The sequence below is a fragment of the Panthera leo genome, chromosome A2 (genome assembly GCF_018350215.1).
Source record: "Panthera leo isolate Ple1 chromosome A2, P.leo_Ple1_pat1.1, whole genome shotgun sequence".
NCBI classification, from domain to species: Eukaryota; Metazoa; Chordata; class Mammalia; order Carnivora; family Felidae; genus Panthera; species Panthera leo.
Window position 1 is genome coordinate 165,123,128 of NC_056680.1, and position 282,051 is coordinate 165,405,178.

The 282,051-nt window shown below is 52.9% G+C and overlaps 2 protein-coding genes, 1 long non-coding RNA gene and 1 pseudogene across 4 annotated transcripts; 1 reads left to right on the forward strand and 3 right to left on the reverse strand.

Moving 5' to 3' along the window:
* Positions 1 to 70,799: 70,799 nt before the first annotated feature.
* LOC122213048 lies at positions 70,800 to 73,153 on the reverse strand. The gene is made up of 3 exons (XR_006199417.1): positions 73,007 to 73,153; positions 72,546 to 72,590; positions 70,800 to 71,919 (listed from the first exon to the last, which is right to left on the reverse strand). It is a non-coding gene; the product is annotated as an uncharacterized LOC122213048 (long non-coding RNA).
* Positions 73,154 to 73,622: 469 nt separating this feature from the next.
* On the forward strand, positions 73,623 to 210,862 carry RBM33 (RNA binding motif protein 33). Of its 2 annotated transcripts, none has more exons than XM_042927203.1 (18): positions 73,623 to 73,739; positions 99,692 to 99,770; positions 107,292 to 107,340; positions 114,667 to 114,743; positions 117,099 to 117,411; positions 134,508 to 134,679; positions 139,493 to 139,701; positions 143,088 to 143,373; positions 149,326 to 149,384; positions 167,255 to 167,387; positions 167,701 to 168,044; positions 169,164 to 169,466; positions 171,477 to 171,761; positions 175,119 to 175,748; positions 191,404 to 191,613; positions 196,434 to 196,622; positions 203,974 to 204,062; positions 204,403 to 210,862. In XM_042927203.1, exons 1-18 carry the CDS (start codon positions 73,697 to 73,699, stop codon positions 204,449 to 204,451), a joined length of 3,519 nt encoding a protein of 1,172 aa, XP_042783137.1. In that variant the 5' UTR covers positions 73,623 to 73,696; the 3' UTR covers positions 204,452 to 210,862. The 2 variants fall into 2 exon arrangements, with proteins under 2 accessions (XP_042783137.1, XP_042783138.1); XM_042927204.1 differs by having other exon boundaries at positions 191,407 to 191,613.
* Positions 97,928 to 99,174, reverse strand: LOC122213050 (annotated as a pseudogene).
* Positions 210,863 to 230,880: 20,018 nt separating the features above from the next.
* Positions 230,881 to 262,776, reverse strand: SHH (sonic hedgehog signaling molecule). The gene is made up of 7 exons (XM_042927368.1): positions 262,713 to 262,776; positions 258,979 to 259,182; positions 244,114 to 244,218; positions 243,597 to 244,018; positions 239,688 to 240,299; positions 234,422 to 234,683; positions 230,881 to 231,723 (listed from the first exon to the last, which is right to left on the reverse strand). The coding sequence occupies exons 1-7, from the start codon at positions 262,774 to 262,776 to the stop codon at positions 230,897 to 230,899; spliced, it is 2,496 nt and encodes an 831-aa protein (XP_042783302.1). The 3' UTR covers positions 230,881 to 230,896.
* Positions 262,777 to 282,051: the final 19,275 nt, after the last annotated feature.

Consider the following 282,051-nt stretch of genomic DNA (forward strand, 5'->3'; position numbering starts at 1 on the left):
CCTTAGCACCTTTATTGCTGATCTGCAGGGAGGGGACGCGGTCCCCAACACGGGGCCACGTGAGGGGTGGGAAGGGCCAGCCCCGACCAGGTGGCCCCCCCCCCCCCGGCCTGGCAGCTGGAGGGGGGGCTGCGAGGGGGATGCCGGCCCAGCCTTCCAGCACCCCCATCGCTCGACAGTGCCCGGCAGACACCGAGGCAGAGAAAAGAACCCCCTCAGCCACATGGGATCAGACAGACAGCCGGAAGGCTCCAGGTCGCCAACTCGAAAGCCTGTGGTGGGTGAGATTGTGTCCCCCCCAAAACACGTGCTCCAGTCCAAACCCTTGGTCCCTGTGAATGCAGCCTTATTTGTCAACAGGGTCTCTGCAGACGTAATGAGCGCAGACGAGGTCACATTCGGTTAGGATGGGTTCTGACCCGATGTGACCGGGGTCACGGACCCCCGGGGAGGGGTGCCGTGTGCTCACGAGGCAGACACTGGGGGTACAGCTCCAAGCCAGGGAGCTCCAGGACTGCCAGCCACCCGCAGAAGCGGGCGAGACAGGGGACCCGCTTTTCCTGAGCACTCGAGAAGGAGCCCAGCCTGCCCACACCTCGCGCCTCCTGACCTCTGAGAAACTCAGCCTCTGTTCCAGCCTCTGTTCCGGCCGCCCAGTCTGTGGCATCTGGTCAGGGCAGCCCTAGGACACACACCAGTCTGCTTTCAGGCACGAAGAACTAATGAGGGGGCTCCGATGGCCCCGGCCCCCCCCCCCCCGGGCAAGAGGAGGAGCTGTGAGCGTCCCCCCCCCGCCAGGGGAAAGTGGCCAGAGGAGGGGTCTCCATCCCCCGGGGGGCCCAGGGAAGATTTCAGTCGGGGGGGGGGGGTGCCTGGCACATCCTGTCACACCTCCTGTTTGTAGTGATGAAAAGAAACACGCGTGGCCAGCAGCTGGTTAATTAACCCTGCGCCGTGCTAAGCCGCTACAGCCTTTAATTCTCTCCCATCACTTTATGCCCTCTGATAATTATTATTTTTATTCTGCTCAGGGGTACTGAATCATCTGTTTTATTTCTTCCCCCTGAGGGTGGTATAGCATTTAATCCTCCTACATGGCCAAGCGCTAAGGCTGCTGTTTTCTCGCTGCACCAGGATATTTGATTAAGCAGAAAACACTGCGCCTCTGCCCCTGAGATGCGTCGTGTCACCAACTTTCACGTCAGTCCCGGCCGGCGGCCAGCGTTGCTGCCCGCGGGGCCCCGGGGCGGGCCGTGGGGGAGCAGTGCAGGGAAGAAGGCGGTGCCGGGGACGCAGGGACCTGTCACAGGCTCACGGCCTGGACCGAAGGCTGGCTGTGCGAAGCCGCCCTCTGGGTACGCAGCGCCGACCCGAGCACAAAGCCACAGCTCCCGAGTCTTGTCTAGAAACTCCAACCTGATCCATAGACTCTTGTCATATCGCGCTGGGCTTAATCAGCACCTGGTGCCACAGACACTTATCATCAAACTAAATCCTCAGGAGGTTAGCAGGTAGAGGATCCCCTTTTTTCCTTGACATTCTATCACTTTTCTAAAGTCTTCACAAGATAATGGCGATAGTCCCCAAACAGCTCACAGAACCAATAGAGAAGTGATACATTGGGGCGCCTGGGTGGCTCAGTCGGTTAAGCGTCCGACTTCGGCTCGGGTCACGATCTCGCAGTCCGTGAGTTCGAGCCCCGCGTCAGGCCCTGGGCTGATGGCTCAGAGCCTGGAGCCTGCTTCTGATTCTGTGTCTCCCTCTCTCTCTGCCCCTCCCCCGTTCATGCTCTGTCTCTCTCTGTCCCAAAAATAAATAAACGTTAAAAAAAATAAATAAAAAAAAAAGAGAAGTGATACATCAATCGAGCAAACATTTATTCTTTGCCTCTTGCATTTCACGGAAATTCAGAACCGGGGCGCCTGGGTGGCTCAGTTGAGCGTCCGACTTCGGCTCGGGTCATGATCTCACAGTCCGTGAGTTTGAGCCCCGCGTCGGGCTCCGTGCCGACAGCTCAGAGCCTGGAGCCTGCTTCGGAGTCTGTGTCTCCCTCTCTCTCTCTGCCCCTGCCCTGCTCATGCTCTGTCTCTGTCTCAAAAAGAAATAAAGACTTTAAAAAGCAATTTTAAAAAAATTAAAACAAAAAGAAATTGAGAACACACTAGAAGCAAATCCCGTGCTGTGCGCATACGGAGGGGGCGGTGCCAGAAAAAGACGTAGTTCAGGACAGAGATGTATTACGGCATACACATAACTAGAATAAAATGTAGAAATCAGCAAATGCTCTGAAAAAGCTACAAAAATACATCCGATGTTAGGAATGTGTATTTAGGAGTATCTGTATTTCAGTTTCTAACGAACTCCTCTTCATAAAAAGCTGACGACGCGTCACCCTGATTCAGTGAGGAGGGGTGTGGTTTCCTGAGTAGCGAGGGCTGACACATGTCACCGGAAGGAGAGGAGCCGGACCGTACCTCACGCCGTATCCAAAACCACGTTCCATATGGATGCCATGTCCACACACCAAAGCACAAGCTCTTGGGGGAAAATTCAGAAAGCCGTCAGTATGACAAAGAGGAGGGAGGCGTCCCTGAACAGGACGAGAAACCCACAGCCATCGAGAACAAAGACCGTCCGGGCGCCGAAGGGGGCGAGGCCACTGACAAACCACGCGTGGAGACTCCTGTGTGGCCGGCGAGGCACAGTGTCCCCGTCTGCTGGATTGTCAAATAACAACGACACGAGGGACGAGCCAACAGAAAATGGGTAAGGACACAAATAAACAACTGGAAACACGGGAAATCTAAGTGAACGGTGCCCTTGCGAAAATATGCTTCTTTCACTTGGAGCCCATGAAAGGGAAATGAGGACAAGAATGAGATACCATCCCGGGCGCCTGGCGGGGCTCAGCCGGCTAAGTGTCCGACCTCGGCTCAGGTCATGATCTCGCGGTTCGTGGGTTCGAGCCCCGCGTCAGGCTCTGCGCTGACAGTGCGGAGCCCGCTCGGGATTCTCTCTCCCTCTCTCTCTGCCCCTCCTCCACTGTGCTCGCTCGCTCTCAAAATAAGTAAATAAACATTAAAGAAACAGAGAGGCAATGAAATAACCCTCTTTCACTTACGAGATTACCAAACATCGAAGAATGATATGATCCAATGCCGGCCACAAGGCAAGAAAGCTGGTGAGGATCTAAAACGCAACAGCCTTTGGGGAAAACAATCTGGCAACACCAGTTCCAAAGAAAATGCACACGTCCTCTGAGCCCCGCCCTTCCGGGGGTCTGTGCTCTGGAAAGCAATTCGACACCAGGACGTACCGTCCAGGGGGCTTGCTGAAGCCCTGATGGGTTGTGATAACACACTGGACACAGCCCGTCCGTCCGTCGCTGGGGCGGTCACCAGGGTGCAGACACGGACAGAGACGGGTTGGATCTCTGTCCGTTGGTTGACAGTGGGGGGTGTCCTCGTCCGCTCTGGCGGCCATAACAAATAGCACCGTCCGGGGGGCTTAGGCATCAGGAGTGTATCCCTCACACTTCTGGAGGCTGGAGTCCAAGATCGCACTGCCAGAAGGTTCCGTTCCCGGCGAGAGCCCTCCTGCTGGCTTGTGGCGGCCACATCCCCCTCTGTCCTCACACGCGGCACAGAGACAGATGCCTCCTTCTCTGCTCACGAGGATCCCAGTCCTACCCGAGTGGGGCCCCACCCTCACGGCCTCATTTAACCCGAATCACCTCCTTATGAGCGACCCGTGCCCAGTGTGGCCACATGGGGGGTTAGGGCTTCAACATATGCATGGGGTTGCACACTCCAGTCGAGAGCGTGGAGTCTAGACTGAACACTTAGGTTTATTTCACATTTCCACATTCTTCAGAGGAATAGAGAGAGGCTATTAATTTATAATGACAAGCAAAACCAAAAAATACTGAACGTGTGGACGTTCGCGAGAGTTTGAGTGCGCGTGCAGAAAGCTGGGGGCTGGTCTCCTACTGCTGATCATCTGAGTCGCTGGGAAGGGTGGATTTCAAAAGCTCCTGTATCCCTCCAGCTAAAATCACCATGTGTTACTTTCATACTGTAACGTTTTTGACGAAAAGAACTTAGAAAACCCAAAGTGGGGGCATCGGACACAAGCGTCCCTACTCTGACCGCCTCCTGCCTGGAGGCCGCTCATCGCCCAGCAGGAGCCCCAGCCCACAGTCGGCGCACTGCTTGCGGGACCCCGGGAGCCCACAGAGACCCAGCCCCTGGGTGGCATCACTGACCCCTTCACTCAAAATGCGACGCCTTCCCCGAAACATGGGGACAGCTTGAGAGCTGACTAGATAGATCTTATCAGCGAAATCTACTGGCCTCCGCAATATTAGAGATGACTCTTAACTCTACGTTTTCGTACAGAAGGGAGAGCAGAGCTCTCCAGGCAGCCCCCTCCACACGGTCAAATAATTCAACGTGGCTGGAGAGGCTCTCTCCCTCTGGTGTTTCCAGAAAGTTCACAGACCAAGACTTGAGAAGGGGCCCAAAGAGCCTAATTATTTCTGCACTTGACTTAAACAATGGGCCGGAAAATAAGACCCTGTTCATATAAAATTTAAAGTCTCTCCATTGGAGCTGTGTCCACACCAACGCCTCCCTCCACGGCTTTCCGTGCCTCTTACCGGCGGGACGGCAGGGAGGACGGGCCGGTCCCTGAGCCAGGCCGGCCAGGTCTCCGGCAGCTGGGCATGGCGGCCCTTCCGGTCACAGGTCACCTTCCTTTCTCCGTCCCACGTTAACCTCTGCTGGAGGGATGGGCCGCTGTCACCACCGTGCGGGTCACGTTGGCACCGGAGAGAAGGGATGTTCACGTCGGGCACATGGAGTGGAGCCCCCTCATGGCGCCGGGCGGTACAAGCCACGGCGGTCCCTCGTCTAGAGCCAAACTCCAATGAAGGGGAGCTTGTCTAACTCCTTCCACAGGGCAGCCCGGGCTCCCATTTCTCTCCAAACCCGTGACGTCTTGGTCTTTGAGGTCCGCTGTGGTTAGAGACCGGGCTGTGGACCCAGACCCTGCACCTGTAAGGAAAGCACTGGGCCAGCGGTGAGCACTGGGCTGGGCGGCCTGGGAGGCCACCAGAGGGGCTGTGGACACCGCAGGGAACACGCCGGATGGGGGGGATGACTGAGGCCCGAGGGGCGGGTACCCGGATGCCCCAGAGAAACGAGAAAGACAACCGTTGACAGGGAACCTTCCACGCACGATTGCTGGCTCGCGGTTCTGTTTTCCACATTGTGGGGGCTGCATGTGCGGGACCCTCCGATCTTTCTCCCCCCGCGGGACCCGCTCGCTTCCCCGGGGCCGGGCTCCCACCCGGCTCGTGTCCACACTGTGGCTCCGAACGGCAGAAACGTGCTCTCTCGCAGTTCGGGAGGCCGGGGTGTGACCTCGAGGTATCGGCAGGGCCTCGCTCCCCCTGAAGCCTCCAGGGAGGGTCCTTCCGGGCCTGGTTCCAGCTGCTGGTGTCCCCCGCATCCTTGGCGACCCTGGCCTTTCCGATCTCCGCCTCGGTCTTCGCATGGCCACCTCCCCTCTGTGTGTCTCTGCCGGCCTTCTGGGAAGGGCTGCGATCATTGGAATAGGGCTTCCCTTAATCCGGGATGACCTCCTCTTAACTAGAAACATCTGTAGAGATCCTATTCAAAAATTTTTGTGAGAGAGAGAGAGGGAGGGAGACAGAGTGTGAGTGGGGGAGGGGCAGAGAGAGAGCCTTCCACTGCATTCCACGGCCTTCCTCAGCCTTCCACTGCTTTTCACAGCCTTTCTCAGCTTTCCAACGCCTTCCACGGCCTTCCTCAGCCTTCCACGGCCTTCCATGGCCTTCCTCAGCCTTCCTCAGCCTTCCTCAGCCTTCCACGGCCTTCCTCGGCCTTCCTCAGCCTTCCATGGCCTTCCACGGCCTTCCTCAGCCTTCCACGGCCTTCCACGGCCTTCCTCAGCCTTCCACTACATTCCACGGCCTTCCTCAGCCTTCCACAGCCTTCCACGGCCTTCCTCAGCCTTACACAGCCTTCCATGGCCTTCCTCAGCCTTCCACAGCCTTCCACGGCCTTCCACGGCCTTCCACGGCCTTCCACGGCCTTCCTCAGCCTTCCACGGCCTTCCACGGCCTTCCTCAGCTTTCCACAGCCTTCCACGGCCTTCCACGGCCTTTCTCAGCCTTCCACGGCCTTCCTTCAGCCTTCCACAGCCTTCCTCAGCTTTCCACAGCCTTCCACGGCCTTCCTTCAGCCTTCCACGGCCTTCCTTCAGCCTTCCACGGCCTTCCTCAGCTTTCCACAGCCTTCCATGGTCTTCCATGGCCTTCCTCAGCCTTCCACAGCCTTCCACAGCCGTCCTCAGGCTTCCACTGCCTTCCACAGCCTTTCTCAGCCTTCCACTGCCTTCCACGGCCATCCTCAGCCTTCCACTGCCTCCCACTTGGCCTTTCACACAGCCTTCCACAACCTTCCCCGGCTTTCCTCCACCTTCTGCAGCCTTCCGTGGCCTTCCTCTGCCTTCCTCAGCCTTCCACATGGCTTTCTGCAGCCTTTGACAACCTTCTGCAGGGCCTTCCTTAGCTTTCTACAGCCTTCCACAGCCTTCTGCAGCCTTCTGCGTGGCCTCCTACAGCCTCCCGCAGCCTTCTGCTGGTCACCCCTTACTTTTACTGGGTTCATCCTGCCCGGCTCACCCTCTCCCTCTGCAGGTTAGCATTCGGGCACTTCCTTGCCAGATGACACACAGCCTGCACTCAGAGATGGGATAATTCCTTATTGGTATTTCTGTTTCCAAAGAGCTGCTCAGCCGAGCCTTGGGGAGCTCTGGCTAATTTCAGCTTCACACAATCCAGCAACAGGAAACCCCAGACAGGACGTCAGGGTGAGTGGTGACAGCCAAAGGGACAGAGTTCCAGGGAAATGCCTCAGAAACAGAGAAGGGGATTTCGCCTTGTCAGTTCCCTAGAGGGCTGAGCCCTGAGCCCCTGAGCATCATCAACCCAGGATGTCCAGAAGCATTAGAAAGGACCTCAGCGGAAGGGGGTCTCCTCCTCGCGGTAAATTGTCCTCTCACTGCACAATCCTGTTCAAGTGTGACAGCCAAGTCGGCTTGCATTCCAGATGACAGAATAGAATAGAACAGAATATGTGCAAACAGCAGCCCAGGATAATAAATAGCTCACTTACCTCGATGGCTAGTAGGAGACTCCATAAGCAAAAGTGATACTGAAATTCAGAGAGGAAAAAAAAATTGGTTCTGAAAGTTCAGCCTGATTTTTCAAGCCCATTAGTTAACAATGGAAGTTATTGCAGAAGAGATGTGTCTGTGGACGGTCCCGAGGCTGCTTCTTTCCCAGGGTCTTTGTCTTTTGAAACGATTCTCGGAGAACCCTCCTTCACCATTTTGGAAACAGGACACTTTTATAAACCATTGCTTTATTTTATGTTACCTACTAACTCCTCCTAAAAATGTTGCTGGAATTTTCCTTCTTCCTTCCTTCCTTCCTTCCTTCCTTCCTTTCTCACTCTTTCTCTCTCTTTCTTTCTTTCTTTCTCTCTTTCTTTCTTTCTCTCTCTCTCTCCTCTCTCTGTTTCTTTCTCTCTTTCTTTCTTTCGGAGAATTTTTTCTCAAATTAAACCCAAGAGAGAAGAATTTGCATGAAAAACTCCCACTATGCCTTTATGAGAAGATGCCATATCGCAAACACGGAAAGTCGTGCCGATGGAGGACCTCCCAGCCTGGCCACAGGCCTCTGTGTGCCTCCTCCTGCCCACGGGCATCTCCAGCCCCTGGGGAACATTGCTAACAAAGTTCAGCTTGCAAGCCCGATACGAGAATTCACCCCCTCAAATACTGCTTGCCGGACGCCTGCGTGGCTCAATCGGTCGAGCGTCCGACTCTTGATTTCCGCTCAGGTCATGACATCACAGTTCGTAGGTTCAAGCCCTGTGTCAGGTTCTGGGCTGACAGCGTGCAGCCTGCTTGGGATTGTGTCCCTCCCTCTCTCTCTCTGCCCCTCCCCAACTCATGCTGTCTCTGCCTCTCTCAGAATAAATAAGTAAACTTAAAAAAAAAAAGATTCTTTAAAAAAATGCTGCTTGCGTCATCAGAGAACAAAATATGCTAACTTCTTTCTCGCTCAATAACAACCAAATGATCTCAAACGGATACCCGTTCAGACTTGCTCACCTCCAGGTAAGTGAGCAGGACGTGTCACGGGGCCCGGGAGGGTGGGGGGGGGGGGCTTCCACTGCCGCTGGAGGAGCGGAGGATAAACCAGACGGAGCTAACACGCACGCGGTGACTGGAATCTTCCAACGCCACGTGCAGATAAGTAACTGCAGACGCGGGGTTTCCCACCGCAACGCGTCACCCCCCCGGCCACCGCACCCCGGACAGAGCTGCGCCGACTTCTGATCTCAGCCTGCGGCCCGTCCGCACCAGGCAGGTGGGACAAGCGGACCGGCCGGAATGCGGCAAGTCAGGGCCTCACTGAGGCCACAGCTGCTCTGTGTTCACTCCCGGCCCGGGCGGATTAGTCCGAGCGGGACGGGGGACCGAGAACGTCTGTGTCACTTCCCGGAAGGTTCTCAAGGCAGCTCAGTGTTCGGGTTCACTTTAGTTTTAAGTTTATGCCTGAGTGATGGGGCGGAGGCTGCGGGCGACCCAGCTAACAGCCCCCAGAAGGAGCACCCACCCCCCGCATCGGGTTGCCCCCGCGACAGGCCTCCTGGGCCGTTGGAAACCCGGACGGGGAGAGGTGCCATCACGCCTGAATCCCACCCGCGCACGCCCAGCACAGGAAGACCGGTTTGGGGCCGGGAAGGCAGTGGCCGGGTGGGGAAGGCCTGGGGAAGGGTCCCCCTGCTGGCCCCTCCGGGAAGAGCAGTGGCGCCCCCACGCCGGGGCACGCGGTCCTGCAGGAGAGATGTGCCCTCCCCCGACCCCAGGGCCGCAAGCAGTCCCCCTGGGGTCCCAGCCGGGCCTGCCCCCGCCCCCGCAGCTCCTACCTTCCCGAGGCTCACGCTCTCTGCTCTGTGATAGGCGACCTCCGGCTAAGGTGCCTGTGTTGTGTGCATACACGCACACACACGTGCACACACGGAGCCCGCAGACGCCTGCTCCTGTCCCCCAGGGCTGCATTCTCACCCCGGCCTCCCCGGACGAGATTTGGTGGCAGGGGCGGTTCCACTCTGCGGTGGTGGCCCATCGCGCTGACCCAGAGGCAGCCCCGGACGGTCCCGGGCAATTCAGAGGCAGGGGCGAGGAGGGGCTGCGTGAGGTTGGACGGGGGGGAGGCACCCCAGCTTTGGGCCCTGCAGGCCCAGATGCCCTCCCGGCCACGCGTGGAGTGGAGGGCACCCCTTTGAGCCACAAAAGCAGGGCAAAGGACCTGGAGGCTTCGCCGCAGGGTCTGGCGGGCGAGGGGAGGTGGAGTGGGTCACCTTTCCGCGGACGATGGGGGCGAGAGAGGCTGATGTCGGAGGAGGCGGGCGGTTCCGGGTCAGGAAGATCCTCCTGAGCTAAGCCGGCTGGGGGGCAGGGGGGGGGGAACCGGCTGATGAGGGAACCACCCCCGGGCTGAGCCGCAGCAGAAGAGGAGGTGGGGGGTGTGGCGCCAGGTGGCCAGGTGGAGGAGGTTCCTCCCCCCCAAACAAGGGGCCGTCCCCAAGCACCGGAGTTCAGATTCCACACCCCCAGGGCCCCTGCTGTTGCGCGTGAACGGTGTGCAGACATCCGGGCACACCCGCATTGTGGGGATACCAAGGCGAGCCTTCTCTCCACTGTCCCCTGCTCCCCCAACCCTGCTGCCCCTGCCTCCGGGGAGGCCAGCGCTGCGGGGCCAAGGGCGAGAGTCTCAGGCCACACCCTTCTGTCCGTGCCTCTGCCAGAGCGGAGCCCGCCCCGGACGGCACAGCGGGAGCCCTGGGGAGGCGTCCCAAGGCTGGGGAGAGGCAGAAGGGACACAGGGGCAAAATGACGGAAATACACTGGGCCCAAGAAGGAATCTGAGGCTGCCCGGAGCCCACCCGGGTAAGATGACAGCATGTTACTGGACATAAACGGACTCGGATGCACGGAGCGCACACCTGAGTCCGGGCGCCGACTGGCTCCCTCCCAGACAGACCGCCTCCCACCACCCTGCAGGGGGCGCCACACAGCACAGCCCTCTGGGCAGCTGGGGCTCTTTCTGGGGCCCGCTGGATGTCCTCCCACGTGGCCGGAAGACGGGGACTCGTCTTCTGCCGTCATCCTCCGGTCGGGGTGTCCGCGCCCTCGGGTTTTCCCAAAGCGGTTCCCAGCACCCCGCACGGGTCTGGAGCAGGACGAGGGTGTCTGCGGTAGGACCGGGCAGGGGCCAGGACTTCCGCTGCTTCCTTTTGTGGGAGCTGACCCAGCAGACGTGTCCTGGGGGCAAGGTCACAGCTGCCGCAGTCACTTGCTGGGCCCTCGGTGACAGCTAACCGGAGTCCCGCATTTAATGCGGCTGCTCCCGGCCGCGGCCTCTCGCTCTCCCTTCTCCTGTGGGCAGCAGAGGGGGCAGCTCCCTGGGGGTCTGGGTGTGCTGTGTGGACGCATCTAAAAGCCTGTATTAAATTCCTTCCTGGGGGCGCCTGGAGGGCTCGGTCGGTTAAGCGTCCGACTCTTGATTTCGGCTCAGGTCACGATCTCGCGGTTCGTGGGTCGGAGCCCCGCGTCGGGCCCTGCGCTGACAGGCTCGGAGCCTGGAGCCCGCTTCGGATTCTGTGTCTCCCTCTCTCTCTGCCCCTCCCCTGCTCGTACTCTGTCTCTCAAAAGTAAATAAATACAGTAAATAAATGAAATCTTGAGGGGTAGCGTTTCTCTTTAAAAAAAAAAAAATAAAGAAGTAAAATAAAAGATGATGCACGATAAAAGTCCCAAAATTTTTCTCCAAGGTGCACAGAACCCCAAGTGTTATGGTCTTGAGGACTAGAATTCATTCTTTCTTTTTTTAAAAAAAAATTTTTTTAATGTTTATTTTTGAGAGACAGAGACATGGTGTGAGCAGGGGAGGGGCAGAGAGAGAGGGAGACACAGAATCCAAAACGGGCTCCAGGCTCCGAGCCATCGGCACAGAGCCCGATGTGGGGCTCGAACTCACGAACTGTGAGATCATGACCCGAGCCGAAGTCGGATGCTTAACCGACTGAGCCACCCAGGCACCCCATAGAATTCATTCTTATTCTTCCTCGAGAGGAAGAGGAATGAAGAGTGTAAGTAAACCAGTCAGCGTTATTTCGTACCGAACACACAAATACCTGTTCATTTCCTTGCAGACGAGGGACCAGACCAACCTGTCCCCCAGGGGAAATTCTCAGGCCACGAGGGCGATGGAGACAAGACAGCGACACATCGGAGACGTGCTGAAAGCCACCCCAGCCCCACCCCGTCCTCCTGGTCCTCTCAAAATGTCTGAAGGACAAGCGTGTGCTGACTGCATTACTGACGGTGACGAAGGACCAGTATGACCACCAGGAACGGAGACTGAACAAATCGGGAGAAGGCCTCGCTGTAGCTCTTTGTCAGGAATTTTGTAAAAAGGCAAATCACGTGTTCCTGTGTGGCTTTCCAACTCCCTGAGAACAACGCTACGTTTTAGCATTGGAGTTCTTGAAATGACATGGAATTCTTTTGATTTCTAAAAAAAAAACCAAAAAACCCACACTTTGCAAAAAATTACAGCGATAACATGTTCATTATGGAAAACATTTAAAAGATAAGCAAACGGAGAAGAAAGACCCAGTAATACCAAAGATAACCATGCCTGCCACTGTGATGTGTATTCTGGGACAACCCCCCTGCTCCCCCCAGAACAAGCGCATGTACACGCAGGGTCATCCTATACCCTGGCTAATAACCTCTTTTTTGCAGTTAAAAACTGGAAAACATCTTTCTGACTCTTTTTTTTTTTTTACTGTTGCTGATTTACAGCTTCCTGGGAACATAATTTTATTCGTGATTGTTATCAAAGTAACCTACTTATTTTTTTAAATGTTTTTATTTATTTCTGAGACAGAGAGAGACAGAGCATGAGCGGGGGAGGGGCAGAGAGAGAGGGAGACACAGAATCCGAAGCAGCTCCAGGCTCCGAGCTGTCAGCACAGAGCCCGATGTGGGGCTCGAACCCACAGACCGGGAGATCATGACCTGAGCTGAAGTCGGACGCTTCACCGACTGAGCCACCCAGACGCCCCAGTAACATACTTATTAAAATGTTGTCTGTGGGCTGACAATGTCCGCAGACCAACTTAGGGTGACCCCTCCCCCCAATTCCTGCTTCCTAGGCATGGTTGCCAGCCTGGCACTCCAACCCCACACCGTTTCCCTCTCTTGCTGACCCGGGAATGCAAGGCAGAGCGCAGGGCTGGCCCCCACCCGTGCCTCGCCAAAGGGGGGCTCTGGCTTCTGCCTGTCTCCTCAGTCCCCGGCCCTCAGGAACCCCCCTGCCCCCTCCCGCCGACAGCCCCCACTCCTGTTTCCGCCTATGCTCAAGCAGGCACCCCCAGCAGACCCCGAGTTCGGGTCTCCAGCGAGGGAGATCACCAGCGGGTGTTTGGGGCTCTCCTGACCACGACCCAGGAGACAAGTGTTCCGGGGATGGGGGTGGGGCTTCTGGACAAGTTTCCCACGGGTTAAAAAAGGAACGTAATACAAAACTTTCCCGTTCTTGGGGCGCCTGGGTGGCTCAGTTGGTTGGGCGGCCGACTTCGGCTCAGGTCATGATCTCGCGGTCCGTGAGTTCGAGCCCCGCGTCGGGCTCTGTGCTGACAGCTCAGAGCCTGGAGCCTGTTTCAGATTCTGTGTCTCCCTCTCGCTGACCCTCCCCTGTTCATGCTCTGTCTCTCTCTGTCTCAAAAATAAATAAAAAACGTTAAAAGAAAAAAAGAAAAAAAAAAAAACTTTCCCCTTCTCTGCTCCGAACGCCGCGATGGACGATTCATTACGTAGGCGTATGATCGATTAAATCATTGGCTGTTGGAGATTGAGCTCTGTCTCCAGCCCCCGCCCTCCCCAGAGGTCCGGGTGGGGTTGAAGGGTCGACCCCAAGGGTCACCTCACCAGCATACACTCTCGTCCCTATCACTCAGGATATCACAAGGGTTTCAGAAGCTCTGTGGCAGGAAGGGAAGGCAAAGACCAAATTCGTGTCTTGTTGCTGTCACACGCGGTGTTCACAGTGGCTAGGGTCTAACTCCTTCCGGGTAAGCACTCTTTGTCTCGTCTCCACCACGTTCAGCAGGGCTGAACTTGCATCCGGCGTCCTGACCTTGGGAGGCCACAGCGTCAGAGCACAGCTCCTGAGACGGCAGTAGCAGCGGGCCAGACTCGGGCCACTGGGGCCGCTGGGGCCAGGAAGACATCCGTCCCCCCGTGGGGCCCTGGGTCCCCGGCCTCGAGAAGGTACAGACCACCAAACTGCCAGCCATTTCTGCCCTGATATCTGGTCTCAGAGAAGTTCTGGCTGCTTCTGTAGAGGGAGGCAGGAATTATTACAGCTCTCTGTTTGGGTATTAATAATCTTCCCAAATGAAATACCTTTAGGCTACTGTCCCATGCTGAGAACAGCCATCTGCTATGGTGGCTTTTAGCTTTTTGGACATGACCCACTTTTTGCATTTCAGCTCATTACACGGTGTCATGAGATAACAGTTTCCTTTGCCATAAGATGCACTCTGATATTTTATGTATATTTTTACATGCTGGTTTCACCCCACTACACCTATTTGTGACAGACTACAGTCCGAAAAGTATGGAGGGACTGAATTTCCCCTCTGCTTCCTAGCTGGCCTATTACAAAGGCCACGCCTCTCACCTTATTAGCAAACAGGGCCCCCATACAGTTGTACAGGTTGTGCACTGCACAACTTCAAAATGCCGCAGGAACCTGGTGTTATACAGTATGTAACAGCATGGGGTAGCTCTATCGATAGCAAATGATGCGGCTCTGTCTAAACGGACTTATCAGCAATTAAATTAAATTAATCCCGATTTGCCAAAACAGTGAGTCACTAAAGCTTTCTGAGCTTCGTCTTCCGTATTTTTTTTTTAAGTTTTAATGTTTATTTATTTTTGAGAAAGAGAGAGAGACAGAGCATGAGCAGGGGGAGGGGCAGAGAGAGAGGGAGACACAGAATCCGAAGCAGCTCCAGGCTCCGAGCAGTCAGCACAGAGCCCGACACGGGGCTCGAACTCACGGACCGGGAGATCGTGACCTGAGCCCAAGTCGGACGCTTCACCCACTGAGCTTCCCGGGAGCCCCTCATCTGTATTTCTAAAATGAGGCTAATTAAGGGTGCCTGGCAGGCTCAGTCGGTAGAGCGTGCAACTCTATCTCATGGTTGTGAGTTCGAGCCCCACATGGGGCTTAGAGATTACTTGGAAAAAAAAAAAAAAAAAAAAAGGAAAGGGAGCTAATTAAAGTGGCCTTATTTACTTTGCAGAGCTGTTAAAAGAATGTAACGAAAGAGGCTTTACGTCCTGGTCTAAATCATCGTCACCTTTGATCGATGAGATCTACTCTCTTCGAACTTTCCAAGTTTCACGGTCTCAGTCACGGCAAAGGGAACCTTCGTGCTCCCGCCTTCACCTACTGCACAGAGAAGTGGGTCCTGGGTCCCGCGCACCGAGTTCGGGGTTTCGATCTGTAGAAGCAAGAGTAAGCCCTCACCCCCCCGCTCCCAGCTCCCAGCCTCCGGGTCCCCGTCACGAGAGCACAAGTTCATTCACGGCCCCTTCTGGGAGGCCCGCGGTTGGCTTTTCAGGAGAGGATGAACACATGGTTACGAAGCGATCGTACAACAGCCGCCTCCGGACGGTGTCGTGCTGTCCCGCTCACCGTGGGTCACTACGACCGTCACAAAACCACGAGGTGACCTAGAGGCTGACGTGCACAGACACGGCTCTGTCACAAGCCCGGGGAAGTATCAGGCGGCGACGGTCCCCTCGAGTGCAGCCAGCAGGAGGCTCCCTCGGCGGTCACCGGCCGGGGCCCTGGGCCCCCAGAGCGTGCCTCCCCCAGCCCCCCCTCCCGCTCCGCTGCAGAGACGCAGCCGGCGACAGGAAGACAAGCACGTCCGGCTCATTAGACAGCCCGAGGCAAAACGCCGCTGTGCGCGAACCGAACTTGTTCGTTCAGAAAACGAGAAAGGAGACTGTTTCCAGCAAAGCCACCAAATCTCTGGGGTCGGTCCGGCACCGGGACTCACTCCATCTGTTTTTCAGAGTGTTTTTTTAAGCTTATTTGTCCATTTTTGAGAGAAAGAGTGAGCGAGAAGGGGGCAGAGGGAGAGGGAGACCCAGAACCCGAAGCAGGCTGCAGGCTCCGAGCCGTCGGCACAGAGCCCGACGCGGGGCTCGAACCCACAGACCGCGAGATCGTGACCTGAGCCGAAGTCGGACGCTCGACCGACCGAGCCACCCAGGCGCCCCCGCTGCACCGTCTGCTTTTATAGGCCGTCCCTAAAATCGGTAACACTGGAGGCCTCTGAGCGACCTCGAGGATGATGTCATCAAAGCCCAGGAGACTTACGTCTTCAAACCCCAGCCCCACATGTCAATCTCTGGCAGCACGCTCAGCCCAGCAGGCTCGGGTCGGGTCGGGGGCCCACCGAGTCCAGGCGGCAAGTGTTGGGAGGCCTGGCCGGTCACAACTCCGACAAACGGGGGCCTCTGCCCACCCGTGCTGGGGTAGGGAGCCGTTGGCGGCTCTCGTGTCCCTCCGGGACCCCCCGCTCGTCCACGCTCACATCTGTGAGCAGGACACAGAGGAGGCGCTCTCAGAAACCCTTCATGTCCCCGGAGGGGGCCTTTCAGCCCCCGGGCGGTCGGGTTTTCATCCGGGAGGCTCCCGAGGCAGGGGAGGGGAGGGGGCAGAGCTGTGGAAGGAGGGGCGGCCGATAAGCTGTGCTCTCCGGGAGTAGCTGGGGCCTGATTCCGCCGGGGACCTTCGCGCTGAGCATACTTCACAAGTACTCTGAAGGTACCAAGGAGTACTTAAAACCCGGTTCCGGGGGCTGCCCCCCGGGAGTCGATTCCTTTCTTGCTCAGCTGGAAACAACTTCCGGGCAGAGAGCAGGTCTCACTGGAAGTCGGCTGGAGCCCCGGAGAAACGGGGGTGTCTCACCAGCTACGGCCCCCCCCCCTCCAGTACCCTAACCCTGCCCCCAACCCCACCTGAGTCCCGCCCAGTCCTCCGAGGGACAGCTCTCCCAGCGTCCCCACCGCCCGGCATCTTGCCGGTGGCCACATGGGCCGTCGCGTCTGGGAGCCGGTGGTGTTAGCTAGCCGGTGACCCCGGGGGTCGGCAGCCTCTTTTGCTCCCGTGCGCACAGAGTCGGGGGACGAAAGACTAAAACTAGGACTCAAAGCAAAGCCGGGTCAGAGCCGGAGAGGGCCAGGGAGATGGCGTGGCCACCAGACGAGGTGGGGCCGGCGGGCGGAGGGGGGCCGGCGGGCACGTGGGGGCAGGGGCCATCTGCAGCCCTGCACAGGGCAGCTTTCTCCCCGGCCGTCCTCTGGGGGCAGAACGTGCACCAGGAACCCCCTCGGGTCTTCTCACCAACTGAGAACTGGTCCCGAGCAGGCCCCCCGTCCACGCCACCCTCCCCACGCCCGCCCCGCTGCGGGCCCCGATTCACAGCGAGGAGGAGCCCTGCGTCTCTCAACCACACTGTGCAAGGCCACCTCGGGTCGCTTCACCCCGCCCCCCTCCGAACATGGGCTCTCTCGGGGGGCGCCCCCACCCTCCCTCTGAGGAAGGGGAGGCTTTCCAAGGACCTTGGGGTGGGGGCTCCCTCAGCTCGCAGATTCGTGTTTCCTTTTATCCTCGGAGAAACGGAATGCAAAGGGGAAGGAAAAAGCAGAAAGACGCAGGAAGGTGAGTGGTCTCGTCCCTCGGGCCAGCCGCGTCCCTGAGACCCAGGAAAGGCCCCGGGCGTCTGAGGCCTCGCCCCGCCAGGGCGGCTGGTCCAAACCTCCTCCTTCAGCGTCCTGCCAGGCACTGCTTTTGTTCTTTGCCCAACGCCAAGCTGAGCCCGCACATCCTGCAGGCTCGCGGCAGAAGGGCAGAGAAATGCCTCTGGATCCACACCAGGCGAGAGCCGCCTGGCCCCCGTCCAAGACGGGCATTGGAAGGGCCTGACTTCCTGCCGTGACGCCCCCCTGCATTTCCAGTGTGGCGAGCAGCCGGCCGGCCCAAGAAAACAACGCCACGGGGTTTTGGATCACCGCAGGGGAGAGTTTTCGCAGGCCCCGGTAGCTTCCTGGGGAAGGTGGCAGGGCTCCCGAAACGATGAGGGCTTTGGGGTTATTCTGCTGCGAGCTGGCCAGAGGTGGGAAAACCGACCCGCACCCCAGAGCTGAAAACCACACGGTTCCAAAACGCGGGGCTTTAAAGAGCAGCCTTCTGGCCGCCCCACAGACCGGCCCACATGCCCGCGGGGGAGCCCTGCTCCAGCCTGAGACCCAGGGCGCACCCGTTCCTCGTAGCCGGGACTCTGAGGTTACAGATGCGCAGGACGGTGGCTTTCAAATCGCTCTGCGGACCGACGGTTTGTGGCAAACGTCGAAAAAGTTATTTCAAGTCGACGGACTCAAAGTGGGATATCCTCTGGCAAGAGGAGGAGGGGAGAGGAGGCCCATTTTCTCCAGGTAAACGCGGGCCCCTGTCCAGAGGGCCCAGGGCCTCTAAGCCAGGCCTGGGTGAGAGCCAGGAGGCGGGAGGGCCCGCGGGTGCCCTGGCGAGCCCCCGTGCAGCCCTCCGTCCACCACGGGACCCCAGGCTCTGCGCACCGGCCTCATTCCCTCCTTCCGAGACCCTCTGGTGTCTCCTGTAACCTTTGGCCTGTTACCCTGTGAAGAGAGAGGTCTTCCTTCGTCCTGGGCAGGCGCCCGACAGGTAACCCGCATTGTAACCTCGTATGATACTAACACCCGGTTATTTTTGACCGTGTTGGCCTGTGCCCGGCCCTGCCTGGCTGTGGGACCCCGCTCCGGCTGGTGCCAGGAGCCCAGGGCCGCTCCTCGACAGGATGCCGGGACCGCGTGGGGCCGGGGGCACCTGGGGATACGCGGCGACCACCGCCGGCAAAGGAGCCGCACGGATGTGCCCGTGATGCGGGTAAGCACGGTCCTTCCGCTGGCACGACGCGAGCAGCGAGACCTCAGGGCCTGTCCTTGTCTGTGGCCTCAAGACGCGGCGCACCGGAGCCCCCCCCCCCCCCCCCCCCCCCGCTCCCTTCGCCAGCAGGCGCGCGGGCTCCTGACGGAGGTGAACATCACGCTTCGGCCCCCGTAAAGGCTGTCGTGTCCACACAGCGCAGCCCCCCGTGAAGTCCTCGGCTGGACCCGGCCCGGCCCTCCTCCCTCTTTGATGGGCACAAAACCCCAGAAAGAGGTGGAAAAAGCAAACAGCCCACCTCGATGATTTGTTCTAAGACAGGGTGCAGTGCACTGGCCAAGCGGCGAGAAGCCCCAAAGCGGCCTCCCTTCAGCTCTGAGCGACTTAGGCCACGTCAGGGAACAGCTTCTCCAGTTCTGTCTCGCTTAGGATGACATCACTGTCGGCTGGCGTGTTGGGAACGTTAGGACCTCGGTGCCGGGCGGGGGAGGAGACAGGAGCCCGGCTCCCGGTGGCCCCACCCATCACACCCAAGGGTTCGGGCCGGCCTCTCTCTAGGGGGTCTCTGTGGGGGAACAGCATCCTTCTCCCCTCAGACAGGAGCCCCCGTCTGTCCAGGAGACGGGTCTCACATTCCCCCTGTGAGTAGAAACCTGTAGGTCTCGGGGTGGGGGTGGGTGGAGTCTGGGGGAGGGTGCTCCCGTTAGGGGGGCTCGAGGCAGCCCCCCCGCCCCCAGCCGCTCTGGGCCCCCCGCTGGCCTCGCCCAAGAACCATGGAAACGCTATTTTTATCCTGATGAACAATAGTGCCGAAATGTCTTCCGACTTGGCAAGACACAAAATTTAGGTGCTGGCAGAGAGACTTCAATTTCAAGCTTAAAGATTACTTTGGATCCCCCAGGACTCAGAAGCAATTTAGAGCTGATACCCTGAACAAGAGGAAGGTTACAAGATTAAGACCAACTGCTGTTTGGATAAATGGTTGGTAATTGCCCATATCCGCAATTATACACTGGCACAGAATTTCTTTTCCGCTACCTTTCTCCTCTCCTGCGTCCCGTCAGGATTTATTCGGAAGGAGCCCACCTTGGTCGTCTTCTGCCGAGCCTTGGTGACGTCATACTCCACCTCGTCCATCAGGGCCCTGCATGCTAGACAAGACACGAAGCGTCTGTTATCTCCGGAAGGCGCAGGGTAAGGCCACTCGGAGCCGTTCGCTAGCTCGACCCTCAGCCAGGGCGTCCCCGTCAACAGGGAGGGACTCTCGTCCCCCGACTTTCCATCCACAAGCACAGGTGTGCAGCTTTTCTGAGACTGAGACGGAACGCAGAACCAACTGAGACTGATTTTCTTTGTATGGCCCTTTGTACTCTGTGGTTTTTAAAACCATGTATGGTTTACTTATTCATTTAAAATATGCATTTTGGGGGGCGCCTGGGTGGCTCAGTCGGTTAAGCATCTGACTTCGGTTCAGGTCATAATCTCGCAGTTCATGGGTTGGAGCCCCGCATCGGGCTCTGTGCTGATGGCTCGGAGCCTGGAGCCCGCTTCGGATTCTGTGTCCCCCTCCCTCTCTGCCCCTCCCCCACTTGTGTGTGTGCGTGTGCTCTCTCTCTCTCTCTCTCAAGAATATATAAACATAAAAAAATTTAATAAAAAAATAAGAAAGCATATTTAAAAATGTTTAATGTGTGTTATTCTTGAGAGAGAGAGAGAGAGAGAGGGAGGGAGCAGGGGAGGGGCAGAGAGAGAGAGACAGAATCCGAAGCAGCTCCAGGCTCTGAGCCATCAGCACAGAGCCCGATGCGGGGCTCAGTCCCACAAACTGCAAGATCTTGACCTGAGTCGAAGTCGGACGCTCAACGGATCGAGCCTCTCAGGCGCCCCTAAAATATGCTTTTTTAAGGAATAAAGACACAGCTGCTCCTAGTCTGTCAGGGACTCCCCAAGCCTCCCTGGGTCGCATTCATTACACTCAGGGACCCCCCGCCTGACGGGAAAGGTTGGCCCCAAACTGGGCCCTGCTCCCAAATGACACACTTTTGCTGGATTTGAAATCGCAGGGAGCCTCTGACCCGTACCTCTTACGGGCTATAACAGCGGGTTCGGTCCCTTCTTTCCAGGCACTGCCTCAGCAGCTGAGAATTCTCACCAGTAACAAGTAAATGAAGCGATGCCTCCAACACCAGCCTCATTTGCTCAGCAGAAAGCAATTTTGGACGTGCCGTCTCCGCCCAGCCGTGGCCGAGGGATGTGAAGGCGTGATGGAGACAAAGCTCCCCCATTCGGACGAGGCATAAGCAGCCTCTGTCTGACTCAAGTATTTCCGAGTCTCCCCGTGGGAATAGCACTGCCTTTACCTGCCCACGAGGTGAATTCTGGCACCGTAGACCCGACCCGGTTCCAGCACCGCGTCCTGATTGCACACGGGACCGGGATGGCCCAGGGCCCAGGCGGCCCGATGACGACGACAAAGGCCAAAGTCCCGATGGTGACCCACACCGACGCTGCGGGGGCTCGCCGCCCTCCTGGCGCGGACCGAGCTGTGTTCCCACACGCACAGCCCGTGACCGCAACAGTCCTCCTGGGTCCCTGGGACCACACGCGCCTCATGGCAGGGATTTCAAAGTGTTTTGCCAGCTCGTTTGGGGGCAAACTGTTGGTGGCTTGAACCCGTTTTGCATAACTTGTTTTGATGGCTGTTTTGATCTAAGAAAGGAGTTGCGGACACTGGGGAGGCTGTCAGGGGGACGTCCTCAAAACCGATGGGCTGAGGAGGGCTTGTCAACATGAGCACAGGGAGGGGCCGTCATCACGAGGTCTCTGGAAACTGCAAAGAATCTGAGAGGACTCGGGAAGCGTGTCCGGCCTGGCGAGTCTGCTCCTGGCCGATCTGCACAGCTCTCCCGGAGGTCCTGGACACCTGTGCCCGCGTGGCCAGGCCGCTCTTGGTCGGCGGTGGGGTCAAACCTGCAGCGGGCTCGGGGGGAGGGAGGCCCGGCCCGGCCGTGGAGGGGCTCCTGCTCGTGGGTACTGGTGCACGGTGTGCCGTGGCCCCTGGAGAAACGCCCTCCGGAACAGCCCAGCCTGCCCCCTCCTCCCAGCTACACGCCCCGGCAGCGAGGGACCTACGCGGGTGGCTGGCACCCCGCTTTGGCCGCAAGGACTCACACTCCCCAGAAACAACCGGTAGCAAAGTGCACCTCGGCTGAACCTGGACTTGACGGCCTTCCTCCCGCTTTCCCCGGAACGATCGTGGAATTCATCTATCGTTGGTTCGGCGTGCGTTATTTCGTCATTGGCTTATTAGGAGACATTATCTGCTTTGCTACTGGCTTGTGAAAGAGTATTATTATAAATTATAATGCCCGCCATGAACCTGTGTTAAACAGATGACTAGCAAAGAGCGTCTCAGTCTCCGGGCATAATTTTCCCCCAACAAAACAGCCCCAAGGCCGTCACCAGCGGGGCATGGAAGGTGTGTGGGTCCCTGCCTAGGCCGCCCGCTCAGCGCTTTCTGCCTCCCCCGGCGGGTCTCCCCCCACCCGGAGAAAGAACGCGGAGCCTCAGACAACACGCGCGTCCTTTCCGGAACCTGTACGGCCCCGGGTGGCTCTAGAAGTTGTGTTCCGTGACCTTCCTTCCTGAAGAGAGAGCTGGCGCTTGCCCTTGGCCCTGGGGTCGTCCCCTCCCTTTCCCACCACGGGGGCCCCGATGAGCTGGGCCAGGCCACGGGGACCAGGCAGCCCACAGATACCGCAGGTGAGCGGCCGCAGGGGCTGGTCCCCCGCCAACCCGGACAGCGATTCCCCATCCCCTGGGAGAGTGCTCAGTCACTAGTTTGAGTTTGCCAAATCCCAGGCGAACGTAAGCCTGTGCTTCCTGGGCAGGAATCGGGGAAGACGGTCACACGCCAGCCCGATTTATGCTTATTCCTTCAACCTGGGATAAGGCGTCAGGCACCTGCAAGGCCCCTTCGCCCACCCTCTGGAAGAGTCCCGATTCCCAGAATCCCACCTTGACCTGGTGACCCACCTGGGATCCTTGAGGTCTCTCTGCTCTGTGTCACAGGCCCAGGTTTCAGAGTCCAGCCTGATCAAAGGTGGCTTTGGCTCTCGAGAGCCCACAAGGCTGGATGTGGCGGGTACGGGGTGTGCCTGGCCCCCCCCCCCGGGGCCATCGGTCATATGTTAACACCTGTTCCCTTCCACTCAGTGCCCAAGATTCGGGGCCACCGAGACAGCCATGTAAAGGATGTCTCCTGAGGACGGACCCCTGGAGGGGCTGAGCTGATGGCCAGGCCCCTGGTGTCAGGGAGGCCCGTGTCTCCTGCATCTCTGCCCCCTTGACCCCAGGGTGGGGGGTGCGGTGGGAGGGGCCACACCCACTGGTCGAGCAGAGCATCTCAGGGTCAGAGGTGACCGCCCCCCCCCAGACACGGAAGGCTCTAGCTTCTAGGACAGGCTGGGAGGGAGGGGGGGCCTCCCCATGGAGGGGCGGCTCAATGAGAAAAGATCATTTTAGATTTCTGCCCCAGGTCACAGAACAAGTTAACAGAGTCACATCAGCGACCTGGGCCTCCAGATTTCCAGTCCGGTGTTAATTTAAATGTTAATCTGAAATCTTCACTTAAGTCACTGGAGTTTTGGGTTTATTAGAGCAGGCGGCAGGAGCGAGCCTCATGGGGGGGTTGGCGGGTCACGTTGCCTGCCAGAGGGCGAGCCCTCCTCCCCGCTGGGCCCGCCAGCCTCTTCCGTCTGTCTGCCTCCTCCCTTCTCCCGTCCTTCCTCTCTCTCTCTCTCTCTCTCTGTCTCTGTCGGAGTGAGATTTGGCAATGGCAAGGAGGTGGTGGTGGATGTCACGGCAGATTCAGCCTATCCCGGAGGAGCTCAGGTGCCGGAGCCTTCTGGAATCGCCTCACACCTTCCCAGCCCTGCAGTTAGTGAGCCACGTGGCACAGGTAGCCGGAGAGCCGCCTGGATGCGGCCGCTCTCTGCCCGGCCCTGCTCTGCACGTGCCCTGGAGACTCATGGGTCAACCGGTGTTCGGGCACCTGCTGTCTTCAAGGACAAGCACAAGGTACCAGGAAGGAGCAGAGAGGGAGAGGTCACAGACCAGGCCCTGGAAGGAACCCACACCTGACTGGGGGTCCGTGAGCAGCACTGATGGGAGAAGGAGCCGGGGACGTGCGGACACAACGTGCAGACGCCTCGAGCAGGCAGGGCGAGTGAGGGAGGCCGGGCCAGGCAGCCCGTCCCTCAGCCGCACGTGCCGGGGAACCCCAGACCCACCTTGGAAGGGGCCGAGCCGCAGGCCCCGGTCACAGGCTCTTGGTCGCTGCTGGGGGTGTGGCCTGCCTCTTTGACAAGCACCTGCGACCACACGACGGCCACTCAAAGACCGCCCGGGGCGCCCGGGTCCGCTTAGTGGAGCCCGACGCCTTTAGGGGGAGACGAAGCCCTGCCCGCTGCTCCCCACGGCGGGGAGGACACGTCGGGGAGAAAGGAGCACCACCCCCACCCCGCCGACGAAGCAACACTCGTTTTCCTACGAGCAGAGTGGCTGATACCTGAGTCTGTCCGCAGCGCTGTGGGCCCAAGACCTCCAGAGGGTGGTGGAGTGTTGGACAGTCCCACTCGGGAGCGGAGGAGACACCAGCCCGGCCAAACCCACGTAGAAACAGCGACCCGGGGCCCGGCCACGCACCTCCTTCCTGGGTCCTCCTCCCCTGCTCCTCACCGTCTGGTGCGATCGTGGCTCCAAGAGGGCCGGTCCACAGCCGACACCCGGGATCTGTGAATGTGACGGAACTCGAGACAGGGTCTCTGCGGACGATCACGTTACGATGGGGCCTTAATCCGGGGCGCCTGCGTGGCTCAGTCAGTTAAGCGTCAGACCTCAGCTCAGGTCATGATCTCCCAGTTCATGAGTTTGAAACCCACATCCGGCTCTGTGCTGACAGCTCGGAGCCTGGAGCCTGCTTCCGAATCTGTGCCTCCCTCTCTACTGCCCCTCCTCTGCTGGCACTCTGGCTCTCCCTGTCTCTCAAAAATGAATAAACATTAAAAATTTTCTTGATAAGAAAAGATGGGGCTTAACCCAATGCGACTGGTGTCTTTATAAGAGGAGAGACGCAGAGACAGACATGGGGAGGGCACCTGGGAGGACAGATGCAGGGTCTGTAAGCCAACAGTCCCCAGCCACCGCCAGAAGCTGGGACGAGGCCTGAACAAACCAGGACGTGCTGAGTCTGGGCCTCGGAGAGACGCCCCGAGGACACACAGGGACGGGCCAGGCTTGGACAGAGAGGGGCCCGTCCCGGGGAGGCCCAGCGTCCACCTCTAGGAGGAGGTGAGCTGGGGGGGATGTGTTTGGGCGATGGGGACACATTATCATAAGAAGATGTTCTCTTTTTCTCATTGCTTCTCGTTCAATATTATGCCTTAAGCATTATCTCCACTTGCTGCGTTGTGATGACTTTTTAAATGTTTGCTTCGTACCCCATCAGGTAGATGTACCGTGATTTTTTCCGCTCTCCTATCTGTGCACATCAGGTGCTCTAGTTATCTAAATGATGCATCACGTGGGCTCAAAAATTATCTTCCTTTGCAACACAGCTGCCTTTTCCAGTTAACCCGGAGCCATCGCTCAACAAAACACTTGTGTCCTGACTGTCTTCCAGGCGCTGGGTCAGGGTGCAGAGGGGAAGGAGGGAGGACGGGGGAGGACACAGAAGGAGGAAGAGCCACGTCCCTGCCACGGCCACGGCCACGGTCCCCACGACGAGGTCCGGGAGACAGGAGCGCAGCCGTGTCCCGAGACCGGCGGGGAGGGGGCGGGAGAAGAGGACACGCCCACCACATTCTGCCCCGAGTTGGGGGGACCCGCACAAGGTGGAGCTTCCGTAGAAATTCCGGGGGCCTCGCAGTTTTCACTTTTGCGGTCTGGGAACAAGGAGAGGCCTCCCGGGAATGGAATCGAAGCATGGGCCCCACCCCAGACGGTGAGGGAGCCATCCTGGCCCCCAGGGGGAGCCGCCGCGGGAGGGGGACCACGCGTGAGGCCAGCCGAAGGCAGGGAGCCACTCGTGCCTGTGGGCATAGTCGGGTCACGTCCAGGCCTCCGGTGTGGGGCGGTGACACGGTGCAGTGGCCCCCGTCGGGCGTCCCTGACAGAGGGAGCAGGAAGGCCTGCGGGGGTGAGGATACACCTGCCCGGGGAAGAGTGGAGGGAGCTGGTCCTCGGGAGAGGGGGTGTCTACACCACAGCACCACAGTGGAAGAGCGTAAGGTGAATTTGAAGAACGATAAAAAACGGTGGCCCGAGGCCTGAGTCCTAGTGTTTCAGAGGACGACGGCGCCTGATCAGGCTGCCGGGGTGGGCAGGGACCAGGCAGACCCTTGCGGGCAGAGGTGAGGAAGTATGTCTTTGTCCTCAGCCACGTGGAACCCCTGCGGTATCATTAAGGTGTGGCTTGATGTGATTGGTGTCTTCCGGAAACGATTCAGCCTGTCGTTAGAAGAGGCGGAGGGGACCAGGGTGGGTGCAGGTGAGCCAGCTGATAGGCTACTGCACCAGTCCCAGCAAGGGACGACTGTGGCTGGAATCACAGTAAGCACAGAGGAGACGCTGAGAGGTGGACGACTGCGAGAGCTCTGTAGGAGGTAGATCAGTGGGACTGCTGGTGATCAGTGGGATTTCCGTTCTTCTTTCTTCTGTGGTGGTGACACGGCATTCCTGTTTGGTTACCGGCAGCCACCTGTGTCAGAAAACTGACTCCCTCCCGGGTCAACCGCAGTAATTCCACGCGTGTTGCCAGTTGCTGGTCTGGGATTGCACGCGTGGAGGAGCTCTGGCCGAGACCCGGGGAGAAGACTTTCCTCTCTTTCACAAAGCGCAGGCACGTAGGGGCCCCGTCCGTGCCGCTGCACAGGAGGCAGTGTGGGCCGTCCCGAGGGGCCAGCAGGAAGGTGGAGAGCCTGGCTGTCTACCGACGTGTGGAGACCGCCACGAGCCGCTCTACTCCCGGGCTCGCTCAACTTTCTGCTCGTGGGTGAAGCCACTTCGACTTAGGGCGAATGTCGCTGGCTTGCTTCTCACGCCTGTCCTGTCTCCTAGGGTGGCCGTAACGACCACGGACGGGGCTCCCACAGCAGACAGTCCTCTCTCACGGTTCCAGAGGCCACGAGTCCACGATCAGCTACCAGCCGGGCCGGGTATCTCTCCGTGGTCCGTCCGTGGCCCCTCGTGGTCCTTCCTCTGTGCGGGCCCATGTCTGTGTCTAAAGCCCCTCTTCTTACAAGACCAGCCACACTGGACCGTGAGTTACCGATTACAATTCACTGGTTGTTAATCACAAGCCTAACCCTCACTCGGGTTATGGTCCCTAAAGACCTCTTTAAAGACCTTGTCTCCAGGGGTTCCTTCCGAGGCACAAGGAGTGTAGGGCCGCAGCCGACGAATTAGGGGGGCGCACAGCTCGGCAATAAGGCGGGAGCTTTGCCACCACAACCAGGACGGCCACGGGGCAGCGGCTTCAGCACCGGTTAGCTCAGCACCTCGAAGGTCATCTGTCTCCGGGTCTGGTTCTTCACCAGGCTCTGGCTTCCCCTGCGTGGCCGCGAGACGCTGTCCCAGCAAGGACTGAGCCCTTCTGTTGCTGCACAAAATCGGGGTTCTGTTAGCGAGGACATGCCCCGCCCAGAGGCCCCCCCCCCCCCCAGCCCCACTCACCCCTGCCGGAAACGCCCTCCTACTCCAGGCTGGTGTCAGTACCGGGCAGGGATTCAGGGAGGCAGCAGGTGGGGAGGGGTGAGGGGAGGAGGAGGCCCACCAGCTGGCTGGGAGACAAAGCCCAGCCCGGAGGCTCATGCAAATACCGCCGGCCATCCGGCTCCCCTCGCCAGCACATCTCCACGGCAACCCATCCGCGTGAGCGACTCCCCATCGAGTTTTAACCCAAATTGTATTTTCCAGGCCTAAAATCGGCGTCACTGTGAGAAGGAGAACTCATGCTAACAACTTTAGGAGGCTCCGGACGTGAGGCAAAGAGAGATCAATGGCAAAAAAAAAAAAAGAAAAAGAAAAAAGGCAAATCTTACAATATTTTACTCAGAACCCACCCCACAGGCGTTTTCCATCTGTATGATTTTAAGAAAAAGAACGATATTAGAATTCGTCACTGCTGGTGTTTGTTTTCCAGGGAATATTCTAGTTGTGCTGTAATCCTATTTACCTACACTCTTACTCAGTCATCCTTGATGTTCTGGATAATGGCCTTTAGTCACCAAGGGAAGAGCTAATTAAGGGCATCAAATGCTGTTTACCCTGGGAGGAACGTGGGCAAACACACAGCTGAGAGATTTCTGGAACTAGCAGCACACCGGTATCCCGTCGGCCTTCAGAAACCAGAGATCCAACCGACCAGAACAGCCCCGGAGGCTCACTTGAAAATCGCTTTCTTTGATTCAGCTGATTCTCATCGGATGGCTCTTCGAAATCTTCCCCTGGACACCTCTGGAGCATTGACTTCCTTCTGTGAGACTTGGCAATGTTAAGAAGAGTCTGGAAGAAGCTTAAAACAGGCCATTGTGATGCGGCTCAGCTCTCGGAGCGGGGCTCCCGTCCTTTGGGTCGCTGTCAGTTAAAACCCAGCACACGTTGATTTTGTATCCTGCAACTTTGCTGAATTCATGTATCAGTTCTAGCAGACTTTTGGTGGAGTCTATCGGATTTTCCATGTATAATATCATGTCATCTGCAAAAAGCGAAAGCTTGACTTCATCTTTGCCAATTTTGATGCCTTTGATTTCCTTTTGTTGTCTGATTGCTGATGCTAGAACTTCCAGCACTATATTAAATAGCAGCGGTGACAGTGGGCATCCCTGTCGTGTTCCTGATCTCAGGGAAAAAGCTCTCAGTTTTTCCCCGTTGAGGATGATGTTAGCTGTGGGCTTTTCATAAATGGCCTTTATGATCTTTAAGTATGTTCCTTCTATCCCGACTTTCTCAAGGGTTTTTATTAAGAAAGGGTGCTGGATTTTGTCAAAGGCCTTTTCTGCATCGATTGACAGGATCATATGGTTCTTCTCTTTTTTTTTGTTAATGTGATGTATCACGTTGATCGATTTGCGAATGTTGAACCAGCCCTGCATCCCAGGAATGAATCCCACTTGATCATGGTGAATAATTCTTTTTATATGCTGTTGAATTCGATTTGCTAGTATCTTATTAAGAATTTTTGCATCCATATTCATCAGGGATATTGGCCTGTAGTTCTCTTTTTTTACTGGGTCTCTGTCTGGTTTAGGAATCAAAGTAATACTGGCTTCATAGAATGAGTCTGGAAGTTTTCCTTCCCTTTCTATTTCTTGGAATAGCTTGAGAAGGATAGGTATTATCTCTGCTTTAAATGTCTGGTAGAACTCCCCTGGGAAGCCATCTGGTCCTGGACTCTTATTTGTTGGGAGATTTTTGATAACCGATTCAATTTCTTCGCTGGTTATGGGTCTGTTCAAGCTTTCTATTTCCTCCTGATTGAGTTTTGGAAGAGTGTGGGTGTTTAGAAATTTGTCCATTTCTTCCAGGTTGTCCAATTTGCTGGCATATAATTTTTCATAGTATTCCCTGATAATTGTTTGTATCTCTGAGGGATTGGTTGTAATCATTCCATTTTCATTCATGATTTTATCTATTTGGGTCATCTCCCTTTTCTTTTTGAGAAGCCTGGCTAGAGGTTTGTCAAGACAGCATGGTATTGGCATAAAAACAGACACATAGACCAATGGAATAGAATAGAAACCCCAGAACTAGACCCACAAACGTATGGCCAACTCATCTTTGACAAAGCAGGAAAGAACATCCAATGGAAAAAAGACAGTCTCTTTAACAAATGGTGCTGGGAGAACTGGACAGCAACATGCAGAAGGTTGAAACTAGACCACTTTCTCACACCATTCACAAAAATAAACTCAAAATGGATAAAGGACCTGAATGTGAGACAGGAAACCATCAAAACCTTAGAGGAGAAAGCAGGAAAAGACCTCTCTGACCTCAGCCGTAGCAATCTCTTACTCGGCACATCCCCAAAGGCAAGGGAATTAAAAGCAAAAGTGAATTACTGGGACCTTATGAAGATAAAAAGCTTCTGCACAGCAAAGGAAACAACCAACAAAACTAAAAGGCAACCAACGGAATGGGAAAAGATATTTGCAAATGACACATCGGACAAAGGGCTAGTATCCAAAATCTATAAAGAGCTCATCAAACTCCACACCCGAAAAACAAATAACCCAGTGAAGAAATGGGCAGAAAACATGAATAGACACTTCTCTAAAGAAGACATCCGGATGGCCAACAGGCACATGAAAAGATGTTCAACGTCGCTCCTTATCAGGGAAATACAAATCAAAACCACACTCAGATACCACCTCACGCCAGTCAGAGTGGCCAAAATGAAGAAATCAGGAGACTATAGATGCTGGAGAGGATGTGGAGAAACAGGAACCCTCTTGCACTGTTGGTGGGAATGCAAATTGGTGCAGCCGCTCTGGAAAGCAGTGTGGAGGTTCCTCAGAAAATTAAAAATAGACCTACCCTATGACCCAGCAATAGCACTGCTAGGAATTTATCCAAGGGATACAGGAGTACTGATGCATAGGGGCACCTGTACCCCAATGTTTATAGCGGCACTCTCAACAATAGCCAAATTATGGAAAGAGCCTAAATGTCCATCAACTGATGAATGGATAAAGAAATTGTGGTTTATATACACAATGGAATACTACGTGGCAATGAGAAAGAATGAAATATGGCCTTTTGTAGCAACATGGATGGAACTGGAGAGTGTGATGCTAAGTGAAATAAGCCATACAGAGAAAGACAGATACCATATGGTTTCACTCTTATGTGGATCCTGAGAAACATAACAGAAACCCATGGGGGAGGGGAAGGAAAAAAAAAAAAAAAAAAAGAGGTTAGAGTGGGAGAGAGCCAAAGCATAAGAGACTGTTAAAAACTGAGAACAAACTGAGGGTTGATGGGGGGTGGGAGGGAGGGCAGGGTGGGTGATGGGTATTGAGGAGGGCACCTTTTGGGATGAGCACTGGGTGTTGTATGGAAACCAATTTGACAGTAAATTTCATATATTAAAAAATAAAATAAAATAAAATAAAATAAAAAAAAAAATAAAAAAAAAAAAAAAAAAAAAAAAACCCAGCACACGTGAACTAAGGATCACCGGGGGCCGTGGTCCTGGAGCCACGGATCTGGAGCCATCCACGGGGGGGCCGGGCTTTCGTCCGTGGGGCGCTTCCGGCCTCAACGCAGTGCTGCTCACTCCACAGGCCGTGACACTGACCCCCACGGAGCAATGTTGTTGTCATCCCGTTTTGCTGACGGGGAAACTGGAAAGTGCCTTGGCTCCTGAAGAGCCAAGATTCAACACCAGGTACGTCTCTGGAGCTCACGGCCACTTCACCCAAACGCCTTCTGGGCAGAGAGGCACTAACGCGCCTGGGGTTGGGGGGCAGCCGGCAGGCGGGGCGCCTTCCAAGGCCAACAGCGAGCCCGCGTTTGACCACACCATCTCCCGAGGGCTCTGGAAAGCCCGTCGCGAGGTCCACCGTTTCCACTGGAAAAGGCCTGGTGTGGAAAGAAGCCGAAAGGCAGGGCTCGCCGTGAGTTCTAACGAGCCGAGGAAGAAATCACCCAGGCTGACTTCAGCTCGTCACGGCGAGCCCCAGCACTTGGGCCAACGCGACCCACCGTAACCAGGGGCCCCTCCGGTCCTGCCAGAAGGAGTCTTACCTACACGCCTCCGTCTAAAGACGCCTGCTCTTCCCAGGAAGAAAGCCATTTCCCAATAAAGTGTCAAAACATGCCCCCGTCGGTTCTAATAAGGCCACGGCTCTCCTGCCCGCGGGGGGGCCTCTGGCTCCACGGACAAAGCCAGGGAGCACTCGTCAGTGAATCCCGCTCGGCGGTCCCACTTGGGGCGAGGGACCTGGCCGCTGCAGAGCTGGCATTTCCAGGGAGTGACGTGCACGGCTCTTCGAAGGCTCAGGCTTGATTTCCCCGCGTGGGCACAGACCCGCCTGTAGAGGGCAGAGGGAGGAGGTCCACGGAACCACTGCTTCCTAAGCCCCGCTTTGGTGGCAATGCCGGCATTTTAAGGTGCCCTGGGGGCCGGGCCCCGAGCCGGCGTCTGGTGCCCGTTCGGTCAAACCACTCACCCTCCCGGCCGGCCGTTGCGTGAGCGTCGCTGAAGACGTCCGGGATCCACGGGGCCACGGCCACAGAGGCTGGCTGAAGACGTGTCTGCCCCCAAACCGCACGACAAGCCAACTCCTGCGACGGCCCACAGCCCAAAGCCACCCTCCACTGATACCAAAAACTCGGTCCACTCAGGTAACCGAGGGCAGAGGGAAGGAGGACGAAGGTTTACAGTGAGGGATGGTGGGGGCGGGCAAGCCATTGCACCAAGCATTTCTGCTTAACTCCCCAAACCAGCCCCTCATGAGACATTCTCTGTAGGTCGAGAACCTTAGGGAACTCCCCCCCCCCCCCCACCGCTACCAACCCTTTATGAACACGAAACAAAGCAAACATCATGCAGGTTTCTTTTTTCAACCAGGGTGAATAACCATTATTATATCTCCGCTCGTGAAACGCCATCGTTATGGCTTTTAAGTGAGGATTCAAATCGGAGGGAAAAAGCTACTTTAAAAGCAGGCAGCTTTTGTCTCTTGTGTATTCCACAGGCAAACCCGGGTAAAAGCAGGTTTACATTTTTAAATCAAGTGCCGAGGGGCGCCTGGGCGGCTCACTTTGGCTCAGGGTCACGATCTCACGGTTCGTGGGTTCGAGCCCCGCGTCGGGCTCTGTGCCGACAGCTCGGAGCCTGGATCCTGCTTCGGATTCTGTCTCTCCCTCTCTCTCTGCCCCTCCCCTGCTCTGTCTCTGTCTCTGTCTCTCTCTCAAAAATAAATAAAGATTTAAAAATAGATAAATCCATCGGTCGATCAGGTGCCAAGGACTCAGAGAAAGACTCACAAATCACGGCCACCACACTAACGCACGCCGCTCTTTGACTACCCATGGTGTGGATTCTCAGAACACGAGACTGGCCCCTGCCGGAACTAAGGGTGTGAAAAGTAAACAGAACCCAGGATGTGGTCTTCCTTAGAGGGGGGTGAGGAAGGGGCGGCCCTGCAACAGGGACAACATGGCGAAGCCCCGGTTTAACTGTCGGCGAAAGGGAAGCCTGAAGGTTAGCATCAGGCGAGGGATCCTGCCGTCAGTCGCGAAGGGTATTTGAAGAGAAGGAGGCGAGTCACGTAGCATGCTGGGTTATCGTCCCCATTCGCTCAGCCCTCTGTCCGTGCTATTGCAGTGTCCTGGCCCACGCCTCACCGCTGGCTCAGACATCTGACGTGCCAATGGACTGTGGTAGGCGCGACAGCCGTCGGCTCTGAGCCTGTGCCCCCGAGGCATCACTTACCTCCACTTGCCCGTGACCCTTGCGGGAGAAGAACGGGCCCCAGGCGGCCGGTGGGTCCGGCGTATACGTGGACCCACCCTGCCCCTTGCAGCCGCCTGCTGGGCCCCGTGCCATTAGACTCGCGATTAGCCAGCAACCACTGACGGACACCGTGTGTGAGCGGGGCGAGGAGTGGGAGATCGGGTTACGAACGCGGATTGGCTTATACGGTTCAGGGTCTCATCTGTGCCCCGGAAGGTCCGACGTTTCATCAGTCACGTCTGGGAAAACCTCTCTGTTGAAATGTGTGTCCAAGTCAAGGAAGAGCCGAGACCTCGGAGGCTGGTGCTGGGGTTTTTGTGATTTGCTTCCCAGGTCTAGGAGACTATGGAGCAGCCCAGGGAAGATGGGTGTTTAGAGAGACCCCCAAATGCTTGCATTTCTTGTAGCTAAAGGGGCGGATCTTTGTTGATGTCCTGCACTGGCTCCCGCTGGCTGGCGTCTGGGGAGGGCGCTGGGACCCGAGCCGCCTCGTCTCCCGGCCCCCGGGGAGGCGGCGCTCCCTGATTCCCCGCTCTGGGTGGCGGCGAACCTCTCGTCCTGGCCCGCGGACTGTGAGCGTGGGCGCCGGTGTCGTTTGGGGCCCCGGCCTGCGTCCTGGCCAGGACCTGCCCGGCTCTGAGCGCCCACAACCCTGGGGGTGGCCGCGCGACGTGCATGTGGGGCTCAGGGGTCGTTGGTGACCGGCCAAGATGCGTGGGTCTCACCTACCTCAGACCCCGTGCGATTCGGAGCTGGCAGGTGGATCTGTGGGTCTGGTCGCTGGCCTGCCCAACTGAAGGGACCCCCAGGGAAGCAGACCCCACTGGGCAGAACCAGGGGCCCCACCGGCCCCGTGCATAAGGAAGTCGCTTGTTACTATGGCTCCTGGCCAGGACACCCGTCCCCTGAGGCGGCTATGACCGTGGTTCCTGGGACACAGGCTGGCGGGGGCCTCGGGGGCAGGTGTGGCCTGGGAGCGGTCTGCTGTTGCCGTCTGGGAGCTCTTACCGATTTGTGAACAGACCCTGCATCTCCATTGCGCACTGGGCCTCTGCACCGATACAGCCAGTCCCGCCGTGGGGCCTCTGTGACCCACAGCTGACCACCAGCTCCGAGCAGGGGGTCTGAGTGGAGAGCCAGCCCTCTGTACTAGGCCAGGCTGGGGACCTGGGCCTGGGAGAAGGGCACCGAGGCCAGGTGAGGCGGGAGCCACGGCTCTGGGCCGTGCACAGCAGTCAGACCTGAGAGCCAGTTGGGGACCCCGCGGCCAGGGGCGCCGGCCCGGCACATGTGAGGCCTGGCGGTGCGAGGGATGGTTTCCCCCAGCACTCAGGGTGCCGGCCCCCTGAGGCCGCCCTATGAACACGTGCTCGCACCCACAGTTCTCTATGGGGTCCTGGGGCACAGAGTCCCGTGGCTCGGAAGCAGTCGGGGCTCAGACTGACGGCCACACACAGTGGCAAAGCTGGGGTGGGAAGGAGGAGGAAACCAGGTAGGAAATGCTGAAGTCCCCACGTGCAGAACGTCCAGACCGGACAGCAAGACGGAGGAGGAAGCTGAGCTTTTTCAAGGGCAGTGACTGTATGGGGCACCTGCTGGGGGGGGGCGGGTGGTGGGGGAGGAAGAGACGGGGCCCCCAGGACAGGGACCATGGGGAGCCCAGGACCCTCTGTCCCAGCAGCCGCACTGAGCATTTCTACGTGGAGTCCTGACGGAGACGGCGAGGGCTCCGGTCACTTTCGGGAAGGCGGCTGTACAGCATGCAGCTGTGTGTCACCGCACGGGGGGCGGCTCCGGTCCCAGAAGGTCGCCTACGACTCACCTTTCTTCAGGGACACAGCCAGGCCCGAGAAGATCTTTACCATCTCCCGATACGGAATGAACTTGTTAAAGCATTTTTAGTGTAATGAAAACATTAGATCAATTCGGAGCACTGATAGTTGTCATTAAATCAATAGCCCGCGCAGGCCATCACGCTGACGGCTGACACACGGGCCTGAAGGTCTGCTGACAATTGTAGAGACCGAGGACTGCCCTCTGCAGAGCTGCGGGGAAGGAGGGGCGGAGAGAGATAAAAATCTGCTGCCCAGGAGAAGAGGGAAAGAGGAGACTGTCACGGGTGTCCTGAGAACAGTGGGGGTGACAATGCAGGTGGTTCGTTAGGAAACGCGCCGGCTGGCACAGGTTAGTAGGGGTAGGGCGGGAGGAGCAGGGTCTTTGTTGTGCCTCTGCGCTCACACCCAGTAGGGCTCTTACCACTCACTCGCTCTTTGTCTCTCCTCCAAATGAGTCGAACAAAGAAAGTAGGGGCAGAAATGACTCCTGTGGCGGCAGCCCAGTGGGAGCCTCAGGGATGGGCGCCACCGGAAAGCCAGCCGTTTGTGGGGCTCTGGTCCCCGAGGGCAGGCCCCCTGGCAGCAGCCACCACACCCTCTGGAAGGAGGCTGCTTTGAGGAGTGCTCCCACCGGGTCCCGCTACGTGTTTCCCAGCTTTCGGGGAGAAAGGGGAACTGGTCCAGGATGACAAGAACACCAACGTCTGCGGGAGGGTTAGGGCCCTAAAGACCCATCACGCGCGCTCTGCGGGCAGGACGGGGTGGGAAGGAGTTCGCCACGGGACGTCATGGGGCCAGAAGCGTGGAAGACATTGGGGCCAGAGCGTGGCAGGGGGGTGTCTGTGGGTGAGTCTGGAGACCCACGGAAGGGGGTAGATGAGGGCGTGAAGGGCTGGGACCCCAGTCAGAGTGGGAGAAGGTCCATCTGGAGAAGTAGAATGATCTAGAAAGTGTGAACCATTGGCAAGATGGAAGCACATGGACAATTACTCGCAGATGACAGCTGTAAAATGCCAATGAACCCGCCCGCAGAGGAGTGCCAGGACGCTCAGAGAATTCACCAAAGCGGCTGATTACAAGTTTATACAAGAAGGTAGGACTAACATGAACCAATTAGAAAGCACGAAGGAAGAAAAGAACTCATGAACCCGGCAATAACAAAAAAGATACTCCAGCTAGAAATAAACAGAAAGACAAGCGTTTTAGGGCAGCAACTCCACCCTTCAGGAATCCAGGGCTAAGGATCCGCGACGAAAACCCTGAACTCTCCGAGGACATAGTAAATGGAACTCAACGAATAGCCTGCTGTTGGCTACGAGGCTTAGCAGTGGTGAAGGTGGACGTTCTCCACAGGCCCCGTGGGCTGGCCCCGAGCCCCGGCCGGGACAGGAGGCCAAACAGCCAAGGAGCCAGGTCATGCAGCGTCTTACGGGCCACGGCAGGCAACGGGACTTTATTCTAAGAGCGATAGGGAGCCATCGAAGACTTTAAAATATAAGCAAGTCACTCTGGCTTTGTGTGGAGAGTGGGTTGGAGGGACAGGGAGGGAAGTGAAAGCGGGTCGGGGACCAACAAGGAGCCAGATGAGGGTGGCTTCACTGGGTTCCGGCATCAGACGTGTCTGGAGCAGCGCCATCGGGCCCTGGCCGCGGAGGGGAGCAGAGGAAGGAGTCACAGGCGGTGGCACCTGGTTCTTGGCTCCTACCGCTGGGTGGCAGGTGGGGCCGTTCAATGAGAAGACAGGACAGCAGGTGACGTGGGCGGGAGCAGAGCGGGGAGGTCCGGTTTGGAACCGTGAGGGCTGGGAATCCCAGTGGGCGCTGTGCACGCGACTCTCAACGCAAGAAAAAGGGCTGTGTGGAGACGGACCGTGGGGCCCTCTGCATCTACGTGACGAACGACGCCGGGGACCTGGCTGGGATCACGGAAATGGAGCAGGTGCACGGATTCGCCTGAGAAAGGACTTCCTGGTTCCAGGGAAGAAAGGAGTGAGCTCCACCCCCCCCCCCCCACCCCAGGAGAGGCGTCCTTACCTACAGCCCGGCTGTGCAGACCCGTGGAGGCGCATCAGCCTTTCGGGGGCCTCTGCTCCTGCCTGCACCCCGCAAGGATGGGGGGGAAGGAGGGAGTTCGGGGTTACAGTTTCGGACCATCCGGGCCAGGGCTCAGGCCTGGCTGGCGCCAGAGAAAGGATGGGGAGGCGTCTTACGAGCGCGGCAGAAAGGCAGGGCCTTCCCGGTGGGGAGACCCTCCTAGCAGGGCTGGCTCAGCACAGGTGGGCTGTGGGCAGTGCTGGCACAGCCCGGCCCGGAGAGAGGCCACGGGCACCACCGACCCTCCACCCCCATGGGGCCAGCCGGGCGTAGTTCCCTTCTACCCTGAGCGGCCAAGCAGTGGGGGGCCGGCAGCCTAAACACCAAGGTGACGGGACATTCTGGGTCAGGCCACCCAAGCTCATTGTCAGGGTCCTGGCGTTCAGGGCTCGGAGCACCACAGCCTACGATCAAATATTTACAAAACACTCGTGGGCCGTCTGGGTGGCACAGTCCGTTCAGCGTCTCACTCTCGATCTCGGCTCGGGTCACGATCTCAGGGCTTGTGAGCTGGATCCCTGCGTTGGGCTCTGCGCTGACAGTGTGGAGCCTGCTTGGGCTTCTCTCTCTCTCTCTCTCTCTCTCTCTCTCTCTCTCCCTGCTTGGGCTTCTCTCTCTCTCTCTCTCTCTCTCTCTCTGCCCCTCCCCTGCTCGTGCTTGCTTACTCTCTCTCCAAATGAAATAAAACTTTTAAAAAAGTAAAAAATAAATAAAAACTAAAAACCACACTCATGTCTCGCCCTGTCGTATTGCGATAAAATTGCGTCAGCCCGTTTTACAGCCAAGGGCTCAGGCTTCCACCGCTCCGAGGGGTCGTCTGGTCAACAAAGGTCTTACTTCTCCAAAGTGGCTTCTGCTTCCAGAGGTCAAGGCGCCGTGAGGGCGACTGTCTCCCCAGCGCCTTGTACCAAGCTGGTGGAGAACCCAGAGGCCGTAAGCCTGAGCCCCCGGCGTCGGAGGTGGGCAGAGTGGGAGAGGAGCAGTCGGGTGTTGGCGAGGAAACAGGGGCACGACAGGAAAGTCAGGGAGGGTGCAGAGGCCAGGAGGGGGCTCTGCCAGCCCGGCTGAGTGGTCGGTCAACGGTCCACGGGGTTTGGCAACGTGGTAGCCGTGGGGGAAGGGGGCACGGGTTCCTGCCGCCTCCGAATTCAGTCCCTTCCTTTCCATTTATCTGACACCTGTCAAAGTTCCGGTTCACCTTGTTTTAGCCGTGGCTTCTCCCCACAACGATTCACAGTTCCTATCTGTGCGGTCCCCAGAGGTGCCCCTCTGTGGGTCGCCTGAGTCACCTGGCGATAGAGATGGCTGGTGCCTAAGAGCCTGGGCGGAGCCAGAGCGCTGGGTTCGAGCCCAGCCCGGCCCACCCAGCGGAGTGACCTTGGGCAAAAACACCTGCGGTTTCCTTCTGTTTCCTCCTGTGTCAAATGAGCGTAATAATTGCACCCACCGGTGTTCGGCCGAGCCCCCCCGCCCCCCCAAATAAAGGAAAAAGGCAGCGGAGCGGAGGGTTGAGAAAACAGGATGCTTCAATGTGGGCGGCCGGGGCTGGATCCCTTGAGACCCCAGGACGCCGTGGAGAGAAGGCCGGGCACACTGCGGCCCCCAGGCCAAAACCAGCCTGCCGCCTGATTTTATAAATAAAGCTTTATTCCAACACGGACATGCCCCACCGTTTGCATGTTTTCTGTGACGTGGATGCCGGGAGAGGCCGGAGGCCCAGACAGGGTACCGGCCGATAGGACGGCGGCCCCACTGGCCCACAGGGCCGTGACGGGTCCGAGTAAGGTGGACCGTGCCGAGCCTCGCTGGCAGGATGTAAATGCTGGACACAGAGGCTGGACAGAATTTCATTTCTCCATCCTGGTGGCTCTCCCACAGAGCCCGCCAAGCACAGTCTCAGGGGAAGGTCACCAGTCCTGCGTTCGAGCACCAAGGCCAAGTCTGGAACAGTCCGCTCCGCCCACAGCCCCTCTCTCGGCAGAAGGGACAACGATGAGGGGGACAGCGGCGAAGAATGCTGGGTTCGCGCATTTTATTGCCAGTATTACTCCTAGAATGAGGGCAGGCAGGTGGCTTCCCGTCCCCCCGCTGGGGAAGGTTTTCTGCATTCTACCTCTTTCCACCGCGGAACGAGGAGAATCGCTTCAGGGCACAGAGCAGCCACGCGGCGTCAGCTGTCAGTGTTCAGGGCCATTTGTGCCAGAGAGACGGGGTTCAGCCGAATGGAAGGGGACGTCCCCTCCCAGGTCTCCCTAAATGAGTTTGCTCCAAATGGAAGGAGACTCTGAACGAGATTTTCCAAGCGCAAAACACAGTGAGAGAGGAGAAAAAACAGAGACAGCCGCGGGGGGAGATTTCACGAGTGGAGCTGGGCTGGCCTGGGGGAGCCACTGACGCCCACGGAGAGCCCCCCGCAGCCACGCCTGGGGGCCTCAGCTTCCCCCCCAGCACCCACAGCTGTGCCCAGAGCCCGGAGACAGACTTCCTCACTCCCCGTCCCATTTCCTGCCTGGCGTCCCCAAGCCGGCACTGGTGCGTGTGGGGCACCCCCAGTACGTGCCTACGGGAGGCTCTATGAAGAGGCTCCAAAACACTTCCATACGCTATGCAGTGTTTTTTTAAAAGATAAGGTCTTTAACTTTTTTTTCATGTTTATTTTCAGCGAGCATGAGTGGGGGAGGGGCAGACAGCGAGGGAGACACAGAATCCGAAGCAGCTCCAGGCTCCGAGCCGTCAGCGCAGAGCCCGACGCGGGGCTCGAACCCACGAGCCGCGAGATCATGACCCGAGGTGAAGTCGGACCCTCGACCGACTGAGCCCCCCAGGCGCCCCGTACACTATGCACGGTTTTAGGATGAGACGTACAGAACTAGAAGCTCTGATCCCCCTCGCCCAGCCCTCTCTGCGAGCACACACTTCTCTGGAGACCGCGGACCAGGCCCGGGGGCCCCGCTTCGTCCGTCCTTCGCGGCACAATTTCATTGGAAAAGAGGGACCTATTGCTAAAGAGCAGTTTGAAAACCACAGCCCTACATGGGTCCAAAAACCTGTCTCTTGGTCAGAGCTCACTCACCTTGTGCCTCATCCTCTGGGACCCCCGCCCTGCCCCGGGCCGTCGGGCAAGCTACCTTTGTGTCCCTTCAGGACGCACACGTGGTCCCTCCCAGGCTGAGCTGCAGGTTTACACTTTAGTGGGAACTTTCCGGAGAGGATGTGAATGACGTCAGGCACCGGGTCCAGACAGAGGACGGTGTATCTTGGGACAGGGGGATCTTTCACTTCGTCGTGAGTCACCCCCCACTCAGGGGCGCGCGCTGACTGTATGAGGGGTGGGGAGAGGGCCAACCTGAAGCCACAGGGAAAGGTGAGGCGATGGGCCCTCCCCGCCCCTCCCCCAGCCCCCGCCCCACAGTCAGGCCAGGGGGGCCCTCGCGGGTCAGAGCAGAGCTTGGAAGGCACCGCCAGCCCGTCTCCACCCAGAGACCCGAGGGCCACGCGATGGGGCCACGAAGCATGAAGAAAGCTAGACTCAGAATCCAGAAGGCAAGCGGAAGCACCCAGGGCTCCTGCCCCAGCCCTGGGAGCCTCTCCGGTACAAGGGCCCTGTCCCCACGCCGAGGGGGTCACCCGCTGCTCTCTGATCACGCCCCTTCCAGTGACTGGAACAAGGCGTCCTCTGGACACGAGGAAGCCTAAACCCACCTATGGATTCTACAGTCCGGAGGCCAGAGTTGCAGGCAGAAAGCCAGCTGAGGGATCCCCGAAACAGGCTGTAAGAGATGTCACCGAAGTGCGACCCCCACGGCTGACCCAGCACCCCCAAGCCCACCCCAAGAGGGGGCTAAGAGGTGAAATGGTTGCCCCGGGGCCACGAGCCAGAGCGGGCGGAGAAGTCACGGCCTGGGCAGCTCCCAGGCAGGCGCCGGGCCTGGACCTCGTCAGGGCCCAGAGGCCTTCTCGTCCGGGTGCCCCGGGGTGCCCCAAGCTGCTCCCACACACTCACCTCCGCAGAGCACGTCAGGGTCCCAGGCACCCAGGGCCCGCGCCGGCCACATCAGCAGGGCCAGCAGGGCCACGGACAGCACCGCCGGCCCCATGCTTCACAGCCAGCCTCCTCTGGTGCCGTCCTGCCGCCCGGGTGCCCCACGGGGACAGCAGGTGCGGCCTTGTCGCCTGGAGACCAGCGTCCACCCTGCAGGTGCCACCCCTGCACCTGTGACCAGGTGCGCCGGGCTGGTCACCGCCCCCTCGTCCCCATCCCTGCGCCCCCACCCCCACGCCCGCCCCAGGCCCCCTCGACGGGGTCTGGGAGTGATGGTGGTGATCGTGGGGTTTGGAGCCGACGGCCAAGAAAGAATTTTGAAGATGTCTTTGGTGCAAAAAGGTGAATTTATTAAAGCCTGGGGACAGGACCCGTGGGCAGGAAGAGCTGCCCTGGGGTCGTGACGGGTAACTCATCATATACCCTCAGGTTGGGAGGGGGTCGAGGATAGCACAAGTCTCTAAGGAATATTTGAAGCGAGGTTTCCAGGACCTTGAGGGGCTGGGGTTGTTAGGAAAACAGCACTTATTACGGGTTAGTAAAACCTCAGTCATGAGACCCTACAGATGGAGACCAGGGGCCGTAAGCTGGGATGATGATGCCAGCGTATATTTGGGGGAGTTGAGATAAGGGAAGTTGCCACAGGAATTTTTGTACGTTAAAGTAGGACTTACAGGATCCTGGGGGGTCAGCATAATGTTGAGCCAAGATTCCCTTTTGCCCCTAGCGCAGTGTCATCATCGAGGCAGCCGAGCTCCTAGAGGGAGGTCACTCTGCCTGTTTCAAGGACTCGTCACTGGGCTGCAGGCAGTAAGGGAATTTAATTTTTCATTTGCCCGAGTTTCCCACACCACCACGACAAGCACTTCAACGTCTTTCCTTTGTTCTTGGGGGGACAGGGGTGTCCGAGGAATATCACACATGTCCCACCTCGGGGGCGGGGGAAGGCTGCTGTTGGCCTGTACCTTTCCCTCAGCCCCCTCGCCCCCAGCCCTCCTGCACCTGCTGGTTCAGCTCTCCAGTGCGGACGGCCCCTGGGAGCTACAGCCGGTTCTGGTGCACACACTCCTCTGGTGCAGATCCTCACCCTGCCGGGCAAGGGTGCGTTCCCGCTGGTCACGTGGCCCCTATGGGCCTTGTGCTCAGTGTTGCCACAACAGGTGGAGGAAATGTCCTCCTGGGGGCTCTGAGAAGCCCCTCGCAGTGGTCCGGGCCCCACAGGATATACTTGCCCTATTCCCCCGACCCGTCTCCATGGTCCCTGATACCCTTCCTTCCCACCTTATCCCCACCCATGGCAAAGCCAGGTGCAGGAAAAGGGTGATGCATTTAGCATCACATTTACGCTGTAACAGGACCCTGCCTTAAGCAGTCAGCACGGCGTCTCTTTTTTTCAAATGAGTCTCATGGAAATCCCAGTATGAAAAGCAGCTACGTTTCAGCCTCCCCGCATCTCCCCATCCACACATCCCTCCCTCTCCAGGGCCACCTCTCCCCACCCAGCTGCGGGCTGCAGGGGCAGGACTTAGGTGGGGAGAGAAGGATAAGTATTTTTGGCTGCATAATTTCCCCAAACTCATCTGATCCCCATTTCCTGTGAGTGACAGCGGGGACTAACTCTGTGTAGTTTGGTTTTGAATGCTTTGGATTCTGCGTCTCCCTCTCTTTGTGCCCCTCCCCCGCACACGCTCTGGCTCTATCTCTCTCCCTCTCTCTCTCAAAAATAAACAAACATTAGGGGCGCCTGGGTGGCGCAGTCGGTTAAGCGTCCGACTTCAGCCAGGTCACGATCTCGCGGTCTGTGAGTTCGAGCCCCGCGTCAGGCTCTGGGCTGATGGCTCGGAGCCTGGAGCCTGTTTCCGATTCTGTGTCTCCCTCTCTCTCTGCCCCTCCCCCGTTCATGCTCTGTCTCTCTCTGTCCCAAAAATAAATAAAAAAAAAAAAAATGTTGAAAAAAAAAAAAATAAACAAACATTAAAAAAAAAAAAAAAAAGGGGTTCAAAGTCATTGACTGAAGAGCCACGGCTGGAAAGAGAGAGAATCCCAAGCAGGCTTCATGCCGCGAATGCAGAGCCAGATGCTGGGCTCGATCGTACGAACCCTGAGATCGTGACCCGAGCTGAAACCAAGAGTCAGACGCTTAACCCACCGAGCTACCCAGGGGCCCCCTGCCCCTGAAAAAATATTTTTAAGTAAAAAAAAAAAAAAAAAAAAAAATGTTCCAAACCACGTGTACAATGTCACGTGCTACTGAAGGGGGACAGAGTTCGTCGGCCCAAATTATGCCTCTTTGGCATAAAGATTATTTTAGGCTGATTATTTTTAGAAACTGCCAATTCAGGAAAAGTCTTTTACTTCCCCTCAGCTGCCTGAGTTTACACTGGAAAGGGGGCCTGGACCAGGAAGAGAGCTATCACCAGAGAGTCCCCATTCCCCAGGACATTTACTTGCATGGCAGGGCGGCCTGTGTTTTCCAAACATGTCCTGTGCTTGGTCCTCCTGAAAACCGTCGCTCGGGATGTCCTAGAAGCCTCAATTACCTGGCTGCCTTTTGGGTCTCATATTTTTGGGGCCCCCATACATACAAAGCTTGTTTTTCTCCTGCTGATGTGCTATGTAATTATTAGACCAGCCAAAGAGCCTAGAATGGAGGCAGGGAAATTTTTCCTCCCTTCACCTCGGAGGGCCTTTCGACAAGGTGGCTTCAGGGTCTGTTCTCTTCGGCTTTGGCCGGAACCAAACAAAATCCAGGAAGCCACCAGGCTGTGTGGACGCACAGAGCCTCTCAGGAGAGACTCCTTTCTCTCTGGCATCCTCTCTGACACACGGGGATTTCAACTACACGAGGAGCAGGTGTCCCCTGCTTTAGAAAAGTTTGCGCGGTGCTGCTTTGCTTTTATGAGAGGCCTACGTTAGTGCCTGTTGTCTGCTAACCGAAAGGAATCTGGAAAGGATTTTTGCTTTTGCGACAAAAGGTGAAAAGCAAAAATAGCGCCCAGCGTTTGTGGCACGGCGAGCCCTTCCTGCTACGCCCCGCTTCCTGACACGGAGGAAACGTGTACTAATTAGTCTCTCCTAAAAGCCAAGCGGCACAACACGAGCTTCCGAAAAGCGGGGGGCACCTGCACGCTCCTGTCACTCGGCAGGTACGAGATGCTGTGGGGAAGAGGTGCTCACGTACCCCGAAGGTGCAACCCCCTACCGGGGAGGAGGTCGTACTCTTGTGACCCTGCAACTTGCTGCAGCCAGAAGGGCCGACAGGGCCGGCTGGTCCCCCTGTAGGCGGCGTGTGATGAGGAGACCAAGTGCGTGTGTTACCCTCCGAGGGTCACCTTCGCTGGGAATAAAACCTACCGGCGGTGCGGCCGGAAGCAGCTGGGAAGCAGCGAGAGGGCGGGGTGTGCTGGGATTTTCCGAGGCTTGGAGTTTGCTGCCCTGGTCTGCAAGGGGGGGGTTCGCGGTCCCCACATCCCTCCCCCCTCCGCTCTCCCCTCCCGTCCCCACCCCACACTGGAAAAGCCAGCAGGTGCCAGGGACCGACCCCCAGCCGCCCTGCCTCCCTCCTCCCTGCCCCTGAAAGGCCAGGAGCCTGAGACCCTTGTGTCAAAACCAGCCGCCACGCGGCCCGTTCCATTTAAAAACAGCACATTCCAGTCCAACTGGATGCCATCAGCTTGCATTAACATAGCATTTCCCATTGAAAGGTTTTTGTGGCAAAGTAGTGTTGAGTTGACCCTCAAGGCAAGAAAGAATGAATAAGAGAAAAAAACAATAACCTCACCCCTCTGAGGGTTAAAGCACCATCTCATTTACCCGGATAGGTATTTTTCTCTGGTTGAATTGTTTGGTCTCTTTTACTTAGACTGGAAACCTCCTGGGCACAGCCGGCCTGACCCTGTGCCCCTGAGCACAAGCAACAATCCCCACTTGCTTTAAAGGAACGTTTGCAGGGGCAGGGCCTGGATCTCTGAGGAGACACTTGGGCCTCTGCAAGAGGGAGGGACCCAGAGCTGAGAGCCCCCCGCTGGGGGCCCGTTGCAGGACAAGAAGCGAGCCCTTCTCTTGGGCTGTCCTCGGGCGATGTGGGTGCCAGGGCCAGGACGGGGACCCGGAGACACACCCTCCAGACCCCCAAGTGCACAAGCTTGGGTTTCTAAAAGGCAGGGACCCATGGAGCATCAGAGTTCGGGACAATTAAGTCAGCTGATAAGCAGAGCGGGAGCTGTCTCCTTGGGCAGAAGGACAGGCCGGGAAGGGCTTCTCCGTAAGCTGCCGCCAAGGAACTCTCGACAGAGGAAGGAAAAAGAGCTGAGAATCTGAGAATCTCCTCCATCCGCCCCCGTCTCCCTGCTCGCCTTTCCTTCTTAAGTGTGTTTGCTTGAGAAACAGAATCAGGGCGGGGTTTTCTGGGACCGATGCCGCTGTGGGAGCCTTGAGAGGCCGGGGAGGGGGGGGGGGGGTGGGGGGGGGGTGGGGGGGGTGGGGGTGGTACCGAGCAGCAGGCTTGCTCCCCCACCGGAGGACTGGATGGGGGCGGGGACGGCAGCGGCAGGGACACCTGGGCACGCAGACCCCCCTGGGGGGTTGTGGCCCCGGGTTGGGGGGGGGACAGCCAGATGTCACACTGAGGCCTGGGCCACATGGCCTTCACCCTCACCCTCACCCTCACCACAGAGCCTCACCACACAGCCGAGTCGGGCACGGCAGAAAGCCGACAGGTGATCACAGAACCGGGTGATTTCAGGAGGACGGCACAGTCCCCGGGGCCCTGGGGCCCCAGAAGGACACCTGCAGCTTGGGGAAGACGGTGGTAACAGAGCCTGCAATTCCTGCACCGTGACCTTCAGCGCAGGGGTGCACCAGCCCCGCCAGCCGCCAGCAGTGAGAGGGAGCCGGCCCCACCCTGCGCTCGCCTCCAGCAGCGGGGCCTCCAGGGCTCCGGGAGGGGTGAGAAGGGCTGGGGAGGGGTGAAGAGGGGTGCGGGGGGGCAGAGGAGGTGTCTGGGGTTTCGCCCTTCCCGCCCCACTCTAAATGACCCGCCCAGCGGCCTGCTGTGCCTCGTCCCCCTTCACCCCACAGCCCTCGCTCTTGCCGGGTTGATTACACAGCTCAGCTCCCAGCTTCCACCACACCGCCTCCTCCGGGCTGTCTCCCAAGTTGCTCCAAAGACGCCGACATAACTGCAACTCAGACCAAATACCCAAATGGCACGCACACTGCCGAGGATACAGCCCAGGGTCCTTGGCGGTGGCATGAGAGTCCTGCATGACCGGCCTGCCTCTGTCCGCATCATCTCCTTTATCCCTTATTCCTCGTCCCCTAGCACGTTTCTCCAGATCTGTGTGCCTCTTTTACAGATGTCCCCTCAGGCTGATGCTCCCTTCCCTCCCAGACCTCCCCTTACTCGTCCAGCAACCCCTGGTCCTTCAAGACTTGATTCGAGCACCACCTCCTCCAGGAAGCCCTCCCTGAACACTTGCCTGCCCTCCAGTCAGAGGTTGAGCCCCGCTTTGGTGCCACCGGAGCCACGCCCAGTGTCCCTGTCAGAGTGCCCCCTTCCCTCCTCGCTGTGATGACCCCTGACTGCTTGGAGGCCCTGGGGCTGGGCCCATCACCACTCCCTGTGCTAGGCACTGGACTGAACTCGCCCGCGACAGATCACCGTGTCCCAGGGCTCGGCCTTTCCAATGACATAAGAGGATGTGATTAAATGAACGCCAAGAGCACTTCCAGCTTGAACATTGGACATTGAACATTGGACAACATTCAGTTGTCCTTGAACTAAAAGCCACGGGAAACAGAACCCGGCGTGCAAGATCTCTCCGACGTACTGTTCGCTGCTGCTCTCATTTGCCGCACGCGCTCTGTGGGTACCGCCCCGTCCGTGACCTTGGGAGGCAGTCCTGGCCAAGCCAGTGGGACCCGAGCGTCCCCAGCTAAGAGTACGCGTCCCCAGCAGCAGGGCGGCCATGGGCTCGGACCACAAGTCTGTTCTCCGTTGCAACGGGAGTTTGGAGATATGTGCCTCGATGCCTGGGGCGCAGAAGGGCCGTGTCCAACGGGCTCCCACGAGGGACATAATGTGCCAACGGACTGTAAACAATTTTGTATCTGCATTTTGCGTGTTCTCCCCGTTCCCACTGGAAAGAATCAAAGCTGTACGTGTGGGGAGCGTCCTTCCGGAACCGGGTCCCGTCCGGCGTCGTCAGGAGCGCGTGGGGAGCGCGGGCGGTGGGCGGTGTCGATCCGAGTACCCCCGAGGTCGAGTGGAGACCCCAGAGCAAGGACCCCCAGGCCAGGAGGGGACCGGGCCGGCCGTCCCTTCGCCTTCGCCCTTGGCTTCTTCTTGGACTTTGCAGGCTGCGTCCAGGGCCGCACACGTGTCCCCATTGAATCATCTGGGGGGAGGTTACGTACGCTTTTCACGTTGGTCAAAGCAGCACAGGATGAGTCTCAAAAGCCCAGTGCTCCTGAAATACAAAACCTGCGGAGTGGCGCTCCCTCCGTGCCTCCTTGTTTCCTGCGCTTCGAGCTCCCTGTTTCCAAGGAAATAAATAGCTTGTGTGGCTATTTCCTGACTTGTCAGTGGTGGACGTTCTCCGGTCTTGCTGTCTTTGAGGGTAAGGAGTTAGCCCTTGGATCCGACGACCTGGTGCGCGAAGCAGGGCGCAGACTGGCGGGTCCCATGGCTGCGGCCCCTGCGGGACCCAGTGCAACCGAGGTTCAGAAACCAAGGTGGAACCGCCTCCCCCCCCCCCCCCCAGCTGAGGCCCGACAGCTGCCTCCCAGGCCAGAAGGCCCAGCGCCACACTTCCGGGGGGTGAGGGAAAGACAAGGCACGGGGTGTGGCGGACGGGGGAGAGCAGCTGAAAGCCTGGCCGCTCCTGGTGGCCGAGGGGGAGGCAGGACAGGTGGGAAAGAGGGTGTCAAAGCAGGAACAGGGCTGCCGGGCCGGGCCCTGCACGGAGAAACACGGGGCTGCGTGCCGAGGGTGAGCGGTGGCATTTCCAGCCCTTGCTCCCGAGGTGCCCTTGTCCGGGGGGCGGGGCCTCGCAGGGGTCTGAAACTGTCATTCTTGCGATTTTATCTTTTTATACAGTTTGAGAACTGGCAAACCTCTCAGGGATTGTGCACCGGAAATATTTGACTTTTGTATACATAAAAAAAACACAACAAAACGGAAGGCCATGTCAGTCCTGTGGCTGGTGAAAGGCTGGAGAAGTGGTCAGTGCTGAGACACGGGACAGGCAGACAGGCACGGGACAACTTTCAGACCAGAATAAACACGCCCGCACCCACGGCGGCCAGGGGTGACCTGCCCGGGGTCCGCCTGGCTGGCAGGAAGTCAGACCTCCCTCCCCAGCCCCCAGCAGCACGCACCTGACCCCCTTTTCCACGGTGAGGCTCCCCTCTGCCTGCTCGGAGTCCCCCCCCCCCCCCCCGACCCCAGCACAGGCGCCCGGCCTCTGGGTCCTTCCCTGCTCTCCCAGCAGAGCCGCTCCCGGGCTGCTTCCTTCCCCCAAAAGTGCAGACGGCACAATACGGAACAGAGCTCTTCAAAACTGTCCAGGCTCGTTTGAGAGCAGGACGTCTGGACAGGATCCCTGGCTGTTTCTCCCCCTTCCAACCGCTGCCACAAGTCATGGGGCACGCTCTTGGATAAGACATCCTCTCAAAACACGGGACATCAGTGACACAGGTTAAAACCAACATCCAGGACGGCCTCAAAAGAGGAGGCAGGAGGGGCGGGAGGAGGGCGGTGAGCAGGGCTGACCTGTGGGGCCACCACCCACACCAGCGGGGCAGCGCCCCCCTCACCTGGCCATGCCCTGCTCCGCCCTGGGCACACACACAGTCTGAACCCGTTTCTGGGACACGTGGGGCAATCTCTGGTCCCCAAATCGCACAGAACCTAGGAGAACAAACAGGAGACAGTTACCAGAGATAAATTATACACATTAAAACCACGGTTGCGGGGCGCCTGGTGGGGGCTCAGCCGGTTAAGCGTCCTATTCAACTCTTGATTTCGGCTCAGGTCATGATCTCACAGTTCATGGGATTGAGCCCCGCGTCGGGCTCTGGGCTGACCGTGCGGAGCCTGCTTGGGATCCTCTCTTTCTCCCTCTGCCTCTCTCTCAAAGTAAATAAACATGAAAAAAACAATGGTTGCAAAAGGGCAGTGAAGGAAAACACAGTCGAGAACGCAGGCTCGAGAGGTGAGACCACGGTTTTCTGACTCTGGAACGTAAGCTTGTGAAGCTCAGAGACACCGGGGAGACCCCTGGGTTTCCTGCTGCTGTTAAACCCAGAGCCATTTTATTTGTTCCAAAGTGATTCGATCAGAGTTTAAAGATGCTTCGCTGCCTGTGGATGAAAGGAGTGTGTGCTGGGGTAATTTTTCATAGTTCTGCTCTTTTTGTCCAACTAGATCAATACACTAACCGGTGCCTCGGAAAACGATGGCGTTTTGTATCTATCTGTGGGAGCTTTAAGACGCTACGGAGACGCGGGATGCTCCTAAACTTGTTGAGACACATTCTGCACGTAGCTACAATACGTGCGTGCTCGTCTGCCTGCAAAGCCCTGAAATGATGACTTCTGAAGAGATCACAGCCTTTCTCTCTGTTTCCGGTGGGAGGTGGGAGACGGTGTTCTTGCTGCGCAGAGCAGGCGAGGTGCCCGGGACGGGCTCATCTGTCAGGAAGGCTCCTTAACTGCAAAACTGCTTGAAAGGCTACCCCCATCACCTCTGTCTCCCAGCCCCCCGCTCCGTTAGACATTATCGCACGGCGGTCACACACACAGGGCTCTTCCAGACCAGACCGTGGCCCCGCGACTGACCGTCAGCGTGGAGCAGCCGGGCGTAGCTCTGCTCAACACCCAGCGGCTCGGGTCTTGCCGACGTAACTGAGGCCTGGTCTTACCAGAAGGGCTCCTCGCGCGCTGAAGGCACAGAAACGCGGAAACACGTGGGCTTAAGTCGATTCTTTGGTCCCCAGGGCTCATCTCTGTTTTAACACCCGTGGATAGACTGGGAGCTCCTGAGAGCAGCAGCCTTGACGAAATAAATCATTATGCGGAGGAGCTGGGTCTCCAAACAGGCGAATCTTTCTAAATTGCAAATTATTAGCTGGTTCACAGACTTGAGCTGTGACGAGCACATTGCATTGTGTAAGAGGCCTAAATGGGTTTGCTCTGCTCCCGCCGATCAGCCCTAATGCTCTCCCAGCAGGAAATTTATTGCAAAAAAAAAAAAAAAGAAAAAAAGAAAAATCACTCTGATTGGAAAAGGAAAACAGTGTGCATCTTTCAGCAAATAGGGAAAGATAAACATCTGATGAGTCACATTTCAGTCACAAAGTGACTTACAGCGTGTGTGTCCCCATTTGGTCTCCTGTCTCACTGTGTAACCCACGGAGACTGTGTGAGAGGCTAAAGGGGAATACAAGACCTTGCATTTCAGACTGGTTTGAAGATACTGGTGTTGGTGCACTAAAAAGAAGAAGGGGGAGGAGGAGGGAGAGGGGGAGGAGGGGGAGGGGGAGGAGGAGGGGAGGAGGGAGAGGGGAAGGGGAGGAGGGAGAGGGGAAGGGGAGGAGGGAGAGGGGAAGGGGAGGAGGGAGAGGGGAAGGGGAGGAGGGAGAGGGGAAGGGGAGGAGGGAGAGGGGAAGGGGAGGAGTGAGAGGGGAAGGGGAGGAGGAGGGGGGAGGAGGGAGAGGAGAAGGGGAGGAGTGGGAGGAGGAGGGGGAAGAGGGAGAGGGGGAGGAGGGAGAGGGGAAGGGGAGGATGGAGAGGAGGAGGGGGAAGAGGGGAGGAGGAGGGAGAGGGGCAGGGGAGAAGGGGGAGGAGGGGGGAGGAGGGGGAGGAGAAGGGGAGGAGTGGGAGGAGGAGGGGGAAGAGGGAGAGAGGGAGGAGGGAGAGGGGAAGGGGAGGAGGGAGAGGAGGAGGGGGAAGAGGGGGAAGGGGAGGAGGGAGAGGGGAAGGAGAGGACAGGGAGGAGGAGGGGGAAGAGGGGGAAGGGGAGGAGGGAGAGGGGAAGGAGAGGACAGGGAGGAGGAGGGGGAAAAGAGGGAGGAGGGAGGGGGGAAGAGGGGGAGGAGGGAGAGGGGAAGGGGAGGAGGGGGAGGAGGAGGAGGAGAAGATTGGGGCATCTGGGTGGCTCATTTGATTAACTCAGGTCATGATCTTGAGGTTCGTGAGACTGAGCCCCACGTTGGGCTCTGCACTTAGAGCACAAAGGCTGCTTGAGATTCTCTCTCTCCCTCTCTCTCTCTCTCTCTCCCTCTCCCCACCTCTCCCCTTCCCCTGTGCACTCGCACACTTTCTCTCTTTCCAAATAAATAAATAAACATTTAAAAGAAGAAGAAGAAGACGACGGCTGTGAAAAAATGTGTCAACTCAGTTATTTCATCTGTTCCGTCATTTCATTTCATTTCATTTCATTTCATTTCATTTCATTTCATTTCATTTCATTATTTCATTTCATTTCTAAGCAGGCTCCACAGCCAGCGCAGAGCTCAATGTGGGGCTTGAATTCATGAGCCTGAGATCAAGACCTGAGCTGAGATCAAGAGTCAGATGCTTCACCGACTGAGCTGCCCAGGTGCCCTTATTTTATTTTATTTGTTTAACAATTTTATTTGTAAGTAATCTCTACACCCAACATGGCACTCAAATCCACAACCCGAGATCAAGATTTGCTCCACCGCCTGAGACAGCCAGGAGCCCCTCAACTCAGTTATTTTAAATGAAAGAAAAGAGTAGGTATTTACAAGAAATAGAAAGCGTGGGGCGCTTGGGTGACTCAGGCCCTTAAGCGTCCTACTCTTGGTTTCTGCTCAGATCCTGATCTTGAAGTCATGAGACTGAGCCCCGAGTTAGGCTCCACACTGATTGGATTCTCTCTCTCCCTCTCTCTGTTCCTCCCTACCTGCGTGCACACATATGCTCTCTCTCAAAATAAAAAAAAAAATGTTTTTTAAAAAGAAATATAAAGTATGCTTTTGCAAACTGAAAGAATGTTTGTAATGCATCAAATTATAATTTAAAATTATCCAGCTCACAAATTTGGTGTTTTAGAAATCTTGTTTTCCTGGGGTGCTTGGGTGGCTCAGTCAGTTAAGTGTCTGATTTGAGCCCAGGTCATGATCCCATGGTTCATGGGTTCAGGCCCCGCATCGGGCTCTGTGCTGACAGCTCAGAGTCTGGAGCCTGCTTGGGATTCTGTGTCTCCCTCTCTCTCTCTGCCCTGCCCTCTCTCTCTCTCTCTCTCTCCCTGCCTCTGTCTTTCAAAAATAAATAAATGTTAAAAAAAATAATAAATCTTGTTTTCCTTAAGCAGAATATTCTGCACAAACTGCTCAGCGTGATTTGAACTCACCTGTACCCCACCTGTTTTCCCTTTGAATAAATGGAACAAAGAGAAAATGCGTAACATTGAAGGCAATAACTTCTTTAGAAGTTCACATTTCTCACCGTCTCTAAAGGATCGTAACAATGTCGGTATTCAAGAACCCTTTGTGTGAGTCAACAACATCTCTCTCTGTCCTCGTCCTCGTCCTCCTCCTCCTCAAAGAGGTTACAATGTTTAGAAACAAGATTAGAGATTCAAACTGTGGACTTGGCTGGTTTTGAACATCCACGGATCTTCCTCCACTTCCCATGGGGTTCTGTTCTGGTAAACACACTGCAGGTTGAAAATACCGTAGGTAGAAAGTGCATTCGGTACACCTAACCGACCCAAGACCCCAGCTTAGCTCAGCCCGCCTTGACTGTGCTCGGAACGTTCACGTTGGCCTACGGTTGGGCAGAATCGTCTAACGCAAGCCTCTTTCACAACAAAGTGTCGAGTATCTCCTGTGATGCACGGAGGGCTGCACTGGAAGGGACGGGAATGGCTGTGCGGGTGCAGACGGCGGTCGGTGTGTCGGCTGTTGACCCTCGTGATCGCGTGCCTGCTGGGAGCCGCGGCCACCGCCCGGCGTCACGGGGGAGGATCAGACCGCCTATCACTAGCCCTGGGAAAATATTGAAATTCGAAATTCGAAGTATGGCTTCTACTGAGTGTGTATGCCTCTCGCACCATCGTAAAGTCAAACAACCGTGTGAGTGGAACCATGGTTAAGTAGGAGATCGCCTGTACTCAAATGTTAATCCGATCAACAGACCATCATTACAACCTGTTCGTAACATGCGTTATATGTTACTCAGAAATACGAAACAGGCCTACAGCCTCAAGCCTAATTTCAGCCCACATTCCAAAATGGGTCCTTCCGGGGGGGCTGTCCACGCAGTGCTGACAGCCGCCAGCAGGTGCCGTCCACAAGGCTCACGCATGACAGTCACCAAGAGGGAAATTCGAGCGGTGTTAGCTGCGTACTACAATGTCAGGACATCCAAGAAAGGCAAATTTATGTTCCCTCTTTGTTGTTTTCTCTCTAACACGTTTGCCAACCCATCTTTTATTAGCATTTGCATTCTCTGGGATCACTCCTTTGTATGCCACCATATGACTTCAACATAAGGGATCAATTATGGGTCAAGAGGGACAAGATCCTATATAGAGAATATTTATATCTTAATTGTCTTGAAAGCTTGGCATGGGAATTGAAAATTCAAAGGTCAAAAATTCTACTTTGTTTTTCTTATTTTTCAAGAAATCAAGAGGCCAACACCACAAAGATTGATAGAAATACATTTTCCTTGTCTCTTTTGCACATTATCCTAAACGGGGAAAAGACGTCAAGCTGACAGGACTTCGTGATGTTTTCTATCTAAAGGTGAGTATGCCTTAGTGTGCCCACTAATAGAGATACTACCTTATAGGGAAAAGGACTAACAGACAAATCACGAAAGAGGTCATTACGAAGGACAGTGAACCTCAGTAGCACATGTTAACCTCAGCAGCGATCAAATACAAAGGAAAGCCCCAACTGAGATGTCATGATCCATCAGGTAAATTTTCACACACAAAAAAGATATTAATCACAAGTGCTGTATGAGAGAGGATAAACGGATCCAATCTTTCTTGGGGGCGAGGTGAGGAATGTAGCTGGGGATTCAGGAGCATTAAAAATGATCGTAGCCTGGGGCTCAGTCGGTTAAGCGTCCGACTTCGGCCCAGGTCATGATCTCATGGTTCATGGGTTCGAGCCCTGCATCGGGCTCTGTGCTGACAGTTCAGAGCCTGGAGCCTGCTTTGGATTCTGTGTTTCCCTCTTGGTCTGCCCCTCCCCTGCTCACTCTCTGTCTCTCTCTCAAATAAACATTATATATATATATACACACACATATGAGGTCATTCATTCCAGCAGTGTATATAAAAGAAAAACACAGGGCACATTCTAAATATTGCCAACAAAAAAGTTAATTATGAAAGTTGTATGATTATATATATCTAACCTATATATACATCCGGAGGTAAGCATCTGAAAGGATGTGGGCAAGTTATTTCTAAATACTATGGTTAAGGGTATTGTTATGCTATTCCTTTGTTTACCTATGTTTCTTAGACTTATACAATAAGCACGTTTATTTTGGGAATAAGGAAAACTCTGAACGGGGCACCTGTGTGGCTCAGTCAGTTAAGCATCTGACTTGATTCTGGCTCAGGTCATGATCTCATGGATCCTGAGTTCGAGCCCTCTGCTGAGGCGCAGCACCTGCTTGGGATTCTCTCTCTCTCCCTCTCTCTCTCTGCTCCTCCCCCTGCTCTCTTGCTCTCTCTCTCTCTCAAAAACAGTAAGTAAACTTTATAAAAAATATATTTCATTTAAGAAATAAATTTACTGGGCTGCCTCACTCAGGGTTGTGAGTTTGAGCGCCATGTTGGGCGTAGATATTGCTTAAAAATAAAATCTTTAAAAAAGTCTACAATAGGGGCACCTGGGTGGCTCAGTCGGTGAAGCGTCCGACTTCAGCTCAGGTCACGATCTCGTGGTCCGTGAGTTCAAGCCCCACGTCGGGCTCTGGGCTGATGGCTCAGAGCCTGGAGCCTGCTTCCGATTCTGTGTCTCCCTCTCTCTCTGCCCCTCCTCCATTCATGCTGTGTCTCTCTCTGTCTCAAAAATAAATAAAAAACGTTAATAAAAAAAAATTAAAAAAAATCTACAATAAATAAATTTACTAAGAGTGCATGAGCAAATACTTATGACGAAATACCGAGTGGATATGAGTACGGGATACGGGTTACACACAGCGTGAGCTAGCCTGTGTCAGATAACACACGTGAGGGAAGGCAATGCGCAAACAGGTTGAAAGCGGGTGCCACGTATGAGTAGGTTATGGGTAATTTTATTCTCTTCTCTATTTTCAGTTTTCTGAAAAAGAAAATTAATGAACAAAACAAACCTCGACCCTTAACTTGCACTCTAGTAAAAATCAACTCAAGATGGACCACCGGCTTCAGATGTAAAACCTAAAATCATAGAACATCGAGAAGAAAATCTTTGAGATTTTGGGTTGGGCACAGGTCACTCAGGACACCAAAACCGTAACCCATAAAAGAGAAAGTGATGAATCGGACTTCATCAGATGGAAGAACGTCTGCTCTTGGGAAGATGGTGACTGGCGTCTCAGACTGGTAGGTGCATACAGAGAATTCTCAGCACTAGATAATAAGAAACACACAGCCCAATTGGAACACGGGCAGACGTTTTGAAGGAGTTACACGGGTGGCCGGCCAGCACGCGGAGAGCTGTGCCGCATCCTCAGTCATATTCCAGAAACGCCAACGAAAACATGAAGAGACGTGACGGCACGGCTGTGAGAACCGCTCCATGGTTTTTAGAACCCGAACACCGAGAGCCACCGATCCTGGGTGGCTCAACTGGTTAAGCATCTGACTACGGCTCAGGTCATGATCTCACGGTTTGTCCCACGTTGGGCTCTGTGCTGACAGCGTGGGGCCTGCTTGGGATTCTCTCTCTCTCTCTCTCTCTGCCCCTCCTCTGCTTGTGCTCTTTCTCTCTCTCTCAAAATAAATAAATAAACGTAAATAAAAATATCCTATTTTGCTTTTGGGTAGCAGTTGTATTTTTAAAGCACACCCACCTTTTTACATCTTATCAATCCTTACACCAACCCCGTGAAGCCCACTAGGCTTTGGATCGCTCCCTTCCAAAGGTCAGAAAACAGGTCCAGGTGGCCCAGTGGCCACAGCTCGCCACCGAGGTGGCACTCTTCCCCTGCACGTGAGGGACACTGGTCCAGCCGCTTCATCCCCACAAAGGATAAGGTGCTCTTTCTTCCCCTCTGCTGACGGGCTGCTGACGGGCTGCAGAGGGGTTGCCTGAAGCCACGGGTGGACTTTTGGAAACAAGTCCAAACACTTCATTCTTACGAGATGCGGGTCATGACCCACTAACTGACTTTGAGAAACAAGCCTGGAGAAGCTGGCTGCACAGCCCTTCGATGTCTCGTTAACCCCTTTCGTAGGGGAAAGACTCAAGGATACGCAGAGACTGTGCGCCTATTTGGGAACTGAATATTAAAAAAAAAAATGAAACACTGATTTAAAAATAGAGTCCTTACCGCTCAGGCCTCATTTCCTAGCCCTGTGGCCCAGCCCACAGCTGCCGCGGCCAGCTGTAGAGCTCACCTCGCTGGCCTCACGCCTCCAGGCACCATCCTGCCCCAGGGCCTTTGCACTGGCTCCTCCATCTCCCTGCCGCCTTCCCCAGATATCCCGTGCCTAGGCCCTTCCCTCCCCCAGGTTTCCGCTCCCATGTCGCATTCTCAGTAAGGCCCACGGGCTGCCTGAATTAGCTCCAGCCACCATCTCTGTCCCCCGCACACTTCTCTTCTTCCCACTGACGCCACCTTCCCCTCCTGGCGTACTATTAATTCATTATGTTTGGCTTATCTTCGGCTTCTCCCGGTTGGATCACAAGTGCACGAGGGCAAGGCTCCTTGCTTCTTCTTCCCCGCCATATTCCAGCTGGGACAGAGCAGCATCTGGCAGACAGTTAATAGGTACCGATGGCACGTTGGGTCAAGGAACGGACGGAGGGGCTTGTTTTTTATACGCTTTTTGTAAATTAGAATTAATGAATGACAAACTTTATATCGTATCCGGTCCAGGGGAGAGGAGCTGGGCACGTGGTTCTGGGGTCTCACCCATGTCCCCTGACCCCAGGCCTGGGGTCGCACGACAATCCTCACAGTGAGGGCCTCAGGAACACCTGCAGCAGAATCACTTGTCACGCTTATTAAAACTGCAGATTCCTGGGGCGCCTGGGTGGCTCAGTCGGTTAAGGATCCGACGTCAGCTCAGGTCACGAGTTCCCGGTTCGTGGGCTTGAACCCCCGCATCAGGCTCCGTGCTGACCGCTCAGAGCCTGGAGCTGCTTCCGATTCTGTGTCTCCCTCTCTGTCTGCCCCTCCCCCACTTGCATTCTAGGTCTCTGTCTCAAAAATGAATAGTAAAGATCACAAAAAGAAATTTGTTTTAATGCAGATTCCTGGACATACTCCAGACTTACTGGATTAAAGCATCTGCCAGCAGCACCCAGTAGTTTGTATTTTATTTTATTTTTTACGATTTTATTTTCGAGCGATCTCTACACCCAAGGTGGGGCTCAAACTCACAACCCTGAGACCAAGAGTCACATGCTCCAATGGCTGAGGCGGCCAGGTGCTACAGCAGTTTGTATTTTATTGTACTGTATTGTATTGATGTTTGTTTGTTTGTTTATTTTGGGGGGAGGGGCAGAGAGACAGGGGACAGAGAATCCCAAACAGGCTCTGCAGTAAAGTGCAGAGCCCGACGCGGGGCTCGAACCCACGAACCGGGAGATCACGACCCGGGCTGAAGTCGGATGCTTAACTGAGCCACCCAGGCGCCCCCACGGTAGTTGGTATTTTAAATCAGCCCCAGCTCCCACTCCCACCCCCACGTGACTCACTGGTGTGATGTCAGCACCGAATTCCGACCCGTTTCCTTGTATCAAGCAGCTGTTTGGACTTCGTTGTGAACTGCAAGCTGTCGGACTAATTCAGAGGGTCCAGACTCTGCTGGCAATGGCTGGGTGGTGGGGGTGATGCTGGTGGTGGTGTTAGTGCCGGTGGGGTTGATGGTGGTCATGGTGATGGGCGAACTGATGGTGGCCGTGGAGGCAGGAGGGAGCGAGCTGCTAGCCGTGATCAGCACCTGCCCAATGCCAAGTTCCACCTAAGTGCATCAACTCCTTCAACCCTGCCTACAGCCCCAGGGATTGGCAGGGAGGGCGACACAGAAGAGGGACATGACTTGTTCAAGGCCACAGGCTGGTTAAAGGAGAGCCTGTTGTCACGGGTGTGGTTTCCTGACTCTCTTATCTCATCACGTTCAGTGCAATTCAAACCGCTATCACTTTAGAATAGAACATTTACAAATGCTATTTTCTCACCTACCGGACAAAAGAAAATCTACAACTAGGTCAAATAAATCAAGTAGGAATTATTCACAGAGGGTCGGTTTTTATGCATTTTCACTTAACGCACGGGAGGAGAGCTGGGCGTGCCCTCCTCCTCCTCCCCCTGTGCTGTGATGGTCCAGGCGCGGGAGCGACGATGTACCCCAGGCTCTCCGTCCTGCTGGGCCTTCAGGGCTCGGGGGGAGCCTTTCTGGGAGACGCCAGGTTGCCTCCGCGTCCTGCGCTGGCACCCGGGCTTCGAGCCTGAGAGCGGACCGTGCCAGGCTTTCCCAGCTCATCTTGGCGCCTTCGGACCCCCTGGGAGCCCGGCCCCCGCACCGGCCTGGCCCCAGGGTGCGGCTGTTTTAAACTCCCCCAGTGTACGCCCTCCATCAGACATTCCAGAGGAGCTCCCTGTGTTTGGGGGGGGGCACTTCCTGCCCACCCTCCTGACGCCACCCCTGGGGACCCGGACTTTGCAGAGAGCCACCTTTAGAGACCTTATTATGATTCCAATATCCGTCTCCCTTCAAGCCTCCCTTGAAGACTTCACCGTGGTTTCACATTTAAGTAGGGCACGTGGCCTGTGGTCCAAATGTCGCATTGACAGCATGGGATTGTGGAAACGTGTGTCCGGATCGGGCGGAGAATGAGGGCATCGCTGGCCCTGCCTAATAACCATCTGTCTCCATCATTCTGTAGGAGCGCTCCCGAGATAATGGGATTTATTCTGCAGTGTTTACTCCACTGTCTGAAGCGTCTGTGTGCAAAGGAGCCCAGCCGCGCCTCACCCCCCACAGCCTTCAAGTCTCAGGGGGTCCTCTGTTCCCAGTGGGAGCTTCCAGTGAGAGGAGCTGAGGGACAGACCCGCAGGCCGCCAGCTACCCTGGGGGGGGGGGCACTGCCAGCAGGTCCCAGATGCCAGATAACCAGGCCCCAGCGCGAGAGAAAGAACAGAACAACGTGTGTGTGTGTGTGTGTGTGTGTGTGTGTGTGTGTGTCTAGTTGTTGGAATTCCTTTCTGGAAGAAATAAGAGTAAGAAAACATGCATCATCTGCTCATTTGTGCAAAAACCAAATTCAGGAAGGAGGACTTGAGAGCCAAAAGAGCTCGGTTACCTGCAGGGATGGTGGCAACGGGGTGTCCGTGCGGGGAGCGACACCTCCCTGGACACACCCTTTGTGTGATTCTGACTTCAGAACCATATGAATGTTCCACATAAGCCGGCCAATCAGTGATGATAGAGGGAGGACTCCAGGGGAGTCCAGACAGAAACCAAGGACTCGAACTGCATTACAGGTAAATCGCAGGATGACACGGGGCGGGGGGTAGACAAGAAAGGAACTAGTAACTTGGAGAAACACTAACTTGACCGGGTAGTCTTGGCTCGGGCTGTGATAACAAAATGCCACAGACCGCAGCCTCGATGGCAGGCGCTCTTTCTCCCAGTTCTGGAGGCTGGGGGTTTAAGACAACGGTGCTGGCAGAACGGCAGAATGAGCTCTTGGTGAGGGCCCTCTTCTGGCTTAGAGGCAGCCGCCTTCTGGTCATGTGTCCACACGGCATTGACAGTGAGCTTGGGCACCTCCTCTTCTAAGGGCGTGAATCCCATCACGGGGGCGCCACACTCCTGACTTCATCTGAATCTAATTACCTCCTAAAGGCCCCATCTGCTAATACCATCACACTGGGGGTTAAGGGTTTCAACACACGAATTTGGTGGGGTTGGGGGGGATTTGCTCCCCCCAAAATACTCTAAACTAAAGGATACCAGGTCCAACTAGAAGGGTTTTCCAATGCCCAAACCTGTGGCAATTTGAAAATGATAAAGGTTATATTAGGTGATGATGTATAAAATAAGACAAAATCCACGAGTCCATATAGACATAAATAATTGGATAAATAACTGGGAAACAGTGACAGTTATTCCTTATAGTAGCATTACAAGCAATAAATATAGGAGCGCCTGGGTGGCTCAGTCGATTAAGCACCCGACTTCAGCTCAGGTCATGATCTCGCGGTTCCTGGATTCGAGCCCCGTGTCGGACTCTGTGCTGACAGCTCGGAGCCTGGAGCCTGCTTCGGATGCTGTGTCTCCCTCTCTCTGCCCCTCCCCCACTTGCGCTCTGTCTATTTCACAAAAATAAACATAAACAATAAAGAAACAAGTAACAAATATAGAATTATGAAGTTTTAAAAGCACCATGTGGCATCCAACATAATGATACTTAATTCAGGCGAAAATCATAAATGGAAGCTAAACTAGTGAGTGTGTGATTAGAAACAGAATATTTACATGGTCTCAAAGTATCTCCCCACAGGACACTTCTTAATGACAAAGGGAAACATCGTGCAGTGGCAAAATCTGGTAGAGACAGCGCTCTAAGGGTGGACCAGCTGGGCGGTGTCCTGTGGGGTCAATCTATCTGAGACACACACAGGAAAACCCATAGAAAGGTAGAGGGGGCAGGTGTTAATGTTTACAGGAATTCCTTTCGAGAGGGCTACTATTGGTGGATTGAAAAATACTCCAGGCCACTCCCTCCCCAACCCAGAAGCCAAATGAAGGCGGACCCTGACACTGGGTTCTATCAGGAGGTGTGTGCATGCGAGCATGTGGGTGTGTGTGTGTGTGAAGGGGGTGTTGCTCAAAACGCTGGAGGAGAGGCTGAGAAGTCACTTTCACACCTCCACCATGCAGACCTCAGTTCCTTCTTCTAATACATTATGTTAAAAAAAATGTGTATTTATTTTGAGGGGAGGGAGGGGCAGAGAGAGAGAGGGAGAGAGAGAATCCCAAGCAGGCTCCACACTCAGCACAGAGCCCGCTGTGGGGCTCGATTCCACAACTGTGAGGTCATGACCTGAGCCGAAATCAAGAGTCGACGCTCAACTGACTGAGCCCCCCAAGCGCCCCTCAAATTAGCCTTAAAAACCAGTATCCAGCTGATAAGCCAACAGTCTGATGAATTGTCTCCATCCTATTCCCGTATTTAACTAAAAAACCCCAACTTCTAATAGAATGTTACTCTGATTTTCAAGCGTTAAAAATTTCAGAGTAATAAATCTGAGCCTTTTAGCATTTCTAATGACAAATATTTACAAATAAAATTGCTCCGTGGAGGGGCGCCTGGGTGGCGCAGTCGGTTAAGCGTCCGACTTCAGCCAGGTCACGATCTCGCGGTCTGTGAGTTCGAGCCCCGAGTCAGGCTCTGGGCTGATGGCTCGGAGCCTGGAGCCTGTTTCCGATTCTGTGTCTCCCTCTCTCTCTGCCCCTCCCCCGTTCATGCTCTGTCTCTCTCTGTCCCAAAAATAAATAAAAAACGTTGAAAAAAAATTAAAAAAAAAATTGCTCCGTGGAAAAGGAGACATGGTGATGGGAAGGAATCCACAGTTCAGAAGATTCTACGAGCATACAGACGTAGAAAAGCCTGATTGATTTAAGAAGTGGTCTTTCAGGTACACAATAGGCTTTAGGGTTTTTTTCATGTTTATGTATTTTTGAGAGAGAGAGAGAGGGATGGGGTGTGAGCAGGGGAGGGGCAGAGAGAGAGGGAGACCCAGCATCCAAAGCAGGCTCCAGGCTCCGAGCTGTCAGCACAGATCCTGACGCGGGGCTCGAACTCACGGACCGTGAGATCATGACCTGAGCCGAAGTCAGACACTCAACCGACTGAGCCACCCAGGCGCCCCATACAATAGGCTTTAAAGATTCTTGTTTTAGAGATATACCAGAGGCACACCTAGCATAACACACGGAACTCACACAGTCCCTCCCTATGACGTGCCCTACATAGAGCATCTGTCGTGCCTGTGCGCCCCCTTCACAGTTTGGCTTTATATGAAAGTTTACTCAATGTACATATTTTAATCTTAAAAATTATTCAATTTATTTAAACTAAAAAAAAAAAAAAATACAAACCACCCACAGCAGCGTCCCATTTGTCCTGTGCCCCCTCCCCCACCTCTTGCAACCACCAGTCTATCCTCTGTATCAATGAGCTGTTGTTGCTGTTTTCAGATCCCACATATAAGAGAGATCACGGTATCTGTCTTTCTGTCTCGCTTATTTCACTGAGCATGATGCCTTGGAGGTCTGCGTTGTCTCCCATGGAAAGATTTCGTTCTTTTCTGTGGCTAAACAGTATTCCAGTGTGTGTGTGTGTGTGTGTCACGATTTTTTCCATTTCCCGGTTACTGTGAATAATGCTGCGGTGAACACAGACTGCATACATCTTTTCGAGTTAGTGTTTTCATTTTCTTCAGACAAATACCTAGTGGCAGAATTACTGGATCGTACAGTAATTCTGTTTTACAATTTTTGAGGAACCTGCACACCGTTTTCCACGGTGGCTGCACCAGTTTGCATTCCCACCAAGAGTGCACAAGGGTTCCTTTTTCGCCACATCCTCACCAACACCTGTTGTCTGGTGGTTTTGGTATTAGCCACTCTGACAGGTGTGAGGTGATAGCTCACTGTGGATTTGATTTGCATTTTCCTGATGATGAGTGATGTTGAGCATCTTTTCATGTGTCTGTTGGCCATCTGGATGCCTTCTTTGGAGAAATATCTATTCAGATCTTTTGCTCATTTTTAATGAGATTACTTGTGTGGGGTTTTTCTTTCCTTTTTTTTTTTCTCTTGCTATTGAGTTGTAGGAGTTCTTATTTTTTCAATGTTTGTTTACTTTGGCGGGGGCAGGGGCAGAGAGAGCAGGAGACAGAGAATCTCAAGCAGCATCCAGCTTGAGATCCAGCAGAGCCCGCCATGGGGCCTGAACCCATGAACCATGAAATCATGACCTGAGTTGAAATCAAGAGTTGGATGCTTAACTGACCTAGCTACCCAGGTGTCCCAAGTTACAGGAGTTCTTTATATATTTTAGAGATTAGCCCCTTATCAGACATATGATTTGCAATTGTTTTCTCCCATTCGGTAGGTTGTCTTTCCATTTTGCTAATGGTTTCTTTTGCTGTGCGGATGCTTTTTAGCTTGACGTAGCCATACATGAATCCTTTTTTTTTTTTCTTTCCCCAACACTATCCCCAGATTGTTCCATTTTGGTACACGTTGCTCTGGTTCACCAATTCCACCTTTGTCATTGTTGTATATTTAGACACTGTGCTTGTTTTATGTTTTTATGGGTTTGGGGGTTAGGTCAGGTTGTGTAAGGTAATACCGCGCTCTGATTCACATCTTCTTGCACACGTGCAAGAATTTCTTTGCGGCATGTGACCAGCAGTGAAAGTGCTGTGTGGAGGAGAATGTTCCTGCTCAACTTCATGAGGTACGGCCAAGTTACTCTCCCCAGTGCTTGTTCCGGTTCATGCTTCAGCCGGCATCACGTCCTCACCAGACTTGGTATCGTCCAGTTTTTGAAGTTCTACCAATGACAGGTGTGAATTTCTTTCAATTTGTGTAACCCTTACATGCAGTGAGGCTTAGCTGTTTCCTCCCCTTAATCTCTGCGTTTATGCCCTCTGCCCGTTTTTCTATTGGAGTATTTGTTGTTTTTTATAACAATAGATTAGTAAGAGATATGTGCATATTCTGGGTACTGATCCTTTGTTCATCTCAGGTAGTGCAAATATCTTTTCCTAGCTTATGGCTTGTCTTCTCACATTTAAATGGTATCTTTATTCTTTTTATTTATTTATTTTTTAATGTTTTTATTTTATTTTTGAGAGAGAGAGAGAGGCAGAGAGAGAGGGAGACACAGAATCCAGAGCAGGGTCCAGGCACAGAGCTGTCAGCACACAGCCTGATATCGGGCTCGAACTCAACCGTGAGATCATGACCTGAGCTGAAGTCAGATGCTTAACTGACTGAGCCACCCCTAAATGGTATCTTTAGATACAGAGCAGTTTCAAATTAAACAAGCTCAAATTTATTGATCTTTGTCTTTATGCTGTTTTTTTTCTTAATCTTAAAAAAAAAATCCTTCCATACCCACTGAACTAACATAATTCTATTAGGCAAATGCTTATCAAAACATTGACATTTTTTCCTAAGTTCCAACATCGGTCAACGAGAGAGATTTATCAGTGGTTTCCCAACGTATAGACTGGGTTACCTCACTATGATGGTTACAATTGTTTAAAACGTTAATACTAACTCTAGCGGCAAAAGTTTTTACAAATGGTTTTCAGCTCAAACGAAACACTTACGCATGATCTTTTTTAAAAAGGAGATCTTTGAACTGCTCAGACATCCCTCTCAATGCTGAGGACTTGAAGATTAACCATGGCTTCGCTGTACGCCCTCTGACGTGGACCACACCACACGCCTGGACCTACTCCCCTCTCTCCGTCCACGCTGTCCTCTGACTGCCTTCTCTCCTCTGGCTACTTACAGTTGCCCCGTATTTGTTCATCCCTCATCGCGTTAGCCACACAAAAACCGCTTCTGCCAGAGACGGCCAACACCGCTGGTATCATTCCCAGTGCTCTGTGTAGCATGTTAAAATGGCAGGCGGTTAAATGAAAAATTGAAGAAAACATTTGGTGAGTGCCTTTTGGGCAGGGCTGTTCAGACGTTACACAGCTGGTCAGTATTCACCCTCCACTTGGACTCCGGCGATCTGCCTTCCTATCATTTTCTGCTGGTGAAGATTCCCATTCCCATTCTTTGGCTTGCACGATATCTTAACGTGACTTTGAAGTTGCAAGAGGGTGTTTTTGGACTCTCATCCTTGTCTCTTTGTTCTCATCTTCTGAGCCCAGGGTTTCCCTGCAGGACAGACACGGCCCATAGACTATCTCCCCAGCCAACCACTAAGGCTGGGGAGACAGCAACCCATTGGCCCCTGCTAGCCACGGGCTGGGGTGAGGTCAGGGACAGCAATTCCCCAAAGAGGAGGCGGGTTCTCCCCAACTCGTTAGAACAAATGTCCACCGCACAGGGGGTCGGTCCTGGCTCAGATCCTTCTAGGTTCTGTGACCTTGGCCAAGTCCTTGATTTTCATGTGGTCTCCGTTTCCTTACTGCCTATCAGGTACTTTGTTTCATAATCCTATTGTTCTCGAAGGAACGGGGTGAAGGGTTTCTCGTCTTGAAACCTTGGTATGACATTGATCCTTCCTCAAGTTTTCGAAGCCACAGGACTCCGCAGCGTACTTACTGTGCTCCTGGTATGGAGCTAAGTGTCTTGGGGCACATTGGTGTCTGTTCCTCACGCATAAATAAGAAAACTAAGGTCCCGACATGTAAGTGACTGCCGTGGGCTTAGACACCATAGTAGGCGCCCGAGAAATGTTCAGGGTTCCGTGGAGACGTGGCCTCACGAGATCTGTCATTAGTCAAAATGACAGACAACAGTTTAATGTTCAGTGGCAATAATCAATGGTCAGATTTCTTTATCCAGTAAACATCGATATTTTAGGAATTTATGGTTTTTAGAGCAGCAGTACCGGCTCTGGGATGTGGCATATTTATTCTGAGGGATCTCTTCTTCCCGTATGAGTGTGTTTTAATGACTTAGTCTTGCGGAGTCACTGCAGGACTGGGCTGGTCTCATGCCAACTGCATAGAGCTGTTGACTGGCGCTGGGCTAGGTAGGGCTCCCCAGGGCAGGGCGGCATCTTGGTCATTTCCACGCCTCCACCGCCCAGCCCCAGGCCTGGCACACCTCTGCACACGATGGCTGGGTGAACACATCACGTCAGTGGGCAGCGAATACACCAGGAACTGGGTCCTTCCCCTCTGGAAGACAACCCAATGGCGAGGGGGGCGCACAAGCACCTACTTGTCAGCTGGCAAGATGGGGAGTAAAGTAAGAATCCTGAGTATTCGGATAACCCAAATAGCTTGGACTCAGAAAAAGAAAACAATGCTAGCAAGAAGGTGGGAGCCTGAAGTCATGTTAGGAGCAAATGTGCAACAGACAATGGGCGAAAGATCAGTTATGTTCGCAATCAGATAGAAGATGTAATTGAAGAGGGGATTTAACGTTCCTGCTTTCGTAAGCACAATTTTATTTGCTTTTATACAATTCCCAGCGTTGTCGTATTATGCGGTGATTTCACGCGACTCTCCACAATACGGAAGCGACCACACAGGTGTCACCTCCTGGGTGGTCTGCACGAGAAGTGGGAGACTGTCTTGCTCTCTGTCCTTGGCACGTCCCGTGGTGGCTCCTGTCCCTGCTTCCCATTTGTAAAGCAGCGAAGGAAACAGGCAACCAGCTTGCAGGGGGCAGCCCCCACCTGCGATGCTCGCAGGCACTGTCTGTCGGTTAACATACTTCTGGAACGTGATCGCCAGCGTGGTGTATCACAGGTGAAGTCACCACAAGCAAAGGAAACATCCTGGGGCCATTGTGGTTTCCGTAGCGAACTTGTACTTTAGAAGTGGGGCTGTCTTTGACGCGGAGCTCTGCTCCCACACTGGAAATGAGGATCAGACTTACCACGGCTCTGTAATCCACTGATCGGTTACCATCTCACGCTTATACTTAGATGCGACTGAAATGCAAGCACGCTGTGAGACCTGGGACCTCGGGCTTGCACACTGTCCCACAGTAGATGGTTCAGGTGTGTATTTGACATCTCAGTGCTTACCCCAGGTGGCATCACTGAATGCATTGTTTGACATCGTTACATCTAAAATCATCCACTTCAAAAAGAATATTTTACTCTTAGTATGCACGAGGATGACATCCTTTTAAGATTTTTTTAATGTTTATTTTTGAGAGAGAGAGAGAGAGAGCGAGCACCAGCGCAAGCAGGGGAGGGGCAGAGAGAGAGGGAGACACAGAATCTGAAGCAGGCTCCAGGCTCCGAGCTGTCACCACAGAGCCTGACTCAGGGCTCAAACCACAATCTGTGAGATCATGACCTGGGCCGAAGGTGGACGCTTAACCGACTGGGCCGCCCAGGCGCCCAGGCTGACATCCTTTTAAGATTTTTATAAAGAAAATGTTCTCGGGGTGCCTGGGTGGCTCAGTAGGTTGAACATCTGGCTCTCGACTTCGGCTCAGGTCATGATCTCACCATTCATGGGTTCGAGCCCCGCATCGGGTTCTGCCTTGATGGCACAGAGCCTGCTTGGGATTCTCTCTCCCCTTCTCTGTTAAAGATAAATAAATAAACCTAAAAAAAAAAAAGAAAAATGTTCTTAATAATGAGAGAAAAACAGACTAAGGGAAAAACACATCCTAAAATAGCTTATTTTCTGGCTCGAGCAGGGTGCAGACAGAGCTTCACGTTCATACGTAGTGGTCACCACCCCTCAAAACGGTCAGGAGCACGACTGTGAAAACTGTGGGGCTCAGGCCCAGCGGGGGCGGCTGGATGGACGGACAGGTACACATGAGGAAAGAAGGGCCTGTCGGTCCTGCTGAGGTTCCGGGAGAGGCAGGGCCCCGAGGGAGATGGGAAGGGAGGGCGCTCACGGGGGGGGGGGCACCATCAAATCCTTTAGTGATCCGTGAGCCACTAGCCTCTCTGCCAGGCTTCTCACAGGTAAGGAGAGACCACCTGTCGTTGGCCTGCACCACAGGGGCTCCACGGGGGTAAACGAGGTAAATTCCGAGCTCCCCGGGGACACGGGGCTGTTTAAACACAAGGTGCGGCTTCGCCGGCTTTTCTGCCTTGGCCCAGAGCAGTCGGTCCTCCCGAGGGCTCAGCTCTGCGCCCTCTCCCTGGCACGACCCGGCCACATGCACACCTCACGACACGGTCGCAGGTCGAGGAACTCTCCCAGTGCTCCTCTGCCTTCTCGACACCCGGCGGCGAGCCTCTTTTGCTCACCTCCCCCGACCCCACTTCCGTTAGCACAAACGCCCATCCTGAGGTTGCCACCGAGCAGAAGCGTTTCCCAGAGGCCCCGTCTCCCTAGGTTCCTGAGCTTGAAATCGTAAATGAAAGAAGCAGGCGGCCCCCCAACGGCACAATCCCCATTCCTAGCAGACGTCCGCGCAGGAGCAGCGAAGGAAAGTTAAGGCGAGTTAACCTAACATTTCCCAGCTTCGCTGATGCCTCCGTGGGAGCGGTTTATCCTCAGGTGAGCGTAGAAGGCACCCGGGGAAGTGACTTCCCGACCGAACTTCCAGAAGTCAGAACTTGGCGAAACTGGCATGAAGTCTAGGAATCTGCGTTCTGACAAGGACCCAAAAGCGACCGTAAAGCACATTTCTAAACTGATGGATGGCATTTCAAGAAATGCGGTGAGGGACCGGAGGAACAGTCGTATCTGAAGAGGGACGCACACAGCTCAGGACCCGTGGAGACTGGCCCACGGAGGCCACGGGGACCGGGGGGTGAGCTCCGGGAGCCGCTCCCCTTACGGCACTTTCCTTTCCTCGCAGGGGGTAACCCTGCAGCCACACACTCAGGGTGACGCCCTGCACATTTCTGGAGCTCCTTCCGGACGTAGCACCACTGCCTCCAGCACGGAGCCCTACAAACGCCCCACGTCAGCCCCGCGAAACTCTTACCTCTCTAGTCGTTAAGATGTCGGTGTTTTACTGGGGTCTCCCCTCCTCCCCCCCAGTCCAGAAAGTGCTTTCTGGCAGAAAGCTGGACGAGGGCCGCTTCGGTGGCGCCCTCTCTCTCGGTGATGGCAGCTCTGTGCTGCCTGTGGTCCAAGGTCGGAAGTGTGTTTGCCTCACATCTGTCCGGTTTTCACGTTATGATGTGGGGGACGTCTGCCCCAACTGCTACATCGTGACCCCGGATGGTGGTTCCCTCTTGTTTACTCTCAGGCTCTTCTCTGTTTCGGATATTTTTTTGTTGCACTACGTGTAAATCTAGGTGTAGATGTCTCTGAACTTTTCTTACTTGATGCTCCTGTATTTGTGGACTCGCATCTTTCATCGGTTCTCGAAAACTCTCGGAAATCAGCTTGACAAATACCGCCTCTCTTCCACTCTCTTTGTTCTCTCCCGCGGGCCTCCAGTCGGACACTCTTATTCTGCCCTCCTGGTTTCCGAACCTCTCAGTCCCACTGTTCCCCACCTTTCCTCTGTGTGGTATGTTCTAGGCGATCCTACCTGTCCTTAACTAAAATCCCCTCATCAGCTGTGCCGTCTGTTTAACGTTTCTTTCGAGATTTTTACTACAACAATCAATTTTTAAGATAGCTTTATTGAGGTATGGTTGATACACAGAGCGCAGCACATATTCAATGTATACAGTTTGATGACTTTGGACATAGGCACACACCCATGATTCCTTCACTATTTAACAATTACATTTTAATTTTTTAAGTTTATTTATTTGAGAGAGAGAGAGAACATTCGAGCAGGGGAGGGGCAGAGAAAGAGGGAGAGAGACTCCCAAGCAGGCTCTATGCTCAGTGCAGAGCCCGACGCAGGGCTCCACCTCATGAATTGTGAGGTCATGACCTGAGCTGAAACCAAGAGTTGGACGCTTAACCAACTGAGCCACCCAGGTGCCCCTTGCATTTTTTAAAAAGTTTTTATTTACTTTGAGAGAGAGAGAGAGAGAAAGAGAGAGAGAGAGAGAGAGCGAGAATCCCCAGCAGGGTCCACACTGTCAGCACAGAGCCTGATGCGGGGCTTGAACTCACAAACTGTGGAATCATGCATGGCCTGAGCCAAAATCAGGAGTTGGATGGTGAATCAACTGAGCCAACCAGGCACCTCTACAATTGTATTTTTGAACGTTCTCTTTAGTCCTTTTTTTTTTGTTTTTAATAATTTTTTTTGTTTCAAAGCAAAAAAAAACAAAGCAAAACAAAAAACTTACCGAAAAGTTTAACATGCAGCAAATTAAAACCCTTTTCTTTGCACCACTTGAGAATAAGCCTCTGAGTTGAGGCTGCATCACTGACAAGTACCTCAGTCTGAACTTCCAACAAGAACTCTCTTCCTACAGATCACCTACAGTCATGAAGGTAAGTCAACCTCGTTACCTTCCTTCCCTCTTGTCTGCAGACCCTGTCCCCGCCTGCGGGCCGTCCCAGGAACGGTCATCACGGCGAGAGCGGTCAGTTTGTTTGCTCACAAGCGGCAGGATGATCCCGCCGCGGTTGTGCTGCCCACGGAGATGCTCTCACCACTCACACCCAGCTCTGACCTCCTGGGCCCCACCTCCCAGCAGCGTGGAAACCCTCCCGCAGCGCTGGCATGCTGATGTCCCAGTTCACCGCCTGCTGCTACACGCAGCTCACACACGGCCCCCACCCCGGGGTGGCGTCCTCCTGTCCCGCCCAGGCCGGGACCCTCCATGTCGCACGCCAAGCTGACTCCTTACCCTAGCCTGCCAATCCGCGAGGACATACTCCTCCCGTTTTGATCTCACTTCCCATACCGGACAGCCCTCGTAAGGAGCCTGGGTTCTGATTCTCAGGTGTGGGTCAGCAAAGCCATCTCCACCTCCCCTGCCCCTGTCGGTATCACCACCGGCGTCACCTAATGGCTTGAGGATACGACTGTTCCAGAAGAGAAGGCTGCAAAGAAGAGGACCGATACAGAGCGGCTCTCCGGTCACTATGGGGGTCTCCTGCTGGCTTCTCACTTTAACTCATTTCCTTAAACATTTCACGTCGTGTTGTTTCTGAGAGTTTCAGTATCTGAGCTCCTTGGGAGGGCAATCTACAGTTTATATTTTTTCAACTCTCAATTATTGTGGTTTCTTCTCCTGTGTATTTTGTGATCTTTTTTTTTCTTCAAGTTTATTCATTTTGAGAGAGAGTGTGAGTGGGGGAGGGGCAGAGAGAGGGAGAGAGAGGATCAAAGCAGGCTCCGTGCTGTCAGTGCAGAGCCCGACGCAGGGCTCAACGTCACGAACCATGAGGTCATGACCTGAGCCGAAATCAAGAATCTGATGTATGACTGACTGAGCCACCCAGGCCCCCCCACAGTTGCTTGATCTTAAACTGAAAAACAGGGGAGCATAATGTGAAGAAGGCCTTCCAGGATCTCTGGCTTAAACCGGGAGCCTCACGTTCATATTCTCACCACCACAGAGGCCCAAGGGCTTATTTCCTACCGGCAGTGCTAACAGGGGTACCTTCCCTCAGGGAAACCTGCCTTTCTTATACACTCACTATTTATAGCTCAGGCCCTCCCCCACCTCCCTGCTTCTTTCTTGATCCCCTGGAGATTTGTTTTAATTTCTAAAGCCCAGCAATCCAACAATTTTTTTTTTTTTTTGGCAAAATCTGTCTTATAGCAGGAGGGTGGGGCCCTAGACTTTTCAGTCCACGTTGACAGAAGAGTAAGGCCTCCATATTCACTTTTAACTGAAATCGAAGCGGAACCTGTAAGATTTTCAGGGGGAGATGTAAGAAATGGTTAAATGCTCAGCAGGAGATCTTCTTAGGTTGGCCATTTATACTCCTGTAATGCGACACCTGGCAGCAGCTTCATTTAAAAAGTTAAAGAAAAAACACGCGTTGGGAGCAGGGCATTCTGAGATGCTCCCCTCTGCAGTCCACGTAAGCACACGTGAGCTCCTCACAGAGCTGCTCTGTGGTTCCCCAAATGCAACTCAGGTGCAAGATGAAGGCGTCGGGACTGCCCTGGCTTAGATTCCTAGACCGCGGGAACTTGCACATCTCATAATTGTTACCTGGATTTACCTTTCACATCCCCAAACTCAGTTAAGGGAGATCCTCAAGTTCTGGCTTCCTGACAGGTGTTTAAAGATGATTCCGTTTTGTCCAGCCAGAAGCAGTGTACCGGTCAGAGAGCACTTCTGACACAAGCAAGGATGTTTTATAACACAGTTGACGTTGTAACTTCATCAGGTTTCTAGGGCAAGTTAAAAAGGCAACCCAAAGTGAAATCTGTCTGTAGAGAAGAAAGGGGGTTTGTTAAACCTTTACTCACAGTACTGTGTCAAAATCTTCTCATATTAGGCGTCCAGGCTCAAGTTTTTCCAGTTAGTGATGAAAAAATTTAGAGTCTTGTCCTAGAGAAATTCATTTTTAGGTCATTCGTAACTGACATAGATGTCTTCCCTTAATTATAACATAGCTACAAAGTATGTATGAGATTGTTTCATCTTTGGGTATTTGGTTTTTTGAACCATCCTTCTCAAGATCACCAGTGGGAGGGGGAGGCAGATGATCACCAGCGGAACTATCTTGAAAAACATGTTCTGAGTTAGAAATGTCACCCTCCACAGTTCAAAAATAATGCAAGGTGATTAGAGGTTCAAGCCTTTTTAAATCTGGATGTGCTGATGTGCTTTCTGATGGAGACTTAGTTATTCCAGGTTGCTTACAATGCTCGCTATCATTTTTTTTGCAGTGATTACACGCAGCTGAATCAAAGTAACTTTTAAAAATTGTTTTTCGTTTTTTCTCTTTCAGATGAGTATCTGTGGCATTAATTACTAATCCAGTAAAGTTTATTTTTTCAAACAACTTATCATGAAAAACTTCAAACGTATATAAAGTTGAAAGAATTTTATGGTTAATGTAGTCTATCACTAACGTTTTGTCACATGCCCATCTCTGTTCCCATCTGGGAAGCCACCTCCAGCATGGACCGTGGCGGCTGTTTACTAATGGGTCACAGCACCCGGTTTCTTACCTCTCCACGCTGCCCATCCGCTTTCTTGCTGTCACAGCCATCTTCCTAAAACACAAATTTTGTCATGTCACTTCTGTTGTTAAAATCTGTCCATACTCCCTACAGCTTCAGGAAAATGTCCCAAAGTCCTCATTGCATCTGACCCTTGTTCCCCTTTGCGGCTGATTGCTTCTTGAGCACCCGTCTCCCCCAGGACGCTCGCGGCCGCACACGCTGCTGGCAATCCTCCGTCCCTAGGAAGTCATCTGACATCTCTGAGCCTCTGCCCAGCCTTCTTTCTACTCCATGGCCCTTTCCTTCCTTTCCCCATACCCTCACCTTCACCGTCAATGAATCGACGTTTGCAGCTCGTGGGTACTTCACGACCCCATTACACCCACGTCTCCCCCATCCCCCACCTGCTGACAAGCAGACGAGGCTCCCGAAGCCCTACGCCCCTTCCTGGATATCATTCACGGCACCTCGTTTTCCGGCCGTTTTCGCTGCTCCAGGAGCGCAATCTCCCGCGGACCTCGGGCCCGGGCGCCCAGCGCGTCCGGGAAGCACCCGCAGCCGGCCTCCGGACCCGGGCTCCGACTGCTCGCCTGCTCTGGGTCAGCTCCAGCCAGCCTCTCCGAGCAAGCCCCGCCCCTGCCCGGCCCGGCCTTGACGGCGCGGCCAGCCCCGCCCACCGGCCCGCGGGCCGCCGGCCGGAAAGCGCCGCGCCAACTGCTGCAAAGTGTCGTACGACAGAGCCCGGGACGGGACTACGGCCGGCAACCGCCCCCGCCGCCGCTGCAAACTCTGTGGCTGCAGGGGCCGAGCGCGGCGGCCGCCCGCCGGCTCGCCCTCCGCGCTCGCCCTGCGTTCCTGCAGGCGTCCCGGAGCCGCCGCGCCGCGGAGGCGGCCCGCGCCCGCCCTGCTGGTCGCCATCATCCCGGCGTGCACCGCGGCGGCGGGCGGGCCGGCGGCCATGTTGCGATAGTCTGTTGTTTTCTTCCTGCGGAGGAGCCGGGCCGGAGTGGCCGAGACCGCCGGCCGTCTCGCCCCCTCCCCGGTCCCGGCCCGCCGCCCCCCCGCCCCCCCCCGCCGCACGTCCCCGGGCCCCGGCCGGCCGGCGGCCCACCGCCTGGCTTGGCGGGGCGACCCCGAAGGCCGGGCCCACGAGCACCATGGCGGCCGCCCTGGGAGCCGGCGGAGGAGCCGGCGCCGGAGGTACGTGGGGCGCCCCGCGCGGGGAGGACGGGCCGGGGCTCCCTCAACCCGCGTCGTCGTGCCTCCCGCGTCGCTCGACGCGCGGTGGGGGCCCGCGAGCCTCGGTGCCGCGGCTTCCGCCGTCGAGCCTGCACGCAGCTGCGGGCCTCGGCCGGCGAGGCCGGCCTGCCGGGGCCGCGAGCCGCTCGGACGGCCGTGCCGGGGAGCCGGGCTCGTCGCCGGAGGGGCTCTGCTGGCGGGCCGGGGTGGGTTTCAGGCCCGGTGCAGAGGCGCCGCTGAGGGTGGCCCCCATTGTGCGGGAGCGTGGGGCAGTGCGGCGTTTCAGAAACCGGGGGTTGCAGAGGAGTGACCCCGTCTCGCGGGTCGGCTACGTGCACCTTTCCGTGGCCCAATGAACGCTTGCTAGCGCGTCGTCCGCGTTTGACCGAGACCCAGCCGGGCAAGAAAGGTGTAGATACCGGATCAGTTCCTTTGGGCGGTTTCCTCCTGTTTCGCAAGCATCAGTGGTTTTGACAGGGCGCCTGACAAATTCCAGGTGAAATCACAATTTGTGGGCCGAGGCTTTTGCTTTTTCTTTTTCTTTTTTTTTTCTTTTTTTTTTTTTAATAAGGAAAAGTACTTGCAAGTGACTTCTTAATTATCGCTCGAAAGCTTCGGTGAAGGAAACCCATAGACGGTAAAGTGGAATCAGTAAAAGCATTTGATAACTCGATGAAACATCCTTCCAGCGTATTCCCTGGAGGCATTTCTTAGTACCGCCTGCTTACGACTACGCTGCAGTGTCCTGCTTAGAACTTTGGTCCAAGCATTGAGACATTTACGTGGCAGGGTGCAAAAAACCCGCCGAGAGAGACTAAGCACAGAAATGTCACTTGGGGCAGGGGGGCTTGGTACGTGCCGCTTTTCTGGAAGGTAAAGACATGTCGTGCCTGTTAGGGCCGGGGCGCTCGAGTTAAAATGTGGAGGTGCAGGGTAGGTAGGGTGTTCCTTCCTTGCTCGGTTACTTTCCGGGGTCACAGTCTTGTGTTTTGTATCGTTCTGGAAGCGTCGCCCCGGGGCTCCTGGGTCAGAGGCCCTTTCGCGAACGATGCCACCCGTTATCTGCGTGTTCTCTCGCGCACAGGGGCGTTTTGCCGAGGCGGTGGGGTGTGTCAAGGCGTTGCAGAGGTGGCTGCTGCTCTGTGTGCGGGCGTGTCCTTTCAAGTTCGAGATCCTTAGGTCCTGAGAGAGTCGATACCTACGAATACAGTCGCCGTAAATCAAAGCATTTCAGCGCCCGGGATGAACTTGGGTCTCGAAAGGTCGAGACTTGCTGTCTTAGAGGAGTAGGTAGGCTTTACCTTGAGGTTCTGGAGTTTTTCCTTCCGTTTTGTCAGGGCCACCCCGTTTCCCTCCGAGGCTTTAGCCACAGCCCTTACGAGGGTTCTGAGTTGCGTGTGACTTGGCTCCTGCGGCCTCCGCACACGGGCCGAGTGCGGTCCTCCAGGTCCCCTCGGGTTGCACTGCTCCGGCCCTCGCGCTCCGGGTCTCAGGCTCCCAGGATGCCCTCCTTACGTGAAGTAGGTCCAGCTCCTGCCTCCGAGCCTCCCTGCCTTTTATTCTTGGCAGCCTTGTTTGCCTCAGAACGTTTAGCCCGGTTGGTTATTTATTTGGTCTTTTTGCAAAAAGAAGCCTATCGGTCCCATTAAGACGGGAATGCTGTCTTTTTCACGAGCCACGCGCTCCAAGTTGCTGGCACGTTGTATACGTGCCACATAACTTGACGGCGAGTGAAGTAATGAGATGTTTTCCTCGCGAACCCTCCTGTGCCCTTTTATGGTATGAGTAGAATTCTAGTAGTGTGCAGTTTGCTTTGTTCACTTAAAAGCAGGTCCTGGGCATCTTCCCATGTCAGTAGGTGAGAGTTTTATGGATCCACCACTGATCATTTGCCTATCGATGGGCATTCCAGTTAGTTCAGCTTTCTCGCCACTAGCAAATACCGTGCTGAACGTGTGTGGACACAACTTAGTGTGCCTATGCAAATATTTCTGGGGGGGCGGATCGCTCTAAAAGTGGAAGTACTGTGTTGCAATTACATGTATTTACAATTTTGGTAGCTGCTGCGAGTTGTCCTTAACTTCCCTCAGTAGTGTGTGGGAGTATCCCGTTTCCCATACCCTAAGAATCTCTTTAATTCTGGATCATCTTGGGACAGAAAAAGAGCCTCGATGTTGTAATCTGTATTTCTGTTTTTCTGATCTCCAGAGAAGTTAGACATCTTTTCATGTGCTATTTTTCTGTGAATTGCTTGTTTACATAATTTGCGACTTATTTTTTTAAGTCATGTTATAGATTTACTTGTTCTGAGAGAGAGAACCAGAACCAGCGGGGGAGGGGCAGAGAGAGGGGCACAGAGGATCCGAAGCAGGCTCTGTGCCGACGGTAGAGAGCCTGATGGGGGCTTGAACTTGCAAACTGGAGAGATGACCTGAGCCGAGGTCTGATGCCTAACTGACCCTCAGTCACCTTTTTTTAAAGTGGTTGACCTCTTCTCCTTATTGTATATTTCTCGTTCTTTGTGTATTGTATCAGAGATTAGTAACCCTTTTTTAAAATTGTGCTTGCCCTGTAAATAAATTTGTTTTAAGTGTTTTACTATATGGAACTTAAAGTTTTACTTTGTGAAATATATCACTTATTCTTTTATAAGTTTTTTTTTTTTTTTTCTTTTTGTAAATCTGTTTCTATGCTAAGAGTTCCTCTATGTTTTTACCATTTGATGCTTCTGGGCTTTTTTTTTTTTACATTTAGCTTCTATTCCATATGGAGTTGTTTTATTTTGAGTGTCGTGTGATTTTGGGGCCTATAACAGTTCTAATATGATTTGTTGACTTCTTCTCTGTCTTTTCCACCTTTTTAAGAAGTTACCATGAACAGTTTTTTGGAATTATCATTTCATTGTGTGTGTGAATATATGTGCATATGTCTTTCTGTGTGTGTTATGTATATATGTTGGCATATTTTAAAAAAAATTTTTAATGTTTATTTTTTGAGAGAGAGAGAGAGAGAGAGAGAGAATGAATCCCAAGCAGGCTCTGTGCCATCAGCCCAGAGCCCGTTGCAGGGCTTGAACTCAAAAACCGTGAGATCATGACCTGAGCCGAAATCAAGAGTCACATGCTTAACTGACTGAGCCACCCTGGCACCCCCGTGATGGCATATTCTTTTCCAGCTAATCCCATATGATTAGCTCTGTGCATTTAAAAAAAAAAATGTACTTCAGAATCATCAATCACATTTTGTAAAGAATTCTACTAGAATTCTTATTTAGGTTGTGTTGAGTTTACATAATTTGAGAATGATTGGTATTTTTACAGTATGGGTTCTTTCATCCAGCAACAAGAGTGTCTCTGTCAAGCTGTTCTTTTTTGTCTGTTAGTCATCTGCCAAATGTTTATTGAGTACCTGCTCCTGTGCCGGGCACTGATCTAAGAGGCTGGAGTACATAGTGAATAAACCAGAGGTCCCTTCCCCTATGGAACTTAAATTAAGTAAAATTTTCTTTGTATAGTTCTTTCACATTTCTTGTTAGTTTTGTTCGTAGATATTTTGTATTTCTCACTGTGGATGGTGTACTTAAAAAAATTTTTTTTTTAAATATTTATTTTTGAGAGAGAGAGAGAGAGAGAGAGAGACAGTGTGAGTGGGGGAGGGGAAGAGAGAGAGAGGGAGACACAGAATCCAAAGCAGGCTCCAGGCTCTGAGCTGTCAGCACAGAGCCCAGCACAGGGTTGGAACTCATAAACCGTGAGATCACGACCTGAGCCGAAGTGGAACGCTTAACTGACTAAGCCACCCAGGTGCCCCTAAGATGGTGTAGTTTTTAAAATTTTTTTTTTTTAACGTTTATTTATTTTTGAGACAGAGGGAGACAGAGCGTGAACAGGGGAGGGGCAGAGAGAGAGGGAGACACAGAATCTGAAACAGTCTCCAGGTTCTGAGCTGTCAGCACAGAGCCTGACGCGGGGCTCGAACTCACAGACCATGAGATCATGACCTGAGCCGAAGTGGACGCTTAACCGACTGAGCCACCCGGGCACCCCAGATGGTGTAGTTTTTAATCCTATTCTCACATTTGATATTGATCTGTAGAAAAGCTTTTTTAAAATGTAATTGAAGGGGCACCTGGTGGCTCAGTCGGTTGAGTGTCCCACTTTGACTCAGGTCATGATCTCGTGGTTTGTGAGTTCAAGCTCCACATTGAGCTCTCTGCTGTCAGTGCAGAGCCTGCTTCAGATCCTCTGTCCCTCTCTCTTTGCCCCTCCCCTACTTGTGCTCTCTCAAAAATAAAACATTTAAGATGTAATTGAATAGTATACACCTGGTTTTTTGAATCTTGTTTTACCAGTTTGGTACTTTAGATTTTCTAGTTAGACAGTCATTACTGCAGTGTCTTTTGTTCTAATATTTATGGCTCTCATTTCTTGTCTTGTCTCAGAGGCACTCATCATTAAGCCCTCCAGTATGATGTTGAAGAGTGCGGGTGGTGACAGGCTTCTCTGTCTTGTGAGCTTGTTCTGGGTTTTAAAGAGTGTTCTTTTTAATGTTTTGCCATTAGATATGTATACTGTAGGTTTGTGATACTGTTTTTTTAAGTGAAGAAGTTTGTTTTTTGAGTCTTTTAATTTTCATCAAATGCTTTTTCCTTACCTATTGAGGTGATCTGTGAGGTCCTTTCTTTAATCTCTTAATGTATTATGTTGGTAGATTTCTAGTGTTGAACCAACCTTGCATTCTTGGGCTCAAAACCTGTGTGTTTTGTTCTTTTTAATATATGGTTGGATTTCATTTTAGCATTTATGTACGAGCATAAGAAAGATTGGCTTATAGTTTTCTTCCTTTGTGTTTGTGTGTGCATTGGTGCTATCCTGTTTCTTTCTTTCTTTTTTTTTTTTAATGAAATGCTGATTTCCTGGAACGAGTTGAGAAGTTTTCTGGGACATAATGAAAAAACCTTTGTATTAAATGTTGAAGAACTCTGTCTGCAAAGCCATTGGGGTCTGGTACCTCTTTATTTTTCAGTTTCTTCTATCATTGGTCTCTGTTGCTTTTTAAAAGTCTGTGGGTCATTTTTTTTTTAGTTTATTTACGTAAGTAATCTTTATACTCAGCATGGGGCTTGAACTCCCTACAGTGAGATCAAGACTTGCATACCCTTCTGTCTGAGCCAGCTAGGTGCCCCTCTGTGGGTCAGTTTTGGTAGGTTTTTCTGGCAAAGTACTTCTGTATGTTTTCAAATGAATTAGTGTAGGGTTCAACACTCCCATTTCTAGTGTGGTAAAGCTAAATTTTTTGACTCAGGCTTGCCCAAACAGATTTTTACTTTGTTTTTATACTTGATTGAGGATCTGGTTAGGCCTAGAATTCTAGATTTGAATTCATTTTCCTTAGATTTTTGGTGGTGTTGCTGTGTTTTCCTGGCTTCCAGTTCTGCTGTTGAGTGATGGCATTCTGATTCCTTTGTATGGGACCTTTTTCTCTCCCTGGAAGATTTTAACAGTTACTCCTCAGCGTTCTCAAATTTCATCAGCAAATATCTTTTTATTGTGCTTTGCATTTGGGGGACACTTTAGTCTGGGAATCTTCAGTTTTGGGAAATTTTCTTATATATTTCTCCCTATCATTTCTCCTTTTCTCATTTAACTGAAACTTATTACTGGTTTTTGATACTTCAGTTATATACAAAACATAAGAATAACAAGACAGTTCATGGAGATGCTTTTGTGAGGATAGGCACTTTGGTAGTTCATAGAGTGAGGTGGAGGGATAGATGCCTAGGACGGGAGAAGCACAGTGGTCAGGGCGGTTCTGGGGCCTCAGCAGGCTCACAGTTGCTGGTGGCGCTTTGCTCCAGGGATGCCCCGTGTCTACAGCTACTTCGTCAGTTACTTACCGATGTAGGAATTTTGTTCTGTTCCGCCAGATGCTGTTTATCTTTTTTATTTGTATTTTTTTTGTTTTTTTAATTTTTAAAAATGTTTTATCTATTTTTGAGAGAGGGAGAGAAAACAAGAATGAGCAGGGGAGGGGCGGAGAGAGAGAGGGAGACACAGAATCCGAAGCAGGCTCCAGGCTCTGAGCTGTCAGCACAGAGCCCGATGCGGGGCTCGAACTCATGAACTGCGGGATCATGACCTGAGCCTAAGTCTGACGCTTAACCCACTCAGGCACCCCCAGATGCTGTTTATCTTTAGCTGCTTTAGCTATCGCTAAATGTGGGTCCACTATTTGCCATCTTTTGATATTTTCTCCTCTTTTTTGAAAGAAGATGGAACTCTAATACTTACCTATGATTCCATTTTTAAAATGTTAACAACTAAGTCAACTAAGAAGAGATCATGTAAATCAGAGAGCATGTGTCTTGTAGACCACCAGATTGCAGCCTGTGCCTGAGTGATTCTGCCTGTGCGATTTACTGCGTTCTGTAAAGTAAGTGACCTTCCTACCTAAACGTCAACGAAGTCATAGTTGCCCTTTAATATATTTTTTAAAGTTTATTTATTCTGAGCGAGAGAGAGAGTGTGTGAGCATACACATGAGCAGAGAAGGAGCGGAAAGAGGGAGAGAGAGAGAATCCCAAGCAGGCTCCATGCTGTCAACACAGAGCCCCGTGCATGGCTTGAGCTCACAAACCGTGAGATCGTGACCGGAGCGGAGATCAAGAGTCAGACGCTTAACTGACTGAGCCACCCAAGGGGCACCCCCCTCCCCTTTAATATTTTCATATAGGGAATCAGAGGGTATGCTGCTATAGCTGCTTCCTCAGTCAATTGCAGAGTGCTGTACTTGGTGTTTGGTAGACTTGAGTTTAAATCTGGCTTTGTGGTTCACTAACTTTGGCTAGTCTTGTTTTTCACATCTGTAAAAGGAGGATTTGCGGTTGGATTGAAGGAGAAGACAAGTGTAAAAATGCGAGCTCATTGAAGTAAAATGAATCCTGTGTTCAGCCCTTCTGTAGTGCTGGGATTATTTGAGTTTTATCAGTGAGTCGGAACAGAAGCTGTGCTAAGTGTCCCAAGTATGAAGCGTTATAATACAGGAATTAGAGGCTTCCACAGTGGTTGGAAAGGTGCAGGTGCAACGGCTGGGAAAACTTTCTCTAGTGATCTCAGCCTAGTTGTGAGGCGCTTGCCTGGCAGTCCTGTGACCCGCAGAGTCTTGGGGAACCTCATGGGCCTTCTCAGTCGGCTCTGCTGCAGGTATCGATCCTTAAGAAGCCACCACCGACTGTGACAGCTCCTGTGAGCCCAGGGGCAACAACGTGGTTTTCCAGAGCTCACTCGTCGTCTGACGGCCTCCCGTCTGCCCTGTGTGTGTCCTGCCTCTGCCTCCTGAGAATAACTCCTGAGAATAACTCCTGAGAATGGCTGTGAAGCTAATTGGGACTCGGGCTTCCTGTGGGCGCCTCGCCTCGTGCAGTCCAAGCTCACGAACAGAGGCTCGGGGAGGGCACTCCTACGTTTCCCCTGCACCTTTGTGGAGTGTGGGGACCACAGTCTGCACGGCAGTTGCTTGTGTCTGTGGAAGGCAGATAAGGGACTGGCCAGGGGAGGGGGGGAGCTTTCTCCCCTCCTTTGACGTTTCTTCCCTTAAGTTTCACCTATTTAGCAACTGATCTTTGCCAGTTTAGAAACTTTAACTTTTTAAAAGGAGGGTATAGACTTTTGGGAAAAGAAATAGGGTGTGATTTCCTTCACATTCCTAAGTCGTGGTGGGGACATGGGTTGGCTGAGCTCAGACCGCTGGCCCTCCTCCAGGCTGCCCAGGATGGCAGAGAATCGAGGCTCTAGCTTTTGTAGCTTGGGGAGGCAGAGCCCTGTCTTCTATCGGGACTCCTAGTGTGATTGACTTGCAGACTCAGGAAGAAATTCAGTTGCAGGACAGGCAGACAAATGGCCAGTGCGCACTACACGTAAACAGAGTACAAAGTTCATTTCAGGGAGAGCCTGTCCAGGGGCCCATATAGGTGAGAGATCTTTAAAACAATGACTACAAATTATTTTTCAAGCAACATGGCATAGAGGCTCTGTCTGATTATTTTGCTTGGTTGCTCAGTTTGGTAGTTTTACTCTGTAGGGCTAACATGCTCACTTTCAAAGTTCTTCCCCCCGTCCCCCCTTTCAGTAGGTTTCGTGTCCAGCATGGAGCCCAGTGCCGGGCTTCTACTCAGGACCCTGACATCCAGACCTGAGCTGAGATCAAGAGTCGGAAGCTTAACCGACTGAGCCACCCAGGTGCCCCTCAAAGTTCTTGAACGTTACCCTGATTGTTCTTCCTAGATGGCTCAAATAAAGGGTCTAAATTTACTCACCTGTAAAATACGGAATTTTCACTATTAGTGATTTAGAATATGAACATATCATACATGAGAATGGTGTTGAAGCAAAAGGAAGAAGGTTGAGAACCTTTGGACTAGAGCAAAGATTGGCAAATTTTGTCTGCAAAGGGCCAATGGTAAATATCTTAGGCTTTGCAGATCACATGGCTTCTGTTGCATTTACTCTGTTTTGCCCTTGTAGCCTGAAAGCAGCTCTGAACAATATGTAATTGAATTGGCGTACACTGTTTCAATAAAAGCTTGCTTGTATAAACAGGCAGCAGCCACATTTGGACAGAGAGGGGTGGCAGACCGTACTTGGCCTGTGGACTGGAATTTGCTGACCCTTGGACTAGGCAGTTGGCTAGAACCCTGTTCAAGCTAATGTTCTGTACTGTTTATAATCCAAGTCCCAGGTTCCTGGAAAAGAGGAAATAGTTAGAATGCTAAGCAAGAGAGTTGGGTTAATTATAGACCTCTCATTGCTATGTAATTGAAAATTATAAAAAATTCCGGCAGATACCTATAGCCTTGCTCTAAGAAAAAGTGACTGCCTTATGAAAATAGAATATCCAGCAGGATGTTTAATTAAATTTTTTAAAATGTTTTATTTATTTTTGAGAGAGAGAGAGAGAGAGAGAGAGAGAGACAGCATGAGCCAGAGTGAAAGAGAGACACAGAATCCGAAGCAGGCTCCAGGCTCCGAGCTGTCAGCTCAGAGCCCGACGCGGGGCTCGAACCCACGAACCGTGAGATCACGACCTGAGCCGAAGTCGGACGCTTGACCGACTGAGCCACCCAGGCACCCCTAACAAGATATTTGGGTAAGGAGAGTCTCCTGGTGAGGGCATTGACCACTCTGGTCCTGCAAAGTTAATTTTCCCCTGGGGTCTTCAGGGATGCATTGTTCGTGCTTCAAAACTGGATGAATGTGGACACAATTTGTTCTCTTGGTTCTGTTCACTGTGATAGGTACAAACCGGAGCTTTAAAGAAAGGGGCTGCGCGTATTCTAAAGGTACTGCATTAGGTGTGGTCTTTCCTTTGCTTCGCATGCCTTTGTCCAAGCACATTGACCCAACACCGAGAGTTGTGTTTACTTCCTTTTGGGAATTCTAGTTGTTTCCGACTTCTGTTGCTGTAGCTGTAATCTCACTGCAGTACTTACAGTTTTTTTTGTTTGTTTTTGGTCTTTTTCTGTTTCCTTGGTGTCAGGGGATGAGATTGCTTTCTCCAGAAAAAGAGGCCTCCACCTGCCTTTTCAACCCCAGACTTCTTTCCCCCGTGCTCACATGGATTTACGCTAGGGCCGGGATTCCCAGCAGTGTGCCCTTTGGGACGTCACTGTTCGTAACTTCCCCCCTTTTCATCCTCGTGTTTGATCCCTTTTCCTCTTCCACGATACACACCTGCTCATGGTCACTTTGCCCTCCTCCACTGAGAAAAACAAACTTTTTCTCTATTTTAAATAGTCCCCTTCGGGCATCTGTTCCATGTTGGTGCATACGTGGCCACATCTTCTTGAGGGCGAGTCTATACCTGTATAAAGCAACAGTGTCTCAGTCCTTTGACTTCTGTCGATCTTCGTGCTGGGAGAAGCCATTTAACACAGTAAACTGTAGAGAATAGCGTGACGAACCTGTTAACCTCACAGCTGGATGAGCACTTAACATTTGGTCACATTTGCATCAGGTTTGTATTTTAACTGAACGACCTTATTACGGATAAGGCCCCCTTTATACTTTGTCGTCTCCTGTCTCTCCACGGTCACGCACACCATCAGGAATCTGGTGTATTTCCCATACGTATTTCTTTCCGTATCAATGGTGAGGTATTAAGTTAGTAGATATACCTATGTACACGTATTCACGACCAGTATGTAGTATTCATTTTATGCCACAAAGGTTAGTCTGTGCATATGTCATTTCGTACTTTTTCTAGTGTGCCTTTGGTTTAGCCTGGTCAGAGCGAGGCCCCTTGCCGAGCAAGTGAGGAAACAGAGGTGGATGCGTGTCGACCGTTTTGCGTGGCGTCTGCGCCGTGGCACCCCGCCGCCACCAGCCCGTTCCCACGCGCTCCTCAACAGAGGAGGCGGTCAGACGTTTGAGTCTCTGTCAGAAGTGGAAAGTTATTCATAGTTCACTTTAAAATTTCTCTTACTTTAAAAGAGACTTATTACGGAAAAAATTTCAACTGAAAAATAATCGCGTAGTTCTTCTGTGTCCATCATCTAGTTACGGCAGTGTGGAATCACGGCCAGTTGCGTTTCATGTCTGTGCCACCTCCTTACTCCCTCCGTCCTGTGGAACGCTCCTCCCCATTCCCGTCCTCTACCCCCTGGTGCCCACCGTTCGACTTCTGTCTGTGTTGATCCGACCACTCTCGGAACCTTGTGTAGGCGTCAGACGGCATTTGTCTTTTTGTGGGTGGCTTACTTGATGTCGCGTGATGTTGTCAGGGTTCATGCGTGTTGTAGCAGGTGTAGAATTTCCTTTCTAAGACTAAATAATATTCCATTGTGTGGCCAGACCCCATTTATCCATTTACGCAGCGATGGACGCTTAGGTTGCTTCCACCCTTTGGTTATTGTGAAGAGTGCCGCCGCGGACGTGGGTGTGTAGATCTCTCTTCGGACTTGTGTTTGCAGTCTCTTGTGTGTAAACCGAGACGCTTCTCTGGTACGTGTACTGAGAAGGGGAATCGCCACACCAGTCGTGGGAGTTAGGGCCCATCCTAACCCAGTATGACCTCACCTTAACACTTCTATCTGTAATGATCCTATTTCTTTTCTTTTCTTTTCTTTTCTTTTCTTTTCTTTTCTTTTCTTTCCTTTCCTTTCCTTTTCTTTTCTTTTCTTTTCTTTTCTTTTCTTTTCTTTTTTCTTTTAATGCTTATTTATTTTGGGGAGAGAGAGAGAACTCTAGGGAAGAGGCAGAGGATCTGAAGCGGGCTCTGCGCTGACAGCAGGGAGCCCGACGCGGGGGCTCGAACTCACAAAGTCCCAAGATCATGACCTGAGCTGAAGTCGGACACTTAACTGACTGAGCCACCAGGTGCCCCTGTAATGGTCCTATTTCTAAATAAGGTCACATTATGAGGTTCTGGCGGGCAGGACTTTGTAGGTGCCACCGTGTTTGTGATAAAAAAGAAATACGATATTTGGATTTTGTTCCTGGCACACAGCCCTGAAAACCCTTTGAATTTATTGTCTTCTGTATGCTAACAAATGACTCGCTGTTGGGGGTGGGGGGACCCTAGCTAGTTTCAGGATGGGGGCCGGTTGCCAGAAAAAAACAACCATATTTAAAGGGTTAGAATTTTCAGCCTCAGCCTCACTTCCTGAGAGGTAGGAGAGGGAGTGGATGTCGAGTCCGTCATCATTGGTCAGTGGTTTAAGTCATGCCTGTGTAATGAGACCTCCATAGAAATCCCTCCGTGAAGACATTTGGGATAGCTTCCCACATCCCCTTGCTGGGGACAGTGGCATACCCTTACTGTGCGGACAGAGGCTTTTGCACTTGAACCCTTCCCAGCCTTGTCCTTAATCCCACTGTTCGTTTTTATCCTTTAAACTGTCGTAGTAAGTACCAGGTGTTCCTGGGTTCTGTGATGGAAGTTCTGTAAGTTGTTCAGTCGAATTACTTAACTTAGGGGAAGGGTGATTGTGGGACCCTCTGAATTTGTAGTTGGGCAACAGATGTGTGGGGTAGCCTGGGCATCCCATTTGCAGCTGGGCAATCTTGTGAGACTGAGCCCTTACCTGTGTGCTAACTCCGGATTATTAGGATCAGAATGGAATGGGATCGTTCAGCCTTCACATAGTGTCTGAGAGTCAGAGACGTCTCAGTCCTGTACGGTCAGCAAGTCAGACTTCCTTTTAGTAATTACAAAGGATGGCTGGTGTGTAATGGGACCCATGCAGCATTTAAATTTTTTTCTTTTTTTTTTTTTTACATTTTATTTATTTTTGATAGAGACAGAGCACAAGTCGGGGAGGGGCAGAGAGATGGAGGCACAGCATCCGAAGCAGGCTCCAGGCTCTGAGCTGTCAGCACAGAGCTCGACGCGGGGCTCGAACCCACAGACCGCAAAATCATGACCTGAGCCGAAGTCGGCCGCCCAACCGACTGAGCCACCCAGGCGCCCCACCCATGCAGCATTTTAAAGACTGAACTCCTGGGGCGCCTGGGTGGCACAGTCGGTTAAGCGTCCGACTTCAGCCAGGTCACGATCTCGCAGTCTGTGAGTTCGAGCCCCGCATCAGGCTCTGGGCTGACGGCTCAGAGCCTGGAGCCTATTTCCGATTCTGTGTCTCCCTCTCTCTCTGCCCCTCCCCCGTTCATGCTCTGTCTCTCTCTGTCCCAAAAATAAATAAAAAACGTTGAAAAAAAAAATTAAAAAAAAAAAAAAAAAAGACTGAACTCCTTACCTTCTCCTCTTCCCACTCCCAAAATAAACCGGCACATTTACCAGTCAGTTCACATCCCACTAATACTCTGGATTCAGAATCCTGATGTTTTCTTTGACTTCTCTTCTGTCCCTGTCATTTGGTCCACAGGACCCGGACTCGGACAGATTCTGGTTAGTCATTGTCTTATTCTCCCACCTCTTCTCTCCTATGATGCTAACCAGGACTTTTCCCTTACTTATTGGTTTGCAATTCTGTGTCGTTCAGGCCATTGTTTATCTTCTGTCTCTTCAGTCATTGCTTCTTTGTTGTTGCCAGATAATCTTTCCAAGCTGCAGTCATGTTGCGTGTTGAGTGTAGATTTCTGACGTCGATTCTTCAGTAATGCCCCAAATCTACCTTCTCAGCATTTATTTTTCCTGCTGCTTCTCTCAGTGAATGGTGTTTCAGACGTACTGACCTCGAACTACTCGTGGTCTCCTGGGCTTGCCCAGCACTTTTCAGCCTGTGTGCCGTTCCCCCTGTATGTCCGGCTGCTTGTCGGAAATCTGGGCATCGCTCAGCCTTTCTGTCGGTTGTTGCCTAGTGCGTGACACCAGGCTTCCCTCTCCTCGGCCCCTGTCATGCTGTGTGTATTTTTGGGGGGCTGGGGAGGGCTGGCAATTACCCTCAAAATATCTCCTGCGTTGAAGAAATTTTTACTTGAATTTCAGTCATTCTGTTGATTCTTACTTGAGTGGCTTTTTCTGATGAATTTAAATAGTATGAAATTTCGTACTTTGTTAAAGACATCCCGTACCATCCATCCTGTTTCAGTTTGTGCATTGTATGTTCAAATGTGTGCATAAACATTTGGAGTAATGTCCACTTGATGTTGTGATTGTTACTTCTGATCAGAGAAATTTGGGGTGATTTTAAACCATCTGTGTACTTTTAGGTATTGGAAGAAGTTTTATAACCAGTGGGTTATCACTTTAGTAAGGACAAGTTGTTATTCTAAGAAAGAAACTAGGTTTCGTAAAAATGTAAGGAAGGATACAGAAGACAGTCTGTGATTCCATGCAGAAAGATGACTCTTACTCGCACTTTGGCTCACATCCTTGCAGACACAGCTGCACGCGCCTTTTCACGTATAAAATGGTGCCTTACACTACCTGATGTTGTGGGGCTTTTTCTGTCACACTGTGTTGCTGTGGATATTTTTCCATGTCAGGAAATAGAACGGTACTAGTTACAGTTCTTATTGCTGCCCAGTGTGCAGTTTCAAGGCTGTCATTTTACTTTTACCTGTCTGCTCTGTCTTCTTTTGGGGACTTCCACTTTTCCCCTGTGGATAAAACATTCCTCGGTGAGCGTCCTTCTCCATACGGTCTATGTTCACTGATTGGATGGGAACGGCTTTCAAAGTCATGAGGGTCCCCAAGATGAATTTAGAGTGTCGGTGAGCGCTGTGTTCATGATAGTACGGAGACCCGATGTGCCCTCTTCACAGTGCTATACATTTGTACCAATGTTGCAGAAGGAATGGCGAGTCAGTCGCCTCAGCCACAAACTGTTGGAAGTCAGGCCACGCAGAAAAAAAAAAATTACAGTTTTGTTTAGTTAGACCCTTGATGAAGTAGTAGACGTTATTTTATTAAATCTTGACCCTGAGTCCATAATTTATTTATTTATTTATTTATTTATTTATTTATTTTTTGGTTTAAGACGAAATGGGAAGTACGCATAAGGCACTTCTGTTATTACCGTCTGTGGCTCCCAGGGAACAGTACTTGTCTGGTTGTGTTGAGAACTGGATTAGCTGTTTAATTACCGTTTTGTTTTTTTCACGAAACACCAGTTTTACTTGAAAAGACAATTGGCCAACGATAATCATTCAGCCTTTAGTATGTGCCAGATGTGTGCTTGCAAATGAAGTGAGCCTGCCTCTTCAAGGAAAGAAGCACCTGACAGTATTGATTGCCAATGAGAAAATCCAAGCTTTCAGGCAAAAATTAGAATTTTGGAAAAGTTGTGTTTGCTCTGGTGAACTTGAAAACATGCCAATATTTGAAGACTTTTCTGATGACATTGGTGCTGCTGTTAATAACAGATCTAATTTTTGATATTGAATGATGAAAGGTGTCCAGATTTGGAAGCACTGGATAACTCAGTGAACCGGTATTTTCTTTCTTTTTTTTTTTTTTTTTTTTTTTTAATTTTTTTTTTTTAACGTTTATTATTTTTGAGACAGAGAGAGAGACAGAGCATGAACGGGGGAGGGAGGGGCAGAGAGAGAGGGAAACACAGAATCTGAAACAGGCTCCAGGCTCTGAGCCGTCAGCACAGAGCCCGACACGGGCCTCGAACTCACAGACGTCGAGATCATGACCTGAGCCGAGGTCAGCCACTTAACCGACTGAGCCACCCAGGCGCCCCAGTGAACCGGTATTTTCAAAATGATGTTACACAATCACTCGTGATAAAAGATGTATTAACAATGCAAGACACAGCGGTGCATTTTAATAGAGGAGAGTACGAAATGTTCATTGATAACGCTTCAGATTCTGCACTGCAAACGGGCTTTAAGAAACTGCCACTTGTTGAATATTGGTGTAGTATCAAGACTATCTGAAGTTCTCTGAAAACGCGATTAACACTCTCTTTTGCAACTTCACATGTACTTGGTGTTGGATTTTTTTCACGCACTTCAATTAGAACAAATATTGCAGGAGATCGAAAGCAGAATCAGATGTAAAAATCCAGCTGTTTTCTCCAAAGACAGATATTAAGGAGTTTTGCAAGACTGTTACATTGGGAGCATTTGCAAGACATTTGCCAGACATTACATTGGATGGCTCAGTCGGTTAAGCGTCTGACTCTTGATTTTGGCTCAGGTCATGATCTCACGAACCCTGAGATTGAGCTCCGGGTCAGGCTCTGTGCTGACAGCACAGTGCCTGCCTGGGATTCTCTCTCCCACTCTCTCTGCCCCTCCCCCACTCGTTCTCTCTCTCTCTCTCTCTCTCTCTCTCTCACTCTCACTCTCACTCTCTCACTCTCTCTCTCACTCTTCCCCTCTCCCCCCATCTCTCTCTTTCTCTTTCAAAATAATCTTAAAAAGAATATGTTCTGTTAACATGTAATGGGTTTATTGTTTCTCTTAAGTGAACTTACAAATGATATTGTTAAAATGCGTTGGTTTAATTTCTAAAATTGATTATATTACCTATGCGCCCCATGTACATTTAATTTTTTTAAATCTTGAAAAGATTTTTAGAATTTATTTTGATGAAAAGCGCACCTGCATGTGCTTGGGTGGGGGAGGGGCAGAGGGAGCCCAAGCAGGCTCCATGCTTTGGTGCAGAGCCAGATGTGGGGCTTGATCCCACAGACCGTGAACTTATGAGCTGAGCTGACATCAAGAGTTGGAGGCTTAACCTACTCGGCCACTCGGGCTTTAAAATTGTAATCAGTCAGCTCTGTCTGCCCATGGGTCCTGTCCTCGTGCTTTAATAAAACCACCTTTTTTGCACTTGGAAAAAAAAAATTGTAATCAGCCTGGTTAACACCTTCCACTCCCCTCCTCCTCGTTTTCCATATATATTTGTTCCTGGGGTTTTTATTTGTCTCTACCTGTTAGACAGTAACCTCCGTGGGGTGGAGTTTTTTTTTTTTTTAATTTTTATTTTTGAAAGAGAGTGCGTGCTTCATGCGAGTGGTGGGGGGTCAGAGAGAAGGGGGACAGAGGAATGAAACAGGCTCTGCACTGACAGCAGAGGGCCTGATGCGGGGCTCAAACTCACCAACTGTGAGATCATGACCTGAGCCACCCAGGTGCCGCAACAGGGTGGAGATTTTAATTTTGTACACCTCATATGCCAGGTGTTTAGAACAATGCCAGACACACATTAGGTGCTCAAGAAATAATTGTTGATGAAGGATATGGGTTGAACTAATCCTTCTTTTGGAATAATTTCATAGCCAGTTTTCTCGGACATTTTATGGGGGTCTTTTCTTTGGAGTAGTATTTATTTTAATTACTTTTGCATAAGCCAGGCTTCTAATTTTGATTTTCGTGGATTTAACTTCAGGAAGTACTTACATAGCAAGACGGCAGTTAAATTTTCTTCTGGAGTGTCTTCTCTGCTGGATAGAGGTTGACTGGGGCAGGGGGTTCCCGACTCTAGCTGTCATCACAATTCCTAGAGCCCACTGGATCAGATTCAGGGAGGGGCCAAGGATTGTATGATTTTTAACAAGATTTCTAAGGGATTGTTGTTAGCGTGGCATAAGGGTTTTCTGGCCTCAGCAGAACTGGGTGCTGTAATTAGCAATATCTGCCAAGGGTGATTGTAACTATTAATTCCTTTCCTGTGTACTGATGGCAAAAAAAGCCATGAACAAAACTTTTTACTTACAAAAAATGTTGGGACTTTGTTCATGTTGTCGTAGCTAGGGAATGCTCTCTGTTTTCGTGAAGTATGTAATCTGGTGGAGTAAGGAAAACGAACACAGAAGCCGGACAGAAAACTGACCACAGTTTGAATTAGTTGCTTGTGTTTAACGATTAGGAAAAAAAATCCGTATTTCTGTCTTCTCTTGAAAAGTTGGAATCTGCCCTCACTGGGCCTGTATTCCCTGTAATCCACGGGAATGCTCTTGTCTGTAAACAAGGTAAAGTCCTGCTAAATTCGACATAATTCCCATCCAGCTCGCTTTGCTCATTCCCTGTCTACTTCCTGTAGACATTTGAGTTTTTAATCCCTGACCAAAGGTTCTTAATTATCTTTCTTAAAAACTGAGTCCGTTGAAGTATAATTGACATTCAAGAGATTGCCTGTCTTTGAAACACACAGTTTGATAAGTTTGGATGTGCATACACATCCATGAAACCACAACTACGTTGTAATGAATGTGTCATCATCAGAAGTGTCTCTATGTCCTTTGTAATTCCTGCTTCCTGCCCCACTGTCCTTGGGCAAATGCTGATTTTTATTACTGTTGGGTGTTTATCATTGTATGAAAAGGAATCTGAGAATATGTGTGTTTTTTTTCTTTTGTTTGGCTTCTCTCAGGATAGTTACTTTGAAGGTCATCCGTGTTGTTGAGGGTATCAGTGTCTCTTTCTCCTTTAGTGCTGAGGGGAATGGGGTTTATGGATATCCCACCATTTTATGTTTGCCTTTGATGGACCTTTGGGATGTTTCCACTTTTTGGCTTTTACCCATAACGTGGCTGTGAACGGTTGTGTACAAGCGTTTGCATGCAATTTATATTTCTTTTTCTCTTGGGTCGTCACATAGGAGAGGGATGGCTGGGTCATATGGTAGGGGTGTATTTAAGTACTTAACTTTTTTAAGAAACTGCCAGACTATTTCGTTAAGTGGTTGTGTCCCTTCCCGCTCCTGTCAGCAGAATAGAAGCGCTCGCTTGCTCCACACCCTTGACAGCACTTAGTGGGGCGGGTCTTTTGCATTTTAGCCCATTCTCTTAGCTGTGTCCTGGGGTTTGGTGTGGTTCGGTGTGGTTTTAATTTCCCTAATGACAGTGTACTGTTGAGAAGCTTTACATAGGCTCTTTGTCATACATACGTGTTCATTTAAAAAAAATTTTTTTTAACGTTTGTTTATTTTTGAGAGAGAACGAGCGAGTGGCGAGTGAGCATGAGCTGGGGACAGGGCAGAGAGAGAGGGAGACACAGAATCCGAAGCAGGCTCCAGGCTCTGAGCTGTGAGCACAGAGCCCGACGTGGGGCTCGAACTCACAAACTGTGAGATCATGACCTGAGCTGAAGTTGGATGCTTAACTGACTGAGCCACCCAGGTGCCCCTGTCATACAAGTTATTTAGTCTCTATTTAAATAATTTTTTCCCCTCAAAGTTGGGTTTTTATTGTGAGTTTGAGAGTTTTTAATATTTTCTGTGTGCAAGTTCTTTATTAGATACATACTTTGCAAAGACTTACTACTAGTTTGGCTTGTCTTTTTCTTTCTTTTTTAAAATTATTTGCATTTTAAAAAACTTTTATTTACTTATTTCGAGAGAGAGAAAGAGAAAATCTGTGCTGTCAGCTCAGACAGAGTCTGACGTGGGGCTCTATTCCACCAACTATGAGATCATGGTCTGAGCCGAAATCAAGATTCGAACACTCAACTGACTGAACCACCCAGGCGCCCCTTTCTTATTTCCTTAGTTATTTCTTTGACTTTTTGGTTGATGAAGTGCTGTTTAATTTCCACATTATTTGTGAATTTTCCAGTTTTCCTTCTATTGTTGATTTCTAGCTTTATTATATTTTAGTCAGAGACTATGCTTTGTGTGATTTTGACCTATTTAAGTTTATTAAGAATTGTTTTATGGCCTATCAATGGAATGGGAAAAGATATTTGCAAATGACACATTGGACAAAGGGTAGTATCCAAAATCTATAAAGAACTCACCAAACTCCACACCTGAGAAACAAATAATCCAGTGAAGAAATGGGCAGAAAACATGAATAGACACTTCTCTAAAGAAGACACCCAGATGGCCAACAGGCACATGAAAAGATGCTCAACATCATTCCTCATCAGGGAAATCCAAATCAAAACCTCACTGAGGTATCACCTCATACTGGTCAGAGTGGCTAAAATGAACAAACCAAGAGAATATAGATGCTGGAGAAGATGTGGAGAAACGGGAACCCTCTTGCACTGTTGGTGGGAATGCAAACTGGTGCAGACGCTCTGGAAAACAGCGTGGAGGTTCCTCAAAAAATTAAAAATAGATCTACCCTATGACCCAGCAATAGCACTGCTAGGAATTTACCCAGGGGATACAGGAGTGCTGATGCATAGAGGTACTTGTACCCCAGTGTTTATGGCAGCACTTTCAACAATAGCCAAATAATGGAAAGAGCCTAAATGTCCATCAACTGATGAATGGATAAAGAAGATGTGGTTTATATATATAATGGAATACTACTTGGCAATGAGAAAGAATGAAATATGGCCTTTTGTGGCAACGTGGATAGAACTGGAGAGTGTTATGCTAAGTGAAATAAGTTATACAGAGAAAGACAGATACCATATGGTTTCACTCTTATGTGGATCTTGAGAAACTTAACAGAAGACCATGGGGGAGGGGAAGGGGAAAAAAAAGTTAGGGAGGGAGACAAACCATAAGAGACTCTTAAAAATTGAGAATAAACTGAGGGCTGATGGGGGGTGGGAGGGAGGGGAGGGTGGGTGATGGGCATTGAGGAGGGCACCTGTTAGGATGATCACTGGGTGTTGTATGGAAACCAGTTTGACAATAAATTTCATATTAAAAAAACCCAAATATGTCCTCCAGAATGTTCTATGTGCACATGAGAAGAAAGTGTATTCTTTTGTTGGGTTGAGTGTTCTGTATTTGTCTGTTGCGTCTAATAGCCAATATAATCTCATCCTAACTCAATTATATGTGCAAAGACCCTGTTTCTGAATAAGATCACATTCATAGGTGGGAGAACAGGGGGAAAGGACTTTAATGTGTCTTTTGGGGCATGTGATTTAGTCAGCTACACAGAGTGAGCAAGCAACAGATTCCTTCTGTTTTTGTTTGTGAATATTTTTATTTCACCTTAATTTTTGATAGTTTTGCTGGACATAGAATTCTTTCTTTGAGCACTTTGTATAGGTCTCTGCCACTGTGTCTGAGAATTACCTGTTAAATTATATATATATTTTTTCTGTTAAATTATCTTAATTGCAGTTCCCTTGTAAGTGATACTTGTTTTTCTCTTACTGCTGTTAAGGGTTTTTCCTTGTCTCTGAAACATTTTGACTACGATACGTGTGTCTACCTTAAGTTTGTGGGCTTTTTGGATGCATAAATTCTTACAATAAGCTTGGTAAGTTATGAAGCTGTTATTTCCTCAAATTTTTTTTCTGCTCCCTTCCCCCTTCTAATACTCCTATTACACATATATTGGTGTCTCACATTTCTGTGAAGCTATGTTCATTTTTCTTTATTTTTTTTCCTTTGTGTCCTTTGGATCGGATGATCTCTTGATCTATTTTTAGGATACAAACTCTTTCTTCTATCAGTTTAGATCTACTGTTGAGCCCCTCTGGTGAATTTTTCATTTCAGTTACTTTTCAATTCCAGAATTTGTTTTTGGCTCTTGTTTTTATAATTCCTATTCCTATCACTTACTTGATGGAAGTGTCATCCCTCCCTTTTGTTCATTAGTCACGTTTCATGTAGTTCTTTGAACATCCTCACAGATGTTAAGTCTAACATCTCGTCCTCTTACAGATCTTTTTTGTTGCCTGCCTTTTTTTCTGATAGGTTATGTGTGGGTTATGCTTTCCTGTTTCTTTGCATGTCTTGTAATTTCTTATTAGATATTGAGCATTTTAGATAATGCGTTGTGTCCACTCAGGGTGCTGATCTGCCTACTCCCCACCTCTGGGCTTGTTAGTTATTTGCTTTTTAACTTGATGACCGGCTAGGTTGTTTAAGCAAAGTCTTTGTCCCCTACTCCACTCTGGGCAGGGTGAAGCTTCTGATGACATTCCTCAGAGGCCATAGCCTTGGCCATGCCCATAGTCACCCTGCGATGGTGGTGGTTTGGCCCTGCTCATTTCTGTCTTTTTTTTTTTTTTTTTTCCTTAATCTTTATTTTTGAGAGAGAGAGCTTGGGCGCATGCGAGCGAGAGCGCAAGTGCGAGTCGGGGAGGGGCAGAGAGAGAGGGAGACACGGAATCGGAAGCAGGCTCCAGGCTCCAGGCTCCAGGCTCCAGGCTCCAGGCTCCAGGCTCCAGGCTCCGAGCTGTCAGCACAGAGCCCGTCGTGGGACTCGAGCTCACAAACCGCGAGATCACGACCTGAGCTGAAGTCGGACGCTTAACTGAGCCACCCAGGCACCCCTCATTTCTGTCTTTCTCTCTGATCCCATCTTCAGTGTTGTGGGGTGTAATTTGCTTTGTAAACTGATCGTATTAAATTCAGGCTCCTTTGATTGGGTGGTGTCTTGGGGTCAGTGTTTGAGATGTTTTAACCCCAGTGGGCCCTTCCCACCTGTCTCCCCATTTCTTTCTGGCACAGTAGGCAGCCTGGACAGGTCAGTCTTTATCTCCGTTGACTTTTACTCTCTTCTCAAGGACCTCTCCAAAATTCTCACTTTCTGAGAGCACCTTTTGGCCAGAACTCTTTTTGCACGATATTCCAAGTGAAACCAGCTCCTCTGAGAGAGTTGGGAGCTCTCTGTTCTAAGGCTTGCTTTTCTCCTTTGGCAAACTGAGGTACAGCCCTGTGCTGTGGGTGTGGACAGTGGTGTGCTTGTCTGTGATTGACATCCTTGCTTTAGGAGCTGAGTGCCTGGATGGAGGGCGCAGGGGGTGCGGCAGGGAGGAGTAGCTCTGAGGTGTCCTTGGCTTACGTCTCTTGGTGCGAAACCCCACAAGCTGGGGCGGGAGCTGTCTGGGCCCCAGCGGTGTCTCCCACAGGTGGGGCCTGGATGGAAGAAGGGAGCCCCCACCTCTCACTGGCACTCACCCAGGGCTTAGCCCAGGCCTGGGCAACAGGGGCAGGACGAAGAGTGCAGAGGTCTGAGTTCCCCCCTGCACCTGTCTGGAGGGGAGTCGAAGCCACACTGAACTGGGAGGGAGAGGAGGGATCAGTCCTGGTTCAGCAGCCCCAGATTCTTGCAGCTGTTCTTCGGGTAGATTTCTTGAAAAAGGTGTTTCTCGTTTGATGTATGCCTTTAGAATCAATTCCATAGACTTTAAATGGTTATTTTATTAAAAATAATTTTCGTCAGTTTCACAGGGAGTGCGGTGGGCAGGACTCCTCATGCCGCCGTCCTGGACGTGGAACTCTCAAGGGTACCGAGTTTCTGATAGCTTTCGTTGTTGTTGTTGTTGTTGTTTTTTAAATCACTTCTGTTGGGGAGCGAGCGTGTGGTTGGAATCGATGTATTATTACCTTGTTAGAACTTGAGTGGCTAATTTCTAGCCTTAGTCTGGATGAATTCCTGGGGCTTTATTGGTGTTTTTATCATCTGACTCCCCTAGGTAGATTCTCTCTGGGGAGGTATCTGTCTGCTGCTACTTCTCAAGCCTCTTTGCTTGCATGTGTATCTAAGAGGAAGAAATTTCATTCCAAATCTTTGATTTTCCTAATAAAAAAAGTTTTAAATGAGATAGGAGATATACCATGAGATATACACTTGATATGGGAAAAATGTACAATATCTTATTAATATTTTCCATAATGATTACATGATATACTAGGTTAAATAAAATACGTTGTTAAAGTTTCACCTGTTAAACTTTTATTCTTTTTGCTTTTTATTTTTTTTTAAGTGTGTGTTTATTCACTTATAGAGAGAGAATATGTGCTTGTGCAAGTGTAGGAGGGGTGGGGTGGGGGACAGGGAATCCCAAGCGCGTTCCATCCACACTGTCAGCACAGAGCCCCTCGTGGGGCTCCATCTCATAAACTGTGAGATCATGACTTGAGCTGAACTCAGGAATCAGATGCTCAGCAGACTGGGCCACCGTGGCACCCCTCTTTTTTAAAATGAGTCTACTAGAGGGGCGATTAGGGTGGCTCAGTTGGTTAAGTGTCCACCTTCAGCTCAGGTCACGATGTCACGGTTCGTGGGTTTGAGCCCCGTATCGGACTCTGTGCTGACAGCTTGGAGCCTGGAACCTGCTTCCGATTCTGTGTCTCCCTCTCTCTTTCTGCCCCTTCCCCCAGTTGTGCACATCGTGTATGCACACACGCTCTCTCTCTGTTTCTCTCTCAAAAATCACATTAAAATGTGGCTACTAGAAAATTTAAAATTATGTATATGACTTGCATTTTATTCCTGTTGTTCAATTCTGTGTTATCCCTACTTTCCTTAAATAGGGTCTTTGAAAACAAAGAAACTTAGAAAACTATGGTTAATTTGGAAAAATGTAAAGATTACACGAAGTATTATAAAAGTGTCTTTGGGGCTCCTGGGTGGCTTACGTGTCTGACTCTTGATTTTGGCTCAGGTCGTGATCTCATGATTCTAGGAGATTGAGCCCTGTGTCAGGCTCTGCAGTGACAGTGTGGACCATGCTTGGGATTCTCTCTCTCTCCCCCTCCCCCTCTCCCTCTCCCTCTCCGCCCCCCCCTTGAAATAAAAAAACTTAAAAAAACACCTTTAACTTATAGCAAAGCAGAACTTTTTCCTTTTCATGTAGTTGTAGTAAAAATATATACTGAAAAGTAATTTTGTAAAGAAAATACTTACTAAAGTTTATGATTTTTAAAAAATTCTAGTCTGTCCGTGATTTTTCATGCTTAATAGTGTTCGGTAACTTTGTACGTAATTTTTTTAATTATTAAAAATGGCTAAAGCATTTCTAACAGTTGTATGTGGAACTTCTGTATTTTATTCGTGCATTCGTTCATGTGGGTGCTGTGTACTTGACAGTGGTACATGACAAGGTAGGGTTCCCTAAGCCCCTCCCCCTTCTTTAAGGGGTCTGGGATGGAAACCGTGCGGAGGTCAGGAAAGTCTCAGTGTGTTGGGGGATGAGTTGGGGGCAGGACTCCCTAGCAGCAGAGGGCCTCTCTCTTCGTCTTGTGCACTTGTTGGGGCTCGTGGTCCAGGGGGCTCTTACTCTTTGGAGACCATGTGGACCATAAGATCTACCACTCAGTTGCTGTGGTCAAATTCATTGTCATACCAGGAAAGGAGCTTGACACAGTGGTCCTTGAGAGCAATGCCAGCCCCAGCATCAAAGGTGGAAGAGTGGGTGTTACTGTTAAAGTCACAGGAGACAACCTGGTCCTCACTGGGGCCCTGGATGCCCTTGAGGGGGCCCCTCAATGGCCTGCTTCACCACCTTCTTGATGTCATTGTATTTGGCAGCTTTCTCCAGGTGGCATTAGATCCATGACTGACGTGTCGGCAGCGGGCACATGGAAGGCCATGCCAAATGAGTTTCCCATTCAGCTCAGGGTTGACCTTGCCTATAGCCTTGGTGGCACCAGAAGATGCAGGGATGATGTTCTGAGCAGCCCCTCAGCCGTCACACCACAGCTTCCCAGAGGGGCCGTCAGTGGTCTTCTGGTTGGCAGTGATGTCATGGACTGTGGTCGTAAGTCCTTCCACAGTGCCAGAGTTGTCATGGATGGCCTTGGCCAGAGGGACTAAGCAGTTGGTGGTGCAGGACGCGTTGCTGACAAGCTTGAGGGCGTTGCGGTACTTCTCGTGGTTCACGCCCATCACAAACCTGAGGACATCAGTAAAAGGGGCAGAGATGATGACCCTCTCAGTTCCACCCTTCACGTTAGCCCCAGTCTTCTCCGTGGTGGTGAACATACCACTGGAGTCCACAGGGGAGTCGGCACCGGCGTCTCCCCAGTTGATGTTGGCAGGATCTCGCTCCTGGAAGATGGAGGTGGGCTTTCCCTTGACGACAGGTTTCCCGTTCTTAGCGCTGACCGTGCATTGAATTTGCTACGGGTGGAATCATAGTGGAACATGTAGACCTTCTCCGTTGCGTCTCGGGGGTGCAGCGCTCACGGCGCAAGAAGCGGCCGTGTGTCAAACAGGAGGGAGCAGAGAGCCAGAGCTTTGACATCTTAAAACGTCATTTCAGGAATCCTTGAAAGAAACAAGTCGGTTCAGTACAGATCTTCCTCAGCTTACCGTGGGCTTATGTCCTGATAAGCCTGTCACAAGGTGAAAATACTGTAATTTGAAAATGCATTTGATACCCCTAACTTACTGAACACTGTGGCTTAGCCTGGCCTACCTTAAATGTGCTCGCAACGTTCATTATATTAGCCTACGGTTGGTCAGAGTCACGCAACACAAAACCTATTTTATAATAAAGCGTTGGCTGGTCTGTGTAGTGTATTGGAGACTATGGAAAGTGACACGTGGAGCAGTCGTCCGGGTACAGGTGGCAGTTGCCTTACTGGCGATTTACCCTCATCCTGTGGCTCCTGGGCGCTGCCGTTCACGGCCGTTCACCACGAGAAAGCATAGGACTGCATGCTGCTTGCTAGCTTGGGAAAAGACGCGAATTCAAAACTTGACGTACGGTTTTTACGGACCGCGTATTGCTTTTGCACCGTTGTAAAGTTCAAAATCGTAAGTTGAGGCCGTGTAAGTCAGGGACCGTCTGTATTTGAATATCTGTGTCTGTTTTACTTTAGTAAGACTGACTTTCGTGGCTTCTCTTTCACAGATGATGACTTTGACCAGTTTGATAAGCCTGGTGCAGAGCGGTCGTGGAGAAGAAGAGCCGCGGACGAGGACTGGGACAGGTGCGGGACGGCGAGAACTTCCCTGCTCTGCCGCCGGGCCGTGCAGAGAGCCGTACTGACAGCGCTGTGCTGGCTGCCCGGTGCTCTTCTCCGAGTGGGTGGGCCTGTCCCTGCCGGGCCCAAGTGAGGGCGCGAGGGCCTTCTGGGGGTGGCAGGCTTTCTTCCGGGCTCCTGTTCCCGGCCTGTTGTCTTTACCTCTTTCTGTGTTTTTACACAGTGATGGTGGTATTGACTTGATGGGCGCCCAGAGCTGTTATTGGAGAGATCGTATGCCAGAGTTCTTTCGTTCTATAGAGCCTTCCCGGTATTTGGCCAGACTTTAAAAGTTTTGCCAATTTAATATGTGTAAAATAGTATCTAGCTATAATTTGTATCTTTATTTCTTTGATTAGTAGCGAAGATGGAACTATCTTTACGAATACGCATACACCTGCACTAAAAAGTATTTAAGATGCACATAGTAGTGATCAATGTCAGGTCTCTCTAGTGATTACTTCTGATGAGCAGCTCTGCTGGGAGAGGGGCGTGTACCAGGGGAAGTACGTGGTGGGGCTTAGTCTGGGTGGCGGGGTTCTCGAATGAGGATTCGTCTTTACACGTTTCTTAACGACTTAAAAACTGTGTCGGCAGTGTAAAAAATTACCTCATCGTTGGAGTCAGGAAGTTTAGTAATAAAGGTAAATAGGTCTGAATAAAGAACAGCAGTGATGTTCTGTAGTAAAAATCCTGATTGCCATTTGAAGACTGTGAGGCCCCAGAACTTTGACAGAATAATCTGCGTTGAGAAGCGTACGCTTTACGGACTTAATGGCTTGCATTAAGGTGAGTATTCAGTGGCTCCCAGTCTGTAACGGATCACTTCGAGCCCGTAGCAGAACCTCCTGGGAGAGAACCGCCCTACGGAAGCACTGATAAGCTAGCTTTGTTCACAAGATGGTGGGGAGCTGAGGAAAATATAAAGGAGATTTTAATAGCTTACTTGCCATTTGGATGTTTTCTTCTGTCAGTTGTCTAGTCCTGTCTATATGTAGTTTTCTTGTGGGTTGTTTGTCTTTCCCTTACCGATTTAGGGATTGTTATACTTCCTGAAATTTATTTTTTGTACTTGGAGGTCCCTCTTCCCAGTCTGTGACACATGTTCCCTTAAACAGTAGCCTTCAAGTAGATTTTTATAAATAATATAATCAGCTGTATAATCTGTGTGTAAGCCTGTATGGCTTTTGTTTATTTATTAAAAACAATTTTTTTTAATGTTATTGTTTATTTTTCAGAGAGAGACCGAGCATGAGTGGGGGAGGGGCAGAGAGAGAGAGAGAGAGAGAGAGAGAGAATGAATGAATGAATGAATGAATCTGAAGCAGGCTCCAGGCTCCGAGCTGTTGGCGTAGAGCCCGACGTGGGGCTTGAACCCACAAATCGTGAGATCATGACCTGAGCCGGAGTTGGACGCTTAACCTACTGAGCCACCCAGGCGCCCGTATTTTTTAAATTAAAATATGAATACAGTATGCTTTGAAATCATTTTCAGACTTAGTTGCAAAAGTGACACAGACACTCTCACGAGCCCCCAGGCTCACAGTTGCTTTCTGCCACGCCTGCTGTCGTGTGCGTCCTCTGCGCGCCCTCTCTCGGAGCTCTCCTTCCTGCTGCGCTTCCAGCCGGCCGCTCGCCTCACCCGTGTGCTGCTGATGTACCGCAGCACGTAGATTTCCTTGTGTATTTCCTGAGAACAGGGACATTCACTTACTCATTTCCAAATCATGAAGTTAACAAACACGGAATTCTAATTCTTAATCTGTAGTGGTTATTCAGGTTTTGTTAGTTCTCCCCAAAATGGACTTTCATAGCCAAAAAGGAGTTTTCTTTTTTACTGGTTCAAGTTTCAGTTCAGGACCATACAGTGCATTTTGTCCCGTCTTTCATCTGGAGAATTATTTATCCTTGTCTCTTATGACTTTGACACTTTTGAAGAGGACGGGCTGTTTGTTTTGTAGACTCACCCTCAATATGGATTTGCAGGCATCTCCTCAGAACTAGATTTAGGTTGTGTATTTGTCAGGAACGCTCTTCGGCAGTGCCGTGGCCTTGCTGACGTCACCACTTTGAGGAGGTGTGTGATGCTGGTCAAGGTGCTTTCCACTCTTTGTCACCTACCCTGTATTGTGGTACATACCAGAAATTTTCCTATGAAAATTGTAAAGTGGTGTTTTGTTTTGTTTTGTTTTGTTTTATATTCACATTAGTGAACATACAGTGTGTTCTTCAATTTGGTAAAATTTTCATTTTTTTATAGTTAAGATCTATAATATGCCTGAAATTGATTAAATTGATTGGTTTTTTTTAACTTACTGAGAATTCCAAAAATATGTGAAAATAGAATAGTGTAGTCACCTAAGGTACCATCAGCCAGCTTCAACATTTATTGGTATAAAGCCAGTCTTGTTTTGTCTGTAATCTGCAGTCTGCCTCAAATCACAGACATGAGTTCATCTGGAAATATTTCAGATTGTTATCTAAAAAATAAAGGATTTATAAATACAATAGTATTTATAAATAACCACAAGAAAGTGATTTAAAAAATTTTTTTCTAATGTTTTATTTATTTTTGAGAGAGCGAGAACACGAGCAGGGAAGGGGCAGAGGGAGGGGAGGGAGGACACAGAATCCAAAGCAGGCTCCAGGCTCTGAACTGTCAGCACAGAGCCCGATGTGGGGCTCCAACTCGTGAACCGAGAGATTGTGACCTCAGCCAAAGTTGGACGCTTAACCGACTGAGCCACCCAGGCGTCCCGGAAGTGCTGTTTTTAAAAATTCCCTTAATGTTCTGTTCTGTTACTGATTGTCTCCTATAAATATCAATGTATCACACACACACGCACGTACGCACGCACGCACGCAGAGTGTGGACATGTGTGTGTATGCTCTTTTATAGTTTGAATTGAGTCCAGGTTGGATCCCTGTATTATAATGGACTGGTAGATCTTTTAAGTGTTGCTTCATCTGTGGGTTCTCACACATCTCGTTTTAGTCTCTACACCTTCGTGAAGAAACAAGGTGGTTTGTCTTGCAGAAGTTACGCTCTTGTTGATTGCATCCCCTGGAGTGTTTTTAGTGTGTCCTTCTTCTCGTGCATTTTCTGTAGATTAATAGATCCAGACGTCGATCAGATGATTCAGGTGAGAAAATGGGCAGAGCAGGATGGATAATCCAAGTGACTTACGTGAACTGCCTGCCCTTGAGCTACTCAATAAGCCCTTGATTCTTAACTTTTACTTGCCAGCTTTCAAAATAATGGGCCAGGCCCTTAGCATCCCCCAAAGGGGAGTTTTGTTGTGGAATCGTTTCCAGCTCATAGATTGAAGTGCTGCATGTGTATGTTGATCCATTGCAGTGACTATTTTTATTAATATCTGAGTTGCCCCAGCGTCTGTCCAGTGGGAGTTTCCGTTGTCAAGATGTTAGCTGGCTTTCTGCTGTGAAGGCATTGGGTTGTGGCTCTGCCATGAGACAGGGCTTGAGTTTTCCTTGTTCTCCCTGGTGTGACTGGCGGCTGTCCCAGCGCTGTTTGTGAACAGGCTCCTCTCCTCACTCGTTTTCAGTGCGTGTTTGCATACGGGGATTCTGCATCATGTGCGTTTCTTTGATGCTTTAAAAGCATAAAACAGCCTCTTCCATGTACTATGGATGATACAAGGAGAAATTTGAAAGTTAAGGGGAAGAGTGAGTCAGAAATGGTCATGATCAGCTCTTGCTGCCGTGTTGCATTAGTGTTTAATATTTGGAAGGACGTGATGTCGTTGTTAAACCAACACCTGAAGCGTTTAAGTCTTTTTCAAGGATGTGCTTGTATCAGTCTGTATCCATGCAGGAGAAAGACCGCATTCTTGAGGCTTCAACCGGAGGTCATTTGATTGAAGGGGCTACTTACGGGAGAGGGTTAAAGAAGCAGTCAGAGTCGGCGAGGTGTGCGGGGAGTAGCAGTGGGCCTGAAGGGGAAGAGGGGGCACCCTAGAGCCCAGTGGGGGTTGCGGTGCTGGCAGCAGGCGGGACGGACTGTGCAGGTATAGGGGAGGGGCAGTCCCTCTCCTCCCGCTTTGTAATACTCCCTTGGGTCATCCCATGGCCCGAGGCCGGCCAGGAGCAAGGCCAGGAGAGCCTGCACGAGTCCTCCCGGAGAAACCTTCCAGTAAACGGAGGTGGCAGAGACCGGAGGAGGGTGGCCTGGAGAGAGGAGGCACGCAGAGACGAGGGGACTCAGTGCGCTGTTTGTCATCGCTCACTTCTCAGTTTGAAAGGCTGCAGCCACGTGGCTGACCACAAAATACTCGTTTCTTGAAAATGTCTTTCAGCGTACACATATTGCTTAGTTTTTGGTTTCGTTTTTAGTGTTTATTTAGTTTTGCGAGAGAGAGCGAGCGAGTGAGCCTGGGTGGGGGTGAGGCAGAGAGAGATGAGGACAGAGGATCCTGAAGCAGGCTCTGTGCGGGCAGCCCGACGCGGGGCTCGAACTCCCGAGCCGTGAGATTGTGACCTGAGCCGAAGTCGGACGCTTAACTGACTGAGCCACCCACGTGCCCCACTCCTGTTTATTAGTAAAAGTGTACTTGCCCTTAGAGAGGTGATTGTCTCTAATCTTGGATAAGAAACATAAGAGTCTTGGGCGATGCTTGCTGAAAGCCCGAGGGAGTCTGGCAGTTGGAGGAAGGACCCTCCTCACCCAGCCCCGGCTCCTTTCCTTGGGCCACATGGCTGCGGTTCTTGGCAGGGGCCCAACTGTTCATCTCTTTGGTTTTTTTCTTTTTGTTATTATTGTTATGTTCTTGTCATCAAAGCTTAGGGTCTTGGTCTTTCCTTCTTGCCTTTGCATGAGGCCAAAAGAGAGACATTGGCTCCTTTGATGACCTTGAAGCGAACTCCAGGAATGTCACCGATAGCCGGATCTTTGCGACCAAATCCAGCAACTGGAACCACGTTATCTTCCTTGATAAAATTCATCCAACTGACTTTGGGTACAAAGGCTGTGATTTTTTGGCCATTCGTGATCAGCTGGACGCTGACACAGTTCCCGATGGCAGAATTTGCCTGTTCGCCTTCCGCCTTTACTTTCCCAGCATATTTCTTTTGCACGGGAGGCATTTCCACAGGGTTGGCCTTCAGGGCTGTGCCCAAGTGGACCTCCTTGTTCTGTTGACCTTGCCACTCCCGATCTCATCCTGGCAGTGGGAAGACTGACCCTTGTCCGTCCTGCCGGGTCCCCGGCCCCCCGGCCCCAGCAAAAAAGTGCACTCCTCATCTCTTTGAACGGACTTGATTGGGTTAGGCACTCCCGCTAGGTCATTGTTGTTTTTGGTGACGGTGTAATTTTGGTAGTGCTTTATAGTGTATAAATTTCTTTCCTTTTGTGTACGTCTTTTGTAAGGATCCAACTTGATGCCAGTAGAGAAATACATTGGAGGTACATTTACTTTTTGTGGGGGGTTTGTGCGTAGTGGTTAGGATTTGGACTCCAGAACCAGACCATCTCGGTTCACCTGTTGATGTCGCCACTTCCTAGCGGGGTGACCTTGAGTTGATGATTTAGCACCTCCTGGTCTTTGTTTTCACATTAAAAAAAATGGGGGATGATAGAAATATCTATGTAATGGGGTGGTTAAATCAACAAGAACACTAACACGTGTGAAACACTTAAATGGCTCCTGGCACGTAATACGCTGATTTCATGATTTCTTGAGCTATAATTCATGTCTGTTGTGGTTGTGTGGGCTTAATCCTTCTGTCTCCCATCCTGCTTTCTTATTTCATGGTGTTGTCTTTGTTAGTCACAGAAGCAACTATTTTCCATCCGTGTACGCTTCACTCATTTATAACTGTTAGTTTTCTTTTATCTTTTTTTAGAAAAATGCTTTTGTTTAGGAAAAATAGGTAGTCATCAAAGACTGATTTTTTCTTTCCGTATACACCTCTTGTTAGCAGAAGGTAGGGGTAGTTTCTAGATTTTTGTTTGTATAATTAATTACCAACGCCTTTTTGTATTATGGTTTTAGGCGTTCTCAGTGTCCCCTAGGCTGACAGTGTCACCTTTCATTTTTGTCAGAGTGACAGCCTGGCGGGGGGCTTGTCCTCAAAGGGGCGAGTGAATTGGTCATCTAGAATCAGTTCTCAAGTGCGGGTCTTGTTAGTATTGTGAATGGATCCCGTGTTTTCCTCTCCTGTGGAGGATGGGCCCTACTGACTATAACACGGAAGAAGCAGACGTTGTAGCTGAGAGGTGATAACGTGATTTGCGGAAGTGTTGGAAGAAGTCCTGTGTGACTGTGTCATAGCTGTCTTATCCATACAGGTTCGTACAGGTTGGTGACAGAGTTACCCCACAGGTAAGCTCTTGTCCTGGATCTCGTTGCCGAATGACTTTGGGCCACTTGTTTAATCTTGTCCTTGTTTTCTTTATCTATAATATGAAGGTAAAGGGTTTATACAGGGTAACCTAAGATAACACAAAAGGTGCGTGAGTGAAAACGATTTCTCGAATTGTTTCTAGTTCTAAAAGTGTGTAGAAACACATATTTCTGCGGTAACTCCTGTAGGCATTCCTGTATAGATCCTGGTGTTCTGCAAAGCAGCACACTGCAAGTAAACACGGTTTTTGGATACAGTAATGCTCCAAACCTGCAGACCCTACCGAAATTCGTAAGCACAATGCTCGTAAAAGAGAGTAACAGCCCTGATAGCAATAGTGCTGCATTCGCACCTAAGAAACGCAGTCTGATTTTCTCCTTCCAGGTGTTGTCCTTAAGAGGCATTTGTTCTTGAGACATTGGGTTCCCCAGAACCAAGAATGAAATTTAGCGGTAGCCATCTTCATCAACCAACCAACAGACAAAATACATAGCGGGAAAGGTCTTTGGCTTTTTGATCTGGTAAAGGTTTCTGTTTTAATTGTGACATAATCTGCTTCTGATCACTTCAGAACATAAGCATGCTGACGACACAACGTCACAGTACGGGCAGGACTCCCGTGTGGTGCAATTACTGTGATTTACTCGTGTGTTCTCGTCAGTGTCGTCGTTTTCGTTTCTTCGGTTGTTGCAGTTTGATGAGCCTCCAGTGGTCTCTCGGTGGTTTGGGTTGAGTTTTCCTAGTTGATGATGTTGGGTATCTTTTCTTACTTCGTCATAGGTTTTTTTTTAAGGCAGGGAAAGAAAGGCCTAGCTGTTACTATAGTTTCTTCCTTTACGGATTACTGACCAGGTCCGGAGAAGCGCAGACCTCCCACCGAACCGAACAGTGGCGGTCTTGAGCCTGTGAGAGCTGCCCCCTGTAGCGGAGCCTCCCACACGGAAAAGACCACCTGTTCCCCTGCACTGGAAAATACATTTTCATTATTAGTGAAGGGAAAGGAAAGCATAGCAAACTGCATGGGTCGGTGCCCCAGCCCCAAAGTCCCGGCTACGACTCCCAGTGACCTGCAGACCTGTACGCTGTAGGGACAGCGCACTAACTGCCTGTTTTTTTTCTCCCCAGTGAACTTGAAGATGACTTACTTGGAGAAGATTTGCTGTCTGGCAAAAAGGTGAGAAGTTGAGGTCTTCCTGAAACCCGCCTGTAGGCGCTTCGTTGCACTCAGCATAGAGGAGTGTGTCTCCCGCGTGGGGTGCACATTCCTGTGTTGGAATTTGAATTGCCTTTTTTTTCTTCCTTAAATATTTGTTTAATTTTGAGAGAGCGAGAGAGAGAGAGAGAGAGAGAGAGAGAGAGAGAGACAAAGCACTAGCAGGGGGACGGCCAGAGAAAGAGAGACACAGAATCGGAAGCAGGCTCCGAGCTGTCAGCACAGAGCCCGACACGGGGCTCGAACCCACAGACCGTGAGATCATGACCTGAGCGAAAGTCGGACACTCAACCGACTGAGCCACTCAGGGGCCCCTTGAATTATCTTTTAATTGCAGAGAGCTGACTGTTTAATCTGTTAGTAAGTTCTCCAGTAACTATGCGAGAGGTCAGTCCTTTGTCACAAACGTTTTAGTTCTCACTCTGCCTGGGGCATCCAGCAGCTGTTGAGTTTGGGAAAGCGGCAGCATAAAACCGCCATGTGCTCGTAAGAAAACTAATATTGGGAGGCTAATATTTTGCATTCCCCTTTGAAAAAATACCTGTTTATTTGAGAGAGAGAAAGTGTGAGTGGGGGAGGGGCAGAGAAGAGAGGGAGAGAGAGAACCCAAGCAGGCCCCACCCTGTCAACGTGGAGCCAGATGTAGGGCTTGATCCCATGAACTGTGAGCTCAGACTTGAGCTGAAATCAAGAGTCCGATGCTCAACCAGCTGAGCCACCCGGGCGCCCCAATGCACTGCATTTCCTTTTTGAGAGTCTGCAGATATGGTTAAAGAGAGTCCTATTCAAATATAACACGCATTCAGGTAAATGAGACTGGAAGTCTAAAACGTAATACAGGTTTCTGTAAACCTTCTTGGTCAAGTAAAAACTTTGCTGTGATTATGTTTAATGTGTGTATTTATAAGGTGTGTGTATCTGTATGTTGTGTATACATATACATGTATGTTTATACTACTGCCAGTGTATTTTGAACATTGTAAAATGTACATTAAAAATAGAGGAGTGCCTGGGTGGCTCAGTCTGTTAAGTGTCGGACTTAGGCTCAGGTCATGATCTCGCGGTTTTTGAGTTTGAGCCCAGCATCAGGCTCTGTGCTGACAGCACGGAACCTGGAGCCTGCTTTCGATTCTGTGTCTCCCTTTCTCTTTGCCCTTACCCTGCTCATGTTCCGTCTGTCTGTCTCTGTCACTCTGTCTGTCTCTCTCAAAAATAAGCATAAAAAAAAAATTAAAATCCAAAGATTAAAGTGAAATATTACATTCTTTTTTTTTTTTTTTATAACTTTTATTCATTTTTGAGAGAGAGAGAGAGAGAGAGAGAGACAGAACATGAGCCAGAGAGGGGCAGAGAGAGGAGACACAGACTCCGAAGCAGGTTCCAGGCTCCGAGCTGTCAGCACAGAGCCCAATGCAGGGCTCGAACCCACAAACCGTGAGATCATGACCTGAGCCGAAGTCAGACGCTTAACTGAGCCACCCAGGCACCCCAGAGGCGCTAAATTTTTGAGAACTTATTAACAGTTTGAAAACACTTGATGTTCTTGCTAAATAAATATCAAGGCAGTTTTTTATGCTGTTTTTTTTTTTTAAGTTTGTTTATTTTGAGAGCGAGCGCAAGTGGGGGAGGGGCAGAGATTGAGGAAAGAATCCCAAGCAGGCTCCACACTGACAACGCGGAGCCCTGATAAGGGGCTTGAACTCATCATGACCCAGGTCGAAGTCAGAAGCTTAATTGAGCCATCCAGGCACCCCATGCTTAGTTTTTTAAAGTTTTAAGATTGTGGTGGTTTCTTACTGTCCTCAGTTCTTGCACGTAAGCTCATTATACTTTTAGGTGATGAAGTCACGTGATTTATTATATCAGATCTGATTATAGTTTCTTTTTATACTTCTTTATGATATAGTTGATGAAGGTCTTGCTCTGGAAGAAAACACCAGTGCTGCCGTTTTCTTGTAACTGTGTTGCATGATTAGCTTTTTTGCTAATACGTGAATTAGTTGTAGGAGTCTTTGAAGCCACTTTCCTTTCTCCTGTTTCCTGCTGCATCATTGGCCTACAAGTGGCCTGGCTTCAGTCTACCTCAACTTTCCTCCTTTAAGTGGCTCTCATCACCTGTAACTTTAAGTAAGAATTAATTTAGTTACCTCTAAGTGCGCACGATCCCTTGTAAGTAAAGGGGAAACATCGAAATACTGGAAGTGAAAACCCAGTGAGGTTGCCCCTCGGCCCGTCCGTGTTCGAGGGTCTCAGGCTCTGGCCTCAGGGTCTGACTTGCAAGCCCGCCCTTCCCGGTCATGGTCGCAGAGGGAAAGTGCTGCTGTTTTCTTTCTGACTCGGCCACTTCGCGCAGCTTCGAAGTGCTCTTGCTGTACGTGGGAGTTCACTACCCCAACGTACACACCTTTCTTTCCCTTTGTAATCACTAAAGATACTTTAGTGAACAACACCGATTGGATGTGGAAATATTTGAACGCAGTGAAGTATTTTTTACGTGAAACCGGACCTCCGTCCTTGGGCTAGCCTGGGCATCGTTGTTCGCCCCGTGTTCCTATCAGGATGGCCCACCAGCCCTAAAGACTCTCTGGTGTCCGTGTGTCCCCATCTCGTGAGACGTTTGGTCTGGTCGCGTATCGGTAAAGGTGGAGAAGCACTGTTTGGTTCGGATGGTAATGCTGACTATTCTGGGGATGTAGTCTCACTTTATTTTATTGCATTAGTTGATTTGTGTGACTCCCTTTTTTCCTTTCTTTTTTTTTGACGTTTATTTCTGAGAGAGGGAGATTGAGCGCATGCGCAAGGGAGGGGCAGCGAGAGAGGGAGACAAGATTGGGAATGGGCTCTACCCGAGCCCAGTGTGGGGCTCGAATTCCCAAACTGTGAGATCGTGACCTGAGCCAAAGTCGGATGTTTGACTGACTGAGCCACCCAGGTGCCCCTTGGTCTCCTTTTTTTTTTTAAATTTTTTTATTTTAATGTTTGTTTATATTTGAGAGAGACAGAGTGTGAACAAGGGAGGGACAGAGAGAGGGAGGGAGACACAATGTGAAGCGGGCTCCAGGCTCTGAGCTGTTGGCACAGAGCCTGACGCGGGGCTTGAACCCACGAACCGCGAGATCACGACCCGAGCTGAAGTCAGACGCTTCACTCACCGAGCCACCCAGGCGTCCCCGCTTCGGTCTCCTTTCTGATGGAACAGGAATGCGTGAGGGCGGCAGCGGGATGCCTTCTGTCTCTGCAGCAGGGCCCTTATCCACCTTGGCCAGTTTGGAAGTTTAATTTAGAGCAGTGTATGTACTCCTCTCTCTTTTTCTCCTCTCTTCTTTCCTAGCGGTGTACCTTGTAGGAATCAAAGAGCTCAAATTTTCAAAAAGAAATAATGAAAGAAATAGATCTCTAAGTCCCCATGACTGACATTTTGCCATATTTCTTATATCGTTTTTCCGTGTGTTTTAAAGTAGAATTTGAAAGTTATATATATAAAGATCCCTGCTTTTTAATTTACCATTGTATCGTTGGCATATTCCCCTTGTCCTTAAACGTTTCTTGTTTTGTGATGGCTCCGTAATGGTTTTGTTTGTGCACACTGTAGTATACATAGCCATTCCTACATTCACTGAGGGCATTTCCAGCTCATTGCTAGGACTTCGAAAAGAACCCTGACTTTTTGTGAGCGCTTGGAAGGACACGTAACAGAGGGAGGGCAGAGTGCGGTCACCCGCCTGCATTTGTCGCCCTGATTCTGAGGTTTTCAGGTAAAGGCGGTTTTGCTTTATCGTTGCCCACTCCCCTTCCTGAATTATTTTGAAGTAAATCTCAGACATTATCATGAGAGAGATATATATATGTATATATATGTATATGTATATATACACACACACACACACACACACACATATATATGTGTGTATATATGTGTATATATATGGGTATGTGTGTATACGTATATATATATATATATATATACACACACACATACATGTATACACACATATATATACGTATAAAAGTGTATTTATTTTGAGAGAGAGAGAGAGGAACCCAAACAAGGGCCTGCGCTCTCAGTGCCGAGCCCGGCGAGGGGCCTGTGAGATCGTGACCTGAGCTGAGAGCGAGAGTTGGATGCCTGACGGACGGAGCCACCCAGGCACCCCTATGATGATAGTTTAATGTACATGTACTATGCTTTTGGAATTCTTTTCTTTGCACGGTTCCGTCCAGGAGAATTTCTGGCCCGACGGTGTGCGCGGTTCGGCCTCCTGTCTCGTGTCGCCCAGTTGCTTTCCGGCGCTGTTTTCTCAGCTGGGCAGCAGGTGCACGGGCACGCCTTTCGCTTTTCTGTCCCCTGGCTCTGCGATCACTTCTCCTTTAAACTCTTTGCCCGTGAGGTAGATGAAAACTGATTTCTAGTTAGTTTACTTTGTATTTATTCGGTGTCTAGTGAGAAGGAGTATTTTGTTGGGTGTGTAATCAGGAATTTATTGTTAGAGGTACGCTGGCCACCTGCCACTGTGTCTCTCCCCCACGCCCCCACCCCCAAGTCCCCACGAAATGTAGGGGGATGGAGCTTTGTGTGGGGAGAGGCTCCTGGGCTGGTGGGCCGGAGGGCTGCACAGAGTATAGTGACCGTGTCAGACCGACAGGGGCGGCCGAGGACAAGTTCATTGGTGTCCAGAAGGGAGGTTAGAGTCAAGTTTCAAATACAGGATAAAAACGAAAGGTCGGCCGGCTCCAGAATGCAGCAAGCTGGCGTGACCCGACTAGAGCTCTGAGAAGTTGGGGAAGCCTGGGTGCCGCTCGCCTGCCAGCCTGTGATGCCTTCTTCAGTTTCTGTTGTACCTCGGCAGCGGGTGCCAGACGGGTCGTCTCTGGTCCGCCGGTTCAGACCTCCTTCTGCCTTCTGGGGAGTGCTGGAGCGCGGTGTTTCCTTCACGGTTGTCTCCCCCCAGGAGAGGAGGGGCCTGCTGGTCGCACGCATTTCAGGAGCGTTCCCAGCCGCTTTCTCTCCCTTTCTGGGCCGGCGGGCGGGGAGGGGGCCCAGAACGGAGTCCTGGGGGCGGATCGCCCAGAACGGAGTCCTCTAGCCACTCCACCCTTGTCTGACGGAGCCGTTTGCCCCGGTTCTTTGGGATGTAGTTGAAAAGCAGTTTTTGCCTCAGAGATGGAATCCAGGTCTCCACTTCTGCTCTGTCAGCAAAGTGGGTGTTGGTTCCTTGCCTCCCGTGCACGGTACTTAGCACATTCAGCGTCCACAGGTAAGATCTGGTTACCGTCGGGCCGGCACAGCGTATATTCCTTTTTGTTTGTTTGTTTGTTTGTTTGTTTGGTGAATTATTTATTGGTTCACTGAGTTTTGACAAGTACTTAAAATTTTAAAGAAACTCAAGGAAGCAGCCTCTTACAGAATGTCATTTGGCTTTCATTGAAATGTTAATTTTTAAAGACTTTCTGTGGCTTTCTTTAATAAATTGGGCGGCCACATTTAGGCAGGCCTGGCTCATCTTCTTTAGTGGAGGACAGATTCTGTGGCCGACTAAGCAGAACTTGATTTTGGCCGTGAAACAGTCTGTTTCTTTTTCATACAGGTCCACCCCTCCCTTCTTCAAGTAAACTTCATGGCCCGTGTTAGTTCATTTTTATCTTGTTAGAATGTCAGCCATTAAGTAGAGTTCCTTGAGACCCGTGAGAACTATAAGGTTCATATTTTCTTGGCTTATGTCAAAAATATTATAACGAGAGTGTACAGACAAGTTTGAGAAAGCTAGTTTTACAAGCTGTAAAATGTTAGGAAAAGACTGCTTGTTTCATCTTTAGAAAATCAAATCTTTTTTTTTTTTTTTTTTCCTGTTTTTACCTGTTTTCATAACGTGTGTGTTGGAGGGCCTTCTTTTGGAGGGGGTGGTAATTTGTATATACCATGAAAGTAATCTGAATAGGGAAGGAAAGTGCGAAGGGACCCTTCCTCCCCCTTCCCGCCACTGGTGTGTATTTAAGGCAAAACCTGGAGTGTGCAATCACTAGGCTGCCTCCACCTATGGGTGTGGTGAGTGCGCAGGCCTGTCAGGAGCAGGGGCGGGACCTGAGCCAGGGTCTGTTTTCACGTGTCACCTCTATTGGACGGACCGGTTTTATTTCCTTACCATTTCAGTTCGGTGATCCAGTTCTCTAAAATCTGCTTATTTCTGAAATTCCACCTTGTTTTTGTTTAAACAAAAACCTTCAGATTTTGGGTACTAACAGTGTTCGATTTAGTCAAGTCTTCTTTTAAGTCTTTATTTTAACTTCCGTTAGTTAATACACAGCGTTGTGTCAGGTTCCCGTGTACTGTATGCTGATTCTCGCTTCCACACGTCCGCTGGTGCTTCTCAAAGTGCACTGCTTAATCCCCGCCACCTGTTCCCCCTGCCCCCAGCCCCCAGCCCCCAACCATCACTGTGTTCACTGTAGTTAAGGGTCTGTTTCTTGTCTGTCTTCTTTTTTCCCTTTGTTTGGTGTGTTTCTTCTTCTTTTTCTTTCTTTCTTTTTTAAGTTTTTAAAAAGTTTTTATTTTGAGAGTGAGAGGGGTAGTGTAGGGAGAAGGAGAGACAGAATTCCAAGTAGGCTCCACACCATCAACGCAGAGCCTGATGCGGGGCTCGAACTCACGAAACTTGAGATCATGACCGGAGCTGCGATCGAGAGTCAGACGCTTAACCGACTGTGCCACCCAGGCGCCCCTGTTTGTTTTGTTTCTTAAATTCCACATATGAGTGAAGTCGAATTTAGTCAAGTATTACGGATACAGGGAAAAATATTCATAGGATACTACCAAAAGAGTCTCCCCTTTTCCTTTTTTGGTTAGATTTAGAATAAATGTGATCATTAGGCTTGTTGTTTCTTAAAACAAAAGTTTTATTATTTTTGAGAGAGAGAAAGGGGCGGGGTCGGACAGAGGACCCAAAGCGGGCTCTGTGATGACAGCAGAGAGCCTGATACGGGGCTCGAACTCACGGAGCGAGAGATCATGACCTGGGCCCGAGCCGGATGCTTAACTGACCGAGCCCTGCCAGGCGGCCCAGCCTTGTTGTTTCTGCACTCACCTGACTCTGCGCGTGAAATGTGTCTGGGGAGGCGGGTGTCCCATGCGTGGAGTTTCTCCACTGGTTCTGTCCGAATGAGGTAACTTACTGAATGGCACGTGTTCTAATAACAGGGTGAGAAATAATCCAGCCGATGTAATTTTGCACATTTGTAACCAGTCTTTTTATGGAAGTGGCATGCATTAATTAGATTTTTTGTTTTAATTAGAATCAATCGGATTTGTCAGATGAAGAGCTGAATGATGATCTTTTACAGAGTGATAATGAAGACGAAGAAAATTTCAGGTATTCCATATTAGCTCATTAAAATTTTTCTGGAACTAAATTGCTAGTAACTGTAATTTATAATTATAACGGGATATGATTGACAGTGTGATACTATATCATTGAACACAGCTTTATTTTACACGGGATATGAATACAACATTTATGTGGCAGTTGTATATTTCTGTAAGTAGGTTTTTGGTCTTGTATTCGATGACCTGTGTGATTTTGTTGAGCGCAGATTATGAGAGCTCGGGAAAGGTGTGTACTGAGTTCCTTTATTGGACGGGGCAGTGGCCTCACACACTCGGTATTGTCGCTTGCGGTTTGATGTTGCTGCTTTTGTTTCTTTTTTAGACCATTTTTACTTATATGTAGTCTGTTGACTAAGAATTGCCATTTTGAAAATCCCTTTGGACTGTACTTCAGGCTCTACCTTGACTATGTGAGTGTAATTGTTCTAGTGAGTATAGTTACTTTAGTCGGTTTTGACTACGTTAACAAAACACTATGAACTCGGTAGTTGATAAACAACAGAGATTTCTTTCTCGCGGTTCTGGGGGCTGGGAACTCCAAGGTTAAGGCACCAGCACGGTCAGTTTCTAGTTTCTGGTTCCCAGATGGCATCTTCTCTCTGTGTCCTCGCTTGGCGGAGGGTGAGGGAGCTCTTGGGATCCCCTCTGTAACAGCACTCACCCCTGTCGGGGGGGGAGGGGCTCCATCCTTCTGACCTGATCACCTCCCCAAGGCCCCACCTCCAGGCACCATCACACTGGGGGGTGAGGATTCAGCAGATGAGTTTTGGGGGGACGTGAATATCCAGCCCCAGCAAGCATGGACGTCTCTCTGTTGTTGATGCAGCAAAGCTCTGTTAGAAGAGCGGGGAGCGGTGTGTAGTATTCTCTGGTGGCGGAGCAGTGTTTTCAGTTTTATGAGAAGACCTGTACTGGGAAAACTTCAGGAGATCTCTCTGTCATGAACGTCGTTAACAGACATATGCCATTGATTATCGAACTACAGATCTGTAACTGGTTTTCTAACATGAAGCGGTTGTTTTTGGATAGCAGTGCAGTTTTCAGTTAGTTTATTCCACCACTTAAGTTTCCCAGGTCTGTTGTGCGACATCGTCAATGCGTGTACACTCGGCTTTATCCGCAGATCTTGCCCTCTAAGTGTTTTGGCGCTTCCTGTTTGGCGTACTGTGATTTAATACGTTGAGTGTCATTTGTTTGCAGTTTTATTTTATTTTTTTGAGAGAGAGCGTGCACAAGTGAGGGAGGGGCAGAGGGAGAGCGGGGAGAGAGAATCGCAAGCAGGCTCCACGCTCAGAACGGAGCCCGACGTGACCTGGTGCTTCATCGCTTAACTGACCGAGCTATCCCGCCACCCAGATTTTTTTTTTTTTGTAGTTTAAAAACCCTCTTTGTTATTTTCCAAATATTACAAACTGATTGTTTTTTTAATTGTGACTAGTACAGATTTTATTTATTGAACATTGACATGTATTTTCACACACATTTTTAATATTTTGATTTTTTAAATAATTTATAATTTACATAATAGGAAAAGAAAAAATTGTTCTTAAAATTCCATCTGTGATTTTTTCCTTTCTTTCTTTCTCTCTTCTTTCTTTCTCTCTTCTTTCTTTCTTTCTTTCTTTCTTTCTTTCTTTCTTTCTTCTCTCCACCTTGTGTACCTTTTATTTTAAAATTTTTATTTTTTAAAATTTTAGTTAGCATACAGTGGGATATTGGCTTCAGGAGTAGAATTCAGTAATTCATCACTTCCATATAACATCCAGTGCTCAGCACAATTCCCTCCCTGAGTACCTGTCACCGATCTAGCCCATCTCCCACCCAGCCCTCCCTCAAACCCTCAGTTTGTTCTCTATCGGTAGGTCTCTTGTGGTTTATTTCCTTCTCCTTGTTTTGTGTGTGTGTGTGTGTGTGTGTGTGTGTGTGTGTGTGTGATTTTTCTGTTTCTAGAGTAATACTGCCACTTTTACTTTGGAATCCTGGAAAACGGTGAGCATCCTTTTTACCCTGGAAGTTAAAATAAAATGTCGTCTGTTTTCAGTGCTAGAGTTTTGCCAGCCAGACTCGTGTCCCCATCTGCTTGATCTGATTCTCTTGGGCAAAAAACGCGCGTCTGATGATAGTGCGGGCGCCGTATGCGTTAGGGGATCGTGGCGCAGGCTCAGTATGGCGCACTGAGCTCTGTTTCCAGTCGTGATTGGAGGAATGTGCATCTGCCCGTCACCGGGACAACTTTTCGCCAGTCGTGCTTGAAGTCTTTGTGACAGTTCGTTTATGGAGCAACTTAACTTTGAGCTTTACTCTGATTGGGCACCTTTCTTTCTGTTTCTGTTCTCTTTAGTTCTCAGGGTGTCACAATTAGTCTAAACACCACATCTGGCATGGTCACGTCGTTTGAACTGTCTGACAACACTAATGACCAGTCCGGAGAACAGGAGTCTGAGTATGAACAAGGAGACGACGAACTCGTTTATCACAAATCCGGGGGATCCGAACTGTATGCTCACGAGTACCCGGAGGAAGGGCGCTACGAAGGCCACGGCGCTGGGCTGACGGAAGGCCACATGGAATATGTGGAGGAGCCGGAGGAGGGGCAGCTGTACAGTGACGAAGTGTTAGACATCGAGATCAATGAGCCCTTAGATGAATTCACAGTGAGTCTTTTTCCTTTGTGTGGCCGAAGATGACCTGGCTGCCTGGGCATGGGTTTCTAGACTGATTTGAAATCTATTTCCCTCCCTCGGGAGGGAGGGAAATTAGACCTTATTATCACCGTCTGCCAGTTTCTTTATCTGAGCTATGACAAAGTTTGTGTTGACAGCTTGTTTGGCTGGAGGTAATGCCCCTTTGTCATTCGGGAAGGCTGCACGGAATCGTGACCTTGAGGATTGCACCTTAAGGAAGAAAACAGCTTTGTGTGGTGGAGATACACTGTCAATTGTTGGAAGTACTTAATGCAGAGCTTTTATCCAGGCTTTAGACAAGATCTGATAAAGTCCTTCCAAGGTGAAAAGATTATTGACCTGCTAAAGACATCTTTAAGGTGCTAATATTCCAGAGTGATTGATGTCCTGTTCATTCATCCTTTTTTGTAACTGAGAACTGTCTAAACACGAATAAAGAGATTGGAGGTTAGTTTTGGAAATGTCACACGTAATTTGTTATCTGCAATCAGGAAGCAAAGATTGTGCTGATTTCTATTTCAGGAAGATGATTTTGATAAGTAGCTTTTTAAAAAGTTGAACTGTCAAGAAAGAAAAGGTACTCGTGAAAGACTGCTCGCTCATCTGTCTCAGTGATTCATCCTTAAGAGATACTTGTTTTTCAAACTAACGCTTAATGAAAATCTATGTGGGAAGGACGCGATAGTCATCGGTAGAATCTTAAGGCTTTCGTGATACTGAAATTCCACCGAGAGGCCATGTCACCTGGGCTGCCGGGCAGGACCCGGTGGAGACGTGCACAGTTGGGGGTAACGGCGTTGCCTTATTCTCGTCATGTTCTTATTCAGCGGAAGCTTGCTTTTGAGAAAAAAATTTCAAAATCAGAATCTTGGTCATTGGTCATACGTACATATAAACGCGAGTAATTTTGAAAAGGATCGTTTATGTGGAACCTTAGGGTATTTAGTCCTAGTCATGATTGTGTTTATATATCTCAGTAGTTATTATTAAGATCTGATTCTTTTTGAATGCTTTCTCTTAATGGGAACATGTTTGTAGTTTTGGTAAATCAAAGCATGTAAAAGGCATCATGGGTGCTTGTTCTTTTGATAACGGTAATGGTTTGGCTTAGTAAGAAGTCTTCACTGTGTGGACAGGTGCTGTCTGGCTTACCGGTGTGTTTGTGGACTGTCTGAAGTTGGGGTACTATACATTTAAAATGTTTCTTAAAAATTAAGCCAAGATCTTTTAAAAATGTAGCCGGTTATTCGCTTGGTTAGAGCATTTTATTATTTCTTCTGTTTGTCGGTAAGATAAGATGAGTGGGTACTCATATGTGAGTCCTTTTCCCTTGTAAATTCAACAGCTCAGCAAATCTCCACTGATGTCCGGGCACTGGGGGCACACATTTTGCTAGAATATGAGACATGAGGCATGGCCCCTGCCTTCTGTGAACTTAGAACCTGGCGGAACAGGTCAGTGTGGAAAGTGCTCGACAGCACAGCTGTGCCTGGCCGCGTAGGAGAGATTTCTCACTGTGGCCTTCTGGCAGAATTTGTCGTAAAGAGAATTCTCACAAGTGAGGACTTTCCCTCTCTTGTGTTGCATTGTCAAACTAGACCTGCATTTAGGCCCCTGGTTGTGTAAACTCCAACTTAGTTATCCAATGTCTTGTGACCTATGAGTCTGGTCTCAAGAAGAAAAACAATGTGGCAACTCAAGATTCAAACCAAAAGAATCACGAACAGTTTTGCTCAGCGTTTCCGAAAGTGTCCTAACATTTTCACAGGGAGCCGTATGCCTTAACGGTGAGGCGAGGTAGTGTCAGCTCTCCTCGGGACATCTAGCTTTAGAGCCTTGGCCAGTCTTTTCTCTTTCTTCCCTGTTTCTTTAAAATCGCTGGTTTCTGCATAGTTGTCATAGTGGTGGAGTCTGCCATTACCTTTGGTTTGGACCGAGGACCTAGATGGCCTTGAACCGGGGCGCGCTGCTCCTGCTCTGCTCCCACTCTGCCGCGGAGGGGGCCGCTCCCTGGCTTCCCAGGCCTTTGGTGGTGCGCAGTGAATTCATTATTCATGATTAGATGAACTAATGCAGGAGTAGTTTGCGTACCTGTGTGTCCCAGTAGCATTTTAGTTGATGAAAGGGTTTATTTCACTGTGGCCTATGTCCTGGTTAGGATTTGTTAACTTGTTTTCACAAGCTAGACTCGAACTCTGTGACATGCAGACCATGAGCACATTTGGTCTTTTTGGGCTCACTCTTAAAATCACATGGAAGGACTAACTGGGAGTGGAATCGTAAAGCCACAGAATTTTACAGTTGGGAGGGACACTTTTACTTATGAAGAAACTTGAGGTCCACATTTAAAATTTGGTAGAACAATCCTGGTTTTCTTTCCCGTTATACCCAATAGTAAGACGTTTCTTAGGTTTTGTTTTGTTTTTTTTTTTTAAATGTTTACTTATTTCTGAGACAGAGAGAGACAGAGCATGAGTGGGGGAGGGGCAGAGAGAGAGGAAGACACAGAATCTGAAGCAGCTCCAGGCTCTGAGCTGTCAGCACAGAGCCCGACGTGGGGCTCGAACCCATAGACTGCGAGATCATGACCTGAGCTGAAGTCGGACGCTCAACCGACTGAGCGACCCAGGCGCCCCCTTTTTTTATTTTTATTTTTTTAATTTTTATTTTTTTAATGTTTATTTCTGAGACAGAGCTAGAGCAAGACGTTCCTTAGGTATTAGGAGTTTTCGCCAGTGCTGATCTTGAGAGCGAATTGGGATTTGATTTAAAAACGTGTACTTTTGTATTAAGAAAAGGTTTATATAGCTTATTATTTAACAGAATATTAGAAAAATTGTTGGGTGATTTATACTTTTAAGCACAATCCATTTAGAGCCTTTAAAATGAACATAGATTGAGATTTCTGAAAACACTGTTCTGTAAAAACAATTTCAGATTGATAATATATGGGAAGGGTAGCAGGTTGTTGTTTCTTGGTGCGAATCCAGGGAGATAGGCTCTTCTCCATTGTACGTTAGCTGAAAATTTTCAGTACCATCGCCTGGCCTTATTTGAAATCCGACAGTTGTGCTGTCAGTGACTTGAGGGTGGTGCCAGTTTCTCTTTTTGATAGAATGTGAACAGTTTCTTCTGGAGAGTAAAACGCAGTGTGTTCAGATAGTCTCAGAGACATTTGTGGGATCTAACATGGTGTTTCATCTGGAATACAGCTGCTTTCTTTGGGCGTTCTCGGTGCGGCTCTTGTCTACTCCACAGGAGTGTGTTCGGGTTCTGTCCGTGCTCACTCTTGGTTGTTTGTCTTGGAACCACCCACTGTGTATTTCAGCCAGTGACCAGGCACACTGGGAAGTTCAGCTCTCTGCGTAGGATCAGATGTCCTTGTTACTTGGTGATGTCTGCAGGAACCCTTCTTTCTCTCGAATTGTCTTTAGCCAGCTTGTCTGCTTCCCTCCATATGCCCTTCAAGGGACGCCTGCCTGCTGACATGCCCCTTCCATTTCCTACAAAGCTGGAGTCACCCGTTTAATTCAAGGGATGGACTGATGGAGAAACAAGTTCTAATGTGATTGCTGATAAAGCTCTTGTGTTGAGTTGAATGGTTCACACTTTTGTTGCTTTCTATTGCCGTAAAAATGGTTCAAGTTTCGCATGATTTCAGCCCCCTTACTGCTGCTGAGCTGCGCTGTGTGAGCATATGCACGTTGTTTTTAAGAGGACTTTTCTTTCGTGCTCATTTTAAGTAGCGCTAATTATCAGGGCGCTTGGATTTGAAGCAGAGCTATGTCACTAAGCTCAGCGACCGGGCTAGCGTACTGCACTCCGTCCTCATGAACACAGGGGAGGGCGCATTCTGTGTTTGTGCTGGGTGCTCTCTGCTTAGTCGGGCAATAGCCGTAGTAAAATCTGCCAAAATAATTAAGCATGAGTGCTGAAGATGAAAAGTGCTTGTAAAAACCCAAAGCTATATGAGAAAAACTTACTTTCTCTCTAACGGCTGTCAGGATGGAGAATACTTGCAGGCTTGTGGGCAGCACGGGCTCCAAGAGCAGGAAGACTGTGTTGCTGAAGATGAATTAAATGAGATCACTGACCGCCAGGTTGCTCCTGAACCGGAAGAGGTATTTGTTCGTCTTTTAAAAAGAGCCCAAAATTTTGGTGGTTTTTTTTCCTTCCAGATTTAAAATGAGCCATCTTTTTGGCATTAGTGAAAAGTTGATAGATACATCTCTTCTTTGAACGATGAGTGTAGTAAAAAGCCTGACCTTTCTCAAGTCTTTTGGGTGGTGAGTTCTGATGAGCTGTGATTTCTTTCCATTTAGCTGTTTGCCCTTTAAGTGTTAGAATATTTTAAATGTTTGAGGGGGGCGTGGGTAGAGATCTTTAAAAAATGTGATGTATGTGTTAGTGCTTTGAAAGGGGTGCTGTAATCATTTTAAATTAGTTAACGTTTGTTAGTCAGAACCATTATGAAAAGAATACTTCTGGGTCCCCCGTGTTTAGGTGCTGTCTCAGGTGCTGAAGAAACAAGGATGGTTGGGAAGCTTGGTCCCTGTGCTCAACGTGTAGCTTAAGACGGGGGAGGGAAGGAATGTGGGCAGATTCGTGTGATGTAAACATAGAAGTGAAGCTTCCCAGCAGAGGCTCAGACCCCTGCTTCACAAGCTCACAGACGGACGGGCCCTCTGGTTGCTGAGGGTGTCTTGGAGCCAGTTGGGAAAGTGGGTGGGCAGGCGTTGAGGCTTTACGGAAGAAGTAACCCATGGAGTAGTCTGAAAGATGGATGTCATTTGGGTGAATAGAGGTGGCATAAGGCATTGGGTTTCATAGCTTCTGTGTTTCAACCTTAGAACTTGTCCTGTGGGCCAAGCACGTAAGCCACAAAATCATTCTGTAGCCTTAGGACCTGTTGGTTTTAAAACTCTTTTTCCTTATTAATGCTTTTTTTCCTTAGTTATTTTCCTTAATACTCTTTCCCCTCCTTTTCCCAAAAGATCACGAAAAGTGATATTTCCCTGGCTTAGGTCATTTACTTTAGGTCTTATGCCAGTGCTTTAGAAACTCAATATATAAAACATTTTATTTACCCTTTCTTTTCCCTGACACAGCGCTGTGATAGAGTATATGAACGTGCATGCTGTGGACACTTTCCGATACATACTCTTTTCTCCTCTCTAACACACTAAATGTGATTTTTCCTTTTGTGCTTTCTGTCTCTTGCTATTTGAAATAATTTGAAACTCAGAGAAAAGATAGAAGAATAGTGTGATGAACTCTTTACTCACATTCTGCACTTGCAAAAGGAACCAGGACAAGGAACCAAGACAAAGCTAAAAGAGATGTTAAATTAGAGATGGTTCCCCTACTTAGGACTGCTCTGTTCTGGCAGTAACGAGCCACCGCACCAAGGTCCAGGGAAACCAGAGATGTCTGTGGGTCGTGTCCACCACAGTGCCTGGTGGAGAGCTTGGAGCCAGCCTCGGTCAGACCAGGGAGGGGTGTTCAGGCTAAACACGTCCGGGAAAGAACTCTTTAAGACGCCATGAGAGGAGAGAAGAGGAAGGGCAGATAGGGAGCTGCAGAAAGCACTCCGAGTGCTGAATCGTTTAGAGGGACACCCATTAGCTCATGTCCTATTTGTTAGTTGGTGGTATTTTCTATTTGTTAGTTGGTGGTATTTTGAATTCGGAAAATTAATTTAATTGATTTTTGTCTATAATTTATTCTTTCAGTATTTTAGGTAATAGTCTTTTCAGTCTTTGATAATATATTGTGTTTGTGGCATATTTTAGAATGAGAAAAGCTTTTGTGGATTTTAATCTTCAGATGCTCTCTGGAGATACGAAGTACTGTTGTTGAAAGCAGTCAAAGGATAACGGGTGTTACCATTGCCTGGGGCCTTCCAGAAGTGCCTTTTGTACTTGTAGATCTAGATATTTCAGACTGTAATTGCTGAATTGTGTTCATTACAATCTTAAAGCAAAAGTGGGTTGTTTTTTAAAAAACGGTAATCTTGCCTTCCATTTTCAAGTATCTTCTGAAGAGAGAGATGTCTTTGGAGGAGCATTTTTGTAAAGGAAATGAACTCCTAATGTGTGTATTAATATGACAGAGTATCTCATACATACTTAAAGGCTTAAATTGGGGAAAAGTTAGATTCTTCCCTTACACCTTATACAATATGGATCTCAGATTGACTAAATATTTCAGTGTAAAAAATAGCCAAACATACACTTATACACATAGATATACACAGGTCAAATTGTAAATGTATTGGAAGAAAGCATTTTTTAAAATGTTTATTTAAATTTTTTTTTTTTTTTTTTTAACGTTTATTCATCTTTGAGAGACAGAGAGAGACAGAGCATGAGCGGGGAAGGGTCAGAGAGAGGGAGACACAGAATTGAAAGCAGGCTCCAGGCTCTGAGCTGTCAGCACAGAGCCCGATGCGGGGTTCAAACTCACAAACTGCGAGATCATGACCTGAGCCGAAGTCGGATGCTCAACTGCCTGAACCACCCAGGCGCTCCGAATGTTTTATTTTTGAGAGAGAGAGAGTGTGAGCAACCACGAATAGGAGAGGGGCAGAGAGAGAGGAGGACAGAGGATCTGAAGCAGGCTCCAGGCTCCAAGCTGTCAGCACAGAGCTGATGTGGGGCTCAAACTCACAAACCATGAGATCATGACTTGAGCCAAGGTCAGATGCTTACCCGACTAAGCCACCCGGGCTCCCCAGAAGAAAACACTTTAATAATGGTGACCTAATGGCCTTAGGCTTACCTGCAGAAGAGAATACTCAGCAAATATTAAGAGGTTTATTTTTCACTAATGTCAAAAAATTCCACAAGGTGTTTCAGATCTGGTGTAGACCTCACTGGGTAATCAGGTACCCAGACTTCTAGACTTCCATGGTATGTTCTAGGGCTGCTGTTTTTACCACGGTCTACATCCAAAAAGTGGATTGATTGCCGGAAGACTGAACAGGGACCCTGCTCGCCCTTTGAAGATACATTCCTGAGTTCTCCTACGACACTTCATAAATGTCTCTTGAGTTATGCCTTAGGCACGTGGCTGTAACTCACAGCAAGGGAGACTGGTGAATATAGTGTTTTGTTAGGTGACAGCGTGTCCGGTCAAAATTAGGAGTTTTATTATTAAGGACATGATAGAAAATGTGGAAAATTGAGCACCAAGTTGTCTTGGTTATTACTTTATACTCATGGTAATAGGGCCTTTTTTTGTTTTAAGTATCTATTTTTGAGTGAGATCGAGAGAGACCAAGTGCGAGCAGGGGAGCGGCAGAGAGAGAGGGAGACACAGAATCTGAAGCAGCTCCAGGCTCCGAGCTGTCGGCACAGAGCCGGACGTGGGGCTCGAACTCACAGACCATGAGATCACGACCCGAGCTGAAGTCGGACGCTTAAGTGACTGAGCCACCCACGTGCCCCTTTATTTTTTTTTTAAGTTTTTTTATTTTTGAGAGAGAGAGAGAGAGAGGGAGGGAGGGAGGGAGGGAGGTGGGGGAGGGGCAGAGAGAGAGGGAGACACAGAATCTGAAGCAGCTCCAGGCTCTGAGCTGTCAGCACAGAGCCGGACGTGGGACTCGAACCCATGAACCATGAGATCATGACCTGAGCTGAAGTCAGACACCTAACTGAGCCACCCGGTGCCCCGGTAAATAAGGCTTTTTCAAGTCATAAGGGAAAAGAGTGACTTGATTATATATAAGTATTCCAAAACACTGTAAAGAAGTTCAGACACATGACAAATGTGGGGAAATAGTTACATGTGAGCCTAAAAATTAATATAGCTAGTAAAGTTAATATATTCAGTATGTAAGAGTTAAATATACTCAATATATACAGATGAGCTCTCCTATAGAAAGAAGACTAAATAATATGAGAAAGTAATCCAAAAATTAGGTAAGCAAATGAGCATTAAGTATGTAAAATATATTCAGTAAAATAACATGAAAACTGATAATTTTAACCTTTTTTAATACTGGCAAAAATCAAAATTATTGGTCAGATATAGTCTCATTCAATTGGGGGACATTTCAGAAATGTTAACTGCCAGGGGTCTGTCTCTCATGTCTGCATATTTGGCGAGCGAAGCTGGCTGCACCTTTGTCGTCAGCCGTCTGTCCACGGATGTTTGTGCAGCACACGGATTAAGAGACGGAGTGTCTTCCTGAAGAACCAGGGGCAGATGTGCTTTCTGCTCATTAGAACACACTGGGGTGGGGGGGGTAAACTCTGGGTCCCTCCCGTGTCCTGTAACACAGCCCCCTGCGTTCCCAGGGTGCACAGGGAATCGGCTCAGGGAGCTGGCCCCAAAATGCCACTGCTCTGGGTCAGAGTCATGCGTTGTCCTCAACTGTGACCAGGGTCTCATGTCCTCTCACTGCCTCCGTGGAACAGTGGCCGGCGACCTCATTAGCTTGCAAGAAGGGTAAATCACACACCCTTCACTGTTCTTGACAGTATCGAAAGCCTTCGAGTCCTTTGGCTCAATAATTCCACCTTGACGAAGTCATCTGAAAGAGTCCATTTAAGATGTGTTCAAAGCTGTGTACTCTGGCTGTTCGTTTGCAGCCTTGAGAGTAAACGGAACCGACGGAGTAGGTTTTTCTAGAGGGTTAACTGACGGGGGCTGTAGGTTTACCAGAGGGTGCCCTGGCTCTCTGTCGGGCATGCGAAGTAAAAAGACCCAGATGATAACAGTTCCTCCATCTGCTTGTGTGTGGTGGGTGTGAGACTCTCAACATCCGAATGGATGGATAAAAAATGGTGATAGTGCTTACTTACCTCTAGATGGTGGGGGTTATTTGATACTTTGTATCCCAAATGTTTTATTTAAAAATTTTTAACACTTATTTGTGTGTGTGTGTGTGTGTGTGTGTGTGTGTGTGTGAGAGACACAGAGCGAGAGAGAGCGAGAGCAAGAGAGTGAGCACACGGGGATGGGGGTGGGGGTGGGGGGGAGGGGCAGAGAGAGGGAGACAGAGGATCCGAAGTGGGCTCTGCCCTGAGCACGGAGCCCTATGAGGGCTCGAACTCACAACCGGGAGATCTTAACCTGAGCTGAACTCAAGAGTCGGCTGCTTAACTGAGCCACCCAGGTGCCCCTGTACCCTAAATGTTTTGAAATATTTTTGCTATGACCAAAATAACTTTTATAAGTGGGGCAAATAAGATGGTTAAAATTTTGACCCTGGAATGTGTAAGGCAAAGAACCAGATTGCATTTGTTAACTCCTGTGATTTCTAGTTGTTAATTCTCACATGAAACATCCTAAGGGTGGATTTCAGTATGAATCTTTTTATAGAACAGAAAGTAAAGTCTCATCCAGATTAAATACTCTTTTTTTTTTTAATGCTATCTGTTGGGAGGTATAGTATTTGCTTTCTTTTCTTTTAAGCTCCATATTCCATAATTTAATTTTAAATTTAGTATTTGAAAGTATTAAAAAAATTTAATGTTTATTTCTGAAACAGAGACAGAGCATGAGTGGGGGAGGCGCAGAGAGAGAGGGAGACACAGAATGCGAAGCAGGCTCCAGGCTCTGAGCTGTCAGCACAGAGCCCGACGTGGGGCTTCAACTCACGGACCGTGAGGTCATGACCCGAGCTGAAGTCGGAGGCTCAACCGACTGAGCCACTCAGGCACCCCAATATTTGAAAGTATTTTTAAAAAGTCACTCATACATTTACTTTATTCTTTTGTCCTTGATGGTTGGTTGAAGTTTGCCTTATTTATGTTGCTTAATATATTTTTTAAGTGTTTTTAATACGTTTGTATTTTTATATTTACTGTATTTGTATTTGTAACATATTTAAAAAAATTTTTTTTAACATTTATTCATTTTTGAGAGACAGAGCATGAGCAGGGGAGGGGAAGAAGGAGAGGGAGACACAGAATCCAAAGCAGGCTCCGGGCTCCGAGCTGTCAGCACAGAACCCGACGTGGGGCTCGAACTCACGGACCGGGAGATCACGACCTGAGCTGAAGTCGGACGCTCAACCGACTGAGCCACCCAGGCGCCCCTGTAACATATTTTTCAATATATTTACTTTCCTGTCCTTCTGTCCCAGTGGTTGAAGTTTACCCTGTTTACGTTGCTTGTTTTGTACTGACCGAAAATTCTTTGTAATGTTCTTCGCTGTCAGGACTTTTAATGGTCCTTCTTGGAGGCAGGACATGTGCTGGTCTCTCCCCTCGTGACACGGATTTGGGGCTTGTTTTCTTTCTGACAGTAGAGTCCGTCTACAAGATCTTTACTGGGAGCGTGTGGGCGCGATGCTGCTTGAGGTGTTGAAAGGTAGGGGTCGTGCGCTGTGCGCTGCCGTCGTGCCTTTTGCTTTCGGAGCCTGTCGCTCACAGAGCCCTCCGGGAGGAGTGCCACTTGCAGTCAGCCGCCGCACCGGGTTCCTGCCCGTGTGGCGGTGTCTCTGGCTTTTTCATCCATTTCCTTCAGTGTCTGCAGGGTGTTGACGGGCCCGCCCCGGGCAGTCCCGCAGCCTCTGCCGAGGCAAGGAGGCGGAAGACCGCATTCCAGGAGCTGCGTTTGAGTACCTAGTAGAGTCTGAGTTACGGAACCGGAGAGGGACTTCGACGGAGAGGCCTACTTTAGGCGGCTCCTTTTATTTACCGGACGTTCTTGCCTGGTTAGGACGAAGAAGTCACTGTCCTTGCATCAAGTGAGAAAGACAGAATTACGAAGATGACCGCCAAGCCCGTCTCATTCTCTGGCCGCCTCGGTGCCGCTCGGGCTGCGGTCTTCAAACACGGCGTAAACGGGCTTGCCGGTTTAGGTACCGTTTTCGTGTCTACGAGAAGTGATGAGGGAAGTCCGCAAACATCTTTGCACGGTGTCACATGCTTCCTGTGAAAACTGTGGTCCCCTTCGTGTTCAGCGGCAGACACAGATCTGACGCGTGCGGTTCGGTGTTTTGAGCCGCGTTTTTTCCACTTACCGTCTTCCTTTGTAAGAAGCAGTTCTGTGACCCCAGAAGATTCCCTCTTCTTTCTTTTCTGGTCAGTCCTGGCTCCCCAGAGGCAAACGGCGTTTCGTATTTGTCGCCTGAAATCATCCTTTCCTCTTCTAGAGCTTCACAGAAATGTAGCCCTGTCATATGTAAGGTTGACTGCGTCTGGCTTCTTTTGTTCAACAGAACGTTTTGGAGACTCATCCAGGTAGTTGTGGTGTATGTCGGTAGTTCATCCCGTCTTGTGAGTGTACCATATTTGTTCATTCTCCCAATAATAAATAGATACTTGGGTTTCCTTTTTTTTTTAATCATGAGTAAAGTAATATGAAGAGTTTTTTACACATCTGCCAGTGGCTATATCTTTTCATGTTCCTTGGTGTTATCTAGGAATGGAATTACTGAGACAGGGTAGAGATATGTTTAATTCTAGAAGAAACCACCAAATGGTTTCGTGGAGTGGTTGTTTCATTTTGTACTCCCGGTGCTCGTGCCCGAGAGTCTCCGTTCTCCGTCACTTGGTCCTGTCTGCCTTCCGTTTGGTCCTTGGACTGGTTGTGTCATCATGACTTAAGTGTGTATTCCTTTGCTAACTAAGGATGTTGAGTGCCGCTCCTTGTGCCTGTTGGACGTCTGTATCTTCTTTGTGTCTATTTTTAGTCTTTTAAAAACATGGATTGTCTTTTTAATTTTTGTCTCTCTACTCCACATGGAGAGTATATATCGTCTGTGCATACGTGTGTGTTGTCTGTATCTGCCTGCTCCATGTAGAACATTTATACACCTACTGTCTGTATGTTCTTGATAGATAGGTGTTTATATCCAGATACACGTTTATGTGTATAGTGAATATTTTCTCTGAGACTGTGGCTTGTGTTACAGTTTTCTTAAAGGTGCCTTGTCATGAGCAGAAAATTTAATTTTGACAGACCAGGTAATTCTGCGGCCCAAGAAATCTTTGTCTACCCCAGAGCTGCAAAGATACTAGCCTGTGTTTTCTTCTGGAAGCTCTGTAATGTTAGCTATTTATACTTTAGGTCTCTGATCTATCGCAACTGATACGTGTATGTGTGTGTGTGTGTGTGGGAATGAGGCTCACTGTTTTCTGTATGTGCCCCTGATTGTTGCACCATTATTTGTTCCCACTGCATTGCCTTAGTGCTTGTATTGGGAATTAATCGACCATTTAAGTTTGTGTCTCTTTCTGGAACCTTTTTTATTCCCTTGCTGGTGTTACACTGTCTTGATTACTGTAGCATGAAGTCAGGTAGTGTAAATCCACCAGCTTTGTCTTCCTTTTCAAGATTGTTTTGGCTATTCTAGATCTTGTGGATTTCCATGTAAATTCTGTAACTGATCCGCCAATATCTATTAAAAGTCTGATTGGGATTTTGGTAGAGAATGCATTGTATCTTTCCATGGAATTGGGGGAAAACTAATATCTTAATAATCATGTTGCTATTAATTGACACACTTTAATTCTTCATTTCCGACCTGCCCTATTATGTCTTTGACCTCACTGGCCTCTAGTCCTATGTAGAGTAGAAATACTGGAGCCACTCATTCTTGCCTGGTTCTTGATGGCAGGGGAAGTGTTTGATGTCCCACGAAGTACGTAATACAAGCTCACTGAAGCTTTGTTTGGCTTGCTTTGTTTTCATGAGATTGAAGAAGCTCTTTTCTGTATCTAGTTTGCTGAGATTCTTTTAAACGTGAGACATGGGTGTTGGATTTTGTCAGTGCTTTTCCTGCATCTGTTGAGATACTCCTGTGGCTTTTATCCTTTCGTTTATTAATGTGAATTAAATTGACTTTTTAAAAAAACTATATTAACTATACTCCAGACTTTATTTCCATTACACACATTTTTAATTATTAATGACTTCTTTCCGTTCCGGGATCCAGTCCAGGGGACCACACTGTTGTGTCTCCTCCGGTCTGTGTTAGTTTGTCAGTCTTTCCTTGTGTTTCACAACTTTAGACTTGTGTTTGTGACAGTCTAAAGAGGTGTCCTGGCCAGGTATCCTGTAGACTGTGCGCAGTCTGGGCCTGTCTGGTATTTTCCTCATGATTAGACTGGAGTTCAGGGATTTTGGAGAGAATATCACAGAGGTCCGATGCCCTTCTCCGTCACACCACTGGGTACAGGACCTCCCTGGCAGTGTTAGCCTTGATCATGTGGTCGGGTCAGGTTTGCCATTGTGGGTGGGAGGTCTGTAAAGTGCTGTCTTTCCTTTGCCCCGCTCTGTTCTTTGGAGGCAAGTCCCTAAGGGTGCGTGGTCGCCTGTCAAGGTGTGGGGAAGGCCTGAAGTTCCACCTCCGGAGGAGGGCTTGGGGCAGGGGGGCTATCTGCGGGGAATTTGGAATTCATCTCCAAGATGTGTTAATTGAGTGTTTTGAATGTTAAATCAGCCTTGTGCTTCTGGCTCTTGCTAAACCTCACTTGGTTCTGATGTATTTTCCTTTTTATATTTTGCTGGATTCCATGTGCTTTTATTGTTTTAAGGAATTTTGTGTCTGTATTTATGAAGGATATTGGTCTGTAATTTTCTTAATTTTTGCACAATTTGCTCCATCTTTCCAACTTGTAAATTTTCACTGTTGGTAGAATTAGAATTTGTATTTGATTTGTATGTGTATTTCATGATATAATGAAGAATTATTCTCTATCAAATATTCTGTAAGCATTAAAAACTTTTGGGAAGTTTTTTTAAAATGGTGTTCTGTATACTTTTCTCCACCCCCCCCAACTCCCAAGCCCCCCACCCCTGTTTCAGAGAACTGCCTGTTTTTTTCCCCTTGGGTTTGGGATCGAATACTGAATTTTCTTTCAAAACACTGAGAGATCACAGGTTCATTTCAGAATTAGCTGGAGAGCTTAAAAAATATGCAGGTCTGGGTCTTGCCAGAATTCGACTTTCTAATTGTTTATGTATACAGTTGACCCTTGAACAATGCTGGGGTTAGGGGTGCTCGTCCCCACTCAGTCAAAAATCTGCATATAACTTTTACTTTTGGATCCCCTAGAACTTAACTACCAAGCGCCTTACTGGTAACAGAAATAGTTGATTAGCACCTATTTTATATGTTATGTGTATTATATGCTATAATAAATAATAAAGCAAGCTGGAGGAAAGAGATGTTATTAAGAACATCTTAAGGAGGGGCACCTGGGTCGCTCATTTGGTTAAACGCCTGACTCTTGATTTCAGCTCAGGTCTTCATCTCAAGGTTGTGAGTTCAAGCCTCGCGTTGGGCCATAAGGAAGATCTGTTTATAGTACTGTATTCATCCAATAAACCCACATATACGTGGACCTGTGCATTTCCCACCTGTGTGGTTCAAGGGACAGCGGAATGTGATCAGATTCTGACTTGTCTGTCTCTGAAGAGCTTTCACCGTGGTTTTAATGTGTGCCCTCTGCTAAGAGTCACAATTATGGCTTTCAGCTTTTCATCATAATTAAGTAGCTAAAATTAAACCTCTGAGTACTTTTGGCAGAGCCTAATAAGATCACAGATACACAATTATTTAACTTCTTGTACAATAAAATTTTAAGATAACTTGATTATTGTTTGTCACCCAACACCACCCTTCCTATGAATGGAATACTAGATATAGATAGTCCTTGTCAAAAACTGTCCAGAAAGTCAGCATTTTGGCAGATTGGTTATTTAATTCTGTAAATCATATGGCTAAAAGAGATGCTTTTTCCTTTTCTTTTTTTTTGAGCCCAGTATTTAGAGTAAGAGGCAGTAACCAGTGCCTGAAGGCACGAGTCCAGTTTAGTGAAGGTTGTCAAATGCACCGTAGTTGAGGCAGGCGAAGCCACTTCAGGGCTTGTGTAGTCCTTGATGTAGTGACCGGCTTAATTGGACACCTGTACCACAAGTTTGCGTTCTAGAAATTCCATTGCTCAGAAAACCAACTTAATGCTATGCTTCTGTAGTCCTGCCTTCCCTCCGTTTCTAACCATTGGCAACCAGTATAATGATTTCTCTTGGAGCACGTCCTGTGAGCGGACTTGTCGCAGTATATCGCGATTGGCCTCTCCCATCCCACACACCTTTGCCACCTCACCCCAGGTGTCTGTCAGTAGCTCATTCCTTGCTAGGGCTCAGGAGCATTGAATGGACCCGCTTTATGTGTCCATTCACTTACTGTTAATCTAGTTTTGCTGACCCAAAAGAGAGCTGTAGATATTTTCCTACAGGTTTTTACATGCACATAAATGATCATTTCTCTTGGATAAATACCTGGGAATGCGAAATGCTGGGTCATAGACTCGATTTGTTGGTGGGTTTTAGGATTTGCTTCAAAGAAAGACTTTTCCAGTCATCCTTGGCCTCTTGAGATTTCTTAGGTGGAGATTTGGATGCAGAATACCCTTTATTAGCTTCGTATTGTCAAGCTGTGCGTTGAACTGGTTGGAAGGTCTTTGAACTGAAATTACTGTTAATGGTTGAATTAGGAATGACTCTTGTAATAAATGGAATCTTTGCTTTATTGGCGGCCATTCCTTTCCCTCCTCTGTGGCCTGGCTACTCAAAAAGCGTGGTCTGTGAAGCGTGTCGGCTTCACGTGGAGCATGTTAGAAATTCAGAGTCTCAGGCCCCCCTGTGGAGTCATAATCTGCATCAGAACCTGGTTCCTGGTGGTGGGTGTGGACGTGACATTTGAGAAGCACTGCTCTGGAGCATAGGGACGAGGAGAAGAGCACTTTGTCCGTGAGCTTACCCTTGAGTGGAGCGGAGCGCCGCCCAGGCCCAGCTGGGCCCTTCGCAAGTGTTACTCCTTGGTTTCAGATATTCAGGAAGACGGGAATAATACCAAATATCAAACCGACAAAATACCAAGACTTTGGTGCTTTAAGATTCCGTGCTATACTAAATGTCAGAGTACCGAAAGGTAGCGTCACTGTCATCAGGCTTAAAATATATAGTCATGCATTCGTCATTGTATCTTCAGGCATTTGAACTCCTGGAGGTGTGTAGAGACTTGCAGTATTCACGGCAGTGAGTACGTGCATTTGTAGTTGACTTTTTTTCATGGAAAATGTTGGGAAGAGAATATAAAACAGTTGTCTTTTGGGTTTATGTTAAATTTTTTCTTGCGCATTTTCTAACGAGGCAGTTCATTTTTGTTTCTGTTAAGAGTAGAGCACGTTTAAAATAACGAATCACGAGAATAGAGGGGCAAATTCTGTTTTCTTGTGTCTACAAAAAGAATTTGTGTGAACCTGGCACTCAATAAGTACCTGTCTTACTCTCTCCCAGTAGGTCACTGAGACCTAGTAAAAGGTCAAAAGTGATCAGTGGCATAAAAGGAACATTTGTGATAAAGGAAGAATTGTTGATGAAGAAATGACTTTCAGTTGGGACCGGATTAGGCAGTATTTTTGTGGGAATACTGACATAATAAAATAGGAGATAAAAGCTGGTTTCAGTGTGACTGGAAAAAAAAAAAAGTCGTGTTGTTGCAGTAAGATCTGGGCCAGAGGCGGCGATGCAGACCCTGGATGGTGGGGTGAAGCACTAGGGTGAGAGCGCAGGGGGGAAGCAGGTGGAGGCTGGAAAAACTAAGCCACGTAACAGCAGGTTTGGAAATCATGGCAGATGGGGTCAGGAGTTACCGGAAGCATCGAGCCTGTGTGACCGGAAAGGAGTGGGTTCTCCTGGAATGCAAGTTCCACAGGGGGACATGTGCCCAAAAGTCTTCACGCTCCAGTGTTGGTTTAAGGAATACATGGACTTTTGCTGGCGTCTGGGCCAGACTTGAGGCCAGCAGGGACTTTTGAAATTCGCGAGTTCTCTCTCAGAAGTAGAAGTAACCGTATATATAGGGTTTGTCTGTTAATTACAAGCAAGAATTGAACTCTTTCCAACGTGTTTTTTAATGTTTGAGATCATTTGTTTCTCTTATCGGTTTAGGGTTTCACACGGCCTTGTGACAGAACATTTTGCAGCATCTTTATATCTGAAATATAAAGGACCTTATATATATAAAATCAGGCTTCAGTGTTTAATTCAAAAGAATGTGAACTCAGTCTCCGTTTTTGTTTTGTGTGTCTGCATCGTAGGGAGGTATGGAGACTTTGGAACTACAGAAGGACGTAAAAGAAGAATCCGATGAGGAAGATGATGATGATGAAGAATCTGGACGATTGCGGTTCAAAACTGAAAGGAAAGAAGGAACAATTATTAGGCTCTCAGATGTAACTAGAGAGAGAAGGAACATTCCAGAAACTTTGGGTAACTTTTTTTGCCTGTCTCCCATCCTCCTTCACTCCCGTTTCAACTTCCTCCTTAGTACTATTATGATTAGCTAAATAGGTTCAAAAAATTTTTTCTTGACTTTGTAGATTATTATGCATGGCCGTCCAGAGAGTGGACGGTCTGTGTGAGGTTAGAGCTGAGTTATGGTGCTGTAAAAGTCATTCTACAAAAATGACTGTTTTCTGGATTAAAAATGTTTGAATAAAATATTTGATTGCTTATTTTTTTAATAGCTTTTCTTTTGGAGTCGATGGCCTAGACCCACTCTCATGCATGTTACGCAGTTCCTGGCCGGCTCTGGGAAGGTGTGTGGGGACGGCCCTTTGACCCCTCTTGAGACCACGAGGTTGCTAGGGCTAACTCAGGACTAGACAGTTTGTATTTTGTACCTGTTAGTGTCATCATAACCATCTGTTTTTGTGTTTTCTTTTTCCGTCTGCCGCTCCTCTCCGTGTTTGAGGAGGTAAGATCGTTCAGACGTAGTCAGTTGAACAGTCATTTTGAACAAACGCTGCTTTTGAAGGTCTGCGGCAGGCCGTTGCAGGCCAGCAGAGAGCCTTCATCAGCACTGACCCCACCCTACCCCACAACCGTTTTCTCCAGTGTCCATTGCAGAGAGAAAGCAGTGGTTCTCAGATTTGAGTGAGCAGCAGAACCACCTAGAAGGCTTGTTAAGACACAGATTCCTAGACCTACTCCCAGCTCTTGCGATGCGGTAGGTTTCAGGGGGTGTCCAAGAAAGTTGCATTTCTGCTGAGTTCCCAGGTGCTGCTGCGCCTGCTGTTCTGGAACCCGGGTTTTGAGAACCACTGGGATTTTGTACCGAATTCCAGGAGGCAGGTGGGAGGGTGGAAGGACAGGGTTCACCTGCTTCCTGCTGTTGGTCAAAGTAAAAATCGGGAAACTAACCCCCAGTGACTACATTTATTACTTCTTAAACCATTATCGGCCATTTTTTAGTTGGAAACACGAGCGTGTGTCCATGAGCGGCAGATGTGAATTGTGCACGAGGACACTGAGCTCCCAAGGTGTGCAGGTGACCAGCCGTGAGTGAGCCACTCTTGCCATGTTACCTCACTCGGTGAGCTCTGTGGAGAGCTTGCCCTAGACGCTTGGGCTCTACTTCTTTCCCCTCCCAGTTCCTCTACCTTTTGGCCCGGGAGTTCCCTGCCTTTTTCTCTAGTTATGCTATAAAGTTGCCAGTTTGTCTGAAGCAGGACAACATAAGTTTTCTAAGAAGGAAGGTCTGAAGTTGGCCTTGGGTGAAAGGAGATGAGCGGAAGTCTTAAAACAGAAGGGTGGGGGAGGAACACAGTGTATCCTTCAGCAGGAGGAATCGGTAATGTTACATCCCTGCCTGAACCTGATGTCTCTGGCCACCTCCCGGCCTCAGCCAGGGCCATCTCTCTGCATTGTACCTGCCCCGGGCACTGACCTCACATCTGGAGGGGTCCGGCCTGCTCGTGCTCACTCTCTGTGTCGCTTTAATTCCTGTGTCTCAGGACCTTTGCCTCATTTTGCTGTTTTCAGGGTCATTTGTACCTCCTGAGAGATGGAGCCTGAAGGGGTTAGTGGTAGGCAAGCCGGGGACCTGAAATACGGCGGGAGAGAGTCTGGAGTCCTTGGAGGCAGAGGGGCCGTCAGCATAAACAGTGTAGACATTTAACTGTTTCTTTTAAACGTTAACAAATAAGGCTTAAGTATGTTTGTGCAAATTCGGCCAGGTACTACGGTAGGTGAAAATGGTGCTTAAATGCTCCATACTTGTGAGCCCTGCATAAGGAAGCTTAGTGTTTGAAACACGAGCTTTCTACTAACTCAGGCTTTTTCCCCCGAACCAAAGGGACTTTTCTGTCCATGTGAAGATTGGTTTTCTAAAACAGTGAGCTCTCATTACCTTGATCCCCCTCCTCCAACGAAAGGTTAATTTTGTAGATAAGAAAATACTGATTGAGAAAGAGAAGCTGCTACAGTATTTGTGTTTTACCCATCAGTTTATCTGCGTGCTCCTGGTGAGAGAGACGTCAGGTTCAGGTTCTGTACAGAAATCCTTACATGTATTTGACCGTATAACGCTGTCCACCCACTCCTTGTAACGGAATTAAAATATCTTGCTACCAGAGTCCAGATGTTGTTTCCTATAATATGTATTTCTTGACAGATGGTGTCCTTTAACATTTTTAATACAAATAAAAATTATTTTGTGATATAATTGATTAATGTTGACAACACTCCACTCTTTAAAAAGAAGAATGAGATCGTCCTCTGGCCCCCCTGTTTCTGACCCTTTGGGCTGCATGTGGACAGCCAGTGCCCGCTAGAACCTAACAAGGTGTGGGTCTCCCTTAGTCTTTCCTGTGTTCACACAGGTAGAGCCGTCCCTAAATGAGGAAGAACTTGGATTCATATGTATGACAGTCTGGCAGCTATAGAACCTTGTGTGTAGTCATTGATGTGGATTTGGAATTCAGGTAGAGTTTGGGCTTTCGTGTAGGTTACGACCTTAAGTAAGGAGCTCAGCCAGCATTCTGGAAACTAAACCTTTTCTTAGTTTCCCCGAGGGTGGCACAAAGCTATGTGCTTAGCAGATAGATGTCACTCGTTACACACAGAGGATGCTGTAGGGTATGAGGGCCTCACTCACTTGTGAAACCCAGCTGAGCAGGGTTTCTAGAACAAACATATGTAAAGGACTGACAAATTTTGAATGGAAATGTCAAAGCCACTTCTGGACAGTGGGTGTCAGTGACTGGTTTTCCTAAAGCCTCAGCACAGAGGTTCAGAGCAGTCAGGCCTTCGGCCTGACCGAGGTGGGCCTGAGATTCTCCTGGAAAGCAGGATAGCAGTGCGTGCAAGACAGCATTTATTTTAGGCCTGCTTTTATCCATTAATCTAGGAGTAGGCATCTAGATTTGGCAATAGTCTAAGTTTCGCTGGCACACGTAATGTGTTAAATTACGTTTTATTGCTTTAGTCTTAAGAACATTCTTATGTCCACATAATGTTCTCTTGAAATAAAGTCCGTAGTTAATTTTGCTTAAGGCAGAGGATCTGTGGGAAAGAGTATTTTCATCTAATAACAAACAGTCCAAGATTGATAGTGCCAGCAGGAGGGTACTTGATGGTCCTTGTATTACAAGCAAGGGTTTTACAAATTTCTTCGTTCAAGTTCTCTTGTAAAAAAAAATTCAGACTATCATTTATTTCCATTTCGCCAAATAAGCTGTGTATTTTGCAAATATTGACTCGTTATGTATTAATCCAGCTGTTACAAAATTATTTGTACACAGATGTTTTCCCTAAGCACATCTTAGGGCAATACAGTGTAAAACTTTGTTACATTGAACTCTATCTCTTTACTTTAGAATATGGACATAGTTCAGAAAACACTTAAGAGGAAATTAACATTTCAGTTGAAGTTACAAATGTAATTTCCATCCTGTCATATTTTGGTGACCTTTTGTGACAGCTTGTCTCAATTGGAGGAAAGCATTTTTACTTGCTGATTAAAGATGTCATTTGAAACCATTTTATTACTGGGGATAGTGAAATCAATCTTGACACTTAGAACCACTAGAAAAATAATTGCTGATTCACGGCATAAAATGTGTATGTGAACCAGTCATGTAGTCAAGATAAGAATAAAAGTCTGTGCTTGTTAAGAAGAGATTAAATTTTCTTTTGAATGGGGTCTAGATTTATTTAAAGGGGAGGGGAATACCATAGAAACAATATCAAGAAAATGAAATGTGGCTTAAGAGATTTTGGAAGAGTTTGGAGATGATTGTGGAATCTAAGATAGGAGCTAAAGCTGGTAATGTTTAAAATTTGTCCTTCACTCTGGAAGAAGGTGTAAGTAAGAATGCCCTCGGGATTCAGTGAAACCTTTACAAGGTACACATTTGTTGACGTGAGATATCACAGTTTACATAGTATTTTAAAATAAAGGAACCATATTTGAGTAAGTCGGCTTTTCTCCTTTAGGGATTTAGAATAAGGTGCCAGCTGAAGTTTCTTAGGGCCAGCGTCCATGTTTTTATATCCTTAAAGCAGTGGTCAGAGAGGTGAGGGTCTCCTGGGCATCCCACAGGTGTTTGCATTAATGGGTTTTTTTCTTCTGTGGCTCTGCTCTCATTTGATATAGCTTCCATATCAGACAGCGTGGATGTAAGCCTTTTTTCACAGAGTAAAGGTCTCTTTAAATAAATCTGAAATGATCATACGAAATGAGTTTTCCACTGTATGAGATTAATTATTTGATTTCCGAGTGATGCCGTTAATAGTTCCGCTTAAATCAGAACAAACAGGAATTTATTTGATTGATTGATTTTTTATCGATCTTGAGTCTGTGTGCCACGGTGCATTCGTAATACCTGGGCTGGTCTCACTGAGAAATTGTATCGGGGCGGGCCTGGTGGGCCCAGGTCCTCCCCAGCGTTGTCTGCTGTCCGTGAAAGGGAAAGTGTCCGCGGCAGTTTGAGGGCAGTGGTTAAACCGAACTTCAGGCCCCTCTTTTTAGCTTCCCTCTGCACCGTTTTGTGGTCTCCAACGAAAAGACTTGAACTTGGCGGAGGCTCCTTGTGTCTTCCTCCCCGGGAAAAGCATGTCCTCATTTAACGGGTGTCTCCCGGGCGCTGAACCCCGCCCGCTGCTGGTTTAGTTCCCTGCTGTGGGTGAGACCCTTGCTGTCTCGGGGTTTCCTTGTCCCGTGTGTCTTCCCTGTTTTCTCCCTGTGTATCGAGTTTAGGCCGTTTGAAGATTTCTAACACGTATGCATCTTTTCAAATAGAGCTTTCAGCCGAAGCCAAAGCCGCGTTGCTTGAGTTCGAAGAGAGAGAGCGACAGCATAAGCAGGGACGCTATGGCTCGAGGCGGGGAGGAAGGAGAGGAAGCTCTTTAGTGTGTCGTGGAATGGGAGACCAGAGGAGAGAGAGCAGTGAGCGTGCAAGAATAAAAGATCACAGACCTGCCCTGCTTCCGACGCAGCCTCCTGGCGTGGTAATTCTTAGTTTTCTTGTGATAGCCCAACACGTTAGAACAAATGAAAATGTGCCTTTGCGGCTTTCCTACTTTGTGTGTATCACCGAGTCTGAACTTAAAGTTTAATGCGGGGAATGACGGCGAAAGTTTCTTTACGGTATGCTCTCACCTGTGTCCTTATAAATTCCGTCCTCCTGGTAGTCGGGCAGTGACAAATCACTCCGTACTTACGGAGGAAGAAGCAGTGAGAGGCTTATGTCCTCAAGGGACAGGAGCCCCAGAGGAGCCAGGCTTCCGTCCTCTCCCTGCTTGTCCTGAGTGCCCGCGCTCAAAACAGTGACCGTACGTGGAGAATCCAGGTAGCACTGTTCATTTTATAAAAGTGGCTTTTTCTTTATACCGTTTCCCATCGGTTTCTCCTCAAATCGGAGCAGATTCTCTTAGAGTAAGTGTCCTGTGCCATCCATACCCACATGCTTGTAATTTCAGCTGAAGTTGAATTTCCCGTGCATTTCAAAGAGGAGATATCGCAGAGGTAAAGAAGGATGAAAGTGATTTTTATGTTCTTTTAGTTCGTTTTAGGATTTTATGGCTCTTTCCTTCAGAAGCCAGTCTCCAAGGACAAATTTGCTTAGTACAAGTATGTGTCCACTGTGTCTGCCACATGTCCCTCCTCCATTTTTGTCTGAATTTAGGGGAAAGCCACATTTTGCCTCTGTGTAGAACTGTTAAATGTTAGCATGCATCCATTTGTGAAATGTAACAAGGGAGAAGAGGTAACTTAACTGTTTTTGCATGAGAATTTCCGTTTTGAGGTGCAGGGAGGGGAGAGAGGTAGGTGGGTTGATCACAGCATAAAGAAGCTGACGATGTTAATAACTGCTGTTTGCTCACACAACTGTTTTGTTCTTAAGCTTCTCCAATGGCGAAAAGGCTGGACTTGATTTCTTTTTCTTCCCCATCCCTTATCCTTGCCCCAGCCTCCACTTGCCATGTATTCAACAGCCAACTCAGTGATTTTGGCCTCCTTGGGGGAGAGGGGAACAGCCACACGGGAGATTTGTTTTTGTGTAGCTGTGTCTCTGTGATCCCGGAGAGGTAACTTCGCACCCACGGACAGGAGGCGTGCCCAGCCAGCATCCGTCGTCCTTCAGAGGGGCCGACCGAGCGGGGCTGGGAGCGCTTGCGCATCCCTAGCCGAGTGGAGGACGGACCGGGGCCCCTGCCAGGGGTGTCGTGTCCCCAGAGCTCTCGTGACCACGGAGAGCTCTGGAGCCCACTGGGAGCTGGGGACGGGCCTATGGCTGGCCCTGCTCGGCCTAATGGTGCTCCGGGCTGGAAGCTCTGTGCTCGCGTCTCCTGGTCATGGTGATGTGAAGTTTCCGTGTACTGGGAAGACCAGGGCTGTCGGGGATGAACTTGAGCTCGCTCCCACCTGCGACCACGAGCGCTTTTGACCCCGCTCACTCTCGTGCCCCAGAGCGGTCTGTCTGGACTCTTGTGGGAAGAAGGAGTCAAAGGCTTGCTCGTGGCTTTGTGTCAGTCCGTCTCCTCCTAGGTCGGTCCCTTGCCACCTGGACTCCGCTCTCCTCACTTCCTGACTGTGCTCTCAGGGTCACTGCTCCCCTGCGCCTCCTGGCTGCTGTGCCCTGGCGCCTTGGGTGTCCGCGGCGAGCTCCTCCTCAGGGAGGAGCGCCTGAGGCTTGCGCTGTGCTCCCTCTCCTCCCCCCTTCAGCTGTCCTCTCGTCCGCCCTCCTCTTGGTCAGAGCTCTTGCTGGGTGGCGGCGTCCTTCCTGCCACCTGCCCTCTCTGTGCGCACCTACGTCTCCCAAGCCCTCGCCTCTGGCGCGCTCCGAGCCCCTCCGTGCGCTTCCTGGCTCTGCCCCGTGCCCCTCCACGTGGGCGCCTCCCAGGCCCCCCGCTCCGCTCGATGAGAGCACGCCATTTCCTTCGCACCCCTTCATGCTCTTGAGTGAAGAAGGAGCCTGCACGGTGCCTGTCCTCTGTTCAGTTCAGATCTGACTCATGAGCCTCTGTCAGCATGCTCCTCGTGGGGATTCCCTGGCGGCTTGGATCCCTACTCATAGTGCAGGGGTGCGCACAGTACCCGGCGGCGTGAGGCCCGAGAGGGAGCACTTCTGGATGCCGGGAGCGCGGAGAGCTGAGGACCCAGGCTAGCCCTGGAATGTCTCTGGAAGAGTCCCCCCTGAGACCAAGGCCATATACGCTCTGGTTTCCGAATCCTCGTCGTTCCTCTGAAATGTGTCTTCCCTACTGCTCGTCAGACCCTGGCCTTTTCTTGGCATTCAGCTCCGGCCGTGGCCTGCTGAGTGGTCCGTCTGCTCTGTCCCACGTCCGTCCCACGTCCACCCCACGTCCACCACGTCCCCATCTGTAATTCCCCGTCCTGCACGTGGCGTGTGCCGCCATGCGTGTGGAGCTGGAGTTCACGGCCTCCACGGTGTGCGGCATGGCGGCCCGGTGCTCACAGGCAGGACCCGTGGACTCCGCTTGTCGGACCCCACTTCCGGCTCTGCTGCTCGCCAGCTGCTTTGGAAGAGCACAGTGACGGGGATCCACTTGATGGCGACGTCGGGCATCGGCCGCTTACTTCATGTACTGACCTTTCGGTAGGCGCCGAAGACACGGTGTCGGCCCGGCGCTCGGCGGCCACGGCCGTGGTCGCTGGTTTCCTCCTCTCGTGACTGTCGGATGGAATCACCCCGAGATGCTTGACTGCTCGAGCATCTGTTTTCACGCCCCGGCCTTCCGCCGTCTTGGGTGTGCGTGGCTGCGGCCGCCCTGGTCTCCCGAGTTTCCCAGCAGGCGTGTCTGCGCCGCTGCTGCTTCCGGGTTGTTCCTCGAGTCCCCTGCCCGGCGCCCCTCCTTCCCTCCTTCCTTTCTGGTGCAGGTGCCACCTTCTCAGCTCTCCCCCGCCCCGCAGGGGAGTCAGGCTCTCGCTAGGCCTGTGTCCTCCCCGAGGACAGCCCTCGTTTCTAGCTCGGTGTCTCACGCCCGACTTTCTTCTTCGCTCTCTGGGGACAGCGGCCTCACGGCCGCAGGGGCTGAGGGCGGCTTGGGCTCTGTGTGCCGCGCGGTGCTCACCTCCGGGCAGCGTCAGTGGCTGCACCGAAAGTTGTTCTTTTGGAATCCACCAGAGTCCCTTTGAGGCCGCCGCCGCCGCCCTCCGCGTGCCCGGGACGGATTCCCGTCGCGAGCGGCCCCCTCCCTGGGCCCGGGCGGCACGGCACGGCCCTGCTGCTTCCTACACGCCGTTAGGCCGGGAAGCGCTGTGAGCCGTGACTCTCAGGCTGGGGTCCGCGCAGATCTGTAGGGCAGTAGCCTTTTTCTACTTCTCTTCCAAACGTTGATTGCTGTGCATTTGTCTTCTTGGTGGTTTTCAGACGCACTCTCCAAGATTGATCCCCCCTGCGCAGCCTCAGCCGCCACCGCCGCCGCCGCCGCCGCCCCAGCAGCAGCCCATCAGGAGCCTGTTCCAGCAGCAGCCGCTGCAGCCCCTGCTGCCCCTGCAGCACCCGCAGCACGCCCCGTCTCCCCAGGGGGCGCACGTGCCGCCCCAGATGGAGGCCCCGCGCCTGATGATCACCCCTCCTCCGGTGACCCCGCAGCAGCCCAAGAACATCCACATAAACCCCCACTTCAAGGGGGCGGTGGTGACGCCCGTGCAAGGTACGTGTCTCCCCCGCCCTGGTGACGTTGCGGGGTGCCGCGGCCGAGTCGTTCTCGCCGGCCCGGCGGGTGTGCGAGGACCACCCGGCTTCGTCGGGTCCGTTCCCCGCCCGCTCGGGCACGTGCCAGCTTGGCGGGCCAGACTCATTTGCTGAAACGTCTGTACTTCTTACTTTATGACTTAGCGGAAAGCCCTGGGCGGCCTCTGAATTTCCGGGGCGGCAGAGGTAGCTGTGGGAACGCCGGAGTCGGTGTTTCTCATCGTTTCCCCGGTGGGAACGTCTGCATGGCGAGCGCCCTGCTCTGCGTCCCTCAGGCGTTATTTTGAAGTGCCTCGCCTCGAGTGTTACTGTCGCGGACACGTGTCCTGAGGCTAGGAAGCTACTTTTGAGCCGGTGACGCGGAGCCTGCCTTCACGCATCTGTTCCGCACACTCCGTCTCTGACGTCTGAGATCTATCGCTGAGAGAAGCCGAGGCGGCTTTGTGCGGCTGTGATCTTGCTTTCCGGCGGACAGGGACACGAAGTAAGCAGTAAACCTAACGGCAGGAACATCACGTGGCGTGGCAGAGGACAGAGGTGGAGCGGAGCCAGGGCCCGGGGTGGGCTGCGGCTTTAGCTGGGGTCACGCGGGTAGCTTCGTCACAGAGCTGAGTTGAAGGAGGTCGGGGGGCCCGTGATGTCCCTGTTTCAGGGTAGGCTATTCCAGGCAGAGGGACGAGTGAGAATCCGGGATGAGGCCAAGCCTCGTGTGTGGAATTAACCCAAAAGAGACGGCCTGCCACAAGTGGACTGATGACAGCAGAGAAGACACGCGGGGCCCCGGTCATGTGAGACCCCGGGCCGTTCTGAGGGCCTCGGCTTCGCCTCTGAGCAGTAGGGGCTGTGACCAGGGGTTTGAGTGGAGGAGGACAGGGCCCCGCTTTCTGTTACGAGAGGACCATTGTCACTGCTCCGTAGGGAGAGCGCGGCAGGGTGGTGAGGGGGGAGGAGGCGACCACACTAACCCAGGTCACAGGTGACAGGGGCTCGGATGGGGCGCTGGCACGATGATGGAACGCAGTCATGTGCCGGATGTGACGCAGGGCAGGGCTGGTGGCACGCGGGGAGGGACCGCACGGCTGTGAGAAAGGAGGCAGAAATGGTGCCCAGGGGGTCTGAGCATCAGAGGGATGGATCGGCCATCATCCGCGACAGGGAAGGACTAAAGTCCTGCGTCCTGTTGTGGACGTGTGAAATGTCCTGTGCCAGAGTGAGAGCCCGGACCAGGGCCCGAGGCTCCAAGTATGTGGTTGGCCCATAGGTCGATTGGAGCCTGCGTCCAGTGAGAGGCCCAGAGGAGGGGTGTCTGACCTGGGTCTGCAGAGGGTGGGGAGGAGGGAGCCGAAGGTCATGGAGGACGAGCCTCAGAGGAGAGTGGCCAATGGGGGCTGGCGGAAGGGGCCCTGCCGGCGGAGCAGGTGGGGGGGGGCAGATGGGGATCGCTGGCTGACGACTGTGTTCAGCGGAGGGGCCGTGGGGGTCTCGAGAGGGTGGTCGTGGGGAGACGGGGAAGGTGCACGCGCACCTCGCTGAGGTGGGGGCACAGGCAGGGGAGGGCGTCTCTTGGGCGCCTCTGAAGGTGTTTTGCTAAAACAGAAGTTGGATGGTAACTGGTAGGAGGAAGCGGGCTGGAGAGAAGGTGTTTTCTTTTAAGATGGGAAAGCCAGCAGCTTGTTGAGAAGGACAAGAGTTGTCGATGCAGGTGAGGGGGACTCGTCCTGGCTGGGACCCAGTGCCCAGAGGCAGGGCCGGGGTGGGGCGGGGGGGGGGCATGCAGGGGTGTGGGGGGCGGAGCGGTGGAGGGGTCTTGGAGCTCTTCCCTGACGTGGGTGGACTGGAAGGAGCGAAGAGCCACGAGGTGGGGGTGAGGGAACGTCGCAGGTCTGAGGCGGGGAGAGGAGACGTGGAGTCCCCCTCCAGGGGAGTAGAGGAGTGGATGTGCGGGGCGTGGCAGGTAGGGGTGCCGGGTGGTAAGCTGGGCGGTGGTGAGCCCGGGGTCAGGCCGCAGCGTGGTGGGGTGGCGTGGACACAGCGTCGCGTTCGCTGGAGTCGAGGTGTCGACAGAGCAGTAGAGGGTGGCGTTGCGCGTAACGAGTGAAGGGAGGTGGAGTCACTGTCTGGGACGCGGGAGGGGCTGCGTAGGGACTGTGGGAAGGCGGGTCACTGACCGTGACCGGGCCTTGGATGTGGCCTCAGTGAGGTGGAGGGACCGCAGTCAGGGACCCAAGAGGCAGGGTGCAGGAAGCACGGCCTCTGCCAAGACGAAGGAGCGGGCCGGCGCCGGAGGCAGTGGTGGGACGGGAGCTGAGCTCCGGGACACTTGAGCCCGACAGCAGTGGGCGTGGCGTGTGACTCCCCTGACGCCGTGAGCTCCCACGCCGGGCTCCGAAACAGCACTGACGGCCTCGAAGGACCCCGCCCTCCCGCGGGAGGAAGGTGGCCCGTCTCTGGGAGCGTTCTGCTTCCCTTCGAGCGACGGGGAGGGCTGAGGCCACCGCGCGTTCTGCTGACGCTGCGCTCAGGATCCCAGAGTTCCAGAAGTTGGGGAAAGAAGCCCAAGATAGGACTTGATGTGTGGGAGGAGGCCAGCGGCCCGGAGGTGCTCTGAGACTGTGCTGTGCCCTCGGAGCGACGTCGGTGTCAGTGACGGGGGCAGGCTGGCCTAGGGCGTGGGGTCCGCCTTACGGGAGACTGCTCTTGTTTCATACGCCAGGGAGGCAGAGTCCAAGCCCGTCCCTGACCCCCGACCGACCCTCCGCCCGCCCCCACCTTCCATTGGGATCTCTCGGCGGCCTCCGCCCGCGTTCTGCGCCCTCGAGGCACTGAAGCGCGGTGGCCCCCGTGCCTAGCGCGCCACCGCGGCTCCTCCGGCAGCTGTGCCCGTGGGAGGGGGAGGACGGCTCAGTACCGGAGCCCTTCCCACAGCGGCTTCCCAAGGCAGGCAGCTGCCGTCGGTCTGCTTTGTCGGAACGGTTCTCCTGAGGTCGCGTCCGTTTTCGTGTATTTCCTCGTGTCCGCTGAGCGCAGACCTGGCAGGTGGCAAGGTGCACAGATTCTCTTCAGCCTGATAAAAATCGCTAGTGTGAGACGCGCAGACTGGGAAGCCCTAAGGAAACCCCAAGGTGTCCTCAGGTAGGAAAGTCGCGCACCGCACGGCTCCTGATTCGGCAGATAGAAGGTCAGCTTTCTGACGGTAGTTTTTCAGCGCTCAGAACCAGCCGAAGAGTTTCCACGCGAAGCTGGGTGCCACAGAGCCGGCACCTTCGATCTTGAGATACGCCCGCGTGGGGAGAGAGCGAGACTGCCAGCTTGGCGTACCCGCAGAACACCGTCGAAGAATGGTCCGTTCAGTGTGAGCGAGTGAGCTTAAGTAGAAACCACGGCTCTTCCCGGAGGGCAAGGCCGTCTGCTGTGCATGGGACGTAGAGTAGCCCTGTGTTCTCGGAGACTTAGGCCGTTGGAAGGCACGTGAGAAAGTGACAGCGTAAGCACATCTTTTCCTCATGGTGCATATTCTCAAGGGTGAGGGGTGTTCCACCGTATTATAATTAACCAGTTTTGATGGAAATTTAACTTGTTTTCCAGCCTTTACCCTATTAAAAACTGTTGTAATGAATCAAAAACTTAAATCAGTTTAGTCAATAGAAAGAAAAAGGTTAAATGTCAAATATTCCAAGGTCAAGGTTCTGCTAGCAGGGCAAGTTCTCAGTTATCTTGTGCTCATGGTGCAGAGGAAGGCAGCTGGTGGAAATGCCTGTCTGCTTTTGAGCCCCGGGGGACCACGGAGCTCCCGAGGGACACTTGGCAAACCAAGGCCTTCTCTCCACGCTGGGTTTCTGATCACCTGTTCTCAGATGTGCTCCTCCATTAACTTTTATTCCTTTTCCCTTCTTTCTTTTTTGTTGCTTTTTACCGTTTACTAAAAAGAAAAAAAAAGGCCAACTAAAAAGAAGGCTTCTGTGTAAGGAATCTGTTAATTATAATCAGATTTCTCCCCGGAGATGGTTAAAGAGACTTACATTTTTTAACCTTTTCACTGTATTGTAGGTATCTGGGTATCCGATAGGAATTGATGTTTAAATCCGAAGTTTAAAAATAAGTGGCACATAGGCTTGAAAGTCTGGGTCCTTTGTATTTGGCACTTAATTTTCAAACCATCGTCTTTATGTTGTTTAATACGTAGTTTCTTCTTCACTTTCATTATAATCTTTTGAGGTCAGAGATACTCTAGTTGTTTCTTCCTCCATTTCACAATCTCATATTTTGCCCTAGATAAACCGATTTATCCCCCAGTGCCTTGTAGGAGGCTGTATAGAGTTGGGGGCTGCATCCTATTTTACGTAAAGTCTCTCAAATTGACCTCCTCTCATTTTGAAGTTTTGACTCATTGGATTAGGCTTTCAAGGCGCAGAAGGACTTGTGCCGTTTTGCATTTTATTGAAGTAAGTTTCTTTCTGTCACACACAATATAAATATAGATATATTTATTTTCGAGAGAGATTGAGAGTGAGCAAGCGGGGGGGGGGCCTAGGGAGAGGGAGACAGAGGATCCGAAGCAGGCTCCAGGCTTCGTGCTGACAGCACAGAGCCTGATGTGGGGCTTGAACCCATGAGCCGCGAGATCGTGACCTGAGCCGAAGTCGGACGCTTAGTCGACTGAGCCACCCAGGTGACCCCACACTATTACTTTAAATTGGACGTGTAGAAGTATGACCCTCACCATAAGTCTTAATATATAGAGTTCCTTGAGTATTTATAGGAAATAAAATTTATCTTAGCGTTCCAATTTTAAAGTCATTGGAAAAGTGTATTTCTCATGCACCAGACGTTTCTTAAACTAAAAATGTGGTATGTGATGTTACTATTACTACCATTATTTTCTCTGTATCCTCACGTAGCCGGTTCTGTGTGTGTGTCTGTGGTCTGTTCTCTTACAAGGACACCAGTCATACTGGATCCAGGCCCACCCACATGACCTCGTTTTTCCTTACTCCCCCTCTTTAAAGGCCCCTTGCCCAGACGCGGTCCCGTTTTGAGGTACTAGGGGTGGAGACTTCAGCATATGCGTTTGGGGAGGGGGGCACAACTCAGCCCATGACACCCGACAACCTGAGAGCTTACTAGGTGTATCTGGCTGCACATTTTAATGAAAAATGCAGCACACTACCCTGTAGCAGTCCCTGCTTGGGCGGTGTTTTTTTTTTCCCCCTTCAAAATCAAGTTCAGTGTAACATACCTTTTAAATAGTGTATTTAGCCCCAGGGTATAACATGTGGCTTCTTCCTTTCGATAAAATGTCTGTTTTAGAATTACGTGATTTCATGTTCTTCTGGTAGATCTGTTGGAGTGTTCTGCTTGTTTAAAAACACAAACCAAAAACAAACAAAATCTTGGCATAGGAGATTGTTTAATAGATTGTTCTTTGTAACAGTACCATGGGTATGTGTGTTTTCCTTTCTCTGCCTCCCTCTCCCTCCCTCCCTCCCTCCCTCCCTCCCTCTTTTTCATGATTCTAGAGGATTTAGATTTGAATTTGTATTTGATTGGAGTCAGAAAATGTAATTGGATTAGATAGTCTGGATAACTTGGATATGGATGTGAAACACAAAAGCCGTTTTTTATTTTAGAGGAGTAATCTCTTCTCTCATTGCAAAACATTTTAATTCTAAATAGAAATTCCCTGTTGAAATTGAAGCTTCTGCGTATGCTGTTGTATGGGGACAAGCGTCCTGCTTTCTCTTTCCCTTTTATGGGCTTGTAAAACACTAAGCACTTAGCTTAAGTGTAAACTTCATATGTTACATGTAACTGACGCATGATGCATGTTTTATACTAGACTTGGTGTATTTCTTTTTTGGTGGGTTTGTTTGTGAAGTGAACCGTGTTTGTAACAAAAGGTGTTTTTCCACAGTGCCCTTGCTGCCAGTTCCCAGCCAGCCGAGACCTGCTGTGGGGCCGCAGAGATTCCCTGTGAGTAGCAGCTGCTCCTCCTGGTCTGAGGGGGTGAGCATGCGTTTACTAAGAGGTACTAATGCAGCAAATACAGGTGGTTCCAACCAAAATAAGTGTCGAGGTTTGTAAATACTGACAATGGTTTTTGTAGTGGGAGATGTTTGTTAACAGCTTACACGCCAATGGAGTTTTGAGAATGGAATTAATTTGGTTTAACTGTAAAATTGTTGAATTAGGATCATCATGCAATGCTTTTCACGGTAAAGACTATGAATTTTGATTTCATTATTGCCTTGTGTTCAGTGAGAAAGGGCCTTGAGTGTGTGTGTGCACATACACGTGCATGCACACACGTGTGAAGTTGTGTACGTGTGTGAGATTCTAGGGAATACTCATGAGAACTCTGCTTGTTTAAAAAAACCCCAAATCTCAAAAGTCCTAATGAACTATTGGTTTTATATTTTAAAATGAAGGTTTTTCTCTTTCAACTTTCTTTGAAAGAACACACACATTCTCCCACTCCACGCTTTGCAGTGTGCTTTCCTTGCTTATCCTAACCAGAAGAATAACGTCCACTAAATAATGTATCTGTTTAAGTAAATTGTTCTATCTGAGTTTTGGGTTAGAGTTGTCGTTAGTTCTTGGTTTCATTAAATCAAGGAAGATATGTTCTTTGTAAAACCAATGTTGAAGAAAAATGGACTGGACCATAAAATTTTAATATTGTTTGTGTGTAAAACAGATGTAGTTTTGTTGAGACTAAATCTGATTTTCAGGAAATATCTAAAAGATGTATTTGACTCCACCTTTGATACTTAAGTAGATAGCATATTTATAGAAGGCACTTAACAGAAAGGTTTTAATGAAGGTTCTAGGTGTATAGGCAGATGATTATTCAAAAATACAATCAGTAGTTAAAATTCAGAGTAGTTTTTAGAAACCTCTTTGATTTGTAGTTTTTTATGAATTATGGCATGGTTTCTATAACGGATTCTTACCGGTTTTATTCCCTTATATTAACTAATTTTTCCTTTGAGTGACCCATAACGTTCTAAAAGCTAGTTAAAAACAGCAATATTGTATGTAATTGATATTTTTATAAAAATGTTTACTAACATAAAATTAGAGTAATTGCAGTTTTCATCTACTTGTATTTTTCTTTAAAAAAAAATTTTTTTTTTAAATGTTTCTATTTGTTTTTGAGACAGAGAGAGACAGAGCATGAGCAGGGGTGGGGCAGAGAGATGGGGAGACACAGAATCCGAAGCGGGCTCCAGGCTCTGAGCTGTCAGCACAGAGCCCGATGCGGGCCTCGAACCCACAAACCGTGAGATCATGACCTGAGCCGAAGTCGGACGCTTAACTGACTGAGCCACCCAGGCACTCCTTGTATTTTTCAATTGTGCAAATGTGATTGTATCCTCTCCTACAAGAAGCAAAGTGCATAATACTGGAGGATATTATAAGCGGATAATAGGAGACCGTTTCTATGTAAATTGAACTTATTAATTTATTTTTTAAAGATTTTATTTCTAAGTAATCTCTAAACACAACATGGGGCTTGGACCTACAACCACCAGATCAAGAGTCACAAGCTCCACTGACTGAGCCGGCTGGGCACCCTGAAACTGAATGTATATTTAAGTTATATATAGTACTCTGAGGGTCGTGAGTACTGTTACAGGGCGCTGAGGGTAGTGAGTACTGTTGAATTGCTTTTGGAAGAGTTTCTGCAACATGTCAATTTTGTTTTGTTACTGTTTTTGAGATGGAAAGTATGTATGGGCTCTAGGAAATAGTTGGGTACAGATTAGTCATGTGTGTGATATGAGAGGAGAGATTTTTCTTTAGCTCAGTTATTTATCGTTATTTAGTGTGTATTGTGTCTTTCTTTAAGCCCCAAATGCTAGATCTTAAGCTGAATTTACGGTGAACTTACGGTCTTGAAAATGCCCTGCTCTTATTTCTGTAATCAATCTTCCTTAGGGAAAGTAATCAGATGTGGAATCTGTTTTTAAAAAATACACTTGAGGTGGGGCGCCTGATTTGCCCAGTCGTTGAAGCGTGTGACTTGATTTCAGTGTTGTGAGTTTGAACCCCATGTTGGGTGTAGAAATTACTTAAAAATTAAAAAAAAAAAAAAATCAGAACCCCTCCCCGTTGATATAACATTCGCATTTGGAAACCTGACTTCAGAATCCTCATGGAGTCTCTTTGAATCATAGACTTCCTTGGCACACAGAAAAGATCTGAATCACAGAAATGTGAGCTAAGTGAAGTTCCTGTAGTCTTGTAACTCAGTATAGGATTGCCGTGTCACTCGTTCAGTCACTCTGCATCCACACTTCCGTGAACAAGGCCCAGGGCTCGGCCAGTTCTCCTGGGCACAGGAGGAGTAGGACTCCGTGCAGAAGTTGATCTGCAGACACGGGTCGGGTTGTCCTGAAACACGAGCGAGCGGTATGAAGCTGTCGGTAGGAGTGCCACCTGTCCCGGGGACAGTGGGGGTTCATTAGAGGAGCTTAGGCTGGGGAGAGACGAGATTACAGTGAACTTCCCTTTGCTCACTACATTTCTGTGATTCAGATCTTTTTGTGTGCCGAGGAAGTCTACTGATTCAGGTAATGATGAACCCTACATAAAATGAGCTGTGTAGAGAGGCGTTGTGTTATTTAATTTTTTACTTGTTTTCATTGATACATAATGTGCATTATATCATGCTCATTTACGTATATAAGTGTATAGGAATTAAGCTCTACCTGACGGACGAAAGAGTAAACAAGGCAGTCAGTCGAAGTAACGCTAGATTTCCAAGTTTTAATTTTTTTTAACGTTTTATTTTATTTGTGAGGGGGCGGGGCAGGGCGCCAGCAGAGGAGGAGGGGCAGAGAGAGAGGGAGACGCAGAACCCGAAGGAGGCTCCAGGTGACAGCTCCGAGCTTGACGCAGGGCTTCAGCGAACCCGTGAACCCTGAGATCGTGACCTGAGCCGAAGTCGGGTGGACAGTGAACCGACTGAGCCACCCAGGCACCCCTAGATTTCCAAGTTTTAAAGGAGTTAGTGTCCAGTCAGTATTAATGCTGAGGGATTCCTTCTCTTCCCCAACAGTGGCAAGCTTTACTTTCTTAGAAGTCCATTTTGTTTGACAATTTTATGAAACCTTGAGAGATTCTTAATTTAGAAGTAGTATGCCTACAAATTGTATTAAGTGATAATACCTTGAATTTTTAATTAACAAAATCAGAACTCTAGACAGCCTAATGTTAAACCAATTTTTCATAGGATTCGTTAAAATTATTTTTAAAAACTAAAATCTTGGGCCAGAATATGGTATTCTTAGCTATGCTTGATGTAGTAGCAAAACTAGTATCTTTCTGTCCTGTTGATGAATTTTATTCAGGGAATTTAAACAGTTTTTAAAGCAAAGATTTGAATGTCAAAGTAACAAATATCGTAAGAAAAGCTTCCCTATGTTTGATCTTTTTGGAAAATACCGTTTTAGCTCTTGACATCGAGGTGCCTTTCTGTGGTCGTGTCCGTCTTGGTGTCTCGATGGGCTGCCCCCCCCCCCCCAACCCCCACCCCCGGTTCCCTCGTTTATGGAATTCGGTGATGTGCTTTGTAATTTAGGTTTCCACCTAAGAATCAGATCCGCGTATTTAATTTTAGCCACGGACACAGCTGTTAGTGCTGTGCTCTAGAACATTTCCTGTCTCAAACTTTAATTCCCAGACTGTTTTCTTTTTTCCAGTCGGCCTTCTGAACCTTTGTTTGAAATGTAAACATAACTCGGTTGGTAGCGTCATCAGAGAACGAATCCTCTTCGTCCTGTCCTCATTTTTGTCCCGCGATGTGACTCTGCCACGTGTAAAATGCGTCTCAGCCGTCGGAGCAGTGGCCACTCACAGGAGCTGATGGGCACAGGAGCCGCCGCTGGCCGTCCCTCCCTCCGCCCCAGCTCTCGTGCTCCGTCCGGTCTTGCCGCCCAGCCGCCTACCGTCCGTCTCCTCTCGTGAAGCATTTTCGCTCGTGTGAAGGCTCGAGTGTTGCCCCACAGACGGTCGTGGTTTCCTTTCGTGGTGTCGGTGGGGCGGTGGGGTCGGGACGCTGGTGCACCGCCCTGCGGGTGAGTGCCTGTCTTTGTGTCTGTGAATTCTGTGCTCGTTTTCAAAGGCTCTTTGTTTTACTCGTTAGTCTGATTGGTGTCCCTTTCCACAAGGGCTGATGTTTTTGTCACCGATGGAAAGTTTGGAGTCTTTTCTTGGCCCATAAGTATATTGTCCAGTTACGTATTTATCCTCGAAGTGATGTTTATTGTTTTTAATGTTTGCCCACTTAGAGAAGTAACACTAGAATGTCGGTTGATAATATTTGAAGGTGTCGCTTTGAGATTTTGCTGACCTAATTTGTTTTAGGTGTCATGCAATTGCTGTTTTTAAGCGTATGGCTAAACCCCGAGTGACGCACGTTGTAAAGATTCTTGACCGAGGGGGTTTTAAACACCTATTCGGTCATTGATTCTGAATCGATGTACTGGGTGAATGCTGGTATTTCAGGGTAGCCACTTCAATACCAAGTGCTTTGGCTGCTGAATAATTTCTCAGGGACTCTGGTTTGAATTAAAACTAAATATCATGTTTAAAAAAAAGACTGCTGATAAGTTTCAACTAGTCTTCCGAGCAATCACGTTCGTTTTTAGGTTTCGATTTCCATCTGTGCTTACTGTGCAGTGACAGTGCCGTGCAGGTAGGTCCCAGGGAGCCCTGTGCCCGTGGAGCACGCGTGTGGTATCAGGTGCTGCTGATTGACAACGTCCTGGATGTGTTTTATGTGGCATTTCATGCAAATCATGTTTGATGAGACTGCTGCCTCCAATTCCATTTCTCTCTGATTAGAGCCCTTGCAGATGTGAATCTAGACTTTATTCCAGTCTTTCTTTTGAACCCCTAACTGTTTTTACAACTTGCCTGCAATGCCGTGTAATTATTAGCACTTAAGATCGGGAAGGAATGATGGGCATTTTCTCTTATCAGATCTATGAGTAGTAGCAGGCGAGTGTGGGATGAGAGCCTTCCAGCTGTCAAATGTCGTCAGGCTCGCAAGGAGAGAATGCAGTTTAAAATGCAGGTGACATAATACCCAACATCCCCCGTTTGCTGGTGGGTTTCTGATTAATCGTGATTACCATACATTATCATACCATCAAATTTAATCATATCAATGAATTCCCATCTGCAGCAGTAGGAGGAACAGCTAAACACCACGGTAACAGCCAGTAAGTATGGCGGCGATGAGATCCTGCACCCCGTCGACTCGCTGTCCTGCCGGCATACGCTGTGTGCTGGGCAGAGAGGGGGTGGGTGGGGGTCCGCGCAGAGAGACCTCAGAGACCTGGGAGCACTTGCTCAAGTCATAGGAAGTGGGTTTCTCGTACAGTTAAGTGAGCCAGTAAGCCACATTGTGAAAGTGTTTGCTACACGGTTTTGTTGAGTTTTCGGCCACGTTAAAACCGTCCACGTTGAAATGAAAACCGTTCCCACACCCTTTCATAAATAGTAGACTTAAACGGAGTGCGGTTTGCCAGTCTGTAAAGTGGTAATGTGGCCAATGTGTTGTTGACAAGAACACACATTTTCAGTCTTAGAACCTCCTACGTGTGCCAAGAAAGTCTTTATGGCCTGTTTTTATCGACGTGTCCTACAAAGCACACCGGTTTTTATTTTAAAATTTATTTTCCCCTGAGTCTTTGAAGACCTGTAGTGCTGTTGAAATGCATTTGTTTAAATGCTTATTTATTTTGAGAGCGAGAGCTTATGCATACATAAGTGGGGGAGGGGCAGAGAGACAGGGATAGAGTGTCCCAAGCAGGCCCCGTACTGTCAGCGCAGAGCCCGATGCGGGGCTTGAACTCGCAACCGTGAGATCGTGACCCGAGCTGAGATCGAGTCAGATGCTTAACTGACTGAGCCACCCAGGTGCTCCAGTTGTTGAAATGCATTTTTAAGATACACTTTGAAAGAGGCCCTATTTTATTATAAAGGACCTGAAAGCATTTCTTCCCAAAAGTTAGAGTTTTAAAAAATTTTTACAGTTTAGTCCTTTTCCTTTTGATGTGCAAGCTGGTGAGTTTTTGTAAGTGCATTCAGTTGTGCGCTCACCACAGTTGAGAGAGAGAGAGAGAGAGAGAGAGAGAGAGAGCGCAGTCCTGCCGCTCAGAGGGCTTCCTCGCGCTGCCCCTTCTGTGGTCACTCCTTTCCCTGCCGAGCCCCCCGGCAACCGCCATGTTCTCTTTCATTGAAGTCATGTCCTGTGAGTGGACTCCTGTGGGATGTTTGCTTTGAGTCTGGCTGCTTTCCCTCGCCACAGTGCTCTTGAGATTGCACCTGTAAGGGATTTGTCTTTTTTTATTGGTAGGTATTATTCCACTGAATGGACGTACCACAGTCCGTTTATCCCTTCGACATTTGGATTATTGCTAGTCTCTGGCTCTTACGAAGAGAGTTGGTATAAACGTTCGCGTCTGGTGTTTTTTGTGAACACGGTTGTCATTCCCTGGTGGGAGATGGGAGTGATGGCCCGCGTGGGAGGTGCCCTCGCGGAGGAGGACTTGGCGCACAGACCGCATTTGCAGTTGGCAGAGCTGATGCTGCTCTTCTGCTTTTTAACTCACTCTTTTTTTTTCCCTATTTTTTTTTTTTTTTTTACATTTATTCAGTTTTGAGAGACAGAGACAGAGCATAAGCAGGAGAGGGGCAGAGAGAGAGAGGGAGACACAGAATCTGAAGCAGGCTCCAGGCTCCGAACTAACAGCACAGAGCCTGACGCGGGGCTCGAACTCACGAACCGTGAGATCATGACCTGAGCTGAAGTCAGATACTCAGTTAACAGAGCCACCCAGGCGCCCCAACTTTTTTTTTTGAGTGAGGAAACACAGCTCCCTGGAGCACGTGCTGTTGAAGTTCATTGGGAAATAAAAAAAAAAAAAATTACTGAGTGATTACTGTGTTCCAGCTTTTGCTCAGAGCTTGTGTTCAACAACCATAGGAAGGTATCCTTTTCTCCGCTTTACAGATGGGGAAACTGAGTCTTTTGGGGCACAAGAAGTAGGGTTGCAACCAAGGCAGCCAGAGTCTCAGTCGTGGTGTGCCTCTCCCTTTCTCGCGAAATACTAAGACGCATGTCAGTAAACTGGCTGAAAATGACCGGATCTGCTAAAGTGGACCCTAGCTGTATTTAAGATGCGAGTGTCACGACACAGTGCTGTGGGAGAGCAGGCACTGTGCTTGCGTGGGGTGTTTGGGAAGAACGGGAGGGGCAAGGGACAGGGATAATAACATTGTGGCTTTTCAGCGTGTAACTAAGGTAGGTACACAGTCTCGAGTATGTTCATCAAGAGCAGTACTTTGTTCTAAGTTAAAGGTGTCCTGCTTTGTGGTACATGCCCTAGTTTCTCTGCTGGAGCCAGCACGTTGTCCTCATGCGTTCAAGTCCGCGTGGGGAGTAGTGCTGACCCTGGGCACAGGCTTCTTCAAATGTTTAGAAAGCACCTCTAAACACAAAAACGCCTTTTAAGAAAATGAATGTAGGTATTAGACGAGGCACAACCTGAAAGAAAAAAGATCTGTGGAAAGCACTGAGGTAAGAGGATTAATATTGTGATAGAGGGTATAATTTTAATTATGCGAGGGGTCACTAGTGGTCTGTATTCTCTGCGTTTGACCCACATTGAATGAGAATTAGCTGAGAGTCGTTCTTAAGCGTCTGTTGGTTTCTTATATGGTTCTTTGCATTTTAAGTGAGCTTGATAAATGAAAACATGCTGCAAAGGAAGGTTGTAATTCATTGAAAGATGCATGAAGTTTCAATGACATTGTTAAGGTATTTAATTAGTCTTATTAAAATATACTGACTGACCCTGTTAGGGAAGCTGATAAGTCCTACAATAGCTGTTAGAACCTCTTTCTTTTCCGCATTATACGATTAACTTTGGGCTAAGCAATTTATGCAGAGTGCTCTTTTTTTTGTGTGTGTTTGAAGTTGTCAGTCCTTCTTGAGTAGGATTAACACAGATAACATCATGTAATTAACAAGAGATGCGGAACATGCCAGAGTGCAGTTTGTGTAAGAATTCTATGAGAAAGAATGATAATGTTTTACCTGAGACTCTTAAAGGGATAGAAAGAAAAGCAAAATAGAGCAATTAGCCGAGGGATTAAGGTAGCCTTTTCTTTCAAAAGGCAGGAGAATTAGTGCTGAAAGTTCTGTTAAGTGAGGTGTTCGCAGCTCACTAACAGTCTTAAAATAATTGTGCATTTGGTGGAGGGAATTGGTAATTTATTATCCTTTATACCCGTGAAACGCTACAAGTTCTTCAATGAATGCTCGCATCAGGAGAGCCTCTGAGGTGGATGCCACACTGGAGCCGTGGCTTGCTGAAGACACGCTGGTCCCAGCGGCAGTGTGTGACAGCAGAAAGAGCACTTTATAACAAAAGCAAGAATCTGAAAATGTGCATTTTCGTCCTGAGCTGTGTGGGGGCAGTGTAACTTGGGCCAGTCCGCTTCTAGCTCCGTAAACCTGAGTGTCCTCACCCCTTAAAGGAAAAGTTACTTGTTCTGCCCGTGTCCTGGCACCGTGTTTGCAGAAGATACAACGTTGACTTGGTGAGTCAGGATGCGAATGAGGCTGCACATAACAAAATTCTTTGAACAATGACTTAAACCAAGTGGCGTGTTCTTGCATAAAAATGAACAAGTTCTGGGTTGGGATAGCAGTTCTGTGGTGTTATCAGGGACCTATATTTTTCCTACTCAAATCGCAGGCCAGAAGAGGAGGAGGGAGGGACAAAAGGTGCGTGCCAGCTGAGGCAGCCCCCAGTGAGCCTCCCGAGAGCCCCCGGCCCACTGCGACAAGTTCAGGGTTTTAGGTGGGCAGCGTTGCCCCTGTATCACTCAGGAAGAAGTGAGAATGTAAAGTAGGTAGGCAGTTAGCAATCTTTTCCATGTGGCTCAAACTTATGGCCAGAATTTAAGTTGTGTCAGTGTAGGGGAAGGAAGTGCCATCCATCCACGTTCAAAATGGAATCGAAACCAGTGAGGAAAATGGCACTGTGAGCTTGAAGATGCCTGCTGGTTGTTAAATTTCTGTTCCGGAAAGCCAGTGCTGATAACAGAAGATTTTACGATCTTAAAGCGTTAAAGTTTTAAACTTCACGTAAGCGTTCAGACCCTCAGGTTCTGTTACCCGTTGAGGCAAGTGGAGGGGAGGAGGGGCCCACGTGTCTTCCCCAGATGGTTTCGCCCTTGTGTCCACCAGGATCTGGTCTCTCCAGAGAAGTAACCGTTGTCACTCTGGTTTATTTCATGGACCAGCCGTGGACTTTCTTTTTGAATAATCTGTCTTGCGGTGTCTGCTCCTTTTCTCTAATCTTCCTGCCATCTGGCCCTCACGCAGGCTTTGGCATCTCGGAGGTGGGCTGCTTTCTGGTAGGGTCTGATGCAGGTACCAGTGAAGCTCTCTCTTCCCCGTGCCGGCCTCCTTCAGCCGCACCGCTCAGCGTGTGCTCCTGGTGTCTTTTGGCCCCGCGCGTGGCCTGCCGTAGTCGGCCATCCCTGGCACTCGCTGCCTTCCACCTGGCTGCCCTAGCTTATCACACCTTGCTGGTGTCACCTACGGTTTCAAGGTTACACCCGCAAAAACCCTCTGTTTCCATTCTTACTCTTTTGGACAAACTGCCAAAGCCGGAAATTTCCCTTGCTTACTCATCTTGAGTCAGCTCTTTCTTCTGCATTGTAGATAGCATCTCTGGTTCTGCTGCCTTCATCAATTTCTCATAGGCCGGTCAGATAAGAACTGCTAATTTCTTTTACCTGCTCAGGCAGCCATGGAATTTCCTTGGCTGTCTGACTTTAGACTTGATTTAGTATTTATTGGTTTTCTTGACTTCCAAAGCACTCACACACTCTCTCACACAATGACATGTACATACGTGGTAATAAAACACCGAGACAGACCAAGGGAAGTGAAGTTACTCCCCGCCGTTTCCTGTTCATCATGAGCACAGTGGGTGAGTGGATGTGCTGTGGGGGGGCCGGTGACCCGGGAGTCAGTCCGGGCTCTGCCACTTTCTAACCTTGGACTGTGCGCGAGATACTTAAATGCTCGGGATTTCTGTCAGCAGACCCCGTGCCTCGTCGGGCGTTACAGGGAGCGAATGAGAAGGTAGAGGTGCCCCGTGAGTCAGCTGGCGGCAGTAGTGTGGGCTGGAGCCTTGGGCCAGAGGGAGCAGAGCCCAAGATGGGGATTTGGGTGCACGGGCTTAGGCGAGGGTGCCGGGGACGCCAGGTAGGAAGGGGGCGGGACTGGGCTGCGGTGTGCTTTCAGGGAAAGGCTCTTGCCCTGGCCTGACCCTGAGGGGGAGGGCTCTGGAGCAGAAGCCCTACCTCCGAGTCGTCTGCCCTGGGGCAGAGGGCCGTGGGCTGCACGGGCAGGCCTGGAGGGACAGCGCCCATCGGCCAGGACGGCAACGGCCGGGGCCCGTGGCACCCGCGCATGAAAGGTCCTGGTGGCGGCCCCAGAGCATCCGGCACAGGAGGACCGGCTGGGGTGGGGTGACGGACTGAGCGGTCCCGAGCCCTCGGTGGCTCGGCACTGCAGAGTTCACTTCTCACTCCCCTTGCCCCCGGGGCTGCCTCCTCTGGGCCCTGCAAGACCCCCTCGTCAGGTGGGGAGAGGGCGAACCGGGAGTTACTCCTGTGTAACTGGCCGGGTGTGGGACCGGCCTGCTTCACTTCCGGTCACGTGCCGTTTGCTGAACCTTGGTCACGCCGCCAGCCTCACTGCCTTGCAGGACCGACTGTGAAATGTAGTCTGACTGGTGCTCGGGAACATGTGGGCACGGACGGTGGGCATCAGCGGTCTGTCCTCATTGGGGCGGGAGGTGGCTCATGTTTATATAAAGCCAAACACCATCATAAATACGGGGTTAGGTTTCATGTTTCACTAGCATCCGTGGTCCTGCAACATTACCAAGATAATAAGATAATTACACTCACTTTTTCTTACTGATTTCTGTCCTTCTCTTCAGAGCTTAGGCAGATTTGGGATATGGATCTAGCCACACCTTAAGTTCTGGACAACGTCATTTATTTTTATAGCATATATTCTTTGGTTTACATTGTTTATATTTTACAAATGACTTTGGGTTTTTTCCTATCCGCATTTTGCTTCTACACTCGCCTCTACCGTGTCTTGCTGGTCCATGAGCATTTCCTGCTTACGTACAGTTCCGACTTGTTGATCTGTTTACTTTAGGATGGACCCTGGAAAAATGCCTTGTTGTCGTGTGTGTGGTGTGCGATCGTTGCTAAGTGCTACTTTGCAATAATGAAGCGCAAAAACGAGCCGAAGCGAAGCGGGTCCTCCCCCCCCCCCCCCCCCCCCCATCTTACTCCGGTCATCCTGTGCCCGTGTGGTTTATAGATGTGTCCTGCATCTTACAGGTGTGTGGCTCCTCAGTTGGGTCCAGAGCCAAGAAGAAAGCAGGCCTGGGCTGTGCTCCTCAGCAGCAGTGTTGGAAGTGCATCCCACAAGCTGCCCATCGCGTGTCCATCCTTCAGAGAACAAGTGTACTCTCTGAACACTGGGGGGCGGTTGCAGGTCGGAGAACAGTCCGTGCTCATCCCACGCTCCCTGTCTGGTCCACACCTCGGCGATGCAAGTTGAGATGATTTTTGTCCTACGCTTAAGTCAGAGGACCGGGTTCTGTTGATGTTGGCTTCTCTTTGGTCCCGGTGTGCTGTCTCTGTTCTCAGTCTGCTCAGCCCAGAGCCTCGGCTCACTGCCCAGGGTCCAGCTTGGTCTGTTCCAACCTCCATCACGCCCTTCCTGGCGCTCGGCCATCCACTGTCTGTGGGCTTCGTGGGCAGTCAGGGCTTAACCCCCCTGGAATTTTAGTTTGTTCTTAAATTGTTTTTTAATGTTTATTTTTGAGAGAGAGCGTGAGCAGGGGAGGGGCAGAGAGGAGAGGGAGGGAGACACAGAATCTGAAGCAGGCTCCAGGCTCCGAGCTGTCAGCACAGAGCCCGACGCGGGGGGCACGAACCCACGGACCGCAGGATCGTGACCTGCGCCAAAGTCGGATGCTCGACCGACTGAGCCACTCAGGCGCCCCTATTTCATTTGTTTTTAAATGTTTATCTTCAGAGAGAGAGGCCCAAGCAGGCTCCACACCATCAGCACGGAGCCCGATGCTAGGCTTGATCCCATAACCGTGCGATCATGACCTGAGCTGAAATCCAGAGTCGGACGCTCAACCCACTGAGCCACTTAGGCGGCCCAGCCCGCTGTAGCGTTTTAGATTAGCACGTGGGGCTGGATTCCCTTGCTGGTTGGAATAGGCAGTCGATTCATTTATTAAATACCCATCAGCGTCTCTGTACCAGGCTCTGTGCCCAGTGTGAAAACACACATGTGAATATGACGGACCGTGGTCTCGCCCCTCACGGGCCCGCCGGCTGAAGCAGGGAGGAGGGGAGCGGGTTTGCCGCCGGAGGTGGAGTGGCCAGGATGTGGTGACGCCTCATCTGTGAAGGCTTCCGCTGTGACTCCGGGGTGAGAGTGCAGGAAGGGGGCCTGTGCTGCTCTGTCTTGCAGGATATAAGGAGCCCTGTCACTTGTCAGCAGCTCTGTGTTACGTTTACAGAGTGGAGTGCTGTCTACAAAAATGTCATGTAAAAGTGACAACAGTGGCAAGCACTGTGAACTTTTGTTATTTGCTGGGTACTGTCGTAAGGACTTCGAACACGTTCTTTCATCTTCTCCCACGAGAAACGGGCACCGTCAGTATCCCTGCCTTCTGCAGGTGAGAAGACGGAGGAGCCCTGAGAGGCCTGCTAGGTGGTGGGAGGGCTGGAGGGCACGGTAGGGAGCCCGACCCGCCGGCACTGCCCTCCGCCCGGCCGGCCTCTATTAGTTAGCGCCTTTCCGAGAGAGGACCAGCTGGAAGGTGGACTAAAGTTCTGGCTCAGTACGACTGACGAAGAAAGAATCTGGGGGGCCTCGTTCGATATCGCCAACATTTGAGCGCCCGTGTCTGTCGGCGGTTACGCCGCAAGCACGTGGCTAATTGGTGGAAGAAAAGGTCTGGGAAGAGATGAACGTCACGATATTAAGATTCCAAAGGGGCAAGACTTAGGATTCCGCTGTATTTTCAGTTTAATACCACAAGCGTCTTTAGAACGTGAATATTTAAAATAATCTCCCAGGAACGTACCTAGTTCTCAGGCAGCTTGAAATTTTTATTGAAAACTAAGCACATCAGTTTCCCTTTGAGTTCATTCTCGCGATTCAGTCACTTTCCTTTTACAAATGGACGAAGGGGGTTGAGAATACTTTCCCCATCTCAACTCGTGGCAAAGTCAAAATCGCGGGTTAGCGGACCTTCCGCTCGTAACGGGGGGTCCCCCAGTCTGCTTTTCCAGTTACGTTTTGCCTTATCTGTAACGAGAAAGCTGTCCTCTGGAGGACTTGAAATGAACTCTCTAACGGAAGGAGGAGAGGCTGTGCAGAGCTTCGTTGGGCTGCCGCGTGCGCGGCACTGCTGGGAGCCGCTGCAGCAGCGGGGGCAGCCATGGGGCAGTAAGACACAGTCATGGAATTTATTGCTTGTGACTGGTTTCCGAAGAAACTGAGTGCTTTCCAGCTGTCAGTAAGCCTGGCATGATGTGAGCCCAGTGAGAAAAGTGGCAGTAAGTATCAGGGCTTCGCAAACGAAGTAACGAAGACAGCCGCGTGTGTGGGCGGAAAAGTCAGGAACCTCTCTCCTCTTCTCCTGGTTGTCAGTAAAATCAGGACGGAAGGCGAGGAGAAGTGGCCGCTGGTCTCCACGCAGCCGGGTGAGGGACGCCAGCTTCAGAAGCAGTCCCCCGAGGCTTCCTCCTGTATCTGGGCCGCGTTCGGCCTTCGAGGACTGGATGACGCAGAAGTAGATGCTGGGGGACCGGGTCCTGCGGTCACTCGCTGGGATGGGGTGGCAGTGGGCTTGCCTGATGTAGCAGAGGGCAGTGCTCTCTGGGAGAGGCTCTGAACACTGGCCAGCTGAGACTTGGCTTTACCCGTGCTGGGACTGGTGACACAGTTCTGAGTTCAGAGAAAGTTCTCACAGTGAGTGCTGCTGCTTTCCAGCTGTGAACTCAGCACAGGACTCAGGGCTAAGGGGAAGGAGCCCCAGAGGACTCCCTTTCTCAGAAAGTACACTGTATTCTTTCTGTCCTTTCTGACACTGTCTCCCTGTGTCTGTGCTTTTTTGGTCAGCTTGTTAACCTAGGAGTGACTGACACAGCCAGTGAGTTAGGGGCCCAGATGTTTGCTGACCTTAGTTCAGGATGAAAGGCTGTCAACGATCAGTGGTGTAATACTTCCGACCTTGGTTATAATTTAGCACGCTCTTCCTTTTTTTTTTTTTTTTAATTTTGTTAATGTTTGTTTATTTTTGAGAGAGAGAGAGAGAGAATGTGTATGAGCAGGGGAGGGGCGGAGAGGGAGGGAGACACAGGATCCGAAGCAGGCTCCAGGCTCTGAGCTGTCCGCACAGAGTCCCACGTGGGGCTGGATCTCACAAGCTGTGAGATCATGACCTGAGTCGAAGTCGGACACTTAACTGACTGAGGCACCTAGGCACCCTATTCCTCTTTTATTTCTGATTTTGTTTGAGTCCTTTCTGCCTTTTTTTCTTTTTCCTTATGAGTCTGGCTAAAGGTTTATTAATGTTGTTGGTTTTTTTCAAAGAACCAGCTCCTGATTTCATTGATCTCTTCTATTTTTTTTTTTTTAGTTTCTATTTCATTTATTTCTGATCTAATCTTCATTATTTCCTTCCTTCTATTTAAATTGTTTTTTAAACGTTTATTCACCTTTGAGAGACAGAGACAGAGCATGAGCAGAGAGAGAGGGAGACACAGGATCCGAGGCAGGCTCCAGGCTCTGAGCTGTCGGCACAGAGCCCTACGCGGGGCTCGAACTCATGAGCTGTGAGATCGTGACTTGAGCCAAAGTTGGACGCTTAACAAGTGAGCCACCCAGGACCCCTGTTCCTCTTTTTTAAATGAAAAATGTGACAAATGTCGTGTTACAGCGAAAATTAGCAGCAAGCACGTCATTCCTACTGGAATATTCGGTGTAGGTGAAGGGGAACGGAAGCGGCTGGGACACAAAGGACCGCAAGGAGCATGGCAGGGGGCGCGGATTGGGAGTCCGTGTGCGCTCAGGGTAGGAGACACCTTAACTGATGGGAGGTACGGAGAACGGGGACGTGAGGGTGGAGGGAGGGGAGACAAAGCTGGCGGAGGCCCCTGGGCAGTGGGAGCCGCAGAGCAGGAGCAGGTGAGAAACTGCTGAGGGACGTTGATGGGCCAGTCACAGTTAAATCCGCACGTTCGGCGATCCCAGCTCTCATCTGGCAATACTCAGTGGTCTGTGGAGCCCGGGGGGCAGGGGTCCCTCCACGGGCCGTGCACGGGACCGGCAGCTGGCGAGAGAGTGAAGTAGGGCAGGAGAGAACCAAGTTTCTACACCGAGGGTAGCTTTCAGGAGAAGCCTTTCCGTAGAGATTTTGCACTTTGGCCGAGACAGAAGCATAGAGTGAGCGTTTTCCATACAGATGGATGAAATACGAGACATGGAAGTTTGTGTATAATGTGATGGTTTCCAGAACTCAGACATCTGAGTTGGCCGTAGGCTGTCATTTCCATATCTAAGTCCAGGGAAAATACGGTCTTTAAAATCCCCAGCTCTAGTCATTTTGATAAGATTTGTGTCGTGGGTTGAAACTTCCTCTACTTCATTTTCATTGTGTTATGAATAAAATGAATCCTGTGGGAATTTTTAACTTGTTTTTCTTGAGTATTGAAATCTCTGGTTAAAAAAAAAATACAGCAGAACGGTGTCACCATGGGCACCACGGTGTCCCGAGTTTCCGTCGCCTGGGCTGTGAAATGGGACGCACGCTCCCACCGTGCTGTGCTTTCGTGAGCTCCGGTGGTCGGGGGCTCTGCAGAGCCCGGTGTGCGGTATGGAAGCCACAGGGGACGGAGGCGGCCGGTGGGCTCAGGGCCCAGGGCCCACCGGTCCTTCCTCTGAAGTAGACGTTCATACAGTATCGATGCTTGACTGGCTCACATTGGCTTTACCAAGGCGGCTTATTTAAGTCCGTGTGAATCCCTGCAGTTGGTGGTCACTGGGGGGGTTGTCTTTAATGCCGGCTCACAGACGCGGGGGCTGAGCATCTGGGTAAGTAGCACGACGTGTCTCCCACAGTGGTTGGCAGCAGACGACACCTTAGCCTCGGTTCACACCCGGCCCTGGGCTTTGACTCCGTCCTCCAGCCTCCCGACCTGGCTCTCCCTGGGCTGCGGGACCAGCCAGAGATACAAGAGAAGTGACACTGAATCCAGCTACCCGGCACTTCCCCAGGCCGTCCCCGAGTCTCCCTCTGCCCGGCCCGCCTCGTTGCTGCCCCGCACCCAGCACGCGGCAGGCGCGCCGGCTCCCTGCAGGTGGCCCTAGCGCCAGCCCGGGTTTGGTGACTTGATCTCTAAACCTGTGGCGTGATTCTCAGAACGTGGATGGACCCGGTGTCTCCAAGAGTTGGCTCGGACCCCGAAGCTCTCCAGGCCGGTTCCCTTAGAAGCGGCCCAGTGGTGACAGTCCTGCTGAGGGGCCGCATCTGCACCCAAGGGGCTCTTCTGGAGCTGGAGCTCTTCACGGAGGCCGTTGCGCTCACTGTGTGCTGTTGTCGCGGAGTCACGGGTAGCGCAGATGGTTACAGGCAGAAGGAAGGGCACCGCAGTTTGCAAAAGTATTTCCAGTGTAGTGGTGATGTGATGGCACATTTAGAGCAACTGAGTATTAGTAATAAAATGATGGAAAAGGAGTTAGACATTTAAGGTTAGGAGGAAGGAGTGTGACTTTTTTTAAAAGTTGAGAAATACTGGTGGAGTTTCAAAGAACAAGATGTTCTTAAGTGAAAATTATTTTGATGGTATGTATAATTAATGAATTCTTTCTGGAGAAGTGAAAGAAAAATTGTGAGGCTTTCTTGAAATGCCTCACCAAAAAAAGTGCAAATGTGGTACTTTTAAAAATCTCCACGGGGGCTCCTGGGCGGCTCAGTTGGTTAAGCGTCTGACTCTCGATTTCCGCTCAGGTCATGATCTCATGTCGGGCTCTGTGCTGACGGCAGGGAGCCTGCTTGGGATTCTCCCTCTCTCCCTGCCCCTCCCCTCCCTCAAAAGTGGATAAATAAACTTAAAACTCTTTACAAATACTTACAAGGCCAACTGGAAATTGAAGTACTTTTAGTTTTTCCACGTAGAGTTCTAGCGAGAAGTACTTACTGAAAAACGTTAACCTGGAGGAGGTCATTGACCCAGAGTGTCTTCTCCAGTGTGCAGTCTGACTGTGTGACATTGCTCGTGGAGCAGTATGGTTTCCTAAACCTTTCTCGTCCTGTTTCACCAGAAGTTGCTGATGTTTATTATGGTTCACATTCAATTTCTTCTTCTTCTTTAGAAATAAAGCAGCTTCATAGGCGTGGCTTGTGGTTGTGTTAAAGAGGTAGCAAATTATAGCACGATCGAGAAGATGAATGCCAGGGACGCCGAACGTAGACATTTGGTCTTTTGGGATTAATGGGCAAGAAGGGTCGATAATTGCACGGGTGTCTCTAAGCTTAAAAATAATGTTCTTGTTCTGCCGGAGCGCTCTGACAACAGGGAATTGATGTTTTGGTGCCGCGGCTGATGTCGGCCCGTGGGTAGGGCAGGATCCCCCGTCTGGGGGACGGCGCCCCCTCCTTTCCGTCCTCTCACGCCGTCCCGTCGTTCCTCAGGGCCCTCCGGAGTTCCCGCAGCACACGCCCGGGCCGGTCCCCAGCACCTTCAGCCAGCCCCCGCGGCTTCCCCTGCAGGACCAGTGGAGAGCCCCGCCGCCGCCGCAGGAGCGGGACCCTTTCTTCTTGGGAGGTAAGGGGCGGCCGCGCGGCGGGGCGGAGTTGCGGGCGGAGAGGAGCCCCGACGCATTTGGGCCTCGCCCTGCCCCGAGCGGCGGGTCGGCGGGTGGGAGAGGCTGGTGGCCGGCGCGTCCCCCCGGCCTCGCGAGGCCCCCGGAGAGGAGTGGCGGAGCCCTCCTGTCGCGCTGGGACGCGGCGGCCCGTGGAATACAACCCCTCTCCCTGGGGTCGTGCCCCCCACGTGTGTGACCTTTGTTCGCCGTCACACGTCCGGCGGCACGCGGGCCCGTCCCCGCGAGCAGAGGGTGATGCCGCGCGCGCTTCAGTTTCAGGCGAACCGAGGTTCCCGAGTCATCTCTTCCTGGAGCAGCGCAGCCCCCCGCCGCCGCCGCCGCCCCCCACGCTCCTCAGCGGCGCGCACCCCGTGCCCGCCCCCAGCCCCCTGCCGTTCACCCAGCCCGGGCCAGCGTTCAGCCAGCAGGGCCAGCAGCCCGTGTTCCCCAGGGAGAGGCCCGTGAGGCCAGCGCTGCAGCCGCCGGGGCCGCTGGGGATCCTGCACTTCAGCCAGCCGGGCTCGGCGGCCACGCGGCCCTTCATCCCGCCGCGGCAGCCCTTCCTGCCCGGCCCGGGCCAGCCCTTCCTGCCCGCGCACGCGCAGCCCAGCCTGCAGGTATGCGGGGGAGGGGCGCCTCGGCGACCTGGGGCGCGGGGACCCCGTTGGAAGAGCCAGGGCCTCGCCCGAAACGCGCTGCTTTCTCGACAGGATCGTTTATCTCCTCGGCCGGAGAAATGCAAAAAGCGATGGTCAGCTTTGGGGAAATGAAAACATTCCGAGAGGCCGTACTGCTGATAAAGTTAGGGCAGGCTCTTTGCTCCTCGTCGCAGGATTCTTAAAGGGGTTTCCAGCGGAAGTAAGGTTCTTTGTCCACTTAGGTTCCTGCAGTGGCGGAGCAGAAAGATTCTGTGCGCCGCAGGGAAGGAGAGTGTCGCCGCGGCCCGTTATTTGAAAGATTTGAGTGCCCTCTGCTGTGGGTCACGCTTCATGGGCTCCTTGAGTTCCGGGAGCTCTTGCTGGCCCCTACTTTCTGCCTGTCCTTCAGGTTTACTGTAAAGACCCATCACGATGGTACGCCTGGCTCAACCGTCTGGAAACAGACTACCCAAAGTGGAAAAAGGAAAACGATTATTATTTAGATCGCTAACGTGCGATAAAATGTTTCTTCTTTGAGTAGAAGTAAAAGGGACTTCTTTGAGTAGACAGAATTATTCCCCCAAAAATGAAGAAATCCCGTCCTGTAGGAAAGGTCACCACCCACAGGGGGGCGCCCGTGGCTCCCGTGTCCCCTCAGCGGCGCGCCCTCCTCCTGTGCTGCAGCTGTTCAGTTGGCACAGTAGTGTGAGCTCCTCTTCCCGGCTCGCTTTTCTCTGCAGCATTTGAAAGTGCCTTGCAGGATTACACCTTCCGGCTGTCGGCTGTCGTTAGTTTGGGGGCATCTTTATCGGTCCCGGTATGTGGGTGTCAGAAACTGTGCTGCCGGCAGCTTCCTTACTTGTTTCCTTAGATCCCTGGAATTTGGAGGTTAAAAGGACTCAGCGCAAATATAAGGTGTAAGAGATCGCTTTTGGCTTGTTACCGGGTTTTAGGTGATACGACCTCTGTCGGCAAATCTAAGATGAAATTTCAGTGCCCTTCAAGTTGCTGGTGTCGGGGGTTTAGAGAAACGGCCGAATTGCAGCGTACCTAGGAAGCGCGTTTGTAACTGTTGTCTGTCTTTGTTTTGGCACCAAGGGGCCCCTTCACCCGCCACTGCCCCCTCCGCACCAGCCGCAGCCGCAGCCGCAGCCGCAGCCCCCGCTCCAGCCGCAGCACCAGCCTCCGCTGCAGCCGCCCCCGCAGCACCAGCCGCCCCCGCAGCCGCAGCACCAGCCCCCGCACCAGCCGCAGCCGCACCAGCACCACCACCACCTGTCCGTCCCTCCGCCGCCGCTGATGCCCGTGTCGCAGCCGCACTTCCGGCCTCACATCCAGACGGCCCAGCCGCAGCCCGGCGGCGCTCGGATGCAGTGTCCCCAGCGCCAGGGGCTCAGGCATGTAAGTGGCCCGCTGCCTTCGGCTGTCTTCCCGGCGCACCTTTGAAGGCGCGGAACTTAAGGGGCAGAGCTGGTGAGGCCGCGTGTTTTCCAGCTCCGCTTTAATTCCCGAAACATGGGTACTACGTTTCTCTGAAGGGAGTGTGTGTGTCAAAGACTGCCTAGGAAATTGATTTTCTTGACTGCAGGAATTAATGAAGTCCCTTTTGTGCTGGGAAGACTGTATTAGCATTATTTACTTCTTCATCTTATGTGTGTATATCTAGATCCTCTTATTTATTTATTTTTTTTACATTTATTTATTTTTGAGAGATAGAGACAGCATGAGCAGGGGAGGGGCAGAGAGAGAGGGAGACACAGAATCGGAAGCAGGCTCCAGGCTCCGAGCAGCCAGCACAGAGCCCGATGTGGGGTTCAAACCCACGAACCGGGAGATCGTGACCTGAGCCAAAGTCAGCTGCTTAACCGACTGAGCCACCCAGGCGCCCCTAGATACTCTTACAGCGGTGGATACCATTAGTGGACACATAACGTTAGGAAACCCTGCTTTTGGGCGACGGCCACTCTGTCTTAACTACTGCCTTTTTTTGTTGTTGGCTGTATCGTCTCTGCGTCCTTGTGCTCTGCATAAATAAATGGGTTCAGGTGGAGTGGACTGCACAGCCTCTTGCTAGGCACCATCTGAGTTCCTGGGAAGGCAGCAGTGGACAAGAGACAAGTTTCCTATCCTTGTGAAGCCTGTATTTAACTGCGGGAGGTCATCAGTGCATCTGTGAGGACACAGTCTCAGGTGCCCTCAGCAGGTGTGCTGTGTGGCCTGTCATTTATCGAAGGGAGCTATGGAGTGTGCATTGCTTTAAAAATAAAAGACAGTAGTCATTGCTATTGCCTGTCCTCCATTAAATAACTCTATAAAGAGACTAATGGTTAGAATTGTGGGCCAAGGTCAGATAATTGGGCTTTCCTTTTAGTACTCTCCCTTTGACCTTGAGCTTCCAGGGTGTCGCTTAGCTACTTTTAATCTCAGTTTTTCTCATACCTGCTTTCTTTCTTAGAGTGACGTTGAGACTAACGATACAAGAAATGAGGAAGGGGGACCTTGGTGGCCCAGTTGGTTGAGCATCCAGCTGTTGATTTTGGCCCAGGTCATGATCTTGTGGTTCATGGGTTTGAGTCTCATGTGGGCCTCTGTAGTGACAGCCTGGAGCCTGCTTAGGATTCTCTCTTTCTCCCTCTCTCTGCTCCTCTCTCCTCACCCTCCCACCCCCCTCCCACATTGATAGATAGATAGATAGATAGATAGAGAAGTAAATAAATAAACTTTAAAAAAAAAAAGAAAAGAGGAAGGAGTTTGGGAAAGATGCATTGTAATTTAGACTTCATTGTGTTAGAGCAATGGCAGACTGTGTCCCTAGCCTTGTGCCCGTAAACATTGGCCTGCGTGCTCTTGGAGCTCAGTGCTCCTACAGCCGGCTCCTACCTCTAAGCTCCTCCCAGGGTCGTGTCTCTGTTAAGAATCCCAGGGACGAGCATCACTAAGACTTTCCCCTCAGATAAAACTTTCAAGCACGTTTCTCACGCAGAGAGCAGTTTTTCTTAGGATGCTGACTTATCGCTTCGCCCTTTTTCTTGTGCCGCCGTAAATTCCGGGACCCAGTGCAAGTGGTGCCAGTCATCCTTTGTCGGCCCCATCAGTTCTGCTAAAAGCGTCAGTCCCCACACTGAGGCACCGCTACAGCCAGCTGGTGTAATTTCCATTAAAGAGGAACTTGTCTGTAGGCAAATATGATAGCCTTGACCGTCCTGATCCTCAGCATAATGGTGTGCTGCCCCAGAGCGCAGGAACACTGATGCGCGAAGGCGAGTGTTCACCGGGGAAAGCTATCTCCACCCCAAAGAGAACTCGCTCACTAATTAAAATGATTTTTACCATGTTTTCATCCACTAATGTGCCTTTTTATCTTTCTCCCAAGTATCCAGTTATAATTCGACTTCTTTCTTCTTGTGATAGAACACAACTTCTCAGAACGTAACCAAGCGGCCAATGCAGCAAATGCAGCCCACCGCTCCCAGGAACAGTAACCTGCGCGAGCTACCGATCGCGCCGTCGCACGTCTTGGATATGGGCAGCAGTCGCTGCTCCACGGCCTCGGCTCAAGTGAAACCTGTCATCAGCACGTCGCCACCCTCGAGGCCGGGGGCGGGGTCCAGGGCCGCACCGGGGAAGACCGAAGCCAAGGTCAAGCCGCTCAGCCCTGTGGTTCAACCCAAAGAAGAAGCAAAAACAGAACCAGAGGTAGGACTTTGTTTATTAAGAAATAATTTGGGCCCAAACAGGAAGTCTTACAATAAACTTGTACTTCTTAGTTTACTCTCGTCCGGCGAGTTTTTCGTAAAATTTGGCCACGGTTTTTCATCTGACTCCTTCTTTGAACCCAGCAGCCTTCACGGAGGACACGCTGTCATTTCCACGTGTTTACGGTATCGGATTGCATTTGTGTTTTGTGCATTTGCACGTGTTGCCACAGAGCCTGTCCCCTCCTCACGGGAGCGAGCAAATCACTTCTGGAGACGGCCGAGATCGTAAATACCTGAGGCGTTACGGCCCAGCCGGTCTTCATAATTACTCACCTCTGCTGTTTTAGCACAGAAGGCCTCGTAGACCATTCCGCATCAGTAGGCGTGGCCGTGTGCTGGTAAAACTTCCGACAGAACCAAGCTTCGGGCCGGATTTGGCTTGAGGGCTGTCGTTAGCCGATCTCGGACGTAGATGTACCGTTAATGTTTCTATGACTGTTTCTCTTTGCCCCGCTACTGGGAGATGGGGCCACTTTGACCTTTGGCCTCGAAACGAGATTTTGCGGGCAGCTTTCTTTTGTTGTGAATTCTGTGTATTATCAAATAGAATAAGTCGTATAATAAATGCAGGACAGTATTTTCCATGGTTTCCAACTAAGATCTTATTTGTACCTCGACTTCGTTTTGGTCACTTGGTTACTTTTTGTTTAGGAGTGGCTCAGTGTTAGTACGGTGTTGGTCATCAACTTTTTAATTGTCTCTTGTTTACTATTAGTAAAATCTGTGGTTCGGACAAAGCCCTGGGGGCCACTGATCAGTAAAAGAAACGGATCTGCTTGCCCGATGCTTTGTGTGGTAGGGGTTTGTGTGGTAGGGGTTTAGTTCCGGGTTGCTCCCCAGAAATGCAGATGCAGAAGTTGAGCGGTAGCTGTCAGATGGAGGTTCTCACCGAGCGGCTGGGAGTCTGCTGTCGCGCGGGTCAGCACCACACCCTGAAACGGCCCACCGTTGCTAGCCGAGGCGTTTGTGCCTGGCAGGTGGGAAGAGGTCAGGTCAGCATGAGGAAGGTCCACCAATATTTTTAAAAACGATGTACGACACGTAGTAAGTTAGTATCACTTGTTAACGTGACATGATGAAAGGATAAGAGTTTCATTACTGGCACCTGGGTGGCTCAGGCAGTTAAGTGTCTGACCCTTGATTTCCGCTCAGATCATGATCTCACGGTTTGTGGGCTCTGCTGACAGCTCGGAGCCTGCTTGCGATATTCTCTCTATTGTCTGTCTGTCTCTCCCTCTCTCCCTCCCTCTCTCTCTCTCTCTCTCTCCCCCTCTCCCCCCTTCTCCCTCCCCTCCCCTTCCCTCCCCCCTCTTTTGTCCCTCCCCTGCTCTCTCTCTCTCTCTCCAGAATAAAAAAAAAAGTTTCCGTAGATAACAATAGAGGCATGAAAGAATGAGCCACGTTTAGTTCTCTTTCAGTTGAAAGTGGGGGCTGGGGTCAGATTTTCCTAATAAATTATTGCTACCAAACGAGGAATGTGAACCTCAAGTAGAAATTCTGAGTTAACGTTTACAAAGACCACGTTAGAGAAAGTCTGACTTTTTTGGTTTTAAGATCGATGTATGAGAACGTTATGTAGATTTACTGACCGGATAGGGGTAGTTTATAAAAAGGAATTTTGCTGAAAACTTTATCCTGGTTTTAGTCGTATAGCTAGCGCCTGCCTTGTACGTTGTGACCTGATTTAGTTCAGAAAAAATGAAGTCACGTAAGTCACATTATTTTCACTGTGACAGTGGTTAAATAAAATGAGAAAAGTGAGCTTTGGGCATGTCGCTAGCCACTCGTTGCTGTTCTTTTTCACCGTAGTTGATCTAAAAATACAGGCTTCTGCGGAAGCTTTCTGTAGAATCCAGCAGGTGCCATGAATGCGAAATGAAACTTGCGGGTAGCCATAGTGTGAGTCGAATGTCCTTATTTTTTTGCTTTTAATTTTATGTACACATAGAATGGGACCAAGAGTAAAACGGTTTTCCTTTTTAAAAAATCTTAGGTAAATGTGGTTTATTTTCCTACTCTCATCCAATTGCTAATGATAGAATAAAGGGCAAATCCACTTCCAAAAAGTACGTACTTTTACCTACGTACCTGTGTACTCGAACATACTTCATTTGACTCTTGCTTGTTTGGGAGAAACCTTAGTGTTAATTTTTCCTCTGTTGATGAAACAGTGGGCCCTGTGGCCTTGCCGCTCTCCCCCAGCAGTCTGCTGCTCCCTGAGTGCCCGGCCCCAGTGCCTTTGGGACAGCCGTCCCCGTCTTACTGTTCTTCTGCTTTTCCCTTGCTCTGGACACCTACCTGTGTAGCTCTTGTCTGCCTTCAGTTTGCTATTTCAGACCTACCTTAGATTTTGAAATCAGATGGCCGAGTTGGTCGGAATTGCTTCTGAAACGCCAGGCCAGTCCTGATGAGGCCCTGACTCTGTCCTGTAGGTCAAGTGCGTCGGCTCTGGGTGTCTTCAGCTGCCTTTTGATCTTCTTCCCCATTTCTTAAGATTTATTTGTTAGTAGCTGAAGTGTAGAGAGATTAAATCCTATTATGTTCTTCTCTAGAAGATCTCTGGATGAGGGTATCTATGATTTTTTTTAGTTATAATTTTTAACGAATGCTTAACTTTTAATAAACTTTCTTCATGGGATGCTCTGCCTGAAAGTTACTGAACTTTTTCAAAGATTTCTTTTGATAGACTTTCAGAATGGTTTGGGGCTGGCATATTAAAGGCCTTCCTTATATACCATTAATATTCTAATACTGCAATTGGCAGCATTTTGATTCTGAGGAGAGTGCATGAGTTCAAGGTCAGAGAGATTGACTTGTGCTGTTCATTATAACCAATTATTCTGTGACAAATGAGTTTGAGATCAGGCTGAAAATTCTGTACGAAAAATCAATAGTTCTAATCAGGCCCTTTCAGATCATTTATACCCACCTTTTGTTGGTTCGTCAGAGAGGAGCCAGATAAAACCTGTGTGACAGCACGGTCTCCCTACTGTTGGCGTTTCCATTCGAAACATATTTTGATATCTTAAATGAATAGTTTAATTGGTTTCAAACTTGTAAATGAGTGGAAATTTATATTATTTCGTTTTTAATATTCTGATAAGATTTTCCAAATTAGCTTTAGCTGTGTAATTTTTTTTCCCCTCCCCAGAGGAAAGAGTTCTACTTAAAGTCTGTAAGCAGATTTTGAATGGCTTTTTGCAGGCCCTGAATTGGGCGTATTTGGAAAGTGCGTCTCCTGCGTGGTCCCCCGCCCCGGTTCTGCACAGTAAGCCGGGCGTGTTTTCTCTTGCAGTTTCCCGATGAAGATGAGGAGACGCGCCTCTACCGCCTGAAGATCGAGGAGCAGAAGCGCCTCCGAGAAGAGATCCTGAAGCAGAAGGAGCTGCGGCGGCAGCAGCAGGCGGGCGCCAGGAAGAAGGAGCTGCTGGAGAGGCTGGCCCAGCAGCAGCTGCACCTGCCTGCAGCCTCGGCCGAGCCGGACGAGCAGGCGGCCTCACCGGCCCCCGCCAACGGGAACCCGCTCCTGCCCTTCCCGGGCGTGCAGCCTAGACCGAATGTGAAAAACAGACTCCTTGTGAAAAACCAGGACGGCCCCGTTTCGAACGTTCAGCCCAAAATGTCCAACTTTGCGCCGGCCGGCGCTCCGGGGCAGTACCAAGGACAGCAGACGAAACCGCCCAAGCACCCGAGGCAGGCCAGGGCCGTCCCTCAGAGTCCGGGCCCGCACAGGGTCCCGCAGGGGAAGCCCGCGGACGCGGAGGGGCCGCCACCCCCCTCGCAGAGTGCTCGAGCCGCCCTCCAGGGCCGGCCCCCGGACGCCAAGCCCGGCGCCAAGAGGACGGTCATGCACCGGGCCGGCAGCGGCGGCGGAGACGGGCCGCACGTCAGCTCCAAGGTCAGGGTGATTAAGTTGTCAGGCGGGGTAAGTTGACGAGGTCACCAGCGCCTCTTGGAATCTGCGCCTCACGTACAGTGTCCTCGTCCCCAGGGGAGGGTTGGAAGAGGGCAGCCTGCTAGAATCACGCGGTCCAGCCTCTGAGCGCCCGAGTCCAGTGGTCGGGGTTGTCGTAAGTTCCCCTTCTGACCTTCCGGTTCCCCCGGGTCTTCACGAAAGGCCAGCGTGGCAGCCCCAGGGCGGATGCTTCTCAGTTTTAGCTTTTCCTTTCGTAGGTAATTTGTGGCAGAATCGCCAAGTTGTTGTAAAAATTAAGTTCCCTTCACCCGCAAACAAGTACCTGTTGTGTGTAGCTTCAGATTCAGGGAGGCCCCGCGGCTGGGGGGCAGGCCGCTTCTCAGCAGCGTTGTCTCCAGGACTGTCCTCTTGTGTGTCCGAGCTGGTCTCTCTCGTTTTAGAAGACAGAGGCTTAGCAGAGTTCTCCAGGGAGGCCACGTGGGTCGTGCGGTCCCGGGGGGAGCGCGGCCGGCTTCTCTCTGCGTTTCTGAGCGGTCCCCGTGCTCGAGCATTCTCGGTGAGGGCCAGCTTGGCGGTCTGGGTAAGGGTGGCACTCAGAGGTGCCGCGGACGGTCCCCGCCGCACGAGGCTCTGTAGGCCACACGCTCCTTGCTCCCCGCGCAGAAGGGGACTCACAGCCTGTTCCGGCGGCAGTGAGACGGGGGGCAGGGCAGGGCAGCCGGGGCTCCGGTCCAGGGAGAAGGCCACGCACCGGGTTAGGGACAGCCCATGGCTGCTCCTGTGAGTCGCTGACCTCCAACGCCTTTGTTCCTGGGTCCGTATAAAAGTGTGACTTCCTCGCATGCTGTAGCAACAGTTTTGGTAGAACGATAGGAATTGGAAATCCCATATTCAGCAGACCCTGTGATATTTTTCCAAATCTGTTTTTTCTCCCCTCCATTTGTTGTGATTCAAAATGTTGATAAGCAAGCGGCCTGTGTCACCGCAGCTTGTGTTAACATTGTGCGAGTTTGTTTTCTTGAGGCGAGAACCCAAGTGTTAATCAGTTTTATGGTATCTGTGGCCTTTCGTTCTGGCTTTGTCTGAGGCATACTTAATTTCTCTCTCTCTCTCTTTTTTTTTTTTTTTTAATTGAGTTAAAAACTTAGGAGGAGGGGCCATGGGGCCATGGCTGGGAATAGACTTTTTCTTGTGGCCCCTGTGCCTGGTACAGTGTGGTGATGTGGCCTGTGTGAAAGTGAGGGCCGCTGGTGGGCTGGGATGTGCAGGGCACCACTCTGCTCTGAAAGCGACTTTCAAACCAGTTAGCACCTTTCCTTTAAAAAATTTATCTACTTAAGTTTTTGCTGTCTTTTTCTCCAGTAGGGGAGGGGGAATTTTTTTTTTTTTTTATCAGACTGTATTCCAAAATCATGCTGTATAATTTTATAATACGCAGAAAAACAACAGAGGAGTTTTACATAAAAATAGCTGCATGCCAAAATTTGGAACAGCTTTCTTTAGCTTTCCTTTTAATTCCTAAGTTTTAAGTTTACTAACTGACATGTTTTGTATCTTACGATTTATCTTAGCAAGTCCTGTAGTAGTGTGTTGGCAACTTTTGAATTATTGGAGGGTAAACATCTCTTGTTTGTATCTCTCTGAAACAGAAAAAATAGTATTTCCCTAAAGGCCTCGGGGTTTTTCTTTTGTAGGTAGGAAGGAACTATTCTTTAGAAAAAAATTTTTTTTTTATTTTTGAGAGAGAAGGAGCACACGCCAGCAGGGGAGTGGTGGAAGAGGGAGACACAGAATCGGAAGCAGGCTCCAGGCTCTGAGCTGTCAGCACAGAGCCCGATGCGGGGCTCGAACCCACGAACTGCATCATGACCTGGGCTGAAGTTGGACGCCCAACCGAGCCCCCCGGGCATCCTGAGGAAGGAACTGTTTTAAGAGAACACATTCTTAGCTGTACCTGCTGATGCGGAGGGGAAATGGTTCCGTTCCGGCATTTCTCCTGTCGTTTCTGCCCCTGCCAGCCTGCCCTCTTCCCGGAGACGGTGGCACGAACACTGGGGGCTCAGCTGGTACCGTGTAAGGGGCCGACGGGGGCTCACCTGTCACACCTCTGCAGAGTATCACGTGTGCGTCTCACCTTTCTAGTTACTTACTGAATGAAAGCATCTTGTTATCTGTCCACGTTCTGTTTGTGTCTTGCTGTGAGCCCTGGACTTCTTTGCATCCTGTTAGTACAAAACACATACGTTGTGTATTGTATTGATAAGGTTTCCTAGGGATTTACTCTGGAGAGAATTTTGTTTACTTTTTTCTAACCTATACTGGCATCAAATCTGTGTCGTTAGAATTATTCTTTGCATTCAGTAGGCTCCTCTAGTCTGCTGTCTGGTTTCTAGACGGGACCCGGGACTGTGGTGGTACATAGTGGCCTGCTAAAGTGGTCCTGGTGGCCACTAAAGTAGGTGTCCACAGGATTGCTAGGGAAGCAGAAATGTCTTGGAACTCTTACTCTGACAGGCAAATTGGAAATATCTTAAAATTTAATGAGAATTCTCAATTTACTTGTGGGGCTGTTGTGAACCAACGCGGAATTCTCTTGTTATTTTCCATATTTTATTTGTAATCAAATAATTACTTTTGGATTTTATTAAATTGGGTTTTTTACAATGTGAAAGAGCCCGAGTCTTAAGGCAGTCGTTGTTTTTAGTCTTCTTTTTTATTAGGTTCATTATCTTTAAAATGATGTGATTTTGAGAGAGGGTGTGTGTGCAGCAGAGGAGGAGCAGAGGGAGAGGGGGAGAGAGAGAGAGAGAGAGAGAGAAAGAAAGAAAGAGAATCCCAAGCAGGCTCTGCACTGTCCATCATGGGGCTGGATCCCACGAACCGTGAGATCATGACCTGGGCCGAAATCAAGAGTTGGATGCTTAACTGACTGAGCCACCCAGACGCCCCTATGGTGATTTTAATGCACCCTCATCATCGTAAGAGAATTTCTAGTTTTCTAATATCCTCTCTCTTTATTGTGGTTAATGCATCACGGGCACAGGAAGCATTTTCAGAAAGAACTTAGTAAAAATTCTTTCTTGGTATTGGTTCTCACAGTCGCGGTGACCATGGTCGTGGTTAAGGTCCAGGAGTGGTTCTTCATCTTTCTCAGGGGCCGTTGGCATCCTGCCGGTGGTTGGTCCTCGTGAAATTCCCTCCTGTGGAACGTAGACGTTGCAGCTGTCCCTCGCCGGGACCGAGAGCTCGCGTGTGCGCGCGGAGGCGCCACGTGGTGGGGACAGCGTGGCTGTGTGTGAGGGAGCCCCGTGTTTGGACGGGCATTTGTCTTCCGTTGTTTGGGGCCCTGAACTGCCAGTTCGTTTGTCTGAACCCAAGTCTCCAGGCTGCGGACGGGGTTTTTAAAGTTGTGGGAAAGGAGGAGATGGACCTTCTGGCACGTGGAAGGCCCTCCACGCATGTCTGTTTGCTTTTTAGGTGCTCCCAGGGCCCATTCCAGGAATGCAGGCTGTGATTTCATGCCCTAAATAGTAGTAGTTACCGTCCATCGGGTGCATAGCACGTACTCACGGCATCTGGATGAGGCAGATACTTGTGTTCCCATTTTACAGGTGAGTAGACGGAGTCTCAGAGAGGTTGTGTTAGCAGCCCAGGGTAGAGCTAAGTTTTTTACCAATGTTTGTAACAGGTGTTTTTGCTGCTGCCTTTTTTTAGTTAGTTGTTTAGTTAGTTTAGTTTAGTTAGTTGTTAGTTGATGAGGGATGATACTCTGCCGTTTCCAGTGAGTACATAGAGTTGGTCCAGAAGAGTTCTGCCAGGGGCTTCTGGAAGAAGTGTGACGATTAGGTTTCATTTTTCTTGCCGGGCCCTAGTGGTGGCTCCTGACTGGAGAGTGTTGGGGAGCGTCCGGAAGTAGGAAGATGCCGCGAGGGGTGCGCGGCCGCAGCTGCGGGTGCGGGACTGGAGAGGGGCCGGGTTTCCATCATTCCTGTTCTGGAACCTGTGTTAACGTGGGGGTAGGCTCCTGGCCCCCGGCCCGCCGGCGTGAGGGACAGTGTGGCCTGGCCGCGTGCAGCCCTACTTGCCGTGTGCTGCGAGCGAACCTTTGAACATTGCTGGGGAAGTCAAATTAGGCCACGTTTTATATTTAAAACACTGAGATGAAAACCTGGGGAATTTGCAGTTTAACGAGACCTTTGTTGTGAGGCGCTCCACGTACGTGTGGATTTTAGTTTTTTCGTATCTGGTCCAGCTTTGCTAGAATGAGTGTCTGAGGAGTGGCGGGTTATGAAGAGTGTTGAATATTGGCAAATGCTTCCAAAATTTCACGTGCCTCCTCGAAGGTACTTATGTAAGTGACCTGCCTAAAGAATTGTGTTTGATGGAATGATCAGATTACTGAAGATCTGGAAATATTCTCCATTTGCTCGTGTCTCAGAAAGCTACTTAAGTATTTAGTTTTCAGAAGCCAAAAGAGCAGTCTCGTTAACTCATAGTTTTGTTCATAACGCATACAGAATCCAGAAAAACTATTTGAGTGACACGAGAGCAAATACAAAAATATAAAGCGTTTCCTCGACGTGAACTTACCATAGTCCTCCAGCCGTCCTTTGGGACCAGACACCAGAGATCCGGGACCGGGGCAGGCGCGTGCCCCGGGCCGTCCTTCGTTCAGGACCTTAGTGGGGACTGCCGCCCCGTCTTCCAGGTTCGGGCCTCGGGGAACCTCGGTTGGCGGCCCCAGCGAAGCCCGGCGTCCCCGGGAGAACGGGGCCGGCTTTCCCGCGCGGGCCGTGGGCCGTGGTTCCGCGTGTGGTGAGCGACGCGGTGCCCGCGCGCAGGGCGGCAGGTCCCTGGACGCCGCTGCCGTCTCCTTCCAGCTCGAGGAAGAGATGGCCTCTTTGCGGCGGCGGTCGCCGGTGTTCTTGAAGGAAATGAAAGCAGATTCTGAATTCAGCGGCTTACTCTCCTCGAGGTCATAAAATTAAGAATTGGGCGGCAAATGAAGGAACCGGTGCTTTGTTCTGCTGGCCGCGCAGAGAAAAGGGGGACGCGCGGAACGCCTCAGCAGGGGAGCCGGCTGTCCCATCGCGAGGCTCCTGTGTCTTATTTTTAAAAGGCTGTCCGAATGCCGCGCGCGGCAAGTCCCGATTTACACGCGCGTGCGCGCGAGCTCGCTTTCGGGGTTCCTCCCGCGTTTGTGCCTGCTCGCGGTCTCTCGGATCTCCTCCAGAGGTGGTGGGGGCGACGTGCCTACCTGACCTCTCGCGTGTGGCGGAGGGTGGTTGACTTCGGGGAGAACGTCCGTGTGAGACAAGTTGCGAAAGTCGTATGAGGACTTTCCGTGCCCCTTTTACCCGATTGACCGGGCTGTGTTTTACCACGTTTGCGTTATCGGTGTTTCTTTTTGCCCTTCTCCACACACACACACACACACACACACACACACACACACACACACACACACTTTCTCGCTGTTCTGAGAGTGGGCTGGAGACACCCCCGTGTTGCCTCAGTATCGAGGTGTTGTCTCACAAAACCGCACTCAGACATCCTCACGACTCAGAACATCTCACGGCGATACGCATCACCGCCTAATCCACAGTACGTGTTCAGATTTCATCAGTTGTCCCGGTAACGTTCCTCACAGCCACCTTTCCGCAGTGTGGGGGTCCGGTCCCGGATGGTGCATTGCGTTTAGTCTCCCTGACTGTGGGACGGAGCCTCGGCCTCCGTGTGTCTTGCCCTGGGCTTTCTTTAAAGAGGGGAGGCTGATTATTTTGTCAGACGTCCTCTGGATTTGCCGTACTTTTCCTCGTGATCAGTTTCAGGTCATGCATTTTCGGCAGGAGCGGCACAGAAGGATACTGTGTCCTCCGTGGGTCCCGTCGGGGGGCGCCTGGCACATTTGTCCAGTGTTGGCCACTTCGATCGCTTGAGGAAGATGGCGCTTGCCAAGTGTCTGTGCCGTGCGGTTCCAGTCCTACCCCAGGTAACTGAGAAGTGACGTACGGGAAGGTACTTGAGACTGTGTAAATGTCTCATCTCTTGTCCGATCTTCACTGTTTTTTAGCAAGCGGTGATTTTTTTTTTTTTTTGATTACAAATTTTTTTTCATGTTAATTTTTTTAAGAGGGCATGTGAGCCGGGGAGGGGCAGAGAGGGAGAGAGAACGAATCCCACGCAGGCTCTGCAGTGTTACCGTGGAGCCTGATGGGGGGCTCAGACTCACCAACCAACCGTGAGATCATGACCCGAGCGGAAATCAAGAGCCAGATGCTTAACTGACTGAGCCACCCGGGCGCACCGAGCACTGGTGTCTTCCTGATGCCAGCACTTTTCTGTGCTTGCTGTGTAGCTTCCTCTTTGCTCTTGTTCATTTGTTCATTCGTTCACGGCAGTGCAAGCCTCTGGATTCTCATTTTGTCCAGTGAACTGCTACTGTCGTTACTGGTTTTGATGTTTGGATTGCTCCAGGCTGGCTCCGTGCTCTTTGATGCATCCGTCGTTCTCTGAACACGTCCTGAGACCTGGTGCGAGAGGGGGTTGGGCCCGTGCGCCGTTTCCTGCTCAGCCGTGCGGTCCTGTCTCCGCAGTGAGAGCAGGTGCCTGCTGTGCTTCTGGGCCCTCCCAGCGCACACCCAGCCCTCCCCGGGCAGCTCCCGAGGCCGGAGGATGGATCAGAAGCAGATTCTGTTGTATATGACGTTTCTGGAAATAGGGCATTGACATGAGTAAAGCACCCTCTCTGATGTGTTCAGTTTATTTCTTGAGTTGCTTTTGTGTGAGAAAGCCGAGAATTCGGCATCCCTGTTTAAATATGAAACCCGAGGGTTGTGGTGGATGGGGGCTAGCGAAGGCGTGTCCTTGTGGCAGGCGCTGAGGTGCGTGGTACTAAGCGAGGGTGGGGAGGTCTTGGCGGGTTTCTGAGGCTTCCCTCCTCTCCACGGCAGGGCGCAGGCAGGCTCGCCATATGTGGGGACCTTGCGTTTTGTGTGGTTTTGCGTTTTGTTCTGTTCCTTACATGGGTCAGCACAGCTGCTGGACAGCCACAGCTAGGAGACACTGCAGCTTCCTCGGTGACTCTTGGGTGTGAGGGTCCTGCATTGGCTGCCAGCATTTATGAGCGGGGTGGTCGTGCTGGCGATTGTCCCAGCGGCGACGGGGCCGTGTTGCTAGTTCAGCTGCGTAAGACTGCTCAGCAGACCAGGTGCTGGAAAAGCAGACAGCGACACGGTGTTGTGAGCAGTATGACAGGAGGACCTGAAGAAGTGACTTCAAGTGAAGAGTGTAGATCACTGGCTGAAGGAGGGCAGGGGAAAAGGAAAACGCCTTCTAGGATGATGGGGAAGAGCGTGTGTGAAGGTCCTGTGGCAGGGAAGTCACGGCCTGTTTTCCAGCTGCAGGGGCCTTACAGGCTGTGTTAGGTGTTGGACCTTGATCGTGAGAGCAGCGGGAGCCATTGGAGAGTTTTCACAGAGGGATAACGGGCCTAGTATTTGATCCTTGCCTTTTTAAAGTACGCTTCTAAAACAGTCATCACATGCAGGCTTTTTTTCTGTTTTTACGACACAGGAAGTCATAGGCATGACTCCTGGGCGTTGAATTTAGAGACAGAAACGTTCATCCTGGGGACATCTGCCACCCACTGGGGACTCCTCCACTGGGCGGGGGGGTGGGAGGGGGGGGTCACAGCTTCTGTGCCTAGAACATAGGGGTGGAATCGGCCACCTTCACTGCCTCCCGCTGTCCGGACGTGCCCCATTCCTGCCTCTGGCCCCCTCGCCACCTGCTGCGCGTGACCGCTGGTTTGCAGGGCTCTGTCGCCCGCTACGGCCACTGACTGAGGCTGGGTCTGCTCCTCCATCTTTTTCGGTCTCCAGGATTAGGACAGTGTCAAGCGCGTTACAGATATTTAAAAAGACGTCTGTTGAAATTTAGATGACACCAGTTAGCAAACTTTGGAAAAACCAAAAGTAGCATTAATCCTTATTATGAATTCTGGCCATGTTTTCAGGCTAACATTCATGGTTCCTTCCCAGACTCCTTCTTTATTCAGTTTACAAGGTGGGGTTATATCAGACATACTGTTCGGCACCTTTGGGGGTTGCACTGAGCGGTGAGTGCGCGGTGCGGAGACCCGGGTCGGGGCAGGGTCACGCCACGTGCCCTGTGCTGAGCCGCCTCCCAGCGCGGAGGGCGCAGCTCTTCTGCTGACTCGCCTCATTCCTGGCCCAAGCGGACTTCGTGCTACGGGGTCAGGCAGTCCCCGGGAGCCTCAGGAAGGAGGGAAGTCGGGTGGAAGGGAGTTGGAAGTGAGGTCGGAGAGGACAGAGCTGCCACGGAGTTGTGACAGAAGGGACCTGGGAAGACCAGGCAGTCGGGGAGCTGGGTGTAAGAGAAGCTGCTGTAACGCGGGTGTGGGGAGCCAGGGGGGCCGGGGCCGGGGGTGGGGGTGAGCACCAGACCCTTCCCCGCTGGCTCCTGTCCCTCTCGGGGCGGTGGGGGGGTGGGGAGGCTGGCTGATTCCCTGTTACAGGTGCTGGCGAGCAGGAAAACGGCCGAAAGGCAAACCGCAGAAGAGAGGAAGGAACTCGGGGCAAGAATCTGGATTAGTCACGTGTTTGAGGACATGCGTGTGCCAGAAACTTCCTTTCAGAGGAGAAGCTATTGTGCATAAATAGTTGTCTTTAAGAGCTTTGAAATGCTTTAGCGGGCAGAGTTCATAACTTTCAGAGAAACGACTGTTTAAGCGAAATTGGGGCAGAGTCGGCAGGTGTTCGTTGCAGGACAGAAGTAGTTCCTTGTAGTGAGTCCGAATCTCTCTACATTAATTTTTGGGTTGCTTTAGGGCAGCGGTGCTGGGGAGTGAAGTGCTGAAATCAGAAATCAGGATTTGCGAGCTCCCTCTCCCCAGTGGAATAGGAGTGGCTCCCCTGGGGGTCGGTGGGGGGGGGGTGGTCTCGGCTCAGTCCTTCTCCCTGACTTCCCACAGCTCCCCCTGCAGGGGCCTCCCCCATGCTGCCAAGTAGGTCGTCCAGGCTGCTCCTCAAGGGCCGCCTAGAAGCCTCTCTCCCCAGCCTGGAGCCTCCCCCTCGTGGGGTCTCATCTGGAAGAGCCCGCTGCCTTCTCCTCTTGAGAGCCTGGGGCGGGAGGTCCCCTCTGAGGCTTATGAACCCCAGAGGCCACTTAATTTTGCTGTTTCCGGATCTCCCCAAAGCCCAACTGATCTCAAAGCTAGAGCGGGGAGATGGCGCTGGAGAGACTGCCCGGTTCCCGAGTTCCTGCCGCGGTGAGCTCCGCGTCCCTGCCGTCGGGTCCTCACGCTTCGGGAAGCCCTGGCGCCTACGAGCCCCATGTGCCCTGCGCTCCCTAACCTTAGGGGTTTTGGTTCACGCCAGCTCACGTGGACCCACTGCTGAAATTTTACAGGAAGCATTTAAGACTTAGATTGTTCACGCCGAACGCGTGAACAATCTAAGGATCGTGGGTTGCAGAGAATCGGATGCTGCAAATGCAGACCGTTCTCCCTTCCTGTTATGCTGCAACAATTTAATTAGGGCATTGACCCAGGAACCTGGAAAGAAAATGTCAGCCTGTTTATTTTCTTGCACCTTTTCTCCTTGAACAGTAGTCTTCAGAGACAAAATAGAGCCTTAAGTGTATTGATATTTCGAAAGTTGCTGTCGCGTGCATATCATTTATTGGCCAGATTCTGAGCTAGCCTTCCCAAGATTACGGGGCCAGGCCCGGCATTGTTGCAGTTAATAGAAACCTGTTCCGTGAGGTCTGTGGGCTGTGAGATCGGCAGCACTGGCGTGACAGTGAAGTGGGCCTTATCGGACGGAGAATTCCTAAGAGGCTGCCCTGGGACCCTAACCACTGTCCTTGTGTGTGTCCTGACAATGTTATCTGTCCTCTCAGTGCGGAGTATCAAATGTCTGTCACGAGTGCAGAAATTAATTTAATGTCACCTGAAGACATGCAATTAATCTTTTAGAGGTTTTCATAATACCTTTACAGAAAGAGTTGCCAGTTTGGCGGATTTGGATTTTGGGGTTTAGAAGAAGATAAGGAAAATTAATTTTTCATCAGGGTTAATACAAGCTAGCAGGGCCACAAAAGCTGAGAAAAACGGTTGGGGAATTTGTCAAGTGTTGTCACTCTAGAATAATGCTGCTTAGCGTCTGATAGGTGTAATCAAGAGTTGAGATTTCTATGGAGGGGGATTAATCAATTTGCTCACTAGTGAATGCAAGTCCGTGATATCACTTCTTCATGGGGTTTAAGAATGGAAATAAGATTTGATCTGTCAAATTGCAGGAGGCCCTGACATTATCAATAGGCGTTTTTATCTGTACATTTAAGCCATTTGTTATAAATAAATTTGTCCTAATGTTGGTGGCTACAGACCTCATTTTTTGGTAACGATTAAGCTGATAAAAAGTATTCCCTAAGCTTACTTAATTCAGGTAGTGCCTCTTACATAATTTAGAAGAGGAAAACTACTCTGAAAAGACATGTTTATAGCAGTCATTAAAAGATAATCATTTGCAGAAAAAAAACAAACGACAAGATATTTCTGGTTTGTTTGGTCTGAGGCCGGCCAGCCTTCTTTTCTCCTCATCTGTGTTTCAGAGGAGGTGGAAGGTACTGAAAATCGTATGCAAATTGCTGCTGCGTGAGGAGTTTGAAAGGGAACTTCTCAGTTCCCAGTTTAAAAATCACCAGATCACTAGCATTCTGTATTTATCATCCAAATACATACACATACCATCTACCTTAAAATAGGCAATTATAATATTTTGCTTTCAGTGTAAGCTTTTCTTTTTAATTTAAAGTTTACTATCTGGATGATCTTGTTTTTAAGCTTTGGATTGCTAAAGAAAAAAATTACGACAGTATTCATTCTTTTTGTCCATCGTATACATGGACATCGTTCCTTTTAGGCCCCGTGTACCGGCTCACTATCTAGTCTCCAATGTGGCGTAATATTTCCCGAGGCACAAAAATAGTACTACTGACCTGAAGGCTGGCCTTTTGGTATCGTAGTGACATGTGGTCGGTGCCTGTGATCGACAGCGGCTGTAGCCTCGCATTCTGATGTCATCCTCCTTTTTACGTAGCACGTTGAGAACCGCACGGTAAAGTATGATTTGCCGTTTATTGATTTATTCAGTAGCCATCTCAGTACCTTCAGCGCGCACGAGACATTCGGCTTGGTGAGCAAAGCAGACTTACGGGGTCTAAACCCCCGGTTTCTTCAGATGCTTGCGAGGCAGTGGGTGCTCTGGGCATCCTCGAACTTTTACCTTGCCGGGTGAACTTCCGGGGAGCTTATTCGGTTCCCTGAAGTCCGTGCGGCGGAAGGCTGTCCCGTACAGCTGGCCGGTACCGGTCCGCTTCTGCACGCGGCCGAACGCGGGGGGTGGGGGGGGGGCTCGGCCGGTGGACCATGGTGCCGCTGAGCCGTGCGGAGGATCTGGTGGGCCGGCCCTGTGTGCCCCCAGCACGCAGCCTCTTGTGGGGCCTGGGCTCCGCGTGAAGCGTCTGCTCGTGTGACAGGGAGAGATGTCCGTGAGGCCCGTACAGCTGAACACACGCGTAGGAGATACACGAGTCTTGCGCTAACGCAACTCCAGGACGTCCGAGAGATTAGTAAATGATGGACCGTTGGCTCTTACGAGGGATGAGGATGTGGTACGTATGTATCCTTATGAGACTCTCAGCGTTTTACGATAGAAAAATTCAGCGCCTACGAAGCTAGAGAGAGGTCACATAGCTCTTTAAGGCAGAGACTGAGACACTGCGCGCCCATGGGCTAGGTCACGGCCGGTCCCCCGGCTGGGGCGCCGGCTCGCTCCTTGGCTGGAAGGCCTGTGGAGAAGCTCTAGGAAACGCAGACCAGCAGCTTAAATGTCTGTGTGGATCGCGGTCTTGCAAAATGGCCTGCCTTCCGCGCACGGCTTCCATTTTTTTCACTTGGGGACGTTCCTCTGCAAGGTCGGCGTGACCCTCGGCTGGCACCGGCAGTGCACTTGGTAGAGGCACAGGGTCGCAGAACGTCGGGAGCACGCCCCTGGTTCAGCCTTCCCCAGCCTTAGCCGGACAGCCGTCGTCACCCAGGAGCCCTTAAAATAGGCCGGCGTCTGGGTCCCAGCTCCGCGGGGTCCGGTTGGATGGTTCTGGACTAAAGCCCGAGATGGCCCAGATTTGAACCGTCCCCAGGTGGCGAGTACGGAAACTGCGTGTCCCCGACTGGTCTGCGGCTGCGTGAGGAGAAGCCCCGAGGAGAAGGCGCGCCGTGTCCTCATCAGCAGGCACGACGTGCGCTGCCCGCCTGTAGCGGACGCCCGTCCCGGGCCGACAGCGCGTCCGGCCGGCCCCAGCGTGTCGCGGGTCTCGGGTCTCCATCACCGTCGCGTCTCCCGCCCGTGCGCCCCGCACGTTACCGCCTTCCGCGGGGACAGTCGGCCTCGCGTTCCTCGGGCGAGAGCTGCTTGGTCGTGGCGCGCGGTCCCCTTTCTGTGTGGGCGCATCCGGTCCGCTGACGTCTGGTGGGGTCCTCGCGCGCGCACGTGGGGCCTCCTGCGGCTCTCTTCTCCCCCGGTGCCTTCGGCTTTTCTCTCGGGGACGTGCCAGCCTCCGAGGAGGCGCGGGAAGGTGCCCCGTCCTCCGCTCTCTTCCCAGTGAGGTAGTGTCACGGGCTGCCTTCTTCCTGAGGTAGGGACAGGGCTCACCAGTGAGTGCCTGTGGATTTTCCTGTGTGGGAGGGTCGGCATTACCGGTTCCGTGTCGCCTCGGACTTCCGGGTCGTCTCGCTTCTTGAATCAGTTTTCGGCACGGCGTTTCTGACGCCATCCGTCCGTGTCGCCTCAGTGGCCTGACTTCGTGTAAAGTTGTTCATGATGTCCGCCTTCGCTTCTGCCGGGCCGGGCCGGTGAGGTGAGTGGCTCTCTGCTCCTGAGTTTGGTGTTTTGTGCCCTGTCTCCCGTCTTGATCAGCCATCAGTTTCGTTGATCTCAAAAATGCAACTTTTGGTTTCAGTGATTTTTCTCTGTTGTTTTTCTGTGTCTTATGCCATAGCTTTTTGCTCTGAGCTCACCGTTTCCTTCATTGTATTTTGGACTTGATTTCCTTTTTTCCTCTAGCTTCTTGAGATAAAAGCTCAGCTTACTGATTTCAGATTTCTTTTCCTTTCTGATGTAACTGCTTTAGTTGCACTGTATTTTTATTCAGAATTTTTTTGGATCAGTTTTTTATTCCTATTTCATTTCTCAGCCTGGCTTCCCAGGGGTCAACCCTGTTGTCGCATAGCTTCGTGGTCGGCCAGTCAGTCATTCAGGAAGAGATTGGCCAGCGGGCCATGAGTGGGGGCGGCACTTGCCCGAGCCCACGTCAGCTCGTCCTTCCTGCCCGCCTCTCGGGCCCCGGCGCCCTCGGAGCGCACCGACCTAGGCCTTCAAGAGCCCTTGCGTTTCCGGGATCTCTCATTACATCTCTCCGATTACTGGCTGGTCTGCTGTCATTCCAGAAGGGATCAGGGCTGACAGATTGGTGGGCGTGCCCCATTCCCTTCCCTCCAAGTTTTGCTGATTGTGCTGCTGTGGTTCCCCAGCCTGCTGGCCGCTCCAGGTCTGCCCTGTGGGCTGGAGGCGGGGGGGGGGGGGGGGGGGGGGGGGGGGGGGTGGCGGGGGGAGGTCCTGTCACTGTCACGGAGCAAAGACTGCCGGGCCCCACCCTGTCTTGTTTCACTTTTGTCAATTCCAGGGACCTGAGGTGCTTGTTCTGGGCGGTTTTGTCCAGTTACAGATTTATCTTGGGGAAGGAGGTTGGCCAGTGTCTTCATGCTGCCATAGCTAGAAGCCCTGCCACGTGTGACATTTCTCCTCTCGTCTTTCATGGGGCCCGATTACCTTGGGCAGTTTTTACAAAATCTCATCTGCACCTATCTCGCTCTAGCCCCTGTCTCTTCACTTTATTCCATTCAACTGGCCCTAAGAGAGAAGTTCAAAATTTTTTTTTAAATTATTATGAGAGCGAGCTTGCATGAGTGGGGGAGGGGCGGAGAGAGAGGGAGAGAGAGAGAGAATCCCAAGCAGGTTCTGTGCCACCAGCACAGAGCCTGACATGGGGCTCGAACCCGTGAAACTGTGAGATCATGACCTGAGCCGAAACCAGAGTCGGATGCCTACCCGACTGCGCCACCCAGGCACCCCAAAGATAAGTTTAGAGGGGAGAGAGAGAGAGACATGTAGAACGCAGGGACTGCAGCTGAGGTGACTTCCCAGGTCCTTCCGGAAGCACTGGGTGGCCGAGCAGTGTGCGGGGGCGGGTGTGCTGGCCACAGGCCGCTGCGCCCCCGGTGATCGGAGTGGTAGAGCCTCGCACCGATAGAAGTCTGAATTCTACTTTTCACATTCGAGCGTCCATTTCTGCTAAGATTCCGTCATTGAGCAGCTCAAGGTGGGGTTTCCTTGCCGTCCACACTTCCCTTCCTGGCCACCAGCCACTCTGTAGGAGACACGCTGCGCTTAATACTGAGCGTAGCCGATAGGCACCATCCAGAGGTATTTTTTATGCCGCCGGGTGGTATCCTGAACGTAAGTACTGCAGCGTAAATGTGTCAAATAGCAAATATTCGACTGAGACCGTTTTAAAGCTCTAATGGGCTTCGTTAAGCGACTCGTGAGTTGGGCAGCGCCTCATCCGGCAAAGCAGAGAGGCTCCCGGGGGTGTACAAGAGGGAAGGTCTTCTTAGAAGGAGGGTGGAGCAAGACGGTTACTGCTTAGGCTGGTGGCTTTCCCTTAGGAGTCTTCCCGTGCCAGTGAACTCCCCTCCCTCTGGGGGAGAGGGGCCCTTGTGGCCTGCTCTTTAGCCCTGATGGAAAATTCCTGATGCACCAGTTAAGACTACATTTCTCAAGAAGGTTGAAACTGCAGTTAGATTAGGGAGTGAGCCCTGGTTTGGGGACTCGGTGTGAGTGACACCGTTTTGGGCCTGTGGTTTTCTTTTCAACAAATATCACCATTTTGAAGGTCAAGAAACGAGGGAGCATTAGTAAAACTCAAAAGGTTAGATTTCTGGTTCTTGTGAAGCTCTCACTAGGGCCCACGCGTCCCTCTGTGTGCGAGGCCAGGGGAGGTGCGGGTGTTGGGGGCGGGGGGGACCGGGGGCCAGTGCTCTGTCCCCAGGGGAGGGTGGGCGCTGGGCCACAGCCAGTGAGGTACGTCCCGAGGACGGGGGACAGTCCACTTGTCTTTGGTCTAAAGACAGGGTAAAAGTTTAAAACCACTGCGTGTGCAGACTGCCCATATTTTAATAACAATGCCTTTGGAAATGGTAAATGTATGTTGAGTATGAGGTATTTTTAAGGTTAAGCACTATTGTGATGAACGAAACAGCACATACTGTAATCACAGACCTCTTGAGTGTATACAGTAATTAAAGATCTGCGGGTTATAAATTTCAAAAATATGATTAAAACCCAAACACTGTCGGATGAGAAATTTGCTCAGTGGCTGTAGTGAAATGACAGGTTTGGTTTCCCGCTTGTTTGAAACGGTTTTGCTCTCGGTTGAGGCTAGCAGAGGCGGACTTCCCCGCCGCTGGGGAGGGCCTCCTGGCCACACACGTACTGACCAGCACGCTGCCTTGTTTCAGCAGGGAGGAGAGAGCGACGGCTTTTTTCACCCCGAGGGCCAGCCCCAGCGGCTCCCGCAGCCCCCAGAAGCCAGACAGCCGCCCGCCCGCAAGGTGACGCTGACCAAGGGGGCCCCCCAGCAGCCCCAGCACCCACCAGTGGGGGCCCACGTGCACCCGGCCGGCCCTCCGGGCATCAAGAGCATCCAGGGAGTCCATCCTGCCAAGAAGGTACTGCCTGTGACCTAGGCTGCGCCCCGGGAGCGTGGCTGTCCTGCTGGTTCGAACGGTCCACGTTTGGACGGTTCTCAGATAGGGGTGCCCAGTGCACGGGAGGGGGGTGCAGATACATCGGTAAGCGAGCCGTCATTTCCTTCGTTCTGGCTTTGAAAGCTCATGTGTTCACAGGAGCACTTGTCCTCTTCTGACTTTAAGGGGACAGCTCGGGGAAAGTCCCTGCAACCGGGGGTGTGGTTTTCTGTGGCTCTGACCCCTGTGTCCGCAGACCCCAGTCCAATACGATTCCTTCCCCTCTTACCGGCTCTCCACACTCCGCAGACAGAGAGCCAGGCATCTGCTCACACACCTCCTTCTCGTGAGCCCAGTGCACGAGTGGGAAAGTGAGGCCTCGGTGGGGGGGGGGAGGGGACCCGACCTGAAGAAGGTGGCCCTGACCCTGGTTCTGACACACACTGTTGGACAGGAGATGAGGGCATCCGATATGCCTTCGGGGCAGGGGTGGGAGTGAACGTTCTCCTTTTGTGCACTGAGTCTAAAATCTTCCCTAGGAGAAGAGTGTCCGCCTTGCCCTGTCCTGTCCCCATGGTAGGGTGCCCTCCCTTGGATGGTAGGGGAGCTGTCTCTAGCTTCCCCAAAAGCCTGACAGTAAAGTCCCCTCTCTCCTCCCTTTTGGTGCATAAGCCAGATGCCCCTCGAATGATGAAGTTATGTGAGGGAGGCAGCAGGGCAGCAACACCTGCTTTGGGTTTCTTCTAGAAAGCTCCAGAGTCCACTGGCTCATCTGTCTGTCTTGCTGCTGACCCAGGTAGTAATAGTATCAACACGAAGGCCGTTCTGGGTCTGTTACCTTGTCTGCATTGTCTCGTAAGCACCTTGTGAAGTAGGAGCAAATAAAATTACTCCCTTTGCAACAGAAGACGTGTGCAGACGTGAAGTCTTCTCTTCGGTCATGGAAGGTCGCTCCAGTCTAAACTGGCTTCGGCCGAGCGCAATCCCTGGATACAGGAGGAGAGGGGCCTTAGAGGCCCCGTCCCCCACGTACGCGTGCGCTTGAGCGAGCCCTCGAGTTTCTTTGTCTGAAACCTCTGTCTGCTCTGCTGTGAAGGGAGGACGGTAGCGTTTCCCGGCTCGTTTGGGCTCTTGGGTGGATTTCATGAGAAGATGCGTATAAAAAGTATGGTGCCTGGTGGATCAGTAAGCGTTTGGTAAAGGATATTTTGCTGATGTTATAATTTATTATTTTTTAAAATGTTCGTTTATTTTGAGAGAGCACACAGGGGTACGCGAGCAGGGGAGCAGCAGAGAGAGAGAGAATCCCGAGCAGACTTCACGCTCGGCGCATGGTCTGGCTCGGGGCTCGATACCACGAACCGTGAGATCACGAACCGTGAGATCACGGCACGAGCCGAAGTCAAGAGTCGGACCACAGTTTGTTCTCCATAGTTAAGAGTTTGGGGGTATTTGGTCTCTTTTTTTTTTTGCTTCGACTTGTTTTTTAAATTCCACATCTGAATGAAATTGGACGGTGTTTGTCTTTCTCTGACTTACTTCACTTCGCAGAATACTCTCTGGCTCCATCCATGTTGTTGCAGATGGCAAGGTTTCATTCTTTTTGATGCCCGAGTAATATTCCGTGGCACGTATATACACCACACGTTCTTTACCCGTTACTTGGGCTGCTGCCACAGTCCAGCTGTTGTGAACAAGGCTGCAGTAATAAACATTGGGGTGCGTGTATCCCCTCGAGTTAGTGTTTTTGTGTTCTTCGGGTAAATACCCAGTAGTGCTAAATCCTAAGGTCGTTCTACTTTAACTTCTTGAGGACCCTCCGTACTGCTCTCCACGGTGGCTGCAGCGGTTTGCATGCCCACCGACAGTGCACGAGGGTTTCTTTTACTCCGCGTCCTCGCCAACACCCGTTGTTTCTTGAGGTTTTTTTCTTTAGCCGTCGGACAGGTGTGAGGTCGCGTCTCATTGTGGGTTTGATTTGTATTTCCCTGATGGTGAGTGACATTGAGCATCTTTTCGTGTGTATGTTGTCTTTGGAGAAATGTCTGTTCGTGTCTTGTGTCTTTTTTAATTGCATGATTTGTTTTTTGGGTGTTGAGTTGTATCAGTTCCTTATATATTTTGGATGCTAACCCTTTATCAGGTAAGTCATTTGCAAATATCTTCTCCCATTCTGTAGGTTGCCTTTTAGTTTTATTGATTGTTTCCTTCGCTGTGCAGAAAAATTGTATTTTGATGTAGTCCCAATAGTTTATTTTTGCTTTTGTTTCCCTTGACTCAGGAGACCTATCTAGAAAGATGTTGTTGTGGCCGATGTCCGAGAAATTACTGTCTGCGCTCTCGAAGGATTTTTATGGTTTCGGGTCTCACGTTTAGGTCCTTAATCCGTTTGGAGTGTATTGTCGTGTGTGGTGTAAGAACATGGTCCAGTTTCAATCTTCTGCATGTGGCTGTCTGGTTTTCCCAGCGCCATTTGTTGAAGAGACTGTCTTTTCCCCATCGTATTTTCTTTCCTGCTTTGTCAAAGATGAGTTGACCATATACTTGCGGGTTCATTTCTGGATTTTCTTCTCTGTTCCATTGATCTGTGTGTCTGTTTTTGTGCCAGGGCCTCGGTGTTTCGATGACTACAGCTTTGGAGTGAATCTTGAAATCTGGGCTTATGATACCTCTTCCAGCTTTGCTTTTCCTCCTCAAGGTTGCTTTGGCTGTTTGGGGGTCTTTGGAGGTTCAAATTTTAGGATTGTTTGTCCTAGTTCTGTGACAGATGCTGTTGGTTTTTCCACAGGGATTGCATTAACTGTGTAGATTGCTTTGGGTGGTGTAGAGTCTTGAACCATGCATGTCCTTCCAGCCCATGAGCGTGGGATATCTTGTTTCTTTGTGTCTCTGGTTTCTTTATCAGTTTTAAGGTTTGCAGACCACGTGTCCTTCATCTCTTTGTTAACTTTACTCCTGGGTCGTCATTTCTGGCGCAGGTGTAAATGGGACTGATTCCTTCGTTTCTCTTTCTGCTGCTTCATTATTGGTGTACAGAAATGCAGCAGATTTCTGCACATTGATTTTGTATCCGTCGACTTTGCCGAACTCATTTATCAGGTCCAGCAGTTTTTTGGTGGAGTCTTTCGGGTTTTCCATAGAGAGTGTCATGTCATCTGCAGATAGTGAGTTTGACTTCTCTCTCAACTGATTTGGATGCCTTTTATTTGTGGTGTCTGATAGCTGTGGCCAGGACCTCCAGTACTATGTTGAATAACAGTGGTGAGAGTGGACATCCCTGTCTTGTTCTTGACCTTGGGGAAAGGCTCCCACCAATTCCCTGTTGGCAGTGATGTCAGCTGTGGGGTTTTGATATAAGGCGTTTATTATGTTGAGGTTTGTTCCCTCTAAACATACCCTAAACAGGGTTGTGTTGAGGGTTTTTATCGTGAATGGATGTTGTACTTTGTCACATGCTTTGTCTGCATCTGCTGAAGTGATCGTATGGTTTGCATCCTTTCTCTTGTTGGTGTGATTTACGTGCAGCCTTCGATGTGTGTTTTCCAGTGTGACTCTGAAATATCCTTTTGTACTTTTCAAACACTCACTTCACGGGAGGACGTTTGCCACCGTCTGCAGAGTGTTAAGAAATGTGGTTTTGGATGCATTTACCTTCTTCTCTGGCCTTTTCTATGATGGAACAGGGGGTCATTTTTGCTCCTTTGTACCCAGACTCTAGGGCAGAATTTGGGGAGGCAGTCTGGAAACCCTGGTACTGTTCAGTCCACCCAGCCGCCTGCATTTCACTGCTGCCCTGAACGGGAGACGCTTCATCGAATTCTCTAGCTGGAAAACAGCAGAGGGGCGCCTGGGGGGCTCAGTCGGTTGAGCGTCTGACTTCAGCTCAGCTCGTGATCTCATGGTTCGTGGGTTCAAGCCCCGCATCGGGCTCTGTACTGACAGCTCGGAGCCTGGATCCTGCTTGGAATCCTCTGTCTCCTTTTCTCTCTGCCCCTCCCCGTTTGTGCTCTTTCTCTCTTTCAAAAATAAACATTAAAAAAAAAAAATGAAAAAGAAAATACCAGAAAGATCAGTTGTCTCCTCTTACTTAAAAGGCCCTGGAATCGTTGGAATAGTGGTTTTGAACCCTTGGCAACTTAAAAAACTGCTAAGGCCTGGGCCCTTCTGTAGACATGTGACTTCTTAACGTGGGTGGGAGTGAGCGCGCGCGGGCATTGCTGTGGCTTGGATTTTTTGTGGTGTTTGTCGTAAAAGCTGTGTAGATGATTGTGATGTGCAGCAGCTGGGAAGCGACCCCTGCTGACTCTCGCTGGCCCCCTGCCACAGAACCCGCCTTTCGGGTTCTCGGGGTGCCGCACGTAGTCCCGAGGGGACTTGGGGGGCGTAACGTGGCTTGTGGTGGCACCAGTCCCCACTGGCGTGGCCTGGAGTACACTGGGAGATATTTGGGCTCTTGGGCTGTTACGACTAGGCCCAAATAAGTGTCTCAACCCCTCTGATCTTGCTGCTTTGTCTCCAGCACGGTGGCTACACGGGAAGTCACCCACCCGTGCTTGCTGCCGAGATGGGGTCGGACTTAGATGCTCCCGTTTTCTTCTTTTGCCTCCATCCAGATCTGCTGGGTATTCTTTCAGTTAGACATTGAACCCTGCGGATAGTGGATGAAAACCACAGAAAATCCTGTAGCTCGTGGTGTATTTTAATGGATTCCGAGTTGTTTGCTCACTTTTATAACCCTAGTAGCTATTAAAAACGACAGACCAGAGCTTAGAAGTCAAACAGTTAACTCTTGTCGTTGGCAGGTTGTCATGCACGGGAGAGGCCGAGGAGTGGCGGGGGCTGTGGGCCGGGGCCGCCTGATGCCGAACAAGCAGAACCTCCGGGTGGTGGAGTGTAAGCCACAGCCCTGCGTCGTGTCTGTTGAAGGGCTCTCTTCGTCCACCACTGACGCCCAGCTGAAGAACCTACTGATGTCAGTCGGACCCATCCAGGTGGGTGTCCTGGCGCCTCTCCCAGGACTCTGTTTTGTCTTGACTCCGGTTCCCTTTGTGTCGGTTACTTCGTGTTAAAATAATACGTTTGAAAAGACATACACCTGTTTTATCCATTTTGCATACTTGAGATCGGAACTTTTGCCGTAGATTATTTGGCAATTTTCAGGTGCTCCGTCATGGAATTTAGGAAATAATTTTGCCAGCTGAACAAATTATTTTCTGGAATTCTTCTGTTATCCTAACGTTCACATATGCTCCTGAACATACATACTTTTTGTTCTGTCACACACTTGTGTTCATGATATTTAGAAATTTTTAAAGCATTTAACCTTCCTGACCTTAATTCCCAGAAATAGCGCATGCGTTAACAGCTGTGAAACTTGTTTTAGATTTTATGAACATGAAATAATGTAGACTATATTTTGATCTCGTTATTTTATATTTTTTTAATCGTTTGTTTATTTAGAAAGATTGGGGGTGGGGGGACAGAGAGAGAGGGCGAGAGAGGATCCCAAGCAGGCTCCACCCTGTCAGCACAGAGCCCTGATGCGGGGCTTGAACTCACGAACCATGAGATCGTGACCTGAGCTGAGATCAAGAGTCGGATGCTCAACAGACTGAGTCACCCAGGTGCCCCAGTCTCTTTAAAGCAAGTTAGTTCTAAAAGCTTTAAAGTTCCTGCTGAGCCGGTTGCACATATGTCTCCAGTTGTGCTGTAAACCGAATTCTCCATTCAGATGCCTGGTCTCTGCTGCTTCTACTCGAGGCCTGCAGGTAAACCAGCAGAGAAGTGGGTTGACCTGGTTTTCCTTCGGCCGAGGGTTTCCAGAGCCCTGTATCGGACCTTTCCCACCAGCGCCTCCCCTCCCTCCAACAGGCGCCATTGGCACCACGGCAGACCCCACGCAGGCAGGATGTAGGGTGTGAATGTCGGGTTTCTGCGTACTTGCTTTCAGGGTATGTTCCAGTCTCTTGCTGCATGAGCGAGCGGGGGGACATTTTCAGACTAGAGGTGATACAAATAATTTTCAACAGGTCTTAAGTGTCTGATGTTGAGAATTATTAGACGTGAGGAGTAGGGGAAAGCCCTTCCGGAAAGCACCCTGTTCCCGAGGTATCACGACTTCCACCGTCAGTTTGGGATTTCTGGTGTTTGTGTGTCGTAGTGGAACTTGAGCCAGAAACGCGGGCTTCTGTTTTCAGTGCCGTCCTTACTCCGCAGTGCGGCCAGAGACCCTTGTCACTTACCGGAGGTGTCAGCACTGCGCTCATGGATGGTCCTTCCAGACCGTTAATGACTAATTTGCAGGAACAGACCGACCGGAGGGTTTAGATGCATGAAAATGTGCTTACGCTGGTGTGCGGCTCTCCCACCAATGGTGGTTGAGAATTTGGGGTCCAGGTGCGGGGTCAGGCAGGGAGTCCAGATGTAACAGAGCAGAGCCTAACCTGTGGGATCTGAGGGCCGGCGTTGTCCGGGAGGCTCGAGCTGTGGTCTCACTGCCCCGGTCTCCGCGTGGGCCGGGAGTGATGGCACTGTGCTCTCCACGTGTGCCCGTCAGCATTTGTGGCTTTGCTTCCTCACACGGAGTCTCGATCGTTCTCTGGAGTGTCCTTGACTAAGATGTGGTTTTCAGGACCCACGTCTGAGCAGCGGTGCTATTTGCCTCTCCTCACGCTGGGGGGGGTGCGGTGCGGTGGCCGCACCGCAAAAATCAGCTTGGAGCTGATCTGCATTTGGGGCTTATAGTCTCTCGAATGGATTTTTTTTTCTGTTCTGAAAAGGATTCGAGATGATTATGTTACAAAGTTTGATTGTGGGAAGTAAAGCCAGACCAAAACGGCGTTGGATTGTTTGATGCCTTGTTTTAATTCGAAAGTTAGAGAAGTAGGAAGACGAGAGTGAACTTTCTAGGTTACGTCAGTTACTCTTAGAGTGGGGTCTCCGGAAGGTGAGGCCCCCGGTGCCCCTGGGAACTGGCTGTGGCAGGCTGGGCTTCGCGCCCGCGTGAGGCCCATCCCTTCCCCTGGGGACCAAAGCCGGGTGCCCTCCTCTTGCTCGTCTCTATCCCAGAGGATGCTTTTGAGTGGGCCTGTACAGATGTTTAGATACCACGTTCCCAGAATGCCAAGTTTCTTACTGAAAAACTAGTATAACAAGCATCTGCCGGTGTTCGGTAGCTAAAGAACGATACTGATAAGTATACGTTTTAAGAAGATGTTTGTAACGAGAACTGGTTATGGTTTAAACTTGGGTGGGATGGCGCCCGGTAACCCCGGCCTCCTGTGGTCCTGACGGGAGAAGCTTCTGTGTGCGGTGGACTGTGGCGCCACCTCGCGTCCACTCGGTGTAATAGCAGGTGGTGCTGTCCAGAGTAGGAAGGTCCCCTGTTTCTCTGGGCTTTTAAATTAGACTCCTAGGAACCGCATGTGACCTCTGCTCCTTGAGCTGTGGAATCCGAGAGGCTTTGTCAGTGTGGCTCTCGGATTAGCATGTTCTTCCCTTCAACGGTACTCACCAGGCTCTCTAGAAAGTCCATTTTAAAGACCTTAATCAACTCGCTATTTCCAGAATGAGGAACAACGTGCAGATCTTGTAGAAGCGTGGCAACCAGAAGGCAGCAGTGGCGTGGGAAGTGCGGTAGTGGGTCCCAGAATCTTGGGGGAGGTGGCGCGTGGCAGCCACAGCCGCAGCATTCCACTCCCGAGCGGGTCCGAGAGACGCGTCTGCCTGGACCCCAGCCCCCGCGAGAAGGGAGCCCGGTCACTGCCAGGCACGCGTGCCCTGTGGGCTGGCGGACACATGTTCCTGCAGCAGTGACCCTGACCTCCCACTCTGTCCTGAGACAGGAAGCCAAGGTAGCTCTTAGATCAGGAAGTAAGGTAGTTAGGACCTCCGTGGCTTTTTTGTGTAATTGCTTTTAGTTCCCCGTTTGCTAGATTGTGCCTCAAATTGTGCTAAGAAGAAAGATTCATTACCCCGTAAGTAAACGTCATGGTGTAAAAACACAAAAGCAGTTTCCTCACCAAGGCACGAGGTTTGAGATCGCTCAGTGAGAGTATGACTGTCCCCTGTCGTGACCCTCCCTGAGGACGAGGCCGGCCAGCGCTGACTCGTGCCCACATGTACCCGGCACCACGCTGTCTCCACCGCCTCCGTCACTCCCGTGTCCTGGCGGTGCCCCGGCTGGGGCCAGAGGGGGAGCACGAGCCATGGGTGTCCTTTGCGGCACAGCCGGGCTGTTGGCGGGGCTCTCTTCTTCGTCTCGAGTCTAGGCCTTTCTGTCGGGCTCTCCACACCCGCCGCCTTGTAACTCTCCCGGTGCCCCGTCCTGAGCAGGCTGGAGGAGACGCATGGCCTCCTCGTCCCCCACGGGGTGGCAGGTGCAAGGGGTGTCTGCCTGCCCCCAGACGCTGCACTTCGGGGCGGCGGGAGTCGCAGGCTGGCGTGGCTGAGCCCCCGTGGGCGGTCGTGCGAGAGCGTGAGCCGCTGTGAAGGAGCGTCCTGTTCCGACCGGCCGCAAGGCCCGGCTGGTGTAGCCAACAGAGTTGGAATCTCAGGTCGTTGGTTCTGAAGTTCAGGACATCGGGGGAGAAGACACGGGTGTGACCACGTGATCTGAAGCCACGATGGAAAGACTGCTTACTAGGGGTCCTCGTCAAGGTCCAGAGAACGCAGCCAGCAGTAACGCCCACGGAAAGAGGACTTCGGGATGGCAGTGTGACAGCACTGGGGGTCTCGGGGGGCCAGCGGGAGGGAAGCCGGCCAGTGCGGGGAGCGGCGGGGGGTCTCAGCACGGAGAGTGGGCGCGCGGGGCCCTGGGGAAAAGCGCAGCGCGGGCACTGGACCGAACCCGCGGCGGCAGGTGCATCTGTGAGAGGGTCCTGCGAGGAGCTGGGTGTCGGGCCTGCCTTGTGGCGCACGCTTCCATCGTTGCTGCCGTTTGCCCCTTGGGGCCCCTGTGCCTTGTGGGGACACCGGTCTGCCGCCGACCGGGGGCTCTGGGACCTGCCTCAGCGGGGCCACCCCGGCCGTGTGAGTCACAGCCATGGTGGGGCCTGTGGGGACGCGCTCCTCGTGGCCTGTCGGTGGGGCTGCTCTCAGCACCACAGTTGTCTAAAATTGACCGTCCTGTTCTTGGCAGAAGGCACTTCCCGCGGGTGCTAAGAGCGTCCGGCCGGAGGGGGAGGGACGCCGACACAGATCTTCGGGGCTACGCAACCCTGTTGGCGTCCCCGTGGCATTTTGGTTGATCTGAGTTGGCGTCCCCGCGACGTGGTAGTTGATCTGAGCCCGTGGGAGAAGAGGCAGGGTGCCGTGCACACGGACATCCTCCCCGGATGAGACCGCAGGCTGTCGGAGGCCGGGCCGGAGGGGGCTGCAGGGCGTCCGAGCAGGCGGCTCGCAGCCGAGGGTTTCGTCTTGCGTTTTGCTGCTTGAAGGAGCGCGGTCACTCACCGTCAGGACGTGCGGGTGTCTCCCCTCTGAAAACGGAAGCGCATCAGGCCGGAAGTTGGTGCCTTGGCCTTGCCCTCTGAGTGCCAGGGGGGCACTTGCGGGAGAGGCAGCCGCGGCAGCAGAGCGAGCGTGGGCCCGGAGACGCGGTGCAGCTTCCGGTTTGTTCTGGCCCAGCTAGTGTCTGTGCGGGGCTGTGCCGCTAGCTCGTGCGAGTGCCGCTCTGCACCGTGGAAGCCGGGGAGCACGAGGCGTCCGGCTTCCAGCTTCCGGCGCGGTGCCCACCCCTCTGCTCCCGGTAACGAACTCCTGGAGCTCTCGTTTTCGTAGGTCAGAAATGGCGGGATAGGGACAGTTTCTGCAATTCAGTCTTCTGCCTAGAAGACGTCGTTTGGTTTCTGGAAGAAGGTACGAAAATGTAAATAAAGGACATAACCAGGAAGATTTTAGGACCGTGTTCTCATCGCTTGTGTTGACTGCTTGAGCTCCAGGCCTTTTCCCCGTGAGGAATTGCCGTCTCGTCCGGCACCTCCTCAGACCGAGGTGTAAACTGCTCAGGTCCCAGTGAGTTCTGTCGCATCAGGCGTTTTACCGTTTTGTGTGGTAAGTGGTAAAAATGAAGCTTCGTGCCTTCATTTCATACTGCGAAGTCACCCGGAGGAAATCACCCTAGATACCTGGAAACCTGTTTTTCTGAAAACAAACCAAAAAAACCGTGGTATTTTCAGAAACCCAGATTCCACCTGTGAATTGTACGGTATGATTAATTATCTGCGGTAGCATCAGCAATTAGTTTTTTCCTGTCTGTTCCTAAAGAACACGTCGTATTTTTAGACGAGGTAGATTTGGGGAAGTTGTTGGGATTCTTGCCTGAGGTCCGCTGCGGTGCCGGCAGCAGCCACCAGGGGGCGCGCACTAGCCAGCGGCGTGGCCGCGGGGCTGCGGGGGAGGGGGGGGGCGCAGACAGGACCAGAGAGCGGGGCCTGGCAGCGGGCCCCCTGCAGGTGCCCGGGGCTGCCTGTGCTCTGAGCGGATGCTTTGGAACCCATTGCAGCGTGCGGCACAGAACAGGCGCGAGCGGGTGGAGGAGGCTGGCCGCTCGGAAGAGAAAGTGGGTCTCTGTGCAGGACTTGTAGGGAGTCCCCCGGGCCAGAGGGGCCACAGTGCCGAGCGCGTCTCCAGGGAAGAGAAGTCACCTGCGTTCGTCCCAGACCAACTACGGCGTTTTGCCGCTGCTCTTAACCCTAGGTGGAACCCTCTAGAAAACCCTGCTTCTGCTTTTATACCCCAGATGAGAGCAGTCTCGTGTTGTCCTGAGCTTGCTGCCTGTGCTCCTGCTGGGTTGGGGGTCCCCACCACCCGCTTGCTGCTCCTCGGCCGCGTGGTCCGCGTGCTCACCTTCCCACCCTGTCATTTGGAGACTTGAGACCGTCCATTTCTTTGTAAACACTGAAAGGTGACTTTTGGGAAAGTGGGTGTTCCATAGAGCTCCCCTAGTTGTGTTGACCGATAGATGTCGTGTGGGTATTAAAACGGAGACTTTTCACTTCGCGTACGGTATACCTTTTTGAGTATTTTTGTGTTCCCACCGTAGATCTTTGATAAATGCTTTACAATTAAACAGCCACATATGCCGCCACTTTTCAGGGTCCCGTGCCTCCATCAGCTGTGTTTTCCGGCTGTCCTACTTCGCTAGACAGCATCTAGACAGGGTGGGTGGCGGCCCCCGCGTCGATTCCTGCTGTGAGCGGGGTCCCGCCTTGGCCGCTACGCGCCTCGCTCTCGGCAGAGCGCCCGGACAGTGTGCAGGACTGCGTGCGGCACCGCAGGCTTGAGAACGATCGGGCCCTTGAGAGTGGGACCGGCTGAGAGACCACACAGGTCTCCTCCTCTGACCTGGGCCTCCCGGATCCTCAGATCCTAAACCCCAAGGCCTCAGGGCAAGCTGGGGGCCCGCGTGTGAGTCCCCTCCGTCCAGCACCTTCCTTTCAGACGTGTAAGATTCTCTCTTCACTCGATGGATCCTTTCTGTCTGTCTTCTTCACGAAAGGGTGTGGTTTTCGGCGCAAAGAGTAGCGGCCTCTGGAATGGTTGCCTTGGCTCCGAAGGTTTCATTGAAGATGTCACTTAGTAATCGAGTGTCTAAGTACAGAATGTGATCAGACTGTGCTGACGGCCGCCACTGGCGAAGCTGTCCCTTGCTGTGGGTAGCTGGAGGTGTGAAAGCCTCCTTGGTTTACCCCAGTGGTAATTGCGGGGTCCCCCTGCAAAACAGCAGTTTCCTCCTGTGTGATGTAATACTGCTTTAAAAAAAAAGATCAGTGAGGGTCTCATAGAAAATTGTGTGGCAGGAAGGTGTGCAAACGGGGGGTGACTCTCCAGAAGTGTGTGTCATTGGGCCTCACAGGGAGGGTTGAGGGAGAAGATTGAGTGACTCATGTGGCCGGATGATGCCAGATCCTGACACCAGACTGGGGGGTGGCGGGGGGGGGGGTACACTCATGGGAATGGCTTTTGGGGACAGATTCTCTGGATCAGGGAGGAAAAATTGCTAGGGGGATAGTTTCCTTTAGTGATCCAAGTGTCAGCCTGGACTCGTATTTTATATTAAAGCTGATGTATAAATATGCTGGGTTTTGTTTTAAGCATATACAACATGAAATTAAAGTGTTTCTCAGGGCGCCTGGGTGGCTCAGTGGGTTGAGCATCTAACTCTTGATTTGGGTTCAGGTCATGATCTCAGGGCTGTGGGATCGGGTCCCGCCTCTGGCTTTGTGCCGAGCGTGGAGTCTGCTCAAGATTCTTTCTCCCTCTGCCCCTCTCCCCCCTCTCACTCTCTAAAATTAAAAAAAAAATTTTTTTTTTAATATTTCTCTGTTTTCTTCCCTCTAGAGTTTACAGATGCTTCCCCAGCAACGGAAAGCCATAGCGAAGTTCAAGGAACCGGCTCATGCGTTAGCATTTCAGCAGAAATTCCACAGGTAGCCTGGATATTCCGTGGTCGGGGTGACGGTGGGAGCGGGCGGGAGAGCCTCCCCGCTGTGGTTTGCTCTCCAGCAAAGCAGCCGTGGTTTCACACGTGTGTGCGCCCACCTGCCGTGGTAGAAACGCGCCAGTAATGCGTGCCGAGCGCAGACAGCGTGCCCTTCCCCTCGTGCAGTGTGGGGCATTGGCTCCCGGGTTTTGCGTTGATCTGTGTCTGCATTTTTATGGAGTTGTCATCTGTCGGGACCTACTATCCTAGTTTTCCCATACCTTGGCGACCTGACCGCTCATCTGTGGCGCTCGGTCGGCGTTGACTGTTTCTTTCCCTCTCCGCAGGCACATGATAGATTTGTCCCACATAAACGTGGCCCTGATTGTTGAGTGATCTCTAGCAGGAGCCGCCGACCCGACACGGAACACTCGCTGTGGGATTTCTTCAGGGAAGCCGCGGCGCACACCCCCACGAGCACGGCCTCTCCGCGCACAGTCTTGCGTAACTGTTGTCCGGAGAGCGGCCGGCCCGGCGTGGACTCCAGCAGAGCCGGACTTGGGGACGTGGCGGCCTGGGCTCCGGTGTTACACGCTCCCCGTTCTGTTGTCACCACAGAGAACTACACTTTCCGGTTTCTTTTGTTTTCAAAGTGCTTACGATGCATGTAGCCCTTGTTCTTCGTGATCGTGCTGTGTGACCGATCACAGTGACTTAGGTTCAGGAAGGGACGTTAGCGCCACAAATTCTGAGTAGTTTCCACAGCAAAGAACACTTGATAATGGTTGCACCCATCTTCAGTGCAGGCTAGACAAGGGTCTTCCCAGCCGAGCGGAACCGCGCTGTCCTCTCAGAAAGCCCTCACGAGGCTCTTGGAAGCATGTAGATTAAAATTTGGGTGATGGTGACGGGCATCCGCGTGTCCTGGAAAGCAGGACGTGAGGGCGGTTGGGAGTGATGCCCATTGTGTGGCGGATTCTGCTTCTTGTAAATACTCCAGAAGCACCAGCTGCGTGTTCCTAGTCGCGGAGGGGACTCCCCACCCCTCTGTCCACTCTTCCCCAGTAAGGCAGCAGTCCTGGCAGGCCCCGCCGTGTCTCCCTGGGCCTAGAGAGGGCGCCTGTGGCGCCGTCACCTCGCAGCCCTTCCGGAGCCCCGCCAGGTGGGTCGTGTTGCACATCTACCCCGTGAGGCAGAGGCAGGGGGACTCGGCCCGGCCCCGTGTGGTTTGTTCCTCTTTGTAAATGTGGCCCGAAGCAGCATATTCGTGTCCCTGGCTCTGTGACATACAACATTCTTCGGGAACTTGGTTATCATTGCTCTGATTAACTTTTTTTTTTTTTTTTTTTTTTTTTTTTGAAGGCCTTTTGAGTAGGGCTGTGCTGCCCTTGAGCAGTATGTGCTGGCGAGTTGCCCCTCGTGGGGTGTGGTGTGAGGGATGGCTGTCCTCCCCAGACCGTGCAGCCCAAAGTGAAATTGAAATGTGTTCATGTGGCCCCGAACCTGCTTGAGGAGTTCTGGGTAGGCTCGTTTAGGTGAGACTCTTCCTTCCCGTAAAGCAACGTTTAGTACAGTTCATTCCGGTCAAGTCTTTAAAAAAGTGCCTTATTGTATTTCTGCTCAAGAACGAGTTTCACCGTTTGGGGTTTATACTAACGTGGACCTGAACTGTTTGAGCAAGTAACAGATACTAAGGCATACTCAGACTTTTTAGCTGTGTTTTATACCTGAGATTTCACGGCAGGTTTAGTCATAGAATTAGAGGAAATAGGAGCCTGCCGCCTCCAGATGCCACCGGTCAGCCCCGCGGGGACCAGCTCGAAGCCCCGGAGCCCCCGCCGCCAGGCACCCTCCCTCCTCTGAGCCTTCGCGTGGGGGCTGAGACCCAGGCCGCGTGAGCCTGTGTCGTGTTTGCACAGGTGAAATTTTATATTTTTTGCAACTTCAGTTGCCCGAACTGGAGGGGAGTGTTCAGACCCCGTGAGGCTTTCTGTGGCGAGGGTTCTAAGTGGCATCCCGCGATAGGAGGAGGCCTGGAGGATGAAGGTGGGTGTCGGCGGCTGCATTTCAGAAGGTGTAGGTGCCAGGAAGCGAACGGGCACTCCCGGGGTGCACCCCCCAGCTGAGGCGCCTGGCCGCCTTGTTCCAGAAAGCCCCTGACTCAGCTGCGCCAGGCCTGCCGTGGTGCTCCAGGGGAGGGTCCGCACAGTCCGTGCCCCGTCCCTACCCTCGGTCGACACGCACGTCCTGTCCGCTGTTGTCACAGGGAGAGACGGATGTGTTCGTGTGTTTAAAAGCGTAGTTTATTTGGCTCAGTCCACAGAGAGCTGCGTTGAAGCAACGAGCTTGACAGCCTGCTAGTTACGACACATCCAGACCCCTTGCCGGTGCCGGGCAGTGGGAAGGCTTTCAGTTGACGGACTTGCTTTTTATCACCAAGAACCAACTGATGCAATAAAACGAGCTTAAAAATTTTTTTACCATTTTCTGAAATAGTCTGAGTGTGCCGTATTGTCTCTGGAAAGTAGGCACATAACGAAGAGCTTTTTCCCTAGTTAGTGATGAGAAGTCATCAGTCCTGCGTGGGCACCGCTGTTCAAGACCTGGTGGTGACATTGAGGTCTGCTTTTGGCCTTGTCCGAGGACGATTCGGGCGCCATGGGACATGTGTGTCTGTTAACTGTCTACACACATGAGCCTTCTCTTGATGTGGTGTTCTTGAAAGCCTTTGGCCGCGGGGAGCTGGGCCTTCGTAAAGCCCTGGTTAGAATGGCCCCGTGCGCCCGGCCGTTGGCAGTGGCCGCAGTGAGTGCCGGCCGGCCCGGAGCAGAGGCTTGGTTTCCTTCAAGGGAGCTGCGGAAGGGAAAGAAGCAGAATTAGAAAGTAACGTTATTTCCATTCTCGGTGCGCTTTTCGCAGTGAAATCAGACCACCATAAGCCGAACCCTTTTGGAAGATCTGTTGCAACCATTATCTTTGTTCTTTATTTATCATGCATTTAAAATGACATGCAGAAGCATTTAACGTACTATGTAAATATGGACCTTTTAAAATTAAAATGTTAATTGGAAACGCTTTCAATTCAGCAACAGTCTTAGCTATTTGTTAGTTCTTTTGTGTTGTCTTTCCAAAGTTAAATGGATACCGTTCCATAATTGTTGATGTGTCTGTGTGTATATCCGATTTTTATAAAGATGGTAGTTAAGTCACTACATGTATCCTGACCTGTGTATTATTTGTTTCCAAATCCAGGAAGCTTAAAGTCAGTAAATACCGCTGTATCGCGTAAGGTAAATACAGTAGGTGACTATGTGGACCCAAGGTACCTTTTCCTTTTACATTGTCTTGTTTTGATTTTGTGCTGTAACATAAGATCACTTAGCCGCTTATCTGAGCATAACCTTGCATTACCGTTGGTCTGGCCACTTTTGTTAAGTCCTTATACTGATAATTCTAAGGGAGAAATCCTGTCTCTTTTTACCGGAACAAATGTTGAGGGTCCCCCCTCTTTCTGGACAGGCAGCGTCCTACGTAGGTGTCTGTGCCCTTCCCAGTGGGGAGCGGGCAGGGTGGCGGGGGGGGAGGGGCTTCATCATAACTACTTTTTATTTGAGTCGTTCTTCTCTTGATTTGTAACAACCCTGGATAAACCGTTGTTTACGCCCGGTTCTGTAGCGTTGCTAAGTTGTGACAGAGCTTGGATCCTGCGCCCAGGGGGCTTTTTTCAAAGAGCGTTTTGCTTAATTTGTAAACGGAAGACTGTTGCTGGAGGAGATTGGGAGAGGTGTCTCGGGTGGAGGGGAGAGGGGAGCAGGGGGCCTGGGACCGGGAAGAGAATTTTGCAGAATGAAGGAGTTGTACAAAGTATAATGAACTTCTCACACACTGACTCTTTTCAGAGGAGTCAGCTGGTCGAGCCGAGAAGCATGCGGGAGGGTGGGCTCGTGGATGGCTCTCGCTGGGGGACAGGAGGGCACCCGCCCAACAGGGAGGTCACCTTTCCGCGTGAGGGCCTTGAGCCCTTCCTCAGGAGCGGCCCGCGGAGGTACAGAGATGCCCCGAGGCAGGGCCTGGCTCAGAGGGGTTGTTTGCAGAACCTGTCACTTCCGTTCTTGTTTTCTTAAATTTTCTTTCGGCTTGTTGTGGTTTTTTGTTTTGTTCTTTTCTTTTTTTTCTTTTTTTCTTTTTTTGCTGTCTTTGTTTTTAATTTCTTTGTTATTTAATTGAAGGTAAGCTCCACGCGCTTCTAGACCACTGGACTGACAGGGACCCTGTTGCGGGCGGTTGGGTTCTGGTGGAGGTCTGGTGCCCAATGCCCGGCGCGCTCCCCGCTCGGTTCCCTAGAGAGCCCGCGTGTCCGCCTGTCAAGAAATGCATCCCCAGTCGGGCCGGTGCTGCCCTCAGCAGATGGCTCTGGGCTCCTTTGCTGTCATACTGGCCTGCTCAGAGTCATTTTTAATTTCCCCTCCCTTCCTGCTTGTAGGATTGTTCTGGCTTCACATATTCACTGTTAGACCTGATTTTATTTCCCTGTAGTCAGGTTGAGTGCCCCCCCACCCTTGTCTGTTTATTTGGTGTTGGGGGTGGGGGGGCTTGTGAAAGGTAGCCTTGGTTCTTTACCAATTTTTAAGAGACTTTATTCTAAAAGGGAATCCCTGACGGGTGGGGCGGATGATCGCTGCCGGGTGGGCAGACAGCCCTGTCCCCCCCGTGAAGGAAGCCACAGGAGCTGAGATCGCTTAGGGGAAAGTGTAGGTATTTTACTGTATTTAATGAGCATTTCAATTAACCTTTTCACCTATTTTTAAAACTTGTGAATGGAGTGTTATTTTGGACATTGGTAAATATGAACTCTCCAAAGGCGGTTAGCCTTGATTTACTGCTAAATCCTAAGGATTATTGTGTAAGGTTTTTTTGCAACCTATTTAATCTTCATCATTTAAAGCGCCCGTGGTTTTGTGTCCTAGAACCAAAGCAGAACTCGCTGATTCATATTGGATCCCAGGTATACCTTCTTCTGGTAGCGTATGGTTGGGAAGGATCATTGGTTTTACACGCTGTAACCTGCCTTTTCTAGAGAATGTTTTTAAAACTCTTAACTCTCTCTCCCCTGTGCCGGGTTTTGGTAGGAAGGCTTCTCGTCAGGACAGGCAGGTAGAGCAGGCGTCTTCAGTGAGGACTTTTTTCCCTTTTATTTCTGACCAACTAAAATGTAAAAAGACCGTGTTGGTGTTTTGCTGTGTTTTATTTTACTGATTTTAAAACGTACCTAGAAAAATACAGGCCCTTTAAAAAGAAACAACGTACCTTTAAATTCTGAGTACGTTGCACAGACTGGACAGGTACGCTATTTTTTAATATATTCTGTATTTAGTGGTTTTATATACTCTAGAGAGTAGACCTTGACATTCTTGCAGCATGCTTTCTTTTCAACTACTTTTTATCTTAAGGGCACACGTAGTGGAAGCTGATTTTTAAAGGCCTGTTTACATTTTATACACTCTGCAGCGTTGTCTTAGACCATACGATTTAGGGGTTTCTAACAACACACACAGCGCACTCACACCCTCAGCCGAGAGCTAGTGGACCGTTTGGTTTTTTTGTAATTCGTCTTTGCTTTTCGCAGGCATGGGGGCCAGGAGTGCTTTTCCTCTGTGAGGATTCTAACTCTCTGTCTTCGCCTTTAATGCCACCCTTTAATTTTCAGGTTCGACAGCAGCCCAGCCCGCAGCCTTTGCATTCCGAGCGGGTTCCCGAGCGGGTTCCCGTGTGGGGCGTCTCCGTCCTTTTGTGGCGTTGCCGCCCCCTACCCCCTCCCCGGGGGCTCCGGAGCAGCGGCCTCCTGCCTGCCCACCCCCCCCTTTCCTGTTCTCTTGCACCTTCCTCGCCCAAACCCCTCTAGCAGCCACCACAGGGAGCTTCTTCCCCATTCTGGAAAATCACTTTCTCCGCCTTCCTCCTCTCTGGATGTCCTCACCCTCCTCCTACCCACCTGCCTTTGGCCACGGACCTGTCCTTTGCTGACGGTGCTCTATTCTTACTCCTCTGTCTGCTCTTAACGTTTAGAATTCCTCCTCGGGGGTGGGGGTGCGAGGCGGCCGTGAACATTTTTGCACGGCGTTGGCGTTCGACTGCGTCACCCCCTTTGCTTTGACAGGTTTTCCCTCCCGCTTTGTTCCTGCAGGTCTCTGCTGGAGAGAATAACGTCCGGATTCTGTTACTTTGCAGTGTGACCTTGCGGGAGCCTGTGGCGCCCCGCGATGCCGGCGTCCTGCCGCCCGCGGGGAGCGTGCGATTAACCACCCCTTTGTTTTCACCCCTGCTTTTACAGGACCTCTTGTGCATGAGTCAGTGTTAGTTGTAGCGCGCCCATTTTTCCACTGGAAGCGGCGGCCCGTTTGACCCCGTGTCACTGCTCCCGCTGTGATCCTTCCTAACCGTAATGCGCACGCGCTGCCGAGCTGGCCCGCGCCAGCTCCCGGGTGGAGCCTGACGCTGTGTCTGTCGGGAGTGCGTTGGGAGTTCAGAGACCGGCTCGCGACCGAGTTGCTTCCCTGTGGGTTGCCTGCCTCACGTGTTCTGCCCAACACTGCACTTGCCCTTGTGGGGAAGGACGTCGCCTCGCTTTGCCCCGTCTCGCTGTGCGCTGATCACTGTGACGCTTTATCAGGAATCTGTGTGAGGAACACTGGTGACATGGTTGGAAAAATGTATTGTGTGTATCATTTGTGTGACTCCGTACGGAGGCGTGTCTCGAACTGTGTTGTAATTGGAAAGATGTGTTAATAAACTGCCTCGCGGCCTCTGCTTTGGTGCTCCGGTGTCTCCTTTGCCTCGCCGCCCGCGCCTGGTCCGTCCCGCGTCCCCGCCGTGCGGACGGCCAGCCTTCGGCCCTCCCGCGGGAGACCGGGCTGGTGTTTCCCCCGAGGAGTGGGGGTGTCCCCAGCGCGCCCCCCCCCCCACGCCACGCGCGCCCCCTCTGCTGCAGGCATCGGCTGGGAAACAGGATCTTGCCAGCGGACCCACGGGAGGGTCCGAGGGTCCGAGGGTCCGGCTTGTCCTCACCCACACTCTGTGGTCCGCAGGAGTCGGAACAGACTCGACAAAAACAAACAGCTTGTTTGGCTCTATTGGAAGTTTGGAAGGGGGGGTATTTTCTTTTTACGTTTTTCAAAAAAAATTTTAACGTTTATTTTTTGAGAGACCGAGATAGAGCACAAGCAGGGGAGGGGCAGAGAGAGACACACACACACACACACACACACACACACACACACACACACACAGAATCCGAAGCGGGCTCCAGGCTCCGAGCTGTCAGCACGGAGCCCGACCGACGTGGGGCTCAAACCCACAAACCGTGAGGTCATGACCTGAGCCAGAGTTGGATGCCCGACCAACCGAGCCACCCCCCCCCCCTTTTTACATTTTTTAAACCATTATGAATGATTTTTACATCTCTTCAACATTGGTGCTCCGATGCTAATCATTAACACCCAGGGTGGAGGTTACCGGTCACCCCCAGGATGATGCCTGTGACACTCTGGTTTGGGGTCCCCCAATGCACATTGTTGGGCATCCGTTTTCCATCGAATGCGTCATCCGAGTTTTCCATGTTGCTACGAATTGCTACGAATTGCTCCGAATTCCTGGTCTGAAAACGGGGTACTTGTAAAATATCCCCCCACCCCGCCGGTTTGGAGAAGGAACACCTCCCCCACCCCCTCCAACCCCGCCCCCATCTCCGCCCCCACCCCTGGCTGGGCTGGGACAGGCCAGGCTCTCCCTGGCGGGGACCCTGCACTAGAGTCTCGTGGGATTCTGGCGGGTGGCACTGGCACCACTCCTCGCCTGTTGAGACCCACCTTTCTGGTCTGTGGGGAGGGGGCTTACCTTGTGATGAAGGAGCAAAATGGTACTGGTGACCCGTGACACCGTGCCGGCTCTGTCAGCCCCTCAAGTTGGCCGAGGTCTTCGTGCCCTTCCTGGGACACAAGAAAACGGCCTGTGTCCCTCTTAGAGGGACCGGACCATCCCTCTCCAGCCGGGACCACCTGCTGCGGGACTTCAGGTCTAGGTCTTTCTCTCGTTTCCCCTCCGCGTGGGACCTACTCGAGTTCCAGTGACGAAGGCCAGGCACGGAACGGATGGACGCGGTGTCCCCACAGGCAGGTGCGGGGGCAGGTGGGCGACGGGGGACGGGGGTTGGGGAGGGAGGGAGGGCGGCGGAAGGGCCTTGGCTCCTGCCCGAGCACCAGCCAGGCCTCGCTGACAAAAGTGTTACCTCTGAAGACACCTAGGGACGGACTTTATCACCGTTCTCCCGGATGGGAGGGATGCGTGGGAGGAGGCCCGAGTTTGGTTCTGGGTGAAAAGGAAAGGTAAGCGAAGAGGCAAACTTGCGGGAAACGGGAGGAAGGGACAGCACAGGTCCACATGTTTGATTAATTTCTCAGATCTGACTTCCTGGAGTTTTTAAGCCCAAATCAGGATCTGAGGAGGCAAAAACCATTTTTTCTTCCATTTTAATCCGTATCCCGTGGGTATGTTGTTCTTTGTCTAAAAGCTGGCGTTTGCTGTGAGGGGCGGGAGCCCTGCATGGAAACCTCTAGGCGCGGGTGGGCGGTGGGCTCCCCGGACCCGGGAGACGCCGGGCAAAAGGGCGCTCCTCCCGAGAAAGTTTCCGGCTCCACACTTGGTCGCCCGGGGAGGGTGTTTGTGCCGGGGTGAGAGGCCACGGGTGGGGTGTCACCGATGTCTGGAATTCAGGGTGCGTGGGGAGTGCCAGCGGGCCTGGGGTTGGGGGCCCGGGGGCGGCTGTGGGCCGAAGGAGTGATGGAACCAGGGTCAGCAGGTGGGTGGGACAGGGGGGTCGGCAGTGGGGGACCAGCGTTGGTGCAGGGGGCGCTGGGGAGGGGAACTGGGGGGGCGGTGCAGCGGGGGTGCAGTCGGGATGAGAGGCCGGCCCGGGGGGCTGCACAGAGAAACCCCACCTGAGCTCGGGAGGTGGTGCCACGGGAGGGGCTGCGCTGGGCCCGCACCCTCCTCCCGCGAGTCCCCGATGGTGCGGGGCTCCTGGGCCAGCAGCCGGCTCGGAGACCCCCGCCGCGCCCGAGGAGGCCCCTCGGCCTGCTTATCCAGCTGGAGGGTCCGCAGGCCGGGAACACGGCTGCCTTTCGCCCTTGCCGCCCGATGGCCTCGGGCTCTGGGGTGACCCAGAGGTGGCCCTCCTCTGTCCTCCGGGAACCTGGCCTGAGCCCCCACATCCCTGCGGGAAGCGGAGGTGAGACGGTAGCACCCCGCTCCCCACCCGGGCTGCCGTCTGTGGAGGCTCAGGCCTCCCCACTGGCCGACCTGGCTCGCTTCTTTCTCCATTACTTCCGTCATTTCCGCAATACAGTCTTTTTTTAAAAAATATACTTTTGTACATTTTTGATTTTAGCGAAAGTGCATGATCGGGGAGGGGGGCAGCGGGAGAGAGAGAGAGCAAGAGAGAGAGGCTCTCAAGCAGGCTCCACGCCTAGCATGGAGCCCGACGTGGACCTCGATCTCACAACCCTGCGATCTTGACCTGAGCTGAAATCGAGTCGGACGCTCAACCAACTGAGCCACTCAAGGCACCCCTACAATGGGGTCCCTGTGAGATGGGGACCCCCTCTCCCCCTCCCCCTTGTGAGCTGTCCAGGCCCAGGCCCCCTGCTGACACTGTCATTGCCAGGAAGCAGCCCGGTGGGTGGCCGTGCGTCTCAGGGCTGTGCGCCTCCTGGGACCCCAGCCGTCCCCAGGCTCGAGGCCCGCGATCCTTCTCCCTCTGCAGGGCCCCCCCTTCAGCACCCCCTCGCCCTTCTCGCCCAAGATCCATCTTCTGGGGTCACTGCTGACCATCTCCTTGACAGCCTTCCATTTTCTTTTCCCCTGGAACTGGTGCTCGTCTGAAAACTCTGAGTCCCCATGATCCTGGGCTTGCATTGCAGCTGGAGGCCAGAGTTGGACACATAGGCAACCGTGCGGCCTGGCCTGCTTTGAGCTCTGATGGCCCCAAAGGCTGCCGGGAGATCCTCCGTTGCCGTCAGGCTCCCGGGGAGTGTTTCCTGTCTGCTGTCCACACTGTCGACGGCGTCCCCTCTGCTCTTTCTCAGACACCCCGTGGCCTCCCCACGCGTTACTCCCAACAGGAGAGCTCAGGGAAGGGCGTCCCCGCCACCGCAGGCCGGCCCCCCCACCGGTACTGCACCCCCTTCTCCCGCCTGCTGAACACCGGCTCCCCAGAAGTCTCTCCTGAAGGTTTCCTTCCGAGGCGGACCTGTCCCACATGCGAACCAACATGCGGTCAGAGCCTCCCTGCGCTTCGTGACCACCTTCAGCTGCTTGCACGATGCTGTCTCGCTTTGTGCGAAACTCACTGAAAAAGCTGTCTTTCTTTTCTTCTGTCTCCCATGTTCTCTCTAACATCTCTCTTGAGGGGCGCCTGGGTGGCTCAGTCGGTTAAGCGTCCAACTTACGACGGGTCATGATCTCACGGTTCGTGGGTTCGAGCCCCACGTCGGGCTCTGTGCGGACAGCTCGGAGCCCGGAGCCTGCTTTGGATTCTGTGTCTCCCTCTCTCTCTGCCCCTCCCCGCCCCATCTCTCTCTCTATCTCTCAAAAATAAACATTTAAAAAGAATAAAAAAATAAATAAAATCTCTCTTGAATCCACACCAGCCTGGTTTTTGAACCCAGCCCAGGTCGGGCGGCTGCGTTCCTCTCCCCGGTCGCTCCCGACAGGACCCCAGGCGGTCCCGGGGCTCTAAAGGTCAGCTGCAGGCCGGCGAGTCCCCCACTCGACCCTGCCCCGCACCTCCCCTGAATGGGGCTCCAACCTCCCTTTCTGCTTGGGTGCCTAGCAGGCGTTTCGGACTCCCTGCCGAGCTCCGAGCCCCGGGTCCTTCCCTCAGTCTCCCCCCATCCCAGTAGATGGCAGCCCCTTCCTTAAGGACGCCCCAGCCCCAGGCTTCGGGGTCAGCGGCACCGCCTACTAACAAGCACACCCGTTGCCGGGCCATCCCGGTCTTCCAAGAGCGTCTAGAATCTCCCGGCTCCGCCGAGACCACCCTGGCGAAAGCCACCGAAGCCTCCCACGCGGGGGCTGAGCCGGCCTCCACGGGGCTTCCCGTGTCCTCCCTGCCCTCCTGCTCTCAGGCACCAGACGTCAGCCGGAAGGATCCCGTAAAATACAAGATCACTGCGTTCGGGGCGCTCCGGAGGCCTCTCGTCTCACTTGGATAAAATAAAAATGCCTAAAAGGCACAGCACGGGGACCGCCATCGACGGCACCGCAGGGGCGCCGGTGGCGGCAGGTGCCCGTGCGAGGAGCAGGTCGCAAGGTGCAGGCTTGTCCGGGGGCTGCTGGGGGTGCCCGGGGCCGGCCTAGCCCGCTGTCCCCTGGACTGCAGCAGCTGATGAACCGCAGTCCCCCTGCACCCCCTGGCGCCCACCCCCCCCCTCCCCCTGCATCCCCCGACTCCGGGGTGGGACGGGACTCTCTCTGTGCTGCCCTCCTCGCCTGCTCCCGCTCCCTCCCGAGGAACCAAGCCGCCTGCCTGGCCGCCTCCACTGGGGCTCGTCCTGGTTGCTCGCTTCTCAGAACGTCCGGTAATTTGGGGCTAGACAGGACATTTTGGACGCCTCATTTCGCGAGTCCTGCAAGCAGCCGATCTCCTGGAGGGTTAGCCTGGCCCTTCCGACACTTGATTCTCAGCCCGGTTTGGCCAGCTCTTGGGAAGGCCTTGCTCTGGTGTCCTGGCCCCCGCGGCTGGCCACCTCTCCTAACGCCCCGCCGGCCGTCCCCATGGCGCCAGGCCCCGGACACACGCAGCTTCGTGGAAAGCCGAGATTTCCGGGCACCCTCTGCGAGTTTCTGGGGTCCCCTCCGCGTGTGGCCCCAGAAGCCCGCCGCCCTCCACTCGGGCCCCATCCTCGAGCACTGAGCTCTGGAACGTTCCTCCGGGCACGCAGCCCGGGTGACCCTGGAGCTGGTGGTGTGCGATGGCAGCCACACCTGTTCCCGGAGGCGGGCTCCCCGGGCGCGGTCACCGTGTCGTGGCTGGAAGTGGACGTCCTGGCCTGTCCTGTGGCCTCCATAGGCTTCACTACCACCCGCCACACGGTCATTTATCCATTTTGTGGCTCATGCCTCCCTTCACCCTGTAAGTAAGTAAACCGGGGGCGGGAAGGGAATTAACTGTGCCTGTTTTTTTCCTGTCGTGTCCAGGGGCCCGGAGCTGTGTGTGGCGCCCAGGGGCACTCGGGTCACTGCCCACTGACTCAGGTCAGCCCCGGCTGCCCACGCGCTGCTGCGAGAGCGGTTTCCACCTGCCCGTGGGCCGCGCCCCACCTGGGGACCACAGACCCCCGGGAAAGACTTTTTTTTGTCCAGTCTGCAGGGGGGTGGGGTGCTGAGCATCGGGTGAGGGGAGAAGCTTCGGGGCTCCTTGGAATCCAGCTGTCACAGACCCCGCAGCAGTGAGCAGCACACGGATGGGGCACGCGTGACGACAAGGGACAGAGCCCGAGCTCTGTCCCCACCGCGGACCACCTGGTCCGCCCGGGGCGCCAAGCGGATGGAGGGGTCCAGAAACCGACGTGGCTGGAGGCCGGCCGCCCAGCTGTGGCTCCTTCAACAGAAAGCAGCTGTGTCTGGTGACCCCGGCGGGGGTGGGGGGGGGGGGGAGGCAGGCGGGAACCTCCAGCCTCACGCGGCTCTGCTGGATTTCTTGGTGGCTCGACTGTCAGCCCCAGGCTTTACCCAGGCTGCGGGGTCACAAGATACACGCGTCTTTTTGAGAAAAATCTTGAAGTTTATTTATTTATTCCGAGAGAGAGAAAAAGAAGGCGTGAGGGTACGCGTGAGCGGAGAAGGAGCAGAAAAAAGAGAGAGTCCCAAGCGGGCTCTGCACGGTCGGCACGGAGCCCAGGGCGGGGCTCGAACCCACGAACTGCGAGACCTGAGTCGAAATCAAGAGTCAGTTGCTTAACCGACTGAGCCACCCAGGCGCCCCCCGTACATATTTTGAATATCTGTATGTAAATAAATAAATGTTCACATCGACTTTATAAGATATGGCATTATGGTTCCTGGTCCTCCTTCCTTCCTTCCCTCCTCCTTTCTTTCTTTCTTTCTTTCTTTCTTTCTTTCTTTCTTTCTTTTCTTTCTTTCTTTCTTTCTTTCTTTCTCTTTCTTTCTTTCTCTTCTCTCTTTCTCTTCTTTCTTTGCTTTTTCTCTTCTTTTTTTTCTTTCTCTTTCTTGTCTTTCCTTCTTTCTCTTTCTTTTTCTTTCTCTTCTTTCTTTTTCTTTCTCTTCTTTTTTTCTTTCTCTTCTTTCTTCCTTTCCTTCCTTCTTTCTTTCTTTCTTTCTCTCTTTTCTTTCTTTTCTTTCTTTCTTCCTCTTCTTTCTTTCTCTTCTTTCTTCTTTTTTTAAAAAAAAATTTTTTTTTAACGTTTATTTATTTTTGAGACAGAGAGAGACAGAGCATGAACGGGAGAGGGGCAGAGAGAGGGAGACACAGAATCTGAAACAGGCTCCAGGCTCTGAGCTGTCAGCACAGAGCCCGACGCGGGGCTCGAACTCACGGACCGTGAGATCATGACCTGAGCCGAAGTCAGACACTTAACCGACCGAGCCACCCAGGCGCCCCTCTTTCTTTTTTTTTTCTTTCTCTTATTTTTATCTTTCTCTTTCTTGTCTTTCCTTCTTTCTCTTCTTTCTTTTTCTTTCTCTTCTTTTTTTCTTTCTCTTTCTTGTCTTTCTTTCTTTCCTTCTTTCTTTTCTTTCTTTCTTTCTTTCTTTCTTTCTTTCCTTCTCTTTTCTTTTTCTTTCTTTCCTTCTTTCTTTTCTTTCTTTCTTTTCTTTCTTTCCTTCTTTCCTCTTCTTTTCTTCTTTTTTTTCTCTTCTCTCTTTCTCTTCTTTCTCTCTTTCTTTTCTTTTTCTCTTCTTTTTTCTTTCTCTTCTTTCTTTCTTTCTCTTCTTTTTTTCTTTCTCTTTCTTGTCTTTCTTTCCTTCTCTCTTTCTTTTCTTTCTTTCTTTCTTTCTTTCTTTCTTTCCTCTCTTTTTTCTTTCTTTCTTTCTTTCTTTCTTTCTTTCTTTCTTTCTTTCTTTCTTTTTTTTCTTTCTCTTCTTTCTTTCTTTCTTTCTTTCTTCCTTCCTCTTCTTTTTTTCTTTCTCTTCTCTCTCCTCTTTCTTTTCTTTTTCTCTTCTTTTTTCTTTCTCTTCTTTCTTTCTTTTCTTTTTCTCTTCTTTTTTCTTTCTTTCTCTTTCTTTTTTTCTTTCTCTTCTTTTTTTCTTTCTCTTTCTTGTCTTTCTTTCCTTCTTTCTTTCTTTTCTTTCTTTCTTTCTTTCTTTCTTTCTTTCTTTCTTTCTTTCTTTCTTTCTTTCCTTTCTCTCTTTTTTCTTTCTTTTTCTTTCTTTCTTTCTTTCTTTCTCTTCTTTCTTTCTCTTCTTTTTTTCTTTCTCTTTCCTTCTTTCTCTTCTTTCTTTTTCTTTCTCTTCTTTCTTTCTTTCTCTTCTTTCTTTCCTTCTTTCTTTCCTTCTTTCTTTTCTTTCTTTCTTTCTTTCTTTCTTTCTTTCTTTCTTTCTTTCTTTCTTTTTTAGAGAGAGAGAGCTTTGAAAGCACAGAGTGGGGAGGGGAAGGGGCAGAGAGAGAGAGAGAGAATTCCGATCAGCCTCCGTGTTCAGGGCAGAGCCCGCTGTGGGGCTTGATCCCACAGTCCTGAGATCACGACCTGAGCCAAAACCAAGACTCTGTCGCTCAACCTCTGAGCCATCCAGGTGCCTTTGCTTGTTCTTTATAAAACAGATACAGAATTCTCTAGAAAAGAGATCTGGATGGATCGGCTCCATCTACAACGTATTGCATCTCACCGAATCTGAGAGGGTACCTTCTTTCCTCCCTGGACCTTCTCCAAGACGCGGTGCCTCTGAGTCACCATCCCCGCAGGCACTTGTGACGGTTGTATACATTTTGTGGTTATTCTGGGAGGCCTCCCGATGACTTCAGTGCCCTGGCGGATCGGCAAACGGCCACGTGAGGACTGTTGGCGGGGGGACCACGCTGTCAGAGCCATTGCTGGTTCGGTCAGGCGTCTTTGGGTAAAAGATAGAAAAGCCACCATTTACCGGACACTCACGAGCACCGGGCCGTGCAACACACGTGCGTTCCTCCTACGCGTTTAGTGTGGAACGATCCTGTGCGTCATGAGCTGTTTGTGAGCCCTTCTGGAGCCTCGAGAGGGTCACAGCGGTCCGTACGGGATCTCCAAGTCCGGCTGACCCCAAAGGCTGTGCCTTAACTTTTCTGCTACACAAAGACAGTAAAAGTCACCAGAAAGCGTACCACTGAGGAGGACTTTCACGACAGCCGCTCCAGATGGGTTCGTACGCATATATTAGGTTGAAGCCTAGGAAAGCTCCACTTCTGTACCTGAGAAATGGGAGCATGTCGGGACTTTCATGACTGCTTCCTTCACTCTGTAGGACGCCCGGTTCCATGGTAACGAGTACCGATTGAGGCTCCTGCTCTCCGTTGCTGCAAAGTATTCCACGGGGTTTAACTAACCAGGTAATTAGCCGAATCCGTGTGGGTGGACACATAGGTTACGTCCAATTAGGTATATGTCGTGTTGCCGTAAACACTCTTGTTCAGTCTCACAGGGGCTCTGGATGCTCGAATTGCGGAGTCAAGGTCTCACGTGTTTTCTCTTTTGCTACGTTTTGTCTTCAACTCTCTGAAATGGTCGTATGGTTGTCCCCGCCCACACTCACACCACGATGCTGGACACCCCCCACTTGCTGCCCCGGTTGTTAGAGGCAGAGTTTGCTCTGAGACCCTGCACAAGAGCACAGAGGACTTGCACACAGTGGTGGCAGGACTCGGCTGTGGAGAAAAGCTAGAGCCTTCCAGAATGGTGGCTCTAGGAGCGTCGTAGGTGAGAGCCGGTGCCCCTTGCTGCCTGCCGCGCGTCTGCCAGTGACAGACAGGTGGTGCTGAGCGTGACCCTGACTGACTGGAAGGGCCGATGGGATTGAAGTGTGTTGTCCCAGGTCCGTGCCCCCAGCATGCCTGTGACACTCCTGGTGTTGAGGTCAGGGGCACCCAGGTGAGAAGTGAGAGCCTTTCCTAATCAGGGACAGACCCGCAGCACGGTGGCCCAAGACCAGCATTTGGAGCCCTGGAGTCTTGGGAGGAAGCCTCTAGATCATTCTAGGCCAACCTCTCATTCTGCGGATGGAAAAGGAAAGTTTGGAGGCCGACCCTGCCCCTCCTCCACCCTCAGTTTCCCCGCCTGATCCGCGAGCAGGGTGGGCCAGGGACTCAGCTCACCGCCAACCTGTGGCCAGCGCCACGCCTCCCCTCCTTCCACCCTGCCCCTCGGTGTCCAGAACCTTCCCCCTGCTGTTCCCCGTGGCTGCCCCTGGTTGACACATGGGCTCCGTTGCGTCTCCTGAGCCTCTCGTGGGCAAGGCCACACTTGTTTGGGAGCAGGTGACACCCAGCCTACGGTGAACCCCGCGATTATACACACGGTGGAGGCGCGGGCATCGATGCCCTTCCGTGTCCCCAAGCCCACGAGGGCCGCCCGTGAACCGTGCTGGTGTGTTGATTTGTGAAGTTAGTCGTGAAGAGTCTTAGGAAGAAACAACCCCAATTCGTGGTGAATCCGTGTTTTGAACCCCCCTTCTCTTTGGGAAACGTGGAATTATATTCAGCGGGGACTCCCAGAAAACTGCCCTCCCATGAACACAGTCTCAGTGCACCTGTCGTCCGGCTGGAAGAAGGGGGTCTTCCCACTTCCGGGGCGATGCTTCTGGGCCACCCTTCCTCCGCCCGGCGTCCTGGGGTCGGGGGTCCTCGCAGCGGCCTCCTGGTCTCCCTGTCTCCTCCCCCAGACAATGAAGCCGCCACGGGCACAGCGCGTCTCCATGACAACCGCATCCTGCCTTCCCCGCTCCTCTGGCGCGTCCCGGCTTCCCAGCAGATGGCGCTCTCCTACCGGGGAAGGCCTGAAGCCAGGCGAGCGCGCAGTCCCCGGGGATGCGGTCCCGCCTTCGTTCATTTGTTGGCTCGCTCACTCACTCGCTCACTCGCTCACTCATTAATTCAGCGCTTCCGGAATACCTGCCCATGGCCTCCCCACGGTGATGGGCACGGAGGACAGACCCTTGAGCGAGACAGTCCCAGCGCTGCCCCCATACTGATGACAGCAGGTGCAGAGTGCGGGAGCCGGACTGGACCTCACCCCACACGGGGACCCTGAGCCCCGGGAACCACGGTGGCTTGTGCGGCCTGCTCTGTGCAGAGCCGAGAGCAGAGCCCGGCTCTCCAGTCTCCACGTGCTCATCCGCGGGGGTGGCCCCATTCCTGGGGAAAAGCACTTTCCCACCAATTGGAGTATTTTGGAAACGCCTTTTTGGGGGGGCCTTGGCCTTGAGCCTGGTAATATGAGCCTCGTCTCTTCATGGATGTGTGGCCTCATTTGTTTTCATCCCCAGCTCCACAAGATGCTTCTCTGAACGACTCCTGATCATTTAGAACATTCCAGAAGCAATAGTAAATGCACAGGCACCCAAATCTCTAGGATTTCCCCCCGGGGCAGCATGTTGGTGGCTGTTCCAGGATTTACTGGTGACCGAGTGTCACTAGGACGCATTTAGAGAGGAAATAGAACAAAAAATGTCTTAAATGTTTTCAAATTAAAATGGTTGGTTTTGCTTACAAAGTGGCAAATTGTCACTGAGACAAATGTGGAAAATATAGGTAATAAAAGAGAGAAAAGGAGGTCACTTGTAACTCCAGCACCCAGAGACCGTCACTGGTAAGATTTCAGTGTGTATCCTGCCGAACTTTTTTCTAATACACACACATGCGCACACACACACACACACATACGCACACACAAATGGGACCAAAGTGTACGCAATGTTTGGGAACCAGCTGATTTTCTCCGTATAATATGTTGTCACTATCTTCCCATGAGGTTGAATATTTTTTGCAGCTTCTTGCATAGTCGTAACAGTAACCCATTCAGTTGTATATTACACCCGAATTTATTCACCCAATTCCTTTAGTGTTGGGCATTCAACCTGCGGCCCAGATTTGCACAGTCACAGACCCCCCCTGTAGAAAGCATGCTGGAACCCACGGCACACGGAAATCCTGGCCATTTCCTTGGTATAAGTTCTAATACGGTAGAATTACCGAGCCGATGGAGACATAAAATTCTGAGGCTTCGATGACTTATGCCCGAGTGGTGCGGAAGCGACATTAATTCCACTGCGGTCCTACCCCCACGTAGGAGAATGACGCCCTCTCCCCCACCCCTGGCGTTGGGTGGGTGGATGAGGCAACACCGGCCATGAGCTCCAAAGCCGATTGATCGAATCCTGGCTCCGCCCCTTGGCTGTGCAATCTGGGAAAAACCGTTTGCTTCCTTAAGGTTTCCTTTTGTCCCCTGGAACGTGCAGAGACGAATGCCTATTGGTGATGAAGATGGGAGGGAGAAACCTCTCTCTAAGTGTGCCGCGTGTCCCAGTGTGGGTTTTCCCTATCGTGCTAGGGAACTTGAAGAGCGTGAGCTCTCGAGGACCTTCCGCAGCCCCTACAGCAGCCTTGTCAGTTCCGAACCTATCTGTTGACCCCAAGTAAAAACCCGGAGTGCCGTCTCTGTCCACACCCCATTTTCCCCGACAGTCACACGGGGGCAGGAATGGAACCACTTGCCGGCGCTCCCAGCTGTGTTTGCACCTGCGGGAGTTGTGGGTGCCCCTCTGCCTCCACCCCTGCCTCTCCTGGGCCCCCAGCCCCACGCTACCTATCCCGTGCTGCCCCCCTCCCCATTCCGTTCCTCCCAAATCCTATTCTCAGACAAGGATTTGATATTTAAGAAGTGACTTTGATGTCTGATTCCCCAGGGCTGTAGTATTTATAGCCGAAGCTCTCTCCTTACAGGAGGAAAGGCGGCTTTATCCCCTGCCTACTGAGTTTGGGTGCCCTTGACATCCGGCATGGTCGCGAACGCCCTTCTAACTCGGGAAGGCTGGTCCTTGCATGCACACGCGCACACGCACACACACACACACGCACACACACACGCATGCTGGCACACTCTATCCACACGCCTCATGCATCACACACACACTCATCTCATACACTTGCTCACGCGCACACAACACGTACACTCTCACAGGTGCACACAGCCACACCCGAAAACACTATCCAGGTGTGTGTGTGTGCCCACACACCAGGAAGCTGTACCCCTTCCGTGGCGTGGGAAGGGAGGCAGCGGGAGGGAGCGCCCCGGTCCCCACCTGTCGCGGAGGAAAGTGGAGGTCACGGGTGGCGGGAGGGGCAGGTGGGGCGAGATGAGGAGGCCTCCCAGCCCCCAGGAGCCGGGGCCTGTGTGCCGGCTGGCCCGCCGGCCGGAGGGGAGCGACAGGGACAGGCGAGCCGCCCGGGGCTGCCCCATTAGGACGTCCCCCGGGAGAAAGCCACCCCTTGGCGGCTCGGGACAGCAGAGTGTGTGTCCCTCTGCCTGGGACACTCACGGGCAGACAGAAGTATTTTTAAACTAATTTCCCTGACCTAAAAAGGTTCTTTTCTGACTGAACACCTAGTCTTTAGGACCGACATGGGAGCACTGCCTATAAATAGCTCAGCACTCCAGCTGGGCTGGCGGTTGTGGCCACCGCCGGGCATTGGGGACACAGCTCAGGCCTCTGCAGGCGTCCGGGGGCCCAGGGGGCGGGGGTCCGGGAGTGGGGCGCCACACTGGGTTGTTTAAAATGGCAGAACCGGGAGGAGATGAGACGGGGCTGGGGCCAGGCTCGTCGGGGCCTGGTGTCGGTCGCCCCCGGGCCCGCCCCCCACTGCCGCCCGTCCTGCCCCCTCGGGGCAGGTGCAGGGGGCACGGACGGGAGCGGGCATTCCGACTGCAGAGGTGAGTGGCTGCAGGAGAGGGGCGGGGTGGGGGGGGCACGGTGGCGGCAGGATCTCCGCCCCGCGAATTTAAAAACAAGTTTATTCTTTTGAGCAATGAAAGCGTGTTCCGTGTGTTGAGCTGGGAAAGTCTAGACAATACAACCAACCCGTATGTATCCAAATCCCTCAGATCCCAGCGCACCTGTGCCGGGGGCCGCCGCCGACGTCCAGAACGGCCGGGACCCTGGTGGGGAAGCGTCCTGACTCCGCTTCGACCTCTTGGCTGACGTGTCGCCTTGGAGTGTGGCTCTTGTGTTTATGTTCCCACGGCGGTGGCTGTTGCCTGATGATGTGCGTCCCCAGGCGCAGGGCACGCTGGCTCGGTTTCCCTGTTGGCTCTCACCCGTGCTGGGTACCCCCCTTCCTCCTGGCCCCTCCAGCCTCAGCCCTGGGGGAGAAGGGGAAATCCGGGGCAGGGAGGGGAAGGGTCTGCGACCCAGCGTGCCCCTCCCCCCGGGGCTGCCCCACGAGGACCCAGCTGCCGTGGGAGGCCCTCCCCCCAACCCCGCTTCCTCCTCCCACTCTGGTACAGCCCTGCGTGGACGCAGAAGGGAGACCTCGGAAGGGCCCGTGGGCGGGCCCTGAGATCAGTCCCCTGGTCAGAGACTACGCTTCGGGGACACGCCTGTATGTAGGTTGAGGCTGTGCTGCTGACAGTGGGTGTGATATGTGGGTCAGTCTAGCACAGGTACAGCCGACTCTGGCACGGAAAGGATGCCGGACATTCGATGTGCGCACTGGTCTATTAGATGTTCCCCCCCCGAACCTCTTCCTTAAAAAAGAGGAAGAATCGAGAAGGACGCGTTTCCTGATACCCAGGCCCAGGGGCGGTGCTGAGGTTTGCGGTGGCCTTAGACCCGCGTCTAAGTGACCGCTGGGCTCTGATCGGGGGCGCCCCGGAAGAACGTGCTCTGTGGCAGAGAGGACGCTCGGAGAGAGGGTCTGGACGGCAGCCCTTCCCTCCATCCCCGGTCCCAGTCCGTAGAAGCGCCAGCCAGCCCTGGATTCCAGGGAGAGGGCGCTTTCCTCACAGCGGAGCCGGGCGGGACCCCTGTGCTGGCGGAAGGTTCTCCTCCCTGTTGGGGATGCGCGGTCCCCCCCCCCCCCCCCCGAGGAGGACCACGGGCTGGGCCGCGGGCTCTCGGGGGGCAGCTGCGTCTCATGGCATCCATCCCACCGAGGTGGGCCTCAAGGACCTGTTGCCAGGGAATCGGGCGCCTTCACCTCCAGAACCTTCAGGCTGTAAGGCTGTCTTTTTCCTCCGTGTGTACACGGGCTTGGTCGATGTCACCTGGATCCGGGTGGAGCCTATGGGACACCCCAACCGGCCGGCCTTCAAACAGCAGTGTTTCTGGGCCTCACGGACCTTGAGTCACCTCCTCCCCACCCTGTGAGGGCACAGAGGCCCCGCGGGGTCAGCCCTGGGTGGGGGGGGGGCAGGTCTCGGGTAACCCCGAGGGGGGGAGCGAGGTGCCCCCCCCCAGCATCCAGTGGAGAGGTCACACTGCCCGTCTCCAGGACAGTCGCCTCCGTGCTTCCTTGGTGGCTGCTGCTCACTGAGAATACAGCGGTCCTCAGAGCGGGGACCGACCCGGGCCCGGCCCGCCGGGCACGGGGCGGGGGGGGGGGGCACCGAGCTGTGAGTTGGGTCCCCGCAGGTGGGGAGGGAGGCACAGGACCCGGCACCGCCCGCTCAAAACGGCGGGTCCGCGGGCAGGTGCGCGCCCACCGTCTCCCGCCGCGGCCCGCAGAGGGCGCTGCGACTCCACTCAGGGACCGGAGGCTGCAGGTGCGGGACGCTGCTCAAGGCCCGCGGTCCTGGACCCGCGCGCGGGGAGGACCGCGCCGCCGGCAGCGGGCCACCTGACCCAGCACCCCGTGCCCCCGGGTCTCCTCCCGCGCCCACCCCCGGCCTCCTGCCTCCTGGACAGCGGAGGGCGCGGGGGGGGGGGGTGCTTCAAGGAGCCCTCCCCGGGAGCACGCGGGGGGCGGCCGGCGCGGCCATCAGAAGGGCGAGGTGAGCGGCAGTGTTGATGCCAACACTCTGCCAAGGCCAAGTTTGGCGCCCCCCCCCCCCACCACGTGGCCTGCCTGGTGGGTGGCCCAGCGCTGAGCCAGGGGCCTGGGCGCCGTCTGGTGGAGGCACCTGCCCCATGCGGTGGCGGGGGTGGTGGACACAGGGACCCGGGAGCACTAGGCTCCCTTCAGAGACACTGGGTTTGTTTCGCTGCCCTTAAGGGCCAGGGTTCCCAGCGGAAGGCCTTGAGCTCTCCTGGGGCGGGAGGAGGGGTTCCCGGCTGGGACGATGGGTGGCGTCTGGGGAGAGGGTGTCACTTTCCCCTGGAAGCGGTCGCGAGGCCCCGAGCCAGCATAAATAGGACTGCATGCAGAAATCCAGCAACCTGTTGTTCGGGGCAATGCTTTCCTGGGGTTCTGGGCAGAACAGAGCTTTACCTCCAGTCTTCAGAGTTTTCACCCCTTTTTAAGCCAGCTTGCCCCTTTCTGGGAACACAGCCGCCCCCATCGCGGAAACCACACATCCCCACTGAAAAGGTGACGCTCCGAACCGCATTCCCCGCCTCGTGGGGCAGGCCCCAGAGCGTGTTACGGAGGAAAATGCGAATGCCTGTTATTTTCTTCTTAATTGGAGAACAAGATTATCTTCAAATCCAGACTTACTGTTTCCTCACTGTGGGGTCGGGAGACAGACGCGTACCTCTTCCTCTTCTCAGTCCCACCCCTTCCCTACCTTACGCGGACTTTCCGGTTTCGCTCACACCGACGAGCGTTAAGGTTTGCCCGTTAACACCACTGGGTCCGAGTGGCTGCCGGCGGGTCTCCCCGGATTTGTCATCCTCCCTGTGGCTCTGAGTAAGGGGCGGAAGTGAGTGGGGTCATCACCTGAATCGCGACAGATTGTGCCTCGATGGCTTACGCCCTCCTCTGTTCCAGCCCCGGCCTCCTGTCCCCGCGGCGTGGCTGCTTTCACCCTACGTGTCCCCATCCCAGACCACACGAGGCAGACTCTTTCGGTAAAGACCCAGCTAGTGAATATCTCAGGCTCTGCGGCCGTGTGGTCTCTGATGCAACGTGTGGGCCCAGGGGCTCCCACAGACAGCGTGTGAAGGGATGAGTGGGGGCGGTTCTAGAACCTGATGGATGGACACTGCAATCTGAACTTCACCTAATTTTACCAGCCATGAAATATTCTTTGAGGTTTTTCGTTTTCGACGATGAAAACAATAGGGGAAAACCAGTCTCAGCCCACGGGCTGTAATAAAAACAGGCCAAGGGCCGGATCTGTCTCCGGGGCCATAATTTGCCAACCAACCTCCCCCCCCACCCCGAACCGAACACATACCTCCAGCGGAGCGCATGGGAGTGTTCTGAGACCGGCTCATAGGAGGCCACGCGGAAGTCCATTTCCAGGGCCCCTCAACCCCTTTGAGGAAATTGTGCTTTTGAAGGATGGGTCGTCAGAGAGCCCAGATCGCTGCTGGAGAGCCAGCCCCGCACCGCAGGCCCTTCGTCACTTCCCGGTCACGTCTGGCAACCAACTGGCACTCTTTGCGAGTCTGGCCACGGTCTGCCATGTGGGCGTGATGCTGACGGCCGAGGGCCTCCCCCAGGACAGGCCAGCCCTGTCTCTCCCCCCCCCCCCCCGCCCCAGCCCCAGGGGCTCCCCCAAATGTATGAGTCACGTGCCCACCCCGCAAGGGAAGTCCCCACGGCCCGACACCCGCCCACCGAGGGGGTCTGTGGTCTGCGCTCAATGAGACCTTTTCGGTCGCATCTTCACAAGCTCAGGGAAGTACGGCGGGGAGCGCAGGTGACAGCACGAGACAGGGATCCCGCCACAGAGCAGACATCGCAGACGGTCTCTGTAACTTCTTTAATTGTTCAAACAATAGAGCACAAAGATAACGGTTTCAAGTACATTGTGATACACGCTTTCGACAGGAATAGATACGCGTTTCGTCGGGAGCGAGGCTGGCGGCGACAGCCTGCGGGCACTTCGCACAGACTTTCCACGCCATGGGCCCTGAAGGCGGAGCGGCCGCCTGGTCGGGTGGGGGCGCCGCGGCGCCGTCCTGACGCCCTGTGTGGAGCTCCTCTCCGACGGGGCTCCCTTTCCTTGGCCACGAGACAGACTATGGTGAACGCAGAGGTGGGCAAGGGGCTTGAGATGTGGCACGGGGAGGCGGGGAGCAGTGAGAGGGCGCCACCAGGCCTGGCCAGGGTGGGGCGCGGCTCAGGGCCCCGGCACCCCGGCGCTGGCGGTCACCGGTGGGGGGCCTCGGGGCCTGGCCGGCGCTCGGGTCCTCTCGCGGCCCGTCCGGCCACACCGCCAGTCGGTCAGTCCGTCAATGAAGCCGGAGCTTTCACGCCACCAGTGTGTCTGGTTCTCTCTCGTCGGTCATACTCAGGACGGAACAGTCAACGGAACACAAACCACCACATTCCACCAGGGGTGGTAAGCCTTGTACCTGCTAACTACCCAGAAGGCCAAAGAAAAGTCTTTTACAGAGAAAAACCAAGGACACGCCTGCCCGGAGGGCCCGACCCCTGGGAAGCCCACAGCAGGCAAGCCCCCGGCCGCACGCCGGGCCCCTGTCCCTGGTGCCATCCATCCAGGCCCCCGGCCTTCTGGAAGAGGCACAGGGACCCGCGTTTCTGGCTGCGGACACCACACCAGGCCTGCCTCTGGGAGCTGTGTCTCCACACCCTGCCCCGGCCGGATCGAGGCCTGCCCCGAGCTGTCAGGCTCGGTTCTGCTCCCCAGACCCAGGCCGGCCTCTGGACAGGCTTGCGTTGCCAAGAGGCCCTGTGCCCGCCTAGCGCACCCGGCTTAGACGCCCGGCCCAGGGCACGGACACGACCGTGGCCTTCCATACGCCACAGCACGGAGGGTGACGGCCAAGGCCCCTTCCCCCAGACCCACCGACACGGGACACCAACCAAAGGGTGCCTGCCAGAGGAGGACCACGTCCTCGGGACAAAGGTCTACACCTAACAACCACTCCAGACAGACAGCTTGGATTTGACAGCTTCACCGAGGCCCGAGGACCCCAGCAGCCCTGACGCGAGCAGCTGTGACGGGGGAGGAGGCAGGGTGCCCCCCACCCAGAGCGGGTGGACAGGGTGCGTGCCTCAGGGGCTCTGCCACGAAGGGCCTGGGGGCTCACAGAAGACCCACACTTGGCCCTCTCCTCGGGGGCCCTTCCGGAAGGGGTCCCCCAGTACTTTAGAAAGCAGCTAGAGCCCTCCTTCCCTCCAGGCCGGGGGACCCGGCCTTCCCCGTGGCGTGCACGAGGCCTGCCCACAGCTACCCAGAGCCTGGGGAGAAGGTTCTGGGCGATGCTGCCGGGGCCGCCTCCTCCGGGCCCGCAGGGCGGGCGGTGGCGGTGAAGGGGCTGGCGGTGGGGGCGTAGCGGCACCCACACACAGCACCCCCAGCCTCGGGGGCGCACAAAGACGCACACCCCACAGATACAAACAGAGCTGAGGCTTCTCCAGCGATGACAATAGACGGGTCGGTTTGGTTTCCTACTTTGGTTTCCTACTTAAGCTGATCTGAATTCACAGTATAAGCAACACATCTAAAAATATAACGCTGGGGACTCCTGTCAGCACCAGGTTCCCGGACAGAGAAGCCAAAAAGGAAAAGAAAAGAGGGGCTGCGACAGGAATTCTCAGTTAGGATATACTAACCAGTCTGTGCGTGGTACATTTTATTTCTATAAAACTATTACAAAATATTCAAAAATACATTTTAGTAAATTTACAGCAGTTAATTCTCAAGTTATTAATGCAAAAACATCCTTTGTTTTTCTCTGTACAAACTACAGCCTCCGTCCTTGTGGGCTCATCGCTATGTGCGCGTTTAAAAAATATTATTTTCTAATAAATTCTTTGAAGTTAAAAATAACAGAGTTCTTCCAGTTTGTCCAAAACAAAAACAAAAACAGAACAAAACCAGTGTGTGTGTGTGTGTGTGTGTGTGCGCGTGTGCGTGTGTGTGCGTAACAGTCTCAACTTCCAAGAATGTGGCCAAAATGGTGATGAGAACCAAATATTAAGCCATGAAGGCAGCCCGCCCGGTGGCCGCTACACTGGAAACTAGTTAAATTAAAATAATATATTTTCATATTTTACACTATTTCAAAAATGAAATGTAATTCAGTTAAGTATTGATCTCTCAAAAAATCTAATTTACAATTCTGTGTATAAAAATATAATTTGTGGACCCCCACGAAGCATGTTTCAGTTTACAGTTGCCGAAAAGCAGGCGCGTGGCGAAGGAGGGGATATGGAGTGTGCAGGTTGGCTTTCTGAAAGTCAGGGCGAGGGACGTGTAGAAAAATAGACTCTGAGCAGGTCGCTTGGCCTCACAAAATAATCTTTCACCCCCGTGAGTACAGTTCACATGATAATAATAAATTATCCAAGAAACAAACTATTTAAGGCTCTTGAAGGTCCGGTTCATATTATTTAAAACATCTATTCATACCAAACAAATAAATAGCCAGGAGAGGTGAAAAAAAAAAAACAAAAAAAACAACAACAAAAAACAAAATAAAACAACAACCAAAAAAAATTCAAAAATATATATATATAAACTAAACACAATGACAAAACTTCCCAGGGTCTCTGTTTCCTTATAGTCTACTTTGGACTGTCCTACTTTATTATTATTATTATTAATTATTATTATAATTAAAGTCTCATTCCGTGCGCTTTTCCGCGTGTCTGTTGCTGTTCCTTGCTGTCGCTCCCCCCCACCCCCCCCCGGCCCCCCCCACCCCGCGCCCGCCCCGGCTCCCCGGCCTTCAGCTAGACTTGACCGCCATGCCCAGCGGGTGCAGGGCCTCGCTGTCCAACAGCCAGGTGCCTATTTGGTAGAGCAGCTTCGAGTACCAGTGGATGCCCGCGGCACCCGGCGCGTCGGCCGCAGCCGGCGCCTCGGGCGCAGCCGGCGCGGGCGGGGGCAGGTGGCCGCCGCCCCCGCCGTCGCCGTCCCCGCCGCGGTCCGTGCGCGCGGGCGCCAGCACGGCCAGGAGCGCGTGCGCCAGGCGGAAGGGCGCGAAGGCCCGATGGGCCCAGCCGTGCTCCTCGATGACCGCGTAGCACGACGCCAGCACCCGGTTGATGAGGATGGTGCCCTGCGCCGTGAGCGGCGCGTACGCGCCCGTGGCCTCCTCGCGCAGCGTCACGCTGTGCACGGCGGCCGGAAGCAGCCGGCGATCCCCGCCGCGCTCGGCCACCACGTACACGCGCTGGCCCGGGCGCACGCGGCTGGCGAAGAGCGCCCGGCGCCCCGGCGCGCCCCCCGGCGGCGGCCCCGCGCCCGACGGCGCCTCCAGCTCCCCGGCCGCCGCCGAGTCGTTGTGCGGCGCCACGAAGAGCAGGTGCGCGGCGGTGAGCAGCAGGCGCTCGCGCGGCTCCCGCGTCTCGATCACGTAGAAGACCTTCTTGGCGCCGTCGTCGCGGTCCAGGAAGGTGAGGAAGTCGCTGTAGAGCAGTCGGCCCTGGTCGTCGGCCGCCAGCACGCGGTCCCCGGGACGCAGGTCTTTCACCAGCTTGGTGCCGCCCTGCTCTAGGTGCACCGTGGCCGAGCCCGGGAAGCAGCCGCCGGATTTGGCCGCCACCGAATTCTCTGCGGGGGGAGGAGAAGGGAGACAAGAGGGGACAGGGTGGTGAGCGCCTGCAGGGAGGCCCGAGCGGCGGGGGGGGGGGGGGGGGGGGGGGGGGGGGGGGAGGGGCCCCCGCCTGCGGTCCCGCGCCCCAGACTCGGGACGCGCGCAGCTCCGGGGAGAGAGTCCAGGCGGGTCCGGCGCGGACCCCTGTCCCTCGGCCCCGCCGTCTCGGTGACAAAGTTCAGCTGCAGATACATTCCTCAACGGCTCTCTTAAGATTGGACTGGAGGTGACAAAGGTCGGCTGGCGTCTCCGGCGGGAGGCCGGTTCCACTCCTTCCCTTCCGCCTTCCTCCCACCCCATCCCCCGGCTCAGCACACACCCGGCCTCGCCCTGAATTCGCGGGGTATTTGCTCTCCACTCAGATTCCTCAGGAAGCCTCCTCGAGCTCCCTCGGGCGCCGGGGTGCACCTCCTCCTCCTCCTCCCGCCCCCGGCGCGGGGTGCGGCGCCCCCTCGTGCGCTCCGCACCCGCGCTGCGCCGCGGGGACCCCTCGCCTGCCCGCCCCCCAGCGCCCAGCCGGGGGCCTCGGTGCCGGCCGGTTGCGGGGGGGGGGGGGGGTGTTGCAGGGGGGTGGCCAGGGAGTGCAAAATAGCTGTAGTAGTTGTAGCAACTGGACAAACATTCCAGGGAATTGGCCGAGGTGTGAAAATCCGGGGCTTGTGTGGATTTTCTAATTAAAATCCAATAAAGGGCCCGGCATTGTCATTGTGGTCTCTGCCGTAAGTGGGAGACACTCTGGCAAGAGGGGCCACTTCCATTTCCCTCATCCCCTCTCTCGGCCGCCCCCTCCCTATTTGCTCAGGTGCACCCCCACCCCCCGCCCCCCTGCGATTCACACGCGGGCTCTCCAGAAGCCGGGCCTCACAAGCACTATTTGCACAGCCAGGCCTCCCTCTTCCAAGCGCTCAAGATGTGTATTTGAATTTTAAATGGCGGGGCCTGCTCGAGCGCTGGAAGCGGCCGGTTCTCAAGGCCCCTTGACTACCCGCTTTCCCGAGCCCTCCGTCGCTCTCTGAGGCTCACTGTCCCGAGGACAATGCGCGGAGCCCGGGCGGCGCGCAGGGGGCCGCGGGGGAGGGGCGGGGAGGGCCTGGTGTCTTTTGCATTCCAATCTCCGGGATCATGCGTTTTGCAAATAGAGATCGCGAGAAAGAATCTTCCTGCTGGAATTACACAGGGTTTTTAATCTTCTCATCGGTTTCTGCGGCATGAAGTGCGGGCCTGGCCGTTGGAGGCCCGCCGTCGCCCCCCGGAATGCGACCCGGGGCGCAGGCGAGCCCGAGTCGTCGAGTCGCACGACCCTGCTTGACACGCAGCGCCCCGCGCCCCGGCCCGTGTGCGCCGAATGCCAATGAGCGGCTCTCCGCGCCCCGGGGGTCTGCCCTCCCCGGGCGGGATCCTGGGGCGGGATTACCACCGCTCACTTGCGAGGAGACCTCTAGGGACCCCCGCCAGGGGGACCCCGCGGACAGGCTTGGCCCGCCGCGAGCGCCGCCGCGACCTTCCCCGGGGAGTCCCGCGGAGCGGGGGCGCCGCCTGCTCGTCCTCCCTCTCTGGCCGTGCGCCCCGCACCGCCCCCCCCCCCGCCCCCTCCACACCTTTTCCTTCTGTTGTGATAAGAAGCCACTATTTCCCTTAGCTACCAAGTGCGTCTTGACACTTCGAGAGCGTTTTTCTGCTAACACATGCTATTAAAATACGGTGTAGGAGACAAACAGGCAAAACTGGGCGGGGACGGCGCGGGGAAGACACAGGTCCTCCGAAATTCACTGCGAACTGCTCTGCTAAATGCACCACCTTAGGCTGAGATGGAGACATCTGCATAAATAGCCTCCGGGTTGGGCTGTTTGCCGCGGGAACAGTGCCTTCCTGGCGTGGCTGTTCCTCGCCAGCGACAGAGTGTGGCGTTGTAGGCCCAGGAAAGTCCCCCTCACAGCCAGGGCCGGCTACAGCTGCAGGCTCCCATCGGTGTTCCTGGCCCTGCCTGTGGCTCAGGGACACCCAGCTGGCTCCTAATAAGGGGGGGATGCTTCTGGGCTTGCGGCCTCCAGATGTTGGAAGTGGTAACCACTGGATTTATTACCTCCCACCAGGCCGCTCCCCAAAGGCTTAGCCAGTGCGTTGCCTTAGTTTAGGATCCAAGCTGCTCGGCAGGGAGGGGAGAGGCCCGAGGCTCCCACCCCGGGCGCCCCTCCTGTGCTGGGGAGCTGGATGGGGGCCGCCTGATTCCTGAGCCCTGAAGGAGAGGAAGAATGTAGGCCAGAGCTGGCTCACCTTGCAGGGCTCAGTCTCTCGCCGGGAGAGTCCCCTCCCCCACCCTCCCTGTCTCGCCACCTGCAGAGGGGGGCTCCGGAAGCAGGGTGGGGGGAGGCTCCGGAAGCCCTGTGCCCTCTGCATCTGGGCTTGGAGACCCCCCGGGCCTCGGTGGCCTCAAGGGCAGGGGCGATTCCTGGCTGGCGGTCGCACCTCTGTAGGGTCTGTTCCCACAATAGCAACCGGAGCCATTGCCACGCTGCCTGCCCCCCCCCCCCCCCCGCGCGTCTCCCTCCCTGGAGTCAGGCTGCAGGGCGCAGCGGGGACGTCTCGTGGGCAGAAGCTGCTGGGTGGGTGGGAGGGGGGCGGGGGCTCTGGAGCAGGCCCCGCCGGCAGCCTCACCTGCTTTCACGGAGCAGTGGATGTGCGCCTTGGACTCATAGTACACCCAGTCGAAGCCCGCCTCGACGGCCAGGCGCGCCAGCATGCCGTACTTGCTGCGGTCTCGGTCTGACGTGGTGATGTCCACCGCGCGGCCCTCATAGTGCAGCGACTCCTCTGAGTGGTGGCCGTCTTCGTCCCAGCCCTCGGTCACCCGCAGTTTCACTCCGGGCCACTGGTTCATCACCGAGATGGCCAAGGCGTTCAGTTTGTCCTTACAGCGCTGCCGAGAGAAGGGGGACCCCGTAGATGTGAGGGTCTGGGCCCACCACCCGTCCCGGCCCCCCGCAGGGCCTGCCCGGCCCCGGGGCCTGCGGATCAGGGCCCTGTGGAGACGCGGGGGGGGGCTGGGTGGCCGTGGCAATCTGGTGGGCGGCGGGGGGGGGGGGGCTCTGCCGGAGGGGCTGGTCCTCTTTGCAGATGAACCGAGGGCCTCGCCCCGACAATCTGACATAGCGCAGCGCCCATGGGCCTGAGAAGGTGAAGTCTTTTTGAAACGAGAGAACTGCGTGTTTCACACAATGACCGGCAGGACCGGCCAGGCCCCCAAGGCAGTGGCCCACTCCCCCCACCCCCCAGGCGCCCTCTGCTCCCCAGCTCCCCTTCGGTGGCCCCGTTTCTCCACACCTGCGCCAGGCTCCACCCTTCTCCCTGGCCGGACTCCCTCCCCAGGAGGCTGGAGAGAGGCCCAGGGCGCAACTTTGTAGAAACAGAACCTATGCGGTGTGCTTCTTAAGAATGGAAAGCCCTGGGTTATCTCGGGGCCCTCCCTCCTACCCTGTGCCTATCTGAGACGTGAATCCAGCCAAAGGGAGGCAGGGAGGGGGGCGGGGAGCCCATAGCCCGGACGGGCAGGAGGGAGCCGACTGAAGGGCAAGCAGGTGAGCTATAATTTTCAGTGCGGGCGGGCCGACGACAAACACTCTTTATCAGGACAGCCGCATTCCTTTTCTCCACACAACTCCTTTCTCCGGCTTTTCTGCGGTCTGATGGTGTCTCTTGTTTTCCTTAACCTGTTCCCTTCCCCCCTCTTGTTTTCTTGGCCCCAGAGCAGAATGGCGTCCTGCAAGTTTGAAGAGCAAACTTAAGAGGTGGAGGGAGGAGGTGGGGCCTGAGGGGTGGGGGATGGGGAGGCGGAAAGGCCCGAGGCCTGGGAGCCCTCGGGGCGTCTCCCCACCCCCCCACCCCCGCGAGGAAGCTGCGGGAGCGCAGGGACGCTGAAGAGGCGTGACCTGAGCCGGGGTGACGAGGAGCTGGGGTTTGGGGGAGCCCCCGCGGATGTCTCCGGTCACACTCAGCTAAGGATGCGAGGAACAGCAGAGCGGCGGCCCTGTGTGTGGACTCCCTCCCTGCCCAGACGTTCCTGCTGATGGTGGGGCGAGGGGCTCGAAGGAGGGGAACCGGTGGTGACAGGATCGCCAAGGGGCGTCCCCAAGACACGCGGACGCTGGGGACGCAGGGCAATTTCAAGTTGACCTCCCGCAGAGCGAGGCGGCGCCGGCTGGGCTGTGGACCCCGGCGAGCGCGGTGGACAGAAGACCTCTCGGGGGTCCTGTCGGCGGCGTGGGGACGGTTCCCCTACCGAGCCGGGCAGGGACTTGCGCGGACTTCTGTCTTCTGCCCGCGCCTCCGGGGGAGCTGAAGGTTGCGCAACAGGAGAAGTCCTGAGTGTCGGACAGTAATAACACCCAGTAATACGCTTGTGGACTTAAACATGCAACAAATTGGCGGGGGGGGGGGGGGGGGGGGCGGGGGCGGTGCTGGGGCAGCCCCGGTAACAGGTCACAGCGGTTTTCTTCAAAAAAAAAAGTCGGAAGGGCAGAGTTTGAGTGAGGTCATCCTGAGGATTGAACGCGTTTTACATGAAAATCAATCAGTAAACCAGGGTCAGTTTGGAGCCGGGCTGGCAGGCCGGCTGCGCAGGCGCACAGCACCCGCACGCACACGCACACGGCCCGCACCCCGGCCCCGCGCCGCCCCAGCTCCCTCCTCCTGGGGGGCAGACGGAGCTGTCGCAGCTCCCCACGGGGCAGCTGGCGAGGGGCGGGCGGGATGGGGAGGCCGCGGGCCAGCGCCCCCCAACCCCCCCTCCCCCCCCAGCGCCCGGGGCTGCGCCAGTCGGACGCGAGGCGGAGGGCCCCCGGCGAGGAGCCCCCGGCCGAGCCAGGCCCGGCTGGCGCCCCGCTCCGCACGCGCCCTCCCCCGGGCGCCGCGAGGCCCCGGCGCGCGCCTGCGGGACGCTGTGCACCCGGCCGGCGGGCCGGGCGCAGGCGGAGCCGGGAAGCCCAGGCCGGGGAGCGATTCGCTGGGTCGTGGGCCGCGAATCCAGCCCGGCTCGGTGCAGCCACCGTGAAGCCCAGCGGGGCCGCCGGGCCGGGCTTTGTGTGGGCGGAGGCCGAGTCCGTCCCCGCGCCCGAGCCCCCGCCACCTCTCCAGTCTGCGCAGCCGCTCGGTGCCCAGAAGCCCGAGCAGGGCCGCCCGGCTTCCCCAGTGCGGGGGAGGGGTGTCCCCGCTTCACAAGGGACCCCCCCCTCCAGTCCCCACACACCTGTCTCCACGCCCTCCCCACCCCCCGCTCCGGGAAAACAGACCCCTCCTATCCAAACAGGGGGACCCTCCTCAAACCCACACCTGCGCGCCGGGCCGGGCCGCCACGCACACACAAATCCGTTCAGCGTGGCGTCCGTCCCAGGCTGTCCCTAGCGCGGCCCTCGGGCCCTGCCCCGGAGGCCGCCTCCTGCCCCCGGAGCCCCCCGGCCGCCGCACCCGCGCCTGGCACCCGCGCCTGCGGGGCGAGCGCGTCTGTCTGCGCTTCCCCCTCTCCGAGTTAATATTAACCAGGAGCTCATGCGTTCCAGAACTGCTCTGAAAGTTCCACTGGGGACGGTCTTGCCATGGTTGAGGGACTTGGGCGGCAGTCACATTAGGGGGACAGAGACACACAGAGACGCGGAGGGCCGGCCCGCCCCGGGGGAGGAGGGACACGCGCGCCCGAGGACAGAATCCGGGAGGCTGTTTGAAGCGCGGGGCCAGCGGGCCAACAGGTCCTCGAGGAGGGCTCGGCCCCCGTGGCCTGGGAGGCGTCCGGCTTCACCCCTTCGGGCCCGGCCCTGCCCCTCACCACCCCGGCCTCCGCCCCCTCCGCGGCTCTCGGAGGGGAGAAGAAGGAAGGGCAGGACAGGGTACGCCAGGGGCACCTTCCGGCACTGCCCAGCGGCCATCTGCGGCTGCAGGGGACACTCGTGGGGTCCGGGCTGCAATCCCGGCCCGGCTCTCCGCACCCCGCCCCCACTTGGCTGCCCCTCCCCCGTCCTTTTGTGCTGGGAACGGGAATGGCCACTAGCCTAAGGAAAAAAAGTATTTGTTTTCGTTCCGTTCGTCGGAGGGAAGTTGACAGAAGGTCAGAAGTTCAAATGCTGCCAGCGCGCGCGGCGGCGAGAGTGGTCGGGCGCCGGGCTCGGCCGTGGGTCCCCGGCGAGCGGCCGGGAGAGGGGCCGGGGGTGCGGGGCTCGGCCTGGGGGTCGTCGGAGCCCGCGCCGCGCCCCCTCCGGGCCCGACCGTCCCGGCCGTCGGAGCCCCGCTGCGGCCCCCGGCCCGGCCCTGCCCCGCGCACGGCACCGGAGCCCCGGGCCGCGGCGACCGCTCACCCCGGAGGGACGGGGGCCGAGGCGCGGCCGCGCGCTCGGGGCTCTGCGACCCGCGGCGGGGGCTCCGGGGGCCCCTCTCCGGCGGCGGCCCCGCGCGCACGCGGGCGCACGGCGACCCCGCCGGCTCGGGACCTCCGCGTCCCCGCCCCCGCCGCCTCCCCCGGCCGCGCCACCCCTCTCCCCGGGTTCCAGGGTGGGGGGGCTCCGGGAAGGCCCCCTCCCTCCCGCGGGGCGCGAGGTGACCGGGGTCGGGGTCTCCCCGCAGCCGGCCGCGCCCCCGGCGCCCCGCGGCCTGCGCGGAGTTCATTGTGGCTCGCGCCGCTCCCGGGCACAGGCGCGCGCGTCCACACTCGCGGTCCAGATTTAAGGTGGTCGCGTGCAGATGCGAGAGCGAGGCTCCCTCCCGCCCCTTCCGTCCGCTCCAGCCCGCGGCCCCTCTCCTCCCTCCGTCCGGCCTGGCCGCCCGAATCGGGCCGGGGAAGCGAGCGGCCCGGAGGGGCTCCCCCTGGGCGCCTTCCCCGCCCGCCCTCCCCCGTGCTTGCGCCCCGCCAGCGGTGGTGCGCTCCTAGCCCGAAAGGTAGGACTTGGAGATTTTAATAGGGCAATAAAAAGGATGTTGACCTATATTTGCCAGGAAAGCCATTTCCAGCTTCGGTGATACGTGCATGGAGTTTCAGAAAGTCTACGGTTGGCGGGGAGGGTGGCAGCCAGAAGTCGCAGACGGAGGCCCGGAGGGAGGGCACGGCTGGTTTGCTCTGCTGTTCCCTCCTAGCCCCCTCCCGCTAATATCTAGTCCCCAGTTCCTGTGCCGGCAGGTGGACCGGAGTGATGCAATGCCAGAAGTTCTAAGTCCCTCCCCTCAAGGACCGCGGGCTCGGGAGAACGGACGCGCATCCTTAAAGAAATATCAATACATTCACACTCTGCCGGGCACAAGTGCCCACGGTGAAATGGCAGCGCGGCCGGGTGATACACTCAGGGACCAGGCGGCGCCTCTGGAGCCCTTGCCTCTTGTGGGCTCTGCCTGCTGGCTTTCCCCACGCGGGGGCCCTTGGCCCCCCGGGGGCGGCGGGGTGGGGGTGGCCGTGGGAAGGAGGAGCCCCGTGCAGAAGGGGAGCCAGCGAGCGCCCCTGTCTAATGCCCCAGGCTGCATTTCTAGGGTGACCTGGAAGCCACTTCACGTTCAGGGGGCGGACTTCTGCCCCCTCCCTCCGTGTGCGTCCCCGACCTGGGAAGGACAGAGGCCCCCGGAGGGAGGGTCTCCCCAAGTTGCAAGCCGGAGCTGAGGCAGGATGGGAAGGGCCATCCCAGCAGGACAGATCAAATCAGGGCCACAGCCGTGGACCACATCGGCCATCCTCCCCGCCCACCCCCACCTTAAACTTCTGCGGCTGGACCCTTCGCCTCCTTTCCCCCTCCAAGAAGAGGAAGGGGTGGTAAGGAGGCAGGTGGGTGGGGAAGGAGAGGGTGAAGTCGCCTCGCTATCGGCCTGAAGAGCAAACAGACTCCGTCTGGAGCCGCTGGTTACACAGAACCCCCGTGAAAGCAGCACATTCCACGCCCCAGCGCCGGGTTTCTACCTGAGTCATCAGCCGGTCTGCTCCCGTATTTTCTTCATCCTTAAAGATGATGTCGGGGTTGTAATTGGGGGTGAGTTCCTTGAATCGCTCCGAGTTTCTCGAGATCTTCCCTTCGTATCGTCCGCTGGCCCCTAGGGTCTTCTCGGCCACGTTGGGGATGAACTGCTTGTAGGCTAAAGGGGTCAGCTTTTTGGGGTGCCGCCTCTTCCCAAATCCCCTGCCGGGTCCGCACCCCAGCCCCGAGCACATCAGCAGTGCGGAGACGAACACCGCCAGCATGCATCTCGCCAGCAGCATCTCGTCCGGAGCCCAGCGCCTTCCCGCTGTCCCCGTGCGGGTCTGTGTGCGCGAGTGTGTGCCCGTGCGCTCCGGCTTGCTCCTGGCTCCCTCGCTCTCTGCCTGCCTTTCTCTTCCTATATAACCTTGCCCGCCGCGGCTGCGGGAGACTGGCCACCGATCCCCACCCAGACGGGGGCTGGAGCGGCAGGCTGCTGGTCGCTGATAACGGAACACATCGGAGTTGGGGCTAGAGACAGCAATCAAAAGACAAAAAGAGTCTGATTTTAAATGGTAGCAAGCCTGGAGAGCTTGCGAGACAGGCTGCCCTTGGTGCTATATTATAGCTGGCAGGGGCGTATCTGATTGGCCACAGCAGCACAAGCTTGTCTTCTGATGTTTAACCCTAAAAAAGACTAAATTTTTTTTTTCTGCTGCTGCCGTGGCTTTATTTTCACCTGAAGCCTTTGAGTTTAAAAAAAAAAAATCTTTACTGAGACAAAGGTGGGCGGGAGGGGAGGAGGCACGCTCCTCGGGATAACACCGGTTACCCCCCCGCTTTGTGCACAGCACCGCGTTCCCCCTTCCCTTTCTCCAGAATGGTAGGTGCTTCAGTTAAAACCAACTTAAGTTTTAAAGGACAGTCTAGACCCCCCCCCCCCCCACTCCACGCTTTGATCATCAAAAAGATAGTCTCTCAAATGTTTGAGGGGCAAAGCCACCCGGGTCCTATATTTAAATGTTGTTTTCGGGAGACTTTATCGTGCAGGCCGGGTCTCCCTGCATTTTAAAGACAGAGGGTCCGAGCCTCCTCCTGAATATTCAACATCCTCTGATGATAATTGTCACTGACCACAACCTGAAGCATTGTTATTTGAAGTGCCTTAAGCACCTTAGAAAAATATGAAAATACCGCTCTTTTGTGGGGATTCAGTGAATGCATTATTTTTAACCCTCCAAAATATGGGATGCAGGCGTGCTCAGGGGCTGGGACAGGGCGACCCGAGGGACTGTCCGGCTGGCTGGGCCAAGCGGGTGTGGGGGCCGCACCCCAGCTTGGAGAAGGGAGCGGGTGCTGGGGCCTGCGTGGTGGGCGGAGGCCCATTGTGCCTGGGGGCAGTGGTGAGTGGGCAAGGCTGTGCGCACACCGCCCCCACGATCAATCGATCGGAGCAAAGTGCAGGCCAGGGATGAGCTTAATGTGGGATTCAGGCTCCTTCCACGTCGTGCCTAGCCGGCTTTCCATGGGGCTCTGCCAGCCAGCCGTCAGGGGCCTGGGGGCTGCAGCCCGGGAGGGGGCAGGGTCCTGGGGGGACCCTGTTTTGGTCAAGGAGGGCTCCGTGCTCAGAGCCAGCCACCCTGGAGTCCTCAGTCCCTGTGCTTCCTTCAGAATTAAAAAAATAACCCCCAAAAGAGTCCTGTTTGGACCAGAAAAATAAAATCTGAAATCCCCCATTTTGCAGAACGTACCCTCGCCTTCTCGCCCCCCACCCCCACCTCACCCATATGTAGGAATTGCTCTAGAAGGAAGGGAGGGAGGGAAGGTTCTCTGTGGAGAATGGAAATACCGGCCCCGGGGAGAGTCAGACCTTGGAGTGTCCCTCTGTGAAGTGAAGTGTCTCCCTGGACCCCAGCCCAGCCCGGGAGGTGAAAGCTCGACCCTAAGACAATGGGGTGTTCCCAGCGGCCTAGGCAAGCCTCTGGCGGGGACGGCGGGGGAGGCGAGCACCCTGAGAACCATCTAGCTGGGCCTCCAAGATGCTGAAGAATATTGGGGCCCAGCCAGTTGAGGCCTCCAGAGATGGAACCCACCTGCGCCACCCCCCCCCCCCAACCCCGTCCTGTGATTTGTGAATGAATAGTCACCAATCTCAGGAGGCTGCCTGCCTCTGGGTCAGGCGGGAAAGCAGCTCCCAACTTTGTCCAGGCCAGCGGGGGAAGGAGGGTCTCCACTCAGGTGACAGGGCCTGTCTGTGCGTCTGTGCTCACGGTGCAAACAGACCGGGAGACGTCACACTGTCTGTGCCTGGAGGGTTGGCCTGTCCCAGGCGGTGACCATGCAGGGTGGATGTGACACTGCTGGGTGGTGCGGGCCTTGAGCCCCGGGGACGCCACAGCTCTGTTCTCCCTTTCCCACCTTGCCGGCTCCCTTCCCTCTCCCCTCCTTTCCCCTCTCTCGCTTCCTCCTTGCAAACTGGGCAAGGGAGAAAGGGCCGCAGTGCCCCAGGAGGCCTGGACCCCCCTGTGGAGCCAGGGCCAGCCTGGTGGCGGGCACCCACAACACACGGTTCCCGGAGGCACGGGGGTCTCAGCCTGGCCGCCCACTGGTGCACAGCTCGCACCTTGCACCTTGGAGGCCAAAGCCGGAGGTGCAGGGAGCTGTCGGCCCCCCTCTGGGCCCTGCCCTCGTCAGGCCACCGGGAGGTCCCCAGGCCTGCTGGCCTCCTCACTCCAGGGTCCCCCTCCATTTGCCGCCCGCCCGGACACCCCAGAGCATGCCGGGGGCCGCCCCCCCCCCCCGCCCCCGGGACTGGCCATCCTCAGGGATGAGATAAGGGCGGCCTGTGAAACGCCCCCGATGCCTACTTCCCAGCATCTGCTCCCTGCTGTGGGTTGCGGGGGCGGGGTGGGGGGGGGGCGAGAGTCTGGACCAAACTCACGTGCAGTTTGTATTTACTGCCGTAGAAGCAAGGGCGCCAGCGAGCCCCCCACTTTCCCTTCCGCTCGTCCCGCCCCCTCCCCGCTTCCCAGACACCAGACACTCTCTGTCTTCCACCTCCAGACACCAGATGGCTCCCTCTCTTTGCCTTTCCCCCTCCAGACGACTCGGGCCCCTCCCCACGCAGGTCAGAGGTTCCAAACCCCAGGCTCTGCCCAGCCTGGCCCTGCGTCCCAGGTAATCTCAGGATCCGCTTCTGCCGGGTCTGGGCTCTGTCCTTCCTTCGGGTGCCCTCTCAACCATCCCTCCGCCCCCTCCGCCCCTCTTTCTGTCCCTCCTCCCTTCCCTCCCCCACCCCTCCCCCTCCCATCCCTCTCATCCCTCCGGCCCTCACCAGCATCCCCGCTGAGGACAGGTGGCTGTCTGTCTTCTGCCCCCACCCCCCAGGAGGCGCCTCCCGGCCCGGCCCCCCCGCCTCCCCACCGACCCCCGCCGCTAGATGGCCTCCTCACTCTGCCTTCAGGCCCTGGCTCAGCCAGTGAGGAAGATCCCGCTGACTAGGTTGACTAGGTGGAGAGGCCCCTGGAAGGGGTCTGGCCAGCTTGGCCCCTCCCCCTCCCCCTCGCCAGTGTCCACGCCCCCCCATCTCCCCCTCCTCAGACTGGTACCCACTGGGCCTCAGCTGGAGCTCTGACCTCCCCAGGAAGCCCACGCACGGCTCCCTCCCGGGCGCCCGCTACCTGGTTAGATCTGTAACCTTACTGCTTCCTCCTCCTGAACCTCTTCCCCTTTGATTTCTCCTCCCCGTGGGACTTCTGCCCAGTCTCTTGCCGTCCCGTCTTACCGTCTCAATTTCTTGCTGGTTTCATTCCAGCTTTGGCAAATCGGGTTTCTGGTGCTCCCTCCAGGGCCTCCCTCTGAGTTTTGGAGGGGTGCACCTGTCAGCCCCGTTCTCCTAACCCCGCGGCCCTTACCCGATCCCTGCACGTGGGGCGTCTGCGTCCCCAGCTTCCTGGCCCGGGACTGGAGTCCAGACGCCGACGAGCACAAGCTTCTCCTGTGCGCAGGCCAGCGGCCGCGGCCGGGGAGGAGGCCACCCGGCCACCGAAGGCCCGCGCTGCCCGCCCGCGCGAGGGCCGGCTCGGGGCCAGGCTCCCGTGTGGGCTGACGCCTGCCGGCAGCGTTCCTCGGCAGAGCAGAGCAGGCAGAGGGCACCGGGCGGAGGGGCCGGGAGCGGGCGTGCTGCCGCGGGCACACTCGGCCTGAAGCGCGCTGCTGTCCGAGTTGGTGCAATGGCCTCTGTCCAGACCGTGCTCCCGTCTGGAGTCGCTCACCCTTCGCTTTGAGCAGGGGGGCTCCTCCCTGGGTCTACGCGAGGCCTTGGGTGTCAGGGGCCCTTTCAGGGTCAGAGAGGTGTCCTGGCCACTGCCGACCCACGGGCCACCTGTGCGCGTGGGACTACGGACGGCCAGGCAGCCAGCGGTCCCTCACCTGCCCGGGCCTGGTGGTTCCGATCCCAGCTCTGGCGCGCCGTCCGCGGGCCCAGAGCCGTCTTGGAGTCCTTCCGCGAGAGGCGTGTTCCTCGGACCTCCAGACCTAGCGAAGACACAAGTGTGCCTGGAGAAGTTAGGACAGGAGACCCTCGCTGCACGTCAGGGTCACCTGGGAACGCGAGCAGGAAAAGGCAGGGCCGACCAGCGGTGGCTGGCTGCACCCCCGGGCAGTCCTCTCAGAGTCTCTGCTCTGCCGACTTCCCGGATGGGGATCCTGGAAGCTCCTGGGGGGGGGTGCGCGGGCCCTGTCCTCCGGGACCTTCCGTGTCCGCACCCCGTCTGTCCCGGCGGGACCTGGTGAGCGGCCACAGAGCCTCACAGGCCGGGGGCCGGAGGGTGTATGAGTCTCTGACCCTTTCTGGAGAGCGGATGTGGGGGGGAGGCGAGGGGGGGTGTGTGATTGTGTGTGAGCATGCACATGTGAGTGTGTGCACACGCGTGAGACTACATGAGCGTGCATGTGTGTGTGTGCACGTGTGAGAGACCACGGGAGGGTGCACGTGTGAGGCCGGGACGGCGGGTCCTCAGAGCAGTGAGGGCACAGACCCAGGAGGCGGGAATTGGCGCCGGCCGGCCTCTCAGCAGAGAGCCCGGAGGTGGGTTTGGAGGCGGACCCGGCCTGGCCCTGCCTCGGTGTGGGGACCCTGGAAGAGAGGGTTCTGTGGTGTCCACGTCCCCTCGTGGCCCCTGTCCAGGGAGGCCGGAGGCCGTTTCTTCCTGCTTCCACGAGCTGCTGGCAGAGCCCCGTGTCTGGCCCCCCTGCGCTCTGAGGGGGCCCGGCCTTCCCGGCAGCCAGCTCGCTGCTTACATCCTCGGGGCAACTCCTGTCCCCGCACCTTCTCCTTCTAGAAAAAAGAAAGAAGAAAGGAAAGAAGGAAGGGAAAGAAGGAGGGAAGGGAAGGAAGGAGGGAAGGAGGGAAGGAAGGAGGGAGGGAGGAAAGGAAGGAAGGAAGGAAAGAAGGAAGGAGGGAAAGGAAGGAAGGAGGGAGGGAGAGAAGGAAGGAGGGAGAGGGGGGAAGGAGGGAGGGAAGAAAGGAAGGAAGGAAGGAAAGAAGGAAGGAGGGAAGGGAAGGAAGGAGGGAAGGGAAGGAAGGAGGGAGGGAGGAAAGGAAGGAAGGAAAGAAGGAATGAGGGAAGGGAAGGAAGGAGGAAGGGAAGGAAGGAGGGAGAGAGGGAGGAAGGAAGAGAGGAAGGAAGGAGGGAAGGAAGGAAAGAAGGGAGGGAAGGAAAGGAAGGAAAGGAAGGAAGGAATGAAGGAAGGAAGGAAAGGAAAGAAGGAGGGAGGGAGGGAAAGAAGGAAGGAAGGGGGAAGGGAAGGAAGGAAAGGAAGGAAGGAACGAAGGAAGGAGGGAAGGGAAGGAAGAAGGGAGGGAGGGAAGGGAAGGAAGGAAAGGAAGGAAGGAACGAAGGAAGGAACAAAGAAAGGAAGGAAGGAAGGAAGAAAGGGGGGAAGGGAAGGAAGGAAGGGAAGGAAGGAGGGAAGGGAAGGAAGGAAGGAGGGAAGGAAGGAAGGAGGGAAGGAGGGAAGGGAAGGAAGGAGGGAGGGAGGGAGGGAGTAAGGAAGGAAAAGAGAGAAGAAAGGGACGCAAGGCGGACGTGGCCGTGAGCACAGGCCGTCTCTCTCCAGCTCCACTGAATGTCAGTCCCGAAGGCGCCTCCCGTGTCCCCAGCAGGCCATCTCCGTGCTGTCCCGCCAAGCCGGTCACTTGCGTGCTCCTGCCCTCTGTGTCCTGTCTGCTGAGGGGGCTGAAGCGAAGGTGCCTCCAGTCCCGCAGCCCTCGACCCCCTGACTCCTCGGTCGTAGCCTCGGAAGAGTCAGGGGAGCTGACCCAACGGTCTGTCTACAGTGAGGGGACCGAGAACCGAATTCGCTACTCCTGCCCCCTGGGCGTGTCCATCGGGGTCTCCGCCCCACCGTGGTGCCGGGCCCCCGCTTCGGAGGCGCTGGGCTTCCCCGGGGACTTTGGGCTCCGTCGGGCACTCGCTGCAGCACCAGCCAAGCATGGACTGGGAGAGGCCCCCGGGGCCCGTTCAGCCAGCCCCCGAGACAGGCCGGGCAGCCTCAGCCAGTGGCCTGCCCCCCAGCCCGACCCTTCTTGGAGAGGGGACAGTGACACCTCCCCCCATGTGCACAAAACACTGGGCGGCAAAGGGGCGAGGAGGCGGGGGCTGGTGTGTCAGGAGCTGGCAGGTGCTGCGCTGAGGGGACTGAGGATGTGGGCTCCCTTTTGGACTTGGCGGCCTTGGCAAAAGCCCCTCGGGCTTGAGTAGGTCAACGGGCGTCTTTCTCGTGTTTTTCACGTGGCCCTAATATTTGGGGGATGTTTACTAGGAAAAGCTGAGTGGGCTGCTGGTTGCCTGTCCTCACTTCCTGCTCTGGGGCCGGGGCAGGAGTTTCTGGAGGGAGACAGAAGCCTCCTGCAGAGCGCGAACCCCGGGGCAGGATGGCTCCGGCCCGGCCCGGCGGGGAGACTGGAATGCCGGCTCGGACAGACGAGCAGAACTCCCTCCGGAGAAGCTCTTCTCACGGCCAGCGTTCACGGCCAGGGGGAGCATGTGGCGCAGGAGCCTTGCTTCCCGGGGTCCCCTGTGTGTTTGCTGAGCACCTCCCCCAAGAGTTGCGTTTGGTGAGGAGTCCAGCCTTGCACTGCAATTGCACGAACTCTAACCCGTCAGCACAGACGCCCTTGCCTTTGTGCAGGTGGGGACGCAGAGGCACAGAGAGGCAAAGGCTCCCGTTCGAGGTCACGCGTCTGACCTGCAGCGCGGCCCGGAGTCCGGCCGGGATGATCCGGCCCGAGAGCTTGCCCTCGGAACGTCTTCACTGGTGGTCACGTTCCTGAAGTTTCTCTGTTGTGCTCGGCGTGAAGCAGGAAGCACCGCTCAGGGCAGGACCTCTGGGAGGGGCGGGAAGACGGTGTCCCCACGCGAGGCAGATGGGTGCGGGGGCCGGGCGGCCTCCCTCGTCCTGCTCTGAACCGCGGCTCTGGGGACAGCTCCCGTATTGGCCCCCCCGGATGGCGGGACCGACCCCCACTCTGGGGGAGGCAGGCGTGTGTCCTGCTTTACGCAGAGAGCTGAGGCTCAAAACTGAGGCCGCGTCACCCCCTTGCAGGGCCGCGGCGGGTAACGGATATCAAGTTCTTGGGCTTGGGAAAGCGGCGCCCAGCCCTGGGAGGTGCTGCTTTGCTACGGGCCTCCCGTGAGTCCTTTCCTCTGCCAGGCACTTGTAGCACGGGTGGCAGAAAAGCACCAGCGGGAGGCCTGCATAATGTCCGGCACACGGGGGCAAGCGGGTGACGACACCCCAGGCCGCTTAGCGGTGAGTGCTCAGCATGGATGCGTTTTGCACTCCTGAGTTCTGGGAGAGACAGTCAGCAAGGCTGTGTTTCTAAGCTAAGTGGTATCAGCCACTGATGTGGGTTTCAGGCCAGGTGTGCTCAAGGATATAGCTTCTATGAACCCTCGAACCACCGATTTCTGTTTACCGTGGAAAGAAGCACAGTGTACCTTGAAAGAAACCTTTTAGCGCGACAGTCTTTGGCTGGTCTTTGAGTGAGATGTGCCTCTTTTAGGACGCGGGGGACCTTCGTGGCAGGAGCCTGGAGGGGCCACCGCTGCCTCAGGAGTGACAGAGGTTCTCAGGCACAGACAGGGCTTCCCAAACTGCCGCGTGTACAGGTCCCCTTTCTGGCGACTCAGGGCTCTTTGCATCACGTGACGGTGCGGAGTCTCCAGGGACGTCGACCAGCCCCCATGGGAGCGAGCGCCCCCAGCTTCTCACGTGGGCCTGTCTCCACATGAAGAACACAGGCGGGCAGGTGCGCTGACCATCGCCTGGGGTGACCTGCCTCTCGTTTATTTTCTCGTTGCTGGATCGCGGCTCTGGCTGATGTCAGTTTTATGTTTCAGGCAGACTGTTGGCTCCAACAGCCTTTGTGACATGCACATCCAGGGACACAGCCTGGTTTCCCCAAAGCCGAGTCCAGCCTGGGGTCTTCGGGTGGCTTTGTCCCCTTGGGGGTGGGCAGCGCCCGGCATGTCAGACGTCTGTGAGTCAGGCTCGTCTGTGAGTCTCTGAGGGCTCTCCGCCCTTGGGCGGTCGAATGTGCGTGTGCTTCTGTCCTGGGTCGGGTCACCGCCCAGCTGCGGACTGATTTCCAGGGGGCCCGTGTGACAAAGCGCCTCTCTGTCCTTCAAACGCGGGATGTGCTCTCGCAGTCTGGGGCCCGAGCGTGATACCAAGGTGGGCAGGGCTGCGCGTCCCTCCTCGACGCCCACTTGTGTGAGCTTGGGAAAACCTCTAAACGCCCCCGAACGCATTTCCACGTCTGTAAAATGGGCAGAGGCTTAGGTCGTGGTGTCGTAGGGACGGGGTGACGAGGTGCTCACGTCTGGACGAAAGCGGTTTTGTGTTTCGAGCCACCGACGGTGCCGCTACACCCTTCTCTTTGGGACTTTGCGCTTTTGCTGGTACGATTACGCCTAGAGAGGCCAAAGGCCGTCGGGTGTAAAAGAATTCAACTGTTTTTAAGCAGAGGGGGGCTGAAGCGGGCCACCCCTTTCATCTGACGAGAAGGACATTCAATCCGACTGAGTGGCTTTAAATAATAATTCCCCCCGGCCTCTTCCAAATGGCAGACGGGGGAGAAGCAAAGTGAACCCCATCACGCGGGGACCCTGACGGGATCTGCTCGGGACGGATCCCAGTGCACGCGAGTGCCTGGCTCTCAGAGACAACTTCCTGCGTCGTTCTCTTTCGCGTGGAAACTCCCCGTAGCTGCACTGCGGCTCCAAACGCGGACGGATTTCTGCAGCAATCCGCGGTGGCTCCAGAGAGATTCGTCACTAATAATGGCGTGTGTTCAAAGGGGGTCTAATCCGTGCAGTCATACTTTGAGGGGCGGGCAGGCCGCATATTGTTATCTCCATTTGACAGATGAGGAAATTGAGGTCTAAAGAGAGATTAGATGACTGTGCTCAGAATTACGGGGGTAAGTCTCTGACACTCAGTCCATTGTTCTCGCCCTCTCTCCCCCTGTGACCGAGGACTTGCGTGTGTTTGCGCCCGATCGCCGTGGACCGAACTCTCTTAACCTTAGAGCTTCAGCTGCCAGAGTGTCTTGGGGGGGCCCGGTCTTGTGCTGCACTCGAACTAGTTTCCTTTTCCGTGTGAAGGGCATCCCTTTGGTCTCTGCTCTGACTCATCCCCGTGGGATCTGGGATGTTCCTACCGGCAGTTTATCCACGGAGAGGGAAGACCCCCAACCGGCGTCTCCCCCTGAGAGTGCTCTGTGCCGTGCGTTTCCACGGCCCCGGGGGTGGGGGTGCCGAGGAGGCCTGGAGGAGGTTGGGCGGCCTGGGGGTGGGGGGCAGGATGCCAAGAGAAACCCAAAGGTATGAGACCAAGTCAAACTCAACACCTCTCATCCAGGCCTTTTCAGTGCGAGGATGGCTTACCCCAAAGTACACAAACCAACAGACTGAATCCCGGCTCTCTGTTTCAGCAGTGCCCAGACAAAGCCTGCCCTCTGGAGTCCTCCCTCTGGCCCCATCCCGCCATGGTAACCGCTGAATTCACTGGGCCATGGGAGCAGGCCAAGTATGTGCTTGATTGTCTCAGCTTCTCTTGTTTCTTTCCTTCAGCGGATGGTATTGGATGTTGTGTACGTGTGTTCTTTCTTAGCCTGATGTATTTATGCCCCAGTTTTGTTGGGCTTTGTTTGGGTGGCGGAGGGATGGGGTGGGGGCGGTGGAGTGGTGGGGAGATCTTTTTGTTTCAGATGCTCACCTTCAGTTCTCAAAATGCCACCACAGAAAGGCTGGTAGAGCCGTCCCTCTCCGAGACGCGCCCGTCGATGGACTCGGAAGCAATCTAAAAATGGCACGCCCGTGCGATCACGTGGCATTCTGACTCAGCCGTTAGCGAAGGAGCGGGTATAAAGCCTACGGACACTGCAGGCAAGCGTGGGGGAGAGGAGGCAGCGGAACCTGCCCTTGGGCGAATCAAATAAGGCCCGGGTAACAACTTGCAACCACTTAGGTGCGTACTGTGCGTTCGAATGAGGACTGTAGGCTTACGATCCCGTTCGAACGAAGCATCACCGATCCCCACCTCAGAGCGTGATGACAGCGTCACGTCGCCTGATGGAGGGAGAGGACTGGTGTGGCGTCTTTCAGGGACGAGCCTGGAGCCCCGGCGGCTGCCCTGGCATCCTGGTCGAGCTGCTGGACCAGCATCCGGAGGCACCCTCGGATCTTAACGGTCTCTGTGGGTAGCTCTGTCCCTTTGACAAGCACAGCAGGTTTTGCCCAAATCTGCTGCGATGTGACAACGAATCCATCGGTCACCTTTCTTTGCAGAAATAATCAATTCTCATCAGTAATTGCTTTTGGGCAATAGTTCAATTCTGCTGTCATCTTTTGGCTTCTAGCATCATAACATCATCTGAACAGCAATAATGCATTTTACTATCATGGTGTTCAAGGCCAGACAGTATTTATTCTCGTGCATACCCATTAGGTTAATGTGCAGCGTGTGCCTCCACATTTCATTCCCCACCCCCGTCCCCACCACACGGAAGACAGATGCGCGTTGGCACCCGGGTCCGGTCCCCAGCACGTCGAACGTCTGAGTCGGTACAGTGGATCGTCTTTCTTAGTTTTCAGAGAGCTATTGGGTGCCGTGTAGACACCCCTGGGATTGTCGACGCGGTTTCTCTGGCGAAGGTCTTATAAGGCCTTACGCTGAGCCCAAGAAGAAGGATGGAGTGACAGAGGCTGGTTGGAGGTGAGGTCAGAGGTAAACCCAGAATCCTATGCAAAGCGCTTTCCAACCTGCGCCCACATCCGTGCGGCCAAGTTGTGCAGGACGGAGGAAAACCAGTGCAAACGGGTGTGGGGTCAAGGGCAAGTCAAGGACCGCCGTCCCTCTGTGCTAACCACTTTCACCTTTGGCCCCCTCATCCCCTAGAACTGGACTCCTCTCCCTTCCCCGGTCTTGGCATATTCTCCTGGAAGGTTTGGGCTGTTAGGTCATCAACTATGGGATTTTCTGTTGTCTACCTTGGCCTCATTATTTCTCCAGTTGGAGGCTTATGTATCTGGTGTATCTTATTTATTCAATAACACGTCCCTTAAGAAGTCCAGTTAATAGGAGGCATATCTGTTCCTTGCCGTCCCCTTAGGTTTTGGGCAGGGGCAGAGCTCTGCAGGAACAGTGGGCACGTGATGCCATCGGAGTGTTAGAAGGCAGGTTGAGGGCAGATGTGACGGCCACGATCTCTTGAGGGACTCTTGTGACTCAGTGTTCTTGAGTCTTTTCTCCTCTCTCCCTTAAGTCAGGCTTTGTAAGAAAAAAAAAAAAAAACCACACACACACAGAGTTTGCTCCTGGTACAAAGGTTTCTAAGATATTTATTGTGAAGGAATAAAAATCCTATTAAAATATTTATAAATCGAAACAACCCCAGAAGCCACACACACAATTAGGCCTTTTAGACTTCTATTCTGAAAGGCAGATAAATCATCATTCAGAGAGCAAAGATGAAAAATCAAAACAAACACAGAGTGTTCAGAGAGCTGCCTTAAAAGAAGGCACAGAATGTGGTCTAGAAAATTATCCCCATCTCTGAGCTGTGCACGGTCCACAGGCATCCCGGGAAACCTCTGAGTTTCTGACTCATCAAAAAAAAAAAAAAAAAAAAAAGTCTCGTGTGATGTCATCTCTGGAGAGCATCATCGAAGTTTGGAACTTTAGAAGGAAAGTGAGAAATCAATCCTGTCCCTGATGGTATAGATGAGGAAACTGAGGCTGATGTAATTCCAGTGCCCTGCTCTTGTCCGACGGCTGGAGAGGCGGCCAAGCCAGAACTACAACACGCCCAGCTCTCTCTTCATGTCGGTCTGTTACGGACTCTGTGAGCCAGCCCTGGAATTCAGGACCTCACGTCCCGGGGGTTTCTGGATGCCGAACACATCAGGAAAAGCTTGGTCACTGGTTTGCTTATGGCCACTCATTCCGTACGGGTGTGGTTGGCTTCTACAGTGTGCTGAGACCATGCTAGGTATGCCTTTTGGTGCAAACAGAAGACCCAACCCCTGGCCTCAGAAGGCTTAGTCTGGGGAAGAGATGTGGTCCAAGAAATAATTAAAGGCAATGAGTCCCGTCTTAGAACCAAAAACAAGGGCGGAGACCCCAGGAGAGGAAAGCTTCTGCACCCTGGGGGTTGGTGTGACTTTCTCAGCTGGGGGACCACATGCCTGTGTGGTAGGCCTGTGTCCCCAGTTTCTCCTGGGGGCGGTGGGTGTTTCCTGACCCAGAGCACTGGGCTGAGCCAAATTCTCCTCTGGCCTCTGAGTCGGTGGGTCAGTTTCTCATCTCCTTCCAGCTTCTCCACTACGACAGAAGCTCTTCCACAGGTCAGGGTCAAGGCTGCCTCTCCATCCCGGCGTTGGCCAGCCCTCCAGTCCCTCCCAGCCGTCGTTAGAACCCAGCAACCGAGGGCCCGTGACTGGCCCGGTGGCCCCTGGGGCTCTTGCAACATCACTTTATAAGAGTAAGGCTCTGGCTTGAAGTTTCTTCTTTCTAGTGACCTGAGGATTTATTTTTATTTCCTTTCCAGATATGTTTTGGACCTTTAAACAATTACTCAGGGTCTGGAATGTTTGCAGCAGGTGCGTGTGGGCCCAGCCCAGCTCCATCCACCGTGTTGTTGCAGTTGGAACTTGGTTGACTTCCTTGCCAGGTGGCTCTCCATTTGGTGGCAGGGAGGGTGCCAGGCAGAGCTGGCCTGGAGGGTCCCCCGCATTCCCAGCGATCTCCCTGAAGGGCTGGCTTTCCTGGCCCCCCGCCCACCCCCGGGCCAACGACTGTATGCAGGGGGAAGGCTGTTCGGATTGCCAGCCTGCCTAGGATGCCTATCCGGGGGGACGCCTTTGATCGATAGTCCCACCAGAGAGTGTGAGGCAGAGAGGGACCTTACAGCTGCTGGATGGGGACGGCCGTTTGGACAGGAGACAGCACTGTGCCTCGTCTGTTCAATACTGCAGTAATCTCGACTCACCGGGAACGGTGTCTTCTGGAGGCCTTGAGCGTGGGGCCTCGTCTCGCACTCCAGAATCTCCTAAGGACGTCGAGCACGCGCTGCAAACGCTCACCCCCGGCTTCCAGGTGCCATCCTGTCTCCAGGTGAGAAGGGACCCACGCTGGATCTCTTCCCGGCCCGCCTCATCTTCCGATGCCGCCACCTGGTTCGGCCACCCTCGGCGGGGCTGGAGGCGGCTTCTTTCCAGCCTCCCGGAGAGATGGGAGAGCAAGCCGGGCCATGCACCTCCACCCACCCCCCCCCCACAGCGGTGACCCGGGTGGGGCACCAAGCAGGTGGATGCTGTCATGGAGCTTTCAGCGTGGTCAGCAGCACTCTCTCCCAGGATGTTCATCACTTCGAAGGCCTGACTCACAGCATGACAGATAGAAACGCCATCGATGGAGAGGTGCCATGGGATGGGGTCCAAGTTACCGTCTTAGTCTAGCCCTGCCCCCGCCTGGCTTTCACCTTCCTGCTGGCCTCTGGCCTCTCGTTCCCCCGGGACGGGTGGCGATGGCCAGCGGTGAGCCAGGGCGGCTGTGTCTGGGGGTGGGAGCCCAGAGTTTGCCTCGTCCAATGACATCACGCTCCCATCGTAGCTGTCCATGGTTCTGTCACCCGGGTCTCGCTCCACCCCCCATGTGCTGCTCTGAACGGGTGTCTGTCGAGGGGAAGCCGGGAGGGTCCTCAGGGTGAGACCGTGTGTGCACCGGATAAAGTCAGGAAAAAGGTCAGTGGATGTAAATCCGGAATCGAATCCCGGCGGAGGGGCTGAGACAGCCGGGGCGCGTGGGACAGGGTGACCCCGGGCTGCTGAGTGGCACGCCTGGGGCGCCACCAATCCCAGATCTTGGGTGTGCCGGCCCGGCACGCAGGTGGCCCAGGGAGCTGGGTGCGAGGCGGGGCTGGAGCCGAGGCGAGGAAGCAGTCTTGAGTGTGCTGGCCCGAGAGTCTCGTCTCTTTAGTGCCTCTGGGGATCCAGGCACTGGGGGGGGGGGGGGGGGGGGGGGGGAAAGGAGACCCGGCCTGGCCAGGATGTCAGGGCCTCGGAGGCTCTGCGCTGAGCCAGTTTGGCCGCTCGTTCCGCCCTGAGTCACTGCCAGAGGGACGGCCCAGGCGGTAAGTGCCGTGCTGGCCCAACGTGAGGGCTCCCCCTGCTTGAGAAGGGAGGTGCCCCCCACCGGCTCGTGTGGGGGCCTGTGGCTTCTCAGGGCACCTCCTTCACCCAGGTGGGGCTTCCTGCGAACTGAGTGAGGGAGGCCACTGGCAGTCCCGTTTCCCAGAGCAGCAAACCGAGCCTGGGGGCGGTCAGGAGGAAGCCGGCTGGGACAGAGCAGAGGCTGCCGGCCGCCCGCTGTCTGGCCTGCGCTGGCACCTTCCTTCTGCCGCCCAGGCCGCCTCCTCGGCCGGCAGGAGCGAGCTGTCGGGCCCTTGGAGTCCACATGCACGGCTGGTTCGGAGGGGCTGTTCTGAGGTGCTGGCGGGGCCGCTGGCTTCGTAACCCCTGAGCCTCCCCAGACGCCATGGGCCCCCGCACTCAGCCTGGAACCTCACGGACACACGGGCGGGGAGACGGGGCCGGCTGTGCGACGCTGGTCACCCTCCCCCTGTGAGTTAGAAGGTTCCAGATCCCTGCCCGGAGCCCCGGTAACCCACGACCGGAGACTCGGGGAGGCGAGTCTGTCGGGACAGGAGGGCCGCGGTTTGCTGTTTATTTTGGCTGAGCAGGGATTTCTACTCCCTGGTCCGCAGCTCCTCTCCACCTATGGAGATTAAAATAACCTGATGCAATTTCTCACCGTCTCGGCCTTTCCCAAACACATCAAGTGTTTACCTGTGCACGACCAGCCTACATGGAAGCTCCATTCATTCACGGCACGTCCGGCAACCGCGAGAGGAGGGAAAAAGGACTCTGCCCCCCAACACAGAAGCCATCGGTCCGTGCTCCACGCTACAGGGACACGGGCTCCGAGACCCCCTCCCCTGCAGTCTGCTCGCTCTCGAATGTCCCGCTCGCTTGGCTCTCCGGCTGGAAACATCCGGCACTTGTAGAAATAAGACATCGAAAGGCAGGGGAGCGATTCCTGAGGGCTGGCGTCCCGAGGGGCCAGACGCCAGGGCGGCACGGGAGGACGCGGAGAAACGAGGCGCTTGGGCCAGGCGCAGGGCTGGGGGTGCACGGCTCGGGGGACCCCTGAGGGGAGCCCGCAGCCGGAAGCGCTCCAGCCGCGCCGTTAGCTCAGCGAGGGTTGGCTGCTGTGTGACGTGGGATTCGGCCTCCCGGAGAAGGTGCGTTTTGTTCCAGGCCGTCTTCAAGAGAGCAGGGAAACGTAATGCTTTTAAGAAACACTTCCATCCAACGCGGTGACTCGAGAAGCGGTTTGACACGGAGGCGGAGATGAGTCCTGAGTTCCCTGCGAGGCGGTGTACCCCCCCCCCCCCGGCGTGTGGGCGCTGACGTCCCAGCCCCTTCCAGGGCTCTCGGGGACACCGCATGGTGACCAGGCTTCTTAGCCAGAGCTGGGCGGGGACGAGCTGGAGACAGACTCCGGCAGGTGGCTCGGGGCACTGATTCAGAGGCAGGTACCCCCAGGCCCCGGCTGCGGAAAACATAGGCGGTGTTTAAAGGGGCCGTGCGTTAGGTTAGTCCTGCCTGAGACAGGGACGGGGGTCGGCAAGCAGCGTGGGGGGGCCCCATGGCGTCATGGAAGGTTGCCGCTGGGGTGAGACGGATGTGCTTTCACTACCCCCGGGGCCGTACGCGCATCGATTGCGTGCGGGGACGGGTGTCAGTGAGACAATCATCATATAGGAGACTTGGTCGGAAAACCGAGGCCGCTCGGTGCCCGTTCTGGTGATACGGCGACCACTGGCTTGTTTCTGACGGACGTTCTCACACAAGACCTCCCTGAACCCCCGCCCGTCCTTTGTCGTCCAGAGTGGGGTGGACCCAGTTACAAGGACAGCCTCAGGGTGTCCAGGGGTTGGAGGCTGAGAGCGGAGACTGGGGTTCATCTCACAGCCATGCTTCTGCACAAACGGCTGTTCTAGGAACCGAGCTGGCAGATGCTGGGGCTGGAACTAGACTGACTCTGGCTGTTTTCTGAACTGTTAGCGGTAATAAAGGTTTGAAGTTCAATGACCTGAATGAGAAAACCATTGCCTAATGGACGTAATATATATTACACATAACATAATATGGATCTATCCCTGGATGTTAAACTTACGTCCCGTGAAATTCTCTTAAGCCTCTAGCACCCCTGCTGAGTGAGGTCAGATGGCGAAAGTAAGTGAGCGCATACGGCAGCGATGATTCGGTATTGAGTGAGAACGTTTTCCGGGATAATTGTTTGGTTCGGTGATTTGGGTTTTGTGGCCATGGGTGCCTGTGGAAACCGTTATAGATCTGTGAATTTACAAAGTCAAGTTTCAACGAGTAAACCATTTTCATTCTTGTGATTGTGTCACGTACGTAACACTTCGACATAGTCTTAAAAACCAGAAGGCTTGGGCCCCAGCTCTTTGGCGGGAGGCTGCGAAACTGGCTGGGAGGTGGGGGCCTTGGCCTTGAATCTCCATGTCCCCGAGAGGCAGAGAGGCTCCCCTATATGTTCTGAGGTCCGGGATGTCGGGTCAGACGCAGGGCTACGTCTCACTGCCGTGCTGGGAGTCAAACTCTAAGACACAGTATGGATGGTTTATTATAAAATTACAGTGAAGATACGGGAAACCCCAAGTGTGGCTCAGACTTCTCCAGAGTCAGCATTTCTGTGCTGAGTGTATCTAAATGGCAGTAATCTGGATGAAGCTATGCAAATACGTGAAACCAAGTCATTAACTCCGCTGCTCTGTCGGCTTCGGCAGAGCCAGACCCACCGGCCGACTTTCAGCCCGACAGGTGCCCAGCACCGCGTCTGGCCTGCCCTTCGGGCATCCGCTGTCACCGCAACAGGACTGTTTTGATGATGGCATCCGTTGTGCTGTTAAAGAGGAAATCGTATCTGCACTCATTGACTAAATATACAAAGGGCTGGGATTTCCACTTGGCCAACGTGCCTGTTCACATGGGGGCTGCTCCCTGAACTCAGACAAAGTCCATCTGGAGACACGCACTGGCTTCTAACCCCCAAGTACGGCGGGGCCCACAGGGTAAATCTGCCCTCGGCGCGTGGGGCGTCCCTGGCAGGCCGCGTGATGTCGGAAGGAATCGCAAAGTCTTCAGGAGCCCGACCGCCACCCACCCTCTGACCTCGCAGATGCTTGTGCCTGCTTCCCGTTGGGTCTTATAAACCTGGATGTTTACTGGAACTTGTGACCAGTGTCCCACTTAGAGGCCACGGAATCTCCAAGTGCGTTTTAGATGCACGTGCATTTCGGCCAGACTCAGGTAAGATCTAGTTTAAGCAGAGCTGAGATTTACTCATTTGGAAGTGTATTCGCTCCTCAAAGTGACGGACTATGAGGTACGTTGACACAGTGAGATTCCCAAGTGCCTTCACTTGGGAGTCGATTAACCCGACCAGGCCTCAAAGTGTGACGCACACGCACACAGACGCGTGCACACGCCCACACACACCCTCAGCAGGGAAAGAACACAGATTTTTCTTCATTCGGCACGTTCGGCTGCTTACGTACCGACGGGTGCCTCTCCTTCCAAGCTGCCGTCCCGGGAAGCCCGGCCCTTCTTCCAGCCCCTGTCACGCACTTGGCTTCTGGTTTTTCCAAAAATGAAATTCACCCCTAAAGGACACACACAGGTCACTTCTGAGGACATCTGAAAACTGTGTTTCGAGTTCGGAGCAAAGCCATGTTAATGCACAGTGGGAGGGGGAGCCCAGGGCAGGGGCAGACCCCGTTGGGAGGTCCGGGCCCTGGTCACGGAAGCTAGAGGCAAGGCCCACGTTTTGTCGTCCATCTTCGCCCATGTGGGTGCCCGTTCCTCTTTGGTGGCAGGAGCCCGGGGCCTCCGGAACGGGATGTAGGTCACATGGCCACCTGCCGGCCAAGGATCATTCTTGGCCTCCTTCTGGGCTCTTCTCATGCTGAAACGTTCTGCCCTCTTGACCAGGTACCGGCACAGAATCACCTCCCATTTGCACTCTCTTCTGCCAGGTCTGACAGGCTGGCTTCTGCCTGAAATTACTTTGGATTTTTGCTGCTTGGTCCAGTTGGGGCGGTTCCCGGCGGACCGCACGGTGTGTGATGGGCCCCCTCCCCCTGGCCGTGTCACTGAGGGGTGTGATAGGGGCTTGGACTGGTCTGGTTTTCGCTTCTGTCTCTAGAGCCAAGCACTGTGTGTCCACGACCCCTTGGCTCACTGGCCGCCCCCGGCCCCTGGAGAGACGCTGCCCCCGCACCTGCCACTCGCGGGCGGGGACTGACCCTTCCCTTCAATCTTGAGAAAACCCTTTAATTGTGTTCCCTGAAGAACTCCACCTCGAGAGCGAAGGGGTGAGTTTCGGCGATGTGCTCGGATTCCAGCGGTCCCATCAAGGTTACGCTCTGTCCGGGGCGCGATGCCCCTTCCTTACCACCATTTTGATGTGAAATCATCTGCAATAAAATGGGGAAATATGGCCGCAGGGCCTTTCCCTTCTCCCTTATCTTTGTGTCTACAAACCTCTCCGAACAATGTCCTTTCTCTCCCAGGTGATGTGGTGCGTCAGGAAACCGGTCACACCTCAGCCCTTTCCTCCCCCATCATGAGTGTTTACCGAGCACTGGCTCCGTGTCTGTGCCGCGGTGCAGGACGCAGGAGACGCAGGGGTGGGTGTGGGGCGCAGGGCTCTCCCTCTGCTTCGGGAACAGGGCTGGAGCTGCGCCAGCTGCGAGGGGAGTCAGGATGTCAGAGGGCTGGATGTCAGAGCAGCGGGAAGGTTGACCAACTTGAGCCGAGTGGAGGCCGCAGGGAGAAGGTGCTGGAAGAGAGGGAGCGAGAGCACGGGTGTGGTGGCCGCACCGGCCCCTCCCGTGTGGGTGGGTCACGCGGTGCCCAGGCTCGCTGGCGGTGGGACAGAGGGTTGGCCACACGTCCGCTGTCCGTGGAGCCGATGTTTGGAATCCCACTCGAGAGACGGTGGTGGCACACGAGAGATTTCCTTGGAGGGGAAATAATGACGCGTGTCCAGAGGGCACAGTCACTGGGCTTGTTCGGGTCCCCCCTGTTCCCCGGGCACGCACCTCCGTGCTGCAGGGACCGCAGGTGAACGGCAGCCCAGGGTCCGCAGGGCACAGGGACCACGCGTGAGGGGCTCTGTGTCCCACATAGGTGGCCGTACGTCTACCCCGAGCTTTGTGCCCCAAGGCGGGGCGGGGCCCAGGCCTGCTTCCTCTGTCAGGCCTTCGTCTGGAGCCCCGTCCTGGGTTGGTGCTCAGTCCACGGGTGTTGAATGAAGGCCTTGATTCGAGGGACATAAACGGGTTGTCGCGATACGTCTGGCATGGTCGTAGGTTGAGGGCGTGTGGCACCTGTAGGGCAGTGCTGAGTGGCTGTGACTCAGCCCCTCTAATTTGCCCAGGAGAGGAAACCCGGCTGGGGGTCAGCGCCGTGGGGAATGTGAGAGGAAAGATCCAGAGCCAGGACGAGGCCCCGGAGGGGCTGGGCGAGGGAGGGCCTGTGCGCTGGCTTGCCCCGTGCTGGTGCCCCTCGGTCACCTGCCCGCTCCCTGCACCTGGCCCGTCGGGAAGGCCGGGGAGCCGGCTGCCGCGGCCGCCCCCCAGTGGCACTGGCCACGCTTCGGGGAGGGGGGGGGGACTCGGAAGTGGCAGGGCCAGAGGGAGGGCCGCTGGGAGGCACACGGCCCCCTCTCTTGGCTCCCTCGCCCCTGGGCCCTGGCGGCCCGGCCAGCGTGAGGAATGTGCTGTAGGCCACTCACCCGGCGGCTGTTGTGTGTGCGGAGGAATGAAAACTATTTTTGAGTTCCCGCTACTGTCCCTCCCTGGGCCCACAGCTTCCTCCCGGCCACTTCCTTGAACACACGGAGACAGGCCCGGGCACAGTCCCCGGGCCGCACGCTCCTGTCAATGATTAACCGCAGGGTCCCGGGCGTCCCGCGCCCGCACCGTGGGCCCGCCTCCGCGCTGGGGGCGCACGCGGCCCGGAAGGACACAGCGCGGGGCCTGCCTCCGCTTTCTCCCTTCTGTGAGTCTGAGGACCTCTGAAGGAAGTCACCTAACCGTGTCCTCCAGCGTGACTCCACTTCTGAGACCCAACAAGCCGGGCGAGGCCTGCTCTCAGAGACGCGAGATGCGCGACCCTGTAAAGCGCTTACATCAAAGGCTCGGGGTGGCTGGAGACCCCAGCACCCCCCCTGCACGCGCCTGTGTGGGACGGTATCTCGGGGGACGGTCTGTTCTGGTTTGTTCTGAAGGCTCCTTGGACACAGATACTTGCCCCTGCGAGCGAACGGCCTCCCCTTTGAGGGAATGACTGTTGTCATGACTTTCCGTGTGCATTATCTTCATCCCCTAGCTGGCCGTTACTGCTCTGTTCACTTTATAACTAAGGACGCTGGGCCCGGGGAACCCTAACTGCCCGGCCTCCCGCGGGGGGGTGCCCAGGGTTTAAACCGCAGCCCAGCTGGGCAGGAAGCCCAGGCTCTTCTCAGAGGACGGCGCTGTCACCTGTGTCACCTGACCCTAGCAGGCACTAAGCCTGGGGCTCACCTTGCCCTCTCCCCAACCGTCCCCCCTCTCCCTCTGTCTCCCTCCCCGGGTCCCCACGAGAGCCACCCCAGGTCTTGTCCAGTGGGTGTCAGCCTGGCGGACTGGGTGCCCCGGGGGCCCTCCCCTCCCGCTCTGCTCTGCCCCACGCGCGGGGGCATCGGCCAGGCCTGGGGACCCGTCCGACGGACCCAGTGCTTTCTCCAGCCTCCTCTCACGGCAGGTCTGGGGAAGTGGTGGGTGTGGATGTGAGGCCGGCGCTGCCTGTCCTTGGCGGGAGGTGGGCCTTTAAAGCCGTTGACATCCCAAGCCGACTGACAGATTAGGAGGGGGACGGGTGGACTTCAGCCTGGGCACACAGAGCTTCTGTCAGCTCTGTTCCAGGAAGACTTGCCTAGAAATTCCGTGAGGTTCCAGCCGGGGGTTCTGCCTGCTGCCCTCGCCGGGCTCAGAGCCTCGGGACTTTGGGAGGAAACATCTGTCCCCTCCACTGAGGACGCGGACTTGGCCACTTTCTGCCTCGGCTATTTTCCCCGGCTGCAGCCGCGTGGCACTGTCCCCGTGCCGTTTCGCGACACTCCGTCCACGTCCACGTCGGACCGGATGCCCTGGGAGGTCTGCTCCCCACTCATGGCGTCCTGAAGAGCGTCACCCAGGGCCAGGGGCCGCACGTGCGAAGCGGGACACCCTCCTCACGGCGGGGCCCCGCGTGTTTGTCCTTCCTGCTGGGCCGTGCGCTCCCTGAGACCGCAGACCCGGCTTCACGACCTCCAGTGCCTACCGCTTTGCAGCTCTGTGCGGAGCGGACGCAGAATTTGTATGTTCTGGCGACTTCTTAAGAACGTACCAGACGCTCGGATGTGGCCCCTGCATTAACAAGTGACACACAGCACCCCCCCCCCCACCCTGCTTTCGGAGCCTGGGGGACAACGCAGAGTGTGAGCATGGTTTTTGGAAGCAGACACGGGAGGGCAGAATGCACGGCTCTCATTACCTACCTCACTTGGCCGACTTTCAGCTTCCTGCAAAGTCACCTGCGAGGCCGTTTTAAATAAATCGAGTGACGGCCCTAACAGATTTGAGGGCCCTTATGATCCAAGCCAGTCCTGTGGATCATCCTTTGGTAAAGTAGAAAACCTCACCATTGAAACTTCTGGGACGGAAGGCAATGGGGGTGTGGCTTCCAGTCTGGGGCTGGTCCCCACTGAGCCTCTGGCCGCCTGAGTGTCTATCTGAGCAGGGGTCGGGCACCCGCACAGACACCTGTGGGGGCACACCTGCGGCCCAGTGGCGACCCGCCCCTCGAGGCCCCCTCTCAGCCCGTCCACCTGGCTCTGCTCGGCCGGGACTGCACTCAGGCGCGTCCGATGCCCAGGTTGGAAACATGCCATGCCTGTTGGACTCTCATTCCCGTAGAACCTGGAGAGACAGGGCAAGGAAGAGATTGCCCGCCAGCCTTCAGTTCCAAGGGGGAAGATCCAGCGGGGTCCTGGCCCCCACGGCAGTGGGATGGAGGAAGGAGCTTGAGGGACGGGCTTGGCCGCTGATTGCTGTGTGACCCTGGGCCACCCCACGGCCTCTCTGGGCCGCACCCCCCATCCCGGCAGTAAGGGTAAGGCACTCACGGATCAGCCAAGTCCCTTCTTGCTACGGTGCCTGTGCCTGGCTTTGTGGGGGTTTTGGTGAGCGAGCCCACGTGTTAGCACCGGAAACGCTTGGTCCCAAGAGCGTGTCCACGCTGAAGCTCTGTGCTCCCCGAGTGCACAGTCTGTGGGTCGGGGCTCACCTGCATATTCTACGAACTCCTCCTCGGTGCCCACCGAGGACTCATCGCCCTGAACCTGCCGCATCGGGACGACGCCCCAGGTGCTGCGTGTGCGCGGATCACAAACCAAATGTCCCCCGGACATTTTCCATCAGTCACGAGCGTCCTCTGCTGTTGAGGTTTGGCCCCGAGGCCGGGCTTGGGTCAGACGGGTCACTGGGTCAGCGGAAGGGTGCGGGCCCTGGGGCGGCCCCTGTCTGGGGCCAGTTGGCCTCTCTGTTCGGTTTCCCGCTGCCGGGATGGGAGGCCTCCTGTGGGCGGTGCGTAAAGAGCCCCCCAGAGCCTCTCGGCTGAGTGTTAGCGTCGCCGTGGTCGTTGGAGGCTTCAAGCAGCTCTGAAGGAGTGACTATTACCTTCATGTCATGGGTGAGGCCCAGCAGGCCCAGACAGGGTGAGTGTTGTCCCCGAGGTCACACACGGAGGAAGAGGAGGACTGGGGATTGGCACTTGGGTCTGCCTCTCACGCTGGCCCCCTCCATGCCGCTGCACCGACCCTGGCTCGCCGGCTTGCCTGCTTCTTCTGTCTCTGAGCGCCTGGAGCGCTGACCCCGTGCCCCCACCCCCCTCCGTGCAGACAGTGGGCTCCCCTTGCTCTCCCCTGGGGTGACCCGTCTGTGGTTTGATGTCTTTGCTGCTGATTCTGAGTGTGGGAGCCTTCTTCTCTCAGGGGCTCAGCTTCCTCACGGGGAAACCGGGAAGATTGCGCGGCTTGTCCCCGTGTCCCCGGTGTGGCGGGTGGGACACCAGCGGCAAGGGAGCCCGGCTGGGTGGCCGGGCTGTGGGGGGTCTCTGCGGGCCCTCTGAGCCGGTCCATCCGCTCAGCCCCGCCAGGAGGCAGCCTGTTTCGAAGGCTTCTGTTTTTAGGCAGCACATGGCCACGGGAGGTCCAGAGCGGCCGCTCCGCGTCCAGGGGCAGCCGACGCCCCTCCCCACCCGAGACCCTGGGGCCTGCCAGCACTCCCTGCTCAGGAAACCTGGGACACAGTCCCTGGGTTAGGGCTCCTCCTGTCCCAGGGAAGGGAAAGAATTCAGAAGGATGGATGACCTCATCCTGCTCCCAACTTTGAGTCTCCAAAGACAGAGCTGACGTCAGCTCATATTTGCAATCTTTTCTCCTCTTTCCTGCAAAACGGCTCCTTCTGCTGGGAGAGCATTTGGCAGCCAGCCCCGTCGCGGGCCTGCCAAGGCACAGCTCCATCACTGAGACTACGTCTTATGTGCCCACTGAGGGGCGGCGGGGGAGCGGCCTGGACGAGGGCCCCCCCGGGGTGGCTCCGATGGGCGCCGGGTTCCTCAAGGTGCCCTGAGAGTGGCAGCTGGTGCCACCCCCCAAAGCTGTGGAGAAGCAGCAGACTGATGGGCCTTCTCCAATCATCAGCAGGGCCCTCGGGGGCTCCCTGCCACACAGGCCCGGTAGAGAAGCTGGGATCGGGGTCGTGTGCTCTGGGCACAGAGGCCCTGGCACAGGTTGCAGTGAGGAGGCCGGACGGGGATGGGGGGACGGGAGGCACAGGGGTCGCCCACGTGTGGACGGCAGGGCTCTGGGTCTCCGGGCCGGGAGAGGCAAGGCAGGGACCCGAGCCCCAGTGGCGTCCCGGCCACCACTGGGAGGTTACGGTACAGCCCGTGCTCCGAGTGATGGTTCCGATTCGGTAAGTGCGTCGCCCCTGCAGGACCCAGAGCCGCCCCTCTGCTGGCCCTCCCTGCAGGGAATGAGCTGTTCAACACGTTTCTCTGTCTCTGTCGCCCGCAGGTGTATCCCCAACACACGTGGTGAACAGGGGGCCACCGCGCACGTCCAGGTCTCCCTCGTCGGCTCACGCGGCCACCATCAGCACGGCAATGCCATCATCAGCACCACGTTCCTCAGGTGCGTGGGGGGCTCCCGCGTCCCATCCCGGGGGAGAGAACCCTTCCCGCCTCGTTCATTACTTCGCTGGGTCACGGGCTTCCTGCTCACGTGTTCGAGCTCAGGTGTCCTTAAAGGAAAGGCAATCATCAACCAGGCCACAAACACTGAACGTTGAGCAGCCACGATACTGGGTGATTAGTGAGGAGGCATTAGTCTCACCTATTTGCGATCGTTCTCGTCACCTTCACTTAGAGAAAACATCCCCCACGGCCATCGCTGGGGGGATGTGGGACCCGGGGGGCATGTATTTACTTAGTGGAAAGAATACAGAACATTCTTATCTGGTCACCTGTCACCGGGCCAGGAGGCCATGCTGCACCCTGCTCTCGCGCAATCTCAGCGGTATTGATTTTATTACTCATACTTTATAAATGAGGATGCTATTCTCAAGAACGCGGACATTTGCTTTGTTGTTGCCACGGTCTCAGCCCCGCGTAAACTTCTCGCTCTCGGTATGTGTCCGTCGATCACGCTCCTTGTCATTGTTCCGCGATGGGGGCCTTCTCGTGACGATGTACGGGGCTACGTACCGCTGCACCATAAGCTTCTGTTTGCAGTTTAAAAAAGGCGACAAGGCAAACTTCAGCTTGAAAATGACTCTTGGGTTGAGCGCCATGATGATACCCAAAGGGCGCGGCCCTGCCCTTCTGGAAGGCCGCCAGGGGCCCGTGCGGTTTCCCAATGGCGGCCTGGCCGGGGTCTCTGCCAGCAACGTGTGGGGGGCTCCAGCTCCCGAGGGCTGGCCCTGCGTTCGGACGGCTCTGCCTCGGCCATCGTCCGATGGTGTCCCTCCCCAGAGCCCGCGGGGGTCCTTCCTGCACAGACGGCTCCATGCACACAACTCTCCACCCTCTGGGGGTCATCCTGGCAAGCCGCAGGGACGTGGCTTTTTCAAATTCAGATTTCAGGGACTCTTCATTCTGACCGTGTCCCGGGGCCAACCTGCTTGAATTCCAGCCCGACACTCAGGATCTGTGCTGCCCGAGTGTGGGTTTCGTCCTCTGAAAAGCGGGCCCACCTGCGCGAACCCCGCAGGGCGGCTGGACGTTTATGAGACGGGCCACCTGGCACCCGGCTAGTGCTCGCCCGGTGGCCCCTCCCCGTCGGTGACGGGAGCCTGAACCCCCGGACGCTCGTGTGTGATGACACACAGACCCACTGCTCCCGGGGCGCACTGACCTTGGGGGTTCGGCATGCACCTGTCTTTAAAATGCTGCCTTCTGTACCTGGGGGCCTTTTCAGGAGAGAAAACACTTTTTAAAAGCTTTGAGCAAGCAACCCCAGATACGTCAAAGTCAGTCCTCAGCTTTTTATCCTTATCGGGAACGGCCACGGCTCTGGGCTCTGCTCCTCAGAGAGACGCGACCCGCACAGACCCAGGCCGACGCTGCCGTCCCAGCGGCGAGCTGCGCAGACCATCAGAAGGCCTCTCCACTCGCCCACTCGTTTTGGTGGGTGGCCTTCCCCGGTTGTCTCCACCTCCTTGCTCTTGGACCTCTCGGGCTGTCGCACTATCCTTGGGACACGGTCTGGCCCCGTCCCCCGGCCGTCCTGGGAGGTCCACGCGTAGGAGACCCCACGAGTTTGTAGACATTCAGGGGGAAGCCACCCCTCACCTCTCAGCCCCACCCTCGCTGCCCACCCCCTCCTCCTGGGGTCTCAGCACAGGGGCTCTGACCATGCCTTTGACCTCAGGCACTCACCAACGGTTTCAAAGGGCGATGTCCCTCCCAGGCTATGTTTTGGATGCTTGGAGATCGATGGCTGTGTTAGGTCCCAGCAAGGGCCAGGTCCCCCTCCTCGTGTTCACTGCTCTCTTCGCTGCCCACCCTCTGGGGCCTCTCCCGAGGGTCCCCACAACCAGTTGTCCTGACCGCCCCCCCGGGTTATTCCCCCAGCTCCGAAGGCCATCTGCACTCTCGACCTCAGCCATGTGAGAGTGTCAGCACCTCTGGATAAACAGATGCTCCATCCCCCAGAGGGCACGGTTCGCCCTGTCTGGTGTGCCTGTCATCAGAGCAGAGGCTGGGATGAGAATCTGGGAGAAAGTTTTCACGTGGAAAGTGGTCCCTGGAATCAGGAGTGCTCCCCGTGTGCAGGGGAGACAGGAGAGTCTGTGGGGCATTATCGGTGGTCAGGAAGGGCTCCACCCTAGAAGAGTGGGAATGACCCCAGAGCTGCCCCTTGGCAGGGAGGGAGGTGGGCATTTGTCCACCGCTGGCTTCCCCTGTGGGTACAGGGCGGCTGATACCCCCTGGCTTTCAGAGAAAAGAGTCAGGGGAAGCCTGGAAGGTGCTGGAGGAGGCTGGGCAGGGGCGTGGAGCTGTCCAGCACGGCCGGGAGGGAGGCGGTGGCCCAGAGGAACATGCCCAGCACCGAATGTGTTTCCTGCACACCCGGGTGGGGAGTCTTCCTGTATAAATTCATACCAGCCGAGATGATCTGTCGGGTTTGCTCTCTGGGTTATGTCACCGACACGTTTTGTGTTTCATTTTCCCTGCGTTCGTGTATACAGTTATGTTTTAGTAGTTGAGTGGAACTTGTTTTAGCGAGAGAAGCTGATGTCTAAGACTAGCCAGCGGGGTGCTCGCTTCTTCCCGCCAGCATCAGACCCTGCTGAAAGAGGGGAGAAGGAGAAAAACAGAAGGAATCAACCTTTATGAAGAGATCAGAAGGGGGAATGACAGGAGATAAGATGTTTCAACAAATCTCTGTAAGATCTAAAGTAAGTCTGGCAGAGCTCGGGGTGGGCCAGATGCGGACGGCGGGAGAGCAGAGCTGGGAAGCGGGGCGAATTCGTCAGTCTGTCCTGGGAAAACCCATCATCTTACCCCGTGCCAGCCCTGCGGAGAATATGGGGAACACAGGCAGCAGGCTCACAAGAGAGGGGGCCTTCACAATTGGATGGACTTCTCACAGAAATTCAGAATAATGACTTTCCATTCTGGCCTGCAGCCTCGAGGCTAGAACATTCTCCCGCGGGCGGCACAGGACCCTCAGACAATAAAACGGAGCCACACCACTTATCTGAGTTAGCGATCTTCATACAGTCATAATCCCATAAATGCACTTAATGTTTTAAGAACTTTTATTTATCTTCTAGAATCAACCTAGGAATAAAGCCCAGAAGACTTAATTATGGCTTCAAGACGGAATGCCGATGTCAGTGTTCCTCACCATGTAAAAATAAAATCGTAATTGGTAAAAGTGATAGGGAGAGCGGAGGAGAGGGAAGGGATAGATGCATTGGCTGCTACTCTGGTCATACGGTGGAAAATCAAGAAACGCTTTTAGAGTTGGTGGAAAAACAAATTCACAAAGGTGAGCGAGAAGAGCTGAAGACAGCAACACCTTTGTCGGATATCACTCAGGAGTGATGGGAAGCAGAGTGAGTGTGGACAGCCTCCTTTCCATAGTGTTCAGTCCATCAGCATTCGTTTCTGAAGCTGAAAACTTGAAAACCGGAGCTTGTATCAGCTAGGATAGACAAGGCTATTCTGCGTAACAAACAACCTCAAACATCTCAGTAATGTGATACAATGAAACTTATTTCTCACTCGTGTGCACTACGGGGGGTGGTCCTGGGCCCCCGGCAGTGGCTTTGGCCCCAGAGGTGGCCTCAGGCTGCAGCTTGGGTCCAGGCTCTGTGTTGCTCACAGGAATTTGTGGAATAAAAAGTGCGGCTCAGAACCCCTTCTTCTGCGGGGCACCTCGGATCTCGTGATGTCTCCTCCAGCCACGCCCTAGATCAGAGGTTCGCAGACCGGGCTAGATCCTTGCCTTTTGTGACTGTTGAGCTAAGAACAGTTTTTACACTTTTAAATGGTTGAAAAAAAATATTGAAAGGTGAACGCTGTTCCATGACATGTGAAAATTATACAAAGCGCAAATGCCAGTGTTCAGAAATAAAGTTTTATTGGAACATAGCCATGCTCGTGTGTTTCCACAATGACTGTGGCCCAGTCACTTAATGGCTTAGTGAATAGTCGCTTCGTGGCCCCCAAAGCCTGGGATACTCACCATGTGCCCTTCCCAGGAAAAGCTCTCCAGTCCCTGCCCTCCATGCGCTTTGGGGGCGAGCACCTGTTTGGCCCTCCCCATTCACATCACGGTTCATTCATTCATTCACTCATTCAACCAGCAGGTGTGTAATTAACACTTTCTTTGTGAGACAATATACACACAAAGATGAGAAAGATGTGTTGCCTGCCCTCAGGGAGAGCGTGAACTAAGCCTTCCAGGCGCTTCTGACTCAAGGCTGGACGTTATCTGGGCGAGGGGCCCCCAGGCTCTCTGTTTTGACCTATAGAGTAAGTTTAGCTTGATGTGAAACCTTTCTCCATTTCCAAGAGGAGCCTCACCCCTGGAGGTGTCGTGGGTCAAAGTCTCCTCTGAGGGTCTCAGAGGCCCAGAGTTTGCTGGACGCGGTGGTTCGTGGGTCCCAGGCTGTCTCACACCTACTATAGGGCCCCTGAGCTCATGGAAAGAACCAGCAAAAGAGCCCGCAGGCCTTAGCCCCCCTCGCTGCACAGGCATGACTTGTTTTCTAGATGTTCCACGGAGTCGTTCATGCACAGCTGGGGGAGAATAGACCGCCATTGTTGGCCTCTGTCCCTCCGCGCTGTATTCATTAACTCTGGTTTTGCAGGGAAAGTTCCGAGAAGGTGCGCCTGAGGGCTGTGATCTTATCGGGGTTCGGTGAGGTCACAGAGTGGGTGGGCCGGGTCCCCCGGTCCGGAGCGGGGCCGCTCCAGGGGGCTGGCGACCTTGCCCATGGGGTACTGCCTCCACCCATGGCCAGAGGCAGTCCAGGAGTGGGTCCATCTTCCTGAGCTCGGGGCTCCCCAGACCTCTCCTTTCCCTTGAAAGTACGCTGAGGGACCCTACAAGACATCTTTGAATTTAATAAAACTGTATTGATTCAGGCCGTGTCTTCTCCTGGCAGGAGCGAAGGGGAGAGAGATCTGGTCTCCAGATAGAGACGGACAGTTTTGAGAACACTTTCCTGCTCAGCGAAGTGCTTTCTGAATGCATAGCCTCTGTTTCCAGAGGTGTCTCTGGCCATCTTTCCCAACGCTGCCTTCTCCTGTGCCCCGAGGTGGACCCAGGCACCCTCTGTGCCCCAGACCTGCCTCTCCTGTGCGACTCAACATGGCAGCCTGTGTCTGCGGCCTGGAGTGCCGTTCCCTGGGTGTCTGTCTCTGTCCCATCCCGCAGGGCGCAGACGCAGCACATAGCCAATTCCTTCACGACGCCGTCCCCCGCCTGCCACGCTATCCTCTCCTTGGAGCATGTGGGATGCCAAGCATGTCCCGGCCGAGCTGCACAGAGAGCGTTTTGGGGGCTTGCTTTCCCGGGCAGGAGGCTGCCTGGCCGGTGGGGCTCCGGGCTCCCACCCTCGGGGAGAGTAAGCTGCCTTACCTGTGCCCAGACACCTGACGGTCCATCCACTTAGCCCTGTTCCTCTTTCCTGAATGCTTCGGTTTTATTTGCTTTCCCTGTGTTGGCTTCTTGGGGCCACCACAAAGTGGGGGGGGGGGGCACATATACAACAGGAGGTGATTGTCCTAGTCCTGGAGGCTGTGAGTCTAAGATCGCGGTCTCACAGAGCTGGTTCCTCCTGAGACCTCTCTCCTGTCTTCTCCCCATGTTCTCACAAAGTCGTCACTCTGTGTGTCTGTATCCTGACGCCTCTTCTTATAAGGACACCGGCCACAGTGGATCAGGGCCACCCCCTGACGCCGTTTGACCTTAACCACCTGTGTAAAGACCCCTGGCAAACACAGTCACGTCTTGAGGTCCTGGGGTTGAGACTTCAGCACATGGATTTGATAGGACACAGCTCAGCCCATAACAGACCCTAAAAAGAAATGTGAAATTGGAACTATTATTGGAAGAGACCTCTTTGAAGCAAATAAGTAAAAGAATCAGTCAGATGGACGCTATCTCGTCATTCACAAAATACCGCATTTTTGAGAATTATTGCAAGTGGAAAACTGATCCACGTGTGCCCGTGGACACCTTGGCCTAGAGCACGTAAAGCGCCAGAAAGCTTTAAAACCAGGCGAGGATGGGCACGAGAGTGATCTGAGCTGACCGGGCGGAGGCGGTCGACCTCCCGGCGCCCTTTCTGGGACTCTGGGCTCCAGCTGCCGGGGAGCAGGTGAGCACATCGGATGCCTGGGAGGATTCGGGCCGAAGGCTGCAGATCTCACGGTGCCCGGGTGGGAGACGCCCCACGTCCTTGCCCGGCCCCCCATCCTTTGCTACCGGGGAGATGCTCACAGGTGCTGCCCCGCGTTGTCTCTTCCCACCCCTCCCAGCCGTGCACCCCTGACAATGTCTTTTCTGTTTCCTGGCCTCACGTTGCCAGATTCCGGGTCCCCAGACTGGAGTCGGGAGTGCTTTTGTCCAGCACGGTCGCCGATTCCTGAGGGGTGAAATCTTTGGAAGAGCAAGTCAGATACGCTGTCCTCTCAGCTGGCAATTGCATATGTTTTATTTACAGCTTCCCATTTCCTTAGTTCAGAGGATAATGTTATTTTTGTCCTGAAAATTCAGCCTTCCTATTAATAACAAATGCAAACCCGTGGCCATATCCTGCCACTGTCCCGTGCTCAGATCGATGGCAGGATACAGCTTATGCTGTGTGTGTATTTTCTTTACTGATAAAACATTCTATTTAGGCATGTTTAACACTGTTTAGGTATGATTCGCCCAGAGTGCTTGAAAACTTGCCCAACAGCTTTCGTGGCCCTAGTTTAGTTACCACCGAGCAAAGATGATTCACGGGAATTTTAGCGCAGTTGTCCTAGAATGGGCATTTTGGAGGTTAAAGAAGATGTTAAGATCATCGGCTCCGGCTGCCTCGTGGTACGGACGAAAAGAACTAAGGCCCAGAGAGCTTAGGAGGCTCAGGGTCATCAGCTGGGTGGCAGAGTTGGAGCCGGAAGCCAGGCACCCTCTGCTCTGTGCAGATGCTTCCTCGGCAAACACAGGGATTCATCGAGCTCGCCGCCCTCAACCTTCTGAGTCGGTTCCGGGGCCCCCGGTCCACTGTGTTAAGTGGTGCAGGGCCAGCGTGCTGGGAGGGAGCTGTTGGCAGGGCCCGAATTTCCACCGGCCTGGCCTTTACGGTGGCAAACGACAGCTCCTTCATTTTCCTTTTGGCTAGCTCAGAGCAACTTGTATCTGGTAATTGCCCAGCTGCCCGTGCTATTATTACTGGTCTCGGCGTCTCGTCTGTGCACAGGGCTGGAACCGAGTGGCCGTGCTGCGGGATCACGGGAGAAGCGTAGGACCGTACTTGAAGAATCGAATCAGACGTTTAGGAAAACGGCAGTCCCCCCACGGCCCCCCAAACTCTTTCTTTGCACAATTCAAATAGGAAGCAATCTTAGAGCAATCTGAAAGTATGCACGAGCCCACCGCCGTTACCCAGAGCGAGGGCACATCGATCTCCCTCTGCTTCTATTGATTTAATGTCACCTCTGTGATTTAATCATGTTTTCTTTCCTATCTGTGCGCAGTCTTTCTTCTATTGTCTGCCACGAAGCAGCCAAGGCCATTCGGCCTCCGAGCTGGTCAAAATAACTTTGTTTTTCGTTTGCATTGTTTTCAAGAAATGATTAAACTGCCCGGGGGTAGGACTCTGGTGGATGATGTTACACGGAATGCAGGATGTCTTGGGAAGACTCAAGCCTTAGCCTTGGCGTCCTGGCCGCGGCGCAGGTGTGGGTCAGGGTCAATGGCGCAGGAGCGTCTTCTCGTCAGCTCCGAGGCAAGCGCTTGCTTCATGGGCGATGCCTTTGACTTCCTCCTCCTCTCCAAAGAGCCTGGGTGTACGTGGCTGTTGTTCACCCGTCACAGGCGGGCGTGTGGAAGGGGCATATCCAGAAGCGAAAGCTCATTTGGACTGAGAAGTTTCCCCAAAGAAGTCTTTGAGATGTGCTTTGTTGCAAAATGGCTTTAACTCCAGGATGGCTCCTGTGCAGGGTGCCGGCATTCCCACCATCGGCGGGGTGGCGGGCAGGCAGCTGATGACGACAGACTTGGGGGACAGCTGCCCTCGATCCCTGAGTCTGTGCTTTCCGTCCGCGTGTGGGCTGAGAAAATGATTCTGAGACACTCGAGTACGTGTTTCTGTAGGGGACGGTGAGGTTCTTACTGGGAATCTCCATGATTAGAGTTTGCTTTAGGATTTTTAAAACAGTGCTTTATTTTTTTATAGAAAGTTTTGCATTTATTTTATTTTTTCAGAGGAGATAGATACAGAGAGGGAGAGGGGGAGACAGAGAAAAGACAGAGCTCTCCATGAGTGCTGGTAGGGACCCTCCAAAATGTGTCTGGACACCCAGTGCCCACAGTCGTGGACCAACACTAAGGCACACTGGGTTTTGTGCACGCTCTGACAGCTCCTGTCTGTTTCCTCGTGCATGCCGCCCACTGCCTTCTCTTCATCTCTGTCCACTGAAATCAGGATCAAACATTACCTACATCTTGACCAGAAGTTGTAGCCCCGACCCTAAACCTTTTGTAAGTTAAAAACCACTCAGCAAAATAAGTTGCATTAAAGAGGGAATAACGGTGACACACGTTTAGTTTGTATTGATGGAACCCCACGTATCAAGCCTTATGGGGGTGTTCGAAGCACTATTCACGAACATTTAGGGTGTTCAGTTCATTCATTCCCATCCAGGAGAAAATGTAATTAAATACATTAGACACTCAGGAAGTTAAGAAAGGGGTAAAGACAATACGCACAAACACAAAGTAAGGAGAACAGGAAAAGCACATGATAGGTGCAGAAATGAATTCTTTAGAAAACAGGAAAAGCCAAAGGGATTATAGATCCATGAACGGGCTGTTTGGAAAATCAAGATAAAAGACATCCAAACAGCCAAACAAAAGAGAGAAAACACAAATGCAAAACGTCAGAAATGGGAGAGGAGGTATGAAAGTGGAGATGAGGTTATCAGAGTGAATGTGAAAATGGTCATAATCCTTGTAAGCTTCTAGATTTTGATAAATTGCATTATTTTCTGGGAAAATAGAGACCAGCCAAACTGACCTGATAAGATGTTTCAAGTGTGGACACACTGATGTTCTTGGAATGAATGTGAATGTCGTCACGTGATTACCTCCCAAACAGAAAACACAAGTCTAGGGTACAGACAATTTTAGTGGCAAAAGGGAAGAGAGAGTTTTTTAGGGATAATTTTTTGTAGCCTTTTTCAGAGCAGTTTTAGGTTGACAGAGAGGAAACTACAGAGGCTTCCTGCGGACCCCCCGCCCGTGCACACGCACAGCCTCCCCACCATCGGCCCCTCTCCCAGATGGTGCACCTGTTAGACCTGATGAGCCTACAAGGGTGCGTCATCATCACGGAAAGTCCGCAGTTTTGCGGTCACTCTTGGTGGGTGTCCTGTGGGCTTGAACAAATATGCAAGGACACGCAGCCACGGTTACGGTGTCCGCATTTTCACTGCCCTAAGAGTCCTCGGTGTTCTTCCTCTTCCTCCCTTCCGCCCCCAACCTCTGGTAACCCCATTCATTTACTGTCCCCATAGCTCTACCTTTTCCAGAATGTCACAGAACTGGAATCACACAGCGTGTAGCTTCTTCAGTTGGCTTCTTTCACTTGGTAACATGCCTTTAAGTTCCCTCCGCTCTCTGTATGGTTTGATAGCTCCTTTAGTTTTAGTGCTAATACTCTTCTATTGCCTCAGCATTCCACAGTTTACGTAGCCGCTCGCCGATTGAAGGACCTCTTGGATGCTTACAGGTTTTGTCAGTTAAGAGTGACGCTGCTATAAACATCTGAGTTTGCAGGGTTTTGTATGCATATGAGTTTTCAGGTAAATACCACGTTCGGGCAAGTACCACGAAGCATCATTCCTGGATCTTACGGGGAGAATGAATATATTCCGTTTTATAAGAAACTGCCAAACTGCTCTCCCAAGTGGCTGCACCATTCTGCACCCCACCAGCCGCGGGTGAGCGTTGCGCGTGCTGGCCAGCGCTCGGCGTTGGCAGCTTTCCGCACTTCGGCCACTCCCAGAGGTGCACCGTGGACTCTCGTTGTTGTAGAAGAGATCATTTTCATGTTGTTTCATGTGTGTTCACCCACACGCGAAATTAAAAATCTCCCCAATTCATTTCATTAAGTTCGTGTGATTTTTGTTCAAGAATTATTAGCGTGATGATTTGACCAAATTAGTATGAAATATTTGACCAAAATAGCATGAAAAATTACAAACCAATGTCGCTTATGCACACAGACACATTATTTTGTAAACACGATACGGCTTCATCAAAGCCAGCAGAATATGGAAAGAATACTACATTCTGATTTCAGAAATGATATGATGGCTTAGTAAAGGATACTATTAATGTAATTAATGACATCAATAGGCCTAAAGATTAAAAAAAAAGTTCATCTTGGTAAGTTTCTAGGAGACTCTATTAATGATCCAAAAAAAAAAAAAGGTTCTAGGGGTGCCCGGGTGGCTCAGTTGTTTGAGCATTGGAGTCTTGATCTCAGCCCAGGTCGTGATCTTGTGGTTTGTGAAATCGAGCCCCGTGTTGGGCTCTGCGAGGATAGCACGGAGCCTGCTTGGGATTCTCTCTCTTCCTCTCTCTGCCCCTCCCCTGCTCATGCTTTCTGTCCCTCTCAAAATAAATAAACTTGAAAAAATGTTCAAGAAAACTTGAAAAAATGTTCAAGCAAATTAAGAACAGAATGCCTCTCCCTTAGCTTGGTTAATATTTTGTCTTTTAATTTTTATTTAATATTTATTTTTGAGAAAGAGACAGAGAGTGTGAGCAGGGGAAGGGCAGAGAGAGAGAGAGAGGGACAGAGAGAGAATCCCAAGCAGGCTCCACACTGTCAGCGCAGAACCCATTGCGGGGCTCAAACTCACGAACCGTGAGATCATGACCTGAGCTGATACCAAGAGCCACTTAACTGACTGAGCCTCCCTCGTGCCCCAATATTTTGTCTTTTAAACTCAAACTTAACATCAGACATCAGAGTAAAACAATTAAGAGATCTCTGTTAAACTTAAGAAGGAATCAAGAGAGCTAAATTTCCTACTGTAACATTGATCTACAATTTTTAAACAATGCAATTAGATTTAAAAAAAATAAGAAATAATACATATCTTCAGGGTGCCTGAGTGGCTCAGTCGGTTAAGCGTCCAAATTCGGCTCAGGTCATGATCTCTCAGTTCGTGAGTTTGAGCCCTGAGTCAGGCTCTGTGCTGACGGCTCAGAGCCTGGAGCCTGCTTCTGATTCTGTGTCTCCCTCTCTCTCTGCCCCTTCCCTGCTCGTGCTCTGTCTTTCTTGCACTCAAAAATAAATGACACATAAAAAAATTGAAAAAAAAAAGAAATAATACATATCCGCAGAAGACAAATTTTAAAGATTATTGTAACTTATTGATGATTTGATTGTCCACCTAAAAACCTTGAGAATAAGTTGAAAATACTATTTGAACTGTTAAAACGATTTGTACTAAATTGGCTAGTTCCAAAATAAAAATACTAACCAACAAGTGTTCTGCATGTTGGCAATGACTAGTTTGGAGAGAAGATCATATTCATTACAGTATATAAAGTATCTGGAAATAAATGTAAGAAATACACAGAATGCAAATAACAAACGTTAGCTTCATCTAACTAAATGAAAATACATGCCATGTTCCCAACTGTAAAGGCTTAATATTATAAAGGAGAGTTTTCCTATAACTAATTAAAAAATATAATGTAACACCAATCAAAATCGTGTCAGGATATTTTTGAAACTTGACCAAGTGATTCTAAGACAAACATTTTCAGAAAAGAAAATTAATGGTGTCTTTGTTGTAGCAGGTCAAAGATATGGAGACATATTAAATAGAATCGCATTAATGAGAAAGAATCGATTATTCAGTGAATAACCCCCTGGGGCACGGGGTTCCTGCCTGGAAGAGTTGGGGTTCTTTCTATCAGACACCAAAATAGATTTCATGGTGATTAAATAATCCCACGTGAAAAACAGAATCAGAGGGGAAAAAAACGGAGCAACAGTCGTCTGATCTTAGAATGGAGAAAGTCAATAGTTATGTTTGACTATATTAAATTTAAAATGTTTGCAAATTAAAAGTAGTGTCTCAAGTTAAAATGTAAGCAAAATATACTGGGGAGACTATTCACACAGGACAGACAACGGTGAAATTTCTTAACAGTATAAATGTTCCTAAGGTTCAGCACAAAAAAGTTGAGCGTCTAAAGAGAAAAATAAGCAAATGTCATTAGTAGACAATTTCCAGGAGTCCGACAAGCGGCCAGTAAAAGTAAGCAAACTATCCAACCCCACTGGTAGTCAAATAATTTACGGTGAAGTAAAAAAAAAAAAAAAAAAAAATTAGTGGTCAGATTAGCAGAAGTAAAATGACAAGGTAACAGCACAATCATCCCAGGGCTGGCAGAAAAATCTGAGGGATTCAAATGCTGTCCTGTGCAGCTCTGAGAAAATTGGTAGAATGTTTTGGAAGTAATGGTATTACTTTCTGTCAAGATTCTTACTGCTTAAGCCTGGCGATACACCTGTTGTAGGAATTTCTCCTAAAGAAAGAATAAAAAAAAAAAAATACACGTAGTACTTTTCATTTCATTGCTGTTGATCAAACCAACAGATTGGAGACCACGGAAACGGCAAAGTGGGGGGCTCCTGTCCACTAAAGTTCGCCCTATTTGTGTAGCGGGATACCACACTCACAAGTTTGAAGGGGAGCTAACGAGATGGAGAATTGGAAAACAAGGGACAGACAGGGGGCCACTTGTAAGAAATCTCGCAAGCCCAGCGTTGCGAAATAAATGCTTTATACGTATATTAAGTACAGAGGATAGTCGTTGCTGACTTCCCTTGGTAGACCTGAGGCAGATTACGAGCTACCTCTCTGTAGGTTCCAAACTGCAGACGGTGAGCGTGCATACTTTCAGGATCAGAGAGAAGAGGGGGCTATTATGAGGCAAGGAAGGACTCTACAGCTCGACTGGACAAGGGAAACTCTAGGAGGGGCGTCCGGTACCCGAAAAGGTTTCGGGTTCTTAGGTCTCCCTGACTCTTGCTGGAGACACTCCATCTTCTTAGTTTTGCTGTTATATCTGGACTCCTTATCTGGTTTCGAAAAGAACTTTGATCGGGTCATTTGAACATTAGCTGTATCTTCAAGCTTGTGCCGCCTCCCGCCTGTTAGCGGTTCTACGGCGTGGATGGGTGTCGAGGAGCATGGCCCTCGGGGTGGAGGCCGGTGTCTGCAGAGGCCCCGATCCCGGAGAAATGAGCCCGTCGACACCGCTCGGCTCCGCCCGTGGCCGCCTCCCGTCTACTGGACCGTCCCGGGACGTGGCTGCGTCCGTCTGTGGCTACCCCGGAAGGGGCGCCTTTGAAAGCCATCCGCCATGAATTTCTTTCTGGCATTTCTCGGCTTCTCGTAGCACAAGGATGAGGAGAGGGTGTGAGATGAACCCTGGTCCCGAGCGTCGTGTGCAGGAACCCGCACCCAGGGCCGCTCGGGGACTCTCGAGGCCGTCCCTCCTGCTCTGGGAGCTTCTGTGGCCTTTATCGTTGGCTCTCGGTCCTGGGGGTGCTTTCTCTCGTCCGCAAGCTCACGTCAGGCATCCACGGGGTCACGGGATGCTACTCAGCCACGGCGCAGACAGATGCTTCCCAGGGAGCCGGCAGCGCACTGTGTCTTCACACAACAGCCCCGCACACTTGCGCACAAATTACGTGCCTGGGCACGATGGCGGAGCAACAGGATGGACTCTCGAAGCCCTTGAAACTGTCCCCATGACGCGGGAGTGATGTGTCACGTACGTTTGAGTTTATCCACAAACTGACAAGACTGTCCGTTGGGATAACTTCTAAGGAGTGACCTAAAAGTAACGAGCGCCTGGTAAGTAGTCCGTAAAACGCTGTCCAATAACTCCCCTCTGTCTTCCTGACCTTCGGAAGCTCCATCAGTCACCCCGGGAGCAAGGCAGTTTCAGGGGCTGAGATCTGGAACCGGGTCGTTTTAGGAACCAGGTCGCCTTAGCATGTAACTTTATTCTGTTCTTCCGGGCGCCCCACTCACCTACAACTTGTCAGAACCCTCACCCCCAGGTGATGGCTCCAGATGGGTCATGTCCGGGGCGGGGACGGGGGCGGGGAGAGACCAGCAACGGTTGGGGACAGCAGCAACCAGGCAGATGAACGCGGGAGGCGTTTGGTCTCAGGATCCCTGCTCTGGTCTCTTACTTTGAAAACGTATTTGGTTTTCACCCCCTCGGAAACAATGCCACCCTCCGGGACAGAATCCCAGGCGGGGAGGAATGTTCTCGATGGGCTATTAGCTCACAGGAGAATTCTTGGTTCTACCCAAGGTTTGTCCGCAAGCTGTCGTGGCCAAAGCGCTTCGACCCCCCTTGTGGCCTCCCTGAGAGGTGTGGGCTCGGCACATCCTCACTGCCCGTGCGCGTCCAAGACCGCGAGTCTCGTGTGGCCACGTCAGTCACGGTCTGCTCAGCTCCAGAGGAAGGAAGTGCTTTGCAAAGAGAACCTTTACAGTCCCCGACGTGCCCGCACTGAGAACTCTGCCTGCGGGCTGTGTGCAGGTCACGCAAGGCGGCTCTGGGTGCCCCTCACCCCAGAGCACCCCAGGCGACGCCATGTGCAGGCTCCTGTAGACTGTCTTCTTCATGCAAACAACGTGCTCTGGTGCCTTCTCGAAGGTATCGTTGTGGAAAGTCCCAGTTCACTTGAAGTTAGGTCCAATCACGTTAAGAAAATCAGCATTGTCGTGATCGCCGCGTTGTCCCCCAGGATCCCGGAGAAGGGTCCACCATCAGGTGATGTCCCTGTGCTGGCCACACCTCGGAGAGAAGAAGGAGTGAGGTCTTTGGTGTGGACGGCGGGGTAAGCGACTCACACTTGTCTCTGAGCGGCTGTCCCTTCCTGGTCTGGCTGGGAGGTGGTGGCAGCCAGGGGCACATGGTTAGCACCAGGAGACGGGCCACGGGGTGGAGAGGGGACAGCTGGGATTGAGCAGGGGACACTGGAGAAGGGGTGCTGGGGCTAGCTTAGCTCTTCTGGGGAACATTCCAGACCCTGCATTCTCTGTCTGCTCTGCCTCTCGCCAGTGCGAGACGTGCACCTGGACGGGTCACCGAGCCTCTCTGCGCCTAGAGTCCCTCTGTCTGGAGGGCTGAGTTTGAGTCCAAACTGACTGACGACAAGCCGTGTGGCCTTGAGGGTTTGTTCACCTCCCACGACCCCCTCTCTCCATCTGCACGGCGAGGGACCTTGGCAGTATCCCGCTTGCCCGGCTGTCGTTGAGGACAGCAAGACGTCGCACGAGAGACGCGATGTCGATAGTAGCCATTATTGTCTTAGTCAAATCAAGGCATGCGATCGGGCTGGGGTCTTCAGGACCCCTCCGTCCCTTGGGCCTCAGGCAGGTGGCAGTGAGCTCACTCCCTGCCCAGGACACAGTCTGTGATGAGAGATGCCACACACTAGCAGTGGGAGCGAGCTGGCCACCCACTCGGGGGGCCGCTGGTCCGCAGGGCAGGGGCCCAGGTGGACCCAGCAGCACCCGTGGTGACGTGGGTGCCACGTGTGGAAGGGCGGGTGCCTGCCCGTCACCCGGAGGCAGTCTGGGCATCGGCTGTCCTCAGAGGCCGTCCCCCTCTCTGGTCCAGACCGATCCCCAGGGCAGAGGGCAGGCCGACCTGCAGAGACACGGGACAGCTCTGGGGGCCCTAGAGAGAAGGGGGCCAGGCCGGGCCAGAGGCGGCAGGTGGAGGACGAGCCGTGGCTTCCTGGCCCTCCCGCTTGGTGGAACAGAGAGCCGCCCGCACACCTTCCCCTGCGAGGCCTCTGTGTCCTCCGCCCCCCTGGGAGCGTGCGTTTGCCTTTTGGGAAACTCACGGGTGACTCTGCACTTCCGCTCGGTCCCCAGCCCACGGCTAAGGGGTTTCTTTCTTTCCCGAGTGTCCGCTCAGCAGCTCTGCCCTCTGTGTGGTACTGCCCCACAGAACCTCTTTGTTCTGCCCCGAGCCCGCCCACTGTCCCCCCTTTGTGGACCAAGAACAAAAAGCAGCGGCCTGAGTCACTGCTGACCGGGCAGCCCTTCCCTCCCCTTCCAGGAGCCGTGAGCTCACCCGGCCCCCAGATCCGTGGCCAAGGACACTGGGCCATGAGGTCCGTATTTCCCCATGGACTCCCCTCCTCCCTCCCCTTCCTCCTTCTCCTCTTCCTCCTCCTCCTCTTTGGTGTAAGAGGAGGTGACGGGGGCAGTGAGCAGGGAGGCTTATCTTATGAGCATCCCGGGAGGAGGGTCCCCGATCCTGAACAGAGAGGGTGTGACCTGCGAAGGCCAGTGGGGGCGAGAGATGGATGGGTGTCCAGGAAGATGGCCTGCAGGTAGGGGGCTGGGCTGCCTGGGAAGGTAGGAGCTGGGTGGCCAGCGAGGGGCTCTGGTTCTGGGGAGAAGACCCGACTGAGTGAGTGACCTTCTCTTGCTGAGACGCCAAGAATCTCTTTCATGGTAAACATTCTTTAGAGAGGAGTGATATCGAATTCCTGACCCTCCCTTTCCTTCCTCCTTTCCTCCCTTCCTTCCTTCCTTCCTTCCTTCCTTCCTTCCTTCCCTTCCCTCCTTCCTTCCCTCCCTCTCGCCCTCCTTCCTTTCCTTCCTTCCTTCCTCCCCTTCTCTCCTTCCTTCCTTCCTCCCTTCCTCCTCCCTCCCTCCCTCCTTCTTTCCCTCAGTGATATTTATTGAGCAGCATGGTCTAAGGCACTGTGAGCAAAACCACCGGCCATCATGGATCTCAAGGCCTGGCAGGGACATGAACAGACGCAGAAGCGCTCTGGAAGGACAGCGTGGTTTTGAGTGAGGTCGCAGGGAGGGCGTACACAGTGAGCTGGGCCATCTACTGGCTCGTTGCCTGGCCCCGAGGACTACGAGGAGTGAGCTGGGTCCCTGGGGGAGGGGCAGGGGAGAAGAAAGGCACCAGAGAGACCCTCCTGTTCTTACCAACCAGGGCTTTTCGGGAGCCTGACTTCTTCCCGGTTCAGTGCCCCTGTCGGGCCTGCTGGGGCCCCGTCTCGGGGGTGTCCTGCTGACAGTGGCCCAGCTGGGCTGGCCGAGGCTGAAAGGAGTCTCACGAGACTCTTCTCTGCCTCAGTTTCTCCCCCAGAAGGAAGGGAGCCAAGACGGGCGGACGCGCTCGCCCTGTGAGTTGGAAGGACCGAAGGAAGTCTGGGGGACAGCACCCGCTCTCAGCAGAAGGCACAGCCGCTCTGACTGTCCGGGGAGTGAGGGCGGGCCCCTGGACCCACTCTGGGCCCCGCTGCCC

What these genes read in the sequence shown, in the direction of transcription:
- RBM33 (XM_042927203.1), top strand. Translation starts at nt 73,697, where the DNA reads ATGGCGGCCGCCCTGGGAGCCGGCGGAGGAGCCGGCGCCGGAG. An exon ending in CGGAGGAGCCGGCGCCGGAG is followed by an intron (nt 73,740 to 99,691) that starts GTACGTGGGGCG and finishes TCTCTTTCACAG; the next exon opens with ATGATGACTTTGACCAGTTT. An exon ending in GCGGACGAGGACTGGGACAG is followed by an intron (nt 99,771 to 107,291) that starts GTGCGGGACGGC and finishes TTTTCTCCCCAG; the next exon opens with TGAACTTGAAGATGACTTAC.
- SHH (XM_042927368.1), bottom strand. Translation starts at nt 262,776, where the DNA reads ATGCGGCAGGTTCAGGGCGATGAGTCCTCGGTGGGCACCGAGGAGGAG. An exon ending in AGACACGGAGCCAGTGCTCG is followed by an intron (nt 244,219 to 258,978) that starts GTAAACACTCAT and finishes TGTCTTCGCTAG; the next exon opens with GTCTGGAGGTCCGAGGAACA. An exon ending in GAACCACCAGGCCCGGGCAG is followed by an intron (nt 244,019 to 244,113) that starts GTGAGGGACCGC and finishes TGACCCTGAAAG; the next exon opens with GGCCCCTGACACCCAAGGCC.